Source organism: Amblyraja radiata, chromosome 11 (assembly GCF_010909765.2).
Source record: "Amblyraja radiata isolate CabotCenter1 chromosome 11, sAmbRad1.1.pri, whole genome shotgun sequence".
NCBI lineage: Eukaryota > Metazoa > Chordata > Chondrichthyes > Rajiformes > Rajidae > Amblyraja > Amblyraja radiata.
In genome coordinates, this window is record NC_045966.1 from 15,071,170 (window position 1) to 15,359,527 (window position 288,358).

The 288,358-nt window shown below is 41.6% G+C and overlaps 6 protein-coding genes across 11 annotated transcripts; 1 reads left to right on the forward strand and 5 right to left on the reverse strand.

Annotated features, from left to right (window-relative positions):
- Positions 1-2,957: 2,957 nt before the first annotated feature.
- Positions 2,958-17,474, reverse strand: LOC116978775 (ralA-binding protein 1-A-like; the record flags this gene model as incomplete). The annotated part of the gene is made up of 2 exons (XM_033030073.1): positions 2,958-3,343; positions 16,739-17,474. Coding segments are annotated over 2 exons (1,122 nt in total), but the record flags the coding sequence as incomplete, so codon positions are not given.
- A 4,946-nt stretch (positions 17,475-22,420) lies between these two features.
- Positions 22,421-40,029, reverse strand: LOC116978312 (methylsterol monooxygenase 1-like). Its single transcript, XM_033029376.1, has 5 exons — positions 39,727-40,029; positions 32,837-32,985; positions 31,501-31,627; positions 30,529-30,683; positions 22,421-24,497 (listed from the first exon to the last, which is right to left on the reverse strand). The coding sequence occupies exons 1-5, from the start codon at positions 39,973-39,975 to the stop codon at positions 24,296-24,298; spliced, it is 882 nt and encodes a 293-aa protein (XP_032885267.1). The 5' UTR covers positions 39,976-40,029; the 3' UTR covers positions 22,421-24,295.
- Positions 40,030-43,862: 3,833 nt separating this feature from the next.
- On the reverse strand, positions 43,863-126,903 carry klhl3 (kelch like family member 3). Of its 5 annotated transcripts, none has more exons than XR_004413431.1 (16): positions 126,683-126,903; positions 115,457-115,576; positions 113,561-113,667; positions 110,559-110,680; positions 101,027-101,189; positions 84,853-84,962; positions 71,500-71,616; positions 68,512-68,661; positions 60,423-60,540; positions 59,687-59,884; positions 53,783-53,884; positions 52,242-52,370; positions 49,288-49,428; positions 49,047-49,205; positions 45,643-46,953; positions 43,863-45,557 (listed from the first exon to the last, which is right to left on the reverse strand). XR_004413431.1 is itself a non-coding variant. In XM_033029377.1 (15 exons), exons 1-15 carry the CDS (start codon positions 126,742-126,744, stop codon positions 46,925-46,927), a joined length of 1,812 nt encoding a protein of 603 aa, XP_032885268.1. In that variant the 5' UTR covers positions 126,745-126,902; the 3' UTR covers positions 43,863-46,924. The 5 variants fall into 5 exon arrangements, 1 of the variants encoding a protein (XP_032885268.1); XR_004413432.1 differs by having other exon boundaries at positions 49,062-49,205; positions 126,683-126,902; XR_004413433.1 differs by lacking the exon at positions 126,683-126,903 and adding an exon at positions 126,384-126,522.
- Positions 126,904-168,822: 41,919 nt separating this feature from the next.
- LOC116978314 (heterogeneous nuclear ribonucleoprotein A1-like) lies at positions 168,823-170,079 on the reverse strand. The gene has a single exon (XM_033029379.1). It carries the CDS (start codon positions 170,025-170,027, stop codon positions 169,047-169,049), a length of 981 nt encoding a protein of 326 aa, XP_032885270.1. The 5' UTR covers positions 170,028-170,079; the 3' UTR covers positions 168,823-169,046.
- A 42,363-nt stretch (positions 170,080-212,442) lies between these two features.
- Positions 212,443-213,665, reverse strand: LOC116978315 (heterogeneous nuclear ribonucleoprotein A1-like). Of its 2 annotated transcripts, none has more exons than XM_033029381.1 (2): positions 212,973-213,665; positions 212,443-212,822 (listed from the first exon to the last, which is right to left on the reverse strand). In XM_033029381.1, exons 1-2 carry the CDS (start codon positions 213,610-213,612, stop codon positions 212,608-212,610), a joined length of 855 nt encoding a protein of 284 aa, XP_032885272.1. In that variant the 5' UTR covers positions 213,613-213,665; the 3' UTR covers positions 212,443-212,607. The 2 variants fall into 2 exon arrangements, with proteins under 2 accessions (XP_032885272.1, XP_032885271.1); XM_033029380.1 differs by having other exon boundaries at positions 212,443-212,808; positions 212,842-213,665.
- Positions 213,666-261,945: 48,280 nt separating this feature from the next.
- Positions 261,946-263,061, forward strand: LOC116978742 (neuropeptide Y receptor type 6-like). The gene has a single exon (XM_033030049.1). It carries the CDS (start codon positions 261,946-261,948, stop codon positions 263,059-263,061), a length of 1,116 nt encoding a protein of 371 aa, XP_032885940.1.
- The last annotated feature ends 25,297 nt before the right edge of the window (positions 263,062-288,358 follow it).

Below are 288,358 nucleotides of genomic sequence, written 5' to 3' on the forward strand. Positions count from 1 at the left end.
AGCAGCAGAGATGCACGTGCATGAGGGCCGTAGGCATGCCAGGCATAATGGCCAGGGGGAGGACAGATTCATTGGTGATTTTGTCCTGCCAAGAAATTAGCAGAAATGAAAATTATTCAATTTCTGTTCTTAATGTAGATCTTGATGGGGAGAATATAGTGTAAGTACGATTCATAGAGAATATCAACAACATAATTTAATACCCTGCTAAGATGAAATTTTAATGGGTTTCATTAAGTACATGTTCGGTGAGGAGAGGGATGACGGGTCGCAAGCCAGCAGCAGCCTGTGGGCATACCTGAGCTTACCTGGATCAGGGCGCTCCACTAATTACAACCTAGACTTTTGTAATTTGGACTTTGTATTTATTTTTCTTCTTTGTAAACGGCGCCAAGATTTGGCGACTGTATTTATGGGTTGTGCAAAATAATTTCACTGTGTTGTGCATACGTGATTATAAAGAACCATTGAACAGTTGGTATCTGTTGTTTGCAATACATTTTTTTTGGTGGGTCTGCCAACCCTGCTCTATGCAGTGTCAACAGAGTAGTAACAGTAATATAGAGAATTCTACATGGGGTACATGTTTGCAAACCCCCTGATCAATTGGAAACATCAGATCCAGTTTAAAATAACACCCTGTAAAGCGGGATTCTTTTACAATATAAATCTCCTTTCTCTGAGTTACTGTAGCAGAATCAAGAACAATAGGACTTGCTTAATAATTCAAATAAATTGGAGTGAGGACATCTTCAACATGGAATTATCCGGGAACCAACATAACATTTTTATCACTGGCACCAGGAACACTGAAAATGCTCCATAGCTGCACATGACAATCATGTTTGAATTGAACCTGCATTGAATCTACATGTTTTAATCGTGACTAAAGTAAGCTTATTTATCAGTGTGCCTGAATTAAGTATGCAGATCAGTGACTGTAATTGGTAACGTTGGATTATGTTAAATGTATATAATTGTAATGTGTACATTTGACCATACATTCAGATATGACTAATAGTGGTTCACAACATGTTCCTAGTTTAAATGCGAGTACATGTATCTTCCGAGTATGTTCAATACCAACACGAGTATAATGTATAATTTCTCATGTTTAGTTTAAGACATAATGAAAATATGTGGATTTGGAATATGCTCCATTCATTCAGAATAATGTGGAGGTTCAGATCTTCCTTCAGATACGGTACCTTCAAGGCACGGCGGCACAGCGGTAGAGCTGCTGCCTAACAGTGCCAGAGCCTCGGGTTCGATCCAGACAACGGGTGCTGTCTGCGCGGAGTTTGCACGTTCTCTCCATGACCACGTGGATATATGCACTGGGTGCTCCGGTCTCCTCCCACATGCCAAAGGTTTGTAGGTTAATTTGTCTTTGGTGAAAATTGTAAAAAATCGGCACTGCTCGGCACGGAATTTGTGGGTCGAAGGGCCTGTTTCCGTTCTCTATCTCTAAATTAAACTAAAACAAATTGATTATAACATGTAGATCTGGACAGTGTTAAGTCAAGAGTCAAGAGTATTTTATTGCCATATGTCCCAGATAGAACAATGAAATTCTTACTTGCTACAGCACAACAGAATATGTAAACAAAGTACACTGTAAACGATATAATATACGAGAGAGAAAAAAGTTCAGTGTGTATATATACACATACTCACAAGCACACACAGGCATATATTTTCGTGTTCGTTTTCTAGGTCTGCACAAAACTTGAGAGTCTTTAATTTACAACAGAAGTCTTTAATGCTTTACTCAATTCTGGCAGCAAGACAAGTCAAAATGGCTGCACACACAGAATCTGACTGCACACTCACACTGTCTACAGACAGGATAAACTATATACAAAACATCTCCCTTTGTCCTGTGCAGCGCCACCTACTGCAAGGGAGGAGCAACGGGTCCTCCCACCCCACAGTCCACCAAACATCACACTCCCCCTTTCCAGTTTGAACGTCTCCATTTGGCTGGCCCTCGCTTCACTCCTTTTTTCCCAGCCATTTTTGTGTTTCACAACTCTTGCTAAAGGCTTAGAATCAACAGTTTTCATCAGTGTTCTCTTTTGAAGAGATATCAGTATTTGCTTTATCTGTATGCTGTTCTTTCTCCACTTGACTGTAGTTTTTCTCGGCGGTCGTCAGCGTTTTGGATGTGAGCGCGATTGGTTCTTCCTTGCCATTCGGTACCGTTTGCGAGGTTACAGCTCCATGACCATATGGTGGTGCATCGGTGGCCAGCGAGATCGGCTTTGATGGGTCATAGTGGACCAAACGTGTCTTCTGGGCGAACATCTCCTTCAACCTGGTGAATGCATGGTCACACTCCTTGGACCAGTACCATTTGACGTCCTGTTTTCGCAGGTTATTCTCGCACTTGCTGACCATGTTGCAATCCGTGCTCGATGACAATGCCATAGTTGATCCATCGTAGATCAAGGTGTTCATGTCAAGCTTGAAAGCATGGATCCAGTCGACGGCACACAGGGATGTACATTCTTTGCCAACGACGATCAGCGGCAACATCTGTGTCATACCATGTAAGGAAACGGCGACAGTGCATTTGCATTTCGTGGGAATGGGCTGTCGTCCGTATCCGAAAAAGTGCATGTTGGACGGTTTCAGTTTCGGCGATCTGATCCTCTCCCAGATGTCCTGACCCACTAGCGACACAGCCGCACCAGTGTCCACCTGGAACTGTAGATCGACGTTCGAGACCCGCAGCGAAGTCCTCGTCTTGTCGGTGATCGTAGACACACCGAGCACTTCAATGGGAATGGTCTCCGCGATTTGGTCGACTGTGTTTTGCGCTTTCTTGCCCTTTCTCAGCTTTCCTATGGACACACTGCCTGGAGATGACCTTTTCGGTAAAAGGCATAACAAACGGACTTGATATACGGGCACTCATGGTGATGATGAGCAGTCGAGCCGCACTGGTAGCAGGGTTACGATCCTCCCCCCACAGGGGAACGGCTCTTCTGAAACTGTCCCACCTTCTCCGGATTTGCTCTGCGTCGATCAACTGGTTTCTGGCGTTGCGGACGAGTCTGACGAATTGTATGCACCTCCTGAGGGAGCTTTGACGCTGTTTCGCCGGCCATTTCGTGCAGTTCTTTACTCAGCAGCTCGGCCATCATAGCACAATGCAACACGTTCTTCAATGAGGCATCTGATTCCTTGAGAATCGCCTGCTGGATGAATGCATGCCGGCAGCACTTTTCGCAGCATTGTGTTTTAAAATCACATGCCTTTGCCTTGGTGCAAAGTTCGGCAAGAAATTCAGTGATCGATTGCCCTTCCTGTTGCAAGGTCCGGTAGAAATCAAGGCAAGCTGCGAGGAAATTTAGACTTTCTTCGAAATGCAGCTGCCAAAGCAGTTGTGATTTCAGCATATGAGGCTTCAGTTACTTTTTCTGTAAGTACATTTTGAAGCAGTGCAAAAGTTTCTGGAGACATTGATGAACACAAGAGAGCCTTCTTCCTCTGGTCAGTCGTAATTGCCATACTTTCAAAATAAAACTCAGCGCGCATTAAACACGACGACCACCTTTCTCGCTCGGGACAGAAACGATCGAATTGCCGAGACATGTTAGTCTGAGTTCCGTTTTTTTTAAATCAAAAAATAGGCTGGGTCTTTGGACGCAACCGAAGCATCCCACTCCTGACACCACTTTCGTATTTGTTTTCTAGGTCTGCACAAAACTTGAGAGTCTTTAATTTACAACAGAAGTCTTTAATGCTTTATTCAATGCTGGCAGCAAGACAAGTCAAAATGGCTGCACACACACACTGTCTACAGACAGGATAAACTATATACAAAACATCTCCCTTTGTCCTGTGCAGCGCCACCTGCTGCATGGGAGGAGCAACGGGTCCTCCCACCCCACACAGTCCACCAAACATCACATATGTATATACCTATATTACTAAAAGTCTCACCTTGACCACTTCCTGTTGCTCTGTATATTGATTTTAGAATAAACGCTGCCACTTACGGCTGTGATTTTTGGCCATCTTACTCAGAGTCTCCCTCCGCTGCGCAAGACAAGAGAATTTTCCCATCGATGAAAAATAAAAGTTATTATTGTTTAAAAAATGTTGAGATTCTCTCTCCTGTCAATCACGCCATGAAGGCCACACCCCTTCTGGTAGGAGGGGGGAGGGACTATAAAACCCAGAAGTGTGGGCGTGGCTCAGTCTCTGCAAGATTGGGGAGGGAGAGGTCACGACTCTCTGTCTTTAGTGGCTTTGCACCCTACTTGAAATGGTATGAAACTGCACTTGAATTTGGTGGCCTTGCGCCCTGCTTGAAATGGAATTTCAAGGAATAGCCGTGAGTCAACTGCCAGCCCACCAGCCATGAGTGAGTGAGCTGCCAGCACAACAGGCTTGCGTGACTGAGCCGCCAGCCCAAAAATCCATTCAGCCCACAATGTCCATACTAGCCCTCTGGAAACCAGTTCCTTCAGTGCACAACACCCATACTAGTGCTCCAGAAAGCTCCCTCCTCCCACTGGCCACTAATATTGGAATTGGTGGAGAGGTGGAATATTGTGTTCGGGAACTAGACCTCCCGTGTGATGCTGGGACCCAACGGGTCTCACTTAGTCTAGTATATATATATATATGTGTGGGTGTGTGTGTGTGTGTGTGTGTGTACATATAGTAAATATATAAAACATATATATATTCATATATATATATATATATATATATATATATATCTATATATATATATATAAATATATATATATATATATATATATATATATATATATATATATATATATATGAATATATATATGTTTGTGTGTGTGTGTGTGTGTGTATATTCATATATATATATATATATATATAATATATGAATATACACACACACACACACACACACACATATATATATATATACACACACACATATACACATACTCAAAAAACAAACAATAGAAGTGCAATAATAATAATAATAACAATAATAATAATAATAATAATAATAATAATAATAATAATAATAATAATAATAATAATAATAATAATAATAATAATAATAATAATAATAATAATAATAGTCTATTGTAGTTCAGAGCTTATTTGAGGTTGTAGTGTTTAATAGCCTGATGGCTGTAGGTTAGAGTTTTCAGGCTCCTGTACCTTCTTCCCAATGGCAGTGGTGAAATTAGTGTGTGGCCAGGATGGTGTGGGTCTTTGATGATGTTGGCTGCCTTTTTGAGGCAGCAAATCCAATAAATCCCTTCGATGGTGGGGAGGTCAGAGCTGGTGATGGACTGGGCAGTGTTCACAACTTTTTGCAGTCTTTTCCGCTCCTGGGCGTTCAAGTTGCCGAACCAGGCCGTGATGCAACCAGTCAATGTGCTCTTTACACCTGTAGAAGTTCAGAGGTGATTCTGACACTTAGATTTATAGCATAGTTAGTACTGACCTGATTGCAGCACGTAGATTCAGAGCATGTTCAATCTCCCTGTTTCATTAATAAAAATGGGATATCGGTTCCCAGATAATTCTTTTTTTTAATTTATTTTTTTTTATTTATTTTTTTAATTAGAAGTACAGTAATACACATCACATATATCTTATTACATTTGTTGTACCACTTCGTTTTTCGAGCTTTAAAAAAGGTAGAAATAAAAGAAGTAAGGAAAGTGAGCAAGAGTCGTGAAGGTGCAGGAAAGTGTTGGGAAAAGAAAGCCCCTTAGAGAAGAAGTTAGAGAAGGAAGTAAAGAAAGGAAATAGACCCTAGAAAGAAAAGAAAAAAAAGGAGAAACAATCGCTCTATTATAACACAAACTCAGCAAAAAAGGATATACCAACCGTGTTTTTTTTTGTTTTTTTTACCCCTCGTTACCAGATCCTGGTGCCATTTATTTTTTAAATTACTATTGCACCTTATGCTTGTAATAGTTCCATAAATGCAGACCACGTATTTTGGAAGTGGTCTGCTTTGCCAGCTAGGAGGAGTCTCATCTCTTCCAGGTGTAATGTTTCGAACATGTTTGAAATCCACATTTTTATTGTTGGTATTGGAGCGTTTTTCTAGAATTTGAGTATAAGCTTTTTTCCCCATTATTAGCCCGTAATTAAGTAAGTTCTTTTGAAACACGTTTAGTTCGGGGTTACCTTCCGATATTCCAAAAATGATCCATTCTGCTTTTGGTACAAGTTTTATTTTAATTAATTTTGTGAAGATTTCAAATTTTTCGTTCCAGAATTTTTGGATTTTTATACAAAAAACAAAAGAGTGCGCTATGGTAGCTTCTTGTGACTGACATTTATCACAAGTGGGTGAGACATTGGGGAAAAGTTTATTTATTTTAGTTTTTGAATAATATAGTCTATGTTTTGAATTGAATTAGAGTATGTCGTACGTTGATCGAGCATTTATGCACATATAGTAAGTGTTTTCCCAGATAATTCTATATTCAAGTTGACCTCATCCAGATTACTTCAAATTCATTATTTAGCAATCTTAATTCTAGATTTTCTCACAAGCCTTCATGAGGCAAGTACTTCTGAGAAATGAGATAAAATTCCTGTAGAATTATCCATTGCAATGCATTTATTAAAAGACTTGCCTACAGAAATAATGTATGATTTTTTTTAGTTTAAAAACCTAAACATACAAATCTATTGCTCACAGGTATTTATGTCTGTGGAACAGTCTACTTTTTTTTTTAAATCTTTGGTGCTCTCTGCTGTCTCTGAAGTAGCAGGGCACTGAATGCTAACAGAGGGAACAGTGTGATAAAATAACTCATCATTTCCAAGCTTAGCTTTCTGATGAAGATCTGGGTGATGAAACAAGCTCCATTTCACAGTCTTGAGAGTCTCCTGTGTACTTAATTTACCACCCAAAGACACATCCATAATATTCACAAGAAAATGGCAAGTTTAGGGTCACAGATGTTGTGTATTCTGCATTAGGCGCAAAGATGATGTTTTTTTTGTCCTTAGCCTGTCTATTCGAGTACAGCTCATGAAAGTCTTCATTCAGAAACCAATATTTAAAGTGCAATAATCTAATTTGTTGAAAATATAGACACAAAGTGCTGGAGTAACTCAACTAGTCAGGTAGATGCTTTGGGGGATGTGAGGAGGTGACGTTTTGGGTTGGGACCCTGATTGCTATAGGGAGGGTGAAAGCTGGAAAAGTGGTGAGGGCTGTTCAAAGCCAGATGAGGGGAGTGGTGGGGGTGACGGTGGGGTGGGGGGGGGGGTGAATGTTTGGCAGATGGTTGAACAAAAGCCAGTGGTGAAAAGAAACAAGTTTATGAACTTAGGAGATAAAAGATGTTTAATGTAAAGCTGGTGGAAGGGCACAGGGGGAATGGCAGGGGGGGGGGGGGGACAGGATTGTGCGAGAAATGGTACTGCATTCAGTTGAAGCACAAGAAAGAGAATTAATTCTCCAATTTTACATAACTAACCAACAAATCCTCCCCCTTTTCACCCCCTCTCTTTCCTGTGTCCCATGTGGATGCATACTTGTTTAATTCATCTCATTATCTTCCATTAGTATTTCATAACAATCAATTTGTTTTGTTAACTCTTTTAAAATGTTCAATAGAAACTCTTATTATGTACTTGGCAACATCAAAAAGTAGGAGTAAGCTTCTTAGGACTGCCCCATCATTCAATGTGATCAAGGCCAAGCTATCCCCAGCCTCTTGTCCCTCTTGGTGCCAGTTCCCCAGATCCTTCAATTCTCTGATCTTCCAAATATAATCTAGTTATTCTTTTAAATGCCTCCAATGTTTTAGCCTGTACAATGCTCTGGGACAGAGAATTACATAGATTCAACATCCTCTGTTAGAAGTTGTCCCTACGCATTTCAATTTTAATAGACTACCCCCTAATCTTGTAACTGTATCCCCTTGTTCCCACTTCTTCCTCGAGTGAAAATGTAAAGTCATACATTGTGGAAATAGCAACCTAACGTCCACATCAACCAAGATGATTAGTGGGATGATTACACTCACCTCACCAGCCTGTGTTTGGCCCATATCCCTCTAAACCTTTCCTATCCATGTACAGTACCTATCTAAATGTTTCTTAAATATCTTGACATCTGCCTGCCACGTTTCCTCAGGATCTTTTTACACGTTCCAATAAAATCACCCCTCATTCTTCTAAACTCCAAAGAATTTAATTAGTCACTTGTGATAGGACAACGTTTATATTTACTTTTTTGACGAACTTTATCTTTAACTCTTGTTCTACTTTTCCTTCTGCATTGATATTCTAGTCACTCTGCATTAAAAAAAGATATTTGTTCCAATTTCCTGTCTTTTATGCAATTTTGCTGCCTTCAGGTATGATATTATCTTTAACTTTTTTTATTCAACTATGGAGGACGTCCTCCCCATGGAATTTTACTTTCTCATCGGAATGTACCAATTCTGTGCAAATAGTGATCGTATAAACTGAGAAGTGTGAGATGACTTGGTATGTCTAAGATAAAGGTACAAATCTAATCATCTTCGGTTCAAACAATCAAACAAGTGGTTCTTTTCAGCAACAAAGGTAATGCTACAAATGAATAATACACCTCGGGCATATCGAACAGTCCAATTTTATTTTACAGACGTTTTGTTTTTACAAACAATTGTTTTCCTAAGAAACCTGGAATTGTGGAAAATCACGGTATTCAAATTAGTTGTGTCAATGGGAAAAGGTTGTTTTGGGGCTGGAGATTTTCACAGTTGCTATAACAGTTATTCTTCCAGCAGGATTTTAAATAAAGACGCTATCAGTATATAAAGATACCTGTAAGTTTATGTTTGTTACTGTGAGCTATAAACACTAAAATCTCTTAAGAACACAGCTGCTGGTTTCACCGCAGGAGGCCGTTGAAATTGAAAATAAATCCCTTCTATTGATGCTTGTGCAATGGTACTCTATTAAATATTTAACATGTTACATTGTTGAATAGAGTATCATTGCGAAAGTGTGATTAGAAACGATTGCTTGTCAATTTCAATGGCCTCCCACCGTGAAATAGACAAACTGTTTTCTTAAAAGACAATGGTGTCCGATTATTGCGGGAAGATAATGTGTAAAAATATTTTTTTCTCCAATGCTGATTTTGTTTTCCCAAGACAGCTTTTCTTTCTGTTTGTCAATTTACAAAGAAGCTTTTAAGTGTTTCCCAGGTTCCTAATCAAAATAGCCTTACAACAAATTCGGCCCAGATAATGGACTGGAATACTTTATTGTCACATGTGACTAGGCACAGTGAAATTCTTTGCTGCATACCCAACGTATACAAATAGCTGCCTCCTATGCCACTGATAAAGTTACAAAGCTTGCCGGCTCCTCCTTTTGTTCTTCCCTCACCTCCCTCACGGCGGTCCCCCCACACCGGGTCCTCCATTGTTCTTCCCCTCCCCCCTCACGGTGGTTCTCCCTGCTCTCAACCCAGGAGGCATTGCCGCCGCCGCGAAGCTTCACCACCGCCGAGGCCCCATCGTCGTGAGGCTTCACCGCTGCCACTGCTTCACTGTCGCTGAGGCCTTACCGCTGTCGACGCCCCAATTCATGCCTCCGTGGTGTCGACCCGGGCCCCAGCCGCGGGTTCCGTCAGCTACTCCACCGACCCGGACTCCAACCCGTGAGGACAGGCTCCTCCGTCCGACCCGCAAGGCCCCAGCCTGACCCGGGCAATCCGGAAGGCGTCGAGACCGCGGCGTCGAGACCGCGGCGTCTCGATAAAGGCCTCCGGCCGTGCTCCCAGTCCACAGCCGCGGCCCGTCAGGAAGCTTTCTGGCAGCGCGGCCCGTCATAATACAAATAGTGTTTCAATTCATCAATCATGTTGTGAGCAGTTCATTTAGTGGATGCACACATCATAGCAGAACTAGTGTAGAATACAAAGTGATGGAGGAACTTAGTGAAAATATTGCAAAACTATTGCAAAAATATGTAAGGCCCCTGTCCCACTTACGTGTCCTTGGCACGCTAATTACACGATCTCGTGGTCGCGTTGAGGCGTGACGGTCCCGCGAAGGTCGCGCGCGATTTCATGCGTCCACACAACCGTCTGGAGCGCGTGACGTCATTTGGACACAAAATGCTGGAGTAACTCAGCGGGACCGGCAGCATCTCTGGAGAGAAGGAATGGATGATGTTTCGGGTCGAGACCATTCTTCAGTCTGAATTTTGTGTCTATCTTCAATTTTCCTGGCCCCACTCTGGGAGTAGAAGTGGGGGCGGATCCAGACCGCAACGGCCGTGAGCCCCAGGCCGAGCTCGGCGATCGTTTGCCTGCTTCTGCTGCTGTTGGAGGTGAGACGTTGCGTCGCGCCAGGGTCTTGGGCCTGTCCCAATTTGGCTGTCAGTTACGCGACAGGCCAGTGGCGCGCGAAGATTTAGTTTGCAACAAATTTTTGGAGCGCCGCGCGACACCGCGCACTACTCCATACCCTCCGCGCTTCTCAGTGGGACCGTTCCTGCGCAGCCACACGATGCCCGTGCGCCTCAACGTAACGATGAGGTCACATAATTTGCATGCCAAGGACACGTAAGTGGGACAGGGCCTTAACGAAAATGCCATGTGTGCTTGGGCTGTAACTTTCACAACTTGGAGCAAACTCTTCCTTGAGGACCTAAAGCATACCTGCCTTACATAAATGATTGTACACATCTCACTAAATGGCACCATAATCCTTTCTGATATTTGCGAAATATTAAATCCTTTAATATCCAATTATGTCAAAGTGCTTCACAGAATTATTTTTCAACAGCGCTCGCTGTGCTTGGTTGGATGAGGTTGTGAGCTTGAAAACCAGAAGTGTTTTGGAAGCAGCATCAGAACTGACCAAAATTTCTCCTGCACCAATGTCATAACTTGGCAGAAATCATGTTACACCATCGGAGAGACAAAGAGCACCAAACATTTCTATTTTCTTGACTCTTGCAATACTGATTGCATGGAGCCCAAGAATCTAACTGCACACAAAGGATTTGTTGAAATTGGTTCTGATGTGCCCATGTCTGCAGCTTCCATAAGCAGAAGACTTTGGCTCTTGTTTGCGATTGACAATATCCAAGGTGACCTGTTGAAGCAGCTTTGTTGAATCATTTCATGCATCTGCAAAGCTAGTTGCAATTCAGCTGCTTCAATGGAATTAATCAGAGATGCTCAAATAAAGGAATCATGTAATAAGGTGAATAAGTTGAAGATGCACACAGGGTCTCTTGGCCAGGGTAGGTGAATTGAGGACCAGAGGACATGGGTTTAAGGTGAAGGGGAAAAGATTTATTAGAAATCTGAGGGGTAACATTTTCACACAAAGAGTGGTGGGTGCATGGAACAAGCTGCCAGAGGAGGTAGTTGAGGCTGGGACTATCCCAATGTTTAAGAAACAGTTAGACAGCCACAAGCATGTTTGGAGGGATATTGACCAAACGTGGGACTAGTGTAGCTGGGACATGTTGACCAATGTGGACAAGTTGGTCCGAAGGGCCTGTTTCAACACTGTATCACTCTATGACTAAAGAAATAGTACCCAAGCCCAGATGATTATTTTTTATTATTCTGACTAAATGGTAATTGTGAAAGACATCAGAGTCTACCTCACATTTAAAGTTTAAGTAGAGACCATTCAAATCTGTGTGCCAATGCATTATTATTCTACAGGCCTTTTGACCTTGCAGTCAACAAGCTGTAAATAATAAATTGCATTTGTAGAGCAAGTTTGAAGTTATAATCAAAGGATCTGATCGCGTTACCCAGCAGCTATTTGAAGTTGTTTATGTTATACAATAGCTCTGTACATTGGCACTCTCTGTTCGCAAGCTTCACCATAACTGTTGCCATTTGATTTTCCCGATCTGCACTCTTACCAAACTGATGATAGTAGGGGGAGAAACGATGATCCCAATCTCCACTCTTATCACAGACACCCCTCCCCCCCCACCCTTTTGTTGCCTCTGCTTTCCCCGCTTTCATCCCATCAAACCCCATACTCCAGCGCCATTTTGAAACTTTTTACCTATCAATTTTCCCACATCTGATAAATAATGCATAACTTGAATTGTTAACTCTTGTCTCTCTCTCCACAGAGTCAACCACATCTGTTTGGTGTTTCACGCGCTTTGCTTCATTTACATCCAATATCAGGTACCATTACTGAATGTAGGATCAGGTGTTAACCATTCAGTCCTTCGTTCCCCCCCTCCCCCACCCCTATCATTTCGTTTGGTTTAGTTTATGATTATTGATACAGTGAAAAGCTTTTTTTGTTTCATGCTATCCAGTCAGAAAAAGAGACTATACACGATTACAATCAAGCCGTGCACACACAGGAACAAGGGTATAACGTTTAGTGCAAGATAAATTCCAGTAACGTCCAATTAAAGCGAGTCTGAAGGTCTCCAATGAGATCAAGTCTGGTTTTTAGTTTAGAGATACAGTGCGGAACAGGCCCTTCGGCCCAACGAGTCCGCGCCGACCAGCGATCCCCGCACACTAACACTATCCTACACGCACTAGGGATAAGTTACATTTATACCAAGCCAATTAGCCTACAGACCTGTACATCTTTGGAGTGTGGACGGAAACCAGAGATTCCTGAAAAAACCCCAGGCAGGTCAGGGGGAGAACGTACAAACTCTGTACAGACAGCACCCATAGTCAGGATCGAACCCGGGCCTCTGGCACTGTGGGGCAGCAACTCTACCGCTGCACCACCATACTGCCCATCAATCTGTCTCTCATTTCTATTTACAGTTTGTCCCATGTCCCTGGATACAATTACATGGTAAAAATCTATAGAACTCGTTCTAGCCTTTTAGAGGTGAGAATTCCTCATTTTAAATTCACTTTCTGTGGGAAATCACTTCCTGATTTCACTCTTGGCTGTCCTTTTAACATTGTTGTGTGTATTCTGGGATGGAACACATTATATAAAGCAATACCTGTACCTCAAATAGATCATCACTCAATCTCTAAATCACAACCCAACTTTGAGCTGACTGATATAATGATACAATTCTTGTGGGGTTATTAGTGGGCATGTGTGAGAAAATAGCTGTCAGGAAAATAAGTGGGGGAATGGGACTGTTGTAAGAATCAGCAAACACTTGATAAATCGAATGGCCTCCTCCTATACTGTGTAAGAATTTAAGATAGGACGATGAGTGAAAACATTGTATAGCTGAACATTAACACCCTCCTCATATCTCTGAGATAAAGGCCACTATAAGTACTGCATGCAGTGCTCCCAATGCAGCCTCCTTTACATCGGCTAAACCAAGAGTAGACCAGTCGGCCATTTTGCTGAGCATAAACTCGGTCCGCCAGGGCCTGCTGAATCACCTGGTTGCTAACCATTTTAACTCCCTTCCCCATTCATTACCAGAGTTGAGGCTACATGCAAACTGGAGGAACAGCACCTCATATTCCACTTGGTTAGCTGCCAAACCAACGGTTTGAACACTGTGTAGGAAGGAACTGGAGATGCTGGTTTACACCGAAGATCGACACAAAATGTTGGAGTAACTCAGCAGGTCAGGCAGCATCTCTGCGGAGAAGGAATGGGTGACGTTTCGGGTCGAGACCCTTCAGCCGACTGAGGGGGTGGGAGTTTGCAACCTTCACGTGGTCTGCCCTGTTTCGACGAATGCAATCAACCTGGCGTGCACAATCACATAAGATCAACTAGATCAAGTTGTCCTACAACTTTAGGCTGTGCACGCCATACGCAAGAAGAAGAAGCCGACTGAGAGTCAGGGTTGAGGGAATCTAGAGACGTGGAAGGGTAAGATGTGAAAACGACAGATGATCAAGGAAATGTAGAATGAGGACCGAATTCTCCAACAGGCCTGATTCCACGCTGTGTCTCTAAACTCTAAACCAGCCCTGTCCTTATTCACAACTCAATAACGGAATAACTAAGTGAGGCAGAGTTAAGAGTATTTAACAGCACCTCTGGGATGGGGGGGGGGGGGGGGGGGGGGTGGGGTTAAAAAGTGATTGATTCAGGAGTCTGATAGCAGTGATCCACATCCTACCTGAAGCATGACAATCAAAATTGAATGTAAGACTCTAGGTGAGGCTCGTCCGAGATTCATGAAGATTCAGCTTAAATACTTTCCCTCTGTAATCTCTGCCTTAAACATTCCAGCCCAGGATCCAATATACTTTAGTAACAGTCCTTCTAGGTTTACCTTCTGACTGGAGCCAAGTTATATTGGTACAGCAGATACACAAGTCAAGTTTTAAAATTTAGCTGCAATGTTGAATACAGAGAAGATTTACAAGGATGTTGCCAAGACTCAAGGGCCTGAGCTACAGGGAGAGGTTGGGCAGGTGAGGACTTTACTCCTTGGAGCGCAGAAGGTTGAGGGGTGATATTACTCCCAGTCTTTTACCCAGAGAAAGAGAATCAAAAACCAGAGGACATACATTTAAGATGAGAGGGGCAAGATTTAATAATAACCTGAGGGGTAACTTTTTCACTCGGGTGGTGGGTATATGGAACGAGCTGCCAGAAGAGGTAGTTGAGGCAGGTGCTATAACAGCATTAAATAGACACTTGGATAGGTGCATGGATACCATAGGTTGAGAGGGATATGGGCCAAACACAGGCAATTAGGACTAGCTTAAATGGGACATCTTGGTCAGAATGGACAAGTTGGGCTGAAGGGCCTGTTTCTGTGCTGTACGACTGTATGATTCCATGACTCAATTGATGTTGAAGTGCTTTCATTCACTCAAAGGACTTAACTATCAGGAATAATGAAAGAGATCCTATATGTCCATTTTGCGTGGTTACAAGTTCGGGACACTGCAAGTAGGTAGCTTTCTGTGACCAGAGTATTTTTCCAATCTATTACCTGTAGCAAGCTATCCTGAAGAGAGTCAGTGAAAAAATATAATGTGCACTCATGAAATGCTTGCAACCTGTGAAAATTGCAATAGGAAAGTCTTGAGAGCAATTTAGTTGCTGAATCTTTTGTTCTGGGAATAATATGTTGAATGTACTATATTCGTGTTGGCAAGGTAACACATAAAAAATGGGGATGAAAATGTATGTATAGTGGGAGGCTGTTAAATAAAATGGATTTTAGTCATGCTGCACAGATATTATAATTGTATTTCCATTCAGTCACTCGGTTACTGATTGATCGGTCTCTGCTATTTTCGATGCAGGAAGAAAATCATGCTTTTGTTAGCAACCTATCATCATTATTGCCAATGCCAGTGCATTGTGTGGGGGAAAAACAAGATGTGATTGGGGTTCTTTTCTGAATCTGAGCTGAGTATAGGAAGGGATTTAAAAAATATATTATATTGAGAACGGTGCACTCTGCCACCCAGTGGGAAAATGTTTCCACTGCACGTTATCAACCGAGACTAGTTTGTGGGGCATTTGTATTTATACTTTAATTAACTATTACTTACAATAAAACAGCACATTAACAAATAAATGCACCTCAAGAGAGTTCAGAGACATAAGCAGATAAAGAATGGATGACAGGAAGTATTTCCAAAACCTTGGATAGAGAGATTTGTAAGGGTTTTAAAGTGGAACAATGAGGCGTAGAGATAGACACAAATTGCTGAAGCAATTCAGCGGGACAGGCAGCGTCACTGGGTAAAAGGAATGTGGGACGTTTCGGGTCAAGACCCTTTTTCTCGACCCGAACCGTCACCCATTCCTTCTATCCAGAGATGATGCCTGTCCCGCTGAGTTACTCCAGCATTTTGTGTTTATCAGTTCTTTCCTACACATGAAGGAGGACATTTTAGTGAAACTCCAACACCAGCCATTTCAAAAGTTTCAAAGGTTTTTTATTCTCACGTGTACCAATTAAGGTACAGTGATATGCAAATTGCCATTTGGTTAAGGAGATGGTGGAAAAAGGAGAAGGACTTGTGTCCAATGGCCAAGGAAGCGTGATGTGGCTGGAGAGATTTGCCGGTGAGTTGCAAGAAAGCCTTAAATTGGCATCACTGGGAGATGAAACATAAGATTCTTGTTTGCATGAAACTCGTAGAGAGCACAGTATACACGACAATGCTAAATAACACAATAAATACAATGACCAATGCAAAACAGTAGAATGGTGCAAAGATTGTAGTGCAATCCAAAGAAGTGTAAAAAGATAGGGTACACAAAAAAGCTGGAGAAACTCAGCGGGTGCAGCAGCATCTATGGAGCGATGGAAAAAGGCAACGTTTCGGGCCGAAACCCTTCTTCAGACTGATCGGGGGTGGGGCGGGGGGGCGGGGAGAAGAAAGGAAAAAGGAGGAGGAGCCCAAAGGCTGGGGGATGGGAGGAGACAGCAGGAGGGCTGAGGAAGGGGAGGAGACAGTGAGGACTAACAAAATTGGGAGAATTCGATGTTCATGTCCCCCAGGAATGCAGACTCCCCAAGCGGAATATGAGGTGCTGTTCCTCCAATTACCGGCGTTGCTCGCTCTGGCCATGGAGGAGACCCAGGACAGAGAGGTCGGATACGGAGTGGGAGGGGGAGTTGAAGTGCTGAGCCACCGGGAGGTCAGGTAGGTTCCTGCGGACCGAGCGGAGGTGTTCGGCGAAACGATCGCTCAACCTCCGCTTGGTCTCACTGATATAGATCTGCTGACATCTAGAGCAGCGGATGCAATAGAAACATAGAAACATAGAAAATAGGTGCAGGAGTAGGCCATTCGGCCCTTCGAGGCTGCACCGCCATTCAATATGATCATGGCTGATCATCCAACTCAGTATCCTGTACTCCTCCAGGATGAGCTGCAACTCTTCCTCATCCTCACTTTCGCTTTCACTTTCGGAAGAGTATTCCTCTGTTTCACTTCGACCATGTTGCTGCTGGCGACTCTGAATTTCTGCAATCTCTGCTCTGAGCCGGTCAATCTCCTCTTTCTCAGTTGCAATCTGTCTTCGCAAAAACTGCTCCATGGCCAGCAGTTCCTTCTGTTCAGTCAGGATTTCATTCTCCTGAGCCAGGAGAATATTTATAACTTCCTCTTCATTCTCATTCATTTCTTCTTTAGAAACATCTTCTTTTGAAAGGCTAGCAATTTCTTGGGCAATCTTTGTTTCACATTCCTGCCTTTTAGCTTCACGAAGTTTCCGCTTCAGTGCTGTTAAAATCCGTTGCACTTCCCACAGCCTCTCTTCTTTGGATAAGTCCTTTATGCCAGCTTGCAAATCCCTGTGCAAACAATTCAACAGGAATTCCTGCCGCCAAATTTCTTCCTTAATACTCTCTTGTGTCTCGGGTAAGACCGGCATTGTTGCCACGTTAGACCAGCGAAGTGGTTTCACGACTGTTTTTAACTCTTTCTCCCCAAACAGCTCTTTGACATGAGTGAAAAGCAGGTACAGTATGCGATTACTGATCTGAACAGTAGGGCTAAGAACAATAGGAATATTCAGGATGTTCATTTTTGTTTCACTTTCTTTTTCAATGACATGGTTCATATGGATGAGGTTGGAGGAGATGCAGGTAAACCTCTGTCGCACCTGGAACAGTTTGGCGAGCCGAGACGGTAGGGTGTACAAATTTCTTTATTTTAAAACGAGAATAAAGTTGTCACCCGAGTCGAGTTAGACAGCCAAATATGATGGTTATTCTATTCGTGTGGCGCTAGAATGAACGGTTAACAGAAAGACCCGCGAAAAAGCTCCCGCGCTCATTTGACCGCACCAGCCAATCGCGAGGGTTTGATATTAACAGGGCCACCACTAGGTGCCACTACAGGCCCGGCCCCCCCCCCCCCCCCCCAAGAACCCGAGGTACTGAACCGAGCAGGAGGCCGGACCTGGCGACCGGAACGCGTGGTAACCACGGAAGGGGCGGGTGATACAGGTGGGGCTGGTGGAACAGTCAGAGGACAGTAACGGTGTTGGAGGAACAGAAACACCAGGTGGGGGAAGAACAGGCACAACGGGTGCCACTGGATCGGCCAGCGGACGACCCCTAAACCGAGGCTGCGCCACCACCACCGTCGACATCCAGGTGGGCCGGCTTAAGTCGAGCGACGGGGATGATCTCCTCTCAGCCCCCGACGTCCAACAGGAAAGTCGCGACGCCGGGACGCAACACCTGGAACGGACCCTCGTAGACACGCTGCAGTGGGGACCGATGCGAGTCCCTACGAACAAACACAAATAAGCAGTTCTTAAGGTCCAGCGACACGTGGACCGGGGCAGTCCCATGCCGCGAGGTAGGCACAGGAGCCAGCCGCCCACTCGCTCCCGGAGGCTTGCCAAAACCGCCGGGGTAGACTCCAGCTGCCCTCGAACCGCAGGGAGGAAATCCCCAGGCACCCGCAAAACCGAGCCGTACACCAACTCGGCGGACGATGCATCTTAGTCCACTTTAGGGGCCGTGCGGATGCCTAATAGCACCCAAGGCAACTGGTCTACCCAGTCCAGACCTGTGAGACGTGCCTTCAGCGCCGCTTTCAGGTGTCGGTGTAATCGCTCCACTAGTCCATTTGCCTGTGGGGTGATAGGCAGTGGTGTGGTGCAACTGTGCCCCATATAATTTTGCCAGCAAAGCCCACAACAAGGACGTGAATTGAGGGAACCACGAAGTCTTGCACTGGGGCCCGCAAATGATGTTGCACCTTGGATGTCTGGCAGGGGTTGCAGGCTCTAGCCCAAGCCGCGACCTGTTTGCGGAGACCCTGCCAGACAAATTAGTCCGCCACCAGCGTGGAAGTCGCCCGGATTGAAGGGTGGGCGAGGAGTAAGAGTATGCGGCAGCATCTCGGGGAGTAGGTGTGAAAGGGGTGATTGGTTCAGGGGTCTGAATTCCCCTCCAATTGTTGATGCTGAGAAAATCAGCAATAATTGATCTTTAGCTAGGTCGTAATATCTTTAACTTAGTCATAAGGCTCCCAGAATGAGTATGGTTTTGGTTTAAAACACCCCAGGCTATTGCAAAAACAGAGATATTTCCTTTTAAGGACCTACTTGAGCAATTCTGAGAAGGCTTCTGCTTCCATTGGCCCAGGAGTGAAATTTAAAGGATTTTTTTTTCTTATTTCCTGATACTGATTCACTTATACATTTTGTTTACCCAGCAGAAAACTGGGTGGCATTTCCTGCTAACTTCCCCATAGCTAATAAATCTCAATGGTGTCAATGTGGATTTAAGAAACTGTTAAAAAGGATCAACCCATAGGCTCTTGTTGGATATTCTTGCTGTTTGTTCAAATACATGCACATCAGCACAAACACCACCCTCCGCAATGATCAAGTAAGCTTAGGTTACAGCTAGACAAGACTGTATTTCGAATATTGTGTTCAATCTTAGCTATCCTTCAATAGGGAACGGTGGCACAGCGGTAGAGTTGCTGCCTTACAGCGAATGCAGCGCCGGAGACCCGGGTTCGATCCTGACTACGGGTGCTGTCTGTACGGAGTTTGTATGTTCTCCCCGTGACCTGCGTGGGTTTTCTCTGAGATATTTGGTTTCCTCCCACGCTCCAAAGACGTACAGGTGTGTAGGTTAATTGGCTTGGTAAATGTAAAAATTGTCCCTAGTAGGTATAGGATAGTGTTAATGTGCGGGGATCGCCGGTCGACGCGGACCCAGTGGGCCGAAAGGGCCTGTTTCCGCGCTGTATCTCTAAACTAAACTAAAAAAAGAAGGATGTCATTAAGCTGCTAAGAGGATTTACGAAGAACTTGCCAGGATTCAAGGGCATGAGCTACAGGGAAAAGTTGGCCGGCTAGGACTTTATTCCTCAGAGTGCAGGAGACTGAGGTATGATCTTGTACAGGTGGATAACATTGATAGGGTGAATGCACAGTCCTTTGCCCAGGCTAGAGGACATGGGTTTAAAGTGAGAGGGGAAAGATTTAATAGGAATGTAATGGGCAACATTTTCACTCAGGGGGTTGTAGGTATATGAAACGAGCTGCTAGAGGAGGTAGTTGAGGCAAATATTAATAACAGCATTTAAAAGACTACTGGAAAGGTACATGGATAGGAAAGGTTTAGAAGGATATAGGCCAGATGCAGGCAAATGGGATTAAGGGTAGATGAGCCATCTTGTTTGGGCCAAAGGGCCTGTTCCCACGCTGTATGATTATGACTATAATTTGGCAAATGACCACTCATCTAACCATATAACAATTACAGCACGGAAACAGGCCATCTCGGCCCTACAAGTCCGTGCTGAACAACTTTTTCCCTTAGTCCCACCTGCCTGCACTCATACCATAACCCTCCATTCCCTTCTCATCCATATGCCTATCCAATTTATTTTTAAATGATACCAACGAACCTGCCTCCACCACTTCCAATGTAAGCTCATTCCAAAGTTCCCCCTCATGTTACCCCTAAACTTCTGTCCCTTAATATGGAAGTCATGTCCTCTTGTTTGAATCTTCCCTATTCTCAAAGGGAAAAGCTGATCCACATCAACTCTGTCTATCCCTCTCATCATTTTAAAGACCTCTATCAAGTCCCCCCTTAACCTTCTGCGCTCCAGAGAATAAAGACCTAACTTATTCAACCTTTCTCTGTAACTTAGTTGTTGAAACCCAGGCAACATTCTAGTAAATCTCCTCTGTACTCTCTCTATTTTGTTGACATCCTTCCTATAATTGGGCGACCAAAATTGTACACCATACTCCAGATTTGGTCTCACCAATGCCTTGTACAAATCTAGCTTCCACTTGGAATCTTTTTTATATTTGAGGGTCTGAATGGTGCTGATCAGGCTAGCATGTATTGTCCTTTAGTAATTGGCTTTAAGAACTTCGTACCGCCACAGTGCTTCTGGTGAAGTTACTCCCATGCTTCCACTAGGCAGTGTAGGAAACTATTCATGACTTATGGAATTATGTGGATAGGAGATATTTTTTTAAAAGAAGATCTAATCTTCAAAATGGTTAAACCTGTTCATAATTTAGCTTTAAGGTTATCAAAATCAAACCACAAACATTGGATGTGGGACATTCTGATACTGTACCATTGACAATAATCGAGGGCAATGTCATCGAAGAAAGATATGATGGCATTGGAGATGGTCAAGAGAGGATTTATGAGATTGACGAAAATCCCAGGGATGATTGGGTTAATGTATGAAGAGTGTTTGAACGCTCTGGGCCTGTACTCGCTGGAGTTTAGAATGACGATCAAATGGAGAGCAGACTCAATGGGCCCAATGGCCTAATTCTGCTCCCATGTCTTATGGACAATGTTCAGGTTGGAGATCTGTGACTGGTGGAGTTCCACAGGGATCTGGCTTGGGCCTCTGCTGTTTGTCATATATATATATTAATTGGACTGGTTGGTTGGTAAGTTTGCAGATGACACTAAGATTTCTGGTGTTGCAGACTGTGAGGTGTTGCAGACTGGTGTCAAAGCATCCAGCAGGGTATAGATCAGCTACAGATATGGGCAGAGAAATGGCAGATGGAATTTTAATCCAAGCAAATGTGAGGCGTTACACTTTGTGGTGTAAAATGCAAGGGAGAAATATACAATTAATGGCATGAATCTTAACAGCATTGATGTGCAGAGGAAGCTTGGAGTTGGAAGCGGCAGCACACCTAGATAAGAGTGGTAAAGAAAGCGTGCGGTATGCTTGCGTTCATACGCTGGGGCATTGAGTATAAGAACCAGGAAGTCATGATGTAGCTTTATAAGACTTTGGTTAAGCCACATTCAGAGTATTGCATACAGTTCTAGTCATCCCCATTACAGGAAGGATGCGGAGGCTTTGGAAAGGGTGCAGAGAAGGTTTGACAAAATTGCTGGAGAAACTCAGCGGGTGCGGCAGCATCTATGGAGCGAAGGAAATAGGCAACGTTTCGGACCGAAACCCTTCTTCTGCAGAGAACGTTTGCCAGAATGAGATCTAGATTGGGGGTTTTAGCTAATATCCCCTAATCCAAGGTTGGACAGACTTGGATTGGTTTCTCTGGAACACCAGAGGTAGCGGGAAGACCTGATAGAAGTTTATAAAATTTGAGAGACATAAATAGGATTGACAGTCAGAACCCTTTTCCCCGGATGGAAAAATAAAATATTAGATGACAAAGTGAGAGAGGCAAAGTTTAAAGGAGTTGTGTGGGTAAGTTTTTTTTAACACAGAGGGTGGTGAGTGCCAGTAACGTGTTGTTGGGGGTTATGATTAAGGCAGATACAATAATGCTATTTAAGAGACTTTTGTATAGGAAGATGTATTTACAGGGAATGGATGGATATGGATTATGTTCAGGCAGATAAGAGTTGGTCCATGTTGTGGCCTGAGAGTCCTGTTCTTGTGCTGTACTCTTCTATGTGCTTGTCTCTTTTGAATCATTGGCTGGTTGACCTCTGGGAAGGTCTTTTTCAAGATTTGTGAGAAAGTAGAAAGTATGTTAATGTCAATTGTTCCATTAAGACGACTCAATATTGAGAAATACTGGTAAAGGTATTTCATCACCGAAAGAACTCTGCTTTTATTGTCATTTAATTTTAAAAAACCCCTGGTCAGGACTTCAGCATAGCTGACAGTAATTCAAGTTCCACCCTGGCCAAATACACCACTTAATCATTACATACTGCAGCGATCACAAAACGAGAAAGTAAATATTGCACAAGTCCATCTTTACATTATCTTAGTCAGTCAGGAATTAGCAGCTGAAAATTCATGCAAACTACTGTGAATGAAATTTGGAAATAAAATATAGGAAACTGCAATATTTTAATCATGTAAATTAAATTTATATTCAGCAATTAAATAGTGATTAGTGTACAAGAGAGATTGGTGGTAAAAGGCCTTAAGTCGGGATCATATATATCGTGTCAGGCACAGTTGAACCACAGTGTCATTATGGCACAGAAATAAGTTATTTCACAGCGGTTTTCTGTCGAGCAAAATTAAGTCTCGTTGCTTGACTTCCCCAGTACCCCTGCAAGTTTATTTTCCTCGCTACCGAACCTATTCAAATGCTTTTTAAAATCGGAGATCATTTCCTCTCCCACCACCGTGCAAGGAAGCCACTTTCAGGTCAATACCACTTGCTGCATTTGCGGAGGGAATTCTAGTTCACAACCTCCCTGTATCTCTTTGATCAAAATTAATGTGTGACCCTTAGACTTTATGACACTATCTAATGGGAACAGCTTTTCTTCGTCTACCTCAATTGAACTTGTCATCCTCTTACACTTAAGTGGGTGAATCAGAACTTTATAATGCATCTATCTGAAGCTCAAGAACGCTTTGTTAATTACTCTGGCAAAATGTCTTAGCGACTTTCAAGATCTCAGCACACTTTCTTTAGTGGAGAAACAAGGAAGTGGAGATGCGGGTTTACAAAAAAAGACAAAATGCTGGAGTAACTTAGCCGGGCAGCCAGGATCTCTGGAGAACGTGGATAGGTGGGACTCTTTTCAATACCGAGCCGAGACATCACCTATCCATGTTCTCCAGCACTTTGTGTCACTTTCTTTAAAACTGGGCTAAAAGTCCATGCTATGGACTTTCCTCCAATACATTCTTTCTAATTAAATGTGTTCCCTCACAATTCTCAAGAATGGGGCAGTCTGTATCTGGGATTTTCAATCAAATGGCATATCTGGTGTCCAATTACAGCTGTTGTTCACAAGATTTTTAGAAAAATCGACGGCACTATCTAACCGTAACCAAAGACGTCATTATTGATTTAAAGTGTCTCATTATCCTACATTTCAAAATTAACACTTCTTCTTCTTGCGTTTGAGGCAGGAAGAAGTGTTAAGTTTGAAATGTAGGATAATGAGACACGGAATTTGAGGATATTTGAAATTACACAGCCCATTTCTTCAAAATATTATTTGAGCACAGCAACTCTCAGAAGTTTATATATGTACACTTTAGGACAAAACATGCTCTTGCACTTATCAATTCCCACACGATAGAGATACTGTACACAATTATACATCACAAAATTATTAGGGCTAACTAATATGAACATTTCAGTAACAAGGGTAATCACAGTATTTCACAAATGTTTCATTCACTATGAGAAAGAACTGCTAGATTAGTTTAATAGAATAATTTTACATTCAATTCAAATAGCCTTTGTGTTTGGTGTAGGAAATTCAGTATTGATCATGAGAAACATTGGCATTTAGTTTGATAAACTTAACACGGGTGGTCCATTAATTGAACTGTTGCAGAATTTGTCATTTTTTTAAATTAACCCCATGTAGAAGCATAGCTGCATAGCTTCATGAAGTACCATTTTGTGAAACCATTCAATTGATGGGGATTGGAATTCCTCACAATAGCAAAAACGTGTTTTGAAATGGCAGTATAAAGCGCCTCCTATTGGTCCTTTTTAATTTCTTTTTCATTCTTCATTTTGTCATTGTAAACCTGGAACTGTAAATCTGTTCGAAACAGCTTGTCCCACCAAGTGAAAGTTGAGGAATAGTTCCCAACAAAGTTCATGTGATGAAAGTCATGGAAACAGGATCCACCATAAAATGGAATAAGGTGCAGAGGATTCAAAGGAACATCATAGCCGCTGAAATATAAAATACAAAACCATTAGCAAGTCCCAAACATCTATTGTGCATTTAATTTACATTATGAAATATATGCCAAAAAATTGTAGATGGTCAGGGTGAGCGTGAAAGCTCAGGAAAGGCAGACGAGCTCCTCGGGTCAAGGTGGGAGCGGGAATAAAAGATGGGCACAAAGAGGGAAGAGGAAGGAAAGAATAAACAGGATTAGAAAATCAGTTGGCAGAAAATCAGGAGGACATGGCAATCAACAGCAGTGATCGGCTGAACAAGAGACATAGAACATAGAAATTAGATGCAGGAGTAGGCCATTCAGCCCTTCGAGCCTGCACCGCCATTCAATATGATCATGGCTGATCATCCAACTCAGTATCCCGTACCTGCCTTCTCTCCATACCTTCTGATCCCCTTAGCCACAAGGGCCACATCTAACTCCCTCTTAAATATAGCCAATGAACTGGCCTCGACTACCCTCTGTGGCAGAGAGTTCCAGAGATTCACCACTCTCTGTGTGAAAAAAGTTCTTCTCATCTCGGTTTTAAAGGATTTCCCCCTTATCCTTAAGCTGTGACCCCTTGTCCTGGACTTCCCCAACATCGGGAGCAATCTTCCTGCATCTAGCCTGTCCAACCCCTTAAGAATTTTATAAGTTTCTATAAGATTCCCTCTCAATCTCCTAAATTCTAGAGAGTATAAACCAAGTCTATCCAGTCTTTCTTCATAAGACAGTCCTGACATCCCAGGAATCAGTCTGGTGAACCTTCTCTGCACTCCCTCTATGGCAATAATGTCCTTCCTCAGATTTGGAGACCAAAACTGTACGCAATACTCCAGGTGTGGTCTCACCAAGACCCTGTACAACTGCAGTAGAACCTCCCTGCTCCTATACTCAAATCCTTTTGCTATGAAAGCTAACATACCATTCGCTTTCTTCACTGCCTGCTGCACCTGCATGCCTACTTTCAATGACTGGTGTACCATGACACCCAGGTCTCGCTGCATCTCCCCTTTTCCTAGTCGGCCATCCATTTAGATAATAGTCTGCTTTCCTGTTTTTGCCACCAAAATGGATAACCTCACATTTATCCACATTATACTGCATCTGCCAAACATTTGCCCACTCACCCAGCCTATCCAAGTCACCTTGCAGTCTCCTAGCATCCTCCTCACAGCTAACACTGCCCCCCAGCTTAGTGTCATCCGCAAACTTGGAGATATTGCCTTCAATTCCCTCATCCACATCATTAATATATATTGTAAATAGCTGGGGTCCCAGCACTGAGCCTTGCGGTACCCCACTAGTCACTGCCTGCCATTGTGAAAAGGACCCGTTTACTCCTACTCTTTGCTTCCTGTTTGCCAGCCAGTTCTCTATCCACATCAATACTGAACCCCCAATGCCGTGTGCCTTAAGTTTGTATACTAATATCTTATGTGGGACCTTGTCGAAAGCCTTCTGGAAGTCCAGATACACCACATCCACTGGTTCTCCCCTATCCACGCTACTAGTTACATCCTCGAAAAATTCTATAAGATTCGTCAGACATGATTTACCTTTTGTAAATCCATGCTGACTTTGTCCAATGATTTCACCACTTTCCAAATGTGCTGCTATCCCATCTTTAATAACTAACTCTAGCAGTTTCCCCACTACCGATGTTAGACTAACTGGTCTGTAATTCCCCGTTTTCTCTCTCCCTCCCTTCTTAAAAAGTGGGGTTACGTTTGCTACCCGCCAATCCTCAGGAACTATTCCAGAATCTAAAGAGTTTTGAAAGATTATTACTAATGCATCCACTATTTCTGGAGCTACTTCCTTAAGTACTCTGGGATGCAGCCTATCTGGCCTTGGGGATTTATCGGCCTTTAATCCATTCAATTTACCCAACACCACTTCCCGGCTAACCTGGATTTCACTCAATTCCTCCAAATCCTTTGACACGCGGTCCCCTGCTATTTCCGGCAGATTATTTATGTCTTCCTTAGTGAAGACGGAACCAAAGTAGTTATTCAATTGGTCCGCCATATCCTTGTTCCCCATGATCAACTCACCTGTTTCTGACTGCAAGGGACCTACATTTGTTTTAACTAATCTCTTTCTTTTCACATATCTATAAAAACTTTTGCAGTCAGTTTTTATGTTCCCTGCCAGTTTTCTTTCATAATCTATTTTTCCTTTCCTAATTAAGCCCTTTGTCCTCCTCTGCTGGTCTCTGAATTTCTCCCAGTCCTCCGGTATGCTGCTTTTTCTGGCTAATTTGTACGCATCATCCTTCGCTTTGATACTATCCCTGATTTCCCTTGTTATCCACGGATGCACTACCTTCCCTGATTTATTCTTTTGCCAAACTGGGATGAACAATTTTTGTAGTTCATCCATGCAGTCTTTAAATGTCTTCCATTGCATATCCACCGTCAACCCTTTTAGAATTAATTGCCAGTTAATCTTGGCCAATTCACGTCTCATACCCTCAAAGTTACCTTTCTTTAAGTTCAGAACCATTGTTTCTGAATTAACAATGTCACTCTCCATCCTAATGAAGAACTCAACCATATTATGGTCACTCTTGCCCAAGGGGGCACGTACAACAAGACTGCTAACTAACCCTTCCTCATTACTCAATACCCAGTCTAAAATAGCCTGCTCTCTCGTTGGTTCCTCTACATGTTGATTTAGATAACTATCCCGCATACATTCCAAGAAATCCTCTTCCTCAGCACCCCTGCCAATTTGATTCACCCAATCTATATGTAGATTGAAGTCACCCATTATAACGGTTTTGCCTTTGTCGCACGCATTTCTAATTTCCTGTTTGATACCATCTCCAACTTCACTACTACTGTTAGGTGGCCTGTACACAACACCCACCAGCGTTTTCTGCCCCTTAGTGTTTCGCAGCTCTACCCATACCGATTCCACATCCTCCAAACTAATGTCCTTCCTTTCCATTGCGTTAATCTCCTCTCTAATCAGCAATGCTACCCCACCTCCTTTTCCTTTCTCTCTATCCCTCCTGAATATTGAATATCCCTGGATGTTCAGCTCCCAGCCTTGGTCACCGTGGAGCCATGTCTCCGTGATCCCAACTATATCATAGTCATTAATAGCTATCTGCACATTCAACTCATCCACCTTATTACGAATGCTCCTTGCATTGAGACACAAAGCCTTCAGGCTTGTTTTTCGAACACTCTTACCCCTTATACAATTATGTTGAAAAGTGGCCCTTTCTGATTTTTGCCCTGGTTTTGTCTGCCTGCCACTTTTACTTTTCACCTTGCTACCTATTGCGTCTACCCTCATTTTACACCCCTCTGTCTCTACGCTCACACATTTAAGAAACCCTTTCCCTTTAACTCCATCCTCCACTATCCCATTCGACACCCCACCCCCCTTATTCAGTTTAAAACCACCCGTGTAGCAGTGGCAAACCTGCCTGCCAGAATGCTGGTCCCACACCTGTTAAGATGCAATCCGTCCCTTTTGTACAGTTCCCCCTTACCCCAAAACAGATCCCAGTGATCTAAGAATCTAAATCCCTGCCCCGTGCACCATGTCCTCAGCCACACGTTCAGGTCCCGTATCTCCCTGTTCCTGCTCTCGCCAGCACGAGGAACTGGAAGCAAACCGGAGATAACAACCCTGGAGGTCCTGCTTTTCAGCATTTTTCCGAGCTCTCTAAAGTCACGCTGCAGAATATTCATCCCCTTCTTTCCGACATCGTTTGTGCCGACATGCGGGAAAGTTGGAACAGGACAGACAGCAAGCAGGGAGGAAGGAGGAAAAGGGGCTATCCATATACAAGAGGAATTACAGTGTTGGTATCAGCCTCCCATCACCGCACCCTAGTCCTTGGTTGAACAAAACTGTTGAAACTTCCATAAATCAGCACTAACCTACTGTAACACTGAGAAGTCAATGTGTAGTTTACACCCCAGCGGTATGAACATTGACCTCCAATTTCAGGTAGTCCTTGCTTTCTCCCTCCTTCCCCTCCCCTTCCCAGCTCTCCCACAGCCCACTGTCTCCGCTTCTTCCTTTCTTTTTCCCGTCCCCCCCCACATCAGTCTGAAGAAAGGTCTCGACCCGAAACGTCGCCTATTCCTTCGCTCCATAGATGCTGCCTTACCCGCTGAGTTTCTCCTTTGATTTTTCCAGCATCTGCAGTTCTTTCCTAAGCATTTACAGTAGATTATCAGTGAAACTATCAGCAGTCATCACTGTAAAGGAGGACTATGACATCATCTGCCAGGATATGCTCTTCTCAATATATTTGAAAACTATTATTGTAGCAGCAGTCAGTTGACATTAATTATTTTATGCACACTCAAGATGTCATAAAACACTGAAACTGCTGTGCTTTATTGAAAATGTTAGCAGTTTAACAGATTGTTGTAGGATCTACTGAATCCCACGACAGAAAGCAAAGAACAAACGACACTTAGCTGAGCCAGACACCTTGTGCAGTTGTATAGGGCTCTGGTGAGACCACATCTGGAGTATTGTGTACAGTTCTGGTCTCCTAATTTGAGGAAAGACATCCTTGTGATTGAGGCAGTGCAGCGTAGGCTCACGAGATTGATCCCTGGGATGGCGGGACTGTCATATGAGGAAAGATTTATAAGACTAGGCTTGTATTCACTGGAGTTTACAAGGATGAGGGGATATCTTATAGAAACATATCAAATTATAAAAGGACTGGACAAGCTAGATGCAGGAAAAATGTTCCCAATGTTGGGTGAGTCCAGAACCAGGGGCCACAATCTTAGAATAAAGGGGAAGCCATTTAAGACTGAGGTGAGAAAAAAACGTTTTCATCCAGAGAGTTGTGAATTTGTGGAATTCCCTGCCACAGAGGGCAGTGGAGGCCAAGTCACTGGATGGATTTAACAGAGAGTTAGATAGAGCTCTAGGGACTAGTGGAATCAAGGGATATGGGGAGAAGGCAGGCACGGGTTATTGATTGGGGACGATCAGCCATGATCACAATGAATGGCGGTGCTGGCTCAAAGGGCCGAATGGCCTCCTCCTGCACCTATTTTCTATGTTTCTATGTTTATTCCAGAAGCCCCTTTTACCTACATTCTCACCAATCATAACCCGTGTGCAGATAAGGCTAATTAGTTTGTCTGACCTTGGAGTTGTTACTGAGCTCTTGTGGCTGGGCCTTCTTGTGAGGCTGCCGGCTTTTTAACCAGCATCTGCAGTTCTATCCTACACACTAACATGCGGTGTATGTTTCCTTCAGTTATTTCAACATTCGTGAATGGAAATTGTTTTATATTTCAACTATCATAATCAATGTTTCCAATCTAAACGTTATATTATTTTCAGAAAAATTTATGATGAAATTTAGAACTTTTATTTTACTGTGTTGCAGCGTCAGAATTAAATGGTATGGCTGTCTGCTCAGCCAGTTTAATGATATCACTGTAACTGGAAGGCACTGATGTTGGGAAAGGGAAAGTCCACAACACAAAGCTTGCCCAAATTGTGATCAACAGCTGTCTCCTTACCAATGAATAGAAAATGCAAACAGATATTTACCTATTGTACCATTAGACTTTAGAGAGACAGCACGGAAACAGGCTCTTCAGCCCACCGAGTCCGCGCCGACCAGCGATCCCCGCACACTAACACTATCCTACACACACTAGGGACAATTTATAATTTTACCAAGCCAATTAACCTACAAACTTGTACGTCTTTGGGGTGTGGAGGGAAACCGGAGACCCAGGAGAAAACCCACCCTAATGCACGGGGAGAACGTACAAACTACGTACAGACAAGCACCCTTAGTCAGGGTCGAACCCGAGTCTCTGGCGCTGTAAGACTGTAACTCTACCGCTGTACCGCACTAAAAAAAACCTTGTGTATTTTATGATGACGAAATGAAGTCTCAAATTCACAGGAGCATGGATTGAGTAGCAAACTGACTTGTACTTCCCCTCCTGTATTTTCCCTTTCCTTTTCTTTCATTCTCATAAACCATACCAGTGCGTTTTATGGTTCTCTTTGAACAGCGCCTTTACCTGTGTACGTCTATTGTTTCCAGGAGACGAAAGGTCACCCAAGCCCACAGGAGGATGACATGATTGCAAAAGATCATGATGCCAATAAAAAAGCCCGTGCCGAGGATGATTGTTTCTGCTGGGTGAGCATATTCAGCTTGCATACCAAATGGAGCCTGGACAGGGCAGAGATGAGAAAACAGATTTTTAAATAGTAGTAACTTGGGCACAAGGAATCATTCATTGCAAGCGAACTCAGTTAAAGCAGAAGGCCAGTGACAATACCATGGGAAATTTTACTGTATTGCTAAAACAAGAAATGTTGTAGAGATTCAATACATTAATTCTATATTTAATCCGTTTATTGGTCAGGCCACAAACATAAATATTTTGTGTTCAGAGTTCTCAACTCCAGCAACAAGAAATACACAAAATGTTGAATATTTTATTTAATACGATAAATTCTAATGTGCATAGTGGCCTAGAGGCTGCAAATCGGTAGGCGATACTTAACATGGGATGAACATCCTTAAAATACATAAACAATTTCAGACACATGAAGGTATGGAATTTGGCTAATATCCTCATTGGTACAGCATTGACAAGGTGCAAGGAATGAGACAGCACCCTGATTTCATGGGGTGAGGACAGTTGAGCTGTTTAGCAGAAACCTGAGCAATATAGAATGGAAAGGAAAACTGGGTGGAAAGGGTGCTGAGAGCAGATTCACAAATGCTAAGAGTTCACTATGTCTAAAGTCAGATTTCATGACAGTTTATTATCATATACAGCAAGTTACAATGAAATTACTTGTTTGCGTGAAGCTGAAAGAGTAAACAGTATGCATGGTAATGATAAAGGCAATGGCAAAGGCAAAAACAACAGAACGGTACAAACATTTGTAGTGCGATAGGAATGCGGTAGGGTTAGAAGTATATGGCATTAACTGGAAAATAACCACCTCCCACAAAATCTGTGAAGATATTGCCTCACCGTAAATTCATGATGGACTTTGTGAATATATTTGTAGATTCTCTTATGATGCAAGAGTCTGTGAAGAAAGTAGTGCCATGTGTCCTCAACAACAGCACAACCCAGGCACTGCATTGCAATTACCTGCCTGCAGCAGAAAAAATGCAAACGTTACGCAAATAACAGAATCAGCACTTTCTTATTGTTGAATGTAATGGATTCCATATTTAATCAAAGAATTAAAGTTTCTGACAAGGCTCCCAACTGTACTTACTGTATGTCAGTATCACAGTCACATGACTTTGCAACCATTTTAAAATCAAATCAATGGCCAAGAAATTCTTCACATCTTGTTTAGTTTTAGTTTAGTTTAGTGATACAGAGTGGAAACAGACTCTTCAGCCCACCGAGCCCACTCCGACTAGCAATCCGCATACACTGGCACTATCCTACACACCAGGGACAATTTACAATCCTTACCGAAGTCAATTAAACTATAAACCCGCACGTTTTTAGAGAGTGGGAGGAAACTGGCGAAAGCCATCTGGTCACGGGGACAACGTACAAACACCGTACAGACAGCACCCACAGTCAGAATCGAGTTTCTGGCGCTGTAAGGCAGCAACTCTACCATTGCACCACTGTCATGTGTCTAGTTTTCTTACACTTTGTGTCAGGAAATGGGATTCCCACCAGCCGCATAAAGGTGAAAAATAACCTTGATTTGCTGTTAATCTCATGAAATGAAAATAGTTTCTTCTTTTTTCTCTCGTTAAGCAGGGATATTTCTTAGTAATAAGATTGAGAATTATCTGTACCCGCACACCTCCTTAAATTTCATCAAAGATCAGTAAAAAAAAGCTGGATTCAGAAAGTTGGAAAATGTTTGAAGAATTTAAAGATGGGAAAAGATATTTCAATAAAAGGAATTTCACAGGAATAGTATTATATTAAAAATTGATAAGGACAGAAAGTACAAGAGAAGCTCGTAACTGGTAACGTCCAATGAGGATACAAAGGATTCAGCAAAGTCAAATGGCACTAATAATTTGATGATTAATGGATTAATAATTTAGAGAATGGATTCTGGTGATGGTTGTAAAGAACTGCAATGATGAGTTATAACTCAAAATACTGACTCAAAGTATAGTCAACTACCTGTGTTAGAAAAAATGCAAATAATATGGTCACTTTCAGGGTTATTGCAACGTGATATGCTAGGGGTGTGCGAGGTACGATTTGGAGTTGTGTCGGGTCCAGCATGGGAGTTCTGTCACCATTCGGAACATTCAAACCTCGGGATGATATAATGTGAACAAAGGTTTTTAGCCAGTGCAGCGAGTCTCGCACATCTTACCATCGTGGCATCTTCTCCCAATCATAGGGAATGTTGAAGAACTCAGTGAAGTAGTAGGTACCACAGATCAGCGGCAGCTGGATGCAGAAATGGTTGAACAGCAACACTTTGAAGCACCTCCATTGTTTCTCCAGGCTTTCTGGCCTGTCCTACATTCCAAAAGGTTCACAGAATTTGTAATGTTGCGCACTTTACAAAAGCAAATTCACAAGACAAATGAATCATTCCAACTTTGTTTTTCACCAAAGAATCATTCCATTGATTGCTTGATCAACTCCATCGTTGACTGTACCCCATTATTTGTGCTCCCCCCCCCGCCGCCCCCCGCCATTTTCCGGCCTTTTGGTTGGACGTGGTGCCTCGGCCTTTATAAAAACTGTTTGGCATCATTTACGATCTGAACGTCCAACCCTGACGTCCAATCAAGCACTCCCAAATCCCATAGCAATGTGGCAATATTCTGGCTCCTGCCTGTTCTACCGGATTCTCAAGAATGTTTAAAAAGCCATATTTAAAGTAACATTTCGGGAATTAACTTGGAAAGTTACGATCACTTGGAATGGGAATCTGAATTACATCGGATTTGGCCCACGCCGTGCTTGGTTGGGCCAAAAAGCTTGTTATTTATGCTCCACTCAAGCCTCAGCCTGTCTTCACTCATCTAATTAAACCAATACAACAGTTGATTCCTCCATCTATATCATCACCCAATAAGACTCCCCTTAAATGTATCTGTGGTTTTTTACTTCAACCTCTCTCCGTGGCTGTGACACTCTTACCACTATTGTAGGCAAATACATTTCTTCTGAATTCTTTACTGGATTTTTTAAAATTGATCATCTAGTTTTAAATTATCTCAATTCATGCCCTTCACCACAAGTGGAAGCATTCTGTCAGCATCTACTTTTCAGATTTCTTCCTTTTTAATATTGATTTAAAGTTTGTCATCAGGTGGAAATGCTAGGAGGGCTTTGTTCTTTAGGATATTGGCACTTTTAATTTTAATTTACTTGGTTTAAAAAATGGAACACTTTTTTTAGCACAGTAGCGCAGCTGGTAGAGCTGCTGCCTCAGTGCCAGAGCCCTGGATTAAATCCTGACCTTTGTTCCTGTCTGTATCAGAGCTGCCAACTCTCACGCATTGAGCACGCTGCGTCGTGAGAAATTCTGTGATCAACGAGAATTTCAAAACTAATATCAACTGCTTGTGTGCTCATCTGTTGACAAGACAGCAGCATTCTTATTCTCTGTTATTCTCACTTGACCGAACCGTCACACACCTCCAAAGCATGTCCCCATGCAAATTAACATTGAAAAACACAGACCGGGCAGTGAATGAATGTCACCCAGCGCAACAAGTAAGGCCATGTCCTGCTCCCGGTGGCACTCAGAATTTAAGGATTTGCGGGAAGCGGCTGACAAGAGCGAGGCCGGCGAGCGGCAGGAGAGAAGTACATGGGCCGCGGAACCAGGGGGGTTGGGGCACTTTTTTGGCTAGACATCCAATATCTCCGGCTTTGGACGAGGTGCTGCTGTGCTCTGAGCAACCTGGTCGTGGATGTTGGAGAGCCGGGGCGGAGGGAGGGATGGAAGCAGAAGCAGCGGCTGCAGCAGATGCGAACGGGGAGCCAGGGCTGGCGAGTATTTTCCGGGCTGGCGAGTCGCTCGCTGCAGCTCCGGCCATGGAGCAGCCTCAGTGCAAGAGTCCCTGGCCGTCGGAAGCGTCGGAAAGCATCGGAAGCATTGCGCCACTGCCATGAGAGAATCTGTGCCCAATTCATCCTGGTGAACTGCATGGACCAGGCTGCAGCTCGGAGCTCGGTGCATCCTGGAGGCCAACCAATGGCTGCTGGAAGTAGTTACCAAGCACTGAGTAGAAGCAGTGAAAGATAGTGGCCTTCCAATGGGGATGGTTGGAGAAAGCATCCTGCTTGCCTGCTAGATTTACACCTGTAACTGCAGGAAAAATGTTCCCGATGTTGGGTGAGTTCAGAACCAAGGTCACAGTTTAAGAATAAAAGGTAGGCCAGTTAGGACTGAGATGAGGACAAACGTTTTTCACCCAGAGAGTAGTGAATCTGTGCAACAGAAGGCAGTGAAGGCCAATTCGCTGGATGTTTTCAAGAGAGAGTTACATTTAGCTCTTGGTGCTAACAAAATCAATGGATATGGGGAAAAAACAGGAAAGATGTACTGATTTTAAATAAACAGCCATGATCATATTGAATGGCAGTGCTGGCTAGAAGGGCCGAATGGCCTATTCCTGCACTTATTTTCTATGCTTTAGTATATGGCAATAAAACTCGACCACTTGATTTTGAAGCATTCATGCATGGTGGAGGTATAATGTAGTCATAGAGTGATACAGTGTGAAAGCAGGCCCTTTGGCCCAACTTGCCCACACCCGCCAACATGTCCCAGTTACGCTACCTTCTTTTGGTCCATATCCCTCCAAACCTGTCCTATCCATGTATCAGTCTAACTGTTTCTTATATGTTGGGATAGTCCCTGCCTCAACTATCTCCTCTGGCAGCTTATTCCACACACCCACCTTTGTGTGGAAAAAGTTACCCCTTAAAAAGTTACCTCTTAAAAATGCTTCAAACAAAAAACATTGAAATCATACTTCTAAATGCACTAAAACATGATTTTAATACATCAAATTCCAAAATGTCCCTACCGTGGGAGGGGGGGGCCCCACTTTCAAAAATGCTCCACGGCCCCTGGTTCAGACGGAGAGCATTGCCAGAAGTGAGCGGGGAACTGAGGCCAGTTGTTCGTGATGTCCGGATCCCAATGCTCAGCGTTTCGTGTTTCGGAATTGGCTAATGTTATTGATTTGTAATTAGCCTGATTTGTAATTAGTTGACAAAACCTCAATTTATTAATCCGGAATATATAGGGGTTGGAATAAGTGTGATATTAAAATGACATGCAAGGTGTCAGGCTGTCTGTCACAACATACAGCCCCGATAACCCATTATTTCCTTCAGTTAAATATTGAGAAGGTAGCACTATTGTCATTTGCCACTCAACTATTATGTTTGTTTGTACACACTGACTATTTGTAACTCCCCACCCACCCCTCCCCCAAATTCCTTTGATAGGTTGAATAGAAATATCCCCAACCTCGTTGTTTTATTAATTGAACACGTAGATGAACATCCTCAAGGAGTGTAATCAGATGGAAACTGATTCAGATGAGATGTTTAAGAGTTTGTTCAAAGAAGGGGCATATTTTAAAGGAGTGACAAATATACGTGCAGGGGAATGTGTGAGGAAGTTATTATTTGTCTTTAGTTTTAGCTTGAACCAGGACATCTGAAGATTCAAAGTTTAATATAGTAATTGTGCTGATACTGACTCCAACCAACCACGTAATGAATATCATCCATTCTGGAGGTTTTATTTTTCTGATGCTATTTAAACTTCACTTGGATTTCAATCACTTCAATGTAAAAGTAATTGGGAATGGGGAGCATTGAAACAAAAATTTGCCCTCGGTACATATTAACTGTAATATAATAATGTTTGCATGTTGGTAGGTGAAATCAAAACAAAGATCTTTTTATCATTGTTGTGTTATGAAAATATTATGTACTCTCATCCAGAATCAGGGGCCACAGTTTAAGAATAAGGAGTAAGCCATTTAGAACGGAGACGAGGAAACACTTTTTCTCAGAGAGTGGTGAGTCTGTGGAATTCTCTGCCTCAGAGGGCAGTGGAGGCAGGTTCTCTGAATGCTTTCAAGAGAGAGCTAGACAGAGCTCTTAAAAATAGTGGAGTCAGGGGATATGGGGAGAAGGCAGGAACAGGGTACTGATTGGGGATGATCAGGCATGATCACATTGAATGCTGGCTCGAAGGGCCAAATGGCCTACTCCTGCACCTATTGTCTATTGTTTCTCAAGATCACAATAAAATATAATATTATTGCTTAAATATATATTGTTATTGAACTTTGCATTTCGGAAAAGTCCCAGCTGAGAGGAAGCAGCAAAATACTGAAAATATTGGGGGTGAAAATGACTTCAGGACAGTTTGTTAGGAAAATGAGGGAAATGGTAACAGAATACTTATACAGCTGAATGAGTATAATTTTATGGATGAGAAATGTTGTTCAACCAATTGATGACTTCTTTGACAACGTAACTAGCATGTTAGATAACAAGGAAGCCAATGGATGTAACTAATTTTATTATACAAAATTTGTTCCGTGAAGTGCCCCATAAAAGATTACCGCATTAGATAAGCACCTGTGGACTTGAATGTAATACGTTAAGTCCAGGGGGTCAGATATGGGGCTTTATCTGTGGGCCAGATATATTGTTAATGCAGAGAGGCTCGGAGCAAGGCTAAGTGTGCTTCCAGAGTCAAGATCTGGAATAGTACTAGGTGTGCAGTCAAAGCTGGGACAATGGGAGTGTTCAGCACTGGGAACCTAAGCAGGTAAGCAGCTATGATCAGGGTAGAATAGGGGGCCAGGTGTAAGGCTGGACTCAGGGTCAGGAATGAGAGAAGGTATGAAACTGGAGTCAGGGTCATGAGTAGTACCAGTTGTGCAATGAGACCCAGGTTGGTCAACATGGGCCAAGTGCTTGATTACAATTTGATTTCCATACATGAATACACTAAAATCATTCATGTGCTGCACCTGTTGATCAGAGCTTGGCTCTACTGTGGAATGTAATTGGGAATGTAATTTAGCCTAACCTTATTCATAGCTAATCCAATTTAAAGCATAAATATTGCATTCAAGTGTAATGTTAAAAGACTCGCTATGGTATGCACCAGATTGCACAATTTCAAGGTGAAAAATGCAAAAGCTTCACACCCGCCTCCCACACCCTCACCCCCCCCCCCCCCCCCCCCCCCCGGTCGCTCCGCTCCTTCGGGCTCCCTCTCTCGCAATTTCTCACTCCCAACTCTCACCCAATGTTGGCAGCCCTGCTTTATGGAGTTTGCATGTTCTCCCTGTGACATTGTGGGTCATCTCAGGGTGCTCTGGTTTCCTCCCACATCTCGAAGATGTGCAGGTTTGTAGGTTAATTGGTCTCTAAATTGCCCCCTAATGTATAGGGAGAGGGTGAGATTTAACTCTTGGGGAGTCGAGGGATATGGGGAGAAAGCAGGAACGGGGTACTGATTTTGGATGATCAGCCATGATCATATTGAATGGCGGTGCTGGCTCGAAGGGCCGAATGGCTTACTCCTGCACCTAATTTCAAGTTTCTATGTTTCCCAATTTTAAAAACTTTTATTAAGTCATCTGCAACTTTCTTTCTTCAGTTTGTTCATCCTTGGTATACAGTTTGTGTGTTTGGGTGGCACTTTTGTAATTCATCTCTGCAGATCTCCTGCCTACCTTTTTTGAAAAATGCCTTATGTAAATATTTGTAGTGTTCTAATCTAGTCAAATCAAGATTCAGAATGAACTTCCAATTTACCAATTCTATCTCATTAAAAGCATGGTTTATTTTTTTAATTCACTTTTCTGGTGAGGTGACCATTAGCAAAGCCAAATCGGCTGCTTACATTTTCAAAGGGATGAATCCCGCAGTATCCCAATTTTAGTGTAATTTGTACTTGCTGTGTTTCTAATGGTGCTATTCCAAAATTATTTCTGGTATTTGCAGTTCACAAACAGCAAAGCAAATCCAACCTGCCATTGAACATTCCTTCTTTAGTCTAATGTCTTAAGCAGAGTGATGGAAAGAGTGATCAGAAGTGCAATGCTGACTCATCAATGGTACTGCAGTTGCCAAATTCTCCATTAGCATTCTGGTGCTCACTACTGATACAGAAGACTTGCGAAAAATACTGTGGTTAAAAGACTAAGCTAGAGAATCCACACAACCTTTCTACCACCTAAAGGTTCCTGTCAGGAAATCCAAGGAGTACTTTACCTTACCTGGACGAATGTAGCTCCAACAACTAAAGCAGCTATTGGTTGGGATGAAATAGCCTCTCTCTTAGCACACTATCCACTTGTACATTCACACCCTCTACTCCCAACGTGCCGTGGTAGCACTTCCTACCATTTACAAAATGCACTGCAGCAATATGTTTGTACTTTAAAAACTCTTCCCAAACCTGCTACCTCAAAAGGCCAAGGATACGTGGGAACAACACCAAGTGCAAATTTTCAATCGTATTTCTAAACTGCACACGGTCCAGATCCAAACCTTCCTAATAACATTGTGGAAAAGCAGCAGTTCAAAAAAGCCGCACTGTCATGTTCTGATCAACAATAAAAGATCAACACACATCACGTTGAAGTAAAGATTGGGTCTGCTGCTCCAAAAGAATTAAACTACACTGTCAAAGTTAAGGTCACCCACACTCAACAAAGTGACCACCATCTCCCATCTCCTACATTATATCTGATAAAGGTGGATGCATAATATTTCTAAGTAATTATTCACAATTAACTCTGGACTCTACTTGGATGGATTTAGGCCATATAATTCGTGCTTAATGTTCAAGGCTCCTATCAAGGACGGGGAGAGAGCCTTCATGCTTGGACCATTGATCAATGCTCCCTGCCATGTTTATAATACTGTAATCAGGTTTTACAAAGTACTGTGATCTACTGAACTTTTCTCGGAAATTCCTTTTCGACCTATGATCATCGTCAATAATGTTACAATTTGTTTCAATAAAAGAACACCAATTGGCTAAATGTAACTTAATATATAAATACTTCAAAGTTAGAACCCCATTTATGGTATTTGCTCGCTTATATTCTGCAAAGGCATTAACGACGCGCAATCATTTTATTTGAACATTTGCAGTGATAATTTAGTGTTTTACGGTCTGTAGCTCAACTTCCACTATAAACAATGCTAAATCCAGACTGCAAATAATAACATCCCACTTCAAAGTCTTACCTTCTGTATCTTATACTTCTGCATGGCAGGAATAAACTGAAAAATAAAACCCGGCAAACAAAATAAGAAATAAACGCCTTCGTGGACAAGCAGCGATCCCCAAGTAGCAATTTGAAATTTTGTAAAATTGTCCAACATATAGTTCCAAGCATATTTAAAGGGCTCTTGTAAGGGGTTTTGTGGGAGCAAAGAATCGATGTAGTCTATGGCCAGAATGGCCGATGTGATAACGCTGCTGTTCCCTTCCATCCTTCACGCTGTTGTAATGATGCTCATTCTGTAGTAGGAATGCAACCTGCAACATGGGGGCGGCTCCACTCACGAAGCGTCCCGCCTCCATTCACAAAGCGGCCCGCCTCCCGCGCGGAAGCGCCTGCCAATGGGAGCGGCGGCACCGCACCCTCGTCCCAGTGCTTCCACCAATCACACTGAGGGGAAGGCGGGGCCCTCCGGGTTGCCATGGCAACAGCTCGAAAAACCCTCGGCTCATGAGGATGGGCGGCCGTTGATTGGACGAGCCGGTGGACTGATGTAGCGCCGCGCGGGCAACCCAATATGGGGAGAATACGTCATGGCAACATGCTGGTAACACTGGGAGTGGGAAGGACAGTCGTAGTAGCATTAACTCACCTTAAACTTCCCCCACTCCCCAAACAAGTGATCATGCAGCTCCATGAGAATTGCACACTCCAGCATTTTGGTCATTTTCTATGTTTGAAACAATGTGCCAGCAAATTCCTCTTAGACTACATTTCTTGGCCCTAAACAGAATTGTAGTTAATGTTTCAGATGTTAATATTGATTAAGTAGAAACCATTTTATCGGGATGCATCACTGCATGGTTTGGGACCAGTTACATACAAGGCCGCAAGAAACTGGAGGATTGTGGATGCAGCACAGAGCACCCTTCCATTGATACCTCACGCTGCCTCGGCAGCATAATCAAGGAAGAGTCGCATCCTGGCCATTCCCTCTTCTCCCCTCTCCCATCGTGCAAAAGATATAGAAGTGTGAAAACGCACAGCTCTAGATTAATGGACAGTTTCTTCCCAGGTGTTATCTGGCAACGGTGCCATCCTACCGCAACTAGAGCAGTCCTGAACTACTATCTACCTCATTGGAAATCCTCGGACTATCTTTGATGAGACTTTACTGGCTTTCTCTTGCACATAAACGTTATTCCCTTTATCATGTGTCTACACTGCGAATAGCTCAATTGTAATCATGTATTGTCTTTTCGCTGACTGATTAGCACGCAACAAAAGCTTTTCACTGTACCTTGGTACACATGACAATAAACTAAACTGCGCTGTTTCCTTGATCACATGAATAATCAAGTCAGGAGTAAAAACTTGGAAAGAAATGGGGGTAGAAGGCAATGTTGCAGGACAGAGGAAGCATGAAAAGACCAAGGCTGCAACCTGAAACGTCAAGCATGGTTAATCACTTTGTCTGCATCCAGAGTGCACCAATTGCTAGAAACAAAGAACTGCAAGTGCTGATTAGCACAAAAGGACACAAACTCTACCACTGTACCACTCCTAAACCAGACATAAATAATATTTGGAATGTTCTGTCTCCTTAAAACATGGAACAATGAATCTCCTGAAGGGTCTCGACCCAAAACGTCACCCATTCCTTCTCTCCAAAGATGCTGCATGTCCCGCAGAGTTACTCCAGCATTTTGTGTCTATTTTCATTTTACATGGCTGTGTGTAGTCTCTTGAAAATTAATTAAACCATATTCTCTCAAAGTGATGACAAAAAGTTATACAGTGATGCACACTGTACTGACCAATATCACCGTCACCCCACCCCACCCCATGCATCTTCCCATTTATTTTCCCCTTTCTCCCCCTGGTCATACATTGGGTGTAATTGAGTCATCCTGAATCCATCTTCAGAATGGAACAAAAGGTGGACAAATGCAAGAATGTGCTGTACCAGACTAAGATAATGGATGCAACTGTATTTGGGTGGGATCCATGTTTCTACTTCTTAAGAAATCTTGGGGTTTCAACAAATACATTGCTAAAACTATCAGTGCAATGTTCCCAAGCTAGATACTTACTATATCAAATCTTGATATTTGTCCAGCAGAGGATTTTCTGAAGGTGTATCCACAAATTATACAAGTTATAACTGTTCACTAACTGTAATCTTATCAGGATAAGACTGCTTTAACCCCTATCCCTAATTAATAGTTAAAATGAACTAGAAACAAGATCAAGACTACCCTGTAAAACAATTAGTGTCTGATTTAGCACTTTAAAATCATACATCATCTACATTACTTCACATTAGAGTAACAACACATTGGCCATACAGATTCTTTAATGTTGCAAAATTTCCCAAAGGACTTCACAGGAAGTTAAGACCATTCAACATCAACCACACAAGGAGAAAATTGGCCAAATAAATAAAGATTAGAGGTAGAATCTAGGTAAATTAAACAGAAATAGGGAAGCAAAGAAGCTTAGAATGAACATTCCAGAGATAAGGAAGAGAGAAGTTATTAAGGCATGAAAAAGTCATAATCATTTTCCCCTGGATAGTTTTAAATGCAAGTAGAAGAATGGTTGGGACATACAGTACATATGGGACTAAAGATAAATGCAATATCATGCAAATTTTACAATTACGTTTGGGCTGGTAATTTATGAAATGCCACTATTGCATTTTCTCAACACTCGTCTCACTGAGTTTAGCATTGATGTGCAAAATTGGGAGTCCCAAACTTGTTGGATTGTACCACTAGTAATTAGCTCACTGAGATTGCATCAGGTTAGTTCTGATTTATTGAGTTTTAGTCTCTATGCATTTGAATGGAATGGTTGCAAGGACAAGTGCAAGAGTAATTTACAATTTCAATTAATTGAGATTACTTAAAAACTTTTGAACAACTAGTTATATAATAATTTAAATATTTTCAATGTTTCTGAGTATCAGGGACATTCAGAAGAATTCAAAGTCCTCGAGAGCTTTGACTTTCAGCAAAGCTCCAAAACAAAGTTTAGCTACCTATGAGGATTTTTACCCCCTCCCCAGACATATCATGGGTGGGCCTTGTTCTGGCCCACCATCTCTCCTGTCATTGTAATATTGAGGCATTAGGGATGGGAAATACATACTAGCAAGCTGACGATGTTAAAGTGAGAACTTGGTACCAATTGTCAGTGAGTATTGCAAGTTGATCACTGCTGGCAGCACATACTATTTTTAGGTTCTACGAAAATGATAATCAACATAAAAAGACATTTCATCTTCAGGATTAAACAAAATGCTGTAAGCAAAAAAAAGGAATTTCACTGTACCTTTGTACAATAAACTACCACTAAACCATTGAAATACAGAGTAATTGTGCCTGGGTACCAATTGTAAACATACTTTAATAAAAATCTAACATTGTCAATGTTTTTTTATGGAAAGAGTAACAGTTCATTATATCGCTAATTCTGTATTAACAGCTTCTGTGAATAATGTAAGCACAATCAATGTGTATGTTCCGTGTTTTTAAACTGGCCATATGCAGACATCTTTTGTTACAATAGAACTTTTGATTTTGTTCCTGATCTTTTGTAACACAGCGACTGTCGAGAATTTCAAGTCAATACAACCGCAAATACTGGGTCCTTTGCATTTATACCTAATTTTGTTCAAAAACCAAGAAGCATCTGGCAAAGATTAATTTAACAAATCAAAAGATGTTAAATATATTGGAAATTTGAATTGCAATTCACCCACTTCTAAATGTTTCTTCCTTATTTACAAAAAGTTTTCCTTTTAAACAATTGAAAAGTGCATTGTTGTTAATTTCAGATTAAATTACACGCAGTCCTAACAGTAAGAACCAAAGGAGTTCAAAATTATTTGTAAATTCATTTTAATCCAGAAACAGAAACATGAGCCAGATTCCTCCAGAGCCTGATTTGCCTGCTTGTATTTTGAAGATTGTTTCTTATCCAACCCTGTTCATTTAATAATTTAAACCCAATGCTACACCAAAAATCATGTATACATTTAATTAAAGTTGACTCTGTGTGAAGATACTGGCTCTAGCAGCCATTGTTTTACTGAAGGGAGATAATAATGAGAACCACATAAAAGAAACAGGTACTGCAACCACTCAAGCTAAATACATGATTAAATAGTTTCCATCATTTTATTGACAATTTGAAAAAAAGTCAGGAGTGCTTCACAGTATTGTGTTCCACAGATATGACAGGAACATTTCAAATAAATCACTACATAAAACCTAAAAATATATTAACCGTTCCAGTAGAGTGCAATGGTACATTAAATCCCTGACGCCATACTTTGTCACTAAAGCATGACCTTTTGATCTGAGTTGGTAAGTCTATTTAATACTATTGAAGACAGTTACAGAATTAGACCTTAGTGATGCTTTATGTCACCATTGTGGATACAGTTATGTTGTAACTAAACATCAGTAAATTAACAAGTGTCTAACATTAGAAGTGCATCTGTTATAGGGTTCATTAACATTTTCTTGATGATCAATGACTAGATCACATAGGCACCAAAACGTTCGATTGAAATTGAACAATTTTTCTGTTTTTCATTACAATGGCAAAAAATGTTCAAATCAACTGGTAATTATATAAATGAAAAAAAAACAGTAATCAAACATTCTCGCAGAAATACTATAACTATTATAATGGCTGCTGGTTCTTTTATATCTCAAACATTTAAAACAGGTGATTTTGAGAGACTGAATACACATTTTTGTTTACTTGAATGAATTTGACTCAGAGATCCTCGTCGTTGCTTCCCGCAAACCCCCAATTGAGTACATTTCATAATCGAAACAGTGGCAGAGTGGTTAATATACAGTACTCCAGAGACTACAACCAAAAATCCACCAACACAAGTTCAAATTGTGCCACATCTTCTGTGTAATTTAAATTCAATTAATTAAATTTAAGAAAGTTTACCTCACTAAAGCTGAGCATTTAGTTATGGTAAAAACCCTATCTGGTCCAGTGCAGAAAGTCTGCTGTCCTTTCCCAGTCTATCCTATGTGTGACTACAGATTCACTGCCCTCTGAAATGGCACAGATAGCTACTCCGAAGTTGAATATTCCTTACTGCATTGTACAATTCCGTGATTATAGTCTCAAGCTGCGGGAAACCACATACTTTGGCACCCCCACCACGAGCAACAATTAACAAGGTATTGTCTACTGCAGCAATACTGCCAACCAAAAAGCTTCGGTATAGGAAACAAACTGTAGAGGAAAACAAAACATTTAAATGAAGAAATGAAGCAAGAAAATAAACTATATACCTAAAAAGTGGAATGAAAACTTAACGATGCAAGGGAAAACTTCAATAGAGTAGAGGGAAGAAGCATTGACGAGCAAATGACTAAGATCTCCACGTCTCAACCACTGTACAAAAGCCTGCAAAATTGTCTGCATGTGGTTGAAAAAAACATCTAATTTTATGCATTTTGATGGCCATAAAAAGTTGTTAAAACCCAGAAGCAGACAGTTCTAGTTATTGGGATGACACAAGACAAAAAGAAAAGGAAAAACTTTAAAAATAAAGAAAAAGATTGAGTAGGAAACACTGAAGCAAGAAAATATTAATGATGCAAATGGAAATTAGGGAAATGTAAGAAATCATGATGAAAATTTGTAGGTGATTTATCAGTGTTTTTTGCCAAATTGTGTTCCAAACACCTGTTTAATGAATCTCTATTAACCATGCGTATAGCTGTATTAAAAAAAGTACCTCTCAGGCAACAAATATATTCAGAGCAGGAATGCAAATGCAGTCTCAGACTCTTGACATGATTCTGCACCGTTCTTGTATTCAGCATTGTTGCCAATAATGTGTCCTCCTGACCTATTCGACACTTAAAGCAGAGTTTTCTGTAAATTCACTTTGTACTATATATTTGTAACAGATATTTAAAAAAACTGGCAGCCAGAAGGAATTTGAATACATTTTGTAATAAAATATTATAATTTATCTTTCTTTTAAAAAATAGTATCCTTTAGAATATTCACTAGGTGGCAGTATTTACTAAAATAGCCATATTAGTATCTACAAACTTAGGAAGGCAATGGAAATGAGGTTAAAGATGTATTTATTTTTACAACGCTACCACATGATAGCTTTAAAACTCTTTTACACTAATAGTTTTCTCTCTGCATCATTAATCCACCTACATCCCCAGGATCAACTGAAGGGACAAATTTTTAATTCAGTCTATTTGCTTTCAGTTCTCTCCACATTACCAACGGAGAGAAATGTCAAAAAGGTTTTAAAACTCCAGAGTTTTGTTAAATTGTTAATTAATGAATAATGAATATCATTACTCTTCAAAATTGAGGGAGGGGGGCTGGTGTTGCTGAAATGCAAGTCAGCTTTGGTTTAGATTCTGAACTAAGAGGCATGGCATCTGCACAAAAGAGGTTCCAGTTTCCACACATTTTCTGTACAACAGCATTTGTGAAAGAGTTTGGTGGGTGTAATAAAGTTATCTGGCTAACATTAGGATTACTTTCAACAGGAACTTCATATCCTGTATTGACTCATTTCTCAAAAGAGGGGAACCCAATTCTAAATCCAAGATTGCTTATTATGAAATATCAGTAGCAGCTTATTTCAACGTAAACAAACTATTATGACACGTAGTGTATCTTCTTGTTCACTAAAGAACAGAATGCTTGATTTTTTTCTCCCTTTTATAAATAGTTGATATTGTAACAGTGTTCAGTGCACTGTTTACTTCAGATCCCAAACTTTGTGCGTTAAAAGGCCACAGCTTGATCTTCAGCAACTGACATGTAACAGTAGAAGCTTCATATTCTCCAGTCGATAGGGTTTTGTTGATGGCTGAATCTCATCAACACTGATTACTTGGCAAGAGCAATCTGATAACTCATGCCTGTTAACTTGTACTTTCTTTGTTTCAAACGAAGTGCTAGTTGTGGAAGTAACATGTTCCTTTAGCCTAAACTCCATAAATTAGTGCTTGAATTGGATTTTAAAAATGCATATTGCACAGCTGATATGTTTTTGACAGAGGGGCAACTGAGCTTTTACTCGCACAGTATACCATGCATCCAAGTATTATAAATAGTTATAAAAACCTAGGTCAGTCTTCAGCAGAATGCTGTGCAGTTTTCATTTAAGACTTCAATCCAACTGCTGCTCAAGAGCAAAGTCATAGTGGTTTATCAATTACAGCAACACCTAAAAGGAAAAGAAATTGCTCAATGAAAAAGATTGAAACTAAAAATAACTAGATACTCTGAATCATGTTTCTCAACATTTAAACACTACCTGGGATCTTTTGACTTTTATTATCAACACATTTCAAATCGCATCTGATTTTTTTTATTCTTCAAACTATATCAGTTAAAATTACTCCTATTGTTTTTTTAATGCAAAATATAATTGCAATAATATTAAAGTTAATTATATTCAAATAATTTAAGTAAAAGCAATGGAAATATTTTTAAATGATTAGTTTAAAAAGTGTCGCTCTAAGACAATAAATGGCTGTGTATGCTTGTTTGGTAAATTATTTTAAACCTACAGAATGAAAGGTAGACAATGTTACGATGTGTGGTTTCAATGAGCTATACATTAACTTTTAATATTCTTATAATGCGTTAAGCATTGAAATTTGTTCTCTTTGCACGTGGAGACCATAAATGCAGAATTAACTGTACCTTACCTATTCCTCTAGTATGGAATCCAAAGCATAAACCATCTTTGCAGGTTAATCATCCTTTTACTTAGTTTACTTATTTAGTTCATTTACTTAGTGCCGGCTTCCACCCACTCCACTTGGCTGCCAGTATCATCATGCACAAACCTCTCCCTCACTAACTGCCTTTCCTCTCCAAATTTCTTCAACCACATCTTCCCTCTACCCAGACAGACGTTTCAACGGACCCCACACCCTCCTCTCCCCCTGTGGCCCACTACCCAAATGATTTTTGAGCCCCACAATGACAAGGCCTGTTCTATCATTCACGGCACCTTTGGCCTAGAGTATGACAGATGTTTGCTATCAGAAACTCACACAAGATCATAGATATTTTAAAAGCGTTTTCTTCTGATTCTGGAACTAAATAGAACAATGGATCTTTATTTGTTTTATACACAGGTATACTTCGCTTAAATCTATCCCACATGGCGCTACTTCCCTAGAGCGCTTTCATTCTGTAATCTTATTTTTCCAGTCTGCGCCATGGCTGTAATTAATGCTGGAGGGTTATTAGGTAGCAGGGAAGTGCTGCCTTGGCAGAGGCATAATTATCAGTCGGAGCCGCTGTGTCAGGAGTGCGGAGGTATTTAATCGGTAACTGTGCCTGTGGGTTACTGGCTCCTCTGCCAAGCTGGCGGCACGGTGGCGTAGCGGTAGAGCTGCTGCCTTACAGCGCCAGAGGCCAGGGGTTGATCCTGACTATGGGTGCTTGTCTATACGGAGTTTCTATGTTCTGCATGGGTTCTCTCCGGGATCTCCGGTTTTCTCCCACACGCCAAAACCTTACAGGTTTGTAGGTTAATTGGCTTTGTGTGTGTATTAGTGTGCGGGGTGCAGACCTTGTGGGCCGAAGGGCCTGTTTCTACGCTGTATCTCTAAACTAAACTAACTAAAGTGAGTACAGGTGATTTTTCCCGGTCATTTGGAGTCCGGTGGAGTGCAAGGGGTTAGATAGAAAATAGGTGCAGGAGTAGGCCATTTGGCCCTTCGAGCCTGCACCACCATTCAATATGATCATGGCTGATCATCCAACTCAGTATCCTGTACTTGCTTCTGCGGGCCTGGAGGCGCCTGTAACGGGTAGTACTGGTGATTTTCTCAAAGGATCGGGACATGGAATGGAGTGCAAGGGGCGATGATTTGCCAGCTCCTATCCCAGTCTCTAGGCACCTTCATTAACTGGACCTCTTAACACTGAACCGCTGCAAAATTTAGCTTAAAAAACTGTACAACTCCTTATGTAGAAACAAACAACTGCAGATGCTGGTTTAACCAAAGATGGACTAGTGCTGGAGTAAATCAGCATGTCACGCAACATCTCTAGAAAAAAAGATGGGTGACGTTTCGGGTCAGGACCCCCCCTCCCCTCCCCCCTACTATTCGTTTAACCAGTTCCTCATCTCTCCACATTATATCCCTCTTGATACAGTCTGAAGGAGGGCCCTTGCCCAAATGGACACCCATCCTTTTTCTCCAGAGATGCTGCCTGACCCGCTGAGTTACTTCTGCACTTTGTGTCTATCTTGTACAACCCCTTAGCTTGTACTTCAGAATGGCCTCAGCTACAAACCTGTAACAACGTTACCTGCATAGCTTCTTCCAGTGCTCATATTGGTTGGTAATAGCGTCCACTTGTCCGTTACAGAGTTATAGAATTCCACAGACGCTAGATTACAAGAGCCATCATCCCCTCCAATAACATACAAAAATCCATTTGCAGCACACACACCTGTAAAATTAAAGAACTTTAGCTTAAAACACATGTTACTTTTAGATTCAAGATAAAATACTGAATTTAATCAGATACCTACCTGCATTCCTCCGACACATGTTCATGTCTGCCACTTGTCTCCAAGTGTTTGTTGACGGGTCAAACACTTCTACACTTTTCCTCACCAAAGGTCCATCATGACCTCCTGTTGCATATAAATGACCGTTTAAAACACCAACCCCTGTTTTAAACACAAAGAATCGTTAAAAATATTAACTTTCTTCTCTGGAAAATATACTCATACTCAATTCTGGCAGTAAAGTATGAGCTTATCATAAGATGTCCTTTTATTGTTCTGGAGCCTGGGCTGTCTTTTCCTTCTCAAATTCTCCTGCTGGGCTGTATTCCCATATATATAAGTAGTCGTTTATTCCCCACTCAAGTGATCATTTCCCACCGACCTTGTTAAGTTACAGTAAGCTAACTTCAGTGGCTTTTCTTTTACTTCAAAGATCATTTCTCCTCACCGCCCCATCGAACTGAGGCCGACTCCAACACATGCCCTGGTCTCAACTGTGACCGGCTGAACCTGCATAGTTTACCGGGGACATTTCTGCTACGGATAACGGAAGCACAGAAGACTACAGATGTTGGAATTTGGAGCAAGAAAAAGAACAGCTGGAAGAATTCAGGTCATGCACCTTCCGTGGGAGGAAATGGACGGTGGGCGTTTCAGGTTAAGACCCTTCAACTAGAGTAGAGGTTAAAGTAGCCAGTATAAAGAGCTTTGGGGGGGTGGGGGGGGGGGGGGGGGGAGTGGGGCAAGAGCATTCAAGTGATAGGTAGATATGTACATTGATGTGCAGGGAACTGCTCTATCTAAATTTGAGTTAGGTGTGATTTTAAACTAAATTTATCACCAGTGTAATCCACACTAGGCCGAAACCATTTTGGCGTGATATATGCAGAAAGAAAGGGTGCTAATCATTCAACTTTCTAGATCTAGAGACATAGAAAGCTGTCTGCGCACAGCTTACACAAAAATTTCGACCATCTTATAGAAGTGTTTAGTAAGTTAAATTCCACCTTTCCCCACTCAGATTTTTATTCTATGTTCCCGAATCTTGGACTGCACATCCAAACAAATCAGTTTTGCTCCATATACCCTCCTTAGTCCTCTTTAACTTGAAACAAACAACTTTAAATTCTAGAGAATGCAAGGTTTCTTATAAATGACCATGTGCTCTGTCTAAGACACATACTTATTCCCAAGGTGCGAAATCTGACCGAAACTACTCATGTGTAGCGTGAACAGGCTTTATATCATAGCACTATAATTTCATTCATTATGTTCCGGTCATCAATTAAATGAACAGCAAATGAACAACAGTCTTATCATTATCTTAATCTATTCAAAGCAACGTTTTGCAATTTTCTTTCTATATCTATACTGCAACAATGCCATGAATAAATATTGCAGATGTATGTGGTTTGAAATGCATCTCAGTTCAAATATAGCGCTGAAGTTACAAATACTCTGCTTCAGCCTCCACACAGTTGTCACAAGAATAAGAATTTAGTGGCATGGGATTGAGAGTTTATGGTAGGGTGCACAATGATTGCAGCACTGTGGTACAATTGGCGTGGTGTGGCACAGACAGTTGGTTCTGCTGCCGCACAGCTCCATGCCCCCGCGTTCAAATCTGACCTCGGGAGCTGATCTCCTGTGACAAGCACGTTTCTACTAGAAGCTCCCGTTTCCTCCTACTTCACAAGGACATGGCGTGAGGTTACCTGGCTACTGTAATTTACCACCCGAGGCCATGTGAGAGTGACAATGCTGCTGGGCTACTGGGATAAATGGGGATTGCTCAGCAGGGAGCCAGTATGGACCTGATGGAGCAAATGGTTACCTTTTGTGCCATTATAAGATGATGGCTTCACTCTGAAGGAAATTTCTGATCATCCAGCACTGGATGTTGGACACACAGTCCAAGAAGGAGATAGTGGAGCAGTCAAGTTTGTTAATGGCAAGAACCAGCTATCTCTCCTCAATATACATATTGGAGGCTTTTTGGATGATATCATGAAAGAAAAACATGCTGATGTAAAATGGAATTGTGGGTAAAGAAAACAGGCCAAGGGCAGATCCCTAGCGAACACCAGATGTCATCCTCAAAAAGCAGAAAGAGATCCCCCTAAAAAAGATAACTAACTTTGAAAAGTTTGTATATGAACTTGGGTGATGAAGACGAGTTGGTGGAGAATGGTAATATCAACAATGCCAAAGCTAGTCAAGGAGAATGGATTGGTTTCTGTAGTCTGTGTCACGTTGGATGTTATTAGTAACTTTGAAAGGAGCTGTTTCTGTCCTGACCTATATGCAGAATCCTGATTAGAATGATTCCAGAAAAGATGTAAAGCCAGCAACGAGTCTGACAAACACATTCTCTTCCAGCTTTCACTCCTCCTTTCTACAGTCTGAAGAAGAGTTCTGAAATGAAACATCACCTATCCATGTCACCCAGAGATGCTGCCTGACCCTCTGAGTTATTACAGTACTTCATCTCTCCTTTTTTTTTTAACGCCCTGAACGAGAGTCAAGGCAAAATCTATGATGCCAGAGAAAGAACCATGACTAAAATACATTAGGTGTCATGGAGCAACTGAAACAAGACATTTATACAGTCATCATGGAAGAGACTCAAAATGACAACGGTCCCGACTAAGAATAAAATGTAATCAAAGGCATTAGAAAGATTACAAAACAATAAATGAGTTTTATATGATGGATTGGAATTTAATTGTTGCACAGATGAACAAGTAATTTATTATTTTTAAGCACAATTTCTATAATTGTTCTTCAAATTGATAAGGAAAAGCTTGAAAATGGTGACTTATTAATTCTTAATAAATGTTTAACAATGTTTCTCCCTATTATACAACATGAATTTAGTTTGAAAGTTAAAATTTTCAGCCTCGTATTTTGAAAGATCAAATCTGATTATTTTCAAAATGCAAACAGATATCGTCAACAAATAAATCCTTTCAAACCTGCTCCACTTCGACGAGTGCTCATATCTGAAACATAAGTCCATTCGTTGCTAACTGGATTGTAAGCTTCAACGGTACTAAGACACTGGCGTGATGCTCCATCATAGCCACCCACTGCATACAACCTGCCTGCGGAGAGAGAGGATCTATTAATAATCAAAGCATGCAACATGTGGAACTGTTAAATGTTATGCTTTTTCTCATTCAATATTGGTTTTGCAAAAGGGAGTGATGAATTCAGAAGGTGGCATAGAGAGGTGGAGTAAAAATAATATAGGGGGAAAATAATTTAGAGATAAACAGATCAAGAGATTTATTACGTATGGGTGTTTGTACACTAAATGTTATTTAAAATAAGTACACAATTCAATTACCTCCTCTCCTGCCCACCCAGCAATAAGCACCACACCAATCAGCAAAACTCAAAAGTCAACATGGAGTTATTTATTTCAAAGACATTCATGAACCCATGAACTTGGTATCCTAAAAATGTTCCTGACTTAAAAAGGCAAGAATCAAGGAGAACAATTGCAAAAAAAGGACAAGTACTATTCTCAATACTATCTCATCACATTGTTTAAATTATTTGGTAACAGGCTGGTTATGTTTCTTATGAAGATTGACAGTTTGACACATCGTTAGTATAAAATTATGCTGATAATCCTGCATTGGGATTACTTCTATTTTGGAGTTGGGAGCTGCAGCTTTTGACATGTACATGGTACAATTACAGTTTTTATCACAACTATCACCAAATTAAGTCTTATATGTGGACAATGTGAATTATCATTAAAAACAAAGACTTATTCCTCCCACTAATATGTGTGGCATTCAAACGAAAGTGTCCTTAAAGTGGGTAAAATGGTTTCCAGTAGTCTCTGCTCTCCAGCTAAAAGATGAGGTATCACATGTTTTAAGATAAAAGAATATCAAACACAAAATTAGACAATCAAGAGATACTTCCAAGTGAAGATACTGTTGGACGTCCTCATACATCAGGTCAATCTATGTGAAAGCCCCATCTGGCTTTCTCCAACAAAGCATGCTCCAGTACAATGCATGGTGTGCGTTCCATCGACTGTATTGTGGATGGATTTGTTTTTGCACCAGCATGCCAGTGGAAGAATACCCAGAAACATCCTCATTTAAGAAAAACACATTCTTAGCATGCAACAGGAAAGTGATAAGGGAAAAGGGCACACAATAACTTACAGCCATATCAGGAGAACAGGCTCCTTAAAAAAAACTGTGAAGAGAATAATATTCAAATAAACCAAACGTTAGTACGCAACAAATGATGCATTCAGTTATTTTTTATGTAAACACATTTCTTGTCCACTAAAGATATCACTACAAATGCCTGAACTTGCATCCAAGGTTAAAAATGGCTATTTCCGAACTATAAAACAGAAGCCAAGACTCATATCTAGTGAACAAATAGACTTTGTGTAATTCATTATTTTATTTGGAGGGTGACAGCTGGGACCAGCATTCTGCTTAAAAACCAAAAGACCTATAAACAAAGTCATTTTTTTTCTTACCTTCCACAACTCCAACACCGACACTACTTCTCCTTGTATTCATGGGTGCCACAAAAAACCATTCGTTTATTTTGGAATTATAAGCCTCCACTGATGATAACCCTATTTAACAAGAATAAAATGGTACAATCACCTTACTCTCAGAACTAACAATAACAAAAACATAAAAAGGCAAGACATCTTAACATCTTACCACACTAGACATTAATGAATTACAGTATATCAGGATTAAGAATATTGGGGCAATGATTCAACCTTTTGCTACCTGTCTGCAGAGGTTGGTTATGTTGTGGATCTATTGGTTAGAACAGCTTGCATAGCATCTTGGGACAAACATAAGACGGATCTTTGCACTCTGAATCTCAACCCATTTTTTAAATTACAATACAAAATGCTGGAGTAACTTAGTGGGTCACGCAGCATCTCTGGAGGACATGCATAGGTGATGATTCAGGTCAGAACCATTCTTCATACTCTGAAGAAAGATCCCGACTCAAAACATCACCTATCCATGTCCTCCAGAGACGCTGCCTGACCTGCTGAGTTACTCCAACAATTTGAGTTCAATGCAAGATTCCAGCATTTGCAACCTTTTGTGTCTCCATGTTTTTGATTCTTCACTTTCCTATTACCAAACTCCTCCAGCTTCACAATAGTTCCCTTTTGCCATTCAATTCCTCCTTCATTCATCCTACCACAATTCTAACTTTGCCATCTCATTTTCTCTGCCACTTTAACCTTGGATAACTAACTTTTCCTAGTTCTGCCGATCTGGAACATTTACTTGATTTTTGGCTTTGGATAAAGCCTGTGGATTACTGGCATCTTTTGGTTGCATTTCAGACTTACAGCATTGTCCGTATTTTGCGTTTCAATTGAGGTAAATTACATTTTTGGAATCAGCTGACTTTGAATAATAAATCAGCTGACTTTGAATAATAATCCTGTATGCTATGTTCAGTAATAAAATGATTTCCTTCTATAGGAATTAAGAAATCATTTATATTTACCTAAAGTTAGTGTGTGCATGTATGATACTTAAATGTTATGGGTTCTTCCATTTAAGAAATATTTAACTAATTTATTAAATGCAATTGAGACTAGACAAAAGTGAGGGAAGAACCACAGACAAACAGACACACAGAGAATCCCACCCATCAGGGATGACAGAAAAAAAATTAACAAGTCATTAACAGGTCTTAGCAAGCATTTCAAGAATGCTCAATCCTTGGAATAGGCGTTTTATGTGATTTACAGGTTTGGATTCAGTTTACTATGTCTGAATAATAATTCTGCATGCTATGACCAGTGATAATCTGCTTTCCTCCCAAATGTTTAAGAACTTATTTATATTTTTCAGTGTGTGCATGTCTGATATTCAAATGTCATGGGTTCCTCCATATCTCCATTAAATGGTTAAATTTGCAATTAAGACCACAAAAGAGAGGGAAGAGCCATGAAATCACAGATAATCAGAAAGAGACACACACACACACAATCCATCCACTAACCTCACCCTCATCAACTCCATCTACACTTCACACTGCCTCGGAATGCAACCAACATAATCACCCTGGTCATTCCCTCTTCAACCCTCTAACAGACGATGGAGAAGGCTCATGCAAATTAATGTTAGATTACATGATAGGAACAAGTTGTAGCTATGACAAGTAGCTTCTCTCACCTGGGCGATTGCACAACATTATCATTTGATTGCTATTATTGACGTTCGTTTATAGGTTTCTAACTTAAATTTTTTTTAAAAACCATAATAACAAATCTTCGGATGCTGCTTCTACCACTAGGCGAACCTGGTTAGAAAATGCTGCATTTTGCAAGAAGACTGCTTGGCCTGAAATGGTGAAACAATAGCTAGTTGGAGAAACAGTTGAATGGTAGCTGCGGAAATGAAAGGACGCATGATCAGCTCTGAGGTTACAACATCATTGACATTTATTCAGATCTGTCTTCCTGCAATATGTACAACTACATTTATACACAGGTCATCCCCAATTTACAAAAACCTGACTTATGTACAAGATGTGCATAAGAACAAGTATTTGTGAGACCGTCGGGATGGATTTGCCAGCTATTTGGGGCTGCAGGTGACAACTCTGGACATTTGTTGGAATTTTGCCACATCGAACCCAGGAAGAATACATTCTAATTAACATTATGATGTCCATTTTATGAATCAGAATGAGACACACACCATCTGTGTCAGCAGCAAGTTGTGCTTTTTTAAACCATCAATCATATTTAAAAACTAGTCTGCAGTAAAAAAAATTTTTTTTTTTATTAACAGCCCAACCAGGTGGCGCCGTCAGCGATGGCAGCCTCACCAACGGTCTGTTTGTCTTTTTGTCTTTTTTGTTATTTTTAGTGTGTTTTCAAAGTATGTGTTAATGTTCTCTGGTTTGTTTTATGTGGGGGGTAGGGGAGAAGGTCGGGGGAATTTAAATTTTTTTTTATCGTGTCTCCGGTCGCTCTGCGGCCTAACATCATGGAGCTGGAGGCCTTGCTCGAGACTGACATTGAGTCCCAATGCGGGGCCGTGGACTTACCATCGGAGCCTGCGATCCCATGCCTGGGATCGATACTCCAACCGCGGCCTGCGGATTTCAACAGCGAGCAGCTCGCAGTCTCGGGTAGAGACTGAGGTCAGGAAGCTCCAAAGTCGCAAGAGGTTCGACCAGCCCCGACTCGCGGTCCACTCGCCCGGCACGAGGGAGCTGAGGGCCTCCTGATGTGGGAGCTTGATCGCCCCAACACGGAGGGCCCAACCACCGGCTATGGGAACCAAGATCGTCCCGTCAACGGAAGGCTCAGGTCCTCGACCGCGGGAGAACAAAAAAGGGAAGAGATTGAACATTTTTTTCGCCTTCCATCACAGTGAGGAATGTGGAGGAGTCACTGTGGTGGATGTTTATGTTAAAATCTATTTTGTGTGTCTTGTTGCCTTTTACTGGTATGACTGTATGGCAAATCAAATTCCTCGCATGTTGCAAAACATACTTGGCTAATAAATATGATTTTGAAGATAGGTTTTCTCTACATCTGTTAATAACAGCTTCAATTTAAGAATGTAAAAACAAGATTTAAAATGCTTCTCCATGCTATCCATCCCTATGAGACAAGCATCTCTGCAGGCACCTTCTGTTGTGATGGAAATCAGTTTGTGGCTGCAATCCCAACTTGCAAACTGTTGGGACATGAACAGATCATTAGTTCATAATTTATAGGAGCAGAATTCAGCCATTTGGCCCATGAAATCTACTCTGCCTTTCAATCATGGCTGATCTATCTTTCCCTCAACCCTATTCTCCTGCCTTCTCCTCATAAACCCTGACACCCTTGCTAATCAAGAATCTGTCAAACTGCGACAAAAACAGAACCCTGCTGTAACGTGGCAGGGACCTGTAACATCATTCACAAGTTCAGGTACTTTGCAGTCAGAGACATTTCTGAAGTACATCCATGATTATAAGAAACACAGGATGTGGAAAGCACATCAAATTCCTGCAAACAGTAATATGATAGTGACCAAATAGTTAAATTGATGTATGAAGTAGATATTGACTAGGATACTAAGGATAACCTGCATTCTTCTTCCAAACCATCCTAACATCTGCCTGTCTCCAAAACACTTATGCAAGATGTTATATTTTCTTGAAAATGCAGTAAAGGATCTAGGTACAAAAGTTCCCTGAAAGTAGCATCACAGGTAGATAGGGTGGTAATGAAGGCTTTTGGTACATAGGCCGCCATCAGTCAGCGTATTGAGAATATATGTTGGCACGTTATATTACAGTTGGTGAAGCCACATTTGGGGTAATGTGTTCAGTCTTGGTCATCTTAAGATGTTATTAAGCTAGAAAGAGTTCAGAAAAGATTTACGAGAATGTTGCCAGGACTCGAGGGTCTGATCTATAGGAAGAGGTTGGGCAGGTGAGGACTTTATTCCTTGCAGTGCAGGAAGCTGAGGGGTGATCTTATAGAGGTGTAAAAAATCATGAGGGGAATACAGTGCCCTTCATAATGTTTGGGTCAAAGACCCATCATTTATTTATTTGCCTCTGTACTCCACAATTTGAGATTTGTAATAGAAAAAAAGCACTTGTGGTTAAAGTGTACATTGTCAGATTATATTAAAGGCTATTTTATACATTTTGGTTTCACCATGTAGAAATTACAGCTGTGTTTATACATAGTTCCCCCATTTCAGGGCACTATAATGTTTGGGACACATGGATTTACAGTTGTTTGTAATTGCTCAGGTGTGTTTAAATGCCTCCTTAATGCAGATATAAGGGAGCTCGCAGCATCTAGTCTTTCCATCACCTTTGGAAACTTTTATTGCTGTTTATCAACATGAGGATTTAAGTTGTGCCAATGAAAGTCAAAGAAGCCATTATGAGATTGTGAAACAAGAATAAAACTGTTAGGGACATCAGCCAAACCTTAGGCTTACCAAAATCAACTGTTTGGAACACCATTAAGAAGAAAGAGAGCACTGTTGAGTTTACTATTTGCAAAGGGACTGGTAGGCCAAGGAAGATCTCCACAGCTGATGACAGAAGAATTCTCTCTATAAAAGAAAAATCCCCAAACACCTGTCCGACAGATCAGAAACACTCTTCAGGAATCGGGTGTGGATTTGTCTATGACCACTGTCCGCAGAAGACTTCATGAAGAGAAATACAGGGGCAAAATGCAAACCACTGGTTAGCTGCAAAAATGGGATGGCCAGGTTACAGTTTGCCAAAAAGTACTTAAAAGAGCAACCACTGTTCTGGAAACAGGTCTTGTGGACAGATGAGTCGAAGATTAACTTACATCAGAGTGATGGCAAGTGCAAAGTATGGAGGACAGAAGGAACTGCCCAAGATCCAAAGCTTACCAACTTACATGTGAACCACGGTGGTGGGGGTGTACTGGCTCACTTATCTTCTTTGATGATACAAATGCTGATGGTAGTAGCATAATGAATTCTGAAGTGTATAGACACATCCTATCTGCTCAAGTTCAAATACCTCAAAACTCTTTGGCCAGCAGTTCATTCTACAGCAAGACAATGATCCCAAACATATCGCAACAAAGGAGTTTTTCAAAGCTAAAAAATTGTAAATTCTTGAGTACCAAGTCAATCACCCAATCTGAACCCAATTGGGCATGCCTTTTATATGCTGAAGAGAAAACTGAAGGGAACTAGCCCCCAAAACAAACATAGGCTAAAGATGGCTGCAATATAGGCCTGGCAGGGCATCACCAGAGAAGACACCCAGCAACTGGTGATGTCCATGAATCGCAGACTTCAAGGAGTGATTGCATGCAAAGGATATGCAACAAAATACTAAACACGACTACTTAAATTTACATGACATTGCTGTGTCCCAAACATTATGGTGTCCTGAAATGGGGGGGACTATGTATAAACATTGCTGTCATTTCTACATGGTGAAACTAAAATGTCTAAAAATGGATTTTCTTAAAATCTGACAATGTGCACTTTAACCATATGTGATTTTTTTTCTAATACAAATCTCAAATTATGTAGTACAGAGGCAAATAAATAAATGATGGGTCTTTGTCCCAAACGTTATGGAGGGCACTGTCGATAGGGAATGCACAGAGACTTTTATCCAGGGTAGAGGAATCAAAAACCGGACAACAGATTTAAGGTGACAGGGGCAAGGAACCTGAGGGGCAACTTTTTCTACTCAGAGGATGGTGGTACTGGGAACAAGCTGCCAGAGGAGGTAGTTGAGACCTTTACTATTGCAGCATTTAAAATATGCTTGGACATGTAATTTTAACCATTAAACAGAATTGTAAAATGAGAAAGAACTAGCTGCTGAACTAGATTAAAAAAAAATCTGTAATGGTATTTCAATGATGTTTTACCTGTACTCCCATCAAATCCACCCACAGCGTAGAGCAGATCATTTAACACTGCTGCTCCAAGAGTACTCCGTCTCTCCTGCATACTGGCAATGGATGTCCACTGATCTTTAACTGCATCATACACATCCACAGTCCGAACTCTCAAAGACCCATTGAATCCTCCCACAGCATAAACATGGCCACTCATGTACACAACACCTAGGGAGGCAAACAATGAAACAGTAGTATAACAGTAATAACAGAATATAAAATACTGCAGTTTCTTTATGTTCTCAAGATATTGCAATTTGTCTTATTTTTTCCATTTGTTCTGATGTCCAAATGTTTTAATTGTGAGAATATTGCATACAGTGCTATTTTGTTTAATGAATTTTAACAGTAAACATACTCTGTTTATAGAAATTCAGGATATCAGTGAACTACCATGAATCTAAACAGCATTACACAAGACGTGCACAAAGAGAGAGAAATAAATATTTTTTTTCACGAGGCTACGTCTCGTTTCAGAATTATTTTACACTGCATCACATGCAACACATCACTTTAAAATACAGTCACTAAATGGAGTGCAAGATCTTGTGAGGACAAATCATTGCCCAGCTTGGTTGATGGAAAATAATGAAATACCTACAGCACTGAAACACGACTCAGGACATTTAACTAAATTACTGATATAGTCATAACATCGCTCCTGACTGAATGGAATTATAGATTTATTGACAGTAAATATACTTACCAGCTCTGCATCTTCTTGAAGGCAGCTCTGCTACTTGATTCCAACGGTCTTCTTTGAAATCATAGCATTCCACGCTTTGTATAGCTTTAGGTGCCTGACCACCAACTACTATCATAACCTGCAATCAAGAACAGGAGATCTATTATACAATGCAAGATACAATCAAGTGTTCCTTTTTTTTTGTGCACAGAATTGTTAACATTAGCTTTGAAATTTATGACAAAATTTGATGCAGTATTTACTGCAATGCTGATTTATTTAATGGATTAAGTTGTCACACATGTAACCCATGGCCACCTAATCCTACTTAAATCTGCAGAGATCCAGAAAGCATTTTCCATCAATATTTCATCAGAAATGCCAATATGCAACTAAAAAATGCTGACTAATAGTCTGACGAAAAACTAGCGACTCACAAACTACTTGTATGCAAAATAATAGTTATTAAAACATCAATTGCAAATGCCTCTGCTTCACAGAAAATGACAAAAGTTGAATTCATAGATCGAAAAACAGTACAGAACAAGAACGGCCTCTTTGGTGCTGAACATGATGCCAATTTAAACTAATTCCTCCCGCTTGCATGTGATCTATATCCATCCATTTGCATGTCCTTATCCAAAAGCCTCTTAAATGTCATTCTTGTATTGGGTTCCATTGCCATTACGCCTGGCAGTACTGTGCAAAAATATTTTCCCCACACATCTCCCTTAAACTTTCTCCTTCTCACCTTAAAGCCATGCCCTCTCATATTTGACATTTCCATCCTGTGAGATGTTTACCCTATCTAATCCTCGCAACATTTTTATACGCGTCAATAAAACAAAGTTTGTCCTTTAGCTAATATTCTCTAATCCAGATGGCATCCTGTGAAAATGTCTGAAAAAGGGTCCCAACCTGAATCATTGCCTATCCATTTCCCCCCCCCCCCCCCAGATGCTGCCTGATCCCCTGACTTCCTCCAGCACTGGTAAATCTCTTCCGCATCCTCTCCGCATCTTTTCTGTAATAGGATTACCAGAACTGCACGCAATGCTCTAACTGCGGTGAAACCAAAGTTTTATAAAGTTGCAACATAGTTTCCAGACTCTGATTCTCAATGCCCCAACCAATGAAGGCAAACATTCCATACGCCTTCTTTACCACCTCATTCACTTATGTTGCTAGTTTCTGCGAACAATGGACTTGGATGCCTAGATCCCTATGTGGTTGAGGGTCCTGCCATTAACTGTATACTTTCTCCTTACATTTGACCTCCCAAAGTGCAATGCCTTACACTTTCCCAGATTAAACTCCATCTGACATTATTTCTCCACCCAGATCTGTAACATCTATATCCTGCTGTATCCTTTGACAGCCTTCTTCATTGTCCACCAATTTTTATGTTGTCTGCAAACTTACCAACCAACCCGTCCACATTTTTGTCCAAGTTGTTTATACATATATTACAGAGGTCCAAGCTCTAATCTCTGTGGAACACTACTGGTCACAGAACTCCATCCAGAATAACACCCTCCCCCCCCTTGAACCTCGTCTTCTGCAGGTAAACTAGTTCTGAATTCAAACTACCAAGTCACCATGGATCCCATGCATTTTAATCTTCTGGATCAGCCTATTCATTTCGCTTGCAGCACTGTATTTCAATGGTTGAACAAACATCATCCAGAGATACAGGCTCAGTTTTTCTCTCTCCAACACAGTCTGACCTGCCAAGGATGCTCTGCAGTTCTGTATTTCACAACTTTTAGGTTCCTTTGCATACTCACTATCCCACTGTCCCCATTTTGTAGCTTTCCTTTGCTCAGATTCTCTCTTCAATCAACCAGATTATTTTGGCATCAGTTTACCCACAAGGCAATTCTGTCTTCAATTTAACAATATTCTCATTGTTTTATCCCATTCCTCACTCACCTGACCCAACCCACCTTGCATTTGTAAAGTAAAGATTTATTTTTCTCTTTCTCAGATATGACAAAGGGTCTTGATTTAAAACGCTAACTGGTTCTCTTTCCACATGGTCTTCCTCATCTGCTGAGTGTTACCAGCATTTTTGGTACTTATTAGAGGAGATTTAGTGCCCTGCACCCTTATTCCTGGTAAGTGAATGTTTTGTTCCTATGTTCTTGGAATTACAACAGTGCAATTTTATTTCCTTGGTGTCTACACCATATCCCACTTAAGTGCATCACAAGACTGCAACAACCAGGTTCAGGAATAGCTACTACCACACAGCCATCAGGCTATTAAACCTGGCTCGGACAAAACTCTGATTATTATGAACCCATTTTCTGTTATTTGCACTTAATCAGTTTATTTATTCATGTGTGTATATATTTATATTATGGTATATGGACACACTTATCTGTATTGTAGTAAATGCCTACTATGTTCTGTGTGCTTAAGCAAAGCAAGAATTTCATTGTCCTATACAGGGACACATGTCAATAAACTCACTTGAACTTGAATTAAATGTACAGCCACAGAGAGCTCACGCGAAAATGATTTGTGACATGACTGTACTTCATGCATAAAAGGTTCAGGATGAAAACTGACTTACCGTTTGATCTGACGCCATGCAAGCCTTCTCAGTTCAAAAACAATTCCTCGTGAATCAATGTTTAAGAAGGAACTGCAGATGCTGGAAAATCGAAGGGAGACAAAAATGCTGGAGAAACTCAGCGAGTGAGGCAGCATCTATGGAGCGAAGGAAATAGGCAATGTTTCGGGCCGAAACTCTGAAGAAGGGTTTTGGCCTGAAAAGTTGCCTATTTCCTTCGCTCCATAGATGCTGCCTCACCCGCTGAGTTTCTCCAGCATTTTTGTCTATCCTCGTGAATCAATTTAAGTCAGGGTTCCACAACATTATTACTATCCCAAAGTTATTTTAGTTGTGAATTGTGTAACAAAACCACTCAGTAAAACTTTGTCTTGCCAATTCAATGCTGATACTTGGAAGTGACAAAGCTCATGACAGCACTTTAAGAGATATGAACTGAGAAGGCTTGGAAGTCAAGGATCTTGAAAATACGTTGTTTTTGAGGTTTGTGAAGGATGCAAGTAATAAACGTTCAGTTAATAGAATCCTATAGCTCAAAATACTGTATAGTTGGAGAATTTACTGTTTTCTAGCTTTTGTCCCATGTTTACTCGTATTTGCGTGTTATTTGTTCTGCTGACCAAAGTGCCCAGAAATAATGTGCAAGTGCTATATAGAAAGGACAATGCGAAATGCTGGAGCATCTCTGAAGAACATGGATAGGGGACATTTAGGGTCTAATTGGAAGCGATGCTTCCCAACCCGAAATGTCACCTATCCATGTTCTCCAGAGCTGCTGCCGGACCCGATAAGAAACTCCAGCATTTTGTATCCTTTTTGTAAACCAGCATCTGCATTTCCTTGCTCCTATATAAAAAGTACTTGCAAGAAACTGATGGAATCTGCATAAACTGAAGGGAAGGAATTAGAACGGGGATTTTTTTCAACAGTGGTTATGTTGAGTTTCCCAAATGAGAGACACATGTTGTTAAATGCTGCTATATGCGCGTCTATACTTAGAATGAGAGGTCCCGTAATATCATCCAGTCCATCTGCTATCATGGACTGGATGATAGCAGATGGCATAGAGAAAAGAGAATAATCAAAACATTCTTGGGAAGAGATAAAATGCAAATGATACAAGATTAAAGCCTTATTCACCCTTGAAACTCCTGGGAGGTAATTAAAATGCATACAGTAACATAAACAAGTTTTGGCATGTTGCTTCTAGAGCCATTGAAATCGCTCTTTATGGCTGGTGGATGTTTAAAAAAAAAATATCCTTCCTCAAATGGCTTAAGAGAATTTCTTCTTCATCCTGATCATTTTTAGCATGTTCAGGAGCTTGGCTGGCACATGCCAAATCAGTTCTTTTTTTCAATAAACAAAACAGAGCCAGAGGTGAAAGTGATGTTACTTTTCCACTTTAACCTGCCAGACAAACAAATTTATTTCCCGTTGTGCAATAAATTTGATGGAAACCCATCCATGAGATTCTAATGTGAGAGAGTTGGGTAGCAAAGCCGAAAAAAGTTAACTCTGTATCATTTATCCAGAGACCTAACCACCCAGTTAAAATTGGAGTCCAGAATGGAAACTTTACCATGCTTCCCCAAATTAATCTCATATTTACAGAGATTAATTTTAAAAACCTTCCAGTCTCAAATCACCTAAACGACTTAACCCTGATGTTATATCCAAAATTCTTTTGTTTTATAAAGACTCCTCTGGGGTATACTATTATACCATAGAATAACACAGAACTTAGCCATTTATTTTTTATGAAAAAATATAGGATTAAAACGTATTGCAACATCAAAAATTACTTGATCAATTCAGCAAATAGACCTGTAGAAAACCTAAACATTTTAAATTTTAATAAGTAAAATTAAAATCTATTATATTTTCATTTCACTAAATTCATTTCACTGCACCTTCAGGTGCATGTGATGAATAAAATTGACTTTGACTTTGATTTTAATAACACAATATAAAAAATAGAAATAAGAATAGGCCAACCCACCCCACAAACCTGCTCCATTTGGAAATATATATCTAAAGGAATTATAAACCATACCCATAAAATTAGCATAAGGGCCAGTGAGCTTGCTAAACTAGAATTATGGTTCAGACACATCCTTCAAAACATATCCAAAGAATAGAAATCACCGATTTATATAGCATAAATGGTTTGAAAAGACTTTGAATTTCTTTCACATAGGAAAATCAATGCTGTGCGTAATGGCTCTTCAAATTGGTGCAAGCTGCACATAGTATCTGACCATGGCCACTATGAACATTACACGCATGGCAGCCTTCAGTCAATTAATCCTACTGATTAATGCCAATGGAAGATGGCACTATCACGATCATTCACTTCCCCAGTTATTGCCTTCCGGCTCGTTGTGGAGCCTGTGGAATAGGGTCACAAGAAAACGTGCAGGCAACATTCTGTGCCCAGTCAACTCATCCACACAATGCTTCATGTCATCTCCATCTGGCTGAATGTTCTTCCTCTGCCAATAATGTGCCTGAAGCTACTCCACCATCACCTACATCTCCGTCTTCTCCGGTTCTTTCCCTGAAGAGCTTTAGTAAAGCCCGAATTCCATTTAGTCAGAACGCTGTGTATAATGCAGCCGGCATTGTCAAAATATCCAACCCTCGCTGGGATATGATGTACTGCATTGCAGGAGTGGATACCAAAACATCTCAAGGACACAAATACAGCTCTTCACAGTGCTCTCTTGTCCTCTAGCTGCCAACACTGTTTCAGGAAGCACAGCATGGTAAGAGGCAAGACCCTAGGAAAGTAGTTCTTTGTTCTCTAAAGCCTGGTTTAGTTTAGTTTCGTTTATTGTCACGTGTATGGAGGTACAGTGATAAGCTTTTTCAGTGTAAGTGTAGCACAGTAGACAAAATATGGCAGGAAGTCATGAGTCGTGTGATCTTCTTACATATGTGGTATTAACCAGGAAAAATCTTTACACACAGTATTTATATGTTAAAGAGCTCATCTGGTTCTCCATGTTCCCATAAACCCATGTCACAAGTGTAGTCTAGCTCCCTGATCCTTCAGGAAGAAAACAAACATTACAAATCCATGTGTTCACTTGGCTTGATGGCTTATGCAAAAGCAAAAGGTGACAGAAATCCCTTTTCCTTGAGAATCAGGGTGGCAATGACTATCATCTGTTCAGGCAGAGCAGTTGAGGTACAAGGCCGTTTAGCCCTGCCTTCAAAATCATTGTCTGAAATGATTGTGTAAATGTAATTCTCTCCTATTCATATTGAAATTAAATTGTATTCTACATACCAATAGTGCAGAAAGTAATAGTTTTATTTAAAATTATACTTCCAGTCAGATTTTGATTTCTGAAGATGGAGATGGATAAAATGGCACAACAAAAATGAGGCATCTACCAAGTTACTGACATCCAGAGACCCATTATTTTAACTGTGCCTGGCAATACTCCAGAATTTGTTGGCCAGTTTCATGGTGCAATGGTGGCTCATGCCAAGATTTTATATCCTCCCAACTTCCAAAGCTGGGCCTTTCCGTGTCTCATTTTGTATCCTTTTATTTTTCTTCTAATTGTATACCCTTTCCAAATGCAGGTGCCGTGCCAGTAATTACTGGGGCATCACATTAACTGTTGTCATGCAAAATAAAACACAATACAATAGTTACTAACCATCTCTGTTTTATGCAGGTGGTGCATGTTTCAGCCATCTGATAATGCAGGGCCTCATTCTAAACCTTCCATCAGCATATTCCAAAAATATATCTTAGAATTTATAAATTTCAGACTTCCTCTGTGAATGCATGCGATAAAATTGCTAAATATGTCCAGATACCATAACATACCTGGACATCGGCTTGTACTCGCTAGAATTTAGAAGATTGAGGTGGGATCTTATAGAAACTTACAAAATTCTTAAGGGGTTGGACAGGCTAGATGCAGGAAGATTGTTCCCGATGTTGGGGAAGTCCAGAACAAGGGGTCACAGTTTAAGGATAAAGGGGAAATCTTTTAGGACTGAGATGAGAAAAACATTTTTTACACAGAGAGTGGTGAATCTCTGGAATTCTCCGCCACAGAATGTAGTTGAGGCCAGTTCATTGGCTATATTTAAGAGGGAGTTAGATGTGGCCCTTGTGGCTAAAGGGATCAGGGGGTATGGAGAGAAAGCAGGTACAGGATACTGAGTTGGATGATCAGCCATGATCATATTGAATGGCGGTGCAGGCTCGAAGGGCCGAATGGCCTACTCCTGCACCTATTTTCTATGTTTCTTTACTTCCTTCCCAGGTGAACTGTTATGAAATTCCAAATACCAAAAATGTTGAAATCCAATGTGAGGAATTAATTTAATTTGGTCAAATTGAAGCTCTGTCTTTGGAAAGGTAGTTCTTGGTTGACTGATTTATTCCCTCCAATGTAGGCCTTTTGTAGGGGAGGTCAGTCAAGCTTTCCATGTTGTGTTGGTTAACAGCTATATAAGGCTTACAACATTATTAACTGTCCGTGCTTTACTGTACACATTACTACACCTGCGGTATGATGCAGAAGTACCTACAGAAAGAAGATTTCATCGTGCCTTGTTAGCATTTAGTTGTACCAACTGAGTCCGTGCATTTCAGGTCCAGACTTATCCAATGTCAAACCACAGCATCATTACCCCTGTCTCCATGAAATACAAAAACAGCAATATGGGACAATGTTCCCTCACCATTCCCCAATGTTATCTTCCCCCACTGCCTGACCCAGTCCCCCCCCCCCCCCCCCCCCCCCCCCCCCCTCAAATAGATCCGGGCATATTCTATTTCGCTGCAAAGTTCCCACAACATTGTTGGAATTCCCTTAAAACTTGACTACCACAGTTCAAGGAGGTCCACCATCACCATCTCATTGCACCAAGGCATGATCAGTAAACAACTTATTGACATCACATGCAAAACAAATGTAAACAAGTCTGAAGAAGGGTCCTAGCTCCAAAACATTACCTATCCATGTCCTCCAGATATGCTGCCTAACCCACTACGTCACTTCAGCTCTATGCGTCTTTTCTTTAAATGTAAACAGAACCTCAGTACTGCAATAAATGGCAGTGTGACCCAACAGTACTATGACTCCAGTATCATTAGCTGTCAGCTTCTTTTCCCACCACCCTTGTGAGCAATAAAGCACCGTGTGTCTCTTTGTTTGGACTGGAAAGGTAACTTTTGCATTTGCACATTCCTGCATGTGGAGTCTTGCCTGATGGGTGTGCACATCAAGAAACTACACACACGCAACCCAAAATCTCTCCATTCGTGCTCCCAATGGGTGTGGCTCCGTGCCAATGAGGTGCCAGCAGAAAATTTTCCGTAGCTACTTCTGACCATTTAGTTCAGCATCGGGTGCTAGTTTTAGAATATGTTAGCAGCCTGACCAGTCTGCACTCATACCTGTAGAGGGTACATTAGCAAAACTACAGGTCAGAAAATAATAAAAAGACGGACACATTTGTTTTTATTTCAAACTTTAAAAATGCCCTAGGCTTTCCTACCTTAGGTAGGCAGATTGGGGTCCTTGGTCTTGTGCGTGCAGTCTTTATTGCTGCCCGTTGATCAAGAGGAAGCAAATGGTATTTCATGGCTTCTATTAGGAAATCTTTGCAAGTATTATTATTCTTTATCAAAGCCTCTTCTTCTACTGTCTGCACACAGCAGGGATACAGACATGTGAGTCACATCAGCAAAATACATCAATAAATATAGATTTGACATTTAAATACGTAGTGCAAATGATATTTTGTAAGGTTACCATGCCTAATTTAAACTAAACTATAATCATCAAGATGTAGAAATAAAGACACCAATTGTACAACTTCTCCAATTCTCTAAAGCGAATGCAAAACCAAAACACCTTTTTTGTGCAAGCATCACAATGTCTTCTACATATATTTTTAGAGGAGGGGGGTCACATTAAGTTTCCTAAAATGTGCAAAGAAGAGTTTGAGATACTTTCAACCTAGTTTCAAAACATAGATGCATGAAACTGAACCCAGCAACTGATTACACATATAGAAACATAAGTAAACTGGTTAGCCTCTCTACCCTGTTCCATCATTAAGTTCATAGTGATCTGTGACCAAACTCCATATACTAAGGGTGACACAGTGGTAAAGTTGCTGCTTTACAGCACCAGAGACCCGGGTTCAATCCTAACAACAGGTGCTGTCTGTACGGAGTTTGTAAGTTCTCCACTTGGTGCTCCGGGTACTCTGGTTTCCTCCCACATTCCAGAGACATGCAGTATGTAAGTTAATTGGTGATATAGGATAGAACTAGTGTACAGATGATCATTGGTCATCGTGGACCCTGTGGGCTGAAGAGCCTGTTTCCACACTGTATCTCTAAACTAATCTTCCCTTTCCCCTTGTCTCATAAGTTTTAGTCATCAAGAATCTTTCAACCTCAGATTTAAAATTAACCAAACAGAAATTACCATTTGTCAAAGAGTGTTACAAATTTCTGTCTGCATGTGCTTCTGCTAAGTTCGTTCCTGAATTCTGTCCCCACCATCCAAGATTTGTCAACCAATAGATATAGTTTCTCCCCACATGCCCTATTGGTTTTATGTTGTACCGTGGAAATTAATCAAACATCCATTATCCATCTATATAGCAGGACTACAATCTTGATTTTTGCATTCTCTTCTCAAAATCTAGAATCCAATTATCAATCTAATAATTCAACAGTGTACTCCCTCCAAGAAAATTATATCCTTCTATAAGTGTTCCATTGACTTTTTAAATTATTTTCAGTACCTGTACCACTTGATCATATATGATAAATGTAGGATTTCCAACATAACTCTTATATAACTCTACTGTTTCCAGCAATTTGCCACCTAAATGCTCTGTTCTATCCTCTTTAGATCAAAAACAGACCTCATATTTTACCATTAGTTTTCCCCATTCATAATCTATTAGTAATGCTTTATAATTTAATATGTTATTTAAACTGGTTGCAATGCCACTGACCCTTCTGTGATCAAGCATTGCATCTCATTATTACAGCGTATATTGTGGCTCCAAGGCCGAACCTTGTGGGACAACACTGTCATGTCCTGTCAGTTTGAGTTTCTGACAATATTCTTACCAAAGTTCAATTATTTAGCCACTTTCCTACCCAGTTCAAGAAATTGTGTTCAAGTCCTTGAGCGTCACATTTAGTTAACGTACTCTCATTAAGGACATCATCAATGGGCTTGTAAATTCCGATGAATAACAGGTTTATAAATTTGGCTATCCAGACATTACTGGCGTCTGCATTCCCTTTTTAAAATCTTGCTATCTCTCTGATCAACTGAAATTTGCCACAGTGTTCAGACACACTGTTCTTGAGGATTCTATTTACTTCCCAACAGTAATGTACTTATAAAAATGTAAAGTTTCCCAATCTGAAAGAAAAAAAGATTCCCACTGAGAAAACCTATAAATTATAGTCGGGGCATTTGCAACGTTCTCAGCTTCTTTCCTTAAAACATCGACAAATTGATGCAATTTTAACTTTTTATAATTGTGGCAGATTCATCTCTGATTCTATATTTTGTTTCCAAAAATGTCCATGATATTACTGTCTTCCTATGCTGCAAATATCAATGGAAAGAAACCATTATTCGCTTGTATTCATTTACAACGGAAGGCCCACATTGTTTCTAATCACCCAACCTCTTCCATCCCACCGAGATATTCCAAACAAATTTGTCCTATATTGACAACATGCAAATTTATTTTAATACTCGATTTTTGTAACTCCCGTATCCATTTTCATTTTTACCAAAACTTGCATCCTGCTCTATATGCAGTATCTGCATATGTTTTTGACTTTTAAATGCTATTGAAAATGAAAGGTTCTTGGTCATCTTCCACTCCTTGAAGTGACTGTCAATTAACATACTTTTAGAAGGTATTTAAAAAATATTAAAAAGTCTGCTCACAAGGTCACTCACGTTAGAAAGAATTCTTCCCTCAAGAAAATTTAAGTCATATCCCTGTCGTGAGTAAACTCCTTTAGCAGCTGCTGCTATGAACAATACTTACTCAAAACCAAGATATTTTTAAATCCTCAGTATTCTTGAATTCACAATAATTACATTGAGTATTGGCAGACGTTGATATTAGGTAAGGGATACTGAGTTGGATGATCAGCCATGATCATATTGAATGGCGGTGCAGGCTCGAACGGCCGAATGGCCTACTACTGCACCTATTTTCTATGTTTCTATATTAAATTAGCTAAATTGCTGTCAGTTTTGAGTAATTTTTAAAATAGCTTTTTTGGAAATTAAAGTATTCATCTTAAATGCATTATACCTTAATGCTTTTTCCTTTCCTTTTTTTTTTGGTTAGTTCCACTCCTTTTAAATGGCGACAAGTATTTTCTTATTTAAATCTGCCAGTGAAACACTTCTTGAACTGCACTGTAAGTCATCTTGATAGACTCAGTGTAAACAGACTCTTGCTCCAGAATAAAGCACAGTTGCTAACCTGTACAAGATAGTCCCGTGGAAGCAGAGGAAGCCGAACATTTCCCATCAAATTAGCCATGTGCTCCAGGCGAGCTTCTTTGTCATACTTGATCCAAGAGATCACTGCTTCAAAGACCTTTGGGGGCAAACAACACAGGTTATTCTGAAGGAAATGAAAGATGCATACATTTTGAGAATCAAAAGTGCAGTGATGTTCAAATCCTTCTCAGATCCTATCCCTATGGCTCTTGGTCTAAAAATTATCATGCATACCAGACGCACAATTTCTCTATATAACTTAAAGTCGTGTGTGTGTGTGTGTGTGTGTGTGTGTGTGTGTGTGTGTGTGTGTGTGTGTGTGTGTGTCTATGTCTGTGTCTGTGTCTGTGTGTGCCAATCTGGTTAATTCCTATCTTCCAAACGCTAGGCCACAGCCTTCCCATTTTCACATAACCTACTAACATTCTCCCCCTGGTGGCGATAAACATCTTCCCGTCGCATTTCCACCTATTTTTCCGAAGTTATTAATCGTTGAAATTTCAAAAACAGCCAAAACTGCCTTCTCACAGACAGCTTCCAGCCTTCTCACAGTGATGGTGTCACAATGCCTCTTAATGCACCAATCACAATGGGCTCTCAAGCTGGCTGCCGACTGCTTCAATGGCATCACAATGGGACGTTGCCAACAGTAATAATGGGCTCTTAAGCTGGCTGCCAACTGCCACAATGACATCGCAATGGGACGTTGCCAACGGTAACGAGGTTGCTGCCCTCGACCAATATCTGAAGGGGCTGCTCATCAAGTTCTGGTTGCATTTTGGTCCCACGATCCTGGTGTTTGGGCACAAGGCAGGGAGTGTGGAGGGCCGATTGGGGGTGGGGGGGGGGGGGGGGGGGGTGACAACTTCTCATCGCCCCCCTCCCCCCCACCCCCACCCCAAGGTGAATGCTGATACCGCACACCTCATTGGAGGACAGGGCCCGCGGGTGCAGCAGCATCTATGGAGCGAAGGAAATAAGCAACGTTTCGGGCCAAAACCTTATCCTTTATCCAGAATGCCCAGGGCTACATTCACCAGTAAAAAAATTTATATCAGCAAATGGAATCTGAAGTCGCTGCCATGGGATTTAGGTGTTTAACAATATAGACATTCATCCTCTCTCCTCACAACTATTCCAGAAGACAGAAACAATTGGATTCGTTGAAATGAAGAATCATAGTCGTACAGCATGGAAAAGGGCCATTCGGCCCACATCTATGCCAACCAGTGGGCACCTTCTACAAAAAAAAGCTAAAAGCTCTTAACGGTTAAGGGTAACATTGGCCCTGTGATTTTCAGAAATGCACATCTCAATTCCAATCTTGTATCCCAGAAGTATTCCTATTTCTTATTAGTGTTCGAGTATGTCAGACAGGAGCGGGTTTGTGCCTCTACCAATGCCAAGCCACGTTTTGCCATGTTTAAGTGTTGTTGTCTCAACCAGGTCAACCTTTGCATTAATGACCAAAAGGCTTGAGACACCAATACCTATACAATATGTTACGTTACATACAATTTAGAAAGTCATTTTTTCCTTAAGCATGATAGCTGATTTCTTCATTTTTGCTGTTTTTCAACATTCAAATGCATTTTCTTGCTATAAACATGGAGTATGTGACCAAATGAGCAATATTCCTGTTATCTACTGAAACGTGCGCTACGCGCGCTATAGTGTCCAAGGGTGGACACCAAAATGAAAGTAGCTCCTGTTTCTTCCAGTATTTTTTTTTTTTGTAATTTCTTTCTCATGTTTTGAATAAACTTTACGGAAGTAATTGTCCATACATAATAAGAGACTGCAGGTACATAATTTGATGGAAATATAGCTACCGCAAAATACTGGTGTTACGCGTGTGATGGTGGACACCAAAAATATTTACTAATTTTGACATGCAGCAGCTTTTACAGTATTTTGATATTAAGGTTACTTTCTTCTTATAATTTCATAATAATAATAATAATAATAATAATTATTATTATAATAATAAATTTTATTGTCATTGCACATAAGCGCAACGAGATTTGGTATGCAGCTTCCAACCGATGTCATAACATAACATATCTATTGAGTTCTTCAAACGAGAAAATGTTCAATCTCCTTGGGAAGTTCTTTGGTCTTAATTTACCATTGTGGTGTAACGGTGGTTACTCTAAAATAGGATGCACACCAAGAGTAACCACCATTACACTCTTTGAAATCTTGCCATTCAGAGCACTTAATGCCAATTTCATCAAACGTTTTGCTTAATACTGTGAAACATGCATCTCTGCAAAGCACCAAACTTCAAAATGTTATGAATTATAATGAAATTATTGCAGAAATTGCCTCTATTTCATTGCAAAGCATGTCACATTTTTGGTGTCCTAAAAATTGATATTTTTGAGATATAAACTGGTTGAATCAGGGAATTAATTTAATTCCTAAAGATTTTATCTTTATTATCTCTTGCCCAATTGAGTAACAATCCCTGAAAAGATTAACACCATACTACTTGAAACAGTGTAGATATTACATTCTTAATGTTCTCTGCTGAAATCCCACCAGTATTATAAAAATACACATATGAATAAAATGTACTGAAAGAATATTGAAAGGTAATCAAATCCTGCATTGCTTAAAAAAAATCAAACTAAGCAAAAAATATTTATGCACTCTAAATTGGATGGAGAGATAAAATTGGAAACTTTTGTTGTATAATGTCGTCAGCGGCAAGGTGGTGCAGTGGTAGATTTGCTACCTTACAGTGCTTGCAGCGCCTGGGACCTGGGTTCAATCCCGGCTACGGGGGCTGTCTGTTCAGTTTGTACATTCTCCCCGTGACCTGCGTGGGTTTTCTCCGAAATCTTCAGTTTCCTCCCACACTCCAAAGACGTACAGGAATGTAGGTTAATTGGCTTGATAAATTGTCCCGAGTGTGTGTAGGATAGTGTTCATATGTGGGAATCGCTGGTCGGCGCAGACCTTGTGGTCCAAAGGGCCTGTTTCCCCGATGTATCTCGAAACTAAACTAAAATTATACCACAGAAATGTCAAATAAAGAATATTTCTAAATGTTAAATTTGTTCCAGCCTGCTATTCAAACAATACAACAATAATTTTCAAAATAAATTTGAAAATCTACTGTTTGTTATATTTAGATTTGGACATCAGCTCTCTCGAATGCTGACCTATAAAACCTCTGGAAGCGTTCTTGAAGATGCCATCCAACACTCAGAACCACTTTTATTGCGAGAATTAGAAATGCAATGCCTTCTCAATTCCTCTTTGATCAACTTTTAATACTTTAAATTGGACATACTAGACCAAGTGCAGACCCGTTGGGCCCGCTCCCCCAACGCAATATTCCACCAAACTGCGCATGCGCGGCTGCCGTGTTCAAAGTTGTGCCGTTGTTGACTGAAATTAAGTTAAAGTTAATAAAGTGGATAGAGGTCCCGTGGAGGCGTTTATAAAGTAGATGACAACTTACTCGTGGAGCCATTGGGTTCTCGTTGTAAGGCCAGGCAAGTATTTGCGAAAAAAAACATGGCGATTTAAAAAAAATGATATTCGGGATGCCATTGTGACTCTAACGCGGCTGACAAGTTGAAAAATGATTTTGTAAAAGTCGTTCTTGTAAAGTTTAAAATGTGAATGACTTGTAAAGTATACCATCAATCTGAACGAAACTTGTTTCATTTACTTTGCAGGACAATGGTGAGTAGCGTTATGGTGTACCGTTTTACCGGAAGCCCCAGGTAGTCAAGATGGGAGGGAATACATCGAAGTCCCTCACCCTGAGCACAGGATCGCCCCAGGGTTGCGTCCTCAGCCCCCTATTGTACTCCCTGTACACACATGACTGTGTGGCTAGGTTCAGCTCCAACTCAATAATTAAGTTTGCTGATGACACTGTGGTGGTGGGCCTGATCTCAGACAACGACGAGAAGGCCTACCGGGAGGAGGTGGCTGGTCTAGCACTCTAGTGCCAGGATAACAGCCTCCTCTTGAACATCAAAAAAACGAAGGAGCTGATCATGGACTTTAGGAGGGCACATCATCCGAGGACGTACACTCCATTGAGGATAAATGGGGATCCTGTGGATAGGGTGAACTGTTTTAAATATCTGGGAGTCCACATCTCCGAGGATATGACATGGGCATCACACGCCTCAGCACTCGTGAGTATGGCAAGGCAGCGCCTTTACCACCTCAGGCAATTGAGGAAATTCAGAGTGTCTCCGAGGATCCTCCAGTGCTTCTACGCAGCGACGGTGGAAAGCATCTTGTCCGGGAACATTACCATCTGGTTTGGGAATTGCTCTGCCAAGGACAAGAAGGCTCTGCAGAGAGTAGTGCGTTCGGCCGAACGCACTATGGGAACTTCACTTGCCCCCCTGCAGGAACTATACATCAGGAGGTGCAACTCCAGAGCCAACAATATCATGAGAGACCCCTTCCACCCCTGCAACGGACTGTTCCAGCTGCTACGGTCAGGCAAACGCCTCCTTTGCCATACGGTGAGAACTGAGAGGTTGAGAAGGAGTTTCTTCCCAGAGGCCATTCGGACTGTAAACGCCCATCTCACCAGGGACTAACTCTACTGAACGTTTTTCCTTCCATTATTTATTATGTAAAAGAATATGTGTGTTATGATTGTGTTTATAGTTGTTTGGTTGTTTGTCTTTTGCACAAAAGTCCGCGAGGCATTGCCACTTTCATTTCACTGCACATCTCGTATGTGTATGTGACAAATAAACTTGACTTGACATGATATATACACACACACACACACACACATATATATATTATACATGCTGCAAGCTTTTTAAAACGTGCTAATGAGGCATTTGCAATGTGACTATTTCCTCGCCCTTGAACTTGGCACCATGTACATGAAACAGAACAATCCCCACAGCTACATTTAACTTTGCAGCCTGAAAGATATTATGTTCTGGAAACCAAAATAAATCACACAGGTCATTTTCTCTTAGTTAATCATAAAACATTCCCAAATGGTAACTACTACTTAAGTGCTGCCCATGACCTTCCGGTGGTTTTATTTGTTGTACCAAGCAAGGATTAAATTGGTTATGTAAAAAAACACTAAGTGGCATTTATATGGTGCAATAGCCTTTTTTTTTAAAATCATCTGTGGGCTAAAGATCACTCTTACCAAATTTTCTTGTAAAAAGGAAAACCTGTGTTGAATTTGAATTCTTGAAAAAAACATTTTTATCTAAAAGCGATTGAATACTAATTATAAAGAATTCCCCTTTTCAAAATTCATAAGTGATTCAATTCAGGTTGCTACAAAGCACTTTCCAGGAGCCTCTATGGAAGACAGCAATATCACAAGGTCAAAGTCATCAGACAACTGGGAGATAGGGAATATCTAATTGGACCTAAAATAGTGAATGGATTTTTTTTAATGGGCTGTAATGAATTAAGGAATGTCGCAGAAAGTTGATTCATAGTTAATATAAGTAGGGGAGCTGTTTGAAATTCATATTTTTGAAAATTAAGGGCACAACTTTACATTGCTGGAAGTTTAATAATTTCCATGGAACTACAATGCACACGAAAACCAGCTTCAAAATCTTTTGCCTCTAAACCATGCAATTAATGTTCCTATTCTACTACCAGTCTGTCACCAAATGAAACACAAACCCAATTATTTTCTTTCAACTTGTATTCAGGAAACACTTCTCAAATCTCACTACAACCTACACAACAACATCACTACAGATGAGTCAAAAATACATTTTCATTTAACTAAAGTAATAGGATGAGAGAAAGGTAAATACAGTGCCCTCCATAATGTTTGGGACAAAGACCCATCATTTATTTATTTGCCTCTGTACTCCACTATTTGAGATTTGTAATTTAAAAAAAAAATCACATTAAAGGTTATTTTTATACATTTTGGTTTCACCATGTAGAAATTACAGCTGTGCTTATACATAGTCCCACCATTTCAGGGCACCATAATGTTTGGGACACATGGCTTCACGGGTGTCTGTAATTACTCAGGTGTGTTTAAAAACCTCCTTATTGCAGGTATTAGAGAGTTCTCAGCACCTAGTCTTTCCTCCAGTCTTTCCATCACCTTTGGAAACACGAGGACCAAAGGAGTGCCAATGAAAGTCAAAGAAGCCATTATGAAACTGAGAAACAAGAATAAAACTGTTAGAGACATCAGCCAAACCTCAGGCTTATCAAAATCAACTGTTTGGAACATCTTTAAGAAGAAAGAGAGCACTTTTCAGCTTACTATTTGCAAAGGGACTGGTAGGCCAAGGAAGACCTCCATAGCTGATGACAGAAGAATTCTCTCTATAATAAAGAAAAATCCCCAAACACCTGTCTGACAGAGCAGAAACACTCTTCAGGAGTGGATTTGTCAATGACCACTGTCTGCAGAAGACTTCATGAACAGAAATACAGAGGCTACACTACAAGATGCAAACCACTGATCAGCCGCAAAAATAGGATGGCCAGGTTACAGTTTGCCAATAAGTACTTAAAAGAGCAACCACAGTTCTGGAAATATGTCTTGTGGACAGATGAGATGAAGATTAACTTATTTCAGAGCAAAGTATGGAGGAGAGAAGGAAGTGCCCAAGATCCAAAGCATATCACCTCTTCTGCGAAACACAGTGGTGGGTGTGTTATGGCCTGGGCATGTATGGCTGTTGGCTCAATTACATTCATTGATGATACAACTGCTGATGGTAGTAGCATAATGAATTCTGAAGTGTATAGACACATCCTATCTGCTGAACTTCAAACAAATGCCTCAAAACTCATTGGCCGTCGGTTCATTCTACAGCAAGACAATGATCCCAAACATACTGCTAAAGCAACAAATGAGTTTTTCAAAGCTAAAAAATTGTAAATTCTTGAGTGGCCAAGTCAATCACCCGATCTGAACCCAATTGAGCATGCCTTGTATATGCTGAAGAGAAAACTGAAGGGGACTAGCCCCCAAAACAAGCATAAGCTAAAGATGGCTGCAATACAGGCCTGGCAGAGCGTCACCAGGGAAGACACCCAGCAACTGGTGATGTCGATGAATCGCAGACCTCAAGCAGTCATTGCGTGCAAAGGATATGCCACAAAATACTAAGAAACATAAAAACATAGAAAATAGGTGCAGGAGTAGGCCATTCGGCCCTTCGAGCCTGCACCGCCATTCAATATGATCATGGCTGATCATCCAACTCAGTATCCTGTACCTGCCTTCTCTCCATACCCCCTGATCCCTTTAGCCACAAGGGCCACATCTAACTCCCTCTTAAATATAGCCAATGAACTGGTCTCAACTACCTTCTGTGGCAGAGAATTCCAGAGATTCACCACTCTCTGTGTGAAAAATGTTTTTCTCATCTCTGTCCTAAAAGACTTCTCCCTTATCCTTAAACTGTGACCCCTTGTTCTGGACTTCCCCAACATCGGGAACAATCTTCCTGCATCTGGCCTGTCCAACCCCTTAAGAATTTTGTATGTTTCTATAAGATCCCCCCTCAATCTTCTAAATTCTAGCGAGTACAAGCCGAGTCTATCCAGTCTTTCTTCATATGAAAGTCCTGACATCCCAGGAATCAGTCTGGTGAACTTTCTCAGTACTCCCTCTATGGCAAGAATGTCTTTCCTCAGATTAGGAGACCAAAACTGTACAAAATACTCCAGATGTGGTCTCACCAAGACCCTGTACAACTGCAGTAGAACCTCCCTGCTCTTATACTCAAATCCTTTTGCTATGAATGCTAACATACCATTCGCTTTCGTCACTGCCTGCTGCACCTGCATGCCTACTTTCAATGACTGGTGTACCAGTGACACCCAGGTCTCCTTGCATCTCCCCTTTTCCTAATCGGCCACCATTCAGATAAAAGTTTACTTTCCTGTTTTTGCCAGCAAAGTGGATAACCTCACATTTATCCACATTATACTGCATCTGCCATGCATTTGCCCACTCACCCAACCTATCCGTCACCTTGCAGCCTCCTAGCATCCTCCTCACAGCTAACACTGCCCCCCAGCTTTGTGTCATCCGCAAACTTGGAGATGTTGCATTCAATTCCCTCGTCCAGATCATTAATATATATTGTAAATAGCTGGGGTCCCAGCAGAGCCTTGCGGTACCCCACTAGTCACTGCCTGCCATTCTGAAAAGGACCCATTTACTCCTACTCTTTGCTTCCTGTCTGCCAGCCAGTTCTCTATCCACATCAATATTGAACCCCCAATACCGTGTGCTTTAAGTTTGCCTACTAATCTCTTATGTGGGACCTTGCCAAAAGCCTAAACATGACTACATTCATTTACGTGACATTGCTGTGTCCGAAACATTATGGTGCTCTGAAATGGAGGGACTATGTATAAACACTGCTGTAATTTCCACATGGAGAAACCAAAATATATAAAAATGGCCTTTATTAAAAGCTGACAATGTGCACTTTAACCACATGTGATTTTTCTATTACAAATCTCAAATTGTGGAGTACAGAGGCAAATAAATAAATGATGGGTCTTTGTCACAAACATTATGGAGGGCACTGTAATTCTTAAGTAATAATAATAATAATACATTTTATTTATGGGCGCCTTTCAAGAGTCTCAAGGACACCTTACAAAAGTTGAGCATGTATAGGAAAAACATGTAAGGGGAATGAAATAAATAGTAGAGACATGACTAGGTTGATGTAAGTGAAGCCAACCTTTTAAATAAAGGATGTTAGACACTTGTAATAATTATTTTACTGTGATACAGGAGGCCATTCGGCTCGATGTGTCTGGATTGGCTTCCAACAAAGCAATCCCATGTTCTTCTTACTTCCCGAGGCCCTGTAACTTATTTTCTCGCACCCATCCACCAACTTCCTTTTAATTATTTGCCTTTTTCTTATATGAAGTAAAATCATATTAAGGGGTAATTTATCTACCAACTTGTTTTTGTGATGCAGGAGGAAACCAGAGCATTCAGAAGAAAGCAGTAAGGTCATGAGTAGAAACATGATCGATTTACAAACACCACACAGACGGCATTCCAGGTCAGCATTAAACCCGGGTTCATTGAGTTGTAAAGCAGCAACACTAAATCCTGCGCCATTACGCTAGTAATAAATAGCAAATGTCATTGGCTACACAAAACTATTTTTAAACCTGCACTCCAAGATCATACCAGATGGTCTTGCACGAAAATCTGTAGAAATATGATAGCCAATATAAACAGAGCTTTCTCCCTCACCACACTCCTTCACTGCTCTCCACAGCTACAAAATGCCATTGACTCATAAAATAGCTCAAATTGAGTCAAAATGTTGTGGTTCTAGTCCAATTCTGTGACAACCTAAGCACAAACCAGAATGACACTTCAGTGCAGTCCTGAGGGAGCCCAACACTGATGGATGTGTCTTTGAGGAGAAACAATAAAGTGAGACCATGTCTGACATTATGATCGCATGCCATTGTACTGAAACATTCTTCCCAGTGCCATGACCAATTTTTGTCTCTCAGTCGACCAATGAAATGACCACAAGACTGCTTATGGGATTTCATTGTGTATAAATTGGGTAAATTTAACGAGTGACCAAACTTTTACAGAATTTCAAATAGCTGCATTTTTTTGGTGAAAAGAAGTAAAAGGTGCCAAGCCTTTCTTTGATTTAACTCAAAATTGTTTGGGAGAATGCATTACTACATGATTGTTTATTATTCTTGCTTCCTTACTGTGATTAATTTCCAACAAAAAGCATCAACGTAAATTAATTTTCCCAGTTATGACATGTCAGTCGTTATGAACCATTGAGGCTTATCATTCTGCCCTTTTTAATAATCCTTTGTTAACCTCGCATTGACCTACAGATGATATAATAGAATTGCAGGCTTGATGACGATAGACACTAGACAATAGGTGGAGTAGGCCATTCGGCCCTTCGAGCCAGCACTGCCATTCAATGTGTTCATGGCTGATCATCCCCAATCAGTACCCCGTTCCTGCCTTCTCCCCATATCCCCACACTCCGCTATTTTTAAGAGCCCTATCTAGCTCTCTCTTGAAAGCATCCAGAGAACCTGCCTCCACCGTCCTCTGAGGCAGAGAATTCCACAGACTGGCAGCCCACAGGATTGCTATGTTAATGGTAGGGTCGGGAGGGAAGAATCTTTCAAACTAGTTTTAGCTATGCATTAGAATTCTATTAGTAAAACCTGCTTTTGCTGAAAGAATCTAACACTCATTATACAACTCAAAGATGGAGATGTGGAGAATCTAGACCAAGCCAGCCAAGTGCAGTTTAGACAAAACCTATTACTAAAAAACAAATAACTACAAAGGCAACAGTTCTGTGGAATTCAAGTTATTTCAGAAGCTGCAAACAAAATGCATTCGATAGAGATGTATGAAATATATCTATTCAAAGTTAGCAATCAAGAGATGCAATAATGTTTTCTTATATAACTATACATTGTTGGCAAACCTTTAAACTGAATCCCTTGATCTTGTCTAAATCCAAGTCTCTAATTTTTGCTTTTGGATTCTTGCATTCCTCATAATGATCACCATCATGAGAGGATATTACAATAATTTTCCATATCATTATCCACCTTTGTCATTGGCAAGTGATTACACAAGATATGAAAATGTAAGCTCTTGTAAATTTTTAGTAGAACACTGAGCTATAAAAGTTGTCCAAATCTCCGCATTCTTCTGTAATGTTGATATATTTTACATCCACTTGAGGGAGAGACAGCAACTCAGTTTAACACCAGCATCAAAACTACCCTTTTGCGGACAATATTAGGTAATATCATTTGTATGCTGTATTTTACACTGAATATTCGTTCACTCCAGATTATTCACCCAGTCTACAAAACTATCAGTCGTGCAAGTTACTGATTATGAGATGAAAATGCAACTTCAAAGCCAAGGCAGACCTCACCGGATGAGTACTACAATTTATATCTTCCTAAAGGTTGTTGTTTCAAAACACAGTTTTGTAGTATCAGCATCTCAAATTTAATCCCTCTCACCTATCACCTTTCATCACACTACTTTTCAATTAACCCTTCTTGGATATCTGGCATCCTAATTGCTACCACCATGCATTCAATACTCTTCATTCTTCCTGCTTCTCTGCTGTTATCTTAGGTTTATCCCCCTTTCAGGCAAGCCAAAAAAAATCCTTTGCTGCCCCTCTTGACATCCGATGAAGATTTACCACAGCTTGCTAATGAATAACAATTCCTTCTGCACCTTGATAGTACTCAATGACCAAGCAGGCACACTAGAGATAGCCTTGTCGATCACCTTCTCATCTAATCCTCCTGTAAGTGTATATATCCCAGTGCAGATGTTGGAGAATTTTAGCATGGAGTCCAATGGCAGAGCATGATCAGGAAACAACATACAACACTACAATCTGCCATGAATATTTTTAATGGCAGAGCAGGCTCAAAAGAGCCAAACGATCTAGTCTTCCTATTTTCTATGATTGTGCAACTATTGTGGTCTATTCGGCACCATTCAAAAATGATCTAGTCTTCCTATTTTCAAACATTGTGCAACTATTATGGTATATTCGGCACCATTCAAAAATATCAATTCATCTTGCATCGATTTGGTGTGGTCATTTTAATGGGACATTGGCCAAGTGTAACGCATCGGTTAACTCCCCCCCCCCCACCACCAATTTCTGCAGCTGCCTATCACAACAAGGTAGTTAGAAACAAGCTCAAGGTCAGATGTTGGTGTATCTGACCTCTCATAGAAACATAGAAAATAGGTGCAGGAGTAGGCCATTCGGCCCATCGAGCCTGCACCGCCATTCAATATGATCATGGCTGATCATTCAACTCGGTATCCTATACCTGCCTTCTCTCTATACCCCCTGATACCTTTAACCACAAGGGCCACATCTAACTCCCTCTTAAATATAGCCAATGAACTGGCCTCAACAACCTTCTGTGGCAGAGAATTCCAGAGATTCACCACTCTCTGTGTGAAAAATGTTTTTCTCATCTCGGTCCTAAAATATTTCTCCCTTATCCTTAAACTGTGACCCCTTGTTCTGGACTTCCCCAACATCGGGAACAATCTTCCTGCATCTAGCCTGTCCAACACCTTAAGCATTTTGTACGTTTCTATAAGATCCCCCCTCAATCTTCTAAATTCTAGCGAGTACAAGCCGAGTCTATCCAGTCTCATCCTATCCCTGGACTCAGCGCTCAAATGCTCACTTAAACCTAACATTTTAAATTAATGTCTAACACTTTATTTAAGTAAATTTTCATATTGATTTTAATTATTGTGCTGATGCATGATCTAGGGTTGGGGATTAGGATCCACCATCCGAGGACAAGTCACCACTCATGGACCACTCTACCTCCCTGGAAGTGCATGACAATGAAGCCTCTCGACAATCGAGCCTGTGAGACTTCATTATTACAGATAAGTGCAGGGGCATTAGTGTCGGCAATGGACCAGCACTTTGAATTAGATATATGCCAACATATATAGATACTATGCTAGCATCCAAAGGTGAAGCTATAATCTGAGATTCCACACAACCCATCCAATTTCAACCAATGGTAGCAAGCTGAAAGTGTTTGTATTTTTCTATCCTTCCCAAATTGAAAATGTATTATTAACCCATGGTTTCTATGCTGGACAGAGATTGACATGTAGTTATTTTTAACATGATAAGGAATTACACTGGCTGCAAGTGCAAAACATCTCAGAACAGCAACTGGACAAACTCTGCACTTTCCGCAACAATCATGTATAGTATTTCCCCTGACTGGATAGCACACGACAAACAAGCTTTTCACTGTACCTCGGGACACGCGACAGTAAATAAACAATTATGAAAGTAAATACAGACATAGTTTGAAAAACAAAAAAGGAAAAACTTAATCACCACACATAGTTAGAGGTTGACAACCTCATGCTTTTACAAGATTGCATCTATCATAACAAAGAAACTGAATAACTTCGTTTAAAAAAAGCCCAAAATGTATTTGATTAAGATGCTGGTCTGCCAAGTTAAAAATAAGCAGGCAACTCTCAACTCATATCTTCATCATTTGGAGGAGTGGAAAGGAGAACTAAGTGCCGGCATGTCTCCTATCAACCAGTTTTGAATGTGATGTTTCAGAGGGGGGGAAGTTTAATGATCCAATTTGGTTTCTATATACGGGACGTGGTAAAATCAATTTTGGCAGGAAATTATGTAACTCTGTTAAAAAAATTTTTTTAATTCCCTTCCCTGCCAAAAGACGTGTCAAAGAGCAGTGTAGTTGTCAACTGCATTTATATGACCTTTCATTCCAAAAATGATAAATATACCTTTTCTTCTGTGGCAACTGTGAGTTTGTCACTTGATATCAAACTGCATACTTGATCCAAATTCAGAGTAAGAAATTCTTCACCCAACATAACATCAGGAAAATGCTGTTCTGTTCAGGAAAAAGAACAAAAATAAGAGGCAAACAATAAGTTGGCTTGCAAGGATAACCAATTGTGTTAATTCCCTTCAGAACTGTAAAATACTCCAGTAATCCAAGAACGATAAAATCATACAGCACAGAAAGCATTGGACCACCAAGTCTAACTGAACACCAAATATACTATCAGGACTAATCCTATTTACCAGCATTTGGCCTGCATCTACCATGCCTCAGTGATTCAAGTGTCTGGCCAGACGCTTCTTAGATGTTGTGAGAACACCTGCTTCAACCTCCTTCTGCAATGATCATCTGGGTGAAAATGTTCTCCCTCAAATCCTCTTACAGCTCATCTTAAATGTATGATCTTAGATACCTATGCCGTGGGGGAAAGTTTCTAAAGGGCCTGTCCCACTTACGTGTCCTTGGCATGCAAATTACGCGACCTTATGGTCGCGTTGAGGCGCACGGGCATCGTATGGCCTCGAGGGGCCGGTCCCACTGAGAAGCGCGGAGGGGTATGTAGTTGTGCGCGACATCGCGTGGGGCTCCAAAATGTTTGTAGCGAACAAAATCTTTGCGCGCCAACGGCCTGTCGCAGAACTGACAGCCAAAGTGGGACAGGCCCAAGACCCTGGCGCAACACAACGTTTCACCTCCGACAGCAGCAGAAGCAGGCAAACGGTTGCTGAACTCGGCCTGGGGCTCACGGCCGATGCGGTCCGGATTCGCCCCCACTTCTACTCCCAGAGTGGGGCCAAGAAAATTGAAGATAGACTCAAAATGCAGGAGTAACTCAGCAGGACCGGCAGCATCTTTGGAGAGAAGCAATGGGTGACGTTTCTAGACCTTTCTTTTCAGACTGAAGAAGTCTCCACCCGAAACATCACCCACTGCTTCTCTCCAGAGATGCTGCTGGTCCCGCTGAGTTACTCCAGCTTTGTGTCCATCTTCAAATGACGTCACGCGCTCCAGACGGCTGTGCGTACGCATGAAATCGCACGCGACCTTCGCAGGACCGTCGCGGCTCAATGCGACCACGAGGTCGCGTAATCTGCGTGCCAAGGACACGTAAGTGGGACAGGCCCTTAACGCTCTATGCCTTTTTAGTTGGGTATCCCTGCGGGATCCCCATACCTGAAACGTTCTACACAACACTACCTGCATCCTGGCGAATTTGCTCGGTATCCCCTCCACTGCAATCGCGTCCTTCCTCTGGTGTCGCAACTAAACCTATACAAAATATTTCTACTGTGGCCAAACCAAAGTTGTACCAAGACCTTTCTACTCTTACAGTTTATGCCCCAGCTAATGAAGGCAATCAACTCATTTGCCTTCTTACCCACTCTAGCTACCTTCAGGGATCCTTGGACTTGTTCACCAAGCTCTTTTTGTTCCTCAAAACTTCCTTGGGCCCTACATTTAATTCTATATGTACACCCATGAGACCCCCATCCCCTCACACCAAAAAGATTAAATTCCACTAGCCATTGTCCAGCCCAACTTACCAGCTGATAAATATCACTCTGCAGCCTAGAACAATCCTCCTCATTATCACCATCAATAATATCATTTGCAAACATAATAATCATACCTGTGTGTAGGAAGGAACTGCAGATGCTGGTTTAAACCGAAGATAGACACAAAAAGCTGGAGTAACTGAGCGTAACTCAGGCAGCATCTCTGGACAGAAGGAATGGGTGACGTTTCGGGTCGAGATCCTCCTTCAGACTAAAGTCTGAAGGGTCTTGACCCGATCTTACTTTCATCAACGAGCCGGTCTCACACTACATCAGTGGCCGTACTTCAAAACTACTTTGTGGCTCTCACCTGTGATATTCCACTGACTTGAGGATGATCTCCAATTTGGTTCACCAATTGGAGATCATCCAATTAGAGCCACAAATTCATCTGGAGAAATTGCAGGTTTTCTTTCCTTTTCTTTTCTAGACCTTCCAATTTTGAATTTTGTAGACAAGCTATTTCTCACTGAGACACAATGCTACAATCTTGAGCACAAAACAAGCTACAGGAGGAACTCAGCGGGTCAGGCAGTATCTGTAAAGGGAAATAGACAGATGGCGTTTCGGGTTGGGAACCTTCAGACTGATGTAGTAGAGGGGAGACGGCTGATACATAGAGGTGAGGGGAAGGGGCAGGACAAAAGCTAATAAGCAACAGGTAAATCCAGGTGCGGAGGGGCTGACTGATTGTAGTTACCAGCAAGCAGGAAACGACATTACAACTGAAGATGCAAGAAGCTGCAGATTCTGGAATCCTGAGTAAAAAGCAAACTGCTAGAGGAACTAAGCAGATCTGGCAGAATCTTTGGAGGAAACTGAAGACCCATCATCACTCAGCAACTGAATCAGTGTCACCACTGATGCCTGGTGACAAAAGTGCAGAATACGAGTACAGTAAGCGCTTGTTATAACAGACTGTGGGGAGCAAAGGTGTCCGTTATTGCTGATTGTCCACTATAACCGAGTAAGAAACAAAGAACTGCAGATTCCGGTTAATATACCAAAGGTCAGGCAGCATCTATGGAGAACATGGATAGATGATATTTCGGGTTGGGATCCTTCTTCAGATTCTCGGTCTGGAACTGGGCCTGGAATCCAGGTGAGTTTAGGCGAGCATTGGCAGAGTCATTGGTTGCGGCCATTGGCCAGAGTGCAGGTAATGGTCAGTGATGAAGGCGGCGGTAGGCACAGCGAGGAAGCAGCGTGGGCCAAGGGGAGGTGGCAGTAGGTTGGGCCTGGAGGCGGCTGGGGATGGCGGTGCGGGCCGGCGTTGGCAACCCAGCCCGGAAGCGGCCAGGGAGGCGGTGCGGGTCGGGGATGGTGCTGGCAGCCCGGTCTGGCGGTGAAGGTCCGCATTAACCAAAATCCTTTATAAAAAGGGCCGTAAAAATAAGGGTATACTGTATTAAGGAAGTTCTTCAAATGTTCAAATTATTCCATGGCCTATGGTTGGATGGCCCTCATTTGAATTAAATTTCAACTTTTGGAATGTACATATTCATTACTACATGTTTTATTTGCAATATGTTCTTCTTTAAACAATTAACTGCTCATAAAATTAAGGTGCAAATAAAGCATATAGTTATCCTCATAAATATGAGAAAATGTGAAACAATACAAAATGAATCAATTTCAGAGGAAAAAATAATCAGTTGTCCATAATCTAAATGGGGAGAAATACACTGGAAAAAAGTTTGCCCGTAAACACAGAAAATTTAACTTTTGACAGCTGTCCGTCAAATTGACAAACTGAATATTTTTCTTCTTGATATCAAGAGACAAAATCAAAACTCATGACAGGATACAACAGGAAACTGTGTTGTCTCCATTACCCCCAAGAGAAGGACTCTCATTAATTATATTTCATATTGTATTCCATCAATCAAAATGAAATTGCCAATTTACAGTAAAAATCTGTTATTCTGGCAACTCAGGATTTGGTGATGTAGGTTTAACAGATTTTCTAGATTATGAATGTTCTTTTATTAATACTCCAACACGCTTTTAATTTACCTTTTAAAAAGATGTTACACAATAACAATAACCTTTCTGCAAACCCAGCAAGTTTCAGGGGAGCACAGGAACCAGAACAGTGGTGAGTTTACAAAAGTCCAGGAACTGATGCCCTGGCAAGTAAGTGGACAGGAAGTGTGAGAAATGAGGCCCAGAGGACTGGTCAAAGAGGGTGGGAAATAGGGACGTCAGTGAGTGGATGGTGTGTGAAGGAACCAGGGGTCAGCAAATGAATGGTGAACATGACAACAAGAAGCCAGTGTTTGGATGGGAAGTATTGGATTTGGGGATGCAGCAATGCGGTAAATATCATAGCAGATTATTGGCGTTTTATTACAATGACAACATATTTTTAGATTCTAAATCATTTCCACCTTAAAATGAAGTTTCAGTCTGATCTTTCAGTCCGAAGGAGGGTTCCAACCCAAAATGTCACCTGTGCCTCTTCTCCAGAGATGCTGCCTGACCCACCCAAACCACCCCCTCCCGAGGTACCTTCGCAATCGCAGGAGATGCAACACCTGTTCCTATACCTCCTCCCTCGACTTTGTCCAGGGACCCCGACAGTCCTTTCAGGTTAGGCAGAGGTTCACTTGCACCTCTTCCAACCTCATCTACTGTATCCGTTGTTCAAGATGTGGACTCTTATACATCGGCAAGTCCAAACGTAGACTGGACGATCGTTTCGCTGAACACCTTCGCTCAGTCTGCCCGAACCAACCTGATCTCCCGGTTGCTAAACACTCTAATTCTCCTTCCCATTCCCACACTGACCTTTCTGTTCTAAGTCTCCTCCATCGTTAGAGTAAGGCTAAACACAAATTGGGGATCAGCATCTCATATTTCACTTGGGCAGCTTACAGCCCAGTAGTATGAATATTGATTTCTCTCACATCAGGTAACCCCGGCATTCCCTCTCTCACTGTCCCTCCCCCACCCAAGTCACACCAGCTTCTCGATTTCACCCAACAAACAGCTAACACAACCCTGATCCAGGATGGGGAAGAATCTGCTTACAGACAGGAAGTGGTACAGCTGGCGGCCTGGTGCCATCGCAACAACCTGGAGCTCAATGCTCTTAAGACAGTGGAATTGATAGTAGACTTTAGGAAAGCTCCCCCTCCTCTCACCCCACTCACCATCAACAACAGCACAGTCACATCTGTGGACTCTTTTAAGTTCCTGGGAACCATCATCTCCAAGGACCTTACATGGGGGGCTACCATCGACTCCACAGTCAAAAAGGCACACCAGAGGATGTACTTCCTGCGGCAGCTGAGGAAGCACAATCTGCCACAGGCAATGATGGTCCAATTCTAAACGGCCATCGTAGTCTGTCCTCACCATGGTCTGGTTTGGCTCAGCCACCAAGCACGACATCCGGAGGCTGCAGCAAATTGTCCGATCAGCTGAGAAGGTTATTGGCTGCAACCTTCCCTTCATTGATGAACTGTACACTGCAAGGGCCAGGAAGCGAGCGGATAAGATCATCTCTGACCTCTCTCACCCTGGCCACAAACTCTTTGAATCACTTCCCTCTGGAAGGTGACTCCAGGCAGCGGGCGATCGATGGTCATGCCAGAGTCGGCTGCCTGCCCCTCTTCCGGCGCTGCGTCCGTGCTCGCGTGTCCCTGGAGAGGGAACACAAAGTGTCCACGGGGACACTGGAGGCCTTCTGTGAGCACTGGTCATCGCGTGGGGTCGAGAGCATTGTAAATAATGACTGCATCATTGTATTATAATGATTGCTGAATGTATTGTGACCTCTGAATGTGTTTTTGATGTGATGTACTATGCATTTTTGCTGAATAAAGACCTTGGAAAAGAAAAAGAGAGAGAGAGAAAAAGATACACATGCAGTTAAGGGTTAAAGTGTTGGGGACTCCTTGCAACACAGTAGCACATAACCTTCCTAGCCAATGTTGAGTTAATCTAAAGTCACGGAGAGTGAAAAGTCACCTAAAGCAAGAAAATATGTTAAGAGTTAAAAAGGTAGTATGCAAGGCAAATGTAAATAGGATTGGCTACAGGTAGGGAGAGAGAGAGGCCAGCAACTGCATTTAAGGAAAATAGAACATAACGTACAGTATACAAAGATCCTATCAGAGTACAAGTTTGTAATATTATATATTGTATCTTCAGTAAGTTCATGCAGCATGGTACATATTGGTACACTTGTAGTGCTTTTATTTATATAATTTTATTTAAGGCATTTGGTGGCGTTAAATGAACTATCCTGAAAGCGTTACATGTTGTGCTGCTCTGAGAGCTTCATTGATTTTCCCCACACAAACCGGTTCAGACTGAATGTGGAAAGTGGAGCAGTAGGAGAAACTACCTACAGTTTGCACCTTCTCCTGTGACCACATAGGTTTTCTCAGGGTGCTCTGGTTTCCTCCCACATCCCAAAGACATGCAAACTGGTAGATTAATTCCCCCAAGTACATTGTGTGTGGTGGAATCTGGGTAATAGGGAGAGAGGAGAGAGAATAAAAGGGAAAAAAATGGATTACTGTAGGAATTGCGTGGAAGTGTGCTTTATGATTGATACAGACTCACTGGGCTGAAGTGCCTGTTTCCATACTGTATAACTCTGATCATACAATCTTCATAACAGAACTTTCTTTGGCCATGCTTATGACGGAAAGAATTTACAATGCTGAAATGGCTGTGATATAATGATCAACTCCTCCATGTTTCTCTTTTGAAGAAAACCTTTAATTGTGCTTAAGCTTTGTGGGCCGAGCTAATTTTAGTTTGAAAAGTAATCTTGGAAATGCAATGGACAGTAAAACCCAAAGGCACAGCAATAAGGTAGATTTATGTGAAAGAAAATTTACCTTGAAGGGCACTTTAGAAGTTATGCAAAAGATTACAGATGAAATGACGCAATTTACACAAACCATGAATTTTCGCAGGTATTCATTTTTCAATAAAACAATGCAAGGAAGGAAAATGTATTAAAAAAAATACTTCAAAATATGAATATTATTTATAATCAGGTCTCCTCATTGCCAGAGTGAGGCCACGCGTGGACTGGAGGAACAGCACCTCATATTCCACTTGGGTAGCTTACAACCTAACGGTAAGAACATTGAATTCTCCAATTTCTCCAAACTAGCCTACAAACAACCTACCTTTTTACTTATTTTCCTTCCCTCTCTCTTCCGTGTCACCTGAATTTACACGCATTTCTCCCTTTCCACCGTCCCCTTCTACCTACATTCCTTCCCAGACTGAAGAAGGGTCTCAACCCAAAATGTCACCCATTCCCTCTCTCCAGAGATGCTGCATTTTGTGTCTACCTTCACAATTCACAACTTTTCTATGCTTATCTCACACTTTTTATATTTTCATCACTGGCCTTTATCCAACCATCTGCCTATCAAACACCCCCCTCACCTATATCCAGCTATAATTTGTCAGATTTTGTCCTGCCCCCCCCTCTTCCAGCTTTCTCCATCTGAAGAAGGGTCTCGACCTGAAACGTCGCCTATACCTTCTCTCCATAGATGCTGCCTCACCCGCTGAGTTTCGTCTATCACCGGATTACTCTAGTATTTTGTGCAATTTTATGCATATATTTTAGTTTTTCCCCAAAAACTGACCATGATATTCCACATTAGCTGAACTAGGGTGCCTCTTCTACAATGAACACCATATGTGACCAATAAACAGGCTTTTACATGCATGAAGTTAACAGGAACTCTGGGACTGCCTGCAGTGGGAAATGAGAATGGATGCAAAATAATGTTGGCAATAACCACAGAACTAGTGGTAAATCATCCTGCATAAACCAGAGTAATGCTGTTTGAAAGCAACCTTAGCTTTTAAAGTCACCAAAGGTCAAATAATCCAAATGTGTTGAATGGAATGTCACAATCATTTGTATATTGTTGTATATCATTTGTATCATTTATCATTTGTCACAATCATTTGTATATTGTTAAAATATTTCCAACAGTATTTAGGCAGGCATAATAAACATTGGTGGCAGGAAATCAAATGGTATGTAAAGAAGTGACAACAAGCACGATCCCACCCTGTTAGTTATCTTAATTCAATTCAGAAATAATGTGCTTTTACCACAAGACGTGCTCGTAATCATTTTGTCTGAATGCACACAATTACAATGGTAGACTGAATGTAATCTACTCAAAACTCAGCTGGACCTTTGGCAACACATGCCTTTGAAGCTAAATTCTTCTCTGTTAATCCAGCAATTGAGATCCTTGAACCATTGATTTTTGGAAATATTCCTGCATCTGTGCACATCAATGAGAACCTAAAGCCAATAATGCAGTCACCTGTGTGCTATTGGTATCAGAGGGCTTCCCCTGACACATAAAATGAATGAAAGTAATTGATACCAGTAAGGGCTACAGAGCCAGACATCATCTCAGCATAACAGTGAAGTATTTCTGACTTTAGCCAAGTTGTTGTAGTACTGTTACAACAATGACATGTATTTGACAATGTAGACAAATGCAATGACATACTCAAGATGCCCTGTTTACATTTCACACCTCCACTTGGTTCCAGACATCATCACGTCTCTAGTCGAACCATGGACCAAAGGCCAGCTAGTTGAGCCGCTGCTTGCACAGCTTGAAATTTGGGTTCCATCCTAACTTTGGTTGACGTCTGCATGGATTTTGCACATTCCCCCTGTAATTGCATGGATTTCCCCCAGGTGCTCCGGTATCCTCCCACATCTCAAAGATGTGCAGGTTGGCAGGTTAATTGGCCACTATAAATTTCCCCTAAAATGTAGGTGAGTGGTAGAATTTGGCTGGAGTTGATGACAACGGGGAGAATAAGAAAAACAGAATTAGTGCAAATGGTGGTTCGTGCGAACTCAGCGGTCCGATGAGCCCATTTCCTTGCCATATCCCGTTAGACTTTTTAAAATGTATTCAAAGGATGTGGGCTTCGCATGCTGAGCTAGGATTTAATTGGCCATCCCCAATTATCCTTGAGTAGGGGTGGTGAGCTGCCTTCTTGAACCACTACAGTCTGTGAGAAGTAGGTATTACCCACAATGCTGATAGGGAGATTGTTTCAAGATTTTGATCCAGTGAAGGAACAGCAATATATTTCCGAGTCAGGATGGTGCGTGACTTGGGGGGCAACTTCAAGGTGGTGGTACTCCCATGTTTCTGCTGCCGTTGTCCTTCTAGCTTTTAGAGGTTGTGTATTTGGAAGATGCTGCCAAGGAATCTTGATGAGTTGCTGCAGTGCATCCTATAGATAATGCAAAGTACTGCTCGTTGGTGGTGGAGTGAGCTTGTGGATGCAAGGCCTATCAAGTGGATGCTCGTCTGCTATGGTATCAAGCAAATTCGAGTGTTGTTGAAGCTGCACCTCATCCAGCACAAGTGGAGACCACAGTAGTTCTTCTGCTCTAATGCATGATTTCAAAACAAATTGGATGTACTACAAGTGATGAATTAGGGAACATTATTCGGTGGGTTTCGCCGTTGAGTATGGCTGCTCCACCTACAGCTGTTCGTCCTTTCATCCTTTTTTTAATTTTCAGTCCGTCAAATGTTTTGTTTTGGAGGTCTTTTAGTCTTTTTATGTGGGGGGGGGGGGTGGAGGGAGGGGGGGGGAGGGGGGAAGGAGGAAACTGTTTTCTTAGTCACTACCTGGTCGAGGAATGCGTTTTTCCTCCGAGCCGCATCTTCGCCCCCTCCTCGCGGCCTACCATCTGGATTGGTGAGGCCTTTCCTGCCGGAGACCGGCCAGAGCTTCAGCTTCAGCACTGAAGTACCATCGTGGAGCGGGCGATGCCTTACAGGGGTCGCCGTGTTGGAAGCTCCAGAGTGCTGGGACTGCCGACTTCAACACCGTGGAGCTGTGGTTTGCGGAGCTTCCAGCTGCGGGCGGCACTGACTTTAACAACGTGGGGCCCTGGGATCCTTCGACGAGGATTGCCGTATAGAGCTCCGCGCAGCTCGGCTTGTGGACTTAGGAAGCCGCGGTCTCCGGTAGGAAGTGGCCGATCCGGAACTCCAAGCCGCTGAGAGTGTTCTGCCGACGCCATAGTTCCATCATCCGGCGAGAGGGCTTGAAACATTGGGCCGCCTCAATGGGCCCCGACCACAGGTGAACATAGAGGAAGATCACTGAACTTTTATTGCGTTCCCCCACAGTGGGAAAAGTTGATACCGCAGTGTGGGGATATTCATGTTAAATTCTATCGTGTGTTGTGTTCTTTTTATTTGTATGGCTGTACGACAACCCAAATCTCGCTGGACCAATTGGTACTGTGACAATAAATGTAAACCTGAACTTGAAACTTATTTGATTAGGTGAATCCAATTGGTTAAAATGTGATTTTGATCAGGAAATAGAGAACTACTTAAAAGTGACTTTATAAATTGACAGGTAGAGAAAAAACCAACTTGAATTTAAACAGTATAGGGGACAAAAACTGTTTCTTTGTAACTCCCATGGTAATCAGACACCATTGTTTCTTTAGAACAAAGCAGCTGCTTTAACTGTGGGAGACTATTGAAATTGACAAGCAATTGCTTCTATTGACACCCCCTTGTGTAACAATACTTTGTTAAACAATGTAACATGCAGCCTTTAGTATGTTTAGCTTGCAGTAATACAAATAACTGAAAGGATCTTTGTTTTTGAAAATCTTGCGGGGGGGGGGGGGGGGGGGGGGGGGGAATAACTGTTATTGCAAGTCTGAAATTATCCAGCCCTTAAAACCCTTTAGGGCCTGTCCCACTGTATGAGGTAATTCAAGAGTTCTCCCCTGATTCGAGCTTGTGTAATGTACGTAGCGGGTACATAGGAGCTCGTGGATGTCACGTAGTGGCTCGTACGAGTAACGGCAGGTACTCGGGAAATCCGGTAAACTCGTGACGTTTTTTCAACACTGTGAAAAATGTCCACGTGTAAAAAAATACTCGTGATTAAAAAAATTGTGTGATATATACGTACCCGCTACGTATATTACACAAGCTCAATTTAGGGGAGAACTCGGGAGAACGCTTGAATTACCTCGTGCAGTGGGACAGGCCCTTTTCATCCGTTGACACAATTGTCTTTACAATGTCATTATTTATCACAGGGTAACGGAGGAATGTTGCTATTGCAGTATAACAGAGCTCTATGAAGCAAATTCTAGAGGAGAGGTGAGAGTGTAATCGTCTTTGACAGAAATCTATTATTTGACCATGAAATCCATGAGAATCACAGAAAAAATATTCCAATGATTGGAGTCAAAATTCACAAAAAGTTTTTGCACATAGCAAGATCATGACAATGTACAGATTTGGACTAAGAGGTGGACATTTTCACCAGCTATCTTGAACAACTGAGCTAACTACCTTTAACATGCAAAGGTTAATTTATTGCATCATAATCCTCCTGATGATGGGTGGTGGTGTTCACCATTAATAAGAAACTCATTGGACCAACTACATCAATGCTGTGACTGCAAGAACAACTCATAGAATGAGTATCCTGCTAAGTGGCTACAACCCAACACTCCAAAATATTTCCATTATCCACAACCCAGGGGTACCTAACAGTATTGTGGCAATAATTTTACCAAGGGAACTTCAGCAGTCCAAGAGCAATTAGGGATCTCATTCATCACTTGCTGCAGCGGATGGACAGCAATGCCACCCTTGCGAGGCATGCATTCATCCCAAAATATAAATAAGCAAAAAAATAATTCCATCACCATCAAACAATCTGAATTCCCCTTTTTAAGTCTCAGACCATGTTTCCCTGAAAACGAAGCAAAGTACAGCTTTGAGAAGGGGATTAAACTTGTTAAGGGCCTGTCCCAATTGGCCGTCATTTGCGCCTCATTTACGCGTCATATGTAGAATAGATCGACGCGTTGTGAAGCACGGTTAGCGTGTGGGTAGCGCGGGACAGACGCATGGAGAGGCGTGGAGGAGTGTGGAGTTGCGCACGGAATCGCGCGGCGCTCCAGGATTTCATGCTGTACGAAATCCTCGCGCGCCACCTGCGTGACGTATCGTTGACACATTGCCGTCGCACGCTGCGTCCCGATGTCTCACATGTATCGCGTGGTGACGCATGGTTACGTCACCGTGTGTAACCAAGCGTTGCCGCACGCCGCAGGGTATTCTAATGACGTCACGCATGATGACGTGTGATTTGACGAGTCAACCGATTTAAAAGTTACCCCCAACCCCCCCCCCACACATACCCCAACAAAAATAACAAAAACTACATAAAAACATAGACATAAAATAATAAAAACGCAGACGGACTGCAGAGGCCGCTGCTGACGAGAGTCGCGCCGCCTACCTAGCCAGCTAAAGCTATTATGCACAGCCCTGTCCTCCAAATCCAATTAATCTTGGCAAAACTCAATATCACTGGCACTACAAAATAACATTCTTCCCAACAACCATAGCAATTTTTTTCACAAATGCTGCTGCATTCTACACCTAAAAATGCCCATGGTCCTTAAGAAATAGAGTGGAGACCTGTGGAATGAATGTTTAAACTAGTCATAGAGAGCAGAACAAAATACTATGGGAAGTGGTGGAACAATTTAACATAATTCAGTCTCTGCTGTAAAGTCACACGTTGTTTTGTTAACTAACATCAATCCTTGCTTGCTGGCTTGCAACACTGATTTCTTTCAACTTTAGATTTGAACCAGTCATGTCCTAACCTGATAACTGATACTTCAGAAGGAACAAATAGCACTTCAGACATTTACCACAATATTTTACGGCAATTCCGAAAGCAGCTGCTTTAGAAAGCTTATGCAATATGGAGTCTTTAAATGGCAGAATTCCGGAATGAAGCAGTGTACATGACTTTAAGTTTATTTTTTTTAAACAAAATCCAAAGAATGTTAATTGTAATATTATGTATGTAGGGAAAAGGAGGCATCGGACAGGTATAGGCAAATGGGATCAAGTTTATCCCTGGAGGAGTTTAGGGAACTGATGGAACGGGGGTTCCCCTACTTCCCCTTCCCATCCCCCCACTCGTAACAAGGATAGAGTCCCCCTTGTCCTCACCTTCCACCCTACCAGCCGTCACATACAACCAGGCATGTGCCGGAACTTGGGACAGTTAATGGAAATATCTTAAGGGCGTGGAGCTGCTAAACATCCTAAAGGGCCTGTCCCACTTGGCTGTCATTTGCGCGCCATTTACGCGACCTCGTCGTCGCATTGAGACGCACTGGTAGCGTGTGGGTGGCACGGGACGGTCGCATGGAGTTGCGCGCGGTATCGTGCGACGCTCCAGGATTTTGTAGTGCACAAAATCTTTACACGCCTCTGGCGTGACGTATTGCGTACACACGCGGACGTATTGTGGTCACACGCTGACGTCCTGACCTCGTACGTGCAGTACTGTAGTATACGAATCAACTATCACGAATATCTTGATTGTACATGCTTTTGATGGAGGAATCTAGGTGCATTTTGCGATGGAGTTTGAAATCAGAAAGTCCCCAGAGAATAAGTCATCTCTATTGAGTCATTTGCCTGTATACATGTAGGTGACATATTGCGGTGGGCTGATCTCAACTGGATGTTTGGAAATAGCAGCATAATCTTGCAGAAGAACAGCATCCCTTTCTCACTTACTGTCATCCCTTTTCTTCAGCTCTCTCCGAGTGCAATACGCATCTTTTATTGTTGGATGTATTTTGAGTAGGTTTTTGCATTATGTTATGTGGGGTAGGAAAGAATACTGCGACTACAAAAAGTTCCCTTACACAATGTTGGCATCTAACCCACCACGAGGCCCGTAATTCATGCCAGGGTCATTATAATAGCGTGTTTGATTTTTTTTTAAATAGTGATGAGTGCAAAAAAAAAGTTAAGGCGCTATAAATATCGTTGACAACCTTAGACAACGGGAGGGACCTCAGAATGAGACATCGCTAAAATAGATGAGCAAGCTAGAATTTTATTTCATGATTTTAAGTTCTATTCATGGAAAGTTTAAACACAAAATATAAACAATAAATAAATAAATAAATAAATAAATAAATAGATAGATGGATGTTTACTCTGCTTTTAATTCATACATTTACACATGACCAAATGGACACCACTACTCACGTTCTGCTGCAAAAACCTGGGGCATCAGAAAACCATCTTATCGGGTGACAAATGATAAAAAATCATAAGCCTAATCAGAATTTGGCATATATAATTTAAAAGAGTTATAGAGCAAAATTAATGTAATCTTTCTGGTATAAATTAGCCTATGGATTTGATAAAATCCTGCTTGAAAAATGTCACAAAAAAGGGAAGAAAACACAGGGACATATCTGCTAGAGAAACTCAGCGGGTGAGACAGCATCTATGGAGCTCCTGCAGTTCCTTCTTAAACAGGGACATATCTGATATTTTTCTTTGTAAAAACAGATTTATTTATTTAATTTTGCTTCATATCATTATTTTGGGTATACACGATGATCTATATTACTTGAAATACAGGATATGAAACAATGGGAATATTACATAAAAAACAGGAAAAGAACCTGGAAGTTTGGAGACCTTCCGTTTCACTACTGAGTGCTGTATTAATCGAAACACCCATATAGTGCCCTCCATAATGTTCGGGACAAAGACCCATCATGTATTTATTTGCTTCTGTACTCCACAATTTGAGATTTGTAATAGAAAAAAAAACCATATTAAAGTGCATATTGTTAGATTTTATTAAAGGCAATTTTTATACATATTGGTTTCACCATGTAGAAATTAGAGCAGGGTTTTTTCTTAGTCCCCCCCATTTCAGGGCTCCATAATGTTTGGGACACAGCAATGTCATGTAAATTAAAGTAGTCATGTTTAGTATTTTGTTGCATATCCTTTGCATGCAATGACTGCTTGAAGTCTGCGATTCATGGACATCACTAGTTGCTGGGTGTCTTCTCTGGTGATGTTATGCCAGGCCTGTATTGCAGCCATCTTTAGGTTATGCTTGTTTTGGGGGCTAGTCCCCTTCAGTTTTCTCTTCAGCATATACAAGGCATGCTCAATTGGGTTCAGATCGGGTGATTGACTTGACCACTCAAGAATTGACCATTTTTTAGCTTTGAAAAACTCCTTTGTTGCTTTAGCATTATGTTTGGGATCACTGTCTTGCTGTAGAATGAACCGCTGGCCAATGAGTTTTGAGGCACTTGTTTGAACTTGAGCAGATAGGATGTGTCTATACACTTCAGAATTCATTCTGCTACTATCATCACCATTTGTATCATCAATGAAAATAAGTGAGCCGGTACCTTCAGCAGCCATACATGCCCAGGCCATAACACCCCCACCACCGTGTTTCACAGATGAGGTGGTATGCTTTGGATATTGGGCAGTTCCTTCTCTCCTCCATACTTTGCTCTTGCCATCACTCTGAGAAAAGTTAATCTTCGTCTCATCTGTCCACAAGACCTTTTTCCAGAGTTGTGGTTGCTCTTTTAAGTACTTCTCGACAAACTGTTATCCTATTTTTGCAGCTAACCAATGGTTTGCATCTTGCATCTGTATTTCTGTTCATGATGTCTTCTGCACACAGTGGTAATTGACAAATCCATACCTAACTCCTGAAGAGTGTTTCTGATCTGTCGGACAGGTGTTTGGGAATTTTTCTTTATTATAGACAGAATTCATTCATCAGCTGTGGTGATCTTCCTTGGCCTGCCATTCCCTTTGCGATTAGTAAGATCACCAGTGTTCTCTTTCTTCTTAATGATGTTCTAAACAGTTGATTTTGGTAAGCCTGAGGTTTGGCTGATGTCTCTAACAGTTTTATTCTTGTTTCTCAAGTCTCATAATGGCTTCTTTGACTTTCATTGGCACAACTTTGGTCCTCATGTTGATAAACAGCAATAAAAGTTTCCAAAGGTGATGGAAAGACTGGAGGAAAGACTAGGTGCTGAGAGCTCTCTTATACCTGCATTAGGAAGGCAATTAAACACATCTGAGCAATTACAAACACCTGTGAAGCCATGTGTCCCAAACATTATAGTGCCCTGAAATGGTGGGACTATGTATAAACACAGCTGTAATTTCTACACGGTGAAACCAAAATGTATAAAAACACCCTGACAATAAAATCTGACAATGTGCACTTTAACTACCTGTGATTTTTTTCTATTACAAATCTCAAATTGTAGAGTACAGAGGCAAATAAATAAATGATGGGTCTTTGGCCCAAACATTACGGAGGGCACTGTTCAGACCTAGTTCAGCGCTGCCAAGATTGAGTGTAGTTCGGTGGAGGGACTATCTTGAACAGCAAAGGTGAACTGACACTGGAGTTCAGTGCATCAGCCCAGTACTTCATGGCCTAAGGTAGACTACTGATCCTGAACAGAGAAGCTATCAAATGTTGGTATTTTATACAAGTATTTGCAAGCATGGCTTTGGACGATCTGTCCAATTATAATCTCATTATCAGCTGTCTTAGCATCAAAATTTCACTACATTATAGAAATGCTAAGCTAAATTGTTCTTGCTTTAGTTTGTTGCTTAAAGGAAGTAAACTGAAGTAAACACTGCCTACCTGCATATGCGTTCGCTTCATTCAGCAGATCTGTGCAAGTGTGAACATCTGCAAATGCCCGGATTCCTAAACAATTGGTTGGATGCAACTGCGATTGTAGAAAGTCACAACAAGCTGTTCTTACATCCATTAATTGTAACAGACTGGCTGCAGGTAACAGTACCTAAAAACAAAGGGCAAAAGCAAATGAGGCTCAAAATCTAGTGTGCATGTATTGTGTAGCCTCAGTTTTAAAAGTTTCATTTCCAGCAGATTAACATGGTCAAATATACTCGAATAAACATTTCATGAGTATGAAGAAGGATCTCGACACAAAACATTACCTATTCCTTTTCTCCAGAGATGCTGCTTGACCCGCTGAATTACTTCAGCATTTTGTGTTTATGTCATTGTCAGATTTGCTCAATTAGTAATACTCTTAACTTCTCATCAGAAACAAGATTGAGGTTTCAAGTCCTACAACTGACACTGGACCTCAAAAATTGAAGCTGACACACCAGAAAGGGAAAGGTGTACATTGCAAAATTTCAGATCAGACGTAAAACTGAGTGCATCTGTACTCACAAGTAAAATGTTTGAAGTGCACAAACTTATCAATGGTAACCTGGCTAATATTTAACCCTAATTTCTTAAACAAATTGCTTGGGTCATTATTTGAACAACCTTGCCTTGTCCAATTTGACTGCCGCACTCCCTATGTTACATCTTTCACTACTATCAGACCATGTTAGGGCATACCAACGTTGCAAAATGGGAATGTATAAATGCATGACGTTTACATAATATCCATTTCCAATCTCTCTTTTCCATCCAAAGGTCTTGAACATATAACCTCCTCTGTTTTTCTTTCTTAGCAGACAATCAAAACCAAATACTTACAGTAATTGAAAAACAAATTAAGATTGCCAATGCTGGAAACAAAAACAGAAAACACCTGAAATATTCAGAAGTTCGGGCAATATCTGCAGAAAGAAATGTAGTGTTATCATTTCTGGTTGGTGATCTTTCATTAGAACCATTGACATGAAATATTTATTGTTTCTCTTGCTGCTGTCGCCATGTAACATGCAGAGTAATCCCTGGATCAGTTTTGTTTTCTACCCACACTTTTTCTAAGAAATTCCTTTACTACCTCCTATTGCAACTACATATTGTTATTGCGCTGCATCAGGTATAGGATCAGCTGCCATTTCCTCCATCCCTTTCATCCCCTTTTTATCTATTATCAGATTTTTTTAATCAACATTCAATTTTTGACAGCCCAGTATTCTTATTTTCTTAAATTTCCACTACAATCTTGTACACTCATCATTGGTTGTACCCCTCTTCCTGTGACCAACTCAGAACCAATTTGCAATTTTGCTTATATAACTTTATCCCATTTTCACTCAATCACAACCAGCTACATCTACGTTTGTAACATTGCCCTTGTGTCATCCTGCCTCATCTGTTAACAAAACATGTGATGAGGGTCCAAGTGTCTGGTTCAACTATTCCTCTGGCTGAAGATGAGGAGCCAGTGTTGATAAATAAGCCAAATGGTCTCCTTCTGTCCTGCAATTACTGTGTAATATTCATGCACCAGTTTATTATCATCATCATCAGCTGAAAACTGTTTACAGATACAGATAGATACATGACGATTATTTTTTTCATGAACGAAAATGACAATACATAGCCATAAAACACTTTTATAATGCATTAAGTGGCTCTGCAAACTTTCCTTTTACTGGAGTGAAGTTAGTAGATATGTTGCAAAACTTACCTTCAGCGGCGCGGCAGTTCTGCCGCTGCCCGTGTGCGCGACTTTGGCGCCTTTGAGAGGGGGGCGGGTTTAAAACGCGATTTTCTCTAGGCTGTTGAAATCGATGTTGTTCAGCCTACTTAGTTGCTGACGAAAAATCGCTGCAAAATTCGTTCGCTGCAGGTATTTTTAAACTAAATTGGGTTATTTAATTGTTATAGTAGATTAAAAATGATCCTCTAAAGCCACGAACCCCGACAACGGGACGGATCTCATGTAGGGGACAAGGCAAGGTAGGTTGTTTATTTTTACATTAAAAAGGGCTTCTTAAGATCCCTTTATACAAAATTTTATGTTGCGAGTAGCTGACTTGGGGGCCCATTCAATCCCGCAGTATCTTTCATGCCATATGGGCTTCAAATTCACCGCAATGGCAGCGTTCCAAACCAGCGCGCTCCACTCGCAAGCTGATTTAAATGGCCATTAATTTACAGCAATTGAACACTAAATCCCTTCCATTTGGCCTATAAATTAATGTCAATGAGATTTAAAAATCATGTTGTATTGTGAATTCTTGTGTGAATGTTCTTTGGACACTTAGGCTATTTAAAAATGTTAATCTTTCCTTAAGAAATGGATAGATGTTTAGATCTAGTAATTGAATTTTGGAATTAGCTACAATTGGGTAACTAACTAATTATATGCTTTAATTTCAGGTCATCCAAGTAAGAATGTTCAATATTTGTTTCAGAATGCTTCAATCTATAATAACTGAAAATTTCTTTCAGTTCTCTTAATTTTTAATGAAGTTGTGGGCTTTTGACTGTCCTCGATCACAGCTTTTGTGTTAAGTCAATGGAAAATCAATAGGGAACAAGATGCTAATTTCCGAGTATGAAAATGGCCATAACTTTTTTAATACTGAAGATATGAAAGTGAATTAGGTGTCAAATTGAACTTCTTTTTATGCTTTATCTGGTGGGATAAATTGCACTTGATTTTTAAAATCTCAAAATGTTGTAACATTGCTAAAGTTAGTAGGAAGTAGGATAATACATATGACCAATGCATTCCAATTGTATCACAGAATAGGAAAAAAAGTGAATTAAAGATCCTGCTGTCATCTCACCAATCCCCCTAAAACATGATTTGAACGCAAAGATAACATTGAAAATAAAAATCACTTTCTAAAATTATTCCTTTAATGTTTCAAAGATTCCTTCTGTTAAACGGTGTTTAAAGGTTTCCTCCTAAGAAGTTTTAACAACAAGTCTTAAGTGGTTATGTTTTTATTCTGGTATGTAGAATGCTAAATAAAGGCATGCAGTTTTCTAAGCAAATGAGATGAATGCAGCATTCATCCATGTAATAAGTCCTTAAAATGCAAGGAACCCTGAAGCAGTGTACCAACCTATGTACATTAATAATTTGCTTTAAAAACTGGAATTTCTAGCTAGCTGCTCAATGAGACTTGCTAACTTTAGGCGGTATCTTGGTTATTTATATTTTTAATCGTTCAATATTTTATTTCAATGTTAGTTATGGAAAATATTAATGCAGTGGATTAAGCTTTTATGCAAAGAATTTAAGGTTTCACATGTTCCTGACTGATTATACAAGTGCAAAATTTATCAATGACAAATGCCAATTTCTGGTCAGTCTTGACTAAAAGAACCAATATTTTTACTTGTGCTTTTGCAGCTGAACACTTACAAATGTCTCCATTTGCAGGATTGCTTCTGCCTATCTGCCTACATTTTCAAAAAAAAATTCATCCTGCATTTATGCAGGTTAGATTTCACGTCATTATTTGTACACTAACAACAAAAAAACCTACATTCGTTAAGAGTGAATTTGAATCAGTTAGACAACATAGCTGTGGACATTTTTTTAAACAATTTGGATTTATGGGCAGAGAGAAGAGGAAAGACACTTCTCCATCATATAAGGGTTACTTTGTTCTAATTAGAAATAAAAGGAATAAAGTCTATGCGAATTCTTATATCATTATGCCCAGCTTTGATTGTTAATTTTAATCATCTGTGAAAATAACTGAGCAGATTTCAGTATTGTTGGTAATTTGAGATACAACAAAGATTACAGTACAAAATGTAATGAAAATGGAACAGGTTGTAGACATTAGAATAACAAACTAAAATAGAATTCACAAGAGATACACCGCCATATTTAAGACCAATGGGCAAGAAAGGTCCTTGCTCAGCTTCTGTCCAGCAGGTATGTTCATTGTGTACATACCCAATGTGAGGGTACAGTATTATTGATAGGTTGAACAGGGAATCAACTGTTCTGTGAAGTACTGGCCATTCTATGCACACTTAAAATTAACATCAGTTCCACTGATGGTCAATCTCTGAATAGTTCATCCTAGGCAAAACGCAAAGTGCTAGAGGAACTCGGAGATCAGGCAGCATCTGTGGAAGGAATGGACAGGCGACGTTTCATGTCGGACTCTTCTCTGATACAGGTGTGGGGGAGGGGGGTTGATTGGCAGATAGGTGGACAAAGGCTAGAGATGAAAAGGATACAAAATGGTCTGAGATAAGTAGAGAAGACCTGCAAAATATGAAGGAATCTATGTTGAAGGGGATAGGAAGAGGAATGGGATTGTGGGAGAAATGGGTGGATGGGTGAGGCACATGGAGTAGTTCCCTAAAGTTGGAAAATTCAATGTTGATACCCAAGCAAAATATGAGTTGCTGTTCTCCCAGTTTGCATGTGGCCTCATTCTGGCAATGGAGAAGGCCCAAGACAGAAAGGTTGTTATGGGAATGGGAATGAAACTGGAATAGCAACAAGGAGATCCTGCAGGCCTTGCCATGCAAGTGTCCACCCATCTACCAATCAACCCGCCCCCCCCTTCCCCCAATCTGTATCAGAGAAGAGTCCGAACATGAAACATCGCCTGTCCATTCCCTCCACAGATGCTGCCTGATCTCCGAGTTCCTCCAGCACTTTGTGTTTTACCTAAGATTAACTACTTGGAGACTTTGACCATCAGTGGAATTTTAATTTTAATTGTGCATGGAATGGCCAGTGCTTCACAGACCAGTTGGTTCCCGGTTCAGCAAAACTCACGCCTGGTCTTGCCAATGTAAACACTGAATTTGGTTTCCTTGGAGTGGTGAAGGTTGTGAAACCTGAATGATGTTCGCAAAATTATGATGCACAAGTAGGAAACTTTTCTCCACTACAGAGGTTTCTAAAACAAGAGGCCATAAGAAACAATAAAAAGTGATAGGTTTAGAGGGCATCTGAAGAAGAACTTTTTTACTCAGAGAATATTGGGAAAGTTAAAATCCCCTACCACAACAACCTTATTTGTCCTGCAGCTGTCTGCAATCTCCTGGCATATTTGTTCTTCTAATTTCCATTGACTATTCAGCGGTCTGTAGTACACCTCCAACAAGGTGATCTTCCCTTTCTTGTTCCTCAGCTCCACCCATAGAGCCTCACTAGATGAACCGTCCGTAATGTCACCTCTGACCACTGCTGTTGACATCCTCCTTAACCAACAATGCAACCCTCCCTCCTCTTTTTCCCTCACCCTGTCTCTCCTGAACCCCGGAACATTGAGCTGCCAGTCCTGACCCTCCCTTAACCAGGTTTCAGTCATGGCTACAACGTCCCAGTTGTTCGTACCAATCCAGGCCCTAAGCTCATCTGCCTTATCCGTCAGGCCCCTTGCATTAAAATAAGTGCAATTTAAACCAAACCTCAGTCCTCGCTCTCTGCCTTTCACCTGCCTACACTGTCCACTAACCTTTCCCTCACCATCCTCCATACCAACGTTTCCTCCATATCCTCCATTCTCGCCTCTCACGTGCCTCTGTCCTGTTCGAGATCCCACTCCCCTGCCAATCTAGTTTAAACCCTCCCACGTAGCATTAACAAATCTGCCCGCTAGGATGTTAGTACACCTCCAGGTGCAACCCGTCCCTTTTGTACAGGTCACCCCTGCCCCAGAAGAGATCCCAACAATCCGGAAATCTAAATCCCTGTCTCCTGCACCCACTCCTCAGCCACACATTCATTTCCCCTATCTTCCTGTTCTTACCTTCACTAGCATGGGGTACTGGAAGCAATTCTGAGATCACTACCCTGGAGGTCTTGCTCTTCAGTCTTTTACCCAATTCCCAAAACTCGTGTTGCAAAACCTCCTTCCTCTTCCGCCTGATGTGCCTGACCTTTCTTCAGACCCAACCCGACCCGAAACGTTACCTATTCCTTTTCTCCAGAGATTCTGCCTGACCCGTTGAGTTAATCCATCTTTTTGTGTCTATCTTCAGTTTGAACCAGCATCTGCAGATCCTTCCTACATCTAGGTACCAGTATAGTGGGCATGGATATGGGAAGCCAAAGAACTGTATGATTCTTTGACCAGAATATGAACAATGAAACCAATGGGCTGACATGAAGCAAGTCACTGAATAATCACCCAGCCAATGCAGTGCTCCAGACGCTGAGACCATTTTGTGGAGCAACGACCACACAATTTTTCCAGAGATCTTAGAGACCAGAGTATGGTTGACAACTAGAAGCATAGCAGACCACATCTGATGGTGTGGATAACTTGCGACACATCAGACACACAAAGAATAAAATTATAGAAACATACAGTACTGTAATGGGGCCTTATGCCCATGTCATCCAAGACGATAGTGTTGCCTCCATACACTAATCCCATTTCTCTGTATTGGTCCCATTTTCCTCTACCACTTTCCTATCCAAATACCTGTTGAATGTTGTAATAGTATGGCCACTACTGCCTCCTCTGGCAGCTCGTTCCAAACATTTGCCATCCTGTGCGTGAAACATTTACCCTTAAAATCTCTTTAAAATTTCTTCCCTTTCACATTAAACCTTGTGCCCTTTAGTTCTAGAAGCCCCTGTCAGAGAAAAGGATTATGACTATCAATGCCCCTTACAATTTTTGTTAACTTCTACAAGGGTACCCTCGATTGTCCTACATTATAAACCCAGCCCATCCACTCTCTCCTAAGAACTACAGACCTCCATTCCAGGCAACATCTGCACTCACTATTACTAGTGTGGCGACCAGAGCTGTACACAATATCCCAAGTGTGGTTTAACAACTGCAACATGAAGTCCCAACTCAAAACTTTGACCTCTACAACCTGTGTTGCCACTTTCGGAGCACTACGGCCTTGTAACCACAGGTTTCTCTGTACATCAATGCTCTTAAGGACTCTATATGCCCCCAACATAATTTGACCCTCAAAGTGCATTTTTGCACTAATCTGGATTAAATTCTGTCACTGCTCTGCCCAATTTTCCAGTTAATCCTCTTCCCACTATATCCGTAACAACATTCTTTGTTATCTATACTCCACCAATTTTTACATTGTCTGCAAACTTACTAATCATACACCCTACCTTCTCTACCAAGTAATTTATATATATTACAAACATCGTAAGGTCACAGAACCAATTCCTATGGTACACTATTCATTTCAGATTTCCAATCAAACTACCCTCTGCCACCCATCGCCCAGCCAATTTTGGATCGAATGTGCCCACAGGTTAACTGCAAAAGCCTTAAATCCCACACTGGCTGAGGTTGGTTAACCAAAAACCAACCAGGGTGCTTCCAGGTCTGTATGGCTGAGCCACTATCGAGCAGAGTTCACATCATAATTAAAAAAACTAAATCGAATTTTGTTTTCCAATAACAAAAATCATGTTCTTATCATCAATCCACAGTTCATGACTGGAATAACAATTAAGAAAATGTGGGAGTGGGGAGTCATCAGGGAGTATCAATCATTCTTGGGAAACAACACTGAGGAAGGTAAGAAAGGAAAAAAATCAATTATATCAATGAAGGCATTTCTGAGAATTCAACAAATGTCAAAGTAACTGCACTGGCAAAGGATATCCCCCAGAAAATTACTCATTTCCGTGAAGGAGATTAGAGGGAGTGCCCTGCTTGATCCCCAGCTGCATGAGGAAAAACAAACTCAGGATTTGTTCACAACCTGGCACTTTGAATCAAGTTTTTAGGCTCATATAATTTAAATTAAGTGTTAAAGTATAAGCAAATTCTAGATTAGATGCTCATCACTCACATCGCTATTAATTTTACCGACTGTTGGCAAATAATTTTTAAAATGATAATTTCCTGTTTTTGACAACAAATGTATTTTTAGTTCGTAGCAGAAAATCTGCTGAAACGGATATTATCCAGAGGTAAAACAGAATGGCCAAAGTGACAAAATTACACTTTTGTGACAACATATTTCAACACTGAGTAGCCAACTGAAAATCAGATACAAATGAACACACCACAGTACAGGTATCCAGGTCCACTTTTAGGCATGTGTGTAATCGGCATTTTGGAAGAATGAAGCAAACTTGGTCACCCCAATTCTTTCCTTTCTATGCTGGATACATTGGAAAATCTTGGAGGATGGTCAAGCACTTGTTCAGTCTCCTCAGGCAGTCACTTAGACCATTGAGCCGAACACGAGACTTTGCTACAAGTGGGCATGTACTTGACAGGGCAGAAGAGTGGGTGGCTAAGAAGGTGTCGTGCTTCTTCCATTATTAATGCTGGACTTCTGTTTCCAAACAGGAACTTCTATAATTCATTTCTTAATTAAAAAAGGTATTAGTTTATGTGTAGGAAGGAACTGCAGATGCTGGTTTAAACCGTAGACACAAAATGCTGGAGTAACTCAGCAGGACAGGCAGCATCTCTGGAGAGAAGGAATGGGTGACTTTTCCGGTCAAGACCCTTCTTCAGACTTAGAACAATAAACCATAATTGGTTTATTATTGTCTCGTGTACCAAAATACGGTGATAATCTTTGTGTTGTATGCTATCCAGACAAATTACACGATACACCAGTACAACAGGTTATGTAAGAGATAAAATAAACAGTGGAAAATAGTGTTACAGCTACAGAGAGTGCAAAAAAAAAAATGCATGGGTTGTAACGAGGTAGATTGGAAGATCAGGAATTTGTCCCTAACATATGAGAAGTCTGTTCAAAACTCCGATCACCACAAAAAAGAAGCTGTTCTTGAATCTTCTGTCTAAGCAGGAGAGGGGGGAAGAGAGAATGATAGGGGTACGAATGATCCTTGATGATGCTGGTAGCTTTCTCAGGGCAACGTGGAGCATAAATAGAATCAATGGAAAGGCAACGTTTTTTTTTAAAAGAGATACAGCATGGAAACAGGCCATTCGGCCCACCAAGTCAATGCCGACTATTCATCAGCCGTTGACAGTAACTATCCCACTACACCCGGGGCAATTTACAGAGGCCAATCAACCTACAAAATCGCACATCCTTCGGAAGTGGGAGAAAACCGGAGCTGCAGTAGGAAACCCACAGGGTACCAGGGTGAAAGTGCGAACCCACACAGAAATCATCCAAGGTCAGGATGGAACCTGGGACTGAGGATGCAGCTCCACTGCTGCACCATTGCGTGATAGACTGGGCTATCCAGACAAATTACACGATACACCAGTACAACAGGAAAGTATTCGTCTCTACAATGTACCCCCCCAGCAGAACAGTCCTTATACTGTCAAAGGAATTTCCTTTGCATTATCCTTCCCCACCTTCTCTACAACTTGAAATTAACTTATTTTCTCTTTCCCAGTTCTGACAAAGGATTTGGCTGAAAGGTTATTCTGTTTCTATTTTCCATAGATTCTACCACATTTAATTTCAGATTAAAAGCTTCGGAGTTTTTTTAAATCTTCATCAATAGCTGCATGACAACATAGAAATAACCTACCTGCACATTCTCTTCAGTGACTTCCACTTCAGCTGTGTATATATAATCAATTAGTTTACTAAGTGTATGTCCATCTATGTCCTTTATCTCAACTTTCTTTGCTTTACTTTCGGTCATGTCACCTACAAAACAAAAACAAAATTACATTAATTGTAGAAATTATGCTCCTTGCCAGAGATAATACAATGTAACTAAACCATGCTCTAAAAGTCGACAAGACAGAACTTTGTGCAGAACTATGAATAGGATATTTAATTCAAAAAAGCCTTCCGTAAGTTAAACAATGGCTCAATCATGCCTTCTATTTTACACTGCAATACGTAGAACATATAGGACAGAAACAAGCCATTTGGTTCACTGTCCATGCGGACATGGAGTATCCTCTTGTTCTTCCTCATTTTATTGTACCAGCATAATATTCTTTCCATTCTCACAATTATCCAGTTTCTCCTGAAGTGCAACAGAGGACAGTGAATCTCTGGATTTTTCTGGTCCCAGGTGCGGTGGAGGCTAGATCATTAGATATATTTAAGGTAGCGATAGATAAATATTTGAAAGATTTAAGGATCATGCAGAATTGGCACAGAAGAGGAGTTGAGGCCAGCAGATATCAGCCATAATCATACTGACTTGCAGAGCAGGCTTGAGGGACCCAATGGCCAACTCCTGCTCTTATTTTCAAGTTATACTCCCCCAACCTTCCCTTATCCAACCCTGGTGTGTACACATTATCTGAAGGAATCTTCAGACACTGCTAGGTTAGGTTCAGCAAGACATGCTTGGACTTCACCTTGGCTTGAAAATAATCACAGTTAATATATTTGACTGGTTTCCTGCTCTTTGACATTACTATTGTGGATCTGTGTATTTCAAAGCTTATTAAGCTGATAATAAACTTTGTGGTACACAGATCCACAATCCAAAACCCAGCAGGGACTGAAGATTCTTGTTGATTGGAAAAATACAAGGGAGGATATATTACGATTTTGCATCGTTTCAACACATTGCCATGCTGTGTCATAGGTGAGACCTAACACCTTACAAATGCGTGCAGAAAAAATAACTATTCAAGATGCAATCCAAAATTGCAGAAACCTTCAATATGCACAGTAAATGCTGATAAAATTACATTAACTAATCACAGCACAAATCAGTAAGACAAAGCATAAAGGAAAAAAAGGATGAGTAGCATAAAACAATTTAAATAAATCCCCTCTTAGGGAATAGTTAAGGCAAGCAGCAATATATTACAAGATTTGTGTACGTCAATCCAGCTTATAACATCAGTATTACCATTAGTTAAGAGCCAATATTCTTCTGACAACTTTGCTGATGGATTGTTGCAGAATTCCTAATCACTCCACAATAAATGTGTCTCCAAGTTAGAGCCTATATAAGATGCAAAATTAAACTCCAGCCATTTTTTCCCTTGCATTGCAACATCCAAGAACATAGGGAGTATTTGTTGTTGACAAAGAGTAATGAAGAGGAAAAGGCATGCATCTTGTGTCCAACTCTACTACAATTATTTTTCTCTACATTATCTATTCTTGTTATCAGCAAGTAGATATTACTCACCGGATGTGATCAAAATTCTATCTATAGGCACCACTGAAGTCTGAGGTTATTTTCAGTGTAAATAAAAATAATTGTCTTTCTTTCAAAATATTTGCTTTTATACTGTTTATATTAGTAGCTCAGTTAATCTCAATAGAAGAATGTCAATCAATGTTGAATTACACAGAATGGGTTTATCCAGAAATGGAATACAAGTGTCAGGATTTCTAAATATTGCAGAAAATAGCAAATTTTCAGCTCTACTGGGAGCATTTAACGATTCATTCCGTTAGAAAAGCAATGTGGCAAATTCTGCAAGATTTCTGAAGTGTGCTTAAGTGAATGGTAGCCTTGAATTTCATTTATGTCGTTTTTTTAATATCTTCCGTATATCCGGAATGTGTCCTATGGTAGTATCTTGTAAGTAATTTAGTACACTGAAATAAACAAGTTACAGTCACTTGGGAATTTAACTCTTTTAGTTGGAAAACCCTAACCCTACCACTTCAATTAAAGCATAATCTTTATGTTGCGTAATCTTCAAATTGTATGCACAATTTTCATGGCCAATCTTAGACAAATGTCGAGAATTAACAGTGGAAGTGTTCAAAGCAGGACCAAGAGAATGATCATCAATTTAGAAGTCTTTAATTACCACAATATGCTGAAAGCCAAATGTTTTAATTGAAGCAAAACATAAGATTTATGTAATATGATTGAAGTTTTTAAAACAATGAAAGGACAAGATAGAAACAGACTATTTTAACAAAATATTTTTGGGAAGAGTATGAACTATCAAGACATGCTGCTTAAAGAGCTGGAATAAAAGTTGAAAATAATACAAGTCTCTACTCCCTTGCAATTTATATTAAAATAAAGATGAGCAATCCCAATCAAAATCATTGGCTACTGATCACAAAGCTTGCTTATCCTCCCCTGAGGCTCATGTACTGTTTTGCCAGTTAGTGTTAATTTTTTTATCAAATTGCTGTAGTGGGTTCATTCCAGAATCGAGTAAACTTTTAAATTGCTAGCAAACACCTGCCTGCCTTTTTGATCAAAGCAGGAAATTAATACCAAAACATTTTTGCCAAATCTCCTCATCAATCACAAAACATTTGTCATTTTATTATGTGAAGACAGTCAGAGTCTTTCCAACGATGAAAAAAAATCAAATACTAGAGGGCATAACTTTAAGATGAGAGGAGTTTTAAAGATAGTGTGCGGGCCATTTAAAAAAAAAACTCACATAGGGTGGTGAGTGCCTGGAACACGCTGCCGGGGTGGTAATTAAAGCAAGTTAGTTAGTGGCATTTAAAAGAATTTTGGTTAGGCATAAGGCTATGCAAGAAATGGAGGGATATGGGTAATTTGCAGGAAGATAAGTGATGTGCTTGGCATCATATTCGCCACAGACTGTTCTATGTTCTATGACAGATTAGTACCTGTAAACATGGCACAGAAATAAGGACTGCAGGCTGCCAAGACAACACGATGCGCTTCAATTTCCACATCCTCAGCAACAATGGTTACATCACACAAAGTGCTTTTACTGCAAGTTAAACAAATCATTTGTTAATACTCGCATTCAAGAGAACAAGACAGCAATAAAAATATGGCATTTGGGGTTAGTATAAGGATTTTATTTTAAAGCAAACGTAATCACCAGAAAACTAATTTTTGCACTTACATTGTGCCATTTACAATCCCAGGATATCCCAAGTGCTTTCCAATCAATACATTTTATTTAGGAAGAGTGACCACAGTTGCATATGGGGAAACACGCTCCCACAGAGTACATTGTGTTAATGACCATACAATTTGTCATTTAATAATGTTGATTAAGAATGTTGGTTAGGTCACCAGGGAGAATTTTCTTATAAAGCCATAGCCACTTGGAAATAAAGAGTCAGAGGATTTTGTTTAATTGTTTCTAATGATATATTATTTCATTCCACCATGATGATGCCTGATATACTAGGTATTCCCAGCATCTTGTTTTTAGTTTAGAGATACAGCGTGGAGACTGGCCCTTCAGCCCACTGAGTCCGTGCCAACCATCGATCCCTACATATTAACACTATTCTACACACACCAGGGACAATTTACATTCACACAAACCGAATTAACCTACAACTGTATATCTTTGGAGTGTGGGAGGACACCGAACATCTCGGAGAAAACCCACATGGTCACGGGGAGAACACACAAAAACCGTACAGACAGCACCCGTTGTCGGGATTGATCCCAGGTCACTGGCAATGAAAGTGCTGTAAGGCAGCAACTCTACTGCTGCGCCACCGTGTCGCCCCTTGTTGCTTTTATTTCTTTGATTTCAATCCATGTTGTCAGCCTACCTATTTGCCCTCTCCCATTCTCATCATGTACCACCTAATGACAGGCTAATCTTCCTCACCACTCCTAAATGCTAGCCCGATCCTCCTCCCAATTGTATAAGCTCCAAGCCAATCCTCCATCCTCAGCCACCATCCCCTTCCCACTCCCATCACCCCAAAATAATTTATCATTGGTGCCATTATTGAATTTATCACCTCTCCCCTCCCACCCATAGGATACAGTGGGCCTTGGCATAAAGGATTTTTTATATGGTGGAAAAATGACTACAGCAATCATTGCTGTGACACTTTACGTTGTTAGGGTGCATACAAATTGCTAACCTAGATGGTAAGATCCAGGAAGATTGTCAGAAGAAATGGAACCATACCCTACAAATTGATGGAATGCACAATTGAATAATTTTAAAGCTAGAAATCTAGGAACATCCACAGAAATAGCTTGCTGGTAGCTTACTTTGAGCCAAAATGACGAAAGTACATTCCATTAAAACAGAAACACCTGGAGAATCTGCTAATGGCATGACTGCACCCATCCTGTCAATGGAGGACTCGACCTGGGGGGGACCGCCATGAGGGAGGGGGAGGGAGTGTGAAAACAAAAGGGGACCTGGCGAGAGGGTACTGTAAGTGCCGTATGTGTCGACTATTTGCACACCTTGTGTATGCAAGCAAAGAATTTCACTGTGACGTGTGACAATAAAGTATTCATTCATTCATAAAGTATTCATTATTAAAAATAATAATCTAATTCTGCATATAAGCTTAGTCTTGTGGTGCTTTCACAAATACTTTCAACATCAAATGTATTAATTGAATACATTCACAGTTTTGAACTAGGTTACTTTCAGATAATCAAAATGCCAATAGAACACTAGGAGCCAGCCAGACTGCAGTACCTAAGAATTGCACATTATGAGAGAGGGAAATGTGACAAAGATAAGCAAATCTAGGAAGGAAAAGCGGCCATTTTTGTTTTCAATTTACCTTCGCAGTTCATTCATGACTTTGAAGGCTTTCATCATGTGAAGGGGATTCATAGTAACAGGTGCCTGATCCTTGTCATCTTCGCTCAGATCCACGGTCCGTGCTGGCGAGGATTTTGCACTGCTGTATATTCAAATATAAAATATATATTCAGCAAGAAGTGAAGATTGAACTAGAATACACATGAACACATGAATAATTAAAGGACAATATTTATAATGGTGACCAATTAAGTAAATGCCATAAAAAAAGTGAATTTAGACAGGGCCTTTAACAAAATTTCAAGGCTTAGGTCACTTGAACAAAGAGCTGTTTAACACAATCATTCAGTAAGTATTAAATAAGTGATCCAAGATATTCACTTCTGATTTTAGAAAAGACCCACACAGTATTTTAGTCTCATAATTAATTGGTAAAATTCCAAAGATTGGGTTTTGCCTCAAATCATATAGACACAATCAAATAATATTCTCCAAAAACTGCTCAACAATACACTTCATAAAAGACATTTATTTGTCTGGTGAAATGGCAAAACTAAATGAAAGTTTATAAGTAAACAGGAATCTCACAGAATATTGACTGGAAAAAGATCAAGTTCATATATATTTTTCAAGAATTAGTTTAAAGCAAAAACAAAGTTGGTACTTTTTTTTACTCTTCAAGGGAGAGAAAATTCGGTATTCCAAGAGAAAGTAAAGTACACATGCACTGATTTTAAAATATCTTCCTTACAAAATAAGTCACATATACATGTTCATATTGCATATTGTGCAATATTTGGAAATGCTTACCACTTTCAACTAAATTGTCACTGTGGAAAAGACTATTCTTAGAGTTTGTGAACAAAGAATCTTTGAAAAGTAATATTATTAATAAAGTCATTTCTAATTATATAACCTGAGCAAAAATATCCAATTAGAGTATCAGTGTAAAAAGTCAGATTTCTCTATTCTAATAAACTATGGTTAGATAGTGTTCATGGAAATATATAAATAGTCACAAAGGACCCAATCATGGAAAAGTGGCTTAAGCTATCCACATTTAAGACAAATAATAACCATTTAGTAATATACCAAATACTAAAGCTATCTGTATTAAGTATGTGTGCATATGGAAGATTTGGGAAAAACATTTACAGAAGGCATCTATTATACTACACCCAGTAAATGGGAAACTTCCTTCGGAGAGATAAATTGTCAGCAATAAGATTCCTTAACCACAACTGTTCCAAAACGAAGTCAATTAGCGGACCAATTACCGATTTTCAGTGTCTGCAGTTTCATTTAAAGTGAAGTACAAGTATCTCTTGAGTTACAAATTTAAGTTAATGCCATTAATGCTATGAGATAGGTGCCTTCAATTTATTTAACAATTTTCACTCACAAATTAAGAGTCACTTTCCATGCACAGGAATGCTTTGTACCAAAATTCCCTGAGCACAGCCTTTCAAATGATAAACTTTGACTTAATGAAATGTGCTGCAGTACAATCATTTTGCAAGTCAAGGAATTCTTATGTGCTGACATGCGATAAGAAAGAGAAATATGATGCCTGGTAGTCAAGATCTTCCTGTTTAAGTCAAATCTAACTAGCAAAGGAAATATTTTTCAAACCATAATTTTTGACATTTAGTACTGCTCAGACTACATAACAAACCATGACCAATCTAATCCCAAAGTGCAGTTTCTTTATCCTGTGATACAAATTACATTTTATAAAAATGGTACAATCAATACAGTGAATCCACAGCTCTCAATGAAGATGAAGTTCTCAATGTGACAACCTTGCAAAGTCTTCCAAAGAATCTGGAGATGTGCCTAAATTGGGAAGGCTACTCCACAAAGTAGTCAAGTAAAGTTCATTATCAAATGTACAAGTACTATGAAATACAGATACAATGAAAATCTTGCTCACAGTAGCACCACAGGCACATGGATTCAAGCACACAAAAACAAATTATACTTAAATTATATATAAAGTACACAAAATTCTGCAAGGTGGTAAGAAAGTGGCAGACAATGCAACAAAAAAAAAAACATTAAAGCAAGTGTATGGAGACATGAGACTAGATGCTGTCAGATGTTTGCTGAAATCTTGAGTAAAGTACCATGTGCTGGAGGAACCCAGCAGGACAGGCAGCATTTGGGAAGGGACAAGCAACATTTTGAGTTGGAGGTCCTTCTTCACAGTGATGGAGTAGGGAATACAAATCTGGAAATGCGAGGTGGGAGCAGAGCAAAGACTGACATGTATATAGGCCATGGATATAGATAAACGCGAGGGGGGGGGGGGAGGTGGGATGGGGGAGGGAGTGTGGAAGGAATGATTTTCAGATGGTTGGATATAGACAAAGGCTAGAGGTGAAAAGGAGATAAAAGGATAGATAAATAAAAGAGTGGAATATAAAGTCGGAGGGAGGGAGCGGAAAGTGGAGATGAAATAAAAGGAATTGGGGGAGATGGGCGGGTGGGGAGATGAATGGAAGGAGGAGGAGTAAAGAACAGAGAGCTGGGGGTTGTGGGAGAAATGTGTGCATACAAGAGCGTGTGGGGGGTGGAGGTGAAACGAGCATGGGGATAGGTGGGGATTACTAGAAACTGCAGTCCTCCATTTTGGCCATAGTGCCAAAACGGGATCTCTTTAAACCAACTGGGATTTATCATCACCAAGCTACCTGCTGCAGATGCATCTGACTATTGATACTACTAAAAGTCTGATCTTGTTCCTGTTGTTCTGTATATTGATTTTAGAAATAAACGCTGCCACTGTGATTTTTGGCCATCTTACTCAGAGTCCCCCTCCCCCCCCGCTGCGCAAGACAAGAGGAATTTTCCCATCGATGAAAAATAAAAGAGTTATTAGTGTTTAAAAAATGTTGAGATTCTCTCTCCTGAAGGCCACGCCCCTTCCGGAGGGACTATAAAACCCAAAAGTGTGGAGGTGCTTCAGTTCTCTGCAAGATGGGGGAGCGAGAGGTCATAATTCTCAATCTGAGCTGAGAATAACACTGAACACATGTCTATTAAACTGTGAGTGGTTTTACTAACCTGTCAATGCCCTTAATGTGGTTTGAAAATGCAAAAGTGTGTTTTGGTTTAAAAGTGCTAAAGCTGTGTTGCCTTTGGTTTTGAAAGTGGCCATCTTACTCAGAGTCCCCCTCCGCTCATCAGGTGCCGAGGATTTTTCCCATCGATGAAAAATAAAAGAGTTATTAGTGTTTAAAAAATGTTGAGATTCTCTCTCCTGTCAATCATGCCATGAAGGCCACTCCCCTTCAGGTGGGAGTGGGGAGGGACTATAAAACCCAGACGTGGCTCAGTCTCTGCAAGATGGGGGAGGGAGAGGTCACAACTCGCTGTTTTTAGCGGCCTTGCACCCTGCTTGAAATGGTAAGAAACTGCACTTGAATTTGGTGCCTTTTCACCCTGCTTGAAATGGAATTTCAAGGAATAACTGTGAGTCAACTGCGAGCCCACACCCCACACTGGCCACCAATATTGGAATTGGTGGAGAGGTGGAATATTGCGTTGGGGGACCATCCCTCCCTTGTGATGCTGGGACCCAACGGGTCCCACTTAGTCTAGTAACAACTATAAATCTTTGTGGAGCCAAAGTCCCCTCTTCATAGAGGACAGCTAGTTCACTACATCAGTTAAATGAGATACTCAGCTGATCCAATAACTCCAAAATGGGCACATGAGATACTATGGGCCCTCACCAAGAGCAGGACTATCCCAACACATCTCTCGCTTTAGCAAAACAGAAACCAAGCCAGGTTAAATGGGAATTAAAGATTTATTCTTGTGCTCATCAAATGTTACTTTAAATACAGCTATTTAAGTCAAGTTATAGTTTCTTGGTGAGTTATACATTCTCAACACTCCATCAGTATTTTGGTGGTGCCCCAAACCCTCAAATCAATATATTAATGACCACCTTAAATTTCTATCCCCAATCTTGGGCTTCCCACAAACTTTGATACATTTTCAAATCTGGCTATACAACTGAAGAAAATTGATTTTACCAAATCTTAATTTCCAAAATTATCCACTGTTGCTCATAGAAAGATATATTTTAAAACTGAACAAAGCGAGTGATTCCATTGCACATAGACAGGCACAATTAATAAACAAACTTCACAATAAGAACCGTTTGATCTTAGCACTTGGATCTGACTTCAAATATAACAACTTGCAATTTGAATGTGCAAAATATCTCACAGCAACGTTAACATCATTTGACATCATGACACAAAAGGGGCCATTAATACTTAGTCTTAAAGAAGCCCAAAGGTAAAGGGTGGAGAGATTTAAGGAGCAAATTCTGCAGTTTGAGGCCGGGGCAGTTGATACCAAAACCATGGAAATCAGAGAACATGCACGGGGCTGGAATTGGAACTTAATTAATGTTCAAAATCCAATGTGGGTGATGAATGAATGGCCTTGTATGGGTTTTTTAAACTCAGATGTCCATTTCTTTCCTTACTACATAAAAAATACTATTGGTGGCCTCTTTCATATCCAAGTTGGTCTTTGCTTGAGGGATCGGGCAATATACAACAATATCCTTACACATTTTTCTTCAGATGGCTTTGGATACTAGATCAGCTTTCAATCTAGTTTTCATCAAGTGTAAATTATCAGCCAATTTAGATTTGTGCCAATTTTCCAGGGAATTTCATCAGACTCTTTACCAATGTATTTTCACTTGTTACAGTGTTAAATTTGTTGAATTTACATGGATTTTATCTCATTTATCACAAAAGCTACTGTATCGGAGGCCAAGGGTGACCTGTTGGAAATATATAAAATATATAGCTGCATAGATAGGGTGTACACAAAATACCATCAGGAGAATACATGTTTAATTAAAAGTATGTAAGATAAACTGTCAGATTTTACCAGGATATAGTCACACGATAATAAGATTTTACTCTCTTATTTGTCCAAGAAAAAGTAATGTTATAAATGCAAATGGATTTTGATACAAAGCTTGAATTTTTTTTTAAATATTGTCTACCGTGGAATAAAAAAAGCACCTTATTGAGAACACTTTCCTTCAGAGCCATCTAAGTAACAACAGAATCATTTTCTGTTTACTAATTCAAGCAATGTACACTTACAACTCACAACTTACAACTCACCTTGTAGAACTTTTACCCTTACCTCAATTTTTATCACCTTAAATCACTGTACTCTGGTTATTATTCCCTTTTGCCATTGAAAACTGTTTCTCCTTTGGTAAACTATCAAAACATTTATGATTTTGAACACCACTATCAATTCTTCCCTAACAAATTTATTTTCTTTTGCCTCTCCACATTACTGAAGTTCCTTGTATGTTGTACCATTGTCATGAAAATAAACATTGACATAATTCCCCAAACTTTTTTATTACTGTGCACAATACTAAGAGCTAACCTATAAAACTTTAGTATACTGTTTTTGTCTATCTCTACTTCTGCTGATAGAAAGAAAGGTACAGTACTGGAACAAATCTGAAGAAGGATCTTGACCCAAAATGTCACCCATTCCTTCTCTTCAGAGGTGCTGCCTGTCCCGCTGAGTCACTCCAACATTTTGTGTCTACTGGAACAAACCGTTCGGCCCGCAACGCCCCATGCCAAACGTGACGCCACGTTAAACTAATCTGTCTGCAGATATTCCATGTCCCTGCATTCCATAATAAATCCAAAGATTCTATATGCTGCAAGATCTTTCCCCTGCCGATTTAGAAACATAGAAAATAGGTGCAGGATTAGGCCATTTGGCCCTTCGAACCAGCACCGCCATTCAATATGATCATGTCTGATCATCCAAAATCAGTACCCTGTTCCCGCTTTCTCCCCATATCTCTTAATTCCGTTAGCCCCAAGAGCTATATCTAACTCTCTCTTGAATACATCCAGTGAATTGGCCTCCACTGCCTTCTGTGGCAGACAATTACACAGATTCACAACTCCCTGGCTGAAAACTTATTTCTTCATCGCAGTCCTAAATGGTTTGCCATTATATTCTTAAACTGTGAACCCAGGTTCTGGACTTCCTCAACATCGGGAACATTTTTCCTGCATCTAGCCTGTCCAATCCCTTAAGAATTGTATATGTTTCTATAAGATCCCCTCTCATCCGTCTAAATTCAAGTGAATATAAGCCCAGTGGATCCATTCTTTCATCATGTCAGTCCCGCCATCCCGGGAATTAACCTGCACACCCTCAATAGCAAGAATGTCCTTCCTCAAATTAAGAGACCAAAACTGCACAATACTCCATGTGCGGTCTCACCAGGGCCCTGTACAACTGCAGTGGGACCTCCTTGCTCCTATATTGCTCCTATATTGAGATTCTCTCGTTATGAAAGCCAACATGCCATTAGCTTTCTTCACTTCCTGCTGTACCTGCATGCTTACTTTCAGTGACTGATGGACAAGGACACCCAGGTCTTGTTGCACCTCCCCTTTTCCTAATCTGACACCATTCAGATAATAATCTGCCTTCTTGTTCTTGCCACCAAAGTGGATAACCTCACATTTATCCACATTATACTCATCTGCCATGCATCTGCCCACTCTCCCAACCTATCCAAGTCAACCTGCAGTTTCAATGCATACTCCTCGCAGCCCACTGTCACCCAGCTTTGTGTCAACTTGGAGATGTTATATTTAATTCCTTCGTCTAAATCGTTAATATATATTATACAATAGGCAATAGAAAATAGGCCCTACGAGCCAGCACCGCCATTCAATGTGATCATGGCTGTTTATCCCCAATCAGTACCCTGTTCCTGCCTTCTCTCCATTTCCCCTGACTCAGCTATCTTTAAGACCCCTATCTAGCTCTCTCTAGAAAGTATCCAGAGAACCGGCCTCCACCGCCCACTGAGGCAGAGAATTCCACAGACTCACAACTCTCTGTGATAAAAATTGTTTCCTCGTCTCCCTTCTAAATGGCTTACCCCTCATTCTTAAACTAGTCACTGCCTGCTATTCTGAAAAGGACCCGTTAATTCCTACTCTTTGCTTCCTGTCTGCCAACCATCCCTGAGGCCCTTTGACCCTGGCAACATGTTTTAAAAAACATATTTAAATCTATACATAACGAAAACTCTGATCTTGTTATCTTCCGATTTGTGCGGTCTTTCTATTTGCGCAAAAACGGTTCGCGATAGCGCTACGATTTTTCGCCAGTTCACTCACCGTTCTCCTATGCTGCAAGTGTACCAAGTTTTGTTCCGATCGGTTGAATGTCGTAAAAGTTAGCGAGGTTTAGAAAAATCTTAAAAACCGCATGTGTGCAGATTGTTCTCTTCTCCAGCCGTTCAGCGCCGCGCGGATTAGTCTCTTCTCCTGTCACTCACCGGGATCGTCCGCCACTTCCTGCGCCATCGCGTCTTTACTGGAGCTGAGGATCGCCGACGGAGGCTTCCAACCAGACACAATTTTCGGAGGGACTCGAAGCAGCCCAGCCCCGAGCAGCCCAGCGTCGGAGACCCAGTACAGCGTCGGAAACCCTGCCCAGCCTAGCCCAGCGTGGGAGATGCAGCCCAGCCCAGTCGGAGACCCAGCCCGGAGTCGGAGATGTCACCAAACGGAAAGCGGAGACTCTGTTCCCGGCGGAGGAGAACGACCAGCGCCCGCTGTGAGTCCCCATCGCACCGCCAATTCCAGCCGCTACCTCCCCCCCCTCTAGCCCATGGCTCTTCCCCCTTCTTTTCTCCAAGCTCACTTCCCCCTCCCCCCACAACTCACCCCCTCCCCTGTGAAACCCCCCTCGCCCATGGCTCTTCCCCCATCTTTTCTCCAAACTCACTCCACCCCCCTGCCCACACACCCCTCTCCCCCCACAACTCCCCCCCCCCAGCCCACACACCCCTCTCCCCCCCCAACTCCCCCCCTGCCCACACACCCCCTCCCCCCACAACTCCCCCCATACCCCCACCCCCCCACACATATTATTCCTATCTAACTTGTATTGCTGTCGTAACTACTTCTCATTAATGTAGAAATCATTTAAAAAGAATTAAAATAAAGATTCCACAACTGGGTTCATTTAAAAGAGTTACTGTCATTTTTGGAATTAGTAGAGTAAATTGATTAACAGATTCCACTTTTCAGACTCCATCTGCAGATGAAATTCACCTCCAAATTTTACACATGCAATGACAGTGAACAATCAGCAAGGAAAATTAAGTATGGAACTCAAAAGGTAAAAAAGAATCAAACAATGCTTATTTTTACATGGAAACGCAAATGAAAACCTCAACCAGGAAACCACAACACAAATACTTCACACAAATATAAACTGCAAAAGATACATATCCAAAAATGGAAATAAGTCCAAACGGTCCTAGACTTAATTATTCTTCCAGTTTAATTTTCTTAAAATAACTGTAGCGAAAGTGGACACAACATTTGTACAGAAAGACCAAATATCACACATTAGCGATAACATTTTATCAGGCAGCCTAATTATCAATGTATTCTGCAGAACTCCAGTTGTTTTATGGCTTATTTGATCATGAATTATTACAAATTGCACTCCCTTTTGAGCATGTACAGGAAGATAAATCACTGTGAAAGTCAAAAGGTTCCAAAGTTACAGAAAAAATTATGTTTCTTTAATAGGTACATATGACCTTCTACTTTCTTTTCTGAGTCATTGTTAAACCATTGTAAAAGCACGTCAAAGACTTTATTCCTAGCCTATGCTTAGCACATCTCAGCTGATGAAAAGGTTGGGACTTTACTTTAGGATTCCAGTAATGTGGCACAGAAACAACTAAATAATTGCAGTTTCTGATCAATGTCCAATGACCATGCTGGTGAGCAAAAGTGTTCATGGTTACTGCGTGCTGATAAGATTTGGCTATAACAGATATCAAAAATACTATGCTAACATAGTGGTTAAACTCACAACTAATGAACAGCTGAAAGTCTGATCTGTCTGAAGATGGGTCCTGACCCAAAACATTACCAATCCATGTTCTCCATAGATGCTGCCTGACCCGCTGAGATACTTCAGCAGTTTGTCTTTATAGGTGAAATTTTCTAACATGTGAAACACGAGAACTCTACCAAACAACTAATGCAACAAAAAGAAAAACAGAAAGCAATAGAAAGTGTTTATACCAATGCCAGCAATTAAAATTCACCAGCATAATACTGTATAACATATTGGCAGCAGAATGCAAACCATATAAGAACAAGAATGAATACAGCCAAGGCGTGTCAGAACTTAAATGTAAATCAAAAATAATTTGCATTTATATAGCAACCAGTTTTAGTTTAGAGATACAGCGTGGAAACAGGCCTTTCGGTCGACCATTGTCCATCCTGCCAACCTTAACAGAGTAAAATTTACCAAACATCATTGTCTTCCAAAAATGTCTATTTTATGTACCTCACTATTTTCCCAACCTTAAATGACAGCAACTCCTTGTGACTAAAACAATTATTACTAAAGATGCACTTCCCCTCCAACTATTAATTGACAAAAAGTGGACAATATGAAAAAAAATACAATTGAACAAACTAAACCCTTTGCCAATAATGTTAAGAAAAGACACAGGTTCTCAGTCCACGAAGATTTAATGGTCTTAAACTCACAAATTTATAGTATCCATTCTGTTAGAGTGATAATGAAGTATAAAACACTTTAAGATTGCTGGGTGCCACTAAGGTGATATGTACTACAATGATTACCTACTACTGAAAAGGTACTGACGCCACAAAAATATCACTTTACAGTAAATCGTTATTTACTGTAAATACAGGATCATGGTAATGAAATTCTGAGTTAGATGATACTAGTTAACATTTTCTAGAAACAGTTATGATTGGAAAGATTTTCAGCAACACAGCTGAAATTGGAGGGGCTGTTCCTCAAATATATATTATGCTAGCTCAGATGTGCAGGTAGAGCATGCACAGGATGCAAATAAGCCGCTTATTGATAGTAAATAGTTATTATTTTTTCAAAGGGTAGGTAAGTTTGCACATGTGTTTTGGGAGAAGTAACTAAAATCTTTTAAAATAAATCGTGTGGACAAGAGCCAGCCAAAGTGGACAAAGGGACGGGGGGGGGTGAAGTAAGTTGAGGTAGGGAGCGAGTGGTCACAACAGCACAAGGTGCGGAGGATGAGGCTCAGAGGCCAAGAGTGTTTTATTGTCGTATGTCCCAGATAGAACGATGACATTCATACTTGCAGCACAACAGAATATGTAAACATTGTAAGCAATATAATAAATGAGAAAGACAAAAAGTTCAGTGTGTATTATATATATATATATGTGTTTTATATATATATATATATATATATATATATATGTGTGTGTTTTATATATATATATATATATATATATATATATATATATATATATATATATATATATATATATATATATATATATATATATATATACTGAACTTTTCTTCTTTCTCATTTATTATATTGTTTACATTTATATGTGTGTATATATAATTAAGAAGTTCAATGTGTGTGTGTGTATATACACGCACACATTGGACCTCTTAATTATATATACACACATGTATGTATGTGTGTGTATATATGCACACACATAAATATATAGATACATGTATGTGTGTATATATATTTACACATACATATAGATATATGTAAATGTACAAATACACAGATATATGTATACATATGTATGCATGCATATACACACACATATAGATATATTTATACATGTGTATGCATGCATATACACACATATAGATATATTTATACATGTGTATGCATGCATATATACACATAAAGATAAATTTATACATATGTATGCATGCATATATACACATATAGATATATTTATACATATGTATATACACGTATATAATACACACATGTGTGTGTGTGTGTGTACATACACACATCCATAAAAAAACAGCTCAGCAATACCAACCCTTCCTCATCCATCGTGATGCGTGTGAGCCGGGGCACATGAGGCGGCAGCTCCCGAGCCGGATGCGGACAGCGAGGGGAGCAGCGGCCTCAGCCTGCGCGGTGGCTCCACGCCCGCCCGGCCGCCAGCCCGGCCTCTCTCTCTCTCTCCCTCTCCCTCCCCGCGCCCGCCCGCACGGCCGCCCTCGCGCCCAACCGCCCTGCCTCCCGGTCAGGACCCCCGACTTTAGCTCCCCGCCGCGGCGCCTGATTCCAACCTCGTCCCCGCCACCTTGGTGCCTGGAAGCGATGGTCGCTCACCTCGTCTGTGAACGTCCGCTGCGAGAGTCCGCAGCATTTCTCGATGTGTTGCAGGGATTCATGCAGCTCGCCGTGTATGTGTGTGCGGGACAGGTGATGGAGAGAGAGAGAGAAGGTGGAATGATTTTTTTTTTAACTTCAGCAGTAATCACATAAGCAAAACGTTTCCACTGCTAACTACTACAGCTGCCGGTGCTTTCAACCATAGCCCACGTTGCAACCAACAATAAAGTACCCTGTGTGGGCAGACCAGAGGTTAACAAACCAATCAAAGTGCAATGTTCAAGTAAATATTTGCTGATGTAAATTTAGTTACTTCTGGACTAAACGAGTGCAGAGTGAAGTGCCCAGATATTAATCAATAAACCTATTGCACATCTGGAAATATCACCGAAAAAGTTCATCGTTTGTGATAAGTTGTACAATTACCTCCTCCTCTTCAGGTTATGATAGTTTGCAGAAAGAACATGAGAACTTAGAGTCAGAGTGATACAGTGTGGAAACAGGCCCTTCGGCCCAACTTGCCCACACCGGCTAACATGTCACAGCTACACTAGTCCCACCTGCCTGCGCTTGGTCCATATCCCTCCAAACCTGTCCTATCCATGTACCTGTCTAACTGCTTAAACGATGGGATAGTCCTAGCCTCAACTACCTCCTCTGGCAGCTTGTTCCATATACCCATCACCCTTTTCACCTTGAACCTATGTCCTCTGATCCTTGAATCCCCCTACTCTGGGAAGACACTCTGCATCTACCTGATCTATTCCTCTCATAATTTTATACACCTCTATAAGATCACCCCTCATCCTCCTGTGCTCCAAGGAATAGGGACCCAGCCTACTCAACCTCTCCCTTTAGCTCACACCCTCTAGTCCTGGCAACATCTCATTTACATCCTCGTAAATCTTTTCTGAACCATTTCAAGCTTAATAATATCTTTCCTATAACATGGTGCCCAGAACTGAACACAATATTCTAAACGCGGTCTCACCAACGTCTTATACAACTGCAACATGACCTCCCAACTTCTATACTCAATACTCTGACTGATGAAGGCCAATGTGCCAAAAGCCAAAATCCTCACTAACTCCTGGGAAATTCTGGTCCATGACTAAATGGGGAAGTGGGGGGGGGGGGGGGGGGGGGGGGATGGAGGTGGTCTGCTTCTTGCACAGGGCCTATGTACTGAAATGCATGGGCTTCAACCATCATGTATGCTCTATCTCTACTTTGACCGGCATGGCCCAAAAATTCTCAGAAGTCAGTGGAGATGTTGTATTTCTTCAGGCAGTTTTGAGCACATCCTTTAATCTTTTCTTTTGTCATCTGATAATCTCTTCCATGACAGAGTTTTGAGTGAAATGTCCATTTTAAGATTGAGCATGAAATGAGCATGCAAACATAATGGCCTGCCCAACATTGCTGACTGAATGCAAGTCTGTCCTCATCACTGGAGATATTGGCTTGGCAGAGGACTTATCCTTCGAGTGAACGGAAGATTTTTCAGAGATGCTGTTGGTGGTATTTTTGCCATTGCCTTCAGACATCTACAATTAGCAGATCAGAAACATATAGAAAGGCAGGACTCACTGCTGCCTCGTAGAACCATGTACTATGTGTCGGCAGTTTTGATCTCAACCTTCTTCAATTAACCAAAAACTGCGGGAACATTAAAGCAGTAGACCCAAGGAAATGCTGGTTTACTAATATTTTAGGTAACTATTCTCTCCCCCCCCCCCCCCCTTCCATCTCAATTCCTTATGCTTGAGTGTACATCCATATTTCCCACTATCCTGCCCCCCCATTCCTGTTTTGGCCTGTCCCCTCCACCTTTTCCTTTCCTCTGATTTCATTCCTCTCCATGTCATACCAATTTAGCTCCTTTCTTATCTCTAACCTTCGTCCACCAATCTACCAATAAAAAAAAACACCCTAAATTTATCTATCATTCACCTGGTAGACAAAAGTGCTGGAGAAACTCAGCAGGTGCAGCAGCATCTATGGAGCGAAGGAAATAGGCAACGTTTCGGGCCAAAGCCCTTCCGCAGGCTGCATCATTTGCCAGGCTTTGTCCCCAATGAAGAAAGGTCCTGACCTGAAATTTCACCTATCCATGTCCTCCAGAGTAGCTGCCTGACCCGCTGAGTTACCTCAGGTCTGCATTGAAGGCTGTAGTGAATTTCATCATCAGTCAACAATCAGCTAAAAAGCTCCTGAGAAGTGGTCAATATTTTCCAGGGTTTTGCTCTGAACTTTATTGAGAGTAGGATTTTAGGGCAGCTGAGCAAACCTTTGACCCAGTGAGGGATAAATTGAAGAGTTTAAGAAAGAACTTCAGATGCTGGAAAAGTCAAAGGTAGACAGAAATGCGGGAGAAACTCAGCGGATGAGGCAGCATCTATGATGCGAAGGAATAGATGACGTTTCGGGTCGAGACCCTTCTTCAGACTGAAGAATTGAAGAGGTTTAGTTTAGAAATATAGCATGGAAACAGGCCCTTTAACCCACTGAGTCCAGCTGAGCATCGATCAACACCATTCACACTAGTTCTGTATTAACCCACTTTTTCATCCATTCCCTACACATTCTGGGCAATTTACCGAGGCCAATTAATCTACAGACCCACACGTCTTTGGGATGTGGGAGGAAACCCATGCAGTCACAAGGAGAAAATGCAAACGTCAAACAGGCAGTACCCAAGGCAGGATTGACCCCGAGTTCCTGACGCTTGAGGCAGCATCTCTACCGATGCGCCGCTCCCAGGCTTGTTCAGCCAATCCCATCATAAAGACCTCCACTCGATGTCTCATTATTCACATTAATTGAATTATTTCAGATAACTTGTACGGTTGCCTCTTGGTACATGTTACAACAAAAAAAAATACCAATTCGTCATATGAGGATTACTTCACAGTTTCATTCTTGAACATGTCTTTTACAGATTTATGTTGCTATGGGTTACATTTTAAAGTTATTAACAATCCAGGAAGGCTTTTCACATAAAATAATTCATAACAGATACAAGGTTGGTGGGTGGGGGCGCTGCAAGCCGGCAGCCCTGCCAGCGTGTCAGTTTTTTCTACTTTTTAATTTTTTTTAGTGTGTTTAAATATGTTTTTAATGTTTCTTTGTGTGTCTTGTGTGGGGGGGGTTAGGGGTAAACCGCTTTGGTCGCCTCCTCCACAGGGGAGGCGACTTTTTCCATGTCGCCTCCCCCGTGGCTTAACATCGAGGATCGGTGCGGCCTTTCCCGGAGACGCACCCGGGGCTTCAGCGGCGGGCGCAGCGCGGACTCTCGGCGTGAAGCGGGTTGGCCCTCGCCGGAGGGGAGCGCTCCGTTCGCTGGCCTGCGGCAGCCTGAAGCCACGGTCTGCGGAGCTCCAGCTGGCTCGACGTCTGCAGCCCAGGATCCCTCGTTGGGGACCCGGGAGGAGAAGAAGCCACCACCGCCGGCCCGCGGCCTACTTCTACCTCGGGCGCGGCGGTGACTTACCATCGGGAGCGGGGTCCCTCGCCAGGGACCCCTGGAGGGGAGCTTCGACCGCCGGCCCTGCGGTCTGCGGTGCTTCTGGCTGCGGCGCGGCGGGAACTTTAAATCTTCGACCGCCGGCCTGCGGCCTACACCAACTTGAAACCGCGGTCTCCAGTGGGGAAGAGCCGATTCTGGATTTACCTGGACTTTCAATCATCTGGATGCCCGCAGCGGTGGCTGCGGAGGGTTGAGGCCCCGACCACGGGGGGAAATGGAGGACTGGCCAAATTTTGTGCCTTCCACCACAGTGATGAATGCTGTGGTGGATGTTTGTGTTAAATTTTTATTGTGTTTTTGTGTGTTCTTTTTCATTGTACCGCTGCTGGCAAATTCATTTCACTTGCACTTTATGTGCAAGTGACGAATGAAACTTGCCTATTTCCTTCGCTCCATAGATGCTGCTGCACCCGCTGAGTTTCTCCAGCATTTTTGTGTACCTGACAAATAAAACTGATTGTTGATTGTTGTTGATTGTTTATGATCCATCTATTTGAAAAGTGAAACCACTTTTACTCCACTTCTTTGCTCCACTCGCCTTCCCCTTCACTCTCCATCCACCTGCCCACAGTTTAGCATCAGAGGATTGAAAATAACCAGCACAGAATAGAACAGAGAGGGTTTATTTTATTTAGCGAGTGCAAAGTCCTTTAGCCAAGCAGTTGCCTCTTGATCTGCTGTATGAAGGGTGACAAGTCCTCCTTTGAGTCTTTGTTGAGGGCATGCTTCAATGATGTGTTGCATTGTTTGCTGCTCTCCACAAGCACACCGTGGGGTTGGGCTGCTGCCCCATTTGTGAAGGCTGGCCAAGCAGGGGCCATGTCCAGTCCTGAATCTATTCAGCTTCGTCCACTGCTTCCTTGGGAGATTGGTGCCAGGGACCGGTAGGGTAGGGTCTGACACCAGATGTTTATTTGGGACGTCCTTGGACTCCCATTCCTTTTTCCAAGCTGATTGGATGGTGAAATCAGCTGGTGGTGGGTTCTTCCAAATTGGTCGTCTAGATGGAAGTCGAGCAGTGGGTGGGTTGAAGATGTCCATGTGAATTGGCAGGTGAGGGGAGTTTTTGGTCTTTTGGAGCATCCTTTGAGTGAGGACTACTCGCCAGATGTGTGGAGGGGCTATGTTGGATAGGACAGGGAGCCAGGGGAGTGGTGTTGAGCGGATTGTTCCTGTGATGATCCTCATTGTTGAGTTCAATTGGGTGTCCACATGGTGTGTGTGGGATGACCTGGACCAAACAGGGGCACAATATTCGGCTGAAGAAAATGCAAGGGCTAGTGCTGAAATGCGCAGTGTGGAGGCTGCTGCCCCCCACTTTGAGCCAGCAAGCTTACTGAGGAAGGTACACAAAATTGCTGGGGAAACTCAGCGGGTGCAGCAGCATCTATGGAGCGAAGCTTACTGAGGAGATTGTTTCTGGACTTCACCTTAGCTGCTGTTCTTTTGAGATGTTCCTTGAAAGATAGGGTCCTGTCAAGGGTCACTCCGAGGTAGGTTGAAGTGGGGGCATACTTCAGTTTGGTCCTGCTCAGATAGATGTTTGGTTCTCTTGTGGCTTCTGCATTATGGAGGTGGAACACACTGGAGACCGTTTTTTCTGGGCTTGGTTTTAGGCGCCAGGTTTTGCAGTACTCGTCTAGTTTAGCGAGGTCTTCATTGAGCACCTGTTCCAATGTACCAAAATCTGGTGCTTGGAAGGCCAAACAGATGTCATCTGCATAGATGAATTTGCAGGATTTGGTGGTGGGTAGGTCATTTGTGTAAAGGTTGAACAAGGTTGGGGCTAAAACTGACCCTTGCGGGAGCCCATTCTTCTGCGTTCTCCATGCACTCTTGTTCTGTCCAAGGTGAACTCTGAACCTGCGGTTGGAGAGCAGAGATTTGATGGTTTCTGATGCCCAGGCAGGGAGTGCTTTGGTGAGTTTTAGGAGGAGGCCTTTGTGCCACACAGTGTCATAGGCTGCGGTGAGATCAAGGAACACTGCCCCGGTCTTCAGTTTGTTCTCGAAGCCGTTTTCAATGCAGGTGGTTAGGGCCAGAACTTGTTCTCCTGTGCTGCGGTCCTTGCGGAAACCTGCCTGATCCACACTGAGAATCTCTTCTACTCCTGGAGATATATGTTGTAGTATAAGGCGTTCTAAGATTTTGAGTGGGACGCAGAGTAGAGAGATTGGGCGGTAGCTTGCTGGTAGTTTTTCGTCTTTGCCAGGTTTTGGTATAGCAATGACTTTTGCTGTCCGCCATATCTTTGGGATGGAGTTAGTCTGTATGGCCCTAGTGTAGAGTTGGGTCAGCCAGGTTAGAGCTCGGGGGCCCAGGTGTTTCATGAACTCTGGAGAGATGTTATCATAACCTGCTGCCTTTCCACATTTCAGGCCCTGCAGGACCTTCTCCAGTTCAGCCACCTCTAAGGGCTCAGGGTTTCTTTCCTTTCCAGGTGTTCGTCGAAGTGTCCTTAGCTCTGTTGTGACAGCTCTTCTGGTGGACTTGTCTTGGGATGCTTTTGCAATATTCAGTAGGTGGGATGCAACCTGGTTGGGTGTGACAGAAGGTCGGCTTTGGGTAGGGGGTTTCTGTGCAGCTCCTAGGCGGCGGATGAGGCTCCAGCATTTTCTGCTAGAGTGGGTGAAGTTTAGCTCTGTTACTGTCTCCTCCCATTTCCTTTGCCGAGCTGAAGATAGTGATTCAATGAAATGTTCTGCTATCTCAGGGTCCCCTGATGTTTTGTAGGTTTGTAGGAGGGCAGCGCTTTCTCCATCCAGGCATGGGACGTAGAGAGGACGGTAGCCTCTTGGAATTGTTTTGTGGGCGGATTTATAGATGGCGCTGCAGAAACGGTTGTATGCTTCATCTACAGTGATGGTGTGGAGTGGGATGGTAACAACACTCTGGTCTAGAGTTTCACTGTATTTCTTCCAGTTGGCTTTGCGGAAATTCCAGCGCATCTTTCTTGAACTGTTTATGACTGGGAAGTGTAGGCCGATGTGTATGAGTGAGGGGCGGTGTTGACTGTGTGGGAAATCTTCCAGGATGAGGGTCTGTGCAGGGTAATGGGTTCCATTCAAAGAGCTGACCCAACACAGGTCAGGAGAGTAGTCCTTGTTCCACCAGGCAGAGTGGAATGTTCCTCTTTGTTTTGGGTCGTGTATGAGAGCAAGGTCATTTCTGGATGCCCAGTCTGAAAGTGCCTCCCCGTCATGATCCGCTGCTGGGTAACCCCAGTCAGGGTGGTGGCTGTTAAAGTCTCCCACATAGATGGCAGGGTGGGGTAGGGTGAGTAGGACTTGCAGATCCCAGTTGGCACTTGGTGGCTTGTACACATTGACAATGTGGAAACCACCAATAGTTATGGTATCCGAGAAACTTGCTATGGTCAGGTGACTTGCTTCAGCTATCTCGGAGCGCACATAGGTGACACGTCCATGTTTGGCATGGGGAGCTTAGCAAAGAAGATCAAAGCCATTGATGGTGTAACGGCCCGCTTCCTCTGTGCCAACGTGAGTCTCTTGGAGACAGATTACGTCAATGGAGTGTTGGTGGGCAAGGACTTCAATGAGGCGTCGCTTGGCTGCAGAGAGGCCTTCAACATTCAGTTGTAGTATTCGGAGAGCAGGTCCAACTGCTAGGTGCTCTTGATGCTGGTCGTTGTTACTACTTTCGGCTTTGGGATAATGACTAGGATTCTTAGACTTGGCTCTCAGGCGTCGTCTTGTAGAATTTAGTCTGCTGGAAGGATCATTGGCTTCCCCAGGCGAGCCTGGGTACTGACGGGGGGCGCGACGAGAACGCTGATCCATTGTCCCCCACAGAGAGGGTACACAAATGTAACTGACATCTGGGGGCAAGCACCTTAGGGGTGGTTAATGGTCTGTGAATCTCAGGGTAGACTAAGCTTGGAGTCAGATAATGAATTCAGAAAGAGGTGCAAATTGTCCAAAATCAATTTATCATGGCACCTGAATCAAGAATGGTTTTGATGAAGTCATCAATGGAGTCAGTGTAAATGACCTGTGATGAGATAAAGGTATTTGAAAATTTCCCAGGTACAAACCAAGGCCTCATTAACTCTATGCTACTCCTTCACCTATTATCTATTGTCTGCAAATTTCCTTCGCTCCATAGATGCTGCTGCACCCGCTGAGTTTCTCCAGCAATTTTGTGTACCTTCTATTGTCTATTGTCTACTCTGTACCTGATTAGCATCTCAATGATTAGCAATGAAGTGGTAAATAGAAAGTAATGATATGACAAGTTCATTCACAATGGGACATAGACAGTTTGTCAGACCCAAACTAGACTAATATGTTAGACAATAGACAATAGGTGCAGAGGTGGGGGAGAGGCCCGGGGAGCCGTTGGTGCGAGGTGGAGTTGCCTGGAGCTGTGAGTATAAAAACAGTGCGGGGCTGCTTCTACAGAGGCCCGGGGAGCCGTTGGTGCGAGGAGGAGTTGCCTGGATCTGTGAGTATAAAAACAGCGCGGGGCTTGCTTCTACAGAGGCCCGAGGAGCCGTTGGTGCGAGGAGGAGTTGCCTGGAGCTGTGAGTATAAAAACAGTGCGGGGCTGCTTCTACAGAGGCCCGGGGAGCCGTTGGTGCGAGGAGGAGTTGCCTGGAGCTGTGAGTATAAAAACAGCGCGGGGCTTGCTTCTACAGAGGCCCGAGGAGCCGTTGGTGCGAGGAGGAGTTACCTGGAGCTGTGAGTATAAAAACAGCGCGGGGCTTGCTTCTACAGAGGCCCGGGGAGCCGTTGGTGCGAGGAGGAGTTGCCTGGAGCTGTGAGTATAAAAACAGCGCGGGGCTTGCTTCTACAGAGGCCCGAGGAGCCGTTGGTGCGAGGAGGAGTTACCTGGAGCTGTGAGTATAAAAACAGCGCGGGGCTTGCTTCTACAGAGGCCCGGGGAGCCGTTGGTGCGAGGAGGAGTTGCCTGGAGCTGTGAGTATAAAAACAGCGCGGGGCTTGCTTCTACAGAGGCCCGGGGAGCCGTTGGTGCGAGGAAGAGTTACCTGGAGCTGTGAGTTACCCAAATCTGCAACGTTCCATCTCACTTCCAGAGAAGGATTCTGGTGGAAGCCTCTGATTGGTGGAAGAGGACCAGAGGAAGCAGCTGATTGGCTTGTATCCCGGGTAAGGCTTTATTGTATTCGAATAAGGGGGAGAATGAGGGCCCAGGGCAGTTTACTGTTCTGGATGTCAGATGTGGGAGGTCATGGAGTCTGAGTGCTCTCCAGACGTCCACATCTGCGCCAGGTGCGTCGAGATGGGGCTCCTAAGGGTCCGTGGTAGGAACCGGAGCAGCAACCGATGACCTCTGTCTTTCAGGGAGAGCGAGGAGGTCATAGAAAGGAGTTACAGGAGGTGGTCACTCCAAGCACGGGAGACAGAAAGGGTCATAAATAAAATGTATTATTATTATTAGATGTGGGAGGTCATGGAGTCTGAGTGCTCTCCAGACGTCCACATCTGCGCCAGGTGCGTCGAGATGGGGCTCCTAAGGGTCCGTGGTAGGAACCTGGAGCAGCAACTCGATGACCTCTGTCTGCTCAGGGAGAGCGAGGAGGTCATAGAAAGGAGTTACAGGGAGGTGGTCACTCCAAGACCACAGGAGACAGAAAACTGGGTCACAGTTAGGAAGGGCAATGGGCAGAGGCAGGGACTGGCTGTACACCTTGAAAATAAGTACTCATGTTTGAGTAAGGGTGGGGGAGACAGCCTACCTGGGGGCAGCGACAGCGGCCGGGCCTCTGGCACAAAGACCGGTCCTGTTGCTCAGAAGGGTAAGGAAAAGAAGAGGAGGGCAATTGTAATAGGGGACTCTATAGTCAGCGGGTCGGATAGGCGATTCTGTGGACGTAGACAGGAGACCCAGATGGTAGTTTGCCTCCCTGGTGCCAGGGTCAGGGATGTGTCTGAACGTGTCCAAGAAATCCTGAAATGGGAGGGAGAGGAGCCTGAGGTTGTGGTACATATAGGTACCAACGACATAGGTAAAAAAAGAGAAGAGGTCCTGAAAGAAGAATTTAGGGAGTTAGGTAGAGAGTTAAGGAGAAGGACTGCAAAGGTAACAATCTCAGGATTACTGCCTGTGCCACGCGACAGTGAGAGTAGGAATGGAGCGAGGTGGCGAATAAATGCGTGGATGAGGGACTGGTGCAGTGGGTATGGATTCAAGTTTCTAGATCATTGGGACCTTTTTTGGGGAAGGTGCGACCTGTACAGAAAGAACGGGTTGCACTTGAACTCGAGGGGGACCAATATCCTGGCGGGGAGATTTGCAAAGGCTACTGGGGAGACTTTAAACTAGTATGGTTGGGGGGAGGGACTCGAATTGGGAAAGCTAGCAGTCAGTGTGTAAGGCAGGAGGCAGAGAATGGTAGCACTCTGACCCAAAATGTAGGGGAGAGAGAAGAAAAAGAAAGTAAACAGAGAATAAGAGATGGTGGGTTTCTTAAATGTGTATATTTTAATGCTAGGAGCATTGTAAGAAAGGTGGATGAACTTAGAGCCTGGATTGACACCTGGAGGTATGATGTTGTGGCGATCAGTGAAACATGGTTGCAGGAGGGCTGTGATTGGAAACTAAATATTCCAGGATTTCGTTGCTTCAGGTGTGATAGAATTGGAGGGGCAAGAGGTGGAGGTGTTGCATGCTTATCAGGGAAGATATTACAGCAGTGCTTTGGCCGGATAGATTAGAGGGCTCGTCTAGGGAGGCTATTTGGGTGGAACTGAGAATTGGGAAAGGGGTAGCAACACTTATAGGGGTGTATTATAGACCGCCAAATGGGGAGCGAGAATTGGAAGAGCAAATATGTAAGGAGATTGCAGATATTAGTAGTAAGCACAAGGTAGTGATTGTGGGAGATTTCAATTTTCCACACATAGACTGGGAAACACATTCTGTAAATGGGCTGGATGGGTTGGAGTTTGTAAAATGTGTGCAGGATAGTTTTTTGCAGCAATACATAGAAGTACCTACTAGAGAAGGGGCGGTGCTGGACCTCCTGTTAGGAAATGAGACGGGTCAGGTGGCAGAGGTATGCGTTGGGGAACAGTTCGGGACCAGTGATCACAATACCATTAGTTTCAATATAATTATGGAGAGGGTCAGAACTGGACCTAGGGTTGAGATTTTTGATTGGAGAAAGGCTAACTTTGAGGAGATGCGAAAGGATTTAAAAGGAGTAAATTGGGACAGCTTGTTTTATGGGAAAGATGTGGAAGAGAAATGGAGGACATTTAAAGGTGAAATTTGAAGAGTACAGAATCTTTATGTCCCTGTTCGGTTGAAAGGAAATAGTAAAAATTGGAAAGAGCCATGGTTTTCAAGGGAAATTAGACACCTGGTTCGGAAAAAGAGAGAGATCTACAATAATTATAGGCAGCATGGAGTAAATGAGGTGCTTGAGGAGTATAAAGAATGTAAAAAGAATCTTAAGAAAGAAATTAGAAAAGCTAAAAGAAGATATGAGGTTGCTTTGGCAAGTAAGGTGAAAGTAAATCCAAAGGGTTTCTACAGCTATATTAATAGCAAAAGGATAACGAGGGATAAAGTTGGTCCATTAGAGAGTCAGAGTGGACAGCTATCTGCAGAGCCAAAAGAGATGGGGGAGATATTGAACAATTTATTTTCTTCGATATTCACCAAGGAGAAGGATATTGAATTATGTGAGGTAAGGGAAACAAGTAGAGTAGCTATAGAAACTATGAGGATCAAAGAAGAGGAAGTACTGACACTTTTGAGAAATATAAAAGTGGATAAGTCTCCAGGTCTGGACAGGATATTCCCTAGGACATTGAGGGAAGTTAGTGTAGAAATAGCAGGGGCTATGACAGAAATATTTCAAATGTCATTAGAAACGGGAATAGTGCCGGAGGATTGGCGTACTGCGCATGTTGTTCCATTGTTTAAAAAGGGGTCTAAGAGTAAACCTAGCAATTATAGACCTGTTAGTTTGACGTCAGTGGTGGGCAAATTAATGGAAAGGATACTTAGAGATAATATATATAAGCATCTGGATAAACAGGGTCTGATTAGGAACAGTCAACATGGATTTGTGCCTGGAAGGTCATGTTTGACTAATCTTCTTGAATTTTTTGAAGAGGTTACTCGGGAAATTGATGAGGGTAAAGCAGTGGATGTTGTATATATGGACTTCAGTAAGGCCTTTGACAAGGTTCCTCACGGAAGGTTGGTTAAGAAGGTTCAATGGTTGGGTATTAATGGTGGAGTAGCAAGATGGATTCAACAGTGGCTGAATGGGAGATGCCAGAGAGTAATGGTGGATGGTTGTTTGTCAGGTTGGAGGCCAGTGACTAGTGGGGTGCCACAGGGATCTGTGTTGGGTCCACTGTTGTTTGTCATGTACATCAATGATCTGGATGATGGTGTGGTAAATTGGATTAGTAAGTATGCAGATGATACTAAGATAGGTGGGGTTGTGGATAATGAAGTAGATTTTCAAAGTCTACAGAGAGATTTATGCCAGTTGGAAGAGTGGGCTGAAAGATGGCAGATGGAGTTTAATGCTGATAAGTGTGAGGTGCTACATCTTGGCAGGACAAATCAAAATATGACATACATGGTAAATGGTAGGGAATTGAAGAATGCAGGTGAACAGAGGGATCTGGGAATAACTGCACAGTTCCTTGAAAGTGGAATCTCATGTAGATAGGGTGGTAAAGAAAGCTTTTGGTGTGCTGGCCTTTATAAATCAGAGCATTGAGTATAGAAGTTGGGATGTAATGTTAAAATTGTACAAGGCATTGGTGAGGCCAATTTTGGAGTATGGTGTACAATTTTGGTCGCCTAATTATAGGAAGGATGTCAACAAAATAGAGAGAGTACAGAGGAGATTTACTAGAATGTTGCCTGGGTTTCAGCAACTAAGTTACAGAGAAAGGTTGAGCAAGTTAGGGCTTTATTCTTTGGAGTGCAGAAGGTTAAGGGGGGACTTGATAGAGGTCTTTAAAATGATGAGAGGGATAGACAGAGTTGACGTGGATAAGCTTTTCCCACTGAGAGTAGGGAAGATTCAAACAAGGGGACATGACTTGAGAATTAAGGGACAGAAGTTTAGGGGTAACATGAGGGGGAACTTCTTTACTCAGAGAGTGGTGGCTGTGTGGAATGAGCTTCCAGTGAAGGTGGTGGAGGCAGGTTCGTTTTTATCATTTAAAAATAAATTGGATAGTTATATGGACGGGAAAGGAATGGAGGGTTATGGTCTGAACGCAGGTTTATGGGACTAGGGGAGAATACGTGTTCGGCACGGACTAGAAGGGTCGAGATGGCCTGTTTCCGTGCTGTAATTGTTATATGGTTATATGGTTATGGTTATATGGGACGGCCCGTCGAGTCATTCAATGTGATCATGGCTGATCATCCACAATCAGTACCCCGTTCCTGCCTTCTCCCCATATCCAATTCAATTTTTTCAATTCAATTAAACTTTATTGGCATGATAAAAAAACATTGTTATATTGCCAAAGTATAAAACATGACATACATATTTAAAATGCATAAGTATAAATACAAGTATACAGTGCGTGGATAGATATGTCCCTGTACATAAACTCGCAATAGGCCTATAGCCCTTTATTGATTGCTACACGTTCTTGCAGCTGTAAGCAGTACAACACAATAGCAAGTTTAGCAATTCAATATTAATTTCTTAGTGTTAGTTAATGTCAATTAGTGTGTGCGTACATATGTGCATGTTGGTCATTCACCGTCTCTCAGGTTATGGCATGCTGTTACGTATTGTGCACCAAGATGTGCCGTATTTCCTTCGCCAAGGATTATTCTTAGTTTTGATGTATCATCTAGTTCTTTAAAATCAGGGGTTGCCACACTGAGTTTGTCAAAGTATGCTTTGTTTTGTCCATTTTTTTTGCATTTTAGGAGGAAGTGCACCTCTGTTTCAACCTCATCTGTCAAACAGTGGTCGCATATTCTGTTTTCTCTTGGTTGCCAGAATCTCTTCTGTCTTCCTTTTTCAACTGCCAAATGGTGGTCACTTAACCTGTATTTGGTGAGGGTCTGTCTCTGCTTTATGTCTCTAAATAGATCCACGGAAGACGTAGCTCTCCACTCTGTGCTGAGCCATCTGGAGCAGGGGCAGAGCTACGTCCGGATGCTCTTTGTGGATTATAGCTCAGCTTTCAACACAATCATTCCGGACATTCTCATTGATAAATTGGTCACTCTCGGCCTCCCCACTCTCACATGTGCCTGGATAAAAGATTTCCTCACCAACCGGCCCCAGACTGTGAGACTCGGCCCCCACCTCTCCTCCACTCGCAGGTTGAGTACCGGCTCCCCACAGGGCTGTGTGCTAAGCCCCCTCCTATACTGTCTCTACACCTACGACTGCAGTCCGGCCCACAACAACAACCGCATCGTCAAATTTGCTGACGACACTACTGTAGTCGGACTTATTTCAAAGGGAGACGAGGCAGCCTACAGAGAGGAAGTCCTGAAGTTGACAACCTGGTGCTCAGAAAACAATCTGGCTCGGAACATCAGGAAACCAAAAGAGCTCATTGTCCACTTCAGGAGGCACAGCACTGACTTAGTCCCCCTACATATCAACGGCGAGTGTGTGGAGAGGGTCAACACCTTCCGGTTTCTCGGCGTCCTTATCTCTGCTGACATCTCCTGGACAGACAACACGACAGCGGTCATCAAGAAGGCTCAGCAGCGGCTGCACTTCCTGAGGGTTCTCAGGAAGCACAACCTGGACTCTAACCTGCTGCTGACCTTCTACCGCTCGTCCATCGAGAGCCTGCTGACATACTGCATTACAGCATGGTACGGCAGCTGCACCATGGCAGACAGGGGGAGGCTTCAGAGGGTAACTAGGACAGCACAGAAGATCATTGGTTGCCCTCTCCCCTCCCTGATGGATATTTACACCTCCCGCTGCCTTAGCAGGGCAAAGAATATCATCAAGGACAGCTCCCATCCTGCGTTTGGACTGTTCGACCTGCTGCCCTCTGGAAGGCGCTATAGGTGCATCAAAACTAGGACAAATAGACTCAGGAACAGTTGTTTTCCGAAAGTCATAACTACTCTTAACTCACACATGCACTGACTTCACAGCCCAACACCCGGACTTCCATCTATTCTATCCACGTACTGAAATTTGGAACTGTAATGTGTATTGTAACTGTAATTTTTAATATTTCTTAATACTTTTTAATATTTTAATATAACTTTTAAACATCTGCCTAAGAATACTACCTATTCATCCTTCACCGTTTTGCCTTTATAGATATGTATATAGCGCCGCAGAATTGTGCACCTATCCCCCCCCCCCCCTTGTTTTGTTTTCTGTTTCTTGTTTTTTGTAATAAATTATATGTATGCACTGAGTACGAGCTGCTTTTAATCTCATTGTACATGTATAGTGACAATAAATGGCATATCTATCTATCTATATCTATCTATCTAACAGTTGAGAGATAGTCTGCCAATTTATAATCTCTTTTTAGCGCACGATAACATTCTAATCTGCTTTGGCTCTTGGTTTCTTTATTCCAATGTTCCAAATACGTTTCTTTACATTGTTTGATAATTTGGTTCACTCTAACAGGTGATTGGGGGTCAGTATTGATCTGAGGCCGGTCAGGGTTTAACTGGATAGGGTTTAACTGAATAGGGGTAGTTAGTCTCAGTACCAACTGACACAGGGAACTCTTTTCTGGGTTCCCCTCTTGTGTTTGAAGGGCTTTAAACTGGAGGATATCTGGGGGGCTAGATTTAAGGTGATTCCAAAAATGTAGTGCTCTTTTCTGGATATTTATTATCAGTGGGTATCTGCCTAATTCCGCCCTACATGCGTTTGTTGGTGTTTTCCTTTGGATACGGAGGATGTTCCGACAAAATTCCGCATGCAGGGCCTCCGTTGTATGTTTTTCCCATTTACTATAACTATGGTGACTGAGCAGACTTACTTCACTACCATAAAGCGCAATAGGCTGGATTACACTGTCAAATATTTTAAGCCAGATTTTAATTGGAATTTGGATGTTGTAGAATCTTCTTATTATTGCATAGAGCTCTTCGAGCTTTCTCTTAGTGCATTCACTGCCATATTGAAGCTCCCTGATGCTGAAACAGTTAGACCAAGGTAAGTATAGCTCATAGTGTGTTCGATAACAGTACCATTGAGAGTAAATTTGTATTTATCTTCCTGACATCTGGGTCTTTTCTGAAAAATCATGATGTTGGTTTTCTTTAGATTTACTGCCAGGGCCCAATTTTGGCAGTACTCATCAAGTAGGTCCAACTGTTGCTGCAGTCCCTGTTCTCCCCTGACTCCGCTATCTTTAAGAGCCCTGTTGGAAATACAGTGCATTCAGAAAGTATTCAGACCCTTTCACTTTTTCCACACTTTGTTACGATACAGCCTTATTTTAAAATTGACTAAATTGGGTTTTTTTTTATCATCAATCTTCATACAATACCCCAGAATGAAGAAGCGAAAACAGATGTATAGAAATTTTTGCAAAGTAATTAAAAGGAAATAACTGAAATATCACAGTTACATAAGTATTCAGACCCTTTGCTATGACATTCAAAATTGAGCTTAGGTGCATCCTGTTTCCATTGACTATCCTTGAGATGTTTCTACAACTTGATGGGAGTCCACCAGTGGTAAATTAAATTGATTGGACATGATTTGTAAAGGCATACACCTGTCTATATAAGGTCCCACAGTTGACAGCGCATGTCAGAGCAAAAACCAAGCCAGGAAGATGAAGGAATTGTCCGTAGACCCCCGAGACAGGATTGTGTCGAGACACAGATCTGGGAAGGGTATAAAACAATTCTGTAGCATTTCAGGTCCCAAAGAGCACAGTAGCCTCCGTCATTCTTAAATGGAAGAATTTTGGAACCACCAGGACTCTTCATAGAGCTGGCCACCTGGCCAAAACTGAGCAATCGGGGGAGAAGGGCCTTGGTCAGGGAGGTGACCAAGAACCCGATGGTCACAATGGACAGAGCTCCAGAGTTCCTCTGCGGAGATGGGAGAACCTTCCAGAAGGACAACTATATCTGCAGCACTCCACCAATCAGGACCTTATGGTAAAGTGCCAGACGGAAGCCACTCCTCAGTAAAAGGCACACGACAGCCTGCTTGGAGTTTGCCAAAAGGCACCTAAAGGACTCTCGGACCATGAGAAACAAGATTTTCTGGTCTGATGAAACCAAGACTGAGCTCTTTGGCCTGAATGCCAAGCGTCACGTCTGGAGGAAACCAGGCACCGCTCATCACCTGGCCAATATAATATCTCCGGTAGCAGCATCATGCTGTGGGGATGTTTTTCAGCAGCAGGAACTGGGAGACTAGTCAGGATCGAGGAAAAGATGAACGGAGCAAAGTACAGGGAGATCCTTGATGAAAACCTGCTCCAGAGCATTCTGGACCTCAGACTGGGGCGGAGGTTCACCTTCCAACAGGACTACGACCCTAAGCACACAGCCAAGACAACGCAGGAGTGGCTTTGTGACAATTCTGTGAATGTCCTTGAGTGGCCTAACCAGAGCCCGGACTTGAACCGATCGAACATCTCTGGAGGGACCTGAAAATAACTGTGCATCAACGCTCCCCATCCAACCTGACAGAGCTTGAGAGGATCTGCAGAGAAGAATGGGAGAAATTACCCAAATACAGGTGTGCCAAGCTTGTAGCGTCATACCCAAGAAGACTTGAGGCTGTAATCGCTGCCAAAGGTGCCTCAACAAAGTACTGAGTAAAGGGTCTGAATACTTATGTAAATGTAATATTTCAGTTATTTCATTTTAATTACTTTGCAAAAATTTCTAAACACTTGTTTTCGCTTTTTTATTATGGGGTATTGTGTGTAGATTGATGATTAAAAAAAATAATTAAATCCATTTTAGAATAAGGCTGTAACGTAACAAAATGTGGAAAAGTGAAGGGGTCTGAATACTTTCTGAATGCACTGTATTGTTGGATACAACATTGCATATCCCAAGTCTGATCATTTCCCCTTGGGTGGTATATCGTGCAATATATGAGTGTTTGTACTTTCTGTAATTATGAAAGAAGCTGAAGCCAAGTACACCTTTCACCACTTGTCAGTGTGTCTCCAAGTGCAAATTCAGTACAACTGCCACTCTTTCCAAAGTATAATGCCAGAGGTTCCCCCATCCTTAAACAACTACCACTCCCCTTCTATCTGGTTCCTCATTGTTTTGTGTCAAAAACTACTATCTGCATAACACTCGGCGCTACCTTTTCATCAAGTAATAAATTATTCTACTGCCTCAATGCTATCTGATTCTTGCTTTGGGAAGAGTAGCAGTTTCTTTCAATTCCTTCACCTCTATCCAGGGATCCCAGCAGTCCTTCCTGGTGAGACAGAGGTTCTCGTGCACCTTGTCTAAGTAGTTTACAACCCAGCGGTATGAACATTAAATTCTTCAAATTTAGGTGACTACATCACCCTCCCCCTCTCCTTTCTGTCTATCTTTGGTGTAAACCAGCATGTGTAGTTCCTTCCTACACATTTTGTCTGCAGAGATGTTGCCCGACGCGCTGAGCTATTTCTTCTTTATTTCTTCTTTCCATCAAATAGACATTTGGTCAACTGAAATAGTAATTTTGAATCTTTGTCACAAATCCCTCCTCCTCCACAGCCATTGTTCCAGCCCTGGCCTTTTATTTAACTCCGAGCCAGAATCCTTGACATAACACTTCCCAATTTTGGATCCACCTCTATATTAATTCCCTCTCAGACTCTTTTCTGCCAAGACTGTCATTAATATACCCTGAGCTTGCTATGCTGCTGATATTGTGCATGCTCCCCTTGTTATGTACTTCCACTGCAAAGTAGCCTCCTTGGCTTGCTTTGGATGAGACTATGAAGATCTCATTGTGCCCTGCAATGTGTTCAATGTAACTTTATAGTTTAGAGTTGTTCTGTTAAAATTAATGTTTCAGAACAATTCAATTTTAATTTAAACGAATGTTGCTCTGCCTAGTAATATTTAAAAAAATCAAACTTAATGTTTGTTTTCTCATGTATTTTCTACTAATATCATAATTACTTTTTCATAAAATACTGTAATCTCACAATTTAAGAGAAAACATAAATAAGGCAAAATATTCATTACCCTTAACACTGTTTGAGGGGAGATCTTATAGAGGTATGCAAAATCATGAGAGGAATAGATCGGATAGATGCACAGAGTCTTTTGCCCAGAGTAGGGGAATCGAGGACCAGCGGACATAGGTTCAAGGTGAAGGGGAAAGGATTTAATCGGAATCCAAGGGGTAATTTGTTCACACAAAAAAGGGTGGTGGGTGTATGGAACAAGCTGCCAGAGGAGGTAGTTGAGGCTGGGACTATCCCATCGTTTAAGAAACAATTAGACAGGTACATGGATAGAACAGGTTTGGAGAGATATGGACCAAGCGCAGGCGTGGGACTAGGGTAGCTGGGACATTGATGGCCAGTCTGGGCGAGTTGGGCTGAAGGTGCCCGTTTCGACACTGTATCACTCTATGACTTGGTAACTATCAATTAAAGGTCATTGTAGAATATACGGTACGTTGAGTGCCATAGGATTTAATTAGTGTGAGACGGAAGAGCAGGAAGGAAATTGTGTGTTTTGGACATTGGCTGAGTTGCTATCTATGTTTGCACATGGTCAGTGAGATTAGAGATCGTGTGAAATTCTTGTAGTCATATTTACAAATCCAGTAGGAATTGTCAGTAATATAATTATGATAGGGGAGAGATGTTTCTCTGATTGAGCTTGCACAAAAAGTAAATACAAAATTAAAACTAAAAGTAGAATATAAAATGTAACTGCGGTGTACCAGCATGGAATCTAATTGTAAAAATTTACCTTCATTTTCAAGTGCAACATGGAAATTGATCAATCTCCATATGCACCAGTTATTTCACAATGAAATAAGCTTTAAAATGTTAAGCATGTTATTTAAAATTTAATTATTTGAATGTAAAAAGGCTTCTTCTTTCAGGATCTATATTATTATTAATTTTTTGTCTCTTATCAAATTTAAGAGACCTTAACAGGCTATGGTGAGAGGCATAATTTCACGGGAAGTTAGAAGGGAAAGGGTCAGCAGCATTTATGTCGACCAAGAAAGAAAGGAAGGCTTTAGAACTTGATTAAAATGCTGAAATGGAAAATTCACAAAGCATTTCTGAAAAACAGATTGAATAAATATGCAGAACCACCAGTTCAGGAATTAAACTTTGATTCAAGGTTTAAAAAGAGACACAAAGTGCTGGAGTAACTCAGTGGGTCAGGCAGCATCCCCGGAGAACGGATAGGTGATGTTTCGGATTGGAAAAGACTTCAGTGTGGAAAAACGTTGCTGAAGCGAAACATCACCTATCCGTGTTCTCCAGAAATGCTGCCTGACCCTCCGTGTTCTCCAGAAATGCTGCCTGACCCACTGAGTTACTCCAGCACTTTGTGTCTTTTTTATTTTGTAAACCAGCATCAACAGTTCTTTGCGTCTATATTTGATTCCCGGTATCTTACATGAAAAGATGACGAGGTTCTCCACTTAGCTGAATGAATAAGAAGAAAGTGCTCATTAATTAGAATGTTTTGAATTGACTGCACAGTCGACATTGATCCATTGGTTGAATTCATTGTCAGAAATGCAAAAGATGAAAGGGTCTTTGAGCTAAAACGTTAGCTTTCTCTTTCCACAGTTGTCTTAGTTGAGTGTTTCCAACATTTCATGATTTAATGACAAAATAAACATTTTGATGTGACATGGAAAATATTAGCACTCCATTTGCTACCATCTTCAAACATATCTCAGTGGGGATCCAACTTCATGAAGTTTCAATGAAGATACACATTAATAAAATCATTGCTGGTCTACTATAATCACTTTACTAACAAAAGCTAACTGGAAATCGATGAACATTTCATAGTGGATGAACAGACTGATAGTTGTGTAAAATAAACAACGTAAAAATTCAAATACATTTGTATTGGAAGGTGGAAAATGCCAAAAGTGAGAAGACAAAGTAGCTTCTAGCTATGAAACAAATGAGAAACATTATCATACAGTAATTCTCTGTTGTAGAAAACTTTACTACCAACATTATTTTCGTTGTTAGATTACGGAGCTGTCTGCCACCTAGTGTACTAAATGGAATTAGGAAATAATTTGACCTCTCCTGCAAGGAAGCATGGACATTACTCAGGAGACAAATTAGGCTCCCGTACACCACAAATACAATACAAGCCCAAATGAATAAAGCTATTCTTGCAATAAATAAATTGACTTAATGTACTGTAATGTAATGCAGTATGTCTTGGATGAACCAGGTGGTCTATAATCTTCCGAGGAGTCAGATTATGTGCAGACATGACCTTGATAAGGCCATCAAAATGGCTAAAGAGGACTTCCACTCTAAACTGGATGGTGAGACAGACATTTGGCAGCTGCAGTAAGGCTTGTACGCCATCACTTCCTACAAGGCAAGACCAAGTGGCAGCCCAAGCAACAACGAGGCATGACTCCTGGACGAGCTCAATGCATTCTACACAGTCTTCGAGAGGAAGAACCCTGATGTGCCTTCTTGGGCCGCCAGATCCCCCCCCGATAGTATTGCAATCTCAGTCCCTGGGGTCGACGTCAGAAGATTCTTCAGGAGGGTGAACCCTCGGAAATCGTCTGGACCTGATGGTATACCTGGTCACATTCTCAAAACCTGCATGGATCAACTGGCTGGAGATTTTGCAGACGTCTTCAAGTCTCATTACTGAAGTCTGAGGTTCTTGTCTGCATTAAAAGTGCATCAATAATGCTAGTGCCCAAGAAGAATAAGGTGACATGCCTCAATGACTACCAACCAGTTGCACTAACATCCATGCTGATTAACTGCTTTGAGAGGTTTATTATCAACTCCTGCCTCAGCTTAAACCTGATCCCATTACAATATGCACAACTCCACAATAGATCAACAGGGGATACGTTCTCACTGGCTCTCCACTCTGCACTGAACTACCTGGACAACAAAAATACATACGCAAGGGTGAAGATAGACAAAATGCTGGAGTAACTCAGCGGGACAGGCAGCATCTCTGAGACAGGGTCTTGACCCGAAACGTCACCCGTTCCTTCTCTCCAGAGATGCTGCCTGTCCCACTGAGTTACTCTAGTGTAGTGTGTCTATTTCAGTTTAAACCAGCATCTGCAGTTTATTCCTACACATATGTCAGGTTGTTGTTCATAGATTACATCTCGGTGTGAAACACTATCATCCCTTCCAAAAGTTACCAAGGTCAGAGAACAGGGTATCTGTGCATCCCTTTGCAACTGGATCCTCGACTACTTCATCAACAGAACACAATCAGTACGAATTTGCAAAAACACTTCCAGCTCGAAACATAGCAAGGCTATGCGCTCAGCCCCCTGCTCTACTCACTCTATGCCCATGACTGTCTGGCTGGACACAGTTCCAACTCCATTTTTTAATTCACTGACAACACCACCATTGTTGGATGAATTACAGATAATGGTGAGTATAGGAGGGAGATCAATCATCTGATTGAATGTAGCCAGAACAACAACCTTGCTCGCAACGTGATGTAAAACCAAGGAACTGATTGTTGACTTTAGAAAGTCAAGGACCCACAAAACTGTTTTCAGCAATGGTTCGGTGGTGGAGAGTCATCAACTTCAAGTGTCTGGACGTGCATCTCTCGGGAAATCAGTCCTGCACCCAGCACATTGATATTATTACAAAAGAAAGCCCATCAATGCCTCTACTTCCATAGAAGATTGAGGAGATTCGGTGTGTAGATGAGTACCCTCTTCAACTTATACAGGTGTACGGTAGAGAGCATATTGACTTGAACACCCAGTAAAGAAGGAGATTACAATAAATGGTGAACACTACCCAGTCCATCACAGGTACTGACATGTTTCTTGTCTCTAGCGTGTCCAAACCTTAAATAATCTTATATGTTTCAATAAGATATCCTCTCATCCTTCTAAACTCCAGAGTATACAAGCCCAGCTGCTCCATTCTCTCAGCATATGACAGTTCCACCATCCCGGGAATTAACCTTGTAAACATACGCTGCACTTCCTCAATAGGAAGAATGTCCTTCCTCAAATTAGGGGACCAAAACTGCACACAATACACCAGGTGTGGTCTCACTAGGCCCCTGTATAACTGCAGAAGGACCTCCTATACTCCAAGAGGAGTATACTCTTGTTATGAAGGCCAACATGCCATTCGCTTTCTTCACTGCCTGCTGTACCTGCATGCTTACTTTCAGTGACTGATGGACCCTCAGATCCCATTGTACTTCCCCTTTTCCCAACTTGACACCATTTAGATAATAATCTGCCTTCCTGTTTTTGCTACCAAAGTGGATAACCTCACATTTATCCACATTAAACTGCATCTGCCCACTCACCCAACCTGTCAAAGTCACCCTGCATTCTCATAGCATCGTCCTCGTAGTTCACACTGCCACCCAGCTTTGTGTCATCTGCAAATTTGCTAATGTTACTTTGAATCCCTTCATCTAAATCATTGATGTATATTGTAAATAGCTGCGGTCCCAGCACCGAGCATTGCTGTACCCCACTAGTCACTGCCTGCCATTCTGAAAGGGACCCGTTAATTCCTATTGTTTGTTTCCTGTCTGCCAACCAATTTTCTATCCATGTCAGCACTCTATCACCAATACCATGTGCCCTAATTTTGCCCACTAATCTCCTATGTGGGACTCCTATGTAATCTTCTATGTGGGACAACCCTGGCCACTTCTAGAAGGTATAGGACTCTGAAAACGGTAACATCCAGGTTTAGGAACAGTTTCTTCCCAACAACCAACGCTACAAAAAGCCTGGTTGCACTTAGGACATTGGGCTTTGTTTTGTTTTTGCACTATATTCAAGTCCACGTTGTCCATAGATCACCAGTTCACACGAGTTCCAAGTTATCCCACTTCTGCATCTACTCACTACACACTAGGGCCAATTTACAGAGGCCAATTACCCTACAAACCCGCACAACTTTGAGATGTGAGAGGAATCCCCCATAGTCACAGGGAGAATGTGCAAACTCCACACAGAGAGCATTCGAGATTATGATTGAACCTGGTCTCTGGCACTTTGTAGAAGCTCTATTTAAGACCTAATATAAAAATATAAACGCTAGATGATAAATCTGTTTATGTCCTGGTTTGTAGTTTTATTTCCTGGACATCCTACCTTCCCAACGATCTGTGAATAGAGAAAAAGGGTACATTGTTGGATGTAATATAGGGGTTAAAACAAGTCTGTGATTAAAAAGTAGACTAACAGCATCCACACTGAGCGAGCAAGCAAGCTTGTTTAGAAAACAAGTAAATGAAGCCTTAAGACATGCAGCTGTGAAACATGGAATTATGTTGTAGGATGAGAGAAACTATTCAGGAAAGTAGGTGTGATTCAGACCTGCTTGGTGCCGAGTGCAGAAAATAACTTTATATCGTAAATAACTGTCTTCATAGGAGGGAGGCTAACTATTTTGTCCACCATAGCTGACATCCGCTTTTAAGAATAGGGAAGAAGTGTAGGCGGATTGGTGTGTAAGTGTGACCTGCTTTCAAGCTCCACAGACTTCTTTATGGAACAGGATCCAGAACCCTAGAGTTCTCCAGACCATTGTCCCCGACGGGCAGAACAGTGCAAGACTCATTGCTTTATTGATGTTTTAATAAAGGTAATAGTTTTTAACTTTACATTGTTGAATAGTTCTTTCTCCGTCTTTCAACAGAATCCTCAAAACTTGCTTGTACTGTTACTCGATGGCTTATTGCTAGTTTACTGATGGTATGAATTTATTGCATTAGTTGAATGACAGTACCAACCTTTTAACAGTTCTCCACTACAAATGGAGATAGAAGCAATATTACAAAATTGGATTTGCATCCATAATTCTTCGCATGGGCGGAGATATAGATATAGATATATATATGTATTTCTCTTCCTTCTTCCACCCATATCCAGCTTTACAATTCACTCCCCCTCTTTCTTTAGCTGACTACCTTTTAAAAAAGGTGTATATTCAGACTGTTTAAAGCTTAAATGGTGTATACAGTGCCCTCCATAATGTTTGGGACAAAGATCCATCGTTTATTTATTTGCTTCTGTACTCCACAATTAACTTATGCTTGTTTTGGGGGCCAATTTTTTCTTCAGCATATAAAAGGCATGCTCAATTGGGTTCAGATCAGGTGATTCACTTGGCCACTCAGGAATTGACAATTTTTTAGCTTTGAAAAACTTATTTGTTTCATTCTCTGTTCACAGGCATGAGGGAGGAGCTGGCCAAAGTTGACTGGAAAGAGACTCTAGCAGGAAGATAGTGGAAAAACAATGGCAGGTATTTCTGGGAATAATATAAAAGGTGCAGGGTCAGTTCATTCCAAAGAGGAAGAAAGATTCTAAGGGGAGTAAGAGGCGACCGTGGCTGACAAGGGAAGTCAAGGACAGTGTAAAAATAAAAAAGTATAACATAGCAAAGATGAGCAGGAAGCCAGAGGATTAGGAAACTTTTAAAGAGCAACAGAAGATAACTAAAAAGGCAAAGCGTGGAGAAAAGATGAGGTATGAAGGTAAGTTAGCCAAGAATATAAAGGAGGATAGTAAAAGCTTCTTTAGGTATGTGAAGGTGAAAAAATTAGTTAAGACAAATGGGGGTCCCCTGAAGACAGAAACAGATGAATTTATTATGGGGAACAAGGAAATGGCAGACGTGTTGAACAGGTACTTTGGACCTGTCTTCACTAAGGAAGACACAAACAATCTCCCAGATGTACTAGTGGCCTGAAGACCTAGGGTGACGGAGGAACTGTAGGAAATTCACATTAGGCAGGAAATGGTGTTGGGTAGACTGATGGGACTTAAGGCTGATTAATTTCCAGAGCCTGGTGGTCTGCAACCCAGGGTATTTAAGGAAGTGGCTCTAGAAATCGTGGACGCATTGGTGATCATTTTCCAATGTTCTATAGATTCAGGATATGTTCTTGTGGATTGGAGGGTAGCTAATGTTATCCCACTTTTTAAGAAAGGAGGAAGAGAGAAAACAGGGAACTATAGACCAATTAGCCTGACATCGGTGGTGGGGAAGATGCTGGAGTCAATTATGAAAGATGAAATAGCAGCACATTTGGATAGCAGTAACAGGATCGGTCTGAGTCAGCATGGAATTACGAAGGGGAAATCATGTTTGACTAATCTTCTGGAATTTTGTTTATGGAACTGGAAAATGGACAGGGAGAGCCAGTGGATGTAGTGTACCTGGACTTTCAGAAAGCCTTTGATAAGGTCCCACATAGGAGATAAGAGGGCAAAATGATATTGGGGGTAGGGTACCGACATTGATAGAAAACTGGTTGGCAGACAGGAAACAGTGTTAGGATTAATGGGTCCCTTTCAGAATGACAGGCAGTGACTCGTGGGGTACCACAAGGCTTGGTGCTGGAACCGCACCTATTTACGATATACATTAATGATTTAGATGAAGGGATTAAAAGTACCATTAGCAAATTTGCAAATGACACTAAGCTGGGTGGCAGTGTGAACTGTGAGGAGGATGCTATGAGGATACGGGGTGACTTGGACAGGTTGGATGAGTGGGCAGATGCAGTTCAATGTGGATAAATGTGAGCATATCCACTTTGGTGGCAAGAACACGAAGGCAGATTATTATCTGAATGGTGTCAAGTTAGGAAAAGTACAACAAGATCTGGGTGTCCTTGTTCATCAGTCACTGAGAGTAAGCATGCAGGTACAGCAGACAGTGAAGAAAGCTAATGGCATGTTGGCCTTCATAACAAGAGGAGTTGGGTATAGGAGCAAAAAGGACTTTCTGCAGTTGTACAGGGCCCCAGTGAGACCACACCTGGAGTATTGTGTGCAGTTTTTGTCTCCAAATTTGGGAAGGACATTCTTTCTATTGAGGGAGTAGGTTCACGAGGTTAATTCCCGGGATGGTGGGACTGTCATATGTTGAAAGAATGGAGCGACTGGGCTTGTATATACTGAAATTTAAAAAGATGAGAGGATATCTTATTGAAACATATAAGATTATAAAGGGATTGGACACGCTAGAGGCAGGAAACATGTTCCCGATGCTGGGGGAGTCCAGAACCAGGGGCCACAGTTTAAGAATAAGGGGTAGGCCATTTAGAACGGAGATTAGGAAACACTTTTTCACACAGAGGGTTGTGAGTCTGTGGAATTCTCTGCCTCAGAAGGCAGAGGAGGCCAATTCTCTGGATGCTTTCAAGAGAGAGTTAGATAGAGCTCTTAAAGATAGCGGAGTTAGGGGCTCTGGGGAGAAGGCAGGAGCAGGGTACTGATTGTGGGTAATCAGCCATGATCACATTGAAAGGTGGTGCTGGCTCAAAGGGCCGAATGGCCTACCCTTGCACCTATTGTCTATAAAATCTCTTACTAGTTCTACGTTTCGATAACTCGCTTTGTTGCCATTTGTAACCACTGGTCCTGAATGGCATGATTTATCACAGGCATTCCAACCTGAATACTTGTTTATCTGCTAAATACTCTCAAGTGATCCGCACGCTGGGTGCCAGATGACTAATTTTGATCTACTTCCCTTTAGTACATGGTTTGCCTGTAGGAAAGCATTCTGGGACCTTTTGCATTGCATTGATAAGCTACATCTGAAGTTCAGGAAGCATGGGTGTGCACACTTTGTCAGAAGCTTATAAACACACCCAGGATCATGTTCATTATTTATGCATTTCATTATTGCTCATTTAAAGTCAAACGCTTGTCCTTAAAAGTAAATGCATAATGCAAAACAAATGCTTTCATAACTTCAGCCTTCCTTCATAGTTAGTAATAAAAACAATTATTTTTTGAGTGAAAGACAAACTTTAAGTACATTTTAAAATGTACTTTTTCAGGTAGTTTGAGTACAATAGTACTGAAGTTGCTCTCACAATGAACACTGCAAACAAGGTATGTCAGTTTTATCCTTGATGTTCTGCATCCATTGTATCAATAATTGGCACATAATGTACATTTAGTGTTACAATGTCCAATTAAGCAACTGTCATTCCCACAGGTGGGAAATTTTGCAATGTCTCAGCACCTTTACCAAACACAAAATTCCACAGGGCAAGGCTCCGTACATCCGATGGCAATTTGCTCTACAGTTCCTTCTCACCATCTCAAACCAAAGTTTATGTTCCCGAGTTTCTTAACCTTCATTGACTACACAAAATTGTTAGTAAAGAAAATTACCTTCTGCAATATGGTGAAAATAGAATCCAATCATCTTTAAAAGACAGTATGTAACTTTTCCATGGTATTATGGCCATAGAGCTAGCTGCAGCAGAGACAGTCTGCAACTATTAAAGACAGTGTGTGTGATAAACTGTTGGGGAGATGGTATGCTACCATTTCAAAAGAACAACATAGAGGCCAACATCTTCCTCCTCAGGGGAGACGATGATATTTATGTGGATCTCTCTTAAAAATTGTGGTGGGGAACAATGGATTTGCATTCTTGACAAATTCAGAGTATTCAGTTAAACAGATGCAGTCCAGTTAGCCCAGTGAAATCATTATTTACTCAGTATTTAAACGTCTAGAATTCTTAAGCGGGCAAAAATATTTAAGAATATTCAACAATTTCAAAAATGGAAATTTGAGGCACGCCAGATTCCAATAGTATTTTGTTCACCTACTGTCTCCCATCAGCCTACAGTACAGCAGCCTACCCTCAAGTCCCTTGTGTGTTTACAGTGCTCTAATTGGGTTTCATAAACTACTGTATTTCTCATCTACCCCGTAGGTTGGATAAGAATGCTCCTCGCTAAGGTACAAAGTGGAAACATGTTGATCGGACATTGAAAAATATGGAAATGTGTAAAAGAATGGGAAAAAGACAAAATCTAAAATGTCTTCTTTTTGGTGACAATTTATGACATTAAATTGCAATCTGTAAAAGCTCAAATTCTTCATGAAATGAGTGAGTTTGGCAATTTACTTGAATGTTTAGGCATAGAATTGTATTGTGTAATACAATGTTTTCATCTAAACAATTCTCATACAACTTACATATTCACAAAAATATCACCACCAATTCCTCATGGATGCTGGATAGCTGAGAGGATGCTTTAATAGGTTGGGAGACCACTTGGGAATAAATACCAGGTGCTGTAGACTCACTGCTTGGGGAATCAGATTACCTAACCAGCAGAATCAATTCAAGTCTCAGCAAGTATCTCAGTCACATTATATCTGCTAAAAGTACTTCTGCTGCTCTGCATGAGAATAGAATGCAGATCTCAAAGCCCAATAAATGCTTTGCAATCCAGAGAATGTGCTGGACATACCAAGATGGTTGTAATTTGAGTTTTTGTAGAGCTGCTAAGGAAATCATCAGAGACATCTATATTGTGTGTTCTATACTGTCAAAAGAATTGACCACCAGATGGATTAACAAATGTAAAATAGCTAACATGTTTAAATTGCAAAGAGGGAGGGATGATGAGGACAAATGGAATGATTGATAGGGTAGAAACAAAAAACAAAGTATTGCTACCTAAGAGAGGTTTAATCCCACCATGATTATCCATATCATGTCACAATGGAATATCTTGGCCACCATATAAAAAAGCAAAGGTACACAAAAATGCTGGAGAAACTCAGCGGGTGCAGCAGCATCTATGGAGTGAAGGAAATAGGCAACGTTTCGGGCCAAAACACTTCTTTAGACTGAATATAAAAAAGCAATCCTGGAGTGGGTTTCCGTTTTGTAAAAAGGAATAAGAAAAGTCAATATACTGAAATAAAAATAAAATACTGGAAATACTCAACAAGACTGAGAAAGTTAACAAAAAATGTCAACTCATAGTAACAAGTAATCTTTCCTTTCATATTGTCTTGACTGATTTCCCCCCAAAGCACAGAACAGAAAAGCAGAGAAATTATGTTAATCTTGTTTAGAGCCTTGGTGATAGACTTCTCAAATGTATTGCACACATTTGGCTCAGTCATAAAAAATTTACATGGACATTGGACGGGTGCAAAAGATGATTTAGCAGGTGCTGCAATAGAGAGGTAGGTGAAAGAGAAAGATTGTCAAGACTTTAAACAATATGTTAGACCACCTCGTTTCTGATTTGTAAACCCAAGTAACATTTTGGGATTAGTTCTATTCATTTCTAAATGGCATTGTATCATTTTGAAATTCAAGACCCCAGAAAGGAACATGCACTTTTAGTGGCTCCATTGCAACCATTTTGTAGCACACGGCAAAATTGGATTTTTGTTTTACCAGAGTTACAAAGATACAGCCAAGTCAGTGAAAAAGCCAGCCAATCAGCAATGGGTGAAGAACTATTTTCTCATCTCGATCCTGATCCTTATTTTGATACTGTGACCTCAGATGCTAGATATCAAGAAAAAAACTGTGCATGTACCATGTCAAGATATTTAAGAATGTTATAGGTTTCAAGAGGATTTCTTATTTTTCCACACTCCAGAAAGCATAGGTCCCGTGTGTTTTGTCATTATGAATTGACTAATTTGTTTGCATGTTATTGACAACTATTAGTTTATTTAACAAGTACATTTCACTATCAATAGACAATAGGTGCAGGAGTAGGCCATTAGGCCCTTCAAGCCATTCAATGTGATCATGGCTGATCACCCACAATTAGTACCCTGTTCCTGCCTTCTCCCAATTTCCCCTGACTTTCTATCTTTAAGAGCCCTATTTAGCTCCCTCTTGAAAGTATCCAGAGAACCGGCCTCCAGAGAACTGGGCAGAGAATTCCACAGACTCACAACTCTCTGTGTGAAAAAGTGTTTCCTCATCTCCGTTCTAAATGGCTTACCCTTATTCTTAAACTGTGGCCCCTGGTTCTGGATTCTCCTAACATCGGGAGTAAATAATCATATTTACATGATGTACAATCAAAACATGCTTTTCATTAAAACAGGAGCAATATTAGTGTCCAGTTCTGTAATTAAGGAATTGATCATTACATAGTTCATAAGTTCACAGTTCATAGTCGGGGTACAAATGGAAAAATACAGGACTATTGCAACCAAAAACAACTATTTATTCATAGTATTCTAAGCTTGTAGAAGGCAAATTGCAAGAGCAGCAATGAATGCATACTGAAACTAATCACGTTTATTTTATTTTAGAAAGAGTTCATTACTGTCTAATATTATTCCATATTGTTTGATCATGACATTTCCAAATAAGCCTATTATTGATGAAATGTTTTAAACAAGTCGAATTTCTAGTTGATTAATATTTTCTGAACAAACTTCACCCAAAAAACAATAAACTACTACAAACCATCAAGAAATTTAAAGTTTACTCAATGCATTTTATGACCTTACATAAAAAAATCTTGTAATAGTCGCTGGCCATATTGTGGTCAGTACCAAAGCATATACCAAATACAAAGATTATAACAAATTTCAGATTAGATACCAAAATGATGCTCTGAAATATTCTCGGACAGATAAAAATCACATTTAATTTTGAATGTCCAAATTACGCTTATTTGTTCTCCAAACATCACAAAAAAAAAATTTTAAACCACATTTATGTGGGCAAAAGCTTCCCCTGCACAATCTGGCTGCTTAATTTTCTGCCATATCACATTTTTCATTCACTACAAGGTACTGTGGGACAGAGGAAATTTAAGATGTGATACAATTACATGACTTTTGTTTTTACGATATTTTTAGATGTCACATGCAAATAAAATATTTGCTTATCTTCCATGAAGCCACATAATCCCCAATAACCATTTCTCCTTCAGAGTATCAAACTTATTATGAATGGACATAGGTTCTTTGATTATGTACATATGTAAAGCGGTTAATTAGAGCTTTGTGGTATCCTAAGGTTTAAAACTAGAAATGCTAATGTGTGGAAAGATATCTCAGCTCATTTGCACACAAAAAAATTAATTTTCTCTGCGGTTAATAGTGTAACACCCTATTTCCTATTAACACTTTGATGTTCATTATTTCTAAACAGTATTGTAATTGTTCTAGCAATATGGTATTCACTTTTTTTGCCAATTGCGTTTATTTTTCCTCCATCTTGCACATAAGATCTGACATAAAATGCTGGAGTAACTCAGCGGATCAGGTAACATTCCCTGAAGAACATGGATAGCTGACGTTACAGGTCGGGACTCTTCTTCAGCCCCTGAAAAAGGGTCCCAACCTGAAATGGCACCTATCCATGTTCTCCGGGCATGCTGCCTGACCTGCTGACTAACTCCCGTATTTTGTGTCTTTCTTTGATAAACCAGCATCTGCAGTTCCTTGCTTCTTCAATAAGGCAATGGGCAAGTTGTCCAGTGTTTGAACCAACAATCCAGAGGCAGAAGTTCAAACCCCACAATAGCAGCAATGGAATCTAAATTATATTAATTAAACTGAAATTTTAAATAAATTGAGTAATGATATCCATTAAAAAAAAATTTAAACAATATCCAGTTACTAATGCTCTTTGTGGCAAAAACTGTGCTGGCTTTTTCTGGTGTGGATTATAATAATGGTAGGTGATCTGGAGGATGGGGGGTGTTGGCATTCTCACCATTGATTTCATACATCATGCTTTGATTTCGTCAAACTTCCTGATTACCTTCTATTTCCTCGCCTGCTCCCCATGCACGCAACTGATAAATCAATGTTTCTCCGTGTTAAACAAATCTTAAGAGCACTAAGAGTAGCAAGGGCACATTATGTACTCTGGATGAGTGATTTCAGTTGCCATCCCCAAGGAAGGCACCATCACTGACCAAACTGGTTTGTCCAGAACACTGTTGATGGATTGGGTCCATAGCAAGTAGTCAGAAAATCAACGTGTATTCTGGCAACTGATAAATGGCACAAAAGATTAGCACCACACAAATGCCTGATACTAACCCAGATATCTAACGAACTATCTATTAGTTTGCTGGTCACGACCCAAAATGTCACCCATTCCTTCTCTCCAGAAATGCTGCCTGTCCACTGAGTTACTCCACCATTTTATGTCTATCTTCGGTGTAAACCAGCATATGCAGTTCCGTCCAACACATACCGATCATTTTCAATAGCTTTACTATAACCAGGTCCCCACCATCAAAACCTTTGGCGAGGGTTACATTTTATCTAAAACTCAAAAGGATAGTCATAAATTCTAAACAAGTTTCCAGCGTTTGCAATTCCTTGTGCTTACAATGGTTGCATGAGCAGATCAGGGGCTGGATATCGTAGGGAAAGCCTTTAACCAGACATGCCAGGATGTGATGAAAAACTCTTCACATGGAAGAAGGAACACTTATTAGCACCCCATTCATCCTACATATCCATTCCCTCCACCTCTGGTTTACCGTGGTTGCAGTGCCATTTAGAAATGCCCAGTAGAACCCAAACCCATGAACTATATATACCATGGTCAAGGACAACAGAGCTATGGCACTGCAAGCTCAAAATCCTTATCCACGTCTGCATCATCCAAATTTGAAAATAGATTGCTGTTCCTTCATTGGGTCTAAATCTTGGAACTCTCTATCCTTCAGCATTGTGGGAATACCTTAAACATACACACTGTAGTGGTTCAAGGGGATGGTTCACGATCACCTTCTCCATGGATAACAAATGCTGCCAAATACCAATAATGTCTACATGTCAAAATCGGAATAGATGAAAGACAAATGCTTTTAAAAATGACATTCATTAGCTTGGCAAGAAATAACTACATCATTCCAGTCTCACGTTAGATCTCAAGATTCAAGAGTTTATTGTCATGTGTCCCTGATAGGACAATGAAATTCTTGCTTTGCTTCAGCACAACAGAACATAGCAGGCATTGACTACAAAACAGATCAGTGTGTCCATATACCATTATATAAATATACTAGACCAAGTGCAGACCCGTTGGGTCTGTTCCCCAATGTGCAGTTGTATGGGGGGGGGAGGCGGCATGCAGCGTCACACACACTAACTATCCCCCCCGCACTCACGCTAATTACCCCCCTTGATATTATATTAATATTATTAATTTGCTCCTTTTACCCCATAACCACCCTATCTACTGACGCATAGCCCCCAACTTGCAGTCACATCTAGAGAGGGGGGGAGGGTAGAGAGTGAGGGCAGAGAGAGAAGGGGCAGAGACACAGAGAGAGGGGCAAGAGGGAGAGGTGGTGGTGAGGAGAAGAGGGAGGGTGGGTGAGAGGGGAAAGGTGGGGGTGGAGGGGAGGAGAGAGAGAGGGTGAGAGTGGGGGGGAGAGAGGTGAGTGGAGGGGGAGAGGTGGGGAGCAGGGAGGGTGGAGGGAAGGGGGTAGGGGTGTGTGGAGGGGAGGGGGGTTTAGGGGAGGGACAGTGGGGGAGGGGATGAGTGGGAGAAAAAGAGGGGAGAAAGAGAGGGGGGGGGAGAGGAGAGGGGGGGAGAGGAGAGGGGGGGAGAGGAGAGGGGGGGAGAGGAGAGGGGGGGAGAGGAGAGGGGGGGAGAGGAGAGGGGGGGAGAGGAGAGGGGGGGAGAGGAGAGGGGGGGGAGAGGAGAGGGGGGGAGAGGAGAGGGGGAGGGGAGAGGAGAGGGGGGGAGAGGAGAGGGGGGGAGAGGAGAGGAGGGGGGGAGAGGAGAGGGGGGGGAGAGAGGAGAGGGGGGGAGGTGAGGGGAGAGGTGGGGAGCAGGGAGGGGGAGGGGGGGTGGAGGGAAGGCGGTAGAGGTGTGGAGGGGAGGGGAGTTTAGGGGAGGGACGGTGGGGGAGGGGATGGAGGGGGAGAAAAAGATTGGGGAGAGAGGGGGAGAGGAGAGGGGGGGAGGAGAGGAGAGGGGGGGAGGGAGAGGGGGGGGGGAGGAGAGGGGGGGGGAGAGAGGAGAGGGGGGGGAAGAGGAGAGGGGGGGGGAGGAGGGGGGGGGAAGAGGAGGGGGGGGGAGAGGAGGGGGGGGGGGGAAGAGGAGGGGGGGGAAGAGGAGAGGGGGGGAAGAGGAGAGGGGGGGAAGTGGAGAGGGGGGGAAGAGGAGAGGGGGGAAGAGGAGAGGGGGGGAAGAGGAGAGGGGGGAAGAGGAGAGGGGGGAAGAGGAGAGGGGGGAAGAGGAGAGAGGGGGAAGAGGAGAGAGGGGGGGAAGAGGAGAGATGGGGAAGAGGAGAGGGGGGGAGAGGAGAGGGGGGGAGAGGAGAGGGGGGAGAGGAGAGGGGGGGGGGAGAGAGAGTGCCTTTTTATTTCAACCCAAACCCCCCAAACAACCATTTGCAGGCAGTGCTTTTTTACTTTAACCATATTTTCATTTTCAAACCACATTAAGGGTACTTACTCACAGTTGTGTGGACATGTGTTCAGTGTTATTCACAGCTCAGAGAAACGTGACCCTCTGCCTTCCTCCAGCTAGCCGACTAATTGAGGCACACCACTTCCTGGTTTTATAGTCCATCCCGCCTGCCGCCAGCGGGGGCAGCAGAGAGAATGGGGAATTTTGTAAAATCATTAATATCTCTGTCATTTTTCATCAACGGGAAAAATCCTCGGCAACATGCTGCGGAGGGGGGCTCTGAGCGAGGTGGCCAAAAATGACGGCCGTAGGTGGCGGCGTTCTCTCGGAAATCGCAGCACAGATCGCCAAAACCGATCAAGATCAGACTTTTAGTAATATATAGACACACACATGAATAAATAAACTGATAAAGTGCAAATAACAGATAATGGGCTATTAATGTTCAGAGTTTTGTCCGAGCCAAGTTTAATAACCTGATGGCTGTGGGGAAGTAGCTATTCGTGAACCTGGTCGTTGCAGTCTTCAGGCTCCTGTACCTTCTACCTGAAGGTAGCAGGGAGATGAGTGTGTGGCCAGGATGGTGTGGGTCCTTGATGATACTGCCAGCCTTTTTGAGGCAGCGACTGCGATAGATCCCCTCGATGGAAGGAAGGTCAGAGCCGATGATGGACTGGGCAGTGTTTACTGCTTTTTGTAGTCTTTTCCTCTCCAGGACGCTCGTTGCCGAACCAAGCTACGATGCAACCGGTCAGCATGCTCTCGACTGTGCACCTGTAGAAGTTAGAGAGAGTCCTCCTTGACAAACCAACTCTTCATAATCTTCTCAGGAAGTAGAGGCGCTGATGTGCTTTCTTAATAATTGCATCAGTGTTCTCGGACCAGGAAAGATCTTCAGAGATGTGCACACCCAGGAATTTGAAGCTCTTGACCCTTTCAACCATCGACCCGTTGATATAAACGGGAATGAGGGTCCCCATCCTACTCCTTCCAAAGTCCACAATCAGTTCCTTGGTTTTGCCGGTGTTGAGGGCCAGGTTAGTGTGCTGGCACCATATGGACAGTTGCTCGATCTCTCTTCTATACTCTGACTCATCTCCAACAACCTCTTAACTTGCATCAAGTTTTATTGTCATATGTCCCAAATAGAACAATGAAATTCTTGCTTGCTGCAGCACAACAGAATATGTAAACATAGTACACTGTAAATAATATGATAAACGAGAGAAAAAAAGTTCAATGTGTGTGTATATATATATATATATATATATACACACACACACATATGCTTATATATGTACATATATATACACATATATATGTACACACACACGTCCTCAAAAAACAAACAATAACAGTGCAATAATAATAAGTCTATTGTAGTTTAGAACTTATGAGGTTGTAGTGTTCAATAGTCTGATGGCTGGAGGGAAGAAGCTGTTCCTGAACCTGGACGTTACATATCTCTGGCTCCTGTACCTTCGTCCTGAAGGCAGTGGTGAGATGAGTGTGTGGTAAGGATGGTGTGGGTCTCTGATGATGTTGGCAGCCTTTTTGAGGCAGCTACTCCGATAATCACCCCTAATCACTTAATTGTGTATTTTTTCTGCCATTTTTTAAATTCCACTCCCCCACCCACAAGGCCAGTTATTGTGACGTCTACTCATCTCAGTGTTCTTACTGCTTATCTAGCATCTCAAACTAGTTCAGTTCAATCTCCTCCTTCCCACCCTCCCCCCCCAAACTGCCATAGGTTCCCTTCTTCCAACAATGCCCAATGCATCCAATTCTTTCTATGGTTCAAAGAAAAAGCAAGAACTTAAGAAATAGTAGTAGGCCATTCAGAATCTTGTACCTTCTCCATTATTCAACATGATAGCTAATCACTTAATCGGTGAACTAACATTGATTCTTCAAATAACCTTAATCTCAAAGATATCCAATAACCAAATCTCTAGAGCTCTTGAATATCAAAAAAGTTCATTGATTCAACACCTTTCAGGTGGAAACATTTTTCTCCTTTCATACTTGAATGTTCTCAATTTGAGACCGTAAACCATGGTTCAGGATACCCCAACCAGGAAAAAGATTTACTACGTTAACACACAAAGAAAATTGTTTTATTAGGATGGTCTCAGATTCTTCTAGTCTCTAGATTAAGCCTCACTCTCCTTAAAATCTGTACAGGATAATCCCCACCCCAGGAATCAATCTGTCAAACATTTGTTCCACCCTAATGCATCATCTTTCCTTGGGTAACAAAACTAGCTTTGTACAAAAAAATCTGCACTCCTTTCCAGCTTGCTTGCAACTGCTAGATGCTGCAGGTTTGATGTCAAGCCTTGATACAGGGACAAATTTTGGCTACTAATTGAATATACCTTTGCTGAAATATTCAATGTAGGATCATACATCATATTTCACTTGGTAGATGTATTTTTTCCAGTAGCATCCTTAGCAAGTAAATTGCATTTGCATTGTGAAATGCATTTATTTATGGAAGTGGGGGGTTGCATTTTATAAAATTGTCTCCACGTCAGTTGTAGAACAACACTATTTCCATTTCTCAAAGCAGTGATTCAAGAACACTTCAGAAAGTAATGGAAATCACAGCTCAGGACCAGGAACAACATTGCTTACTTTAATGTGTAGGAAGGAACTGTAGATGCTGGTTTAAACCGAAGATGGACACAAAATGTTGGTGTAACTCAGCGGGACACGCAGCATCTCTGGAGAGAAGGAATGGGAACTTCAAGAGTCTGAAGAAGGGTGTGGAACCGAAACATCACCCATTCCTTCTCCCCAGAGATGCTGCCTGTCCCGCTGAGTTACTGCAGCATTTTGTGTCTGTCATTGCTTATTTTAAAGTAGACCCCTTTATCAAAATGCATCTAATGGCAGTTTTGTTAAGTTTGTTTTCACAGGGTGCAGTCTTGGACTCGTTCTCTCAGCATTATCATAATTACCCTTCAGATGAAGTAATGATTAATGTCGCTATATATATAGCTATTTAATAAATAAACTAACCAAATGAGATACAAAAACACATGACCTACCTCAAACAAACCCACATGGCTTTTATTTAGACAGAAAATAACTACAATAATGGAGACACAAGAGACTGCAGATGCTGGAATCTGGAGCAACAAAATCTGCTGGAGGAACTCTACAGGTCAGATTACTATGCAGTACGGAAACCGGCCCTTTGGCCCAGCTTATACATGCCAACCAAGTCTTATGGGTCTGCACACGTCGCATATCCCTCCAAAACTTTCCTCTCCATGTACTATCCAAATTTTTTAATATCGTAATTGTATCCATCTCTACCACCTTCCCGACAGCTCTTCAGTGCATCCACCACCCTCTAGTCAAGTAGCTTGTGTGTGCGTGTGTGTCGTATGGAGGTTATTAAAGGACAGTTGATGTTACGGGTCAACACCCTGGCATTAGGACGATAGATTGGATGTCAACAGGCCCCAAACATTACAACCAATCAGTTGCTTATTCCATACCTCAAGACCGTTCCAAGATTACAAAAGGGTTTTGCTCGCGAGAACAATTTGTAACATGAATTTTTCACAAATCAGAGATGAACAGACGCTGCATGGGAGAGAATCATAGCTATGGCAGGAGAGCCTACCAGCACAGGAAGAGTGGGCCCCAGCTGACCTCACTGAGCCATTCCACTCAGTACTCCCAAGCTCTTCTCGACTCAACCCTGCCCGATTGTTGCAGTTGTTCGTGTTTTTTTTGTTTTGTTTTTAAATGGGTTGGCATTTGCAGCCCAGGTAGCGCCTACTTTTGTCTGTAACCAGAAAAATGTTTCTAATATCACAATTTCCTACTTGAGCTTTGTATATGGATTAAGGAGGAAACCTTGGGCATCCCATTTAGAGGGAAATTGCTTTCACTGCAGTACTGATATTCAGACAAGCAGCAAGTAAACTTGGTCAGGAAAGAGGAATGGAGATTGAGGACAGTTAATAATTTGGGTCTTCAAGGCATGTCACAAGAGAATCAGGTGAGGGGAAATTGGGTGCAAGAGTAGTCCGTGGAGCTGAAGGGAGTGGCTTCAGTAAAATAGAATTTGCAATAAACAGATTCAATTTTGCTGAACACCACAAAAGGTCATTAAAATAAGAACAAGCGGGCTTATCAGAACGCGTGTTTCTATGACAATAAGGCTGATTGGATATATTCAATAATGTAGAATGCAGAATTACAAAGTGTTAATGTTCCACACAGAACTTGAGAAAATGTTGAAACAGTAGTCATTTGTTTTAAGAGTTTGTATAGGTGGGAAAACCTATAGGTTGTCAAAGTATTTGCGACTGCATTCGACAGACAGATGTATGCCAGTCGAGTGGCAAATTTGGTAGGTCAGAATTTCAACTCCAAATACCCAGCTTCAGGAAAAGTGAACAGAAGAAAAATTGCAAAGAACGATATTCAAACTTTGATGTCAAACATACGTATCGTGGTTTCTTGTGAATTTAATTTTTTGTTGAAGAGTGGAGTGGAGTGGAGGAGGAAATATGGGAAAATAGAAATAAAATGCCAAGATGGAAATTAGTTAAGTAGAAAAGGAGTTTGGAATATTTTTATTTGGAACATCTTAAGATATTAACTGGTTTTGACTTAAGGAAAAGTTACTGCTATTTTTAAGGGGATTGGACAAATCTGCAACACTCAACCAGGCGCAATGATAGCCGTGAGCATCTCAGCATCTGGTGCGCCAATTTGAGAACAAAGATGATGACTGTAACAAATGACGTATGACTGGAAAGCCATATATAACCAAAGGGATATTGCAAGCAAGGAGAGAAATTCAGAATATTGAGGGGAAACTAGAATTTTTACGAGAGCTAATCGTATTAAGAATTAGCACCCAAAAGGTGATGAAGCGGGGAGTTTTACTCAGAGGTAGAAACAAAGATATAGAAGTGGCCATATAAGCTTACCAGGGAGTGATTACAGAGATGGAACCCATCTTTGAGAGCATTTTAAGGATATGGCAGCAAGAGTGGATCTGGGGTTGATCGGATAAAGAAGCAAATCACAAAGATTATGTACAAGACACGGGCTCAACTGAAGACAAAAATCATGTTAAAAGACACAATGCAAGGACAGATGGTAAAATTTAGGGAAATGTTTCAGCATGGCACAAAACGGGAAACAAAAAAGTATCTTTAAGGTCAGGCTGGTATTAATGTAGCACCAGGGCAGTGTTCTCCATATAGAAGTGCAGCCTTTTGTATATATTAAATAGTACCCCCCCCATTTGGCTATTCAAGTAGGCAGGAGTAAATGTATGGTCCTATTTTTGAAGCACATTATCCATTAATATAGAAAACAACATTACCTTGTTGCCATTTGAGAAATCTTTGTCCCACAATTAGCTGTTGTATTTCTGATTATTCAACAAAAAAACGTTGCTGAATTTAAAACAGGTGAGGATGTAGAAAAATCAGGAGAGCTGTGATACAAAGAATGTATATTTTCTTTTTTTAAATGAAAAACACCAACCAGCTCATAACAATACTGAGTCACAAGGATTTTCACACCTATACTGCTAAAATTGTATAGGAAGGAACTGCAGATGTTGGTTTACACCGAAGAAAGACACAAAATGCTGGAGTAACGCAGCGACAGGCAGCATCTGGATAGAAAGAATGGGTGATGTTTTGGGTCGGAAATTGTACAAATGGTAAAATTGTAGTAAGGAGATAAAAATCAGAGGGAAGCCAAAATTATGAGATGATCAAAAATAAACGCCTCTATGATGAATTCATGGATTAGAGGGGTAAAAATATATAAATATGGATAATGGCAAGAATTACTGTGATACCGATGACAGTGAACAGATACAGGAAGAATTAATCCAAATTGATCCAATGAGAAACAGCAGGTGAGATGGTTTGTTGGCAAAACCTGGGTGACTCAAAGGAATGAAAGTTTTGATGTAAGAGTGTATGTTAGTGTCCGACAAAACCACTGCAAAGATACTCTTGAGTTTTTATATTCAATATTCTACTTTGTTATTTTGAGTGGTGACACAAGCACTTCAGATAGCTTAATGTAATGAATTCACTCTCTCAGCAGCTGGGGAAAGAGAATCACAAGCACAATTTACTGGCATAAAAAGGTGCACATTTTGAAAAATAGCTGTTTCTGCCTCAGAAAAGATTTGAATCTCATTCCAAATAGTCCAGGGGGTGGTTTACAAATTCTAGGTTGACCTTCTGTATGTTACTTGTGCTGGAATTGAGCAACCTCCAGCCTGGTTTCGGTTCTTGGTTTCCTGGTCCTCCAAAAATATCCCAAATGGAATTTAAACTGGAGGTGGCGGAGGGTGGATTTAAGCAAAAAAGGGTTCTTGGAGAAAAAGAGCTACCTTAAATTTAGTTGCGTCTGGTTGGGTAACTAAGGTAGGGTGAAGACTATTCCATGCTTTAATTGTGCGGGGGAAGAATGAATTGCTGTACACATCTGTCTTGGTAGCTGGTATCTCAAATTATCTCATCCATTATATACATTCTTATCTGCACGTCCTTACCATCTCGTTTCAAAGTAGCTTGAATACAACATTGATGTTCTTAGTGCACTTGCACTTTTGGTCTTCATCCATCAGAAAAAAGTGAACATTTTGTTTAAAGCTGTGTTCAGAGCAGTGCTCAGTTGATAGTCGAGGCAAAAATGGCAAAAGGAGGCCATTTTAGCTAATCTTTCAAGTGAGCAGCTCAAGAAACTCGTGTACGGATTGAGTTAGGGATCTGCTCAAAGGCAGAAATTCAGATTTCCATGTATTTGGTAATTTTCGCATAAATTCACAGCACATTCTGCGTGGAAAGAATAATCAGGCGTGCTAGATTCTCAATTTGTTTTGTTTTAAATATAACTGAAGCTAGGGAAATTTAAAATGAAGTATCAAATCCTTAGACCCCGCTCCCGCCTTTGAGAACAACTTCCTCTACATTTTTTTTCATATTCATATCAGCTTTACTATTCAAATAGTTTTGGTGACCTTTAGAACCTCAACGAGATTGAATGTAACCAATTATATGCACTTCCTGTTTCCCCTCCACTGTCAATCTAACCACTTGTTTATGGTTTCCAATCAGATGTCTCAGTTCTACATTTTAAAATTTGAGCCATATCATCATGAACTGAAGTAAAAGTCAGAATTTGGTCTAAAATCAGAAATTTAGGTCCTGAAAATTATGTTGTATTTCTTCCCATATTGGCTCGCTAACATCCCAGATGATTAAAAAAAAAAAACTCACTCCCAATGAAAATTCAGTAATTCTTCAGGCTTACCAAGTAAACTGAATGTTTTTTTATTGTGAAAAAAGTATACAATTATCCTTGATTAGTTTGAATACATTACGCAGCTTTACAGCTACATCTGTGTACATATCAAATACGTCCCCTTTACACATTTTACACACAATTCACTTTTAGGTTCATAGCCATGTGTATGACCAAATACTTCCCCCTTACACATTGAATTCATGCTATGTTAAAAGCCATATCCACCCAAATCTCTGGTTCTGCTTCTACTACTAACACCATAATCTCCCCTGTAGGGTCCAGCAGAATACTTCTCCATACCGCCCCCACCTCTCATTGGGCCATAGTGGGACGGCTCAGGGGAGTAGCTTCCAAAGTTATCATAGGTATCGTCGAAATTATCGTTATTGTAACCTCTTTCGCCACCATAGGCCGGAAAGCCATAATCACGAATGCGATCACTGTAACTACCTCCTGAAAAGGAACGGTCACGCCGGGGATACCCCCCATCACCATAACCACCATAGAGGTCTCCTCGACCTCCTCTCTCATTGTAGTAGCCGCCCCCGCCGCTTTGCGGCCCGTACCCGCCAGAATTGCCAAAATTGCCATCACTCCGACCGTTTCTTTGGGGAAAGCTGCCACCTCGACCGCGAGGTCTACTTCCGCTCTGCATCTCTTCCTTCGACAACCCCTTCTTGACTTCGCACCGGTAGCCATTAATCATGTGGTACTTCTGGATTACAGCTTTATCAACAGAATCGTGGTCATCGAAGTACACAAAGGCAAAGCCTCTCTTCTTGCCAGTGTCTCGGTCGCAGATCACATCCACTTTTTCAATCATCCCATAATCCGCGAAATAGCTCTGCAGATCGTTCTCGTCGAGGTTTTCCTTTATGCCGCCAACGAAGATCTTCTTTACCTTCATGTTGAAGCCAGGCTTGTTCGAGTCTTCTCTTGGCACAGCTCGCTTCAGGTCTACCGTGCGGCCATCTAAGACATGAGGCCTAGCAGCCATTGCAGCATCCGCCTCGCTCGGCGACGAATATGTGACAAAGCCGAAGCCTCGGGGGCGCCTGGTGATGGTGTCCTGGACTACGACACAGTCAGTTAGCTTGCCCCACTGCTCGAAGTGGTTCCGCAGGTTCCCTTCCACCGTTTCGAAGCTGAGCCCGCCAACAAATAGCTTACAGAGCTGTTCCCTCGCCATGTTGTACAGCCGCCTTCGCCACACACTGCAGGAGACTGACTGCCTGCCTAATGAGCTCTATATATAAGCGGCGGCGCGGGGGGCGGGGCAATGCCCGCTGTCCCCGCCGCTGATTGGCCGGCGGGCGGCTGCTAGGTAACCCCGGCCCCATTCTGCGCTGCAGCTCGCGAGCCCCATTGTCCTCAGCAGAAATAGGAGCCGCTCTCAGCACTAAAGAGTGCTCGCCTCAGTCTAACCATCTACTCGGGCTTCAATACCAGAGCAAGTACGACCATTTGAAGCAAGGTATACATAAATTCGCAGATCTAAATAACTTTCTGCATTTTTTTTTTAATGTAGCAATCTGCTTTAAATTCACCGTTTCTGCATTAGTGCAAACAAGAGATTGTTGATGCCATAATCATTGCTAGGCCTTGATGACTGCCTGCCACTGATTAAGTGCAGGAGGAGGCCATTTGGCCCTTTGAGCCTGCACCGCCATTCATTGTGATCATGGCTAATCATCCACAATCAGTAAACAGTGCCTGCCTTCTCTAGCCCTTGATTCCGCTAGCCCCTGGAGCTGTATCTAACTCTCTTAGTTTTACTCTAGGTTTACTAGAAACTCAGCTTTAAGTTTCTGGGCACTCACATTTCAGAGGACCTCACATGGTCCACCAACACCACTCTGCTGGTCAAGAAGGCACAGCAACGACTGTTCTTCGTGAGGACATTAAAAAAGACTGGTCTGCCCCAACAGCTGCTGACAACCTTCTACCGCTGCACCACAGAGAGCATATTAACGTATGGCATCTTTGTGTGGTATCTCAGCTGCACAGAGGCGGAGAGGAGAGCTCATCAGCGCGTCGTCCACAGAGCGCAGAGGATTATTGGGACACAGCTACCAGCCTTGGAGGACAACTACCGCACACGGTGTCTCAGGAAGGCCGTCAGCATCATAAAGACTCCTCACACCCTTGTAATGGACTGTTCGAACTACTTCCCTCCGGCAGACATTACAAGGCCTTCTACGCCCGAACCTCCAGACTCAGGAACAGCTTCATTCCCAGAGCTATAGCTGCTCTGAACCGGCCCTGCTGAGTGCCCCCCATCCCCCCTGGACTGTCTCCCTCAGATGTTTTGACTGTTTCACTGTTCTTTTTACAATCCATGTTCTCGGGATATCTAAATCCAAATTTTATTAGTTATTTATGTTATGACATTGGTTGGAAGCTGCATACCAAATCTCGTTGCGCTTATGTGCAATGACAATAAAATATATTATTATTATTATTTTAAATTAATCCAGTGAATTGGCCTCTACTGCCTTCTGTGGCTGAGAATTCCAAAAATTCACAACCCTCTGGGTGAAAATGTTTGTTCTCATCTCAGTTTTAAATGGCCTCCCTTTTATTATTAGACTGTGGGCCCTGGTTCTGGACTTCCTCCATAATTAGGAACATTTTTCCAGCACCTAGCTTGTCCAGTCGTTTTATAATTTGAGATGTTTCTATAAGATCCACTCTCATCCTTCTAAATTCCAGTGAATACAAGCCCACTCCTTACAATCTTTCTTCATATCACAATCCCGCCATCCCGGGGATTAACCTTGTGAACCTACGCAGCACTGCCTCCATAGCAAGGATGCCCTTCCTCAAATTAGGAGACCAAAACTGCACACAATACTCCAGATGTGGTCTCACCAGAGCCCTGTACAACTGCAGAAGGACCTCTACTCCAAAACTCAAATCCTCTCGTTATGAAGACCAACATGCCATTAGCTTTCTTCACTGCCTGCTGTACCTGCATGTATACTTTCAGAGTCTGGTGTACAAGGACACCCAGGTCTCATTCAATTTACCTTTTTCCTAATCTGACACGATTGAGATAATAATCTGCCTCCTTGCTCTTGCCACCAAAGTGGATAACCTCACATTTATCCACATTATACTGCATCTGCCCTCTCACTCAACCTGTCGATATCACCCTGCAACCTCCTAAGAATCCTCTTCGCAGTTCACACTGCCACCCAACTTTGTGTCATCTGCAAATTTGCTAGTGTTACTTTTAATCCCATCTAAATCATTAATAAATATTGTAAATAATTGCGGCCCCAGCATCGAGCATTGCGGCACTCCACTTGCCACTGCCTGCCATTCTGACAGGGACCAGTTTATTCCTACTCTTTGTTTCCTGTCTGCCAACCAATTTGCTATCCATGTCAATACCCTAGCCCCAATACCATGTGCTCTAATTTTGCCCACTAATCTTCTGTGTGGGACCTTAAAGGCTTTCTGAAAGTCCAGATACACTACATCCACTGGCTCCCGTTCATCCATTTTACTTGTCACATTCTCAAAAAAATTCCAGATTAATCAAGCAAAATTTCCCCTTCATAAATTCATGCTGACTTGGACCAAACCTTTTACTGCTATCCAAATGCACCATTATTACTTCTTTAATCATTGACCAGCATCTTCCTCACCACTGATGTCAGGCTAACTAGTCTATAATTACCCGTTTCTCTCGCTCCCTTCTTGAAAAGTGGGATAACATTAGCTACCCTCCAATCCACAGGAACTGATCCTGAATCTACAGAACATTGGAAAATGATCATCAATGCGTCCACAATTATGCAGACTAAATTTGTAATGATAGTCAATAGCCTAAAGCATGCTACCAGCAGCTCAGAAATATGCATGGGCCAGGCCTAATGTGACTTTGGATAAACTTTTATACCTTTCCAAGTAGTTAGATTGCAAGTAATACAATTGATGTTAACATTATAAATCATGCTTGTGTACATTAGAGGGGATCTTTACCATTGCTGCTTCCCAGACATGTATCATCTCTAATTGTCCTTATAATATAAATACTCTTCCCAAATTACTCTTCTCCACGTCACAACTTTGACATATTAAAAACTTGGTCAAACAGGATCTTGCATTCAAGAAGAATCCAAATTAACACAGACCTCAGGTTGGTTAGAGAAAGATTAAAACTCAAGCAGAGAAAAAACACTGGCAAAGGGCCATTTCATGTTGTAGCCTTAACTATGTAACTGATCTTATCATTTTATGACACCCCGGAAGCATTTGTTGCTTAAGTTGTGAAGATCAGTCTGAAATAGTTATTTTCAAGGGAAGAAACTGAATTTATTATAAATGTGAGACAAGAAAGTTAAAAACAAAATCCAACTGGTGTTTTATGTTCACTATCAACAGTAAAACAAACTTCTCTTCTGCAGAAACATCAACAGTCCTTCAGTCCAAGTATGCCTTTATTTGAAGATTCATTGTTCAAACTAAGAAAAATATTTCACCTCACACAGACCACAAGCATTCTTCCTGTTTAAAAAAAATGTCACTTTAGTTAGGAAATTGAAGCACAATGCAGGTTGCACCTATCAAAGTGTCAGATTAAGCTAGGATTTGATAAGGGAACTCAAGGTAAAGGAACCATTCGGAGGTAGTGACCACAATATGATAACTTTTAATCTTCAATTTGAGAGGGAGAAGGTGATATCGGATGTGTCGATATTGTCGCTGGGCAAACGGAACTACAGAGGCAAGTGGGAGGAGCTGGCCAAAGTTGACTGGAAAGGGACCTTAACGGGGATGACAGTGGAACAATGGCATGAATTTCTGGGAATAATCCAGAAGATGCAAGATCTTTTCATTTCAAAGAGGAAGAATGATTCTCGGAGAAAGAGGCGACCATGGCTGATAAGGGAAGTCAACGATAGTATAAAACTGAAAGAGAAGGTGTATAACATAGCAAAGAATAGTGGGAAGCCAGAGGATTGGGTAAGTTTTAAAGACAGAGGGTAACTAAAAAGGCAATATGAGGAGAAAAGGTGAAATATGAAGGTAAGCTAGCCAAAAATATAAAAGAGGATAGCAAGAGTTTCTTCAGTTATATAAAGAGTAAGAAAGAGGCAAGAGTGGACGTTGGATCGCTGGAGAATTATGCAGGAGGAGTGATACTGGGGGATAAAGAAATGGCAGAGGAGTTGAATAACCTTTTTTGCATCAGTCTTCACAGTGGAAGACACCAGCAATGTGCCTGAAATTCAAGAGTCAGGGTGGAAGGTAGTGGAGTGGCTATTACTAGGGAGAATGTGCTTGGGAAGCTGAAAGGGCTGAAGGTGGAAAAGTCACCTGGGCAGGATGAACTGCACCCTAGGGTTCTGAAAGAGGTGACTTTAGAGAATGTGGAGGCATTGATAATGATATTTCAGGAATCACTGGAGTCAGGAGTGGTCCCAGATGATTGGAAAATTGCCACTATCACCCCACTGCACAAAAAGGGAGCTAGGCAGAATAGTGGGAACTATCGGCCGGTTAGCCTGACTTCATTGGTTGGTATGATTATAAAGGATGAGGTTACGGAGTACTTAAGATGTTAATGATTTGGACAAGGGGATCGAAGGCTTTGTTGCCAAGTTTCCGTATGATACGAAAATAAGTTGAGGGGCAGGTAGTGTAGAGAAAGCAGGGAATAGAAGGACTTGGACAGGTTGGGAGAGTGGGCAGAGAAGTGGCAGATGGAATATAGAGTAGTAAAGTGTGGAGTCATGCATTTTAGTAGTAGGAATAAAGGCGCAGACTATTTTCTAAATGGGATGAGAACCTAGAAATCGGAGCTGCAAAGGGACTTGGGAGTGCTGGTGCAGGATTCCCAAAAAGTTAATCTGCAAGTCAAATCAGCAGTAAAGTAAACAAACTCAATATTAGCATTCATTTCATGAGGGCCTGTATACAAAAACAGGGGTGTAATGTTGAGGCCACATTTGGAATATTGTGAGCAATTTTGGGCGCCATATCTGAGGAAGGATGTGCTGGCTCTGGAGAGGGTCCAGAGAAGGTTTACAAGAATGATCCTAGGAATTAGTACATTAACCTTTGATGAGCGTTTGTCGGCACTGGGCCTGTACTCGCTGGAGTTTAGAAGAATGAGGGTGGATCTCATTGAAACATACAGAATAGTGAAAGGCTTGGACAGTGTGGATGTGGAGAGTCTCGGATGGAGGTCATAGCCTCAGAATTAAAATACGTTCTTTTAGGAAGGAGGTGAGAAATGTATTTAGTCAGAGGGTGGTGAATCTGTGGAATTCTTTGCCACAGAACCACTGAATCAAGCAATAAATATAAATTGTTAAAGACAATGAGATTGATGTGTGCTGTCTACAGGGCATATAATTATATTTTATAAAGTATATACAATAATACTATTGTGTCTTCCAGTGCCATACACTAAAGCTGCAACCACCAACCAGTTTTTAATTTTACAACAGCTATTAGTTGCAGCTTAAAATGTACATGAGCTAATCATGAAAATAACCCTTCTAAATGAAGATCTGGAATTTCTAATCATTCTAGTTGGTTCATTGCGTTAAGTTTGTTTTCATTTTCTACGTTTTGTTTTATGTGGGGGGAGGGGGGAGGGGATCGGGGGAGCTCTTACCTTCCCGGAGATGTGATCAATTTTCAGATCACATTCTCCCGGCTCTGCCTACCATCGATGGAGCTGGAAGCCTCCTCGGACTGTCGTGAGCCCCACCGCGGGGCGTGGACCTTAACATTGGAGCTGATCCCTTGCCTGGGATCGCTCCCACCGCGGAATCAAGATCAAGGGCTCGCAGTCTCGGGTGAGGCTAGTCGAGTGCTCCAATGTCGCGGAAGGTTCGACCAGCCCTGACGCGAGGTTCAATCGCCCGGCGCGGGGGATCTGAAATCCCCCGATGCGGGAGCTTGATCGCCTCGTTGCGGAGGCCCGAACGCCGCCGGCTACAGGAGTCAAGATCATCCCGCCAAGATCATCCCGCTTGAGGCCCATGACCGATGAAGAACAAAGGGAAGAGACTTGAACTTTATTTCGCCTTCCATCACAGTGAGGAATGTGTAGGAGTCACTGTGGTGGATGTTCATGTTAAAATGTGTTTTGTTGAGTGATCTGTTGCTTTTTATTTTATGACTGACCTGGCCAATGAAATTCCTCGTATGTTGCAAAACATACTTGGCGAATAAAGTATGATTCTGATTCTCTGCTAAAATAAAAAAGAAAAGGTAGCACTCATTTCACAGTATGAGGACATGACAGAACTGCTAATCATGACCAACACTAGATAAGACTAAAATCAAAGCAAACATTTGCATTAAACAATTCCCCTTTAAGGTTGCACAGGAGATCATTTGAAGATTTTAGTTCAATGCATGAGGCTTAAAATCATCAGTATGGCAATCTACGTGTGGAGCCATAAAAGATGGGCAAGATATTTAACAATCTTCGTCCGTTTTTACTGTGTAGAAGATCTTGGAAGATACCAAATGAGGCAAATGAGTTGTGATAAATAAAATGATACAATGCACTGGAGTAACACAGCAGGACATGCAGCATCCCTGGAGAACATGGATGAGATGTTTTGGGCCAAGACCTTTCTTCAGAAGAATGACGTGTGATACCTTGCTCCATATAAATTACTAATGACCTATTGCTGGTCTTCAAGAATATTAAGCTGGAAAAATCCCCAGCTGCACCCTTGGATCTTGTGGAAAGCTAGGGAATAAATTTGGGATGTCCTTGCAGAGATAGTTACATCATCTTTAGTGGCAGATTAAGTTGTAGAAACATAGAAAATAGGCTCAGGAGGACGCCATTCGGCCCTTCGAGCCAGCACCGCCATTCATTGTGATCATGGCTGATTGTCCCCAATCAATAACCCGTGCCTGCCTTCTCCCCATATCCCTTGATTCCACTAGCCCCTGGAGCTCTATCTGTCTCTTAAATCCATCCAGTGATTTGGCCTCCACTACCCTCTGTGGCAGGGAATTCCACAAATTCACAACTCTCTGGGTGAAAAAGTTTCTCACCTCAGTCTTAAATGGCCTCCCCTTTATTATAAGACTGTGGCCCCTGGTTCTGGACTCGCACAACATTAGGAACATTTTTCCTGCATCTAGCTTGTCCAGTCCTTTTATAATTTTATATGTTTCTATAAGATCCCCTCATCCTAATAAACTCCAGTGAATACAAGCCTAGTCTTTTCAATCTTTCCTCATATGACAGTCCCGTCATCCCAGGGATCAATCTCGTGAACCTATGCTGCACTGCCTCAATCACAAGGATGTTCTTCCTCAAATCAGGAGACCAAAACTGTACACAATACTCCAGATGTGGTCTTACCAGAGCCCTATACAACTGCAGAAGAAACTCTCTACTCCTATACTGAAATAGTCTTGTTATGAAGGCCAACATTCCATTAGTTTTCTTCACTGCCTGCTGTACCTGCATGCCAACTTTCAGTGACCGGTGTACAAGGACACCCAGGTCTCGCTGTACCTCCCTCTTACCTAACCTAACCCCATTGAGATAATAATCTGCCCCCTTGTTTTTGCCGCCAAAGTGGATAACCTCACATTTATCTATATTGCATTGCATCTGCCACGCATCTGCCCACTCACTCAACCTGTCCAGGTCACCCTGCAACCTCCTAACATCCTTTTCACATTTCACACTGCCACCCAGCTTTGTGTCATCCGTAAACTTGCTAGTGTTGCTCCTAATTTCCTCTTCCAAATCATTAATATATGGTAAACAGTTGCGGCCCCAACACCGAGCCTTGCGGCACTCCACTCGCCACTGCCTGCCATTCTAAAAAGGACCCGTTCACTCCTACTCTTTGCTACCGGTCTGCCAACCAATTTTCTATCCATGTCAACGCCCTACCCCCAATACCATATGCTCTAATTTTAGTCAGTCTCCCGTGCGGGACCTTATCAAAGGCTTTCTGAAAGTCTAGATACACTACATCCACTGGCTCCCCTTCATCCATTTTACTTGTCACATCCTCAAAAAATTCCAGAAGATTAGTCAAGCATGATTTCCCTTTCATAAATCCATGCTGACTTGGACTAATCCCTTTACTGCTATCCAAATGCCCCATTATTACCTCTTTAATAATTGACTCCAGCATCTTTCCCACCACCGAAGTCAAGCCAACTGGTCTGTAAGTCCCCGTTTTCTCTCTCGCTCCTTTCTTGAAAAGTAGGATAACATTAACTATCCTCCAATCCACATGAACTGGTCCTGAATCTATTGAACATTGGAAAATGATTACCAATGCGTCCACTATTTCTAGAGCCACCTCCCTGAGGACCCTAGGATGCAGACCATCAGGCCCCGGGGATTTATCATCCTTCAGTCCCATTAGCCTACCCAATACTATTCTTTCAGTTCCTCGACCCCCTTAGATCCTCTGTCCTCCAGTACTTCTGGGAGATTGTATATGTCTTCCTTCGTGAAGACAGATCCAAAGTACCTGTTCAACTCTTCTGCCATTTCCTTGTTCCCCATAATAATTTCACCCGTGTCTGCCTTCAAGGGACCCACATTTGACTTTGTTATTCTTTTTCCCTTAAAATATCTAAAGAAGCTTTTACTGTCCTTTACATTCCTGGCCAGCTTCCCCTCGTACTTCATCTTTTCAGCCCTTATTGCCCGTTTTGTTTCCTTCTGTTGTCCTATGAAAGTTTCCCAATCCTCTGGCTTCCGACTGGAGGGTAGCTAATGTTAAAGGGCAGTAAGGTTAATCCAGGGAACTACAGGCCAGTTAGTGATGTGTAAGGTATTTGGAAAGACGAGGACTGATTAGAGATAGTCAGCATAGTGTGGGGAAAATAGTATCTCACTAACCTTTTTTTTGAAGAGGTAACCAAAAGGATTGATGAGGACCAGGCAGTGGACATTTTCTACATGGACCATAGCAAGACCTTTAACAGCCACATGGTAGGTTACAAGGAGAGCAAGCTAATTGGATACATAATAGGCTGGATGATAGGAAGCAGAGGGTGGTGGATGTATGGAACAAACTGCCAGAGGAGAGAGTTGAGGAAGGGACTATCCCAACATTTAAGAAACAGTTAAACAGGTACATGGATAGGTTTGGAGGGATATGGACCAAATGATGGCAGGTAGGACTAGTGTAGCTGGGACATGTTGGGCGGTGTGGGCAAGTTGGGCTGAAGGGCCTGTTTCCACACTGTATATCTATGACTCGATGACAGAGATAATTTGGAAGGTTGTTTCTCAGACTGGAGGCATGCAAGTAGTGGTGTGCCAGTTAGGTAATTTGACATTTCAGATAGGTGAAAGGTGTGCATCATGGGAAGTCAAACCAGGGTAGAGCCTTCAATGAAAGACCGCAAGGCATCGGAACAGAATTAGGCCATTCAACCCACTGAGTCTTGTGTCATTCAATAAGGGCTGAACTAGTTTTCCCTCAACCCTATTCTCCTCCCTTTTTCCTGTATCCTTTGACACCCTTGCTAAATCAACCTCTTCTTTACAAGTACCCAAATGACAGCTTCCACAGCCATCCACAGATTTACCATCCTTTGGCAAAAGAAACTCCACCTCATCTCCATTCTGAAGGCATGTATTTTTTTTATTCAGAAGCTGTACCCTCTGGTTCTTTACTCTTCCCATTACTGGAAACAACTTTCACACATCCACGATATCTAGGCTTTTCATTATCCAGTTTCAATTAGACCCCCGCCCCTCATCCTTCTGAACTCGGGTGCAAAACTTTCAAACATTCCTCATATGTTGACCCAATCATTCCTGCGATAATTCTTGTAAACCTCCTCTGAACCCTCTCCAAAGCCAGCACATCCATCCATCCATAGAGCTGCATCCGCTGCTCTAGATGTCAGCTGATTTACATCGGGGAGACTAAGCGGAGGTTGGGCGATCGTTTCGCCGAACACCTCCGCTCAGTCTGCAATAACCTACCTGAACTCCCGGTGGCTCAGCACTTCAACTCCCCCTCCCATTCCCAATCCGACCTGTCTGTCCTGGGTCTCCTCCATTGCCAGCATGAGCAACACCGGAAATTTGAGGAACAGCACCTCATATTCCGCCTGGGTTGCTTGCGTCCTGATGGCATGAACGTTGAATTCTCCCAGTTTTGCTAGCCCTTGCTGTCTCCTCCCCTTCCTTAACCCTCGAGCTGTCTCCTCCCATCCCCCCGCCCTCGGGCTCCTCCTCCTCCCTTTTTCCTTCCTTCTCCCCCCCACCCCCCATCAGTCTGAAGAAGGGTTTCGGCCCGAAACGTCGCCTATTTCCTTCGCTCCATAGATGCTGCTGCACCCGCTGAGTTTCTCCAGCATTTTTGTGTACCTTCGATCTTCCAGCATCTGCAGTTCCTTCTTGAACACATCCATCCCAGATATGGGGCCCAAAACAGCTCGCAATATTCCAAATGTGGCCTCACCAGCACTTGATAATAATGCCTCAAAATTACATCCTTGCTTTTACATACAAAATTAATGCTAGGATTGCATTTACCCTTTTTGCTGACTCAATCTGAAACGTAACCTTAAGGGAATCCTGCATCAACACCCCCAAAGTCTCTTTGCACCTCCGATTTCTGAATCCTCTCCCCATTTAAAAAGTATTCTACATCTTTATTTCTTCTACCGAATTGCATGACGGAACACTTTTCTATGCTATATTCCTTTTGCCTCTTTGCCAACTCTCACAACCTGTCTAAGTCCTTCTGCAGCCTTCCTGGTTCCTCAACACCAACTGCCCCATCCACTTATCTTTGTAGCATCTGCAAAATTGGCCACAGAACCATCAATTTTTTCATCGAGATCATTAACATACAACATGAAAAGTAGCAGACCCTGCAGAACACCACTTCTGCCAGTCAACCAATCTTCTATTCATGCTAGTACCTTGCCTCCAATACCATGGCTCCTATCTTGTTCAGCAATCTCACACGTGGCACGTTAAAGACCTTCTGAAAATCCAAGTAAATCCATTGCCCTCCATAATGTTTGGGACAAAGACCCATCATTTATTTATTTGGCTCTGTACTCACAATTTGAGATTTGTAATAGGAAAAAAAATCACGTGGCTAAAGTGCACATTGTCAGATTTTAATAAAGCCCACTTTTATACATTTTGGTTTAACCATGTAGAAATCACAGCAGCGTTTATACATAGTCCCCCAATTTCAGGGCACCATAATGTTTGGGACACAGCAATGTCATGTAAATGAAAGTAGTCATGTTTAGTATTTTGTTGCATATCCTTTGCATGCAATCACTGCGTGAAGTCTGCAATTCACAGACATCACCACTTGCTGGGTGTCTTCTCTGGTGATGCTCTGCCGGCCTCTATTGCAGCCATCTTTAGCTTATGTTTGTTTTAGGGGCTAGTCCCCTTCAGTTTTCTCTTCAGCATATAAAAGGCATGTTCAATTGGGTTCAGACCAGGTGATTGACTTGGCCACTCAAGAATTTACCATTTTTTAGCTGTGGAAAAACTCCTTTGTTGTTTTAGGATGTGTCTATACACTTCAGAATTCATTATGCTACTACCATCAGCAGTTGTATCATCAATGAAGATAAGTGAGCCAGTACCTTCAGCAGCCATACATGCCCAGGCCATAACTCCCCCAACGCCGTGTTTCACAGATGAGTTGGTATGCTTTAGTTCTTGGGCAGTTTGTTCTCTCCTCCATACTTTGCTCTTGCCATCACTCTGATATAAGTTAATCTTCATCTGTTAAACAAGACCTTTTTCCAGAACTATGGTTGCTCTTTTAAGTACTTCTTAGCAAACTGTAACCTGGCCATCCTATTTTTACAGCTAACCAGTAGTTTGCATCTTGCAGTGTAGCCTCTGTATTTCTGTTCATGAAGTCTTCTGCGGACAGTGGTCATTGACAAATCTACATCTGACTCCTGAAGAGTTTCTGATCTGTCAGACAGGTGTTTGGGGATTTACTAGACTAAGTGGGACCCGTTGGGTCCCTTGTTCACACGGGAGGGCTGGTCCCCCAAAGCAATATTCCACCTCTCCACCAATTCCAATATTGGTGGCCAGTGGGGGGGGGGCTTTCTGGAGTGCTAGTATGGGTATTGTGGGCTGAAGGGACTGGTTTCCAGAGGGCTAGTATGGACATTGTGGGCCAAATGGATTCTTGGGGTGACAGCTCAGTCACTGGTGAAATCAGCCCGATGTGCTGGCAGCTCACTCACGGCTGGTGGGCGAGCAGTTGACTCATGGCTATTCCTTGAAATTCCATTTGAAGCAGAGTGCAAGGCCACCGAATTCAAGTGCAGTTTCCTACCATTTCAAGCAGGGTGCAAGGCCACCAAATTCAAGTGCAGTTTCCTACCACTTCAAGCAGGGTGCAAGGCCACCGAATTCAAGTGCAGTTTCCGACCACTTCAAGCAGGGTGCAAGGCTACCAAATTCAAATGCAGTTTCATATCACTTCAAGCAGAGTGCAGGGCCACCAAACTCAAGTGCAGTTTCATGTCACTTCAAGCAAGGTGCAAGTCCACCAAATGCTAGTGCTGTTTAATGCCATTTCAAAGCAGTTACCACCACCAACAACCATTTGCAGTGTAGCATTTCAAAGCAGTTACCACCACCAACAACCATTTGCAGTGCAGCATTTCAAAGCAGTTACTACCACCACCAACAACCATTTGCAGTGCAGCATTTCAAAGCAGTTACCATCACCAACAACCATTTGCAGTGCAGCATTTCAAAGCAACCACATTTTCATTTTCAAACCACATTAAGGGCACTCACAGTTGAGTAGACATGTGTTCAGTGTTATTCACAGCTCAGAGAGACGTGACCTCTCGCTTCTTCCATCTTGCAGAGACTGAGTGAGGCACAACACTTCCAGGTTTTATAGTCCCTCCCCCCTCCCACCAGCAGGGGCAGCAGAGAGAATGTCAACATTTTTAAAACATTAATAACTCTTTTATTTTTAATCAATGGGAAAAATCCTCGTCCTGCGCAGCGGAACTGAGTAAGATGGCCAAAAATCACGGCCTTAAGTGGCAGCGTTTTTTCAAAAATCATGAAACTGAAAAACAGGAAGTGGTCAAGATCTTACTTTTAGCAATATAGATTATAGAGAGAATTATTCTGTCATCAGCTGTGGAGATCTTCCTTGGCCTGCCAATACCTTTGCTCTTTAATGATGTTCCAAACAGTTGATTTTGGTAAGCCTAAGGTTTGGCTGATGTCTCTATCAGTTTTAATCTTGTTTCTCAGTCTCATAATGGCTTATTTGACTTTCATGGGCACAACTTTGGTCCCCATGTTGATAAACAGCAATAAAAATTTCCAAAGGTGATGGAAAGACTGGAGAAATTCTGTGCTGAGAGCTCTCTTATACCTGCATTGAGGCATTTAAACACATCTGAGCAATTACACACGCCTGAGAAGCCACGTGTCCCAAATATTATGGTGCCCTGAAATGGGGGGGGACTATGTATAAACACAGCTGTAATTTCTACACGGTGAAACCAAAATGTATAAAAATACCCTTTAATAAAATCTGATAATGTATACTTTAACCACATGTGATTTTTTTCTATTACAAATCTCAAAATGTGGAGTACAGAGGCAAATAAACAAATGGGTCTTTGTCCTAAACATTATGGAGGGCATTGTGACATTCACCGATTCGCCTTTATCAATCCTGCTTGTTACCACCTCAAAGAAACTCTAGATTTGTCAGGCAAGATTTCCCCTTGACAAAACCATGCGTAGCAGGGTGAAGACATTTGGCACGCTGTCCCTCCTCAGGTAGAGCACTGAGCACACCAGTTCCAATGTTATGTTGCAGTTGTACAAGATGTTGGCAAGGCCACATTTGGAGAATTGTGCACCGTTTTGGTTAATAACTTCATTGAGCATTATTTATCAACTTGAGTTGGTGCATTTTATATGTCAATACTCCCTGGTATATTTGGTCTCTTGCACTACTTAGTTTCTTTCATAGCATAAAAACAGTCTTCTCCAAAAGTGAAACATCCAATGCTGGATTCCATTCACCAATTAACACTGAATAAACCCTAGTCTTCCCAAATATTAGTAAAATTCTGTCAGTTATTAAATTGACATTATCTGCAATTATCAATGACAATGCTCAATTTTACAAGTTGGAATAATTTATACGTGGGACCCACATCACATTTGGGAAAAACATAATTTAATTTATCTTTGTAGCTATTTCCATGCACTGAATTTTGTTTCTTATCTATGACATTAGAAAAAGGAATAAAATCCCGCAGAATTTACTTATTTATTTATTTATTTATTTATTTATTAGTTATTTATTTCGGACAGAATAAAAGAATAAAAAGCAAATATGAAACAGCATACAAAAAACAAAACACAAATATTTATAAAGTGTCATAAACAATATCTATAAATAAATGAAATCATATGTGTCCGAAAAGGAGCAGGAAGAAGCCAAAGCTTATTAATTCCCACCCCTTATTCAACTGCTTGTAATTATCTCATACAAATTTAGCAGCTATATGTACACCAGCCACTATATGTACACCAAATTATTTACATTTGAACACTCATCAAATATTTACAAAGCCATACAAAAAAGAAAAAAAGAAAAAGAAAAGAAAAAACCCACAAATATTATACAGTATCTTAGTCATATATACAACCCATCACTATAATCACCCATCCCAATACAATCAGTATAACAAATATCACAATCACCTATCCTCATCTCAATATCCTTTTAAACAAGTGTTTTTATACATCTTTTTAAACTGAATTATGCTTGTGCTAAGTTTTATCTCCTGTTCCAGACCATTCCACAAATTCACACCACAGATTGCTATGCACATACTTTTAAGAGTTGTTCTGACATTGAGTTTTTTTAAATTATGTTCCTCTCTCAAATTATACCCACCCTGTCTTTCCATAAACAGTTTTTGTATATTTCTTGGAAGTAAATTATTTCTTGCTTTGTACATGATTTGCGCAGTCTTAAATTTAACCAGATCGGTGAACTTCAGTGTATGTGACTTTAAGAATAATAAATTGGTATGTTCAAGATATCCAACGTTATTGATAATTCTTATTGCTCTTTTTTGTAATGTGCATAATGGCTGTAGGTTGGTTTTGTAGGTGTTACCCCATATCTCCACACAGTAACAGAATGAATATAGGAGTTAGAAAAAATTAAAAGTGGGACCTCAAGGGTAATAATCTTTGATTATTCCCAGTGCCACATGTTAGTAGGGTAGAAATAGAAGGATAAACCAGGTGAATGTGTGGCTGAGCTGGTGCAGGAGCAGCAATTCGGAATTTTGAATTATTGGGATATGAGGCAGAGGTAACCTGCACCTGAACTGAAGGGGTAACAATATCCTGAGCAGGAGATTTGCTCTCTTGAGAGAGGGAGGTTTTAAGTAGATTGGCTGGGGAATGGGTCCAAAAGCAGAAAATAGGCAATGAGAAGTTGGGAACAAATACTGTAGTCAAAGAGAGCAGGTTTGATAGCCAGGAGCACAGCAAAGAAAACGAAGACTAGTAGTTTAAGCTGCATTTAGTTCAATGCAGGAGGCTTAAAGAACATCAGTATGGCAATCTATGTGTGGAGCCATAAAAAGATGGGCAAGATATTTAACAATCTTCTTCAGTTTTTACTGTGTTGATCATGGAAGATACCAAGTGAGGCAAATGAGTTGTGATAAATAAAAGGATACAAAGCACTGGAGTAACACAGCAGGACATGCAGCATCCCTGGAGAACATGGATGAGATGTTTTGGGCCAAGACCTTTCTTCAGAAGAATGAGTTGCGATGCCTTGCTCCATATAAATTACTAACGACCTATTGCTGGTCTTCAAGAATATTAAGCTGGAAAAATCCCCAGCTGCACCCTTGGATCTTGTGGAAAGCTAGGGAATAAATTTGGGATGTCCTTGCATAGAAACATAGAAAATAGGTGCAGGAGTAGGCCATTCGGCCCTTCGAGCCTGCACCGCCATTCAATATGATCATGGCTGTTCATCCAACTCAGTATCCTGTACCTGCCTTCTCTCCATACCCCCTGATCCCTTTAACCACAAGGGCCACATCTAACTCCATCTTAAATATAGTCAATGAACTGGCCTCAACTACCTTCTGTGGCAGAGAATTCCACAGATTCACCACTGTGTGAAAAATATTTTTCTCATCTCGGTCCTAAAAGACTTCCCCCTTAACCTTAAACTGTGACCCCTTGTTCTGGACTTCCCCAACATAGGGAACAATCTTCCTGCATCTAGCCTGTCCAACCCCTTAAGAATTTTACAGAGATAGTTACATCATCTTTAGTGGCATATTAAGTTCTAGAAGACTGGAGGGTAACTAATGTTAAAGGACAGTAAGGTGAATCCTGGGAACTACAGGCCAGTTAGTGATGTGTAAGTTATTAAGACAGGATTCAAATGGCAGTATTTACCAGTATTTGGAAAGACGAGGACTGATTAGAGATAGTCAGCATGATGTGGGGAAAATAGTATCTCACTAACCTTTTTTTGAAGAGGTAACCAAAAGGATTGATGAGGACCAGGCAGTGGACATTTTCTACATGGATCATAGCAAGACCATGGTGGGTTATAAGGAGAGCAAGCTAATTGGATACATAATAGGCTGGATGATAGGAAGCAGAGGGTGGTGAATGTATGGAACAAGCTGCCAGAGAAGAGAGTTGAGGAAGGGACTATCCCAACGTTTAAGGAAGTTAGACAGGTACATGGATAGGACAGGTTTGGAGGGACATGGACCAAATGCTGGCAGGTGGGACTAGTGTAGCTGGGGCATGTTGGCCGGTGGGGGCAAGTTGGGCTGAAGGACCCGTTTCCACACTGTATATCCATGACTCGATGACAGAGATAATTTGGAAGGCTGTTTCTCAGACTGGAGGCATGCAAGTAGTGGTGTGCCAGTTAGGTAATTTGACATTTCAGATAGGTGAAAGGTGTGCATCATGGGAAGTCAAACCAGGGTAGAGCCTTCAATGAAAGACCGCAAGGCATCGGAACAGAATTAGGCCATTGAATTGAGTCTAGCGTGTCATTCAATAAGGACTGAACTAGTTTTCCCTTAACCCCATTCTCCTGGCATTCTCCAACCCCATCATCTGCAATTTTCAATGACAATGCTCCATTTTACAAGTTGGAATAATTTATTCAAGTGGGACCGACATCACACTTGGGGAACATTCTTTAACATTTATCTTTTAGTAGCTATTTCCATGCACTGAATTTTGTTGCTTATCTCCGATGTGGCATTGACACTTGACCCCGCCCCCATATCCTCCACCCTTGGATATCTGTAGCATACCAGTGTTGCCTTTGAATTTTGTATTTCTGCAAAGAAAATGTAAAAACATGGCCTTTACCAAACTCCAGGCATTTAAAACTTTGTATAACTATAGACTGTTTCAAATTCTACTTTCTTTTAAAACATTTCTGTTGTCTGTGAAAAATGAAGTAGCGAGTTAATGATTCCATAATGTTCATGTAATGTCTTCCCTCAGCAAGCTTTAATTGTTACTTGATTGTATAGAATGTAAATATGGTCACAATTTTATTTTCTTTGTCTCCCTAACCTTCTGGTTCCCCCTCCAAGCATACCATTTCCAATCTTGTCATAACTTCCAAGTGTATAATAATCACCATTGTCTAATTACCAACTAATATTAAGTTAGTGACATTCAACTTAACAGGGAAGCACTTACCAGATCAGGGTTCATCTGTGGAAAGATAAATAGTTAACATTTCCAGTGAGAGATCCTTCAGGACTGGGAAGGAAAATAAAAGTTAGTTTTTAACAACAGAAAATGGAAGTGTGCTTCACAGAGGAATGGGGAGAACAAAATCTCTGATAAGGCAAGACCAAATGGATTGATGGGGACAGTCGACACAGCAGTTATTAACACTAGGCATCTTTGCATCAGAGCACAAGTTGTAGTTTGACCTGCAAAGACAAGCGGATGAGGCTCATTAGCCTCCAGGCAGGTGTGCTTATGGGAATCCACCCTTTAGCCAAGAAATAGCTGAGCATACCAGACAGATGTGACAGACCATTTGAAGTGTTCTAAAGTCATGTTGGAATAAACCACATTTAGCCAGGCTGTCCATCTACAATGACCTCCATAATGTTTATTTATTTATTTGCCTCTGTACACAATTTGAGATTTGTAATAAAAAAAGTCACATGTGGTTAAAGTGCACTGTCAGATTTTATTAAAGGGTATTTGTATACATTTTAATTACACCATGTAGAAATTACAGCTGTGTTATACATAGTTCCCCCTATCAGGGCACCATAATGTTTGGGACACATGGCTTCACAAGCTTTTGTAATTGGTCAGATGTTTAATTGCCTCCTAATGCAGGCATAAGAGAGCTCTCAGCACCTAGTCTTTCCATCACCTTTGGAAACTTATTGCTGTTTATCAACATGAGGACCAAAGTTGTGCCAATGAAAGTCAAAGAAGAATAGAATAGAATACCTTTATTGTCATTCAGACCTTACGGTCTAAACGAAATTTCGTGCCTGCAGTCATACATACAATCATACAATAATAAACAACAATAAACACAAATTAACATCCACCACAGTGTATCCTCCAAGCACCTCCTCACTGTGGTGGAGGCAAAAATCTTAGGGCTGCAGTCTCTTCCCTCCTCTTCTCCTTCTGCGTTTTATGAGCCATTATGAGACTGAGAAACAAGAATAAAACTGTTAGAGGTATCAGCCAAACCTTAGGCTTACCAAAATCAACTGTTTGGAACATCATTAAGAAGAAAGAGAGCACTGGTGAGCTTACTAATCACAAAGGGACTGGCAGGCCAAGGAAGACCTCCACAGCTGATGACAGAAGAATTCTCTCTATAATAAAGATAAAGCCCAAAACACCTGTCTGACAGATCAGAAAGTCCTCTCCAGGAGTCAGGAGTGGATTTGTCAATGACCACTGTCCGCAGAAGACTTCATGAACAGAAATACAGAGGCTACACTGCAAGATGCAAACCACTGGTTAGCTGCAAAAATAGGATGGCCGGGTTACAATTTGCCAAGAAGTACTTAAAAGAGCAACCACAGTTCTGGAAAAAGGTTTTGTGAACAGATGAGATGAAGATTAACTTATATCAGAGTGATGGCAAGAGCAAAGTATGGAGGAGAGAAGGAACTGCCCAAGAACCAAAGCATACTACCTCATTTGTGAAACACAGTGGTGGGGGTGTTATGGCCTGGGTATGAGGCTGCTAAATGTACTGGCTCATTTATCTTCATTGATAATACAACTGCTGATGGTAGTAGCATAATGAATTCTGAAGTGTATACACACATCCTAAATCAGGGCGGCCAACTCTCACGCTTTGAGCGTGAGAATCACGCCATCAAGCAAACTCTCACGCCCTCACCCTGATCAGAAATTTCTCACGCTCTGTGGTGAGAAATTCTGTGATCAACGAAAATTTCAAAACTCGGATAAACTGCATGGTCCGCGGGTGTTGGAGAGCCGGGGCTGAGGGAGGGATGGGAGCAGAACCAGCGGCGGGAATAGATGCGGGGAGCCGGGACTGGCGATGTGTTTGCGGGTCTGACGAGTCGCTCGCTGCAGCTTCGGCCATGGAGCACTCCGGACAGTGCAAGTCCCGGGCCGCTGAGCCTTCGGAAGCGTTGTGCCGCTGCCGCGAGCGTCTCTGTGCCGAAGGAACAGACTCTCAAAGGGAGGTGGAGAGAGAGAGAGAGAGGGGAAGGAGACAGGGAGACAGTGGGGAGAGAGAGAGGGGTGAGAGGGAAGAAAGAGAGGGGGTGGAGAGGGAGGAGGGTAGGAGAAAATGGGAAAGAGAGAAATGGGGGAAAGAGAGAGATGGGGGGGGCAAAGAGAAAGAGGAGATAGAGACAGAGGAGAAAGAGAGAGCCAGGGGGAGAGTGAGGTGAGGGAGAAGGGGAGAGAGAGGAGAGAGAGATGGGAGAGAGAGAAAAAGAGAGGGGGAGAGAGAGTTAGGGGAAAGAGAGGGGAGGGAGAGTTAGGGGAAAGAGGGGCGAGAGATTTAGGGGCGAGAGAGTTAGGGGAAAGAGAGAGGGGGGAGAGTGAGGTGGGAGAGAGGGGAAGAGAGCGAGAGGGGGAGAGAGGGAAGGGGAGAGAGTGAGGGAGAGGAGAGACAGAGAGGGAGAGAGAGGGGGAAAGAGGGGGAGGGGAGAGATAAAGGGGGAGAGAGAGGGGGGTTGAGAGGAGAGAGAGCGGAAGAGAGGGGGGAGAGAGAGAGAGTCTCTGTGCCGAATTTGCCCAGGTGACCGGCATGGATCAGGCTGCGGCTCGGTGCATCCTGGAGGACAACCAGTGGCTGATGGAAGTAAGTACCAAGCACTGGTTAGAAACGATGGAAGATAGGGGACTTCAAATGGGGGTGGTTGGTGAAAGCATCCTGCTTGCCTGCTAGATTTTAACTTACTGTAACTGCAGGAAAAATGTTACCGATGTTGGGGGCGTTCAGAACCATGAGTCACAGTTTAAAAATAAAGGGGGGGGGCAGTTAGGACTGAGATGGGAACAACCTTTCTTCACGCAGAGAGTTGTGAATCTGTGGAATTCTCTGCCACAGAAGGCAGTACAGGCCAATTCACTGGATGTTTTCAAGAGAGAGTTACATTTAGTTCTTGGGGCTAACGACGTCAAGGGATATGGGGAAAAAACAGGAAAGGTACTGATTTTAGATGAATAGCCATGATCATATTGAATGGCAGTGCTGGCTCGAAGGGCCGATGGCCTATTCCTGCACCTATTTTCTATGTTTCTTTGCTTGAGTATATGGCAATAAAACTCGATCTCTTGATTTTGAAGCATTCATGCATGGTGGAGGTATAATGTAGTCATAGAGTGGTACAGTGTGAAAACAGGCCCTTCGGCGCAACTTGCCCACACCCGCCAACATGTCCCAGCTACGCTACCTGCTTTTGGTTCATACCTCCAAACCTATCCTATCCATGTATCAGTCTAACTTTTTCTTAAATGTTGGGATGGTCCCTGCCTCAACTACCTCCTCTGGCAGCTTGTTCCATACACCCATCACCCTTTGTGTGGATAAAGTTACCCCTTAAAAAGTTACCTCTTAAAATACATACAAAAAACATTGAAATCATACTTCTACAGTGCACTAAAACATGATTTTAATACATCAAATTTCAAAAAGGTTCCTACCCTGGGAGGGGGGGGACACCCTTCTTCCACGCCCTCTCCCCACTCGGTTGCTCCACTCCCTCACCGGGTACCCCCAAGGCCAGTGATCAGTGATCGCACAGCCTCCCCCCTTTCAAAAACGCTCCAATCCAATTTAAAGCATATACAGCGGTTTGCAAAAGTTTTCATACCCCTTGAAATTTCCCACATTTTGTCACGTTACAACCACAAACGTAAATGTATTTTATTGGGATTTTATGTGATAGACCAACACAAAGTGGTGCATAATTGTGAAGTGGAAGGAAAATGATACATGGTTTTACAAATAAAAAACTGAAAAGTGTGGCGTGCAAAAGTATTCAGCCCCCTCCCCCCCCCCCCCCCCCCCCCCCCCCCCCCCCGAGTCAATATTTTGTAGAACCACCTTTCGCTGCAATTACAGCTGCAAGTCCTTTGGGGTATGTCTCTACCAGCTTTGCACATCTAGAGACTGAAATTTTTGCCCATTCTTCTTTGCAAAATAGCTCAAACCCAGTCAGATTGGATGGAGAGCGTCTGTGAACAGCAATTTTCAAGTCTTGACAGAGATTCTCAATTGGATTTAGGTCTGGACTTTGACTGGGCCATTCTAACACATGAATATGCTTTGATCTAAACCATTCCATTGTAGTTCTGGCTGTATGTTTAGGGTCGTTGTCCTGCTGGAAGGTGAGCCTCCGCCCCAGTCTCAAGTCTTTTGCAGACTCTAACAGGTTTTCTTCCAAGATTGCCCTGTATTTGGCTCCATCCATCTTCCCATCAACTCTGACCAGCTTCCCTGTCCCTGCTGAAGAAAAGCATCCCCACAGCATGATGCTGCCACCACCATGTTTCACAGTGGGGATGGTGTGTTCAGGGTGATGTGCAGTGTTAGTTTTCCGCCACACATAGTGTTTTGCATTTAGGCCAAAAACTTCAATTTTGGTCTCATCTGACCAGAGCACCTTCCTCCACATGTTTGCTGTGTCCCCCACATGGCTTGTGGCAAACTGCAAACGGGACTTCTTAAGGCTTTTTTTCAACAATGGCTTTCTTCTTGCCACTCTTCCATAAAGGCCCGATTTGTGGAGTGTACGACTAATAGTTGTCCTGTGGACAGATTCTCCCACCTGAGCTGTGGATCTCTGCAGCTCCTCCAGTTACCATGGGCCTCTTGGCTGCTTCTCTGATCAATGCTCTCCTTACCCGGCCTGTCAGTTTAGGTGGACGACCATGTCTTGGTAGGTTTGCAGTTGTGCCATGCTCTTTCCATTTTCAGATGATGGATTGAACAGTGCTCCGTGAGATGTTCAAAGCTTGGGATATTTTTTTATAACCTAACCCTGCTTTAAACTTCTCCACAACTTTATCCCTGACCTGTCTGGTGTGTTCCTTGGGCTTCATGATGCTGTTTGTTCACTAATGTTCGCTAACAAACCTCTGAGGCCTTCACAGAACAGCTGTATTTATACTGAGATTAGATTACACACAAGTGGACTCTATTTATTAATTAGGTGACTTCTGAAGGCAATTGGTTGCACTGGATTTTATTTAGGGGTATCAGAGTAAAGGGGGCTGAATACTTTTGCACGCCACACTTTTCAGTTTTATAATTGTAAAAAAAATTGAAAACCATGTATCATTTTCCTTCCACTTCACAATTATGCGCCACTTTGTGTTGGTCTATCACATAAAATCCCAATAAAATACATTTACGTTTGTGGTTGTAACGTGACAAAATGTGGAAATGTTCAAGGGGTATGAATACTTTTGCAAGCCACTGTATATTGCATTCAAGTGTAAGTTAAAAGACTTGCTACAGTATGCACCATATTGCACAATTTCAAGCTGAAAAATGCACATGTTCCGTACCAATGGGAGGGGGAAAACCCCCCCCCCCCCCCCCCGGTCGCTATGCTCCCTCGGGCTTGGTCTCTCGCAATTTCTCACTCCCAACTCTCACCCAATGTTGGCAGCCCTGCCTAAATGCTCAAGTTCAAACAAATGCCCCAAAACTCAATGGCCAGCGGTTCATTCTACAGCAAGACAATGTTCCCAAACATACTGCTAAAGCAACAAAGGAGTTTTTCAATGCTAAAAAAGGGTCAATTTTTGAGTGGCCAAGTCAATCATCTGATCTGAACCCAATTGAGCATGCCTTTTATACGCTGAAGAGAAAACTGAAGGGGACTAGCCCCCAAAACAAGCATAAGCTAAAGATGGCTGCAATACAGGCCTGGCAGAGCATCAGAGAAGACACCCAGGAACTGGTGATGTCCATGAATCGCAGACTTCAAGCAGTCATTGTATGCAAAGGATATGCAACAAAATACTAAACATGACTACTTTCATTTTCAGGACATTGCTGTGTCCTTTATTAAAATCTGACAATGTGCACTTTAACCACATGTGATTTTTTTCTATTCCAAATCTCAAATTGAGGCGAGCAGAGGAAAATAAATAAATGATGGGTCTTTGTCCCAAACATTGTGAGGGCACTGTACAACAGTATTTACCAAACGTGGGAAAGTCTTCAGCTCCAGTACATCTACAAAAGTGGAATTTAAGTCAGCCCAATGTCTAAACAATCACTTTAGACTTAAAATATGGCCATTGATACTTTTATCAACTGTCATCTACTTACCAACCTGATTAAGAACACCCCATCTTAGGTTCCACTATAATTATGCCTCCAGACATCCAGTACTGTGCGTCCTCTTAGTAAACAGACATTAAATTCCAAAAGTGGTGATTGACCTTTAGATCAAGGCAGTACCTGACTAACTACAGGATCATGGTGAGGTACTAAAATCAAAGTCAATGATAATGAGGGAACAAACTATTCACTGAAGGGAATCATATTTAATTGTACGATTGCTCAATAGCTAATCTTAGTACAAAACCCTATTCCAAGAACAGCTCAATTTTAGAATCCAAGCGTTGCTTTGCAGCCCATCCCGAGTTACCCTCAAGGCATTGGTGAGCCACCTCCTTGAACTAAGAGTCATTCTGATCATGGTCTACCCAAGAATGCTATTGGATAAGAAATGCTCAGATTTAAACATTGACATGAAGGACTGGGATATATTTCCAGTTTGTATGGATTGTGAAAATTGGCGACAATTGTGAGCATTTTCTCACAACCCTAATCCCGTTGACAAATCTTGTCACAGATTTGGAGGTGTTGTAGAAGTTTGCACAAGTAATTGCAGTACATCCTATAGATGAAGCATCCTGCAGCCAATGTGCACAAGTGGAGGAGGACGTGGGCTCGTGTGGTTGATGGGTTGCCAATTAAGCAAGCTGCTTCAATGAATTTCCCTCAGCATTGTCACAAGTATTTGCTTGCGATTGCAGTACCAAGTTACATTCAAAATTCTTCAGATAATGAACCAGTCCATAGTCACAATGTTCAGATCAGGGCTAAGTGGCAGCAAGTTCCATGACAAACAAAACACCATTCTAACCATCAATGGGTTGTAGAAGTTTGTTGCGAATTTATTGACAGCCAAAGAATCAATTACAAATAATATCCTGATAGAGGAAATAATTGTCACCTTTCACCAGAAACATAACTGAAATGAGCCTTGTAAATGCTGTGGATTGAGGGTAGATTCTGGGTATTCCACAACAAGAACTCCATCATTAACTTCATCTTCAAAGCCCTAGTCTTAGCACGACTTTGTTGCTCGAGCAAAATCCTACAACTTGCTGTCACCAGTGTAGTGTTCTATCATGAGACATCTGCAATTTTAACACATGAAGCAGTTCACACAATTCAAGCAAAGGTATCCAGCTTGGTTGCATTTATCAGCTCTTGATGAATACATACACCTGCTTGCCATCATGCAATGTTATCCAATACTCGCTACTCTTTCCTTATTTATCTTTTCACTCCATAATAAATCAGGTTACGTTTGATACTTGTAAAATATCATACCCTCTATACTTTCCTTGCACTTTCAGAATCATATCACACGTGGCAGCCAATTGGCAGAATCCATCGTCTGAGGACATAAGCTGTCCTTCCTTACCTTGCACTATGATCTTTGATAGCCACATGGTTTCAAATTTAGGAAACTCACCCTTGTGTAGGGAAACATTCTGAACCCGTTATCAAACAATGTCTGACTACCATATCACATCAAGAAACCCATCATGTCTTCCTTGAAAGCTTCATACAACAATTAAGCCCTTTACAGAACACTTTTGACAAATTGCAATTTCAGCTTTGTAAAATTAGCTTTCACCAATTATTGCTACCAGTTAGAGTGGTAGATGTCTGCTAATCAGGAGCAATTAGGTATGGTCAATAAGGACCAAACTTTCTTCCAATAACCATATTTTGCAAATAATTAAAAAGTTATTGACCAACTCATTTGACTTCTGGTTATAATTCCAGTGTCCAAGATGCATTAGTGATAATTTTTCAAAACTCTTTAGATTCTGGAGTAGTCCCTGAGGATTGGAGGGTAGCTAATGTAACCCCACTTTTTAAAAAGGGAGGGAGAGAGAAAACGGGGAATTACAGACCAGTTAGTCTAACATCGGTAGTGGGGAAACTGCTAGAGTCAATTATTAAAGATGGGATAGCAGCACATTTGAAAAGTGGTGAAATCATTGGACAAAGTCAGCATGGATTTACGAAAGGTAAATCATGTCTGGCGAATCTTATAGAATTTTTCGAGGATGTAACTAGTAGAGTGGATAGGGGAGAACCAGTGGATGTGTTATATCTGGACTTTCAGAAGGCTTTCGACAAGGTCCCACATAAGAGATTAGTATACAAACTTAAAGCACACGGTATTGGGGGTTCAGTATTGATGTGGATAGAGACCTGGCTGGCAAACAAGAAGCAAAGAGTAGGAGTAAACGGGTCCTTTTTCAGAATGGCAGGCAGTGACTAGTGGGGTACCGCAAGGCTCAGTGCTGGGACCCCAGCTATTTACAATATATATTAATGATTTGGACAAGGGAATTGAATGCAACATCTCCAAGTTTGCGGATGACACTAAGCTGGGGGGCAGTGTTAGCTGTGATGAGGATGCTAGGAAGCTGCAAGGTGACTTGGATAGGCTGGGTGAGTGGGCAAATGCATGGCAGATGCAGTATAATGTGGATAAATGTGAGGTTATCCACTTTGGTGGCAAAAACAGGAAAGCAGACTATTATCTAAATGGTGGCCGATTAGGAAAGGGGAGATGCAACGAGACCTGGGTGTCATGGTACACCAGTCATTGAAAGTAGGCATGCAGGTGCAGCAGGCAGTGAAGAAAGCGAATGGTATGTTAGCATTCATAGCAAAAGGATTTGAGTATAGGAGCAGGGAGGGTCTGCTGCAGTTGTACAGGGTCTTGGTGAGACCACACCTGGAGTATTGCGTACAGTTTTGGTCTCCAAATCTGAGGAAGGACATTATTGCCATAGAGGTAGTGCAGAGAAGGTTCACCAGACTGATTCCTGGGATGTCAGGACTTTCATATGAAGAAAGACTGGATAGACTTGGCTTGTACTCGCTAGAATTTAGGAGACTGAGGGGGGGATCTTATAGAAACTTACAAAATTCTTAAGAGGTTGGACAGGTTAGATGCAAGAAGATTGTTCCCGATGTTGGGGAAGTCCAGGACAAGGGGTCATAGCTTAAGGATAGAGGGGAAATCCTTTAGGACCGAGGAGAGAAAAACTTTTTTCACACAGAGTGGTGAATCTCTGGAACTCTCTGCCACAGAAGGTAGTTGAGGCCAGTTCATTGGCTATATTTAAGAGGGAGTTAGATGTGGCCCTTGTGGCTAAAGGGATCAGAGGGTATGGAGAGAAGGCAGGTACGGGATACCGAGTTGGATGATCAGCCATGAACGGCCGAATGGCCTACTCCTGCACCTATTTTCTACGTTTCTATCTCTACCCTCTGGAAATTCCGGCAGATTAGTTTTTCCTGGCAAATACCACCTGACCGGGCACATGCAACCATTTTTATTGGCAATTCAAAATTATAGACTGCTGCTTTGTGATTTACACAGCATTGAGGCATTATAGAGCAGTTTTAAATTTAGCTTACCACGGCTATCGGAGAGCTTGCTGAATTTCAATTTAGATTGATGCAAATAAATAGAAGTGTTGCTGTGCGTCACGTTCCAAAAGATGCAGACATGTGTACAGCAGACAAAAAAGGAAGATATTTAAAAACTTTAGACATTAAACTAATGTCTTGCAATTTTTGCAAACTTTTAGTTCTTGAAAGTACAAGTAAATTTAATATTTTGCAATTTTCTTCCTTTCCTGTTAAGCGAATATGAAATCAGTTTCATTGCATTTGCACTGAAGAAGACCTGGATTACCTTGTATTCCACTATCAGACATCCCTTTCATTCTTGCCACACATCTCTCAACTTAAAACAAGCTTGATCTCTTTTTCCAGTCCTTAGAGGGTCATTGGCCCGTAAGGTTAACAATCACTCCAAGGGTGTTGCTCAAACTGAGCATTCCCAGCATTGTTTATTTCATTTTAAACAAATTGTATTTCTTTTCACAGCCCCAGAAAATCGAAAAATATTCTTACAGCTAATGAAGCATTTCAGAAGTATTCTCACCATTATAGATGGAGAAAAGTGTTAAACAGTACACTGCAAAATCCTACAAACAGTAAAATTACAATATTAAATTATGTTGAGGGATAAAGTTTGGCTAGCACTTCAGGATGAAATTGTTTATTCGAAAAAATATTGTCATGGAATCTTACTCGGGAGGCAATTCAAAGTCCCAATATAACAGTTTATTCTACAACAGTGCAACAGGGCTGAAATGGAAAAAGAACCCAGTAACCCACCAGTCATCCCTCCTCCCGTACGGCATAAGGTACCGAAGCTTGAAAGCATGCACCAGATTCAGGAACAGCTTCCTCCCCTGTTATCAGGCTTCGAACAGTCCTTCCATTAGCTAGGGTATGCTCGATTCACTACCCCATTGAGGACATTGGACTTTGCCTATGGAACAGATATGCTACAATGCTGAGAATTATATTTTTGTACTCTAGTTTAAACTGATTGTATCTAAACATAGTATCAGTTTTGATAGCATGCAAAACAAAGCTTTTCAATATACCTCGGTGATAAAAATAAACCTTAACTGCCATCTGGAGATGGCAAAGCTGAAATGATGCCAAAAAAAATAAATTTGATCTAGAAGTCTGTTCTTTCTCCCTTGGCACGTTGGTTAAAGAGTACAAACAATCATTTCAAAAGGAATAATAACATTTAATAATAATAAAGTAATAAGTAATAACAGCTTAAGTAATAACGTATGTCCTGTATACTACTTATAAAATCTGTGGGCATAGAAACATGCCAATATGTTTCCATTTAATTTTTGCCTCGGTGATGAAAGGAAAACAGCCATGTTAAATAATTGAATGATATTTTAAAGTTTCCTTTCTGGTCTGTCAGATCATAACAGATCTCTTCTGATGCATGCCTACATTTCCAATAAACATGGGAAATTAATTGCACGCAATTGTACAGAAATATAACGTTGATAAACATGTTGCTATCAACAGCACTTTACAATATAGAAACAAAGGACTGCAGATGCTGGTTCATACCAAAGATACACACGACACGTTGGAGTTACTCGGCAGGTCAGGCAGCATCTGAGGGAAAAGGATAGGTGACATTTTGGGTCGGAACCCTTCTTCAGACTGAAAGTGGGGGGGGGGGAAGAACTGGATGAGAAAAGACCAGGACAAATCAGGGCCAGCAATAGATGACCTTGGGCAGGTTGATGCCCTGGTAGGCCAATTGCTGGCTAGGGAAGGTGCGCTCTCAGGAGGAATACATGGTGACAAACTGTGGAACTGGTTAAATGACTAGGATGGAGAAAGGAGGCAAAGGGGAAGGTCAAAAGTTTTTTGCTTTTTTTTAATTTTTATTTATTAGAAGCAGTGTACAAAAATATAAATTGCGACATATGACATAATAGTTATTGTACAGCTTCAATTTTAATTTTTAGCTAAAGTTGAGAGAAAAGAGAGAGAAAGCAAGAGAGCGAAAAAGTGGATGTGCAAGGATAGAACCCCTAGACTACTAAATTAGTGTAGCCAAAGAGTCAGTAAGTAAAAGAAATAAGAAAAACGTAAAGAAATAAAAAGACAAAAACAGAAAGAAATCCAAAAGTGATGATATACCTGCCTCGCATCCCACCCCACCCATCACCCAACCCGTAATTAGATTTAACTTCAAAATTGTGTTGCACCATACTATCCTTGTAATATATCAATGAATGGTGTCCATGTCTTCGAAAAATGCTCTGGTTTTTCTGCTAAGACACGTCTAATATTTTCAAGATGTAGCGTCTCCGACATGTTTGTAATCCACATTTTAAGAGTAGGGGCAGATATATGTTTCCAAAATTTGAGTATTAGTTTTTTCGCCGTTATCAGACCATAATTAAGGAAAAGTCTTTGAAATATTGATAGCTCAGAGCAGGCTTCTGACGTTCCTAGAATAATCAATTCCGTGTCTGCGTCCAATTTTGTTTTTACTGTTTTTGAGAGAATTTCAAAAATCTCTCTCCAAAAGTTATGTAATTTTATGCAAGAGGCGAAGGAATGTGTTATAGTTGCTTCTTGAAGGAGACATTTATCACAAATAGGAGATACATTTGGAAAGATCTTATTCAGTTTCGACTTTGAATAGTAGTCTATGCAGAATTTTAAATTGAATTAACGCATGTCTAACGTTAATCGAAGTTATGTATATAAAAGGTTTTCTTCCCATCTGTCCTTTAGAATTTTTAGGCCTAGTTCCTCTTCCCAGTCTCTAATTGCTTCTGATGATGGGATTTCTGTATTTAGAAGGGTATTATACAAATATGATGTTAAGTTGTTTGACTCTGAATTTCTATTCATACATTCGTCTAGTATATCTGGCAGCAAAGTTTGGTAGTCTTGGGTATATGATTTCAGATAGTCTCGAATTTGCAGATATCTGAAATATTGATTACCTTTCAGGTGATATTTCGACTGTAATTCCTGAAATGAGAGAAGAGTTCCCATCTCGTAAAGATCTCCAAGTTTTTTGATTCCTAGTCTTTCCCAATGTGTAAACGTTTTATCTATAATAGACGGCTTGAACAAAGGGTTATTGGCTATTGGTGAGAGAAGAGATAAATTTCTTCTTTTAAAAGTTGATTTTACTGGTCTCCAGATTCGTAGTGTGCTGTGAATAATCGGATTTTTATCATATAGTGTGTTCTTTAAATTTGTTGGAGAGAGAAGAATCGCGCCTATATTAAAAGGCGAGCAATCCTCTCTCTCCATTATTAACCAGTCTACCTGTTGGCATGAGTTGTCCAGCCAGTAAATTACATTTTTAATATTTGGTGCCCAGTAATAGTATAAGGAGAGCCAATCCGCCCGTTTCTGGGGAATGTCAAAAGTTACTTAAAATTAGAGAACTCAATGTTCATACTGAAGAAGGGTTTCGGCCCGAAACGTCGCCTATTTCCTTCGCTCCATAGATGCTGCTGCACCCGCTGAGTTTCTCCAGCATTTTTGTGTACCTTCAATGTTCATACTATTGGGTTGTAAACAACTCAAGCAAAATATGAGGTGCTGTTCCTCATTTTGCAGGTGGTCACTCTGGCAATGGAGTCGGCCCAGGACTGAAAGGTCAGTATGGGAATGAGAGCTTAAAGCCATTTAAAATCTGTAAGCTTAGATTCACCAGCATGTACTAGGTGACCAACTGTGCAGATAAATGTTCTTATTACTTCATCTTATAAATCTTAATCTTGGGATCATTCAATAAATGCCAATTACCACAATACAACTGTCATAGTTGTCTATTAAGTGACAAAATGCAACTCGAGAACAAGCAACAAAATCCACTGGCTTCAAATGCAGATTTGGATGGCTTAAGGATTTCCAATTGTGTAGGAGTCAGCATTAAAGTTTGTGCTCAAGTTCCCACAAGATGTCCATGATCACAGGCTTGCATCTAAAAAATAATTTACCCAAGAGAGCAGAAATCTTGTGTTGCCTTCAACCTAGTAAGCAAAATAAGTTGTTCAAAAGGGAACTGCAGATGCTGGAATATCGAAGGTACACAAAATTGCTGGGGAAACTCAGCGGGTGCAGCAGCATCTATGGAGCGAAGGAAATAGGCGACGTTTCGGGCCGAAACCCTTCTTCAGACTGATGTGGGGTGGGGGGGGGGGGAGAAAGAAGGAAAAGGGGAGGAGGAGGAACCAGAGGTTGGGCGGATGGGAGGAGACAGCTAGAGGGTTAAGGAAGGGGAGGAGACAGCAAGGGCTAGCAAAATTGGGAGAATTCAATGTTAATGCCATACGGACGCAAGGTCCCCAGACGGAATATGAGGTGCTGTTCCTCCAATTTCCGATGTTGCTCACTCTGGCAATGGAGGAGACCACGGACAGAGAGGTCGGATTGGGAATGGGAGGGGGAGTTGAAGTGCTGAGCCACCGGGAGTTCAGGTAGGTTATTGCGGACTGAGCGGAGGTGTTCGGCGAAACGATCGCCCAACCTACGCTTGGTCTCCCCGATGTAAATCAGCTGACATCTAGAGCAGCGGATGCAGTAGATGAGGTTGGAGGAGATACAGGTGAACCTTTGTCGCACCTGGAACGACTGCTTGGGTCCTTGAATGGAGTCGAGGGGGGAGGTGAAGGGACAGGTGTTGCATTTCTTGCGGTTGCAACGGAAAGTGCCTGGGGAAGGGAAGAATTGACGAGGGAGTTGCGGAGGGAGCGGTCTTTGCGGAAGGCAGACATGGGGGGAGATGGAAAGATGTGGCGAGTGGTGGGGTCACGTTGGAGGTGGCGGAAATGGCGGAGGATTATGTGTTGTATTTGCCGGCTGGTGGGGTGAAAGGTGAGGACCAGAGGGACTCTGCCCTTGTTGCGAGTGCGGGGATGGGGAGAGAGAGCAGTGTTACGGGGTATGGATGAGACCCTGGTGTGAGCCTCATCTATGGTGGCGGAGGGGAATCCCCGTTCCCTGAAGAACGAGGACATTTCCGATGCCCTGGTATGGAATGTCTCATCCTGGGAACAGATGCGGCGTAGGCGGAGGAATTGGGAGTAGGGGATGGAGTCTTTACAGGGGGCAGGGTGGGAAGACGTGTAGTCCAGATAGCCATGTGAGTCAGTGGGTTTGTAATGTATGTTGGTCAGGAGTCTGTCCCCTGCGATGGAGATGGTGAGGTCAAGGAATGGTAGGGAAGTGTCGGAAATCGTCCAGGTGTATTGGAGTGCCGGATGGAAGTTGGTGGTGAAGTGGATGAAGTCAGTCAGTTGTGTGTAGGTGCAGGAGGTGGCCCCAAAGCAGTCGTCAATGTAACGGAGGTAGAGGTCGGGGATGGGGCCCTGGTACATCTCGAACAAGGATTGTTCAACGTACCCGACAAAGAGGCAGGCGTAGCTGGGGCCCATGCGTGTGCCCATAGCTACGCCTTGTGTTTGGAGGAAATGGGAGGAGTCAAATGTAAAGTTGTTGAGGGTGAGGACCAACTCCGCTAAGCGGAGGAGAGTGTCAGTGGCTGGGTATAGGTTGCTCCTCTGGTCGAGGAAGAACCGGAGGGCTCCGAGGCCATCCTGGTGGGGGATGGAGGTGTAGAGTGACCGGACATCCATGGTGAAGATGAGGGGGTGAGGGCCCAGAGAGTGGAATGCGTGGAGGCGGCGGAGAGTGTCTGAGGTGTCTAGAACATAGGTGGGGAGGGATTTGACCAAGGGGGATAGGATGGAGTCAAGGTATGTGGAGATGAGTTCGGTGGGGCACGAACACGCAGAGACAATGGGCCTGCCGGGAGAGCCGGGCTTGTGGATTTTGGGGAGAAGGTAAAAACGGGCCGTGCGGGGCTGGGGAACGATGAGGTTGGAAGCTTGGTCGGGCAGGGCGTGGGAATTGATGAAGTTGGTGATGGTGCTAGAAATGGTGGCCTGGTGCTCGTCAGTGGGGTCATGGTCCAAGGGTAAGTAGGAGGAGGTGTCCGAGAGTTGGCGCGTGGCCTCAGCTTTGTAGAGATCGACGCGCCAGACTACCACGGCACCTCCCTTGTCGGCTGGTTTGATGACCCAATCTGGGTTTTTGCGGAGTGATTCAATGGCAGTGCGTTCAGAGGGGGAAAGATTAGAGTGAGACAGGGGAGTGGAGAAGTTGAGGCGGTTGACGTCGCGGCGGCAGTTCAGAATAAAGAGTTCCAGAGCCGGGACTTTATGAGGGGGGTTCCACGAGGAGGGGGTGCGTTGGAGACGGGAAAAGGGGTCATCATTGGGGGGCGAGGACTCCTTCCCATGGAAGTGCGCTGTGAGGCGGAGACGACGGTAGAAGCGCTCCAAGTCATGGTGGGCACGGAACTCATTGAGATGGGGACGGAGGGGGACAAAGGTAAGACCTCTGCTGAGGACAGACCGTTGGGTGGGGGAGAAGGGGGAGGATGGTGAACACCCGGCAGGGGTGGGAGTTGGGGCCAGAGGAAGGCAGGTGGGTAGACTGGGGACGGGGCGATGTGTGGGGGGGGGGGGGGTTGTGGGTGTTGGAGGAGTGGTGGGTGGTCAGGGGGTGGGGGGGAGATAGGGCTGTAATGTGGGTGGGGAAGAGCGGGGGTGACATGGTTGGGGGGGGATCAGTGGAGCAGCCACTGAGGTTAGCAAGGCTGGGCAGACGGGCGCTAGGACCCAGTGGAGTTAAGTTCAGGAGAGTGGGAGTAAGCAGCGTGGAGGCTCCAGGCCCAGTGCAGAGTCCAGGCAAGTTATAAGTAATTTAGCCAGTAAGATTTTTCTGCTGCCCACCAACGGCTGAGTGGGCAGCTACAAGACTTGGAATTTACTTAAAATGGGACATTGTCATTTTTTCAAAAAATGTTGACCTCCCAAGTTAATATCTTTAGATACAGCTAATATTGAACATTTAAATTTTAGAAGTTTAGACTTCTGCAACAAAGATGCTTTTGATTGCATTTGTCACCATCTATTATACATTCCAGGCCATGAAAAGCATGTTCTGTACCTGGTCTCTCAATAAAGTGCTAGCCAGTGCTAGGTGTTCAGCAGAAGACAGGACAGTTTTCTTCCCCGTCAATCTCATGACTGAAGGCCAAATGTTTTGCACATGAAGGGCTGCCATTCAAGATGCTATTGCTGAAAGACTCCATTTTGTCCCAGACATACTCTCGCATGCATGATCTACATGGCCCAGTTCTTTTTTTGCAGTACCTTAACTTGTGCCAGACTCGCTGAAACATAATGCAGGTGTTCAGCAGAATACCAAAACTTTGCTATCGTCAGAAGAAATGGCAAGATCCTCATCAATAATGTACAGAGGAATCATGGGATCCAAGTCTATAGCTCCCTGAATGTGGCAACTTAAAGAAATAGCAGTAAAGGCATATGGTATACTTCCTTTCAAAGTATACGAACCAGGAAGCCATAATGCCACTTTGCAGGACTTTGTGCAAGAAGGAACAGCTGACACAAAAAGCTAGAGTAACTCAGCAGGACAGGCAGCATCTCTGGAGAGAAGGAATGGGTGACTTTTCGGGATGAGACCCTTCTTCAGACTGGTTAGGGATAAGGGATCGAGAGATATAGATGATGATAAAGGAAACAGGCCATTTGTAGCTGTTTGTAGGGTGAAAATGGGAAGCTAGTGCGACTTGGGTGGGGGAGGGATAGAGAGGGAATGCCACAGCTATCTGAAGTGAGCAAAATCAATATTCATAGCACTGGGCTGTAAGCTGCCCAAGTGAAATACGAGATGCCCAAGTGAAATATTCCTCCAATTTGCGTTTAGCCTCACTGACAATGGAGGAGACAGAGGACAGAAAGGTCTGAGTAGGAATGGGAAGGAGAAGTAAAGTGTCCAGCAAACGGGAGATCAGGTTAGGTCATGCGGATTGAGCAAAGGTGTTCTGTGAATTAATCGCCCAGTCTGCGTTTGGTCTCGCCGATGTACAAGAGCCCACATCTTGAACAATGGATACAGTAGATGAGGTTGGAGATGGGACAAGTGAACCACTCTGCTGTACCTGAAAGGACTATCGGGGTCTCTGGACAGAGTTCAGGGAGGAGGTATGGCGACAGGTGTTGCATCTTCTGCGGTTGCAGGGGAAGGTACCTGGGAAAGGGTGGTTTGGGTGGGAAGGGATGAGTTAACCAGGGAGTTGAGGAAGGAACGGACTCTGCGGAAAGGGGTGGAGATGGGAAAATGTGGTTAGTGGTGGGATCCCGTTGGAGGTCACCACTTTGGAGGATTATGAGATGTATGCGATGGCTAATGGGGTAGAAGGCAAGGACTAGGGGGACTTGTCTCTGTTGCAACTTGGGGGAGGGGGAGCAAGGGTGGAGCTGGGGGGTACCGAGGAGACACGAGTGAGGGCCTCATTTATGATTGGAAAGGGCAACCCCCGTTCCGTAAAGAATGAGGACATCTTGGATGTTCTAGTATGGAACACCTCAACTCGGGCGCAGATGCGGTGTAGACGGAGGAATTGGGAGTAGGGGGATAGAGTCTTTGCAGGAAGCAGGGTGGAAAGAAGTGTAGTCGAGATAGTTGTGGGTGTCAGTGGTTGGGCTGCATTTGGAGTATTGCATACAGTTCTGGTAACCCTCTTACAGGAAGTCTGTGGAGACTTGAGAGGTTTACCAGAATGCTGCCTAGATGGAGGACATTAGTTATAAGTGGTTGGACAAATAAGATTTTTTTTTTCATCTGGAGCATCAGAGGCCAAGAGGAGACCTAAGAAGGATATAGAAATTACACGGCATAGAAAATGCCTGAAGGTTCAGTGCCTTTGTCAAGAATGCTAAAAGACTCAGTTCAATTGGGCGTTTTGCTATTTAATTCTCCTGCTCCTCAACTACCCCCCACCCCATGAGCCATTTTAAAGCAGACAACTTCCCATGGGATAATGGAAACACAAAACTGCAGATTCTCGAGTCCTGAGTGCAAAACAATCGGCTGTTGGATTTAGCAGGTCGGGCATTATTTGTGGAGGTAAACAAAAATGCTGGAGAAACTCAGCGGGTGCTGCAGCATCTATAGAGCGAAGGAAATAGGCAACGTTTCGGGCCGAAACATTGCCCATTTCCTTCGCTCCATAGATGCTGCCGCACCTGCTGAGTTTCTCCAGTATTTTTGTCTACCTTCGATTTTCCAGCATCTGCAGTTCCTTCTTGAATATTTGTGGAGATAATTGGACTGTCAGTTCCCTCTGGATAAAAGCATGGAGGGAGATAACTAAAATAAAGTGGGGGGGCATTGGGACAAGATTTGGCACATGATAGTTGGATCGAGATGAGGAGTGGACTGGTGAACGGTAAGGTGTGCAGTAGAAAGCAGTGGGGATAACAGACTGGGGACATGATTGGTGGAAATAACCAGGTGTAGCAGATGTTGGAATCTGATGGGAAAGGAAATTTGAGTATGGGACCAAATAAGTGAGGTATGGTGGGTAGACAGGAATGAGACCCCTGTTATCTGGACCCTTCCCCACCTGACCATTCATCAATCTACCTTTCCTCACCTGGATCCATATTGTGTGCCAGCTCTCACCTCACCTCACCCTCTCCTTATTCTGTTTATATTTGTTACCTTCCCTTCACTCTCTCAGTTGAGCTGTATGGTTTGGACCCATTTCCCACTACAAATGCTGCCAGACCTGCTGGGTTTCTCCAGATTGTTTTTATCCCTTCAAGATAAAGTTCCCACTATGCATTACACAGAGAAAACTTAATGGTTCTCATGAACTTTGGGGATGTGGGGGCAGTAGGAAGAAAGGAGAGAAAGGGTCACATTCTCCAATGCTCATGTTAATTTACCTCAGGATGCATTCAATATGGGAATTGTTCCATCTGTCCCTGTGGAGTGCATGATCCATTAATGTACAACTGGTTTATTTCTTTGGTAAAAAGCAGATTTGTTCAGATTTGTTTATTGTTATATATACACACCAGGGGTGATGAAATTCCTTGTTCACACAAGGCTCAACAAAAGAGCAAATGCATAACAGCACAACGGTGTAAAGATTACAATGCAATACTATTTCCATGTACTAAAGTTGAACTGTAGTGACTGCAGGATCACAAGCAATTCAAGGCATAAAAAAATAGGTGCAGTAGGCCATTCGGCCCTTCAATATGATAATGGCTGATCAACTAAAATCAGTACCCTGTTCCTGCTTTTTCTCCATATTCCTCGATTCCTTTAGACCCAAGAGCTATATCAAACTCTGGAAAAAGTAAACATTTTCTGGCAAACATTAATAATAGGGCTTGATGGCATCCATGGAATGATATCAGGAACCCATTTAACTTTAGGATGGGAGATTGGTTTTCCATCTTCCTCACAATATTGTTTTTATTTGATGACACCACCTTTTGTGCATTGTCACTAGTACTTTGGCACATAGTTGGGACATTAACGGACTCCATTAATCAGACATTTTGCTGTTATTGCAAAGAATTAGACTCAGTTAAGTTACTGTCATTTAATATGATAAAATAATTACTGTCACTGGAATGTGTACCTCCTACAATATGCAGCAGACAAAACAAACTGAAGTTTAAAGGAAGTTTAAAAGGAAGTTAAAACAAACTGAAGGGTCTCGACCCGAAACGTTGACCATTTCCTTCGCTCCATAGGTGCTGCCTCACCCGCTGTGTTTCTCCGGCATTTTTGTCTACCTTCGATTTTCCAGCATCTGCAGTTCCTTCTTAAACATGAAGTTTAAACCTGCTCAGATTACTGTCGGTAGGTTGGCTTTAGGGATCACTGCTCTTTTCAACTTAAAGGTCAGCCACTTCTTCCAAAAGATCCTTTAATGCTGCTGACAATTTGATAACAAGATTAGGTGTAGGTATCAATCATTTGTTGGCCATCCTTTTTGGTAGATAGTAATACAGCTCCCCATCTACCACCCCTTTTGTCCAAATTTTCAAAACTAGTCAGATCCTTTGGCAAAGTAATGCAACCTTACAATAGAAGATAGACATAAAATGCTGGAGTAACAGACAGACAGCATCTCAAGAGAGAAGGATTGGGTGACATTTCGGGTCAAGACTTTCTTCAGACAGTCAGGGTGGAGAGCAAAATATGGAAGGGTAATGTGTGAAAACAGATCAAAGAAGATCAAGGAAATGTAGAATGGCACATTGTTAGCTGAGGAGAAGAGGACAACTAGGCATGCCATCAGTAATATTTAATCAAGAGTAATATTTGATCACAATGGTAAGCGACAGAGGGTTACTTGAAGTTGGAGAAATCTATACTCGTACTGCTATGTTGTAAGCTGCACAAGCGAAATACAAGGTGTGATTCCTCCAATTTGCATTGGGCCTCACTGACAGTGGAGGCGGCTCAGTATAGAAAGGTCAGTATGGGAATGGGAGGGGGAATTAAAGTGTTTAGCAACCAGATAATCGGGTAGATCTAGGCAGACTATGCCTCACCTGAAAGGACGGAATCGAGAGAGGTTATAGGGATAGATTGCAGGGGAAAATACCTGGGGAGGGGCTGGTTTGGGTGGAAATGGGCGAATTAACCAGGATCTGTTATCACACCTTACCCTTCGATGTCCCCTCTCCCCCAACTCAGCCTGAAGGGTCTCGACCCGAACGTCACCCATTCCTCTCCATAGATGCTGCCTGGCCCGCTGAGTTACTCCAGCATTTTGTATCTATCTTTGGTGTAAACCAGCATCTGCAGTTCCTTCCTACACATTCTTACAATAGCCCTAGTTATAGACATCAGTACAATGAACAAATCAAACCAGATACTTGCCGTCAATTCATTTTCACTATATCAGGCATTTCCATGATTGACTTCTACCATTGCCATTTAATACCCAGTCTCTCATCTTCCCTTCCACCACCCTTTGTTTTTGCAGGGCTCTTAACTGCACTTACTTTCACCGTCACTATCAAAGTAATTCAATTAGTTGAATACCTTTTTTAATTCTGAGCTGGAAGGAGTTTGGTTACTTTTGAATGTCAGGACAATATATTATACAGCAAAATATTGTACAGCACTCAATAAAAAGAGTAACAGCAAGAGCAGATTCATTCCTGCAGATGCTCACCTTTATCAGATCAGCAGACAGCAATGATGACGGCTGTTGAGAAGTTCATGACCCAAAATAGCCTGCTGTTTTGCTCTTTGGCTATGAGAGAAGTGTGCAATTAATGACCTAGAAGGGAAAGCATGGGATTAATTGAAAAGCACCAATTTATAACTGGTTAGCTTTATGTGACAGCAGTGATATTCGGAATGCAACTCAAACAAAATCAGCATAAAGATTCACAGCATCTTAAAATGGTTCCTCATAAATGTTGGAAAATCAAGGTAAAGCACAATGGATACCAAAAATAAAGTCCATACGTTATAGGAGCAGAATTAGACCATTCGGCACATTGTCTACTCTGCCATTCAATCATGGCTGATGTATTAAAGATCAAGAATTAGATAACAAATTCAAAATGAAAACCATTTTAAAATATTAATTTTGAGCAATTACCATCCAGACAAAAATGAGGGAGCAGATGGTGGTTTCAGTAATTATGGCTAAGTAGACCAATAATAGAATATCTCTAAATAAAGTAGAACACAGGTTAATAATTTTATGCGCCAAATTTGTTTCTGCTGGTTGAAAAGGTTTAAAGACAGCGCATCCTGCAGCAGGTAATCAAATGGCAACTCGTTTGGTTGTCCAGTTACTTTACAAATCAAATTGGAGCACAAATTTAAATTTGTGTAACAACGGTACATAACATTCTTCCTACGTAGTTCATCACAACATAGGAGGCTGCCATTCAATTAAATCCATGCTAGTTCCCAGCAAAACAACCCCATCAGTCCCATTTTATTTTTACCATTCTTCTATAATCTTTCAACTCCTCCATACATGTGCTTACACCAAAACATGTGCAAAAATCACACTCAAACTAAAAACAGTAAAGTATAACAATAAATTCACTGTTAACTTGCATTTTCTGACAACTTACCGACCAGGCAATTTTTATATTCTCCAAAAATTCAACATTTCAGATGTACTTTACCCCCAAATCTTGAATATCTAAATTGACCAAACTTGTCCTATGGATGAGATGACACGTTAACGATCATTGATGTACATACAGTTTAAAGATGCTATGCCACTACTTGAAGTGTAAGCCTCTAGTCTCCTTTGCACTGTATCCTTCAACCAACCATTGGCCCTGGTATAGGGCCAAAGGGTCCGGACCCAAAACATCACCTATCCATGTTCTTTCGAGATGCTGCCTGATCCATTGAGCCTTTTCCAGCACATTGACCTTTTTTGGTACTGGCTGCTTGATTTTAAGCTCTGGAATTCCCTTAATATAAAGGCATCACCTTCCCATCCACATCTAGATTCTACCTCTCTACCCAAAATTGCTGGTATTATTTTCCTAAAAATGAATGCTTAATTCTGCAACTAAAAGTTGTCAGTTTATTTCACTGCTGTTTGAGCATCGTATTGCATACAAAATGACTGCTGCATCACTGCCCCTCTCACCTTTGTTTCAAAGTTTAGAGGAGATATGTGGGGTAAGTTTTTATTTACAGTGGTGGGTGCCTGAAACACAATGCCAGGGGAGATGGTGGAAGCAGATATGATAGTAGCATTTAAGAGGCTTCTGGATAGGTAGGGACTGGATCACATGCTGGCAGAAGTTAGTTTAACTTGACATCATGTTCGGCGTGGATATTGTGGGAAGGGCCTGTTCTGTACTGCTTATGTACAGCAGAGAAGCATGCAGATGACAAATATAAATCTTAATAATGAAATAGGGAGAAAAGGACAGAAAATCTTCTTATCTTCGCCTACCTTCTGTTTGCATTTTGTTTCGCCCTTCTTGCACCTTGCTTCCATTTGAATTCACCTCCTGTAGTCTTTCATTCATGGCATATTGTAGCCTTTCACCTACATTGTAACTTTCAGCTCCACGAAGTCAACCTCATTGGCTCGAGAACCACTTTAATAGTTATGCACTTACCCAACTTGATGACCTCGAATACATGCAACAAGAACATAATGTTCCCAGATGGAGACAAAAGAGGTCCACAAATGCTGAAGATCTGTCTTCAGAGCAATGTTGAAGGGAGTTAACCAGGGGCATGAAATGCATGCACTAGATAGATGTATAATTTGGAGGGGAAAAATGACCAAACGCATTTTGAAATTTATTTTCACTCCTAACTTTGCATTTATCCAAGCTATGCATTATTTATATTTTACAACCCTAGTTAAATCCCTTCAACATTACTATGAAGGCAGATCTTTAAAATAATCCCCCCCCCCCTAAAAAAATGAACATTGCCTAGGAATAAGCAGAAAGGTCAGAATTGCAAACGAACCCTATCAGTTCGCTACACAAGCTTCCCAATGTGGAATCAGCACTCCCATTATGGATTTTCTGTACAATTATCTTTTTGCTTAAATCCGCACATTAATATTGTCAAGCTGATGTGGTACGAACATGCAAAGATCAGTATATTTTAGAAGACAACTGCTTTGATGCACATGCCAAAAGCTAGATAGGAATTCAGTCAATCTGACCAGCAAATATGGAAATTAAGTTATTGATGATTGGCATTGAAATGAGGTGAATCTAATGACATACTGGGGGATAAACATACGATTATGCAACAACAAAAAATCCCCCTGAACACCTTTAACATTTGGTTGAATTATGTGCACGCTGGGAATTTCCACAATTCCCAAATATAGATTGCATCACTAATTTAGGGGTTAATGGGGAAAAACAAAATGAATAGCAATTTTCTACCATCTGAAATTAAGCCATGGAAGGTGCTAGGTGTGTAAATGGTGGGGAGGAAAGTGACCGAAACAGACAGGATGGGATGCCAGCAAATCTTTAGATTTCTAGCAGACAGGGATACAGAAGAAAATTCTTGCAGCAGGTTATACTATCCAATCATATGCACAAATTTTTTTTTAAATTGTTTCAATGATACACTTCATTGAAAAGCTTCAATAGAAGGGGGGGGGGAGGGCGGGGGGAGGAGATGGGCACAGTTCACAAATATCCTGGGCAATGCATCAATACAAAAATCCTTTTCATCGTTCAACTGATATTCCCAAATGGACATGTGTTCCTGAGAATGTGAAGTGATTTTAGAACCTAATTAAATAACTAAAGTGTCCAAAAAATATTCTCCAGAAACCAGATTCACTCCAACCAATTTTTGCTTGAATTACCAAAAATGTATTCCAAATCTAACTGGAACAAAATAAAATTGGACCAGGAACATATCAACTGTTTATGAAAACAGGGTTAAAACCCTAGGATCTTCAGGTAAATTTATCCAGAAAGAGACACTACAGACGAGATATAAATTCAATGTTGTTTATTACGAAAAAAAGTTAAAACAAAAGTATGCAGATTTCTTGGTGTGCATTACTTGAATACATTTCGTAGCTATGAGCCCCTATTTTTAACCATCAACCCCAGCTCCTCACCCTTCTCCCTCCCACCCCCTCACACACAAAAGAATAAACTAAAACGCAAATCCACCAAAATCTCTGGTTCTGCTTCTACTGCTAACACCATAATCTCCCCTGTAGGGTCCAGCAGCATATTTATCCATACCGCCCCCACCTCTCATGGGGCCATAGTGAGACGGCTCAGGGGAGTAGCTCCCAAAGTTATCATAGCTATCCTGGAAATTACCACGGTCGTATCCGCCGCCGCCGCCGCCGCCGCCACCGCCGCCTCCTCCTCCTCCTCCTCCTCGATAGCTCCCAATTTGATCACCGTAACTTCCTCCGGAAAAGGAGCGGTCACGCCGGGGATGTCCACCATCACCATAACCACCATAGAGGTCTCCTCGACCTCCTCTCTCATTGTAGTAGCCGCCCCCGCCGCTTTGCGGCCCGTACCCGCCAGAATTGCCAAAATTGCCATCACTCCGACCGTTTCTTTGGGGTAAGCTGCCACCTCGACCGCGAGGTCTACTTCCGCTCTGCATCTCTTCCTTCGACAACCCCTTCTTGACTTCGCACCGGTAGCCATTAATCATGTGGTACTTCTGGATTACAGCTTTATCAACAGAATCGTGGTCATCGAAGTACACAAAGGCAAAGCCTCTCTTCTTGCCAGTGTCTCGGTCGCAGATCACATCCACTTTTTCAATCATCCCATAATCCGCGAAATAGCTCTGCAGATCGTTCTCGTCGAGGTTTTCCTTTATGCCGCCAACGAAGATCTTCTTTACCTTCATGTTGAAGCCAGGCTTGTTCGAGTCTTCTCTTGGCACAGCTCGCTTCAGGTCTACCGTGCGGCCATCTAAGACATGAGGCCTAGCAGCCATTGCAGCATCCGCCTCGCTCGGCGACGAATATGTGACAAAGCCGAAGCCTCGGGGGCGCCTGGTGAAGGTGTCCTGGACTACGACACAGTCAGTTAGCTTGCCCCACTGCTCGAAGTGGTTCCGCAGGTTCCCTTCCACCGTTTCGAAGCTGAGCCCGCCAACAAATAGCTTACAGAGCTGTTCCCTCGCCATGTTGTACAGCCGCCTTCGCCACACACTGCAGGAGACTGACTGACTGCCTAATGAGCTCTATATATAAGCGGCGGCGCGGGGGGCGGGGCAACGCCCGCTGTCCCCGCCGCTGATTGGCCGGCGGGCGGCTGCTAGGTAACCCCGGCCCCATTCGCCCGCGAGCCCCATTGTCCTCAGCACAAGCGACATCCGATCCATCCAACATGTCTTACGGCTCCTTCAAATATAAATACTTATTTTTCTCAATGAGCCTCTCGTTTTCATCGGGCCCCCCGATCCTGATCCCGATCCTGACTGAATTCACAAGGCCTGGCCCGATCTGAAATCCCTAAGGCATAAGGCCCAGGCCTAAGGCTCTTCCCAGGCAACCGTCGACGAGTGCGTTGGCGGCACCATCTTCCCGCGTCATCTTCAAATCAATGGCAGCGGCTGAAACAGGAACTGTGGCCGGTCGACCAGCCCTGAAGGAGTGTTGAAAGGGTCTCGACCCGAAAGGTTACCCATTCCTTCCCTCCAGAGATGCTGCTTGACCCGCTGATCCAGCATTTTGTGCCTACAATTCCGAAGGAGGGTCTTGACCCGAAAAGTCACCCGCTGAGTTATTCCAGCTTTCTGTGTCTAATTTTCGGACCAGTTGAAAAAATGGACACCTGCGGCGGATCGGAGATGGTGGACATTTGATGGCAGAAATGCTTCACGTCCTCGGAATGAGAGGAGTTGTAAGAAGCACCCCCTCACCCCTACCCTCATTCCCCACGTGGGAAATACGTGTAAACGTCCTAAACTTTCAAACCTGCTGGGCGCATTCATAATAACTACAAGAGTGCAATGGTCACAACTTAAAGGATAAGCCGAATATTTAATGACAGTACAAAGCAAAGATCAGAGCACAAAGTGCGTCTCCATTCCCATTGCTCTTTCCCAAATATTCCCGAGCTTGATGTCCCATTTCAGTTTGCACATGTGCATACCAGATTTCACAAGGAGTTTGCCCAACTTAATTATAAATTTAATCTCATCAAATAGTTTTCATGAGTTTTGGAATGCCGCCTCTTAATTTCAAAGCCAATAAACATTTTTCTTTCGGTCATGTTTGAACAATGTAGATGCTTTCATGACGTGATCTTCAACCAGGAAGTATAGCTCTAAGATATTCCCTGAAAAACTCTTTTGTCCAGAATATGGGAATCGAGAAGCAGAGGACATAGGTTTAAGGTCACCGGGGAAAGATTTAATAGGAATCTGAGGGATAACTTTCCACACAAAGAGTGGTGGGTGTATGGGACGAGCTGCCAGATGAGGTAGTTGAGGCAGGGACTATTGCAACATTTAAAAGACAATTAGACCGATTCAGTGCATTCAGAAAGTATTCAGACCCCTTCACTTTTTAAAAATGTTTTTACGTTACAGCCTATTCTAAAATGGTCAAGCAGGAACTGCAGATGCTGGAGAATCGAAGGTAGACAAAATTGCTGGAGAAACTCAGCGGGAGCGGCAGCATCTATGGAGCGAAGGAAGTAGGCAAAGTTTCGAGCCAAAACCCTTCTTCAGACCTAAAATGGATTAAATTCATTTTTAAAAATCATCTACACACAATACCCCCTAATAAAAAAGTGAAAACAGGTGTTTAGAAATGTTTGCAAATTAAAAATAAATAACTGAAATATCAAATTCACATAAGTATTCAGACCCTTTACTCAGTACTTTGTTGAGGCACCTTTGGCAGCGATTACAGCCTCGTCTTCTTGGGTATGATGGTACAAGCTTGGCACACCTGTATTTGGGTAATTTCTCCCATTCTTTACAGATCCTCTCAAGCTCTGTCAGGTTGGATAGGGAGCGTCGATGCACAGCATGATGCTGCCACCATGATGCTTCGCCGTAGGTATGGTATAGGCCAGGTGATGAGCGGTGCCTGGTTTCCCCCAGATGTGATGCTTGGCATTCAGGCCAAAAAGTTTAATCTTGGTTTCATCAGACCAGAGAATCTTGTTTCTCATGCCTTTTGGCAAACTCCAAGCGGGCTGTCATGTGCCTTTTACTGAGGAGTGACTTCCGACTGGCCACTCTACCATAAAGGCCTGATTGGTGTAGTGCTGCAGATATAGTCGTCCTTCTGGAAAGTTCTCCCATCTCCACAGAGGAACCATCCCTGGTCACCTCCCTGGTCTAGGCCCTTCTCCCCCGATTGCTCAGTTTGGCCTGGTGGCCAGCTCTATGATGATTCCAAAGTTCCTGGTGATTCCAAAGTTCTTCCATTTAAGAATGGCGGAGGCTATTGTGCTCTTCGGGACCTGCAATGCTGCAGAAATTGTTTTATACCCTTTCCCAGATCTGAGTCTCGACAAAATCCTGTCTCGGAGGACTACGGACAATTCCTTCGTCTTCATGGCTAGGTTTTGGCTCTGACATGCACTGTCAACTGTCGGACCTTTTATATAGTTAGGCGTGTGCCTTTCCAAATCATGTCCAATCAATTTAATTTACCACTGGTGGACTTCAATCAATTTGTTGAAATCTCAAGGATAATCAATAGAAACAGGATGAACCTAACCTCAATTTTGAGTGTCATAGCAAAGGGTCTGAATACTTATGTAAATCGGATATTTCAGTTATTTCTTTTTAATTACTTTGCAAAAAATTCTAAACACCTGTTTTCGCTTCTTCATTTTTGTGTAGATTGATGATAAAAAAAATGAATTTAATCCATTTTTAAATAAGGCTCTATAGTGGCAGGAGAAATTTATTCTACACCACTGACTGATAAATATTTATGCACCAAATTTTGATAACCCCCAATTTTTAAAGAAAATTACGGATATAATAGATGAGTATAATTACCAAAATGTAATATATGGGGGGGATTTTAATTGTGTTATAGATACATATTTAGATAAATCAATAAAAGTAAGGAAGAGTAAGGTTAAATCTAAAACTAGTGAATTTTTAAACATATATATAAAAAACACTAATATAACAGACGTATGGAGAATAGTCAACCCTACGGGAAGGGAATACTCATTTTACTCAGCGGTACATAAAACTTATTCGAGAATTGATTATTTTTTAGTGGACACAAAATTAATTCCTTATACGATTAACCCTAAATATCACAATAGTATTATTTCTGATCACTCACCATTGACCTTTACTTTAAAACTAGAGGGAACGCCAGGTATAAAATCGTTTTGGCGTTTTAATACACAGTTAATTAATAATCCACAAGGTTATGAGTATTTAAAACAACAAATGAAATTCTTTTTTGATACAAATGAGACACCAGGCATTTCACCATCTTTATTATGGGAAACTTTTAAGGCATTTATACGTGGAGTTATAATCTCATATCAAAGTTACCAAAATAAAAAGAACTCCATAGAACAAGAGACTTTAGAAAAGGAAATTAAAATATTAGAATTAGATAACGCAAAAGACCCAACTATAGATAAACATAATAAGATCACATTATTGAAATTTAAACTTAATCGAATATTATTGGCAAGAGTAATAAGATTATTTCAGATCACAAAACAGGCACAGTTTGAATTTGGTGATAAACCACATAAACTTCTGGCTAGACAATTGAAGAAACAGGAGAAGGAAAAGACGATTACTAAAATCAAATCAGAGAATGGGGAACTATTAACGTTACCCCAGGATATTAATAAAAGGTTTGCCCAATTTTATCAAAACTTGTATACGTCTAAAACTAAAATAGAAGACAATATAATTGTAGATTTATTAGATAATTGTAATCTGCCAAAATTGGATATTTTGGAACAAGAGGAATTAGGAGCTCAGATCACAAGGGAAGAAATAAGTGAAACAATAAAAGAGCTGAAAAATGGGAAAACGCCAGGACCAGATGGTTTTAATAATGAATTCTATAAAGGCTTCCAGGAGTTAATGGTACCACGGTTATTTAAGTTATACAAATATGCCTTTACCGAAAATAAATTACCAGAAACATTAGCCGAATCCACAATTACGTTAATACCTAAAAAAGATAAGGACTTAGAAGAACCGGGCTCTTATAGAGCCATATCACTCCTAAATACAGATCAGAAAATTTTAGCAAGAACTTTAGCAAGAAGATTGAGTAAATACATTAATAAATTGATAAATCCGGACCAAACGGGGTTTATACCTAAAAGACAATCATCTAACAATTTGAGACGCCTTTTTAATATAATGTATCCATACAAAACGGAAAAGGAAGACTTGTCAGTTATATCTCTGGATGCAGAGAAAGCATTTGATCAGGTAGAATGACAGTATTTATACAAAGTACTCCAAAAATTTAATATGGGAGAGAATTTTATCAGATGGGTTAAATTACTATATGATAAACCAATGGCAAGAATACTAACTAATAATATATTATCTTCAAAATTTCAATTATCGAGGGGCAATAGGCAGGGCTGTGTTTTATCTCCCCTGCTATTTGCACTTATGATAGAGCCGCTTGCTGAAACGATAAGAAGGCATCCGGATATTCAGGGATATAATACTAAGGATACTATTAATAAAATATCACTATATGCAGATGATATACTTTTATATATTACAAACTCCCAAACGAGCATCCCGAATTTATTAAATCTAATAGAGGAATTTGGCTTTTTCTCCGGTTATAGAATAAATTGGAATAAAAGTGAAATTATGTAATTAAAACCCCAGAAAGCGAATCACCTATTAAAATTTCCATTTAAAATCGCAACGGAAAAATTTAAGTATTTGGGTATTCAAGTTACTAGAAGATATAAATCATTATTTAATGCTAATTTTATACCATTATTAAATACATTTGATTCACTGATCGGCAGAATAAACGCTATAAAAATGATAGCGCTACCACAAATAATATATTTATTCCAATCTATACCGATACATATACCAAAACACTTTTTTTTTAAATTAGACTCGAATATTTTTAATTTTATTTGGGATTATAAAGCACATAGAATTAAAAGAAATCACTTGTGCAAACCCAAAGAGGTGGGGGGGTTTGCATTACCTAATTTTCTATACTATTATTGGGCAGTACATATTAAAAATATAATTTATTGGTTGGACAGTTCTGCTCAACAGTTGGAATGGATAAGAATGGAGAAAGAGGATTGCACCCCCTACGATCTAGGAGCGATCATTTCCCCCCCAATAAAGCTGAATAATATGTTATATAAGAAGAATCCAATTATACAAAATACAATACGAATCTGGAAACAAATAAAATTAACTTTAAAATTAAGAAATTTATCAGTGTTAACACCAATAGTGAATAACCCAGTATTTAAACCATCTGGTATGGATAAAACATATAAACAATGGGAAAAATTGGGAATTAAAAAGGTAGGTGATTTGTATGAATTGGGAAATTTATTATCATTTCAACAATTAAAATCAAAATTTAAATTGAATAACAATCAATATTTTAAATACCTACAGGTATGTGACTTTATGAAGAAATATATACCAAGATTCCAAAGTATAATTTTAGACCCACTGGAAGAAGTAATGAATATCAATGCGGAGTCAACAAAATTAATATCATACTTGTATAACAGTATTTTAAATATAGAATTACCATCAACAGAGGCAATTAGAGAAGACTGGGAAAAAGAATTAATGATAAAAATCTCAAAAGAAACATGGGAAAAATATTTGATACATATACATAAATGTTCGATCAATGCTAGACATAACTTAATTCAATTTAAAATATTACATAGATTATATTATTCCAAAACTAGGTTGAATAAATTTTATCCAAATATTTCTCCCATTTGTGATAAATGTCTTTCTCAAAATGCCAATATTACGCACTCATTTGTCTCTTGTTCAAAACTTTATAAATTTTGGTGTGATATATTTGATATATTCTCAAAGATATTTAAGACAAAAATGGAACCTAACACTGAAATGATTATATTTGGAGTAAGTGGAGATGGGAACAAATTAAATACACACCAAAACTCATTTTTCAAGTATGGGTTAATAACAGCAAAAAAACTTATACTTAAATTTTGGAAAAATGCTAATATACCAACATTTAAAATGTGGATCAGTAATATGCTGGACACAGCACATTTGGAAGAAATGAGACTCCTCCTAATAGACAAACAAGACCTATTCTTAAGGAGTTGGTCCCCATTTATTGATTTCTTGGATTAATGTGGTGACATAGTATCATGAAAACCAACAGTTTCAGGTTTGGGTGAAAGATGATTTAGAATATTTTAAAAAACATCTCACTGTGGCAATGGAATAATCTCCCTCCTGCTTTCCTTCTTCACTTATTCCTTCTCTTTCACTTTTTCTTTATTGGTTTTTCACCCACGCTCACTAATCTATTCTTCACTTTTCACAACCTCTTTTTCTTCTCTCCTTTCTCACTTCTCTCTTTAAAAAAAAAAGGGAAGTTGTACAGAGAATGTAAAATGTTAACATCGTTTTTGTACCAATGCATTGTACTCACTTCTAATAAATAAAATATTTAATAAAATAAAATAAAATAAAATAAGGCTGTAACGTAACAAAATGTGGAAAAAGTGAAGGGGTCTGAATATTTTCTGAAGGTTTGGAGGGATATGGGCCAAACGCAGACAGATGGGACGACTGTAGATGGGACATGTTGATTGGTGTGGGCAAGTTGGGCTATAAATCCCAATCTATAAATCTGTATAAATCCCAATCACATCAAGTATGCGTCAAAGCACACAAACTGAAAAGGTGAATGCTTGTTTTTCGGTGGATGTGGTATGCCTTGAAATTCAAATTTTCAGATTTGATTCTCCACACAAGAGGAAAAATAAATATTTAGTACTGAGTGTACCCATTGGAAAGGAATAAAGGATTTCAAAACATGGTTAAAGAGGCAGTCATTGCAATTAATTCTAACCACTCACAAACCCCACATCCACAGCCAGCTGACAATAAAAGTTTAGAAAAAGGCAAGGAAAAGGTAGGCAACAACAACATATAGCATGATAGCTTGGTTTAACACTTGAATCACTTTTGCCTGACAGTTTTGAAGTAATTCGCCATGAAATAATACACATTCGCTCTTTCAGCTTCAATGTACCTTCCCTAACAAGCTTACATGAATAATTGTTCAAAAAGTTTCAAATGGTTGTACAAGCTTCTTCCATGCACCTTTCCTTACCTCATAAGGGTTTGCCTCTTATCAGCTAAACAAATTGAGTATCACGGAGAGCAGTTCTGCACATATTCTCAAAAAGAGAATATAATATATCTCCAGTAGAAACAAGGAACTGCAGAAGTTGGTTTATATCAAATTAGACACAAAGTTCTGGAATAACAGCAGATCAGGCACTTACCACTCTCTGTGTGTGCCTGATCATCAGTCAATTTGTTGTATTTATACAAATGATTGTTGTTTGAGTTAGCTCACCACAGGTCTCCAGAACTAGTTACAGAATATCCACAATATACAGTCACAATTTTCAAAAGCCATTAATTACAAATAGCTAACCATTTATGTGCCATTGGAAACACTGATGTGCCATTATTAAAAATAACATACATATATATGTGTATATATATATACTGAATCCTGTTTTTTCGTTTATTATATGATTTATCGAGTACTGTGTTTACATATTCTGTTGTGCTGCTGCAAGTAAGAATTGTTCTGTGTGGGATATATGACAATAAACCTCTTGAGTTATGTGGTGAGGATGAGATGGACACTAAAGTTATTATTTTGCTATTTTCATTCCTTACATTTATTCTTCCAATGAAATATACAAAATGTCTTGTCCAAAGAAAAACATAAACATGGTTCCTTCTTTTTTTTTTTTTTTGAAAATATTTTTTATTGGAGATAGTTACATAACCTATTTACATAATTACAGTCTTACATTTTTAAATTGATAATATTGTCAATTATTATTACATCGTCTCCAATACCTTTTGCCTTTTTTTTTTTTTTAAACTAGATAGAACTAAAGAGATAGATGAAGTAAAGAAAGAAAAGAAAGAGAAGAAAAACAAAAACAAAAACAAACAAAACAAAAAAAAAAAGGAAAAAGAAAAAAAAGAAAAAAAAGGGAAAAAGATAGTTAAAGAAGAATGGAAAAATTTATTAAAATAAAAAACTTCATTCGAGATATATTCGTACATTTCAGAGTATAGCATTTCATCCATTCTTTAGCCCGAGTGCTAGTCAGGTTCCTGTGCTGAACTATTCTGACCCTTTAAGTAATCAATAAAAGGAGACCATGTTCCAACGAATAATTCCTGTTTGTCCAACAGGGAAAATCTGATTCTTTCCACGTTTAAGGTCTCCGTCATTTCTATAATCCACATTTTGATTGTGGGGGCCGTAGGGCCTTTCCAAAATTTTAGAATTAATTTTTTTCCTGTTATTAAACTATAATCAATAAAGTTTCTTTGTGTTGTTCTAAATGTTTGATTTAATTCTAATATTCCGAGTATTATTAATTTTGGGTCTGGGTCCAATTGTGTGCTGGTTACTTTAGATATTATACTGAAAATATTTACCCAGAATTTTTAATTTTTATACAGTTTGCAAACATATGAGATAATGTAGCTTCTAAATGTTGACATTTATCACATATAGGTGAGATATGTTGAAAATTTTTATGTAGTTTTGTTTTTGAATAATGTAACCTATGTATTACTTTAAATTGTATTAGAGAATGTCTGCCGTTTAGTGAACACTGATGTATGTGTTGCAAACTTTCTTCCCAAGTATCTTTCGTTATTACTTGATTTAATTCTTTTTCCCATGTTTGTCTGTGTAAGTCCGTCGAAGGAATGTCACTGTCTAATAAGATATATATATAAGATATTAATTTTTCTGTATTAGGATGTTTGTTCCAACATTCATCAAGAATTTCTGAATTTCTAATTCGAAAATTTTGAGAGTTCGATTTTACATAATCTCTAAGTTGAAGATATCTGAAATAATCATTTCCTCGAAGTCCATAAGTCTGTTGCAACTCCTGAAATGTCAGAAAAGTGCCTTCCTTGTAAAGTTGTCCCATATTTTTAATTCCATAATTCTTCCATTGTGTAAAACCCCCGTCCAACCATGAAGGCTTAAACAAAGGATTATTCACAATTGGAAGAATAAGTGATAAATTATCTAATTTTAATGTCTTTTTTAATTGTTTCCAAATTCGTATAGCACTAAATATTATAGGGTTTTCCCTATAAATTTTTTTGTTTAATTTAGACGTAGCAAATAATATCGAACCGATATCAAAAGGTAAACAATCTTCCTTTTCCATTTTTAACCAATCTGGTTGATGATCTATTTCTTCCAACCAGAAATTCATATTTTTAATATTAACTGCCCAGAAATAAAACAAAAAGTTGGGTAAAACCAAGCCTCCATTTATTTTTGATTTACACAAGTGTCTTTTGTTTATCCTATGATTCTTATAATCCCAGATAAAATCATTAACAATAGAGTCCAATTTTTTTTTAAAGTTTTTTGCCAGATATATCGGAATTGTCTGAAAAAGGTATAATATTTGCGGTAAAAAAATCATTTTTATGGCATTAGTTTTGCCAACCATTGAAATAGGAAGTGTTTTCCAGTATTGAATATTCTTATGTAATTTGTTCAGTAATGGGGGAAAATTTGCTTTAAATAATGATGTATATATCTTAGTTACATAAATACTTAGATATTTAAATTTTTCATTTACTATTTTAAATGGAAATTGTTGTATTATCTGTTTGTTATGTTCCCTTATTGGCATAATTTCACTTTTATTCCAATTTATTCTGTATCCTGAAAGTGAACCAAATTGGGTTATTAGCTTTAATAAGTTTGGAATACTAATTTCTGGTTTTGTAATGTAAATTAATACATCATCTGCGTATAGAGAAATTTTATTCACTGTGTCCTTTGTGTTATACCCATGTATTTCCGGATGCCCCCTAACTCTTTCTGCCAGTGGCTCAATAGCAAGCGCAAATAATAATGGAGATAACGGGCATCCTTGTCTACAACCTCTAGATAGGCTAAATTTAGATGACAACCTTTGGTTTGTAAATATTCTAGCCGTGGGATTTGTATATAACAGTTTTATCCATGTACAGAATTTCTCCCCTAGCTGCATATTTTCCATCACCGAAAATAAATAAGACCATTCGACCTGATCAAATGCTTTTTCAGCGTCAAGTGAGATTACTGCTAGATCTTCATTAATAATTCTCTTGGAATATATAATATTAAATAATCTTCTTAGATTATAATATGAGTACCGTTTCTGAATAAAGCCTGTTTGGTCAGGGTGTATTAATTTATTCATCACTGTACTTAATCTATGCGCTAGTATTTTAGTTAATATTTTCTGATCTGTATTTAAAAGTGCAATTGCTCTGTATGATCCCGGGTCGTCCGGATCTTTATCAGCTTTAGGAATAAGTGTTATTATAGATTCATTTAAAGTGTCTGGAAGTTTCTGTTGAGTATAGATATACTCATACAGTCTTTGTAAACGTGGGCAAAGCAAATCATAAATTTTTTTATAAAATTCGGAGCCTAAACCATCTGGTCCTACTGCTTTACCATTTTTTAAAGAGCCAATAGACTCCTCATGGTTCCTTCTGTTGGAAGTATGGCAGGCCAAAAGGCAAGACAACTGCAGGAGGTGGTCAAAATTGCCAAGGGAGAAATAGTTCTGTGATTACCTTTTGGGAATTTGTAATGACCCTTTAAAATACTTACCGTTCGATGCAATTCATAAGATCATAAGACAATCATCGCCAATGTATTTTTCCCTCTCAACCCCATTCTCTTGTCCCCCCCCCCCCCCCCCACCCCCGTAACCTTTGATGCTCTTACTAATCAAGAACCTGTCAATTTCAGCTTTTAAAATACAAATGACTTGACCTCCACAGCCATCTTTGGCAATTATTTAACATTTACAAATAGTTGTTTCAAAGGTGATGTCTTGGCATTGTCCACCAGTACAACACAGCACAGAGAACAGTACAGCATAGGAACAGGCCCTTCGACCCACAATGTCTGTGGCAAACATGATGGCGTTAAACTGATCTCTGCTTGCAAAGGGTCCACATAACTCCATTCCCTGCATATCGATGTGCCTATTTAAAAGCCTCTTAAATGCACAATAATATCTGCTTCCACCACCACTCCTGGCAGCGCTTTCCAGGCGCCCACCACTGCCTGTGTAAAAAACCTACACAATGTTACAAAATTTTGAGATTTAAAAAATCAAGTCTGCAATTTATCCCATCAGATAAAGCATAAAACGTTTAATTTGACACCTAATTCACTTTCATATCTTCAGTATTAAAAAAGTTATGGCCATTTTCATACTCTGAAATTAGCATCTTGTTCCCTATTGCTTTTCCATTGACTGAACTCAAAAGCTGTGATCGAGGACAGTCAAAAGCCAATCACTTTCTTAAAAAGTAAGAGAACTGAATGAAATCTTCAGTTATTATAGATTGAAGCATTCTGAAACTAATATGAAACAATCTTACTTGGATGACCTGAAATTAAAGCATATAATTAGTTAGTTACCTAATTGTAGCTAATTACAAAATTCAATTACTAGATCTAAACATCTATCCATTTCTTAAGAAAAGGTTAACATTTTTAAATAGCCTAAGTGTCCAAATAACATTCACACAAGAATTCACAATATAACATGAATTTTAAATCTCATTGTCATGAATTTTTAGGCCAAATGGAAGGAATTTAATGTTTAATTCCCGTAAATTAATGAGCATTTTAATCATCTTGCGAGTGGGTTTTTGTGGAACGCGATTGATTGGAACGTTGCGGTTGCAGTGAATTTGAACCCCATATCGGCAGGAAAAACACTGCCAGTTCGTATGGGGCCAAAATCACATTTTCGCCAATGAAATTTGGATTAAAGTCATCCTAAGAAGCAAGTTTATATGTAAGGACAAGAGGATTTTTCCCATCGCTAAAATAAAAGAGTTATTAGTGTTTAAAAAATGTTGAGATTCTCTCTCCTGAAGGCCACGCCCCTTCCAGAGGGACTATAAAACCCAGAAGTGTTGAGTGCCTCAGTCAGTCTCTGCAAGATGGGGGAGCGAGAGGGTCACATCTCTGGTTTGGTTTGGAAATGCTAAAGCTGTGTTGCCTTTGGTTTGGAAATGCTAAAGCTGTGTTGCCTTTGGTTTGGAAATGCTAAAGCTGTGTTGCCTTTGGTTTGGAAATGCTAAAACTGTGTTGCCTTTCGTTTGGAAATGCTAAAGCTGTGTTGCCTTTGGTTTGGAAATGCTAAAGCTGTGTTGCCTTTGGTTTGGAAATGCTAAAGCTGTGTTGCCTTTGGTTTGGAAATGCTAAAGCTGTGTTGCCTTTGGTTTGGAAATGCTAAAGCTGTGTTGCCTGATTAAAGTTGCCTTGCCTAATTAAAGTTGCCTTGCCTAATTAAAGTTGCCTTGCCTTCTATATAATTAAAAGTCTAATCTTGACCACCTCCTGTTTGCGCTTTATATTGATTTTAGAAAAACGCTACCACCTACGGCTGTGATTTTTGCCATCTTATTCAGAGTCCCCCTCCGCTCATCAGGTGCCAAGGATTTTTCCCATCGATGAAAAATAAAAGAGTTATTAGTGTTTAAACAATGTTGAGATTCTCTCTCCTGCCAATCACGCCATGAAGGCCAGGCCCCTTCTGGTGGGATGGGGGGAGGGACTATAAAACCCAAAAGTGTGGGCGTGACTCAGTCTCTGCAAGATGGAGGGAGGGACTATAAAACCCAAAAGTGTGGGCGTGACTCAGTCTCTGCAAGATGGAGGAGGGAGAGGTCATGATTCGCTGTCTTTAGTGGCCTTGCACCCTGCTTGAAATGGTATGAAACTGCACTTGAATTTGGGGGCCTTGCACCCTGCTTGAAGTGGTGAGAAACTGCACTTGAATTTGGTGGCCTTGCACCCTGTTTGAAATGGAATTTCAAGGGATAGCCGTGAGTCAACTGCCAGCCCACCAGCCGTGAGTGAGTGAGCTGCCAGCACAACAGGCTTGAGTGACTGAGCTGCCAGCCCAAGAATCCATTCGGCCCACAATGTCCACACTGGCCCTCTGGAAACCAGTCCCTTCAACCCACAACATCCATACTAGCGCTCCAGAAAGCCCCCCTAGCGCTCCAGAAAGCCCCCGCCCCCGCTCCCCCCCCCCCCCCCCCCACTAGGTGGAGAGGTGGAATATTGCGTTGGGGGACCAGCCCTACCATGTACTGCTGGGACCCAACGGGTCCCACTTAGTCTAGAATAAACTTTGCCACTCTTGCCTTAAAGCTATACCTTCAATTCCTTGATATTTCCACCCTGGGAAAAAGATTCTGAATGTCTAACCCAGGGGTCGGCAACCTACGGCTCACGGGCTGGATCCGGCCGGTAACCCAAAATCATCCTCCCGCAGGTGTATTCGTTCTCAATTAGTTTTCGTGACCTGAGAACCGTAGCCATTCCCGGGGACGTGAGCTGATCTGGGAACTGCAGCTAGTCACTCTTGCCATAGAGGGAGTACAGAGAAGGTTCACCAGACTGATTCCTGGGATGTCAGGACTTTCATATGAAGAAAGACTGGATAGACTCGGCTTGTACTCGCTAGAATTTAGAAGATTGAGGGGGGATCTTAGAGAAACTTACAAAATTCTTAAGGGGTTGGACAGGCTAGATGCAGAAAGATTGTTCCCGATGTTGGGGAAGTCCGGGACAAGGGGTCACAGTTTAAGGATAAAGGGGAAATCCTTTAGGACCGAGATGAGAAAAACATTTTTCACACAGAGAGTGGTGAATCTCTGGAACTCTCTGCCACAGAAGGTAGTTGAGGCCAGTTCATTGGCTATATTTAAGAGGGAGTTAGATGTGACACTTGTGGCTAAAGGGATCAGGGGATATGGAGAGAAGGCAGGTACAGGATACTGAGTTGGATGATCAGCCATGATCATAATGAATGGCGGTGCAGGCTCGAAGGGCTGAATGGCCTACTCCTGCACCTATTTACTATGTTTCTATGTTTAGTCCCGGGGACATGAGCTGATCTGGGGTACACAAAAATGCTGGAGAAACTCAGCGGGTGCAGCAGCATCTATGGAGCGAAGGAAATAGGCAATGTTTCGGGCCGAAACCCTTCTTCAGACTGATGGGGGGTGGGGGGAGGCGGGGAGAAGAAAGGAAAAAGAAGGAGGAGGAGCCCGAGGGCTGAGGGAGAGGAAGGAAGGGGAGGAGACAGCAAAGGCTAACAATTGTGAGAATTCAATGTTCATGCCACCAGGATGCAGACTCCCCAAGCGGAATATGAGGTGCTGTTCCTCCAATGAGCTGATCTGGAAACTGCAACCAGTCCCGGTGCACGCAGGCGACCTGGGCGCTACAGCCAGTCCCGGGGCAGGCGAGCCGACCTGGGAACTGCAACCAGTCCAGGTGCACACAGGCGACCTGGGCGCTACAGCCAGTCCTGGGGCTGGCGAGCTGACTTGGGAACTGCAGCCAGTCCCTTGGCACGCGAGGGACCTGGGAACTGCAAAAAGCTAATTGAAAAACACGTGAAAACTAATGCGAAAAACAACACCAAGTCTCACACTATGGCGATAGATGTGGCCTGCCATCCGCTCACAGACATGGGTCCTGGCCCCTATGCAGAACAAGGTTGCCGACTCCTGGTCTAACCTGTCTCTGCCTCTCATAATTTTACATATTTCTATCAGGGCTCCCCTCAACCTCTGATGTTCCAGTGAAACCAATCCAAATTTGTCCGATCACTTCTTATAGTTAATAGCCGCTGGTCAAGGCAGCATTTAGTAAACCTCTTCTGCAACCGCTCCAGACCCTTCACAGCTTTTCTGTAATGGGTTGACCAGAATTGCACACAATACTCCAAACGTAGCCTAACCAAAGTCCTATAAAGGTGCAACTTCATGACTCTTATACTATATCCCTAGACCAATGTTGGCAAGCATAGCATATGCCTTCTTTACCACTCTAACTATCTTAAATCATTTAAAATTAGACATAAGAATCCCAGAATTTCTGGAACATCATTCAGACTGGTTCACTATGTGAGAAACAGCAGAAGAAAATGCACTGCTGGTGCATCAGTTCTTTGTCAAGACTACACAGGATCATTTTGGATTGTATACTACAGCAGCAGATGTGGAATTCAAACCCACAGATATTTCTCTCTAGTAAAAAAAACATACAAATGTGGGCTTGGAAAAATGTACATAGTTGCAGACACTCTTTCCAGTCACTTGAGGTCTGGACATGCAGCAGAAAGGGAGGACGGTCAGATTAGCTGGGTAACAGCAGAGAGTCGTACAGCATGAAAACAGGCCCTTTGGCCCAACCTTTCCATACCAACCTACCTGTCCCATCTATACTAGTCCCACCTGACTGCGTTTGACTCATCCCATTAAACCTATCCTATTCATGTACCTGTTTCTTAAATGTTGCGATTGAACCTGCCTAACTACCTCCTCTGGCAGCTCGTTCCATACACCCAGCACCATCAGTTTCCTATTAAATCTTTCCCCCCTCACCTTAAACCTATCTCCTCTGGTTCTTGATTTCCCTTCTTTGGGCAAGAAACGCTATGCAGGACCTATTCCTCTCATGATTTTGTACACCTCTATAAGATCACACCTCATCCTCCTGCACTCCACAAATAGAGTAAATCTCCCCCTATAGCTCAGGACCTCAGGTCCTGGCAACATGCTCATAAATCATCACTGCACCCTTTCCAGCTTGACAACATCTTTCCTATAATATGGTGCCAAAAAGTGAATGTAATACTCTAAATGTGGCCCCACCAACTTCTTATATAACTACAACATGACCTTCAAACATCTATGTGTAGGAAAGAACTACAGATGCTGGTTTAAATCGAAGGTTGACACAAAATGCTGGAGTAACTCAGCGGGACAGGCAGCATCTCTGGAGAGAAGGAAGACTAAGGGTCTCGACCCGAAAAAAGAGTGAAGAAGGGTCTCGACCTGAAACATCACCCATTCCTTCTCTCCAGAGATGCTGCCTGTCCCGCTGAGTTACTCCAGCATTTTGTGTCTACATTCCAACTTCTATACTCAATACTCAAGACTGATGAAGGCCATTGAGCCAAAAGCCTTTTTGATCACCCTATGTACTTGTGATGCCACTCCGCAGAGCCCTACTATTCACTTTGTAGGTCCTGCCCATGTTAAGGGCCTGTCCCACGAGCATGCAACTCCATGCGGCAAGCGCGACCTAACGTGGTCGCTTGAGCCGTACGGCTTTGCGGGGCCGGTCCCACTTCGATCGCCGGAGCCGTATGTAGTTGTGCAGAGTTGGTGCCGCATGCTCGTGGGACAGGCCCTTTAGACTTCCCAATTGCACCAGCAGAGGAGTTACAACCTGTAATAGACCCATGTGAAGATTTAGCTTCTGTGAATCAAGTCATGTCAGATTTATTCGTCACGTGCACAATAAAGTGTAGTGAAATGAACTTGCCAGCAGCGGTACAATAAAAAAAAAAGAACACACAATATACAATAAAAGTTTAACACAAACATCCACCACAGCATTCATCATTGTGGTAGAAGGCATAAAGTTTAGTCAGTCCTCCATTTTCCCCCGTGGTCGGGACCACAAACCTCCGCAGTCGTCGCTGCGGGCGGCCAGATGTGCAGTCAAGGTAAGTCCTGAATCGATGTTTCCCTACCGGAGACCGCGGCTTCAAGATGGTGTAGGCCGCAGGCCGGCGGTCGAAGATATAAAGTCCCCGCAGCGCCGCAGCCAGAAGCACCGCAGACCGCCATTACAGATCTTGATATCTTTTAACATACCATCCATGAAAAGTTCAAGAATAGGGTTATACCACAACAGGAAACATGGAGTTGAGAAGCAGCAAACATTGGCTTAAATTAGGTTTTCAATTTTAAAAATCGCAGCAGCAAACCTATTGCGTGTGCAGGCAATGTTTTTGCAAAAATATGGATTTACGTAGCTTTGATCAAGCAGAATGCATAGATTTGGGAACTTATTGAGCACAGAGTAATAGCTATAGACGATAAAATCCATGAATAAATGGAAGTAAATGTAAACAGAATTTCCATCCCAGCAAGTATGTCAACATTTAACATGATTCTTTATGCTAACTAGCATGAGGCTGTCCTTTCTATAGTTTTCTTTTTGCTATTCTCACAGATTAAACCATTTCAAGAGACCACCATCCATAAAGACTATAACTTTTGGACCTTGGACTCCTGCAACTCTGTAAAAAATTGTTACTTCTTATCAATTGCTGCTGATTACTCATAAAAATGGAATTAATTAATTTGGTCAGCTTAATAGATCTGAACAAAACGGATCCACAAATGCAATAGAGGCCTCAACTGATGACTTAAAAGTAACAACATGGCACAGATATTAAAGGAAATATTAATGGATGAAAAATTGGTTGGCAGACAGGAAACAAAGAGTAGGGATTAACGGGTCCCTTTCATAATGGCAGGCAGTGACTAGTGGGGTACCGCAAGGCTCGGTGCTGGGACCGCAGCTATTTAAAATATACGTCAATTATTTAGATAAAGGGATTCAAAGTAACAATAGCAAATTTGCAGATGGCACAAAGCTGTGTGGCAGTGTGAACTGTGAGGAGGTTGCTATGAGAGTGCAGGGTGACTTGGACAAGTTGGGTGAGTGGGCAGATGCAGTTTAATGTGGATAAATGTGAGGTTATACACTTTGGTAGCAAAAACAGGAAGGTAGATTATTATCTAAATACAATACAATACAATACAATACAATACAAATTTATTGTCATTTGAGCCCCAGTGAGACTCAAACGAAATTTCGTTTCCACAGCCATACAAACAAAGACAATGTCCTACAGACATACACACAATTAAATTCACACAAACATCCATCACAGTGAACCCACTGTGATGGAAGGCAAAGTCTTTTCTCTCCCCTGCTCTCAATTTCTCTCCCGATGTCCAAGCCCCAGGCGGGCGATGATAAGTCCCACGGCCATTTTAGGCCGCGCGGGGCGATTTACGGCCCCGCTCCCGGTCTGAAAGTACAAAGTTGGAGCCCCCGGCGGGCGCTGGAATGTCCCACGGCCATGAAGCCACGCCAGGTGATGTACGGTCCCGGTCCGGGTCGTTCCAACCCCGCGACACGGGCTGGAGAAGTCGCGTTGCGGGAGCTCCGGGAAGCGGTCTCTCTCTCCCCCCGGACCCGCGAGCTCCCGATGTCCCAGTCCACCGGACCTGCGGCTGCGTTGCTGGAGCCTCCGAGCCCCAGGAGTCGAGTCGCAGCAGCGAGTCACCACCGCTCCCCACGCTCCGAGGCCGGCCAGCCCCACGATGGTGAGTAGTCCGCAGCTACGCAGTCTCCCGAGACCCCGGGTCGTTCAGGTTGAAGGCCGCTCCACGGTGCTAGGCCCCAATGACAACGGAGACCCGACAGGGAAAAGGTCGGGTCTCCCGGACAGGGAAGAGATTTTAAATAGTTTCCCCCTGCAACCCCCCCCCCCCCCCCCGCCCCCCACATATACACATTTAAAACCAGTATTAAAAAACACCAAACTAGACATTTAACTAGACAAAAAATAAAAAAAGACAGACAGGCTGTAGGGGCCGCTGCAACGGGTGAGTCGCGCCGCCAATCGCCTAGAAAATGGTGTCAAGTTGGGAAAAAGGGAAGTACAACGGGATCTGGGGGTCCTTGTTCATTAGTCAATGAAAGTAAGCATGCAGGTACAGCAGGCAGTAAAGAAAGCGAATGACATGTTGGCCTTCATAACAAGAGGAGTTGAGTATCCTTCTGCAGTTGTACAGGTCTCTAGTGAGACCATCCAGGAGTATTGTGTGCAACTTTGGTCCCCTAATTTGAGGAAGGACATTCTTGCTATTGAGGGAATGCAGTGTAGGTTTACAAGGTTAATTCCCGGGATGGCGGGACTGTCATATGCTGAGAGAATGGAACGGCTGGGCTTGTATACTCTGGAATTTAGAAGGATTAGTGGGGATCTCATTGAAACATATAAGATATTAAGGGTTTGAATACGCTAGAGGCTGGAAACATGTTCCCGATGTTGGGGAGTCCAGAACCAGGGGCCACAGTTTAAGAATAAAGGGTAAGCCATTTAGAATGGTGATGAGGAAACACTTTTTCACGCAGAGAGTTGTGAGTCTGTGGAATTCTCTGCCTCAGAGGGCGGTGGAAGCTGGTTCTCTGGATACTTTTAAGAGAGAGCTAGATAGGGCTCTTAAAGATAGCAGAGTCAGGGGATATGGGGAGAAGGCAGGAACGGGGTACTGATTTGGGATGATCAGCCATGATCACATTGAATGGCTGGCTTGAAGGGCCGAATGGCCTACTTCTGCACCTATTGTCTATTGAAGTTGCGACCTCAAGAGAAGGTGGCAGTGGAGCAGAAATGGCGATGGGGCTTAAAGTAAAACCACTGCATGAACCAATCCGTCGAAAATCCGTATGTTCTTTATATTATGGCTTGGTGCACATTGATGTCCCACACCTCTTTCACTTGGCCAGAATTTCTCCTCTTCATCAAAAAAGCAGGGAAAAATTAACCCAGATTCTCAGTGGGAAAACCATTGAGCTCTTTGGTAAATGGAAACAAGAAAATTCCAACCCTCTATGTTACAGTTGGTAGGAAGAAAATATTAAACCTTCACGTTATTGAGAAAGAAATTTGTAACTGTTGCTTTATCTCTGATACTTGTCTCTAAATCCCTATAGCTCACTAATCGTGGATGCTGTTTTCATTCAGCCAAGGGGAGATACCTCAATGAAGCATAAATGACTGAAAAGCAGGTTTTTTATTTTATGTTGTAACTTGCATTTAATTTTTAAGGCAGCTGTCTTCAAACTAGTAAGTCTTACCAGTGCTTGGATGAACGATGAGATTCACAGCAAAAATCCAATCCACAACTTTACACTTACCAGAGACATTGCTCTTTTTGTACAATGATGTAACTGTTGCATTTATTTACTAAGAAACTATTTACATATTGATCACTAATCTTTTCCTTCTTCTATATTTTCACCATCCTTGGACAATTGCTACTCTGAGAGGCCAAAATTACTTTTAAATAGTATCTAATGATATTTAAGTCATGATATTTGTAATGGTATCATATGTAAGCCATGAAATTTATAATTATATAATAATAGTGAAACAGATGTGTAATACTATAGATACACAATAGTTTTTATATTATGGAGAAAATGTTTTATATAAATTTCTCTGCCGTTCTGAAGATTAATTAAAACCTGATGATTGGAAATACAATGGGATAGTACTCTATCCCAATAGACTCATTTAAATTATTTTGGGTAGTAGTGTACACCTTCATGGACAGAAAACTAATTTCTGAATGAATTGTTAGCTCGCTTTTTAAAGCCAGAGCAATAAGCTACATATTTATTTAGTGATTTCCAGAAAAATATTCAGAAATATTAGGATAATTAATTTATTTTAGGATTGTTTACCACCACCATGGAGCTTATTTTTTAAGACGTATGGCAGGCCCATTACCACAATTTTATTGCTTCTGTTGGGCTTACAGATGGTCTATTGAGTTGATCTTGCAGTACCGCCGACAATCTCTTAAGGGCATGCACCCAATGTCACCTTGTCACGCAGGTAAGATAAAGTAGAACTGCCTTTATAGAGTCATACAGCATGGAAACAGACCCTTCAGCCCAATTGGCCCATGCCAACCAAGATGCCCCATTAAAGCTAGTCCCATTTGCTCGCATTTGGTCCATATCCCTTTCCATAAACGTTTCCTAAACATGTACCTGTCCATGTGTCTTTCAAATGTTGTTATTGTACCTGCCTCAACTACCTCCTCTGGCAGCTCATTCCATATACTGAATTTGGATTATACATTAAATGAGCAGAAACATAAGAATAAATTAACCAATATTATGAGGATATGTAAGAAAGAATACTATAATAAAATGTTAGAGAATAATAAAAACAATATGAAAGGTTTATGGAACGTGCTAAATAGTATTGTTAGAAATGGATCAAAAAATACAGGCTACCCTGAGTATTTTATTGAGGAAGACAAGACAATAAATAATATGGATGATGCGGTTAATGGTTTTAACAAATTCTTTGTAAATGTGGGACCAGATTTGGCAGAAAAAATTAATGACCCAGAAACAAAAGAAGGGGCAGATACTGATCTTTGGGATAGAAATAATAGCTCTATCTTCCTTAGAGCAGTCGAAGGAAAAGAAATCATAGACACTGTAAGAAAATGTAAAAGCAAATCCTCTACTGATTGGAATGATATTGACATAATTATAATAAAAAACATTATTGAAGAAATTGCAGAACCATTAACTCATATCTGAAACTTGTCTTTTCAATCCGGTAAATTTCCGAACAAAATGAAAATAGCTAAAGTAATACCATTATATAAACCTGGGGATAGACACCATTTCACAAATTACAGGCCTGTTTCTTTACTCTCCCAATTCTCCAAGATCCTTGAAAAACTTTTTACAGAAAGACTTGACAATTTCATTGAAAAACATAAGCTTTTGGTCGACAGTCAATATGGATTCCGGACAGACAGATCAACATCTATGGCACTAATGGAACTAATCGAGGAAATCACAAATTGCATAGATAATAAAAAACTTGCAATGGGAATATTCATAGATTTTAAAAAAACATTTGATACCGTAAATCACAACATTTTACTCATGAAACTGGATAGGTATGGCATCAGAGGGGTTGGATTGGATTGGGACAGAACCTATTTAAGAAACAGGCAACAATTTGTAGAAAGAGGTGAACATAAATCAACTTACATGAACATAACTTGTGGAGTACCTCAAAGGTCTGTGTTAGGTCCAAAGCTTTTCATAATGTACATTAACGACATATGCAAAGTATCAAATATACTGAAATTGATTGTATTTGCCGATGATACAAATATTTTTTGTTCCGGTGAAAACTTGAAGGTCATCACATCAGAAATAAATAAATTAAAACAGTGGGTGCAGCAGCATCTATGGAGCGAAGGAAATAGGCAACGTTTCGGGCCGAAGCCCTTCTTCAGTCTGAAGAAGGTCTGAAGAAGGGTTTCGGCCCGAAACGTTGCCTATTTCCTTCGCTCTATAGATGCTGCTGCACCCGCTGAGTTTCTCCAGCTTTTTTGTGTACCTTCAATTTTCCAGCATCTGCAGTTCCTTCTTAAACAAATTAAAACAGTGGTTTTATGTCAACAAATTGTCCCTAAATTTAAGCAAAACAAAGATTATGCTATTTGGAAAACATAAAATAAACCCTCAAGTACAATTGAAAATAGATAACATAAGTATAGAAAGAGTATATGAAAATAAATTTCTTGGTGTGATCTTAGACCGCAAAATCTGCTGGAAACCACATATAAACCACATCAAAGCAAAACTGGCAAAGTCTATAGCAATATTGGGAAAATCAAGACACATTCTGGACCACAAATCATTACATTGTATAATACACTCATATTGCCATATCTGAGTTACTGTGTGGAGATATGGGGTAACACCTACAAAACCAACCTACAGCCGTTATGCACATTACAAAAAAGAGCAATAAGAATTATCAATAACGTTGGATATCTTGAACATACCAATTTATTATTCTTAAAGTCACATACACTGAAGTTCACCGATCTGGTTAAATTTAAGACTGCGCAAATCATGTACAAAGCAAGAAATAATTTACTTCCAAGAAATATACAAAAAATGTTTATGGAAAGACAGGGTGGGTATAATTTGAGAGGGGAACATAATTTAAAAAAACTCAATGTCAGAGCAACTCTTAATAGTATGTGCATAGCAATCTGTGGTGTGAATTTGTGGAATGGTCTGGAACAGGAGATAAAACTTAGCACAAGCATAATTCAGTTTAAAAAGATATACAAAAGCACTTGTTTAAAAGGATATTGGGATGAGGATAGGTGATTGTGTGTGGGATATTTGTTATATTGATTGTATTGGGAAGGGTGATTGTAGAGTGATGGGTTGTATATATGACTAAGATACTGTATAGTATATGAGGGTTTTTTCTTTTCTTTTTATGTTTTTCTTTTTTGTATGGCTTTGTAAATATTTGATTAGTGTATAAATGTAAATAATTTGGTGTACATATAGTGGCTGGTGTACATATGGTGTACATATAGCTGCTAAATTTGTATAAGATAATTACAAGTAGTTGAATAAGGGGTGGGAATTAATAAGCTTTGGCTTCTTCCTGCTCCTTTTCGGACACATACAATTTCATTTATTTATAGATATTGTTTATGACACTTTATAAATATTCTTGTTTCGTTTTTTGTATGCTGTTTCACACTTGCTTTTTATTCTTTTATTCTGTTCGAAATAAATAATTAAAAAATAATAATAATAATAATAAACATGACCTTTCATAAAATGCAGCCTTCTTTTTCACTTTGGTATTCTACTGTAATTTTAGATTACAATTTGTATATTATACCCCACGTTATGAGATTGATGGCAACAGGCACATTGGCCAATATCTTAAAATAAAATAATGGGGAATCTCTACACTAGATGGTGCAATTGAACTGTTGAAACAACATGCACGTGATTATGTTACACGTATAATTTAGTAAACGGTTTACACAATAGCATTGTACTTAATACATTTTCCAACATCACACTTTTATTTCAGTAATTTCAATTCCTCACTGTATGCAATTGTTGTAGGGTTTTGTATGTTAATATGAAATAATCGTTAAATTAAATAACTGTTTTGTCATAATACAACATAAAATCATAATTAATTTGCTTCACTGGTTTGTTAACATATAATAAAGTTACAGAATACTGTGTACATTTCTAATGATTCATACTAATTAAGAATTACCATGAATATGCTCTTTCTCTTTTAGTTTTGGCCTATATGGTAAAAAAGAAATCTATCATCTTCTAAAGAAATGTCAAACTTACTTCACAAATTGATGGTCTAGAACAAGTGTTCCCAACCTGGGGTAAATTTAGGGGGGGTAAATTTCACCTAACCAGGGGGTAAATTTGTTGATTCTGGATTTGTACATATTTTTTCTCATTGGCTGACTATGTTTGGTTCTGGTATATCTGTTCATTAGTTGTTCATAAATAAGTGAAATAACATTGTTATGTGCTATTAAAGCTGCCAGGGGTAAATGGGACGAAAGAGGTTGGGAACCCCTGGTCTTGAAAACAAGTTTTTTTTCTGAGTCATATAAACTATTTCAAGAGTTTCCTGTATTATTTTCTCACTTTAATTTGAGTATAGGAGCAGGAAGGTTCTACTGCAGTTATACAGGGTCTTGGTGAGACCACACCTGGAGTATTGCGTACAGTTTTGGTCTCCAAATCTGAGGAAGGACATTATTGCCATAGAGGGAGTGCAGAGAAGGTTCACCAGACTGATTCCTGGGATGTCAGGACTTTCTTATGAAGAAAGACTGGATAGGCTCGGATTGTACTCGCTAGAATTTAGGAGATTGAGGGGGGATCTTATAGAAACTTACAAAATTCTTAAGGGATTGGACAGGCTAGATGCAGGAAGATTGTTCCCGATGTTGGGGAAGTCCAGGACAAGGGGTCACAGCTTAAGGATAGAGGGGAAATCCTTTAGAACCGAGATGAGAAAAACATTTTTCACGCAGAGAGTGGTGAATCTGTGGAACTCTCTGCCACAGAAGGTAGTTGAGGCCAGTTCATTGGCTATATTTAAGAGGGAGTTAGATGTGGCCCTTGTGGCTAATGGGATCAGGGGGTATGGAGAGAAGGCAGGTACGGGATACTGAGTTGGATGATCAGCCATGATCATATTGAATGGCGGTGCAGGCTCGAAGGGCCGAATGGCCTACTCCTGCACCTATTTTCTATGTTTCTATGTTTCTCTGTTTAATGTTTTGCAATCAGGTACAAGGCCTTTTCATTAACTTCAGCCAAAACAGCTGTCTGATGTTTCATGATGCAAAACTTAAACTTTAAAATCAAAAAATAGTTTGGGAATACAACTAGTAACTACAGAACAGTCAGTTTATCCTTGTTAATAAAGAACGTTCCAGAAAGAATAATCAGGGATAGAATTAATGATCATTTGAGTAAATTAGGCAAAATGGTCCAAGTTGGGCCGAAGGGCCTGTTTCCATGCTGTATGACTCTATAACTCTAAGTGTGGATTGATTAAATAAAGCTGACATATACATGTTTAAAGAAAAAATTAACTAGCTTGGTAGATTTTTATTTGTAGAAGTCGCAGGAACGGTCAAGGAGGAAAATGCAGGTGACATGGTATACGAATATAGACTTCCAAAAGACATTAAGTAAAACGTTACATCATAGGCTTTTGATCAAAATTGTAGGCCATGGAATAAAAGAGGCTGTAACAGAATGGACAGAAAATTGGATAAGTAACAAGAAACAAGAAGTACCAAAGAGAGGTTTATTTTGGGACTGGAGAGGAATAATGTTAGAGTTCTCCATGACCATTGCTTTCCTCAATCGATGGTGATTGTGAAAGGGTAATTTTTGAAGAAAGGATTCTTGTCCTTGGAGCATGTTGTAAGATAGAGACAGCTGAAGTAATGAGAAACAGTGGGGAAGAGTGAAGACCAAGGTTTAGAAGAATAACGGTGAATAATGGCAAAAAAACTAGAGTGATTTAAAAAAATAAATGTTTTACACAGATTGTGGGCGGATATGCAAGGCACTGCCAGAGGCAATTGGAGGTAGATGAGCCTCGATGAGTATACGGACATTGTATCATCATATGTCAGCTTTTGTGAGGACAGTTGCATTCCAACTAAGACCCGGACCTGGTTCAACAACAACAAGCCCTGGTTCACTACAGAACTCAGACAGCTCCGACGGTCTAAAGAAGAGGCCTACAGCAGCGGGGATGCAGACCTCTACAGGCAGGCCAAGTACAAGCTGAGAAGAGGAATTAGAGCTGCCAAGAAAAGGTACTCTGAGAAGTTGAGGAGCAAGTTCTCAGCTAGTGACCCTTCTTCAGTTTGGAAGGGCTTGCAAGAAATTACCAGCTACAAGAGGAAAGCCCCCCGCTCTTTGGACAATCGTCAGCTGACCAACGACCTGAATGAGTTTTACTGCAGGTTTGAAAATCAGAAACATAACCCTGGTACCCCCTCCCCCCCGACCCCAACCAACACAGCCAGACCCCAGTCTACAAATAATGAACCTTGCACCCTCTCCTTCCCATTCACCACTTCACACCTACTTAAGGCAAGATTCCAGTATGAAAAGACTGGACCATTTCCCACCTCAACCAACACTTCACATCCACTCACAACCAGACCTGATTCTGCAAAGACTGGGCCGTTCTACACTCACCCCCCTCCAATCACCACTTCACACCCAATCACCCACACCCTCCGAGCTGCACAACATAACTTCTCCATCATCAACAATAAAAATAGAGGAGGTGGAGAGGCTTTTCAGAGGACAAAAAAGCTGTAAATCTCCAGGTCCTGACAATGTTTCCCCCTCTACTCTTAAGCTCTGTGCCAAACAGCTGGCTCTGGTATATACAGACATTTTTAACCAGTCCCTGCAAACATGTACTGTCCCTCCCTTGAATGCAACATCTCCAAGTTTGCGGATGACACGAAGCTGGGGGGCAGTGTTAGCTGTGAGGAAGATGCTAGGAGGCTGCAAGATGACTTGGATAGGCTGGGTGAGTGGGCAAATGCATGGCAGATGCAGTATAATGTGGATAAATGTGAGGTTATCCATTTTGGTGGCAAAAACAGGAAAGTAGACTATTACCTGAATGGTGGCCGAATAGGAAAAGGGGTGATGCAACGAGACCTGGGTGTCATGGTACACCAGTCATTGAAAGTAGGCATGCAGGTGCAGCAGGCAGTGAAGAAAGCGAATGGTACGTTAGCATTCATAGCAAAAGGATTTGAGTATAGGAGCAGGGAGGTTCTACTGCAGTTGTACAGGGTCTTGGTGAGACCACACCTAGAGTATTGCGTACAGTTTTGGTTTCCTAATCTGAGGAAGGACATTCTTGCCATAGAGGGAGTACAGAGAAGGTTCACCAGACTGATTCCTGGGATGTCAGGACTTTCATATGAAGAAAGATTGGATAGACTCGGCTTGTACTCGCTAGAATTTAGAAGATTGAGGGGGGATCTTATGGAAACTTACAAAATTCTTAAGGGGTTGGACAGGCTAGATGCAGGAAGATTGTTCCCGATGTTGGGGAAGTTCAGAACAAGGGGTCACAGTTTAAGGAGAAAGGGGAAATCTTTTAGGACTGAGATGAGAAAAACATTTTTTTAGACAAAGAGTGGTGAATCTCTAGAATTCTCTCCCACAGAATGTAGTTGAGGCCAGTTCATTGGCTATATTTAAGAGGAAGTTAGATGTGGCCCTTGTGGCTAAAGGGATCAGGGGGTATGGAGAGAAAGCAGGTACAGGATACTGAGTTGGATGATCAGCCATGATCATATTGAATGGCGGTGCAAGCTCGAAGGGCCGAATGGCCTACTCCTGCACCTATTTTCTATGTTTCTATGCTTAAAAGTCTCCACTATTGTCCCTGTACCCAAAAAGGCAAGGATTACTTGCCTTAATGCCTGTCACACTGACCTCTGTAGTCATGAAGACACTCGAAAGGCTTGTGCTGGCCAAGATGAAAAATATCACAAACTCCCTGCTGGACCCTCTGTAGTTTGCATATCAGGCCAATAGATCTTTGGATGATGCAGTCAACCTGGGCCTGCAGTACCTGGACCGCCAGGGGACCTATGCGAGGATCCTGTTTGTTGATTTTAGCTCTGCATTCAACACCATTGTGCCAGAGCTACTACACTCCAAACTTTCCGAGTTGACTGTGCCTGAACCCCTCTGTCGGTGGATGACCAGCTTCCTGATAGACAGGAAGCAGCATGTGAGGCTGGGAAAGCACATCTCGGACGCGCAAACGCTCAGCATAGGAGCACCACAAGGCTGCTTACTCTCGCCTCTCCTCTCTCTACACCAACAACTGCACCTCCACAGACACCTCTGTCAAGCTTCTCAAGTTTGCAGATGACACAACCCTGATTGGACTGATCCAGGATGGGGAGGAATCTGCCTACAGACAGGAAGTGTCACAGCTGGCGTCCTGGTGCCTTCGCCTTCGCGACAACCTAGAACTCAATGCTCTTAAGACAGTGGAATTGATTGTAGACTTTAGGAGAGCTCCCCCTCCCCTCATCCCACTCACCATCAACAACACCACGGTCACATCTGTGGAGTCTTTTAAGTTCCTGGGAACCATCATCTCCAAGGACCTTAAGTGGGGGGCTACCATCGACTCCACAGTCAAAAAGGCACAACAGAGGATGTCCTTCCTACGGCAGCTGAGGAAACACAATCTGCCACAGGCAATGATGGTCCAATTCTACACGGCCATCGTAGAGTCTGTTCTCACCTTCTCCATCATGGTCTGGTTTGGCTTAGCCACCGAGCACGACACCTGGAGGCTGCAGCGGATCGTCCGATCAGCAGAGAAGGTTATTGGCTGCAACCTTCCCTCCATTGATGAACTGTACACTGCAAGGGCCAGGAAGCGAGCGGGCAAGATAATCTCTGACCCCTCTCACCCTGGCCACAAACTCTTTGAATCACTTCCCTCTGGAAGGCAATTCTGGATTGTCAAAGCTGCCACAGCCAGACATAAAAACAGTTTTTATCCATGAGTTGTTGCTCTACTCAACAGCTAAAAATCTGTAACCTCCCTTTGATCTGGTATTTTGTTGGTTCACATGCTTGATCAATGGTGCTTTATCATTAATGTTTTATTATTATTAATGTTTAGTGTTTTCTGAATCATTTGTAACTGTCACTGTATGTCATGTTGTTACTTGTGGGCGGAGCACCAAGGCAAATTCCTTGTATGTGAATACTTGGCCAATAAACTTACTTCCTTACTTAGATTCAATGGAGCATTGAACACAAAAGCTCAAGAAAATTGGGGATGGTGTAGGCCATCGGGCCATTCAACCCTACTCTGCCATCCTCTTCTGGGCCATTTCTCCACATTCCTCCCTCTACTTGGCGACTTGTCAAATATTTATCCCCCTCCAATGTAAACATTTTTAATGATCCACCTTACGCCACCCGTCAGGGCAGAGTATTCCAGAGAGTCACCAGCCTCTGCGAGAAAAAAATTCAGTTTTCAATGACGGGCACCTAGTTATCTCACCTTGTTTGAGATTCTCCTACCAGTGAAAACAATCCAACTTCTATCCTGTTAAGCCCCCTTAGGATTTTATATGAAAATAGAGCTGGATAAATATCTGAAAGGAAAGAAACGTCTGGGCAGTGGAGAAAGGGTGAGGTAGTGGGGCTGGTTGGATTGCTTTTACATAGACCCAAAATGAATGCGACAGGCTGAATGTTCTACTTCCCTGGTGTAACAAGACTAAAGCACCATGCAACAATCTGTACCAGAGCATTTGTATTTTTGTTGCTGACCAACAAAATCCTATGGAGACAACTGTGGATTCTATATACTTTGTGGCGTGCTACTGGATGACTGCTGTTTGGCTTCCTAGTAATCCCACTCAATCCCCCCTCCTCCCGCACCGTCCCATACTGTGGAAAATGGTACTTTGCCAATGAACTTTGCAAATCAGTGTGCATAAGGATGGTTGCTTAGATAAAAAGTGATGGCAACATACAGTGCATTCAGAAAGTATTCAGACCCCTTCACTTTTTCCACAATTTATTCCGTTACAGCCTTATTCTAAAATGGATTCAATTCTTTTTTTTTTTTAAATCATCAATCTACACAATACCCCATAATAAAAAAGCGAAAACAGGTATTTAGAAAATGTTGCAAAGTAATTAAAAAGAAATAACTGAAATATCACATTTAAATAAGTATGCAGACCCTTTACTCAGTACTTTGTTGAGGCACCTTTGGCAGCGATTACAGCCTCAAGTCTTCTTGGGTATGACGCTACAAGCTTGGCACACCTGTATTTGGGTAATTTCTCCTATTGTTCTCTGCAGATCCTCTCAAGCTCTGTCAGGTTGGATGGGGAGCATCGATGCACAGCTATTTTCAGGACCCTCCAGAGATGTTCGATCGGGTTGAAGTCCAGGCTCCGGCTGGGCCACTCAAGGACATTCACAGACTTGTCACGAAGCCACTCCTGCATTGTATACGTCTATACGTAGGGGGGCGCTGCAGTGGCTGCGCCTGTCAGCAGCGTGTTAGTCTTTTCAACTTTTAGTATGTTTTAAAGTATGTTTTAAAGTTTGTTTTAATGTTCCTTTGTGTGTCTTGTGTGGGGGGTGGTGTGGGGGGGTAAGGGACAAACCGCTTCGGTCACCTCCTCCACGGAGAGGCGACTTTTTCCAGGTCGCCTCCCCCGTGGCCTAACAACGAGGATCGGCGCGGCCTTTTCCGGAGACGCGCCCGGGGCTTCAGCGGCGGGCGCAGCGTGGACTCTCGGCGTGGAGCGGGCGAGCCCTCGCTGGGGCTCGCTGGAGGGGAGCGCTCCGTATCGCTGGCCCGCGGCAGCCGGCAGCCTGAAGCCGCGGTCTGCAGAGCTCCAGATGGCGCGGGGTCCGCAGCCCGGGATCCCTCGTGGGGGACCCGGGGGGAAGAAGAAGCCATCACAGCCGGTCCGCGGCCAACTTCTACCGCGGGTGCGGCATGGACTTACCATCACCCCTGGAGGGGAGCTTCGACCATCGGCCCTGCGGTCTGCGGTGCTTCTGGCTGCGGCGCGGCGGGAACCTTAAATCTTCGACCGCCGGCCTGCGGCCTACACCAACCTGAAGCCGCGGTCTCCGGTGGGGAAGAGCCAATCCTGGACTTACCTTGACTTTGACTTTGTCCCTTACCATCTGGACGCCCGCAGCAACGGCTGCGGAGGGTGGAGGTCCCGACCACGGAGGAAAATGGAGGAGGACTGGCCAAGTTCTGTGCTCCACCACAGTGATGAATGCTGTGGTGGATGTTTGTGCTACATTCTTATTGTGGTTGTGTGTTCTTTATTATTGTACCGCTGCTGACAACCCAAATACCACCGACCTTGGTTGTGTGGCAAATAAATTCAATTCAATTCATTGTCTTAGCTGGGTGCTTAGGGCCGTTGTCCTGTTGGAAGATGAACCTCTGCCGCAGTCTGAGGTCCTGAACGCTGTGTAGCAGGTTTTCATAAAGGGCCTCTCTGTACTTTGCTCCGTTCATCTTTCCCTCCATCCTGACAAGTCTCCCAGTTCCTGATGCTGAAAAACATCCCCACAGCATGATGCTGCCACCACCATGCTTCACCGTAGGTATAGTATTAGCCAGGTGATGAGCGTTGCCTGGTTTTCTCCAGACGTGACGCTTGGCATTCAGGCCAAAGAGTTCAATCTTGGTTTCATCAGACCAGAGAATCTTGTTTAGGTGCCTTTTGGCAAAACTCCATGCGGGCTGTCATGTGCCTTTTACAGATGAGTGGCTTCCGTCTGGTCACTCTACCATAAAGGCCTGATTGGTGGAGTGCTGCAGATATAGTTGTCCTTCTGGAAGATCTCCCATCCCCACAGAGGAACTCTGGAGCTCGGTCAGAGTGACCATCGGGTTCTTGGTCACCTCCCTGACCAAGGCCCTTCTCCCCCGATTGCTCAGTTTGGCTGGCCGGCCAGCTATATTTAAAGTCCTGGTGGTTACAAAGTTCTTCCATTTAAGAATGACGGATGCCACTGTGCTCTTCGGGACTGCAGAAATTGTTTTATACCCTTCCCCAGATCTCTCGACACAATCCTGTCTCGGAGGTCTACGGACAATTCCTTTGTCTTCCAGGCTTGGTTTTTTGCTCTGACATGCACTGTCAACTGTCGGACCTTATATAGACATGTGTGTGCCTTTCCAAATATGTCCAATCAATTTAATTTACCACTGGTGGACTCCAATCAAGTTGTAGAAACATCTCCACGATAATCAATGGAAACAGGATGCACCTAAGCTCAATTTTGAATGTCATAGCAAAGGGTCTGAATATATGTAAATGTGATATTTCAGTGATTTATTTTTAATTACTTTGCAAAAGTTTCTAAACACCAGTTTTCGCTTCTTCATTCTGGGTTATTGTGTGTAGATTGATGATAAAGAAATGAATTTAGTCAATTTTCAAATAAGACTGTAACGTAACAAAATGTGGAAAAAGTGAAGGGGTCTTAATACTTTCTGAATGTACTGGATTCCACATTGAGGATTTACTTAATTCTTCATTGGAGGATCAATGATATGCAAGATAACGGACAATATTCAACCAAAACTGTGTCAATGTTTCAGTTGAGCCCTGCTTTGGTATGCAAAGCCTGTGTCAATTGTAGGCCTTATCTGCACAAAAGATATTTGCACATGACTTCAGAAGATGCATTGCATGACACTTGATGTTGCTGTGTAAGCCAATAGCTGCAATATGTATGACTGAAGAATCTGGAACAGATTTTTGCGAATGTAGCGCCTAATAAGCAATTAGATTTTAGTTAAAATTCAGTCCTTTTGCCTTCAAAAAGTTGCATTGCTCCAAACTTTGCATCCATGCTGTTTCTTACATATATCTCGACCCTATCCATTTTAGACAATAGACAATAGCTGCAGGAGTAGGCCATATGGCCCTTCGAGCCAGCATTGCCATTCAATGTGATCATGGCTGATCATCCCCAATCAGTACCCCATTCCTGCCTTCTCTCCACATCCCCTGACTACGCTATCTTTAAGAGCCCTATCTAGCACTCTCTAGAAAGTATCCAGAGAACCGTCCTCCACCGCCCTCTGAGGCAGAGATTTCCACAGACTCACAACTCTCTGTGAGAAAAAGTGTTTCCTCGTCTCCGTTTCAAATGGCTTGCCCCTTATTCTTAAACTGTGGCCCCTGGTTCTGGACTCCCCCAACATCGGGAACATGTTTCCTGACTCTAGCGTGTCCAAACCCTTAATTATCTTATATGTTTCAATAAGATACCCTCTCATCCTAAACTCCAGAGTATACAAGCCCAGCCGCTCCATTCTCTCAGCATTTTCTCCAGTGATGCCGCTGAGTTATTTCAGCATTTTGTGCCTTTCTTTAGTATAAACCAGCATCTGTGGTTCTTTTTATTGCATTTTTCTTATGTATATATCAGTTGTAAGCCATCCTGGAATAATATTTGCAGGAGCTGAAAAGAGAGGTGATATTGCATTGGTATTGGTATAAATTGGAAATATTAATTGTAAATACAAAAGGCGTTGATGAAAACAAGCATTTGAGTGCAAGAGAGATATTGCCACACTTTCTTCAGATCACGTGAATTAATGTTCCACATGGTTATTAATAGGAGCAAAATTAATTTCAGTATATTGCTAAAATGGGATCTTATCACCTTTTTAATTTAACATCTGTTCTAATTTGTTCCAGCAAATTAGTAATAGGTCATCAGTTTTTTTATGCTTACTGATGTTCAGATTAATACCATAGAAAATATCAGTCATCTAGAAATCTTTCCTGTGAAACAGAACACTCTGTTTTAATTGTACCTATGTTAAACAAATTAATTGAAGTGCTTGGTTGGAATGGTCTTAAATGTTTTTGCTTAAATTTGAGAGAAATATTGTGTTAGATTTTAAAACACAATATTAAACATCTATGCTGCCAGCATGTAGATTCTAGCTCGATTCTCTGATTCATAGGTATCTCAAGTTTGATAAATTCTTAAATTCAGCTGCAAGATGGAGCTAGAGAATCACACTAATCGGCCAAAGGCTTGTTAATAACAATATGCAATAGCAATATCTTTCCTTAGTCTTCACAATCGTGCTCGGGAGCGGCAAGTCACGTTACGAAAGTAAACCAGATCCCATCGTGCATGCAGCTGATTGGTGTAACTCTACAGCATTTTTCCTGCTTTTGATTATTGTTGAGACTATTCAAGTTGTCTCTCTGGCTGTTTTGATGTCAATCATTAAACGTCAGAGCACTCAGTAACTAGATTTGGACAGACTCCCTTGCACACAAAAGAGAGCGGTATCTTCAAGAAGATGATCAGCATCATCTTGTGCGATTACAATGCAATATCAATAGAGATATAATAGATAAATGGAAGAAATGTTCTGCAAAAGTGAGTGTCCTGCAATGCAATGTTCTTTTTAATGAAAAGTGAAGAAGCCATGAGACTGAAAATATCTAACCTTGACAGGTAATCAATATTATTTTGAAATAATGTTTAAAAAGTATAGATTTGATATCAAAATATGGTGGTTAAATGCTGATGTACCGAGACAAATACAGGAATGTATTGAGCAAATCATATTCTAAAGTAAACCAAATCACATTTGTCAATGTGCTTCTTGCTGCTGTTTTGTGGTCACTTGTCCTTTTTTTATTATTGTTGCTTGATTAGCTGTTTATGTGACTCTTTACTGCCTATTTAATACTTGATAAAATTTAATTTACATCACTACTTATTGCCTAGGTGGTGGCCTTCAGGATAGAGGATGTTGATTTAATCTCATTTTTTTTAAATTTAAGCAAATAATCCTGAATAACATCCAAGTGTAAAACAGAAGGAAATGCTAGACCACTGTGGATGCTATGCTTTAACGTCAGGTGAATGTTAACATTCCCTGAGCATTATTTGAAATAAGACCGTGTTTCTCTAATGTTTGAGCCACAATTCTTTTCTCAATCAGCATCATCAAAAAATACAACGTGGTAACGATTACTTCAATCATTCTTTAGAACTTTCTAAAGGAACGGATAAAGTTTGTATAAATTCTGAGCCTTCAACAACCTAAATCAAACTTCATTCAGTAATCATATGTTGTTGTCCTTCATTCAGTAATCATATGTTGTTGTCCTTCATTCAGTAATCATATGTTGTTGTCCTTCATTCAGTAATCATATGTTGTTGTCCTTCATTCAGTAATCATATGTTGTTGTCCTTCATTCAGAATTCATATGTTGTTTTATCTGCAGTTCATATATAAATTATGTGATTATAATTTCTGTTTGCTTTATCCTTTTGCTCAAATATTATGTTAAAGATTACACTACACTCTTGCACCAATTAACTGTTTTGCAGTCATCATTGTGTTTATTGTTGTATTTATCGTTACTATATGTATACTGTTTACTCTTTGAGCTTCACATGAACAAGGAATTTTATTGCAACCCCGGTGTACATTGCATTAAACTAATCTGCATCAAAATCTGAATTTCCTGTCAAAATATTGCCTGTGAAATTGAAAAACAGAAAATATTTTTTATGAAATTGCATATAACAGGTTGGTAGCTCTGTTACTACATACTGGATGTTGTTTTGAATCCACGATCTAGCAAAATCCTCACCCACCTACAAAAACATGACAAATTCAAATACATTTCACCAGTTTTGGTCCCCTAATTTGAGGAAGGACATTCTTGCTATTGAGGGAGTGCAGCGTAGGTTTGCAAGGTTAATTCCCGGGATGGTGGGACTGTCATATGCTGAGAGAATGGAGCGGCTGGGCTTGTATACTCTGGAGTTTAGAAGGATGAGAGGCAATCTTATTGAAACATATAAGATTATTAAGGGTTTGGACACGCTAGAGGCAGGAAACATGTTCCTGATGTTGGGGGAGTCCAGAACCAGGGGCCACATTTTAAGATTCAGATTCAGATTCAGATTCAATTTTAATTGTCATTGTCAGTGTACAATACAGAGACAACAAAATGCATTTAGCATCTCCCTGGAAGAGCGACATAGCAAATGATTTGAATAAATAATAATAAGTGTCCGGGGGGGGGGGTGATTGGCCGTCACCGAGGTACGTTGTTGAGTAGAGTGACAGCCGCCGGGAAGAAGCTGTTCCTGGACCTGCTGGTTCGGCAACGGAGAGACCTGTAGCGCCTCCCGGATGGTAGGAGGGTAAACAGTCCATGGTTGGGGTGAGAGCAGTCCTTGGCGATGCTGAGCGCCCTCCGCAGACAACGCTTGCTTTGGACAAACTCAATGGAGGGGAGCGAGGAACCGGTGATGCGTTGGGCAATTTTCACCAGCCTCTGCAATGCCTTCCGGTCGGAGACAGAGCAGTTGATATACCATACTGTGATGCAGTTGGTAAGGATGCTCTCGATGGTGCAGCGGTAGAAGTTCACCAGAATCTGAGGAGACAGATGGACCTTCTTCAGTCTCCTCAGGAAGAAGAGACGCTGGTGAGCCTTCTTGATCAGAGTTGAGGTATTGTGGGTCCAAGAGAGGTCATCGGAGATGTTGACTCCCAGGAACCTGAAGCTAGAAACACGTTCCACCTCCGTCCCGTTAATGTGGATGGGGGTGTGCGTGCCGCCCCTGGACTTCCTGAAGTCTACAATGAGCTCCTTGGTCTTCTTGGAGTTAAGGGCCAGGTTGTTGTCAGCGCACCATGCTGCTAAGTGCTGGACCTCCTCCCTGTAGGCCGACTCATCGTTGTTGCTGATGAGGCCAATCACCGTTGTATCATCTGCATACTTGATGATGGTGTTAGTACCATGTACAGGTGTGCAGTCATAGGTGAAGAGGGAGTAGAGGAGGGGGCTCAGCACACAGCCCTGTGGAACGCCGGTGTTCAGGGTGAGGGTTGAAGAGGTGTGCTTGTCTAACCTAACGGACTGGGGTCTGTTGGTTAGAAAGTCCATTATCCAGTTGTAGAAGGAGGGGTCGATGCCCAGGTTACCGAGTTTGGTGATCAGTTTTGATGGTATAATGGTGTTGAATGCTGAGCTGTAATCGATGAACAGCATTCTTGCGTAAGTGTCTCTGTTGTCGAGGTGGGAGAGGGCGGAGTGAAGTGCCGTTGAGATGGCATCCTCCGTACTCCTATTCTTGCGGTAGGCAAACTGATAGGGATCCAGTGTGGGGGGTAGGCAGCTTTTGAGGTGTGCCAGGACCAGCCTCTCGAAGCACTTGGTGATGATGGGGGTAAGTGCAACTGGGCGGAAGTCGTTGAGGCTTGCCGCAGTGGAGTGTTTTTGCACTGGCACGATGGAGGTGGTTTTGAGGCACGTGGGGACAACTGCTTGGGCAAGTGACAGGTTGAAGATGTCAGTCCAGACGTCTGTCAGCTGCGCAGCACAGGCCCTGAGCAAGCGCCCGGGGATGCCATCAGGGCCAGCAGCTTTACGTGCATTAGTCCTACTCAGTGCCACGTATACGTCGTAGGGGGTGAGTGTGAGGGGTTGGTGATCGGCAGGTAGCACAGCCTTGATGGCTGTCTCTAGATTGTCCCTGTCGAAGCGGCCATAGAAGTGATTAAGCTCCTCAAGGAAGGAGGCGTCGCTGGATGTGGGGGTGGTGTTGGAGGGTCTGTAGTCCGTGATGGCCTGGATGCCTTGCCACATGCGTCGGGGGTCGGAGTTGTTGTTGAAGTGCTCCTCAATCCTGAGTTTATGGCAGTGCTTGGCCTTCTTGATGCCCCTCTTCAGGTTAGCCCTGGCTGAACTGTAGGCTCGAGCATCGCCTGACCTGAAAGCGGTGTCCCGTGCTTTCAGCAGTAGCCTGACCTCGCTGTTCATCCATGGCTTCTGATTCGGGAATATGGTCACCTGTTTGAGGGAGGTGACACTATTGATGGTGGAGTTTATAAAGTCCAGAACAGAGGATGTGTAGGAATCAATGTCCGTGTGGGAGTCGAGGGTGGCCTGGGCTGCAAACGCCTTCCAGTCAGTGTTTCCAAAACACTGCTGAAGTGTGAAGTCCGCTTCCTCTGACCAGACTTTAACTGTCCTCACAGTTGGTTTAACCCGTCTGATGAGTGGGGAGTACTTAGGGAGTACTTAGGGAGCAGGAACAATGAGATGTGATCAGACTGACCAAGGTGGGGGAGGGGGGTGGCTTTGTAAGCTTCAGCCATGTTGGTGTAGACTTTGTCCAGTGTCTTGTCTACTCTAGTGGGGAAGGAGACATGTTGGTGGAATTTGGGGAGTACAGTCTTCAGGTTAGAGTGATTGAAGTCACCCGCATAGAGGGTGTAATAAGAATAAGAATAAGGGGTAAGCCATTTAGAACGGAGACGAGGAAACACTTTTTCACACAGAGAGTTGTGAGTCTGTGGAAATCTCTGCCTCAGAGTAGGTATGTTGCAAAGCCTACCTGAAGCGTCTTTGAAGATCTGCTGCTGAGGGTGTGCGCGATTTTGGCGCCGTTTAGAGGGGGCGGGTTTAAAACGCGATTTTCTCTAGGCTGTTCAAATCGAAAATGTTCAGCCTAGTTAATTATTAACGAAAAATCGCTGGAAGACCCCGTCGCAAAGGCTATTATTAGGTTTAAAGGCCTCGTATAATAGTTATAGTAGTTTAAAAATCAATCTCTAAACCCGCGACGGCCAGCAACCGCAGAGTCTCATAAAGCAAATAGCAGAAGTTAGGTTGTATATTTTTACATTAAAAAGGGCTTCTAAAGATCCCTTTATACAAAATTTAATATTGCGAGTAGCTCAATTTGGGCCCATTATATCGCGCAGTATTTTTCTGGGCATTTGGGGCACAAATCTACCGCAATGTGAACGTTCTAAACCAGCGCGTTCCACAGGGACCCACTGGAAAGCTGATTTAAATGGGCATTTATTTACAGCAATTGAACACTAAATTCCTTCCATTTGGTCTATAAATTAATGTAAATGAGATTTTAAAATCATGTTTTATTGTGAATTATTTGTGAATATTATTTGGACATTTAGGCTATTTAAAAATGTTAATAATTTATTAAGAAATGGATAGATGTTTAGATCTAGTAATTGAAGTCTGAAATTAGCTACAATTAGGTAACTAACTAATTATATGCTTTAATTTCAGGTCATCCAAGTAAGATTATTTTATATTTGTTTCAGAATGCTTCAATCTATGATAACTGAAAATTTCATTCAGTTCTCTTAATTTTTAAGAAAGTTATGGGCTTTTGACTGTTCACGATCACAACTTTTTTGTTATGTCCATAGAAAATCAATAGGGAACAAGATGCTCATTTCCGAGTATGAAAATGGCCATAACTTTTTAAATACTTGAGATATGAAAGTGAATTAGGTGTCAAATTAAACTTATTTTTATGCTTTATCTGATGGGATAAATTACAGACTTGATTTTTAAAATCTCAAAATTTTGTAACATTGCTACTCAGAGGGCAGGGAAGGCCGGTTCTCTGAATACTTTCAAGAGAGAGCTAGATAGGGCTCTTAAAGATAGCGGAGTCAGGGGATATGGGGAGAAGGCAGGAACGGGGTACTGATTGGGGATGATCAGCCATGATCACATTGAATGGCGGTGCTGGCTCGAAGGGCCAAATGGCCTACTCCGGCACCTATTGTCTATTGTCTATTGTCAGGCTGATCGGCGATGAAGCTGTATTTGAAGTGGGGGTTGTCGGGGGTGAGAGTGGTGCAGAGCTGTGGGAGGGAGAGGCCGAGGCTGCCGCTCATCTCCCTCCCTGCACTCTCCCTCCCCGTGGTCCCGGAGCAGCAGATACTGCCCCAGTCTCAGCACCCAGGCCCGGGTCGCCGGCGTGGCCTTTCCCCGCCCCCGGACACCGCACCAGCTCCAACGCCAGGCCCGGGGGGGGCAGAAATTAAGTTAAAGTGTGTAAAGTGGAGAGGACCCATGGAGGTGTTTGTAAAATGGAAGGAAACTTACCCGTGGAGTCGTTGTGTCGCCGTTGTGAGGCGAGGCAAGGACAGGCGAAAGGAAAAAAAGATGGTGGTCTGAAATTCTGCAAAGGCTACTGTGGCTGAGGACCTGTCGGGTGTCCTTTGTGATGTCAGTCAAGTAAGGACGGTAAGTGGGGGTGCTGTTTTAATTTTTTTTAAGTTTAAAATGTCAATAACTTGTAAAATAAACCATTAATCTAAACAAAACTTGATACAACACACCACATGATAATAGTGAGTAAGGTGGGCCAAAATTGTAGGGCTATCGTGTACCGTAATTTCAGGATCACATAAACAGACACACAGACATACTAACAAACAAGATAAGAGTTTTAGAGATAGATAGATAGATAGATAGATAGATAGATAGATAGATAGATAGATAGATAGATAGATAGATAGATAGATAGATAGATAGATAGATAGATAGATAGATAGATAGATATCACGCTTGCAACTGCATTACATTTTTGTCATAATTCCTCATACTTTCAGAACTTTGTACAAATGCCCATAATGGATGTGCTCGATTTACTTTGCATTCTTGGTGTAGAAATCCAAGTAGTAAGGATCTTGGTTCAGATCCTTACAACTCAGCCCAAAATAATTCCCTCAACTAAAATATCAAATTGTTATATGTGGGTGTCATCAGACCAACTATAATGTTGTTTGGATTTTACACCATATTTTCTTAATAAACTGCAAGTGCTTATTTATTTTAATCTCTCTAGGAATAGGAGGAAACTGGCATGAAAAAATATGTATCATCAACGTAAGTATTAAGAAGCTGGAGGCAAAACCCTTATTTTCTAATTCAAATGTGACAGATGCTAAACTGTTAGTGTTAACATCAAATAAATAAGGAACTTTGAAAATGATCAGAAAGGACATTACAGAGAAGTTGGGGGCATTGCTGACTGGATTTAGTTGCCATTTCTCACTACTCTTCCTTTCCATCCTATATAATTATGGTTTGACTGGTTGTTCTTTTCCCACTGAATCAGAAGGTTGTCCATTAAAGACACCCACCAGAACTTGAGCACAAAAACCTGGGCTGACACTGCAGTGTAAAACTGAGGGATTTCTGCATTGTTCTGTCACTTTTTCAGATACGATGTTAAACTGTGCTCTCCCTGGTGAACATACAAATTAAAATAATATTATTTTGAAGAAAATTTTAAGTTACGTTCAGGGCAAAATATTTATTTCTGCATTCAAAATTCCAAACAAAATGTAGCTTGTTATCAAATTGATGTCATGGGAACATGCTATGCATAAATTGGCTGCTTCATTTTGAACATCATAATAATGACTACATTTCTAAAACACATTATTCTTTATCTGCTATAAAAGCACCATATAAATGCTGATCTGTCAGTCTTTCTTAATTAACTCAACAACAGTTGACGTACATGGATAGGAAAGGTTTTGTGCGATATTGGCCACGCACGGGCCAATGGGACTAGTTTAGAGGGGGCATCTTGATCAGCGTAGACGGGTTGGGCAGAAGGGTCTGTTTCCATGATGTATGATTCTATAACTGCTAACAATGGAAACTTGGAAGTAAATGTTTCCTTTATACTTTGCAAATATTTATTTGGAATACGCTGTCTGAAACGATGGTGCTCGGAAAAAACAACGATAACTTTATAGAGGAATTAGATGCAAGTGGAATATGAAGACGAATCACAAGAGTGAGTTTGGAGGGATCGGTTTTCAAACAGTTGCATCAAATGAGCTGTGCTGTAAGGACAGCACAATAATGCAAGGCCGGCACAGTGAGATCGCAAGTAGTGCTATGTCCCCACAGCCTCAGCAATCAGGTTCAATCCTGCCTTCCAGTGCTGTTTGTGTGGAGCTTGCAATTTGTCTCTGTGACGGCGTGGGTTTTCCAAGGGTGCTCCAGTTTCCTCCACATCCCAAAGACACGGAGGTTGTCAACTTAATTGGTTATTTTATTTCATTGGCAGAAAAGAGACAAATTAGCAATTACAATTGTCCAGGTTGTTTTCACACCATAGAATTGGCAGGAACTGACCATTCACAATTTAAATCCATTCTATGAGCAGATAGCAAAGCTGTGCCCCTAATCCATTTAATGTAATTTAACAGAAAATGCTGGAAGCACTCAGAAAGTCGGACAACATCTGTGGAATGGGAAATAGCATTAATGTTTCACTTCAAAGGCACTATATTAGAATTTGTTATATTTAATCCAATTATATTATTAGATCTCAATGTAATTTCAACTGGATAGCCAGAATGGGGAACAATACCAAGGGCAATCTGATATACCTCTAAATTTAGTTTGCAATAACTATAACATGATTAATTCCTCTCCAAACCTTGAATTTTAATGAACCACAGAAAAGGTTGTATGAGACATGCTTGAAGGTCAAAAGGTGAAATGTACAACTCAAGGAAAATTATAGTAATTACATGGAGTCTTCTTGCATTGAAAAGTAAAATAATATGAAAACGCTTAATTTCAATCTCCATCATAGATGACTAGAAATTTAAACAGTGAATAGAACAAAGTGGATGAAAAAGTCAGAAGATGAATAAATCTTTGTTTTTCATTGTTTTAAACAGCAATAATGATTTTAACCTTAAGGAAGAATCATGTATTATGTTAAATTATCTTCAGAATGAAATAATAAGATGTCTGAATGTTACAAACTGCACATTGGGTGATTTACTATAGACCTGCTTTCTTTGGACTAAGCCGATATAAATAAATGAGGCGCTTCTGCTGCCTGAACCTAGTTTCCAAGTGCTGTAAGTACTGGGACCAACAAAACACTACCATATTTGTCACGAAAATCACACTCAAAGTGAAGAAAAGCAGATATTTGGGAATATATGACCCTAAACTATTGTCTAACTGATGTATTTTTTTAAATATTAAAATGATAGGTTCAAAGGACTATAATTAAAATGCCTACAAGAAGCATTTGATACTAAATGTACATGCAGGCAATCGGAAATAAAAGTAGAAGAGGTAGTGAAGATCAATAGATGCTGCAAAATTACTGAACAGTATTCTCTTTTAATTAATAATGTGATAATGTACTGCAAACTATGGGCATGTCCATAATATTGTTGTAATACATAACATGTTTCCATGAAACATTTCTGCACGTCGGTTTAGTGGTGAGATGTATGTTAAATATATGTTGTTGTACCCCAGGGATTGCAATTCATAGAAACATAGAAAATAGATGCAGGAGTAGGCCATTTGCTCCTTCGAGCCAGCGATTTTTTTAAATGGCGCCAAAATTTTGCTGACTGCATTTTGTGGCTGTGCAAAAGGATTTCACTGTGTTGTGCGTACATGACGATAAAGAACCATTGAAGAGAAAATGCCAAACTGAAACCATGGACGCTGAAAACCAGAAATAAAAATAGAAAAGTTGTGCTGGTCAGTCATTCCGTTGCTGTGAATTACACCTTGTGCACACTGTCCTACAGGTAGTGTGAGTGTATGGCAACACTGGTCAACATGGACTCGGAGTGCTGAAGGGTCTGTTATCCGCGATGTGTTTCTAAACTAAACTAAGTGCCAAGCAAATGGCACAGTTTCACCCAGAAATGAATGCTATAACAACTTATTCCAGATAAAATACATTCTGGGTTGCATAAAGGGCCTGGTCCACTTGGGCGTCATTTGCGCGTCATGCAGATGGCGCGCGAAGATTTTGTACATCCCAAAATCCTGGGGCGCTGTGCGCGACCGGCGTCACTGCCTACGTCACCACGCACCATGCGCGTGTAATGGGCACCATGCGCGAGTAATGTGCATCATGCGCGCATCACGTGCACGCCACGACACGTGCGTCGTGACGCGTAAATGATGTCGCGTAAATGACGCCCAAGTGGGACAGGCCCTTAATATTGAAAAAAACAGTGTTACTCTATCCAATTTCTAGCAATTGTATTGATGACACCTCTGCAAGTGGCTGGGTCCAAGTGGTGTTATCGGGTTTTCAGAACGATCTGTCTAATTGCTTGTGTCTCACAGTTCATTTCCTTTTCCCTGCCTTTTACTCTTGAACCACATCATCAAATCAAATGTGCTCGGCTAAATGAAAGACCCGAGGCCAAATTATTTTTTCCACTCTTTTGTCGTTACAATTCTTCAGTATTTGTGTAAATTATAAACCTTGGTATCATTCTATTTCAGGAATTCCAAGATCCAGGGACAGAGATTATTTCCAAAAAGCCACTTCAGTGGGAGTCTTTTCTCTCTGGTGAGGATGAATTATTATTTAAATTTCCAACTTTGTCTTTAACTTTATTTTCAATTTTGTCCCCAAATTTAAAAAATCCTATAACAAGTTCAGTAACATTTGAAATATATATTCGGAGGGTGAGAAAGCGCATGTTTCACATTTTGTACAAATACTCTGTATGTTAGAAGACAATTTATTTTTCAAAGTAATACATATTAGCTTTGCAAATACTTAATCAATTTTACATGTTCAATAATAAACACCTCTCAGCATTTTTTGATGTTGGTAAAGAGAAATCACAATGCACAGGATTTTAGTTCAGTTCAAGATGAAAAATAAGCAGAACTGCCATCACTGATAGCTTGGGAATTGCAGAGCATGTTAGAAAATATTTGCATGTGAACCTATAACTTTAAACATAACATCAGAAATCCAGAACTAGGGGTCACAGTTTAAGGATAAGAGGGAAGTCTTTTAGGACCGAGATGAGAAAATCATTTTTTACACAGAGGGTGGTGAATCTGTGGAATTCTCTGCCACAGAAGGTAGTTGAGGCCAGTTCATTGGCTATATTTAAGAGGGAGTTAGATGTGTCCCTTGTGGCTAAAGGGATCAGGGGGTATGGAGAAAAGGCCGGGATGGGATACTGAGTTGGATGATCAGCCATGATCATATTGAATGGCGGTGCAGGCTCGAAGGGCCGAATGGCCTACTCCTGCACCTATTTTCTATGTTTCTATGTTTCTATCACTGCTTTGGTCAGCTCAATATAATACAGGAATTTTACAAATGGTAACAGGCTATAACATATAAGTTCATTATATACCAAAGAAATCATAAATAATATAATCAAAATTCTTTACTTGGTAGTCCATCACCTAAAGCAGTTGGTGGTGAACATAAATAATCCACAGATACAGAATTGGCTTCTTGGTAAGAAGCAGAGGTTGGCGGTGGAAGTTGTTTTTTGGTCTGGTTTTTGGTGACTAGTGGTATGCCTCAGGGATTGGTGCTAGTGCCCTTTGCTGTTGTTCATCAATGTCAATGATTTGGATGAGAATGTCTTTCTCGATTCAGTAAGTTTGCAGATGGCACTAAAAGAGGCGATATCGTAGATAGTGAATATGGTTATCAAGAAATACAGCTGGATCTTGATCAACGGGGCAAGTGGGCTGAGGAATGACAAATGGAATTGCCCACGTTTGACCAATATCCCTGTAAACCTTTCCTAGACAAGTACCTGTCCAAGTATCTATCCCTGTGCATCTGTTAATTATTCTTCATTTTCTATGTTTTAATACTTGACAATATGTTAGCATTGCAAAGTGTGGGTTTGTGAGCTTTCTACATAGACACACCAGCTTCACAAAGCCAGACAAAGCCATTGGTGTGTAATCCCAGGTCTTCTCATCAATAACAATACCCTCCTATCCCTTATCTGTCCCTGTAGCAGGGACAGCAGTTAAAAACTTCAAGTATACGCTCCTTCCTGTCTACTTTCACTGTTCCCATAGTTCCAATCAATAACCACTTCAGGTAGATGTAGGTTAAATGATTTACTTCCCCAATTTTCAATCAGATGGAGGAAAAAACCTGGACCTTTTCACTATTGACTGGAGAAAAGTTGTGCTGCCTCGTTTGAGAGGGACCGTGACTCATTGGCTGAGTGACAGCTGATTTCAGTACTGTTGATCCACTCTGCGGGCATCTGCTGGAAGGTTCTGCTGGATCAACGCCAGCCGCCTTCCATGGAGATTAAATAAGCAGAAGAGAATTACTGTGGACAGAATGTGAAAGAGATGGGGAAACGGGAGATGTGAGAACAGCTGAGACCAATCGCTGCGGCTGGACTAGAATACCTGGGTTTGCACTTCAACCCCTGGTCTATGAACGTTCAACACTTGCGATGATCTGGCTGTGCTCCAGACCCCTCAACATTGCAGCGGCAGTAACGACATCCTTAATGACAAACAGGCTGCCTTGGATTGTCTATGTTTCTAACCTTATGTTGTCTCTATGCATGAAATCCAAGTAATACTATATGAATACAAAAGTTAGATTGCTGCTAAATTATTAACCGCCCTGGTGTCAGTTATTTGAAATAGTGCCCTTGAAATAAATCGGTCATAGTGCTGTGAGCTAAGCTTATCTATTTAGATTTTACGTGCAACCACAGCAGCTGTTGCCACTCGTTAATCACTCTCGGAGGTGGTATTCTAGAAGGCTAAGTCCAAGTCGGCATATGACATTTACATGCCACTTGAATGACTGTTCTAACATTATACAGTGGAAACAACTGCAGACTGAGCGCTGTGACTTGTAGAATTCATTGAATATCCCCCTACAAACCCTGGAGAACAGAATAACCTACTGTAGGAGCAAGGTGACAATGGTTCAGTGGTGCTTTTATTGTCAAATGTGCAAAGTACAAAGGCACAGTGAAATTCTTTCCTTACAAACAATAGTGGAGTATTGCCATACCTAGGCACATCCCCAATTAGCAAATTGGACAGAAATAATCTACTGATCAGGCATGCAAGAGGCGCCATGTTTTGACACCATTTTCACAGTCCAGTCCACGCTCTAGGTATTATAAGGGTTGCCGTCTCCCGGTTATGCTGTCCTTGCCCATCTGCCTTTGTGCCTCGGGGGGGCGGGGGAGCGGTTGCAACCGACGCCAACCTCGAGGGCGCGGTTCGCCCAGACCCCGGTTCCCTCTCCTCTCCTACCGGCCTCACCGATCGCGTCTGTCATTATCGCCCGTTTGCTGAATTCTCCAAGCGGGGACCAGTTTGGCGGCTTCCCCCTGTAGGCTCCGGTTTGCTGGATCTTACCAGATGAATTACAGTTGAATAAAGAATTTGAACTGAGGAATATCTGTGGTTTTATTGCAAGTGAAGGCACAGGGAGAAATATCATCAGGGATTAGTTTAATTTAGTTAAATGTATTATTGTCACTTGTAACAAGGTACAGTGAAAAGCTTTTGTTTGTGCACTATCCAGTCAAAGAAAAGACTATACTATAGACTATAATCAAGCCATCCTCAGTGCACAGATTAAAGATAAATGGTACAACATTCAATGCAAGATATAACAGTGAAGTAAATGTTCCAGTGATTTCTGATTCGCCTCATTCCATAATGATTTGTAATTTACATGTGCCAAATGTGCTACGAGCATTATGAATATCTTGTGTCTTTTGACACCCCAAAGCTAAAGGGGAAGCTATGACTATTGACTTTTAGTTAAGCAATTCAATTTATCCATCACAAAGAGGTGTTTATTATTTGCATCAACCAAAATGTTTGGTCAACACATTCATATGAAGTGAGATATTGTGAATGAAAATTTAGGCTGTGCCTAAAAAGAAATATGTGCTACTAAGCTGAAAATAAATATGGTGGTCTGGTAAAAAAAATCAATATTTTCAAAGGTTTTAAAGGTTTCAAAGGTCTTTTATTGTCATGTACCAATTAAGGTACAGTGATATACGAATTACCATACGAAAAAAAACCCAACGGCACACAACTACATAAAAGTCAACATAAACATCCACCACAGCAGATTCCCCACATTCCTCACTGTGATGGAAGGCAAAAAAGTCCAATCATCTTCCTCTTTATTTTCCCCACTGTCTGGGCAGTCGAACCATCCATCGGGGCGATCGAAACTCCCGCAGCCGGCGATCAAAGCTCCCGTGTCAGGGCGGTCGAAACTCCCGTGTCGGGGCGATCGAAGCTGCTGCGGCTTGGAGTTCCCGAAGTCGGTCTCTGACCAGAGACAGCGGGCTCCACAATGTTAAAGTCCCGTAGGCTCCCCGCGGTGGTAGCTCTCAAAAGTCGGTCTCCAGCAAAGGCCGCCAACTGCTCGATGTTAGGCCGCAGTGCGGACGGTAAGAGATTAGAAAAAGTTTCCCCCAAGCTCCCCCCACCCTCACATAAAACCAGCTAAAGAACATTAAAAATACAAAAATACTTTAATACATACTATTAAAATACAAAGAAGGAAGGGACAGACAGACTGTTGGCGAGGCAGCTATTGCTGGCGCAACCCAGACTACAAATTTTATGAATAATGTTCAATAAAATTACTTTTGTCTGTTAACAAAACTTGCTATAATGATGCAACTCACATCACAACTGACAGAGATCTTTCGATTCTTTTCATGAAGAGTGACTGAGTTTTAAAAAGTATGAATTGCATTCAAGAGAAAATTGCTAAAATAAAACTTCATTAAGATTATACATCATTAATCTTGTTTTGTTCTGTATTGGCAGGATAAGTTGATAGGAACCGGAAGAGCAAAGCTGAATAAAATTCAAGAAGTGAATATCATTATTTTGTGAATGTGTTCTCCCAATTGGCATAAAGATTTTTGTAAATAAATTGACTGAATGATGAAAGGAGGTAAAATGGAAGAATCAATGTACAATCACAGTGTAAATATTTCTGTGGTTATCAATGATGGTACCAAGCCTCAGTTTGCAGATTTTGATTCTTGCCAATCTTCTTCACCAGTAATGTTCCTGTTAATTCTTGCATATGTTACAGTAACTATAGTAGGACTCTTTGGTAATCTCTGCCTTATCTTCATCATAACCAAACAGAAAGAAAATCATAACGTCACCAATATCCTGATTGCAAATCTTTCTGTATCTGATATTCTTATCTGTGTCATGTGCATTCCTTTCACTATTGTCTATACATTGATGGATTATTGGATTTTTGGAGATGTTATGTGCAAAGCTAATTCATTTGTCCAGTGTGTATCCGTTACAGTGTCTATATTTTCTTTAGTTTTGATTGCTATTGAAAGGCACCAGTTAATTGTAAACCCACGTGGCTGGAAGCCTAGTGTCTCCCAGGCTTGTTGGGGAATTGTGCTGATTTGGTTCATCTCCCTAGTAATTTCCTTTCCTTTCATCACATTTCATTTGCTTACCGATGAACCTTTTCGAAATGTCTCTTCGCACTCAGAATTTTACAAAGATAAATTTGTCTGTATTGAGATCTGGCCTTCAGAATTAGATAGGCTGGTCTTTACAACATGTCTCCATGTACTTCAGTATTTTGCTCCCTTCTGCTTTATATTTGTGTGCTACCTAAAAATCTTTATATGCCTAAAGAAAAGAAACGGCATGGCGGATAAAATGCGAGAAAATGAAAACCGGGTGAGTGAAAGTAAAAGGATAAACTTGATGCTGGTTTCAATTGTCGTGGCATTTACAGTCTGTTGGCTGCCACTAAATATCTTTAATATTGTCTATGATTGGAATCATGAAGCTCTGATGAACTGCCAGTATAATCTTGTATTTACACTATGTCATTTGGCAGCAATGATATCGACTTGCATTAATCCCATCTTTTATGGATTCCTCAATAAGAATTTTCAGAAGGATTTAAATATGCTAATTCGCTGCAAATACCAATCTACTCAAGAAGAATATGAAAATATCGGTCTCTCAGCCATACACACAGATGTATCCAGATGCTCGCTGAAATTAAACAATTCCTCCCCAAACATATAGGGCAACATTCAAATTAATCATGTTTTACCATCACACTCAGAAAGGTCGTTAAATGACCTTGACAATTCATACAGCGAGTTTATCTAAGATTCTGATGACGTTTTAAACCTGAGTTAACAAGAGAAATGGAAGCTGTTAATGGAAGAATATCTTAAATAGGACAGTTAAACAATTATAAAGCTAATTATACTAACTATTCAATGTCCTGCCAATTTACAACTTGATGGACACAAATGCTGGGGTAACCCAGCGGGACGGGCAGCATGCCTGGATAGAAGGAATGGGTGACGTTTTGGGTCAAGATAACTTGATGGTCCGTGTAGGCCTCTCTATTACTCACATTGAAGAGAAAGACAATATTTTTATTATTACTATTCCATTCCAATATTCTGAATTTATTGTTACAAATAATTAAAAGTCATAAATACTTAAAATTTCATCCAACTTTGATGCGCAAACACATCCGTCAAAGAAAAAAAAGCTTAATTATTCACATTTTCCAATAGATCAAAGTCTACTTAAACGAGGGCCATGTATTTATAGTTTTTAATTGGTGGGAGAAAATCATCCGAGGTATTTGGAGACAATGGAAGAGGCCTTTTGATGTCAGGTGTGGGCTGGGGCTGGTGTGATCCAGCACAATACACAATAGAACATAAAACAGTACAGCACAAGAACAGGCCCATCGGCCCACAATGTCTGTGCCGAACATGATGCCAATACAATTTCTTATCTACCTGTACATAATCCATATCCCTCCATCCCCTGTATATCCCTATGCCTATCCAAGTCTCTTCAATGTCAGTAGCATATCTGCCTCAACCACCAACCCTGGCCGCACGCTCCAGGCCTTCATTAACCTCTGTGTCAAAAAGGTTGTCATGCATATCTCCTTTAAACTTTGCCCCTCTCGTCTTAAACCTCCGCCCTCTAGTATTTGATTTTTTTCCATCCTGAGGAATAGGTTCTGACTATCTACCCTGTCTATGGCTATAGAAATATTTATTTTTCTTTATAAAGCTAATATATCTAAAATCAGTGTAAAACTGTTTTATTGATATATTCTAATAGTCCCTATATTCTAATAGTTACATATTATTTTAACTATTATCCAATTAATTAAGGAATAGCATATGAGCTTGCAAACATTCCAAAGCACATACAATTCTGTTTATAATGAAATAAAGTTGGATTGAATTACATTCCGTAGAACAAAATACTACAACGACGACTTGAAACAAAGTACAGGCATGACTGAAGACAAAATCTGTAGTCTGAGTCTTTGAGTTACCAAGATGAAGGCTGTTGAATGTTAAAGTTTATATTTTAGTATTGGCATTTTTTCTCCAGTTTTAAATCAGCAGAAAATATTTTGATGTCTTGATCTATCAATAGGATAATCGCTTTTATTACAATTCCAAAAATAAAGTACTCTTCAAGTTGACAATGCCGAAAGCTGGAATCTCCAGTATGACAAAACATTAGATAATAGAGCACTGCTGAAAAGAACGATAGGATTGAGCAGAGTCAGCATTGATTTATAAGGAAAATTATGGTTAGCTAACATCTTTGAGGATGTAGAATAGATAGAAGGAATCAATGGGATGTAGACTATGAGATCTTCAGAAGGTTTTCAATAAAGTCCCTCACAAGAAATTGGTCTATAAGGTTAGAACAATATGCAGTTGTGAAACATAAACAAGTTGAATAAGTAGGCTAGAATATGTCAAACACAACATAATATGGAAAACATGAAGTTATATACAATAATGCATAAAACAAAAGCAGAATCTTTTTTAAATGGTGAGGGGTTGAGTATCGTTGATGTTCAAAAGCTCCTTTATGTCATTGTGCACAAGTCACTGAAAGCAAACAAGGTGTACAAGGCGATTAGGAAGACATCGAATGTTGGATTTTATTATCAGAGGTTTTGAGTAGAGGAGTGAAGATGTCTTACTGCAGTTTTAGCAGGAGTTGGTGAGATCGCATCTGCAGTTTTGTCTCCTTACCAGAGGATATACTTGCCATGAAAGAACAAGATTTGCTAAGCCAGGTCCTAGAATGGTGGGCCTGACCCATCAGGAGGGAATAGCCCTGACCATTAGGAAAAGAAGAAGTGGTCAACCTATTGAAACTTATGGACTTCTTACAGGGCACAAAAAGCTGGAAGCAAGGAAAGTATCTCCATTGGCTGAGGAATATGGAGTCAATGCTCACTGTCTCAGTATAAAGGCAGATAATTTAGCACTGAGATTAGGGAAGAGAATCATTGGAATTCTTTACGCTGTAGGGCTGTGAAAGTTTCATGCCTGAACTCATCCTAAACAGAGATAGATAGATATCTGTAGATCAGGGGATTCAAGGGATATAGGGAATGTGCATGAAAATACCATTGATGAGACAAATGGTCTCCATATGTTCCTAATTCTGATTTATTTTCTGTTCTAAATCACAAGATCGATAAGAAGATGCAATTTAAATACTTGGTGCTGGAGATAAGTCAGAAACATTTACATTGAACTGAAGTTTTCAATCTGAACCTGGTGCATTATTTAATGCATATAATTAAGGGCAGCACAGCACAGAAACAGTCTCTTCAGCCATCAATGCCTGTGCTGAACACGGTATCAGGTGAAAATAATCTCCTCTGGCTGCATGTATCCCTCCACTCCCTGCATATCCATGTGCCTATCTAAAAGCCTCTTAAATACCTTTATCGTATCTGCCTCCATCACCACTCCTGGCAGCGCGTTCCAGGCACCCACCGCTCTCTATGTAAAAAAATTGCCTGCTCAGCTCCTTTAAATTTTGTCCATTTCACCTTAAAGTTCAAGTTCAAGTTCAAGTGAGTTTATTGTCATGTGTCCCTGTATAGGACAATGAAATTCTTGCTTTGCTTAAGCACACAGAAAAAGCTATGTCCTCTAGTCTTTAACATTTATCTTAGAAAATTGATGTACGTATTATACACAATGCTTTTTAAGACCCTACTCACAGTCACTTTATTGGTAAATACAATATGATAACATCCATGGATCTCCAGCACCTGAAGAAAAGGCACAATTTAAGGGGAAACAAGGGTGGTTCTCAACGTGGAGAATCCACACGTATTTTTCACAGGTTCCAGCTGGGAGGATAGGGAAAGGCGGGGTCATATATTTTTCATAATAGAAAATCAGCTGTGAGCACTGCCAAGAGTAGAATCTGACCCAAGAGTATAAAATAATGTATATCATATCATGCCAATGAACTTGACAGGGATGTTTGTTTACAGTGATCTAAGAGAACCATCAGAAGCTTACCACGTGTGATATTCCTCAAGTGATTTTCGAAAACAAAAAATCTGAAATTATGCATCCTACTTTAAATATTTATATATGTGGAACATCAATTATATTTCACAAAATGTCAGAAACAAGTTAGGTTATTAATTAACTGTCCTACTGTTTACATGTCTGTTGTTCTGAAACCAAAATGTGAACCAGTATGAAACCTATCTGCTGATTATGAGTGTATTTGACTTGTAGTAATGGCTAGCATGTTGTATGCAATGTGATTATAGGACTTCATTGTACATCTATAATTCTGTGACTCTATGTTTGTATTTTACTCAGCTTTTCATTCTGTAGGTTGCACACATCTTGTCAATTGTTCCAATAAAATACCTATAACGTATTACTTTGTTTCGGAAAAAAATTATTTTTAGATATGATCATTTATGGCTAATCTGTTGATTAATTTTAAAACTAACTGGGGTTGGTTCTATTAAAATGCAAGATGAGTAAACAGTGAAAAACATGATATTTGGCAACAGTTGATCATAATGTGTCAATAGCTACTATTAAGCACTGTATAACGCTTCTTTCAGTTCCATATACAAAAATGGTTTGCAGTCACAAGATGCAGAGTTACAATAAAAGACACAAAGTGATGGGGTAACTCAACAGGTCAGGCAGCATCTCTGGAGATCATGGATAGGCGACGTGTCAGACCGGGACCCCCTGAAACGTCACCTATCAATTTTCTCTAGAGATGCTGCCTGACTCGTTGAATTACTCCAGCACTATGTGTCTTTTTTTTAAACAAAAATAGTTTATTTATTTTGGCCTACTATCCTTCAAACTTATGACAAAATGTCTGGTTCCTGACAGGAAAATGTATCATGATGTTAGGGTCTCCAGCAAAAACCCTGACTCCATTACCCAATCCAAATATTGTCCTTCCAATATATACTTCACTTAAAATTTCCTGAGGAACTTCTGCATGGGATTGAGCAGAGGTGCTTCATAAATCTTCATACTTTATTGTGTGGAATCACTTGGATATGTGTAACTACATTCCTGGACTGTTCAAATCAGTTAATAGCAGGATTAAGAATTTGTTTAGCTTTAAGTACCAGCATGATATGTAAAAGCACAACTTGCATTAATAAAGCCCTTGGACATTATACCACAGAGTACAGTGTCCCAAGATGACCTACGGGAGAAATAACAGGCAAAATTTTAAACCAACCAATTTTTAAACCAAAATTGTAAACCAAACCAAACCAAGTCCGCGAGCATTGCCACTTTTCATTTCACTGCACATCTCGTATGTGTATAAACGTGATGACTTGACTTGATAAGAGACATCAGGATAGGTGTCCAAAAGTTTGATCAAAGAGATTAGTGTGAAGAAGCCTTTGAAATAAAGGAAGGAAAAGTTGGACAGGCAGAATTACAGAGTGCTGGATTAATTTAGCAGGTCAGGCAGCATTCCTGGAGAACACGGATAGGTCACATTTCGGGTGAGATCCGTCTTCAGGCTATTTGGTTGAGTCAACCAAAGTCATGGTCAGTTGTTTGGCTGCCCTGAGGCTTCTGGAATTGCGATGTCAGGAACATGCCTGGATTTGGAGGGCCTGTGACCATATCCTTCATGGTATTGGGTGTGTGTGTGTGCATCCATAATCTCACTAGATTATTGGGGAGATGGGCATCTCCTACTTACCCCCTTCCATGTTGTGCACCGCCTCTGGGAGATAATAATTTCTCCCCTGGGCTTCATCGTACTGTGAATGGAGCTGGCATTAAATGTAGCTGGCATTAAATGTATGGTGTTCATATGTTGTTACATGAAGCAGAGTACAATGAAATTCCTTATTCACATGAAGCTCACAGGGTATATAACAATAAATACAACAAATATAAATCAGCAGAAAGGTGCAAGATTATAGTGCAATATGAAGTAGTACAAAAAAACATTTTCTGCTTTGGTCTCAGATTTCCAGCATGTGAAGTTGTTTAGGTGTTGATCAGTAAGTTCTTATCTTGATTCGCCCGAGTCCGGGAGTACTTACCCATTATCAACATGCTCTGCTTATTTTCATTATTTAATAATAGAAGTTGCATCGATAGATAGTAACCTTCAAGCTTCATAAATTACAGTAAATAAGGAGAACATCACACTGAAAGCAGTGAAATATGTGTGATATAATTTATCCCTTAAGAGTTGTTAGCTTCATTTTTATAAAAATCCTCCACAAATTTTTATTAGAAAAATTATGGGTGGCTTTGTGTAGATAGTTCACCGATCTCACAGTCTGTAGAACTGACGACAACCACTCATTGTGTTGTTGGAATACCCACGTGTCATTAAGTGTCCCCTCCCTAGCCAACATTCTCCCTCACCATTTTCCCCCTGTTCTCCCTCGCTTTGACTTAGCCATGGAAAAATTATAATGGGGAAAATATAAGCGTTGACTTATGCAACGCATGAAAATATCACCGGAGCTGCTTCTTTAGAAAGCAACTTCTCTCGCTGAAACATACAGACCAGGTTTCAAAGAGAGGAATAGATCGGCTAGACGCACAGAGTAGCAATGTTACAAAATGTTGAGATTTTAAAAATCAAGTCTGCAATTTATCCCATCAGATAAAGCATAAAAAGAAGTTTAATTTGACACCTAATTCACTTTCATATATTCAGTATTAAAAAAGTTATGGCCATTTTCATACTCGGAAATTAGCATCTTGTTCCCTATTGCTTTTCCATTGACTTAACACAAAAGCTGTGATCGAGGACAATTAAAAGCCCATAACTTTCTTAAAATTTAAGAGAACTGAAAGAAATTTTCCGTTATTATGGATTGAAGCATTCTGAAACAAATATGAAACAATCTTATTTAGATGACTTGAAATTAAAGCATATAATTAGTTAGTTACCTAATTGTAGCTAATTACAAAATTCAATTACTAGATCTAAACATCTATCAATTTCTTAAGAATAGATTAACATTTTTAAATAGTCTAAGTGTCCAAATAACATTCACACAAGAATTCAGAATATAACATAATTTTAAAATCTCATTGTCATGGGTTTATAGGCCAAATGGAAGGAATTTAATGTTTAATACCTGTAAATTAAGGGCCATTTAAATCAACGCCTGTGGATTTTCCTGGAACGGGACCATTTGGAACGCTGAGGTTGCGGTGATTTTAGTCCCCATATCGGCAGCAAATACACTGCCGGTTCTTCGGGGAAAAAAATCAACGTTTCGCAACTTAAAATGTGCATTAAATGCATCTTAAGAAACACTTTTATACATAAAAATAAACTACTTTCTTTTACCTGTCCCCTACATAAAATCCGGCCCCGTTGTCGGCATTGACGGCTTCAGAAGCTGATTTTAAAATGACTCCAGCGATTAACTTGTCGGGCGATTTAAAAAAAACAACACACAGAACGGCTGTCGGAACGATTCTTTAGCAACATCTTGCACTCCAACAAATATAATCCAGGACCAGGTCGGAAAAAAAACGCGTTTTAACCCCCCCCCCCCCCTCAAATGCGCCAAAATCGCGCACACGGCCAGTGGCAGAATTGCAGTGCCGCTGAAGGTAAGTATTGTAACATACCTACACAGAGTTTCTTGCCCAGATTAGGGAAATCGAGAACCAGAGGACATAAGTTTAAGGTGAGCAGCGTAGATTTAATAGCAACCTGAGGGGTAACTTTTTCATACAGAGGGTGGTGGGTGTATGGAATGTCATTAAAGTTTCCATGCAAGTGAAATATTCGGTGTGATCGCCCAATTTATACAATATTTCACTTGCATGGAAACTTTAAAGACATTATATCATGCCGACAGTCTAGAGACAATTTACAGAAGCCAATTAACCTATCAACTCGCATGTGTTTGGAATGTGGGAGGAAACCAGAGAACCAGGAGAAAATCCATGCAGTCACAGGAAGAATGTACAAACTCCGTACAGACAGCAGTCAAGATCAAAACTGGGTCTCTAGTGCTGTAATGCAATAACTTATAAGTTCATATGTTGATAAGTTATAGGAACAGAATTAGGCCATTCGGCCCATCAAGTCTACTCCGCCATTCAATCCTGGTTGATCTATCTTTCCCACTCAACCCTGTTCTCCTGCCTTCTTCCCATATCTCCTGACACCTTTACTAATCAAGAATCTATCAATCTCTGTCTTAAAAATATCCACTATGGCAGGGCCACTATAAAGATGGTTACATTCCTGCTCCAGTCTGGAACTAAGCAAAGTCTAAAAGTATTTGCTGAAAAAAGCGCAATACTGTACTTTTTTAAAATTTCATATCGATCGACTGCTAAATTTAGCACTGTGACGGAAAACCATAGCTGATGGGCTGTAACTTAGGATCACAAGATAGAAACCAAAATGACACTTGGTGATCATTGTGGAATATAACACCAAATCATTAACAGATTCTGATACTTGGAATGTTCAGGTAAACTTTGTGCTATATTCCAACAAGCCTTAGCATGAGTAGAAAGTTGTTCATCCTCTTTAGTTTCAAAGCAAAGAAGATAAGGGGGTGGTTCAGTAGAATGACCATTGATCACATGGCAGATGTGCCTGACCACCCAGTGCCAGCCACATTCATCAGTAGATGATGATTTGCTTTTTCTTCCAGTTGCTAAGGCTGTGCCACACGAGGAAGCTCTTTAAGATTGACACAATATGCTGGAGCAGCATCTCTGGATAACATGGATCAGGATAGGCCATCAACTTGCCTATTTCTGCTCCTATGTCCTATATCTTACAGCCTTAGGTGAAGTTTCAGATTGGGACCCTTCTTCAAAAAGTTGCTCCAGCTTTTTGTGTCTATCTTCAAAATATAAATATACTGTACAATTATTTTTCATATCTATTCAAAAATGTAATTAGTTAACCAAGGCTGAATCTGATCAAACCTTCACCCTGCACCTGTATCTTAGCAACCAACCACTTGTCACGGGTCATCTGTGTTTTCCAATCAAAGCAAAAAGCAAAGCTAACATCGGCAAATGTCTAATTTTAGTGCAAATTTCGGAGAGCACAGTTTCCACTGGTTAAAAGCCGCAGACATTAGCATTTGAGAAAAAATCATACCAATATTATGGTTACTGGTGAGCTAATCAAACATAAAGCATTTTAATTGGAACTTGGACAAATTTAACGAAATAAATGTAAATGAAACCTCATTGAAAAGAAGCTTTCTTAAACAGAGTGGACCTGAAGTATTCTACAACATCCAGGCATTTGAACAGTTAATTCATGCAGCTGAAAGTCCACACTTGATTGCATTTCCATTAAAATAAAAGGCTGAGAAATTGTAGAAGAGCTCATGAAACATGCGGTTCAGTAAAGGCCAATTTCCATTATACACCATCCCACAATCACTTGTAATCATGCCAACCATTCTGACAAAAACATTCTGTGCAAAAGAGACATGAAGTGCCTCTATTTTCTTGGGAGCTCTCTGTCTATCTCAGAGACTTAGTGCCTCTGCTCCCTCGATCCTGCTTTACTTGGGGAACTCATGACATGGTCTCCAAAATCCCATGCAGCAACTTATCAAGGCTTGTCCTGCACCATTTCCCAACTCCCAAACCCATGGCAGAACAAGGACAATAGTCACTACATTTCCTGACTTGTAAATATATTATGTTTTTTTCACAGCCATTGGCTCTAATGGAATCGCCTACACAATTGCACATGGAGAATTTCCACTGGACAAACCACACTGGCTCACCACTACTTTCACAAGGGGGTTTTGGAATAAGAAATTAATGCTGGTCTTGCTAGCAATGCCCATATCCTATGATAGTTACCCTTCTTTGACCTATTGCTGCCTTCTAGGTGTGATTGTTGTGTGTGAAACAGAAATAAAGAACAGTTTAGTGGGTTTTTTTGGTTTAGAGTTGTAGTGTGTAAACAGGCCTTTCAGCCCACCAAGTCTGCGTTGACCACTAATCACCCATACACTAGTTCTATGTTATCCCGGTTTCACATCCTACACACAAAGGGCAATTTACAGACACCATTTAACCTATAAACCTGCATGTCTTTGAAATGTGGGAGGAATCCGGAGCACCCGGAGAAAACCCACGCAGTCACAGAGAGTACACACAAACACCATACAGACAGTCCCGCAGTGAGGATTGAGATCTAACCACCGAGAATGGGGGCAGGTTTACACAAGACATCACTTGATGTCCTTTGCGAGGCACTCAGAATATAATCTCCGTGCCCACTATACATAACTGGAATCAATTTTCATCTAACCGTTGAGGTTCAATGCCATTTATCACTTGGGCAGAATTGAGCAAATTACCATCCTGTATTTATGTTGCATCTTTGACATGGCTATACAACTGAATGCACTTCACAAGAGCATTATCAAACACCGTCTCATAGAGGAAGGTATGAGGACAGGACATGCAAAAACCTAATTACGATAGGTCGATTGTTAATTTTAAATTCATGACGGATAGATTTTTGGTAACTCCTGTGGGATAGATATGGGGGAAAAGGCTCACCGATCAGACTAAAAATCATATATGGAAATTTGATTCCCGACCATAGTGCCTAACACACTTTTTGCAATAGCAGCCAAACTTATAGTGCCACCAAGACCACCAAGTCTACAATGCCATTCAAAAGTATTAGGGATAGGTATATGGATGGGAAAGGAATGGAGGGTTATGGTCTGAGTGCAGGTAGATGGGACTAGGGGAAAATAAGTGTTCGGCACGGACTTGTAGGGCCGAGATGGCCTGTTTCCGTGCTGTAATTGTTATATAGTTATATGGTTATATGGTTATATGGATATAACATGCCACTGTCCCTATATTGAATTAATTCCTGGGTACTAGTCCCATGTGGTCTACACAACCATGCATGTCCATATGATATAAATAAATAACCAATCGTAAACTCCAAAGTTGAATTTTTGCCTTCTTGGTATGATAAAAGGGAGCTGCAGATAGTGCTACTGCTCAACTAGGAAAACCTGTTAAAAAAAATTAGAACAAAAAGCTTGGTTAAAAAAATGTTGGGTTTGTTTTCACCCTGATAATTGCTTGTTAGCTCCCAATGGCAGATGCATGCAGAGATCCCAGCTGCTATGAAGTAAAACATGAGACAACTAAATATTGCATGGTTGGGAACAAGCAGATCTGTGTAGAATGACAATCCTGGGAAATTATCTTCTACTTTGGTTAACAGCATTCAGCATTTTGACGTTTTCACAGCAATGTAAAAATTATGGCCAGGTCTTTCATTATATGTAATAAATAATATAGCATTCATTCAATAAGCTAAGACAAAAGGTTTTCATAATCACATAACTGTTAATAAAAACTCTGGCCTTTATTCTTTCAGGAATATTTAATTAAATTGCTCATTTGTCCGTGCGCATTGCCTTTTAAGGATAGCCTACGGTGAAGGTATTCATGCAACATTTATGATCTAACATATGAGTGCAGTCTCCAGATTGAAATAAAACAAACTAAATTCATTTTTATGGTATCTCAAATGTTCAATTTCTACTTCAAATGAGCTCTTCTTTCAGGATAAACAATTCCCTTTCCAATACATCTGAATTGGCCTGTGATCAGCAGTGGCATCACATTAAATTCTGCATTACAGCTCGAAAGACAAGTCTCCAATCATGTTACCATTATAACTATTCCAAGCAATTTGCAAGCAGGAGGTGATTGAATGAGAGTGGGGAGGGGGGGGGGGGGTCTCTTTCTGCAGCTATCAGCCCCTTTCCTGACATTTCTGATATTGTTTCTTGTGTAGGAAGGAACTGCAGGTGCTGGTTTAAACCGAAGATAGACACAAAATGCTGGAGTCTCAGGCATAGAAGGAACGGGTGACGTCTCGGGTCAAGACCCTTCCTTGTTGAAAATAAAACAAGAGAATGGTGTGATAGAGATATATAAAATCATGAGGTGAATTAATAGGATGAATACACCGTCTTTTTAACCAGGGCATGGGAATTAAAAACAAGAGGACATAGATTTAAGCTGAGAGGGGAAAGATTTAATAGGAACCTGATGGGAAAAACTTTCCACTCAGATAGTGGTGGGTATATGGAATAAGCTGCCAGAGGTGGCAGCCGCAGCAGGCACTATAAAAGTATGGGGATACTATTTGGGATGTGGGCTAAATGCAGGCAGATGCGACTAGTGTAGATAGGACATGTTGGTCAGTGTGGGCAAGTCGGGCTGAAGGGCCTGTTTCTATGCTACATGACTATGACTAACTGTGTTGAAAAAACACTTGGACAGGTACATGTATAGGAAAGGTGTGTATGGAATATGGTTAACAATTTGGAGCAATCAAGACATTATTTCTACAAAGCCAAACTTTATTTCTACAAAGCCAGATGAAAATGTAAGGTAGAATAAAGTTACACACTGAGCCCTGACCTAATTTGCAAATTTCTTGAGTTTCCCATTGGAGTTCTGGTAGTAAATCCCAGAAACCACACTATAATTATGGCTTGGACTTTTCAGTTTAAGCCAATTAAAATTCAAAAGAAACATTCTGATGAAAATTAGGAAAATCTATCTTTTAATTTATTTCACAGATACATCACGGACACAGGTTCTTCAGCCCACCTAGTCCATGCCAACCAGCGATTCCCACTAATTAACACTACCCTACACACACTGGGGACAATTTTACATTTTATACCAAGCCATGTTAGAGAAGTTAGGGCTAGAATAAAACTAAAAGAAAAGATGTATAACAGCAAAGAGTAGCCGGAAGCCAGTGGATTGGGAAACTTTCATAGGACAACAGAAGGAAACAAAGCGGGCAATACGGGCTGAAAAGATGAAGTACGAAGGGAAGCTGGCCAGGAATATAAAGAAGGACAGTAAAAGCTTCTTTAGATATGTTAAGGGAAAAAGAGTAGCAAAGTCAAATGTGGGTCCCTTGAAGGCAGACACGGGTGAAATTATTATGGGGAACAAGGAAATGACAGAAGACTTGATAGGTACTTTGGATCTGTCTTCACTAAGGAAGACACAAACAATCTCCCAGATGTACTGGAGGACAGATAATCTAAGGGGGTAGAGGAACTGAAAGAAATTTTCATTAGGCGAGAAATAGTATTGGGTAGGCTAATGGGACTGAAGGATGATAAATCCCCTGGGCCTAATGGTCTGTATCCCAGGGTCCTCGGGGAGGTGGCTCTAGAAATAGTGAACGCATTGGTGATCCTTTTCCAATGTTCAATAGATTCAGGATCAGTTCCTGTGGACTGGAGGATAGCTAATGTTGTCCCACTTTTCAAGAAAGGAGCGAGAGAGAAAACGGGGAATTACAGACCAGTTAGCCTGACTTCGGTGGTGGGAAAGATGCTGGAGTCAATTATTAAAGAGGTAATAATGGAGCATTTGGATAGCAGTAAAGGGATTAGTCCAAGTCAGCATAGATTTATGAAAGGGAAATCATGCTTGACTAATCTTCTGGATTTTTTTGAGGATATGACAAGTAAAATGAATGAAGGGGAGCCAGTGGATGTAGTGTATCTAGACTTTCAGAAAGCCTTTGATAAGGTCCCGCATGGGAGACTGGTGACTAAAATTAGAGCATATGGTATTGGGGGTAGGGCGTTGACATGGATAGAAAATTGGTTGGCAGATCGGAAGCAAAGAGTAGGAGTGAACGGGTCCTTTTCAGAATGGCAGGCAGTGGCGAGTGGAGTGCCGCAAGGCTCGGTGTTGGGGCCGCAACTGTTTACCATATATATATTAATGATTTGAAAGAGGGAATTAGGAGCAACACTGGCAAGTTTGCGGATGAGACAAAGCTGGGTGGCAGTGTGAACTGTGAAGAGGATGTTAGGAGGTTGCAGAGTGACCTGGACAGATTGAGTGAGTGGGCAGATGTGTGGCAGATGCAGTATAATATAGATAAATGTGAGGTTATCCACTTTGGTGGCAAAAACAAGGGGGCAGATTATTATCTCAATGGGGTTAGGTTAGATAAGGGGGAGGTACAGCGAGACCTGGGCGTCCTTGTACACCGGTCACTGAAAGTTGGCTTACGGGTACAGCAGGCAGTGAAGAAAGCTAATGGAATGTTGGCCTTCATAACAAGAGGATTTCAGTATAGGAGTAAAGAGGTTCTTCTGCAGTTGTATAGGGCTCTGGTGAGACCACATCTGGAGTATTGTGTACAGTTTTGGTCTCCTAATTTGAGGAAGGACATCCTTGTGATTGAGGCCGTGCAGCGTAGGTTCACGAGATTGATCCCTGGGCTGAAGCTTACAAAGCCATCCCCCTCCCTCACCTTGGTCAGTCTGATCACGTCTCATTGTTCCTGCTCCCTAAGTACTCCCCACTCATCAGACGGGTTAAACCAACTGTGAGGGCAGTTAAAGTCTGGTCAGAGGAAGCGGACTTCACACTTCAGCAGTGTTTTGGAAACACTGACTGGAAGGCGTTTGCAGCCCAGGCCACCCTTGACTCCCACACGGACATTGATTCCTACACATCCACTGTTCTGGACTTTATAAACTCCACCATCAATAGTGTCACCTCCCTCAAACAGGTGACCATATTCCCGAATCAGAAGCCATGGATGAACAGCGAGGTCAGGCTACTGCTGAAAGCACGGGACACCGCTTTCAGGTCAGGCGATGCTCGAGCCTACAGTTCAGCCAGGGCTAACCTGAAGAGGGGCATCAAGAAGGGCAAGCACTGCCATACTCTCAGGATTGAGGAGCACTTCAACAACAACTCCGACCCCCGACGCATGTGGCAAGGCATCCAGGCCATCACGGACTACAGACCCTCCAACACCACCCCCACATCCAGCGACGCCTCCTTCCTTGAGGAGCTTAATCACTTCTATGGCCGCTTCGACAGGGACAATCTAGAGACAGCCATCAAGGCTGTGCTACCTGCCGATCATCAACCCCTCACACTCACCCCCTACGACGTATACGTGGCACTGAGTAAGACTAATGCATGTAAAGCTGCTGGCCCTGACGGCATCCCCGGGCGCGTGCTCAGGGCCTGTGCTGCGCAGCTGACAGACGTCTGGACTGACATCTTCAACCTGTCACTTGCCCATGCAGTTGTCCCCACGTGCCTTAAAACCACCTCCATCGTGCCAGTGCCAAAACACTCCACTGCGGCAAGCCTCAACGACTTCCGCCCAGTTGCACTTACCCCCATCATCACCAAGTGCTTCGAGAGGCTGGTCCTGGCACACCTCAAAAGCTGCCTACCCCCCACACTGGATCCCTATCAGTTTGCCTACCGCAAGAACAGGAGTACGGAGGATGCCATCTCAACGGCACTTCACTCCGCCCTCTCCCACCTCGACAACAGAGACACTTACGTAAGAATGCTGTTCATCGATTACAGCTCAGCATTCAACACCATTATACCATCAAAACTGATCACCAAACTCGGTAACCTGGGCATCGACCCCTCCCTCTGCAACTGGATACTGGACTTTCTAACCAACAGACCCCAGTCTGTTAGGTTAGACAAGCACACCTCTTCAACCCTCACCCTGAACACCGGCGTTCCACAGGGCTGTGTGCTGAGCCCCCTCCTCTACTCCCTCTTCACCTATGACTGCACACCTGTACATGGTACTAACACCATCATCAAGTATGCAGATGATACAACGGTGATTGGCCTCATCAGCAACAACGATGAGTCGGCCTACTAGGGAGGAGGTCCAGCACTTAGCAGCATGGTGCGCTGACAACAACCTGGCCCTTAACTCCAAGAAGACCAAGGAGCTCATTGTAGACTTCAGGAAGTCCAGGGGCGGCACGCACACCCCCATCCACATTAACGGGACGGAGGTGGAACGTGTTTCTAGCTTCAGGTTCCTGGGAGTCAACATTCTCCGATGACCTCTCTTGGACCCACAATACCTCAACTCTGATCAAGAAGGCTCACCAGCGTCTCTTCTTCCTGAGGAGACTGAAGAAGGTCCATCTGTCTCCTCAGATCCTGGTGAACTTCTACCGCTGCACCATCGAGAGCATCCTTACCAACTGCATCACAGTATGGTATGGCAACTGCTCTGTCTCCGACCGGAAGGCATTGCAGAGGGTGGTGAAAATTGCCCAACGCATCACCGGTTCCTCGCTCCCCTCCATTGAGTCTGTCCAAAGCAAGCGTTGTCTGCGGAGGGCGCTCAGCATCGCCAAGGACTGCTCTCACCCCAACCATGGACTGTTTACCCTCCTACCATCCGGGAGGCCTAAAAGGTCTCTCCGTTGCTGAACCAGCAGGTCCAGGAACAGCTTCTTCCCGGCGGCTGTCACTCTACTCAACAACGTACCTCGGTGACTACCAATCACCCCCCCCCCCGGACACTTATTATTATTTATTCAAATCATTTGCTATGTCGCTCTTCCAGGGAGATGCTAAATGCATTTCATTGTCTCTGTACTGTACACTGACAATGACAATTAAAATTGAATCTGAATCTGAATCTAAATCGGATGGCGGGACTGTCATATGAGGAAAGATTGAAAAGACTTGGCTAGTATTCACTGGAGTTTAGAAGGATGAGGGGACACCTTATGGAAACATATAAAATTATAAAAGGACTGGACAAGCTAGATGCAGGAAAAATGTTCCCAATGTTGGGCGAGTCCAGAACCAGGGGCCACAGTCTTAGAATAAAGGGGAGGTCATTTAAGACTGAGGTGAGAAAAAACATTTTCACCCAGAGAGTTGTGAATTTATGGAATTCCCTGCCACAGAGGGCAGTGGAGGCCTAGTCACTGGATGGATTTAAGAGAGAGTTAGATAGAGCTCTAGGGGCTAGTGGAGTCAAGGGATATGGGGAGAAGGCAGGCACGGGTTATTGATAGGGGACGATCAGCCATGATCACAATGAATGGCGGTGCTGGCTCGAAGGGCCGAATGGCCTCCTCCTGCACCTATTTTCTATGTTTCTATGTTTCTATGTAACCTACAAACCTGTACATGTGGGAGGAATCTGAAGATCTCGGTGAAAGCCGACGCAGGTCATGGGGAGAACATACAAACAACATGCAGACAAGCACCGGTAGTCAGGATCGAACCCGGGTCTCTGGAGCTGTAAGGCAGTAGTTCTATCGCTGCGCCACCGTGCCTGTACATGATTTCCCAATCCCAATTTTTGTAAGATGTACTATAAGATGTCAGAGGCATGACATTGGAGATAAAATGCTAGAAGAATAAACCATAGGCAGAGATAGAGCAAAAATGAGTTGTTTGTGTTGACTTGAAAAATGTAAATATTGTTTGACGAGGCTAAACTAATCTTTGAGTATTGTGATTATCAATTTGAATGTTGTAGCAGTTCATAGTTATTGTATCATGAGTTAAACTGTTTTAATAACTGCAAGTACTCAGTTTTACGCAACACAAAAAAATACCTGACAAGAAACTGAAAATCAAATCCCCAGATCAAAATAATATAATTACTTCAAAAATGTGTGCATGTTTAGTTGAGAAAAGGGGGAAACTATGTAAAACATCTATTACATTAAAGGTTGCTTTAATTTACAGTAAAAGTGAAATAAAAACATCTTTACATGCAAAGTGTTCTTTAAACACCTCTTTAAAAAGCTTTTCACTGTACCTCGGTACACGCGACAATAAATTAAACTAAACTAAACTTATGATAAAATGTGGTCAGAATAATAAAACACTAACTGAAATCATAAAATGATACTTTAAAAAGTGAATATGAAATTACATCCATCCAGTACTGAGAAAGATTTTCAAAAGCAACTCTGAATGGCATGATAATTCATTAAGGATGCAGAATTTGTTCCCATTCAAATAGTAGAGCATTTTGAATATTACAATATAATTTAGTCATGATAATAGACCTATTCTGCAGACATATATCCCCCAGATAATAACTCCCATTTGTAATGCATCAGTATATTAGCAGAAAACCCAGATTACATCTTCAAGGCTGTAAATTATCTCATGTTGCTTTCAAGCAGAAATCGCTGGGATCTTTTTGAAACTTGATTAGGTCATTTCTCCAATTGTCCACCAAGAAAGGATGTAATGATCATTATCAGGAAGTGACTGTAACGAGGATAGAACTGCAAGTAAACTGAGACAGTGGCAAAGTAGATACCAACTGAGGTAAAGGAGATGGTGCTGAAAGCTCACATCAAAGTTGAACAGACTACAGATTACCTCCTTCCGCCAAGAAACTATAGTTCAAAAGAGGGATTGAAATAATAGCAAAGCAAAGGAATTTGTGGTAAGGGGCTGATATTATGGTTTTGTATTTCACACGTTCAGGTACAAGGAATTGTAACATCTAAAACTAGAAAAGCAGGCTGTCAAATGGGTTGTCTGAAGAGGGGTCTCGACTTGGAGTGTCACCCATTCCTTTTCTCCAGAGATGCTGCCTGTCCTGCTAAGTTACTCCAGCATTTTGTGTCTACCTTTGGTTTAAACCAGCATCTGCAGTTCCTCCATACACATGCAGCGATAAATCCTAACAGATTTGTGCAATTTAATGCCATGATATTGCCTAAGTACAGCATAGGGGAAGGTTGAAGAATGGATGGGGGAAAACTCCTTGAAGGACAAGGAAAATGGTCCAGAGATGGAAAAGTCAGTGTTTGGTACTGATGTTCCAAGTATGATTGGATAATTAAGGGTGGAATGTAGAGCGGAGGGAAAAACAAGCAGCAGGAAGAACCCCTGAGTGTGGGTCGGGCAGCATGTGTGGAGGGAAATGGAGAATCAATGTTTCCTTCATCTGGGCTGGAAAACTAGTACTGAGGAAGAACATGTGGCTGTGATAGTGAGTGCGTGAGAATGTGGTTGAAGAGCAGGGAAGCAGTATAAATGACAGAGATGGAGCAATGAGAGGAGAACTCCCATTGACAAGGCCAGTTAAACTTCTTCAAAGTGGGCTTGCGGTGATTTTGTGGTACAGCAGCAAAATGGTGATGCGAGACCCCAGGTCCTGGGTTCTGGAGCAAAAACCAGAGCAGCTGGAGGAACTGGTTCCTGGGGAGGGATAGCCAATGTTTCGGGTTAGGACCTTTCATCTGAACTGGCCCGAAACATCGACTATCCATTTCACTTGCAGCATCTGCTGCTCCTCGTGTCCTCATGTAGAGAGGGAACGTGATATTTAACAAAGTCACTGTGGGAATCAAAGGCCTCAAATAAACGGAATGTAAATGGACAGCATACCAAATAGAAACATAGAAAAATAGGTGCAGGAGTAGGCAATTCGGCCCTTCGAGCCATTCAATATGGCTGATCATCTAAAATCACTACCCCGTTCCTGCTTTTTCCACATATCCCTTGGTTCCTTTAGCCCTAGGAGCTAAATCTAACTCTCCCTTGAAAACATCCAGTTAATTAGCCTCCACTGCCTTCTGTGGCAGAGAAGTCCACAGATTCACAACTCTCCGGGTGAAAAAGTTTTTCCTCACCTCAGTCCTAAATGGCCGACCCCTTATTCTTAATCTGTGACCCCTGGTTCAGGACTTCACCAACATCGGGAACATTTGTCCTGCATCTAGCCTGTCCAATCCTTTAAGAATGTTATATGTTTCTGTAAGATATCCTCTCATCCTTCCAAATTCCAGTGAATATAAGCCCAGTCGACCCATTCTTTCATCATATGTCAGTCCTGCCATTCATTCCCGAATTAACCTAGTGAACCTACACTGCACTCCCTCAATAGCAATATTGTCCTTCCTCAAATTAGGAGACCTAAATTGCATACTATACTCCATGTGCGGTCTCACCAGTGCCCTGTACAACTGCAGTTGGACCTCCTTGCTTCCAAACTCAAATTCTCTCGCAATGAAGGCCAAAATGCCATTAGCTTAATCACTGCCTGCTGTACCTGCATGCTTACTTTCAGTGACTGATGTATAAGCACACCCAGGTCACGTTGCATCTCCCCTTTTCCTAATCTGATAATAATCTGCCTTTTTACAAGGATGTAAGGGAGAACCAGTGGATGTGTTATATCTGCACTTTCAGAAGGCTTTCGACATAAGAGATTAGTATACAAACTTAAAGCACATGGTATTAGGGGTTCAGTATTGATGTGGATAGAGAACTGGCTGGCAAACAGGAAGCAAAGAGTAGGAGTAAACGGGTCCTTTTCAGAATGGCAGGCAGTGACTAGTGGGGTACCGCAAGGCTCAGTGCTGGGACCCCAGCTATTTACAATATATATTAATGATTTGGATGAGGGAATTGAATGCAACATCTCCAAGTTTGCAGATGACACAAAGCTGGGGGACAGTGTTAGCTGTGAGGAGGATGCTGGGAGGCTGCAAGGTGACTTGGATAGGCTGGGTGAGTGGGCAAATGCATGGCAGATGCTGTATAATGTGGATAAATGTGAGGTTATCCACTTTGGTGGCAAAAACAAGAAAGTAGACTATTATCTAAATGGTGGGCGATTAGGAAAAGGGGAGATGCAACGAGACCTGGTTGTCATGGTACACCAGTCATTGAAAGTAGGCATGTAGGTGCAGCAGGCAGTGAAGAAAGCGAATGGTATGTTAGCATTCATAGCAAAAGGATTTGAGTATAGGAGCAGGGAGGTTCTACTGCAGTTGTACAGGGTCTTGGTGAGACCACACCTGGAGTATTGTGTACAGTTTTGGTCTCCAAATCTGAGGAAAGACATTCTTGCCATAGAGGAAGTACAGAGAAGGTTCACCAGACTGATTCCTGGGATGTCAGGACTTTCATATGAAGAAAGACTGGATTGACTCGGCTTTTTTAAAAATAACTTCAGATGATTTCCTGTCAAATAAATGCTCCATTTGCTAAATTGTTGCTGTATACCCCATTCTCTAGAGAAGAGGGATGACTGTTAATACTGGGATCTCAAGTCAAGGGTCTTGGGCTGGACTGCATGAAGGCCAGCAGCCTTGTGCAGAGACTAGGTGCTACACAGAGAATGCAGAGAACTGTGCGTGGGCACTTAAAACAAACCCTTTGTGTCTCACTCTTTCTCCTGAGCACGTTCCTTTGTTTCTCAACTTTTAAGAAAGATACGAGTGCACATTTAGTTTGGTTTCTTTTGTCATGTTCATAATCTAGGAGCAGAATTTGGCCATTCAGCCCATCAAGTCTACTCCGCCATTCAATCATGGTTGGTCTATCTTTCCCTCTCAACCCCATTCTTCTGCCTTCTCCCCATAACACCTGACACCCATACTAATCAAGAACCTGTCAATCTCCGCCTTAACAATATACATTGCCTTTGCCTCCATGAATGAATTCCACAGATTCACCAGCCGCCGAATGAAGTAATTCCTTCTCATCTACTTTCCAAGGACACCTCGTGTTCTTGTTTAAATGGCTTTTAAGAGAATTCTAGTTAGGGACATGAATATGCAAAGAATGGAGAATTGGATCATGTGCATGCAGATGGGATTAGTTTGTCTTTAGTTTAGTTTAGAGAGAAACCGTGGAAACAAGCCCTTCGACCCATCGAGTCCTCGTCGACCAACAAACCCTGCACTAACACTATCAATCAATCAATCTTTATTGTCATCTTGCAAAGCAACAATTGTACAGTGCAAAATGAGAAGACGTTTCCCAAGGAATACCGGAGCATCGCACATGAAACTTAAACATTTCACACATAATAAAAACAATAAAAAACAATCCAGTCCCAGATAAAACTGTACGAATAATTAAAAAGTGCAGGTAAAAACAGCAACATTTAAATACAGTAAAAAGTCATAAAATGTCCAGGGCAGCTGATTTAAGTGGCCAGTGCCAGAGTTATTAAATTGTCAGTGCAAAGCAGCAGAATCAGGTGACTGTCAGTACAGAGTGACTGTTTAGCAGCCTCACAGCCTGTGGATGGAAGCTGTTTCGCAGTCTGGTTGTCCGGGCTTTGATGCTACGGTATCTCTTGCCTGATGGCAGGAGATCCAGGTGTGTGTGGAGTGGGTGCAGTTTGTCCTTTGCTATGCTCAGTGCTTTTTTCAGACAGCGGCTCTGGAACAGTTCTTGTACCGAGGGTAGGGAGACGCCAATGATCCTCTCTGCTCCCCTCACCACCCTCTGCAGAGCCTTCCTGTCTGAGCAGTTACAGTTGGAGTACCACGTATTTATGCAGTACGTGAGTACAGACTCCACCGTGCCCCTGTAGAAATGTCTTGAGGATGTTGGTGGGGAGTGAGGCCTGTTTGAGTTTCCTCGGGTAGTACAGTCGCTGATGGGCCCGTTTGACAATCCCAGGGTTGTTCCTGGACCAGTATCCTACACATACTAAGGACAGTTTACAGTTATAGAAAGCCAATTAACCTACAAGCCTGTACGTCTTTGGAGTGTGGGAGGAAACCCACGTGGTCGCGGGGAGAATCTCGGAGAAAACCCACGTGGTCACTGCGAGAATGTACAAACTCCATACAGACAGCACCCATAGTCGGGATAGAACCCGGGTCTCTGGTGCTGAAAGTGCTGTAGGGCAGCTACTCTACCGCTGCGCCACCGTGCCGCCCATACCAAGTTCAGCACAGACATTGTGGGCTGAAGGGTCTGTTGTATGAGATCTATGTACAAATCCACTAAGACTCTTGTGCTGTACAGTATTCTGTTCTTTGATCTCAATCCTCTGCTCGACAGACCTGTGCAATGCACCTAGTGTGCTGAGGCAGTCATGAATAGATCCTGGGCATCAGGATCCTAGCATCACCGTTGGTTTCCTGACTGTTCATGCCACAAATAAATTAGGAATGGGCGGCATGGTGGCGCAGCGGTAGAGTTGCTGTCTCACAGCGAATACAGCGCCGGAGATCTGAGTTCGATCCCGACTACGGGTGCTGTCTGTACGGAGTTTGTATGTTCTCCCCGTAACCTGTGCGGATTTCTCCGAGATCTTCGGTTTCCTCCCACACTCTAAAGATATACAGGTATGTAGGTAAATTGGCTAGGTAAATGTAAAAACTGTCCCTATTGTGTGTAGAATAGTGTTAATGGATGGTGTTAATGTGCGGGGATCGCTGGTCAGTGCGGACCCGGTGGGCCGAAGGGCCTGTTTCCACGCTGTATCACTAAACTAAACTAAACTAAGCTAAACTAAGCTTAGGAGTGTGCAGACACACCAGATGGGCAAGTCTGGTAAGACGATGCAATATACTCCTGCAATAGTTGCACATATTGATATCAACAGCTCTGTGTCAAAACCTGACTGCAGAAGGACTGAGACATGAACCAGCAGAAGACATATGTACACAACCTGCTTCTTCAGGTAAACACAATGGCAATCATTCTACCAATTTACAGGAGAAGGGTCTCGACCCGAAACGTCAGCTGTTCCTTCTCTCCAGAGATGCTCCCTGTCCCGCTGAGTTACTCCAGCTTTTTGTGTCTATCTACCTATTTACGTCTTGGCTTGGTCAAAACTTGTATTTTATTTGAATATGCTACTTTTCGCTCATGCAAGTACATGCAAGGTCCTGCCTCAAGTGGAGCCGCAAACTCTGCCAATACACCTTCCAATATTAGAGAGATGGGACATGCCCATTATGCTTGATCCTCAGCTCATAGAAAATTGGCACAAAGTCCCACAAGAAAATACTCACAATACAGCGGTAGAGTTGCTGCATTACAGCACCAGAGACCCGGGTTCCATCCTGACTACGGGTGCTGTCTGTACGGAGTTTGTACGTTCTCCCTGTGACTGTGTGCATTTTCTCCAGGTGCTCCGGTTTTCTCCTACATTACAATGACGTACAGGATGTTTTCAAGAGAGAGTTAGATTTAGCTCTTGGGGCTAAAGGAATCAAGGGACACGGGGGAAAAGCAGGAACGGAGTACTGATTTTAGATGATCAGCCATGATCATATTGTCTCGAAGGGCCGAATGGCCTACTCCTGCACCTATTTTTCTATGTTTCTATGTAGGTTAATTGGCTTTGGTAAAAATTGTAAATTGTCCCAAATGTATATGGTAGTGTTAGTGCTCGGGGATCGCTGGTTGGGGTGGACTCGGTGTGCCAAAAGGCCTGTTGCCGTGCTGTAGCTCTAACTATACATAGAAACATAGAAAATAGGTGCAGGAGTAGGCCATTCAGCCCTACGAGCCTGCACCGCCATTCAATATGATCATGGCTGATCATCCAACTCAGTATCCTGTACCTGCCTTCTCTCCATACCCCCTGATTCCTTTAGCCACAAGGGCCACATCTAACTCCCTCTTAAATATAGCCAATGAACTGGCCTCAACTACCTTCTGTAGCAGATAATTCCACAGATTCACCACTCTCTGTGTGAACAATGTTTTTCTCATCTCGGTCCTGAAAGACTTCCCCCTTATCCTTAAACTGTGACCCCTTGTTCTGGACTTCCCCAACATCGGGAACAATCTTCCTGCATTTAGCCTGTCCAACCCCTTAAGAATTTTGTACGTTTCTATAAGAGATACAAAGTGATTATCGACCTGAAATGTTAAACTTACATTTTCCGTCCTTAAGTATATTTTATTGTTTTTATTCAGAAGAAAATCAAAAGATTTAACCGGATGAAAAATAATGAATGACGTGTGTCATCTGAGATATAGGACACATTAATTCCAGGATATTTCACATCTTCAATCGTGCAAAGATTCCAATATGGTAAATGCTCCATGCAGAGTGTGTCATGTAGATAGGTTCATGCACTTACAGCAGGCTCACAGGATAAAAGGATTTGAATTTGTGGGAAATTATGGATAAAAGCATTGCCACTCAAGTGTCATCATATACTGGATCAAACTACAAACACTTCAGCTGAAGTAGAATAAATGAACGTATCAGCATGCTCGAATGCTACTTACTACTTTATAAAACCGCTGCTGGCAAGTTCATTTCACTGCACTTCATTGTGTATGTGATGACTAAATCTGACTACTGACTATTGAAAATCCATGTCATCTTACCCTACCATATAACCATATAACCATATAACAATTACAGCACGGAAACAGGCCATCTCGACCCTTCTAGTCCGTGACGAACACATAATCTCCCCTAGTCCCATATACCTGCGCTCAGACCATAACCCTCCATTCCTTTCCCATCCATATAACTATCTAATTTATTTTTAAATGATAAAAACTAACCTGCCTCCACCACCTTCACTGGAAGCTCATTCCACACAGCTACCACTCTCTGAGTAAAGAAGTTCCCCCTCATGTTACCCCTAAACTTCAGTCCCTTAATTCTCAAGTCATGTCCCCTTGTTTGAATCTTCCCTACTCTCAGTGGGAAAAGCCTTTCCACGTCAACTCTGTCTATCCCTCTCATCATTTTAAAAACCTCTATCAAGTCCCCCCTTAACCTTCTGCGCTCCAAAGAATAAAGCCCTAACTTGTTCAACCTTTCTCTGTAACTTAGTTGCTGAAACCCAGGCAACACATACTTAAAAAAAATACCTTCTCCTACCTTCAGGTTTTTAGAAAAAAGGAAGAGGTAATCTGTAGCCCGAGGAGGAATATTTCTAAAGACAATGGACCATTGTTATGAACAAATCACTTTAGCAACATCAACAAAAAAAATCCCCAATATTGATTGCAGGCCTGCATCATGGATTGGAAGAGAATTTATTGCAGGTACTTCATAGGAAAATTATTTGTTATTTCAACTCAACAAGACAAAGAGCAGAGCAGTTGCCATACTGCATTCTGTCAGAATACTTTCCGGAGCACAGCTGTAAATCTTGGCGGTAATACTTGTGGACATGCTGAATCTTCTCAGATTGCTAAGAAAGTAAAGGTATAAAGATGAAATAAGTTAGAAAAGAATAAGTAAGTCATATATCTGTTCATTCCTCTCCATCAAAGTTAGCAACCCCATTTTAAAGAATATGGCAGTGCTACAAATGCTAACCATGGCTGCCATTAAGCTAAGGAACCAAAAGCGTATTTGTATTTCACAGCTTAACCAGCTTATACAAATACATAAATATATCAATGAAATTATGACTAATAGTGGGATCAGCTTCCAATTAATTCTTGATGAA

What these genes read in the sequence shown, in the direction of transcription:
- LOC116978312 (XM_033029376.1), bottom strand. Translation starts at nt 39,975, where the DNA reads ATGGAAGGGAACAGCAGCGTTATCACATCGGCCATTCTGGCCATAGAC. An exon ending in AGAAGTATAAGATACAGAAG is followed by an intron (nt 32,986 to 39,726) that starts GTAAGACTTTGA and finishes TTTGGAATGTAG; the next exon opens with GACAGGCCAGAAAGCCTGGA. An exon ending in TGGGAGAAGATGCCACGATG is followed by an intron (nt 31,628 to 32,836) that starts GTAAGATGTGCG and finishes TTTCTGCTGCAG; the next exon opens with GCAGGTAATTGCAATGCAGT.
- klhl3 (XM_033029377.1), bottom strand. Translation starts at nt 126,744, where the DNA reads ATGAATCCCTGCAACACATCGAGAAATGCTGCGGACTCTCGCAGCGGA. An exon ending in CACGGGACTATCTTGTACAG is followed by an intron (nt 68,662 to 71,499) that starts GTTAGCAACTGT and finishes TGCTGTGTGCAG; the next exon opens with ACAGTAGAAGAAGAGGCTTT. An exon ending in CGGTGTTGGAGTTGTGGAAG is followed by an intron (nt 52,371 to 53,782) that starts GTAAGAAAAAAA and finishes CTCTCTCCGCAG; the next exon opens with GCAGGTTGTATGCAGTGGGT.
- LOC116978314 (XM_033029379.1), bottom strand. Translation starts at nt 170,027, where the DNA reads ATGGCGAGGGAACAGCTCTGTAAGCTATTTGTTGGCGGGCTCAGCTTC.
- LOC116978315 (XM_033029380.1), bottom strand. Translation starts at nt 213,612, where the DNA reads ATGGCGAGGGAACAGCTCTGTAAGCTATTTGTTGGCGGGCTCAGCTTC. An exon ending in ATCAAATTGGGAGCTATCGA is followed by an intron (nt 212,809 to 212,841) that starts GGAGGAGGAGGA and finishes GGCGGTGGCGGC; the next exon opens with GGCGGCGGCGGCGGCGGATA.
- LOC116978742 (XM_033030049.1), top strand. Translation starts at nt 261,946, where the DNA reads ATGGAAGAATCAATGTACAATCACAGTGTAAATATTTCTGTGGTTATC.